Genomic DNA, 288,358 nt, shown 5'->3' with positions numbered 1-288,358 from the left:
CCATTGCTTTTTATGTTCGCTATGTTATATGGTTTTAACATAGCGAGACAGCTTTAAAATAAGCAACGGAGATGTCCATTGCTTATTTTAAAGCTGTCTCGCTATGTTAAACCCATTTAACATAGCGAGACAGGTTTAAAAAAAAAAGCAACGGAGAAAGCAAGATCTCCATTGCTTTTTACACACTGTGTTGCTATGTTAAAGGAGTTTAACATAGCGAGACAGCTTTAAAAAAAGCAACGGAGATCTCTGTTGCTTTTTTTAAACCTGTGTCGCTATGTTAAACTCTTTTAACATAGCGAGACAGTGTTTTAAAAAAAGACTTATACTAATGGAAAAAGTCCGGGCGACTGGACCTTTTTCCATTAGTATAAGTCGATTTACAATGTGCACGCTGGCCAATCAGCGTGCACGTTTTGGAATATTAATAGGGGGTCATGGTATAATGACATATATTTTACATTTTGTTGCAGTAATGTGCTGAATGCATTGTATTGCTGTAGTTACCCAGCTTTATAAATTATATCTTTAGGTACCGTGATTAAAAAAAAGGTTAAAGACAGAATATTGCACTTATATAGTGATATATCTCTCATTCTTGCCTGCAATAATTTAATGAATGGGTACCCTATTGAAACATTTGCACTGAAAATGCCAACTACGACAGGCCAAAAAAAAAAATAAACAAAAACACAAGAGAAGAGTGAATTTTAAAAACTGCTCTTTTCTTTTAAACTTCATTTTTCAGGTGTGATTTGGGGGGCACCCCCCCATACCTCCCAGACTTATATATACCAACTTCAAGATTGCCATACCTCAAAAAGTAATATTCAGAGAAATGGCATCTCGGTCATAGTATAGGTAAGCACATTCTTTTGGCCATTCAGTCTCTGTATGTCTGGACTCGGTCTAGCTGGTCCTGACACTTCAAATAGTCACCACTGAATGTACTGTAGTGCCTCAGTTAAGATGCTTAATAAATGAATCCTTATTTATGTATATATATATATATATATATATATATATATATATATATATATATATATATATATATATATATATATATTAATGAAATCAGTTAAACATACAATCCTATTTACTACTTCATTCACACTCACCAGCTTCCTTAACCAGCCTTATGACTCTCCTTTCCTGCTGTCATCTATTGTAGGCAATTTCTTCCACGGCTATAAAGAAGAGACTTAAGACAATTGTTGTTTAAATATATTTCACATTTTTCCTTAATATTACTTATATGACAAGTACTTATATTCAAGAAATTTCATTCACTGCAGTATTTGCTTACTATGCATTTGCTTAAATATTTGTTACTGTCCGAATTCTCATACTGTATCAGTCTCCCTTTACTGCAAGTTATATACAAATTAATACACTTTTGTACATGCAGTTAATATTTGTTTGGCCTACACAAACAAAATTCTTTATTTACTAAAACTGCCTGTATGTAATTTAACTACGACATAGTTTAACTACTGTAATACTAAATGAACTCACAGTGTGTAAATTTATATATATATATATATATATATATATATATATATATATATATATATATATATATATTCACTTCATAATCTCAAAATGCTATTGAAATATTGAATTTCAGTATCTCAAGACCATGAAGTTGAAATTCCATATCACCATAACCAGACAACCACAACACCCAAAACTGTGAAACCACAAAACCGCAAAAACACACAGCACACAGTACACAACACATACAAACACAAACACACATACCTCCCAACACTTTCAAAAAAGCAACACAACACACATGCATACAACTGAACAAACACACACACCTAACCTTACTATATGCAGGGGGTAAGCCCCCCTGCACCCCCCCACCCACCCACTTAAATCTTCTAACTCCAAGGTCACACTACATACCCACACATGAAACACCACCACACAAACAACATTCCCCTCGTACACACACATCACTGTAACAAAGCACAGTAACACACACTACAGTCTCTGCCCAAAACCCCTAAACAAAAACACTTACCTGAATCCATGCACACAGCGCAACACCAGAACCACTAATTCAACATCTCCGACATGAGAGATTTTGAATTTCACGTTTCTGGTCTTTCGCAGTTTTCAGCTTTCCACTTTATAGGCTCAAGATTCTGAAATTCGATATTTCACGATTTCGAGCTTATAAAGTGAATCCATATGTGTGTGTGTGTGTGTGTGTGTGTGTGTGTGTGTGTGTGTGTGTGTGTGTGTGTGTGTGTGTATATATTTGCGTTTTGTATAAATACATGACCAAGCAATTTTAAGCGGACTCATGCAGATGCATATCTGTGATTTACAGACATATTTATGCAGATTATTATTTTACTCATACATATATTACATTTGTATTTCTACAGACAATTATGTTATCACATAAACATTCCACATATACTTGTATACAGATAAAGTCTTGCACAGACATGTTTATGCTTTCTTTTGCATTATAATACTATAGATACTATATAGTTACATATATTTCTTATAGCAAATACCTTCAAGTTTGCAACCTCTTTTAATTTTATTGTTAAATCTATGCTTCATATGACAATAATAATAATAATAATAATGATACTTAGCATAGAACTCTGGCCTTTTCTCCACTAACTGGTCAACCCGTTCAGCCAGCTGGTTGGGCAGATGCTTCTGTAGGTCATCATATCTGTGTCAGCACTGTTGGCTGGACCAGATGAGCCCTGTCAGGGATGACAGGTGCTCACCCAAGTCCTGCCAGATATCCATCTTTTTTCACTCAGAACCCCACATGCATACCTGGATCTTATCCAGACATGACTCCCTAAGAAGGTGAATCATTATCTAGGTCTCCTTATCTGTTTCGCCTGGAGTGTGGCCTTCTGCCTTGACAGGTGCTGCCATCGGTCAAAGTGAAAGAACCAGAATAAAGTGTGGCAGGGCTATGTTTCTTGGGTTAGAACCAAGTTCTTTGTGGTGTAACATCACCTTAACCAAACCTATTTAACCTGCAGGTTCTGTTATTAAGTTTGATTTAACCAAAAATCCTTTGTCACACACATTCTGTCTTAAAGGAATACATTCATATTTCATTTATATAGGAGATAAAGAAAAACATTCAATCATCATTTTTATTTATATGACTTACAATTGTTACTGCTGCTGGGTATTGCATTAGGTACCTTCTTTGAAAAATTACACCTGAATGTCATTTATACAAGCCTCATGCAATGGAGTAGCAGTATTATTATTACTATTTTTTGGGGGGGAGCTTTCTGCATACACAATTATTCCTATGTGTGTGAGTAACAACTTTTATTAAATGTTGAGTGGTTTGAGGTGATAAGGTATGTCAGATGATGTTAGATGGGCAGGAAGAACTCTTCATGGTTTTACAAACTCTCACACACATTACTTAATTTTGCTTTTTCTAAACATATTCAGATTATAGCATATCTGAGACGTTCTCTGTATTTCTCTAGCATGTGATGGCCTGCTGAGGACTGCTGCAGACTCTGCCACAGTCCTCAGAACATTCATGTGAACTCAAGTCCTTATTCACAAATAGCAGAAACCTAGTTACATGGACAGTTGGTCATATATGTTCACATATTACTGAGATTCAAAGAGCTAAGCATAAAGGTCCTTAATTTGTAATACTAAATGTAGAAATAGACCTGCATTTATGTAAAGCATATTACAATATTAACTGCAGATTGCCAGTTAGGCAGCAAATGATTTAGGAAACTGCAGGCTTCTTAAAGTAAGAAAAACATAATATTACTACTGTAATTTAAGATGAAACACTTCAAAACAATGCCAAATTAATGAGCTTTCCTCAAGTAATGTTTTGTTTTCATCTCATGATGGGCATATTATGATGGCTTTAGTAAGGAAAGGAAAGCTGTCATTTGTGAATGGAAAATCATGTCAGCAGCAGTGGAAATGATTGGTGATCAATGAGAAAAACATTTACTTTTCTATTTGAATCACTTGATGGTATTCAGTACTTTTATACTTATGTAAAGCACATCACTACAATTGATTGTATAAAACAGGTAAAATGAGATTGCTATTTATATGATGCCTGACAGCATCACTGAGATGGAGTTAATGAGCACTCAGTTATGACTTTTACAAACAATAAAAGTGTAATTTCTCCAAAAAGATAACCTATTGTATTACTTTTAATATAAACAGTTGATTTTACCACAGATAGTAAAATATTCTCATGAGTGGAATGACCGTATTCTGTGGCTTTGGCATATCTTTCCATTGACCATTTGACAGAGTAAGATTTTTTAATGAGAAAACCATAATTGATAGACCCATAATTAAACTTCTTAGTGCTTTAGTTTTAACCTGGGACACTATAAGTTCACCCTCTGCAGAGCTATAGTTTGAATTCACGAAAGGTTATACGGTATCACTCTCATGCTAGAATTATTGCACTTCTGGATGTTTTGGTCACACATACTCCTTTGAATACATTAGAAACACAGGTGTTCTGCAAATTCCCCCAATATAATACTTTACTTCATGCGTCTAGCTTCCACCCTCATCATGTCATCAGGAACATTCCCAAGTCTCAATTTCTCTGGGTAAAAAGAATATGCTCCACCACTGCCACTCATGATAATTTCAGATTGGACTTATGTGCCAGATTCAAAGCCCGAGGATACAGGGTTGGTGACATTTGTGTAGCTAGTCAGCATGCACAACTACATGATAGATCTGAGTTACTAAGGTACAGGGAACGGGTTCCTGATCAGGGTTCTCAGATAAGGTTAGTGACTACTTATGGTAAAAACACTAAATTATTTATGGATATAGTTTCAAGACACTGGAACATTTTACAGGGTGAGGGTCCTTTTATGGATATTTTGGGTGACAAATGTTCTTTCTCCTTTCGTAAGGGAGGATCTTTGGGTTCTCTGTTCAGCCACTACAAAAGGGCCCGTTATGAGGAAACATTGATACAAAGGACCATTATTGGGCACAAGTTGGTAGATTGCCATCCTTGTGGTCATTGCTCAAGTTGTTCACATATACATAAAACTACTTGTTTCACTAGTAAAAATACTTCCAATGTTTATGATATAAATTTTTTTGGCAATTGCAGCTCAACATGGGTGATTTATCTAGCTAGCTGCTTCTGTCAAGCTTTTTATGTGGGACAAACTTCTAGGCTTTTTAGGCTTAGAATCAGTGAACACTTGAGAGATATTAGGACACACAAACAAACCAGTGCCCTACACAAGCATATCTGTAACCATCAGATGGTTTTTTTTAGATTTACTATTATTGATTGCATTGTGCAGAAAAATAATGATTTAGCTGGATTACATCAGGTTTTGAATATTAAAGAAAAAAGTGGATTGTTAAACTGGGAGGGCTTTTTCCTCCCAGTTTAAATGAGCATTTTTGATTGTTTTGTTTATTGTTCTGATTGGTCTCTGTCCTATTCACTACCTTATATATTAATGGGCTATATTTGAATGTAATGGTACTTGTTTATTTTTGTCACACTGAGGAAGGCTGTTAAGCCGAAACGAGTTTGTGCAGTTTGTTTTCATTGCCAATATAATGTGTATCTTTTAAATACACTTATTTTCAGAACAGGATTTGTGCTGGCTCCTTTTTTCATTTGGTAGAATTATTGAAGGGTCATGACAAGCATTTAACAGATAAGCATTAAAGAGCAGTTGCACACTTGTACTGACTGTTTGTGATATTTTAGAAGCATGTTGTACTTTGGTGCCAAGCAGTTGCTTGGGTTGAAGTATATAATAAGAATCCATATGATAGAGTCTTGCAGTCATCTTTCTTTGCTATCAAAATGGCAGTGGTAGGAGAATATATCTATATCTATATAATCTCTCTCTCTCTCTCTATATATATATATATATATATATATATATATATATATATATATATATATATATATATATATATATATATATATATATATATATATATATGGCTCCACTTTGATTCACTGAAAACTCATTTCACTGAATCACATTTCACTGAATGTAAATACAGTTGGGCAAATAAAGCATATATCCCCTTTTCCCCACTGTAGTGTGATCCTGGAGTTAATATATATAGTTGGGGGGTAGGAGGCACAGCCCCACACATTGTGGGGTGTGGGGGTAATAGCCCCCACCTACTTTTGGTTTTATATTTTTAGCTTTCAGTAAAATGATATTCATAAATATAAAGCTAAGTAGGTGGGGGTCTATGCCCCTCACACCACCAATGTGAGAGGCTGTGCATTTTACACCCCCCTAAAGATATATACTGACTCCAGGATTGCACTACAGTGGGGAAAAGGGCATATACATTTTATTTGCCCAACAGTACTTGCATTCAGTGAAATGTGATTCAGTTAAATTAGTTTTCAGTGATTTAAGCTTTCAGAGATTTTTTTGAGGGTGAATTGAAAGTCAGTGAAATGAGTTTTCGGTGAATCAAAGTAAACCTATATATATATATATATATATATATATATATATATATATATATATATATATATATATATATATATATATATACATGTATGTATGTGCAAATCAGTCATTGTGTTTTTGGTCATGATAATGGGAATTAGGCAGTTCAAGAAAATGTTTTGTTTATGAAAAGGTTTGTAGAATAGAAACATGTTTCAAGCAAAAGTAATGCATCACTAATCAAAGTGAATTTTACCTTGATTTTGGTAAATTTGCTGATATTTTATATATCTTCAGCTTCTTGACAGAATGTAAAGGTCTAAATGCAAGTTGCTCCTCTATTTTTGATGTCTTATTAGAGATAAATAGATTTATAATAATGAGGGTAGTGGAATTTCAGTTCTACATTTGATACTTTACAAATATATGAAAATTGTGAACATCATAACATAACCTGGTCAAAATTCCCACTGAAAACGTCAAGGTTATTCATATTAGTTAGCTTACATTTCGAATCGAGATGCAGAAGATTTTGAATTCGGTAGTTTTTGATGTCAGACATATTTCTCTTACCTGCTACAACTTACCTGTCTTCTTTCCAGCAGTGCAAACAGACCAGTTCAATACTGCACAATGATGGAATTCATGTTTTTTGTAGAGGGGCAAGCCCTCCCCACTCCCTACAATCTATATATTCCAACTCTGAGATCATATTATAGTGAGGAAAAGGATACATTTCCCAATCTGCACTGCAGTGCGATCTCTATTCTTAACATCAACCACATATAAATGAATGCACAGTGGTATTCAGAGGATACTCACAGACTTGAACTTCAGCAATATGGGAATCAGCCAACTGATGTTCATTTTAATAGTAATCGTTATATATCACTGGCCAGAGAAGTGAATGCTGAAAACTAATGAACTGACTGTAAAATTAAATTATGTGAAGTCATTTGTTTCAAAAAGCAGAACTACTATTTATGACTAGTAATATAATAGTAACCACATGATTTTGTGACCTTTGCATTTAAGTAAACCTACTAACTATTATTTCCATTTGCACTTACAATTTCCTATATCTTTTAGGCCCATTGTTTCAGCTTCTGGTAGTATCACTGAGGGTATACATTTATTTTTGGATTCTAGCTTTAATCCATTAGTACAGAAGTTAAACAGTTATGTCAAGGATTCTTGGGATTTTTTTTAAATTCTTTAAGAATATTTCTTTGTTTCTAGTAACCCCGTCTTATTTAAATTAGATGTGAAATCATTGTATACTAGCATTCCCATTGGGAAAGATTTTGAATTTTTAAGACTGTTTTTGTCTAGTGAGACCAATTTTTAGTAGTAATTTGATTACTGCATGATGCTTATTAATGGAAATTCTATAGGAAAATAATTTGTTTATGTTCAATGGCAAATATTATCAAGAATTAAAGGCTGGGTGCTAATGTAGCACCATCATTTGTAAATGTAGTTATGGGATTGTGGGAATCTCAAATTTTAATGAATGTGCCTTTCTACAAACAACATATTTGGATTGATAAATGGTTTATGCATGACTTTTTTATTACCGATGGTCTATCCACTGACATTGAACAGTCTGTTAATGAGTTGACTGGTAGTACTGATTTTTGACTTTTGTTTTAGGTCATATAGGGTTTAGTGTATCATCAGATTTTTTTAACATATGAAGGGTGCAAATTAGCCATCAACATTTATTGTACAGCATGTTTTGCTAATAATTGTTTGAATTATTTTAGTGCACATCATGGTTTTGTCAAGAATAACATATCTCAAGAAAAACTGATTAAGTTATCTAGGCTTACAACTGATTATGAAATATTTTTTGAAGCTCTTAATGAACTGATTGAGATGTTTTGTTGTAGAGGTTATAACAGAGGTAAACTTGAATGTACTACAAATGAGATTAAAAGCAATATGAATGATTTTTCTCCCTACACTGGTAATAGGTAGTTCCAGTAAAGTCATTAATAATAGAAACAATAATGATTATGATAATAATAATTTTGTTGTACAAATGACAGTGGGAGTTTATGTGTTAAAATGTAATATTTGAAAGTTGGAAGATTTTAAAAGGTCATTTTGTGTTACAAAAATAATTAATTCTGGTCTCACATTTGTATGCAAAAAATCTAGGGCTACAAAATAATTTTTAGAAATTGAGACTACTAAGGTATTTAATTTTGTGACTAATAAACCGAAAGGTATGTTTAAAAGTGATTTTTGCAATGTTTGTAATTTTGTATTGGAAGAACCTAATATTATTTTGTCACATTTGGATAGATCAATTATGATTCATAAACATGTGAATTGTATTGCTGCTGAGGTAATTTACATTGTTTTGTGTTTCCAATGTGATGTGTTTTATGTTAGTATGACAACACATAAGTTATTTAAACATATTAAAGAATACCTTTATTCAATCGAAATCAAGGATGAAAATAATGCTTTGTATGAACATACTTTATTTTGTAGCTCTTTTAAGAGATGTTGTTTTACTGCTTTAGAATGTGTACTCTTAGATTATAGAGAGGTTTGTTACAAGAATTTTCCTGAAATGAGAGAAACACTGTGGCAGATGATATTGCAAGCAGATAAGTTCCAGGTTTGATTGAGACTATTAATATTAAATGTTTTTTTACATAATAAAAATTATGTGAGGTAATAATTACATAAATTTTGGGGAGATTTTTAATTTCTTAATTGTTTAATTAATGCATTCATTGGTACTGGTTAATTGGATATGATGTTTTTTTTTTAAATAAGAGTTATTTGATGTGGTCCAGTATTATGATGAAGTCCTTAGTGCATGAAAGTGCTAAATTAATAAACTGGCTTCCATGTTTTCTTGCTGGTGTTTTTGTGTTTTTTGGGTGTTTTTTCATATTGGTTGTGTTTTTACATCTGACCCAGTCTCAAAGATTTTTTTGTGCTAAGAAATTAAAATGCATTGCCACTCATGCATTTTTAACAAAAGTCAGTCATCTTGTAATATAAAAAATTATAATTAGTTGATACACTTTATTAAATAAGAAAGTGGATTTATTATTACACACATGTTTGCTTTCATAGGTAAGTGCTAGGCTAACTTTGTGTCTATGAGGTAAAGACCTTAACCATTATTACAACCCCACACCCCAAAATGAGCATGAAAGAACCAAAGGTGGAGGTGTATCCATCTTCATTAAAGCCAAGTACACCTCTAGACTGGTCAAACAGTATGACACTCTCGAACTACTCCATGTCCAATCAACTATAGGTGAAATATCCTACCATGCCATTTATAGCTATAGGTTTTCTACCATGAACCAAGAAAAGCAAACTGCTTACCTGGACTTACTAGAGTCACTTGTCATACAGCCCAACACCTTAGTCATGGGAGATTTCAACTATTCTTCTATTGATAGGGTGACATACAGGAGCACAAACATGCTTGTCCAGAGGTTCCTGGACTCAGTCAATACAAATGCTTTGGAACAGAGAGTCTGCTCCCACACATGGTGGCCTAATGTCCTAGACATAGTACTCGATAATACAGGGGGGGCTCACTGCACTCCCTCCTGTGTGATGCCCTCCCCAGTAAGGTTGGACTGTAAATCAGTCTCATTTAAAGTAACTATTGAACCTGTCACCACCACAAGAGCAAAAAAAAAAAACAACAAAAAAAATATTTTTCCAAAGCAAACTACAACCTACTAAGTGATGGAATAAAAAGTTTTATACCCCCATGATCACCAGATAACATCCCAGGTTGCTTATTAAGCAATGTAAAACAGGACCTAACAGACCCACTTTGTGTTCACTTTAACCATAGCCTAAGAACTGTTTTTTTTCCAGTAGCATGGAGAACAGCAACAGTAATCCCCTTGCACAAAGGGGTACCATCAACCGACCCTGGGAACTATAGACCCATAAGTCTAACCTGCTTCATCTGCAATGCCATAGAAAGAATAATCATGGATCTAATCAACAAAGACATAGATGATCTTCAAACTTTAGACCCAGCCTAGTTTGGCTTTGCTAAGCGTAGAATATGCTTATTATACCTAGTAGACTTCTTTGAGAAAGTCACCAAAGTTCTGGATGAAGGTAAGACTGTGCATACTACCTATCTTGACCTAGTCAAGGCTTTTGACACAGGTATCATTGAGAAACTCTCCCAGCTTGGGATTAACCCTTACATCACTAGATGGGTAGCGAATTAGCTCACCAACAAAACACATACTGTCAAAGTTGGTGACTCCACCTTTACCAGTAGATCCGTCACCAGTGGCATACCACAAGGATCTGTGCATGGCCCTTTGTTGTTTGGAGTCTATTTCTTGGAAGTCCAGGCTAAAGTACATGTCCTTTGGCTTACCAAGTTTGCTGATGATTGCAAATTGAGTGCAATGACTGAGTCCCTCAATGATGTTAACATATTATGGGGGGGGGGGCTAACACAGACAACTGACTGGTGCCAAAGCCATGGTCTAAAACTAAATTCAAAAAAGTGCTTTATTATTCCCTTTGGCAAAGCAGAATGCCCTGCTAATTACAATATTGACAGCTCCCCTCCTAAGTTCAAACCTAGTGGTGCGAGATTTGGGAATGCAGGCTGATAGCAATTTGAACTTCAACCACCAAGTTTTCACAATGGTAAGGAAAGCCTTTTATGTTGCACATCTTATAAGCAAAGGCATTGTATCCAGGTCTAAGGATGTTATAACTCCACTGTGCTCAACCCTCATCTGACCATTAATGCAGTACAATTCTCCCTTCTGCATGTACCTCACCAGACAAATGCAACAGCTGGAGAGACCACAGAGATTTCTTACCAAGAAAATGCAGGGTCTCTAAACCATGACTTATGTGGATAGACTAAAACCCATGTCACTATACTCTGTATTGTATAAGCTACTGAGAGGCAACTTGTGCCTGGCCTACAGGTCAGTCTCTGACACTGCCCTGATGGATATGCTGGACAGCCACAAGTCAAATAACACAAGAGTCACTCACCGTAAGGATCTTAACCTAGCCTGTGACATTAACAAAACATGCTGGAGAAACAGATATATCTCCCAGAGATTGCCACTACTCCGGAATAAAATCCAGTCCACATGAAGCGAGCTCCTCACTGAGCCTATTCAAGCACAACCTGAACAAATGGATGGGAAACCACAAATTCACCTTGGGGATAGCACCCATGTCCCTCATGGACAGGGGTAGTTGGTGTTTATCATAGACTCACTCTGCAAATTATGTCCATCTAACCAACAACAATTGAGATAACTTAGGACTAACATGGCTAGGCTTGTAAGGGCTCAAGGGTTGCTAGCCTAGTAACCTCCTATGAACCTATGAGCCTATTTTGACAGATTTTTCACACTTGCTCATGCAGGGCTAGAAACTGCAACTTCCATCTCAATTTACTTAGTAACTTGTTCAAAACTACATGGTGTCTAGAAATAATGGAGATGGGAGGAGTCAAGCCTTGCATTCTGAATTACAGTAAATAAATTATCAAAAGATTAAAATATTATTTTTTATATTAACTTCTACTCTTTTACATTTTCATTCAAAGGGATTTGAAATCACTAATACCGCATTATTAAAATTATATTCAAAACAACCTGAATGCAAATATGTAACCTTTATAACTTTTAGACAAATATTTTTATGAACGGTTATGCACATGCACATGTACAAAACAGATTGGCGATAATTGCAATATACTATTCTTAGAAAAGCACTACACAATACACATGCTCAGAGTTGCCACAGCTATTTTAAATTTTTACCTGCAAGAAGATCTTATAGAAGCTGATGATGATGATGATGATGATTGTGCCAGATGTCAACTTTGATGATCTAGGGTCTTCAGACCATACTTAACTTTTCATGATCTCCATGAAATAGACATAATGGACTGGTACAGAGTTGACCGGGATATCATACAACAAATACTGAACATGTGTCAGCTTTGTCTACAACCATGTGGAAATAATGGGGACTCCATCTCAGCAGATACTAAGGTATATGTATCTTTACTTTTTGCTACATGGACATTTCAATGATCTGCAGAGGATGCAATGGGAGTTTCACCGACCTCTGGCTCCAGAATATTCAAGCAGTTTCTCAATGGAATGCTGAAACATGTTTGGAAGCATATGTGGTTTTCACATAGTCAAGAGGAGAGAGCTAGTATTATACAAAACTTCTGTACTATAGTCCATTTTCCTGAGATACTAGGGGGACATAGACTGTGCAAACATTGAAATAAGACCCCATGTGGTAAACTATGAAAGATATATGTAAACTGCAAGGATCTCAGTCCATCAACTGCCAAGTTGTCTGTAATGTACAAGGTGTCATCTACAATGTGTGTGCAGACCACCCAGTTAGTTTATCTTGAATCACACATATGGCACACCTGTGACCTGTACTAAAGGTTTGCAAGGTGTGACTTCCCACAGAGACATCTAGTGGGGATGTTTGATACAGGTTAGAACAATGAGAAATACATCTCACACAGTAAGTTATAAATACACCCTTGTACCAACTAGAAACACCACAGAGCATGAGTTTGGGCTTCTCGAGTCATGGTTGCAGTGTCTGGATACATCTGGTTGGGCACTACAGTGTGATCTTGCCACCTGTGCCAACATACTGACAGTGTGCACCATGCTACACAATATAATAGAAAACAGTTACAGCAGGGAGGCCCAGAGCAAAAAAACTCAGTTTCCAACACCACAGGCAGTGGAAGGTGAGACAGATGAGGAGTTACAAGAGGGGCAGCACCAGGGGATGACCATGCCAGATAGAAATAGGCACAAAATGCCATGCACTGACAAACAGGAAGCAAACTGTACATATACTTACTACATAAGTTACATATGAGTTCAGCAAATACAGACAGTAACACTGAGCATAGAAACAAACTAGACTGTGCTTACCCATGCATTCCTGGCCACTCTAAGCATTAAACTCAGGTAGCCGAAGGCCAGGGCACCCTTACTATCATTAGCACAGATAGGTGAGCAAGATTTTCTGAATATAGAGTACAATACCCAAACAAATTATGCAGACAGTAAAAATGATGATACACACACAAGAAGATCAGACCATATAAACTTATAAATGAGCTCATCAAATACAGACAGTAGCAATAATGCAGAGAAACAAAACACACTGCGCTTACCCATTCATTGACTGGTCATTCTGTTTATAAAATAAAAATAGCCAAAGAGGCCAAGGCACTCTAATCATCATTTGTACATGTAAGTGAACAAGCTTTCCTACACTACTGCTGCAACACTTAAGTGGAATAAATACACATTACAAATGATGATGTATATACCTGAAAACCAGACTTTTCCTACACATGCATTGCCTGGCCACTCTGAGTATCAGACATAAACAACCCAAATCAGGTACTCTTCCAGATGTCAGGGCACACTCATCATAATTTGCATAGGTGGGTGAATAAGTTTTAATACACTACTACTACTACAACACTTAAGCAGAGTAGCCACACATTAAAAATGATGATATAAATACAGGAAAACCAGACTTTGCTTACTCATGCATTGCTTGGCCAACCTGTGCAGCAGACACAGGTGACCCAATTCAGAGATTGTGCAAAGGGCACCATTATCATCATGTGCATGGCTAGAGGATTGCAGAAGTGCATTTATTTCATAGGGAAGTGTGTGAGTGAGACAGCTGACATGTAATAGAATAATTATGCAAATGTAAGACCAGTGCGTCCAGGTATGGGGGGTGTGTCTAATGTGTGGAACTCCATGGTTTACTCTATATGCGCAAGTTCTGTGTGCGTGTGTGTGTGTGTGTGTGTGTGTGTGTGTGTGTGTGTGTGTGTGTGTGTGTGTGTGTGTGTGTGGTGTTATGGCTTCTGTATATTTGTGTGTCTGTCTGCAGAGACACAGCCTCAACATGCAATACACTCTGGAATTCTGATCTGATCTGAGCCATTCATTGAAGAGGTTCGTGTTTGACATACATGCCTGTGCCCATGAATACTGCCTCTGCCAGGAGTTGCACTGGTTGTTCCATGACCTTACCTGAATAGAAATCAGCATAGGTACAAAGGTTCATAGGTGTTTACTAGGCTAATGACAACAAGGGCTTTTTTTAAGCCTAGCCATGCATCTCGAATCTCTGACAAGTTCTGGTAAACTTGGTAAGTTTAATCACGTTTAAGCATGTGCTTGGGAGATGAATATTTTGAGCAGGGGCCTGGAAAATGAAATATTTACAGGCTGTGTGTGTCCATTAGGGACATAGGTGCCAAACAAGGGATGAATTTCCTGTTCCCTATCCAGCTGTTCTAGTTAGACATGAATTGAGTTAGGCAGGAACTCTGCTTTAAATGCATGGGGAGAACTTTGTCTCCAGACTGAGCTGAATGATCACACACACACACACACACACACACACACACACACACACACACACACACACACACACACACACACACACATGCATGCACACAAGTTGACTTCTGTGATATTAGAACCTATCTAGTTACACAAGAGCACCACAGCATGCTATCTATATATAAGCAGTGTTTGTTGGATGAGCTGTATCACCACTGCACCTTGCCTGGGTGTAGACACATCAGCAAATGATGTAGCAGTAGATGTGCAAACATTGTGCGAACAGTCACATCGGCTAATATCTGAGGACATACCAGACTACCAGCCTGAAGGATGTACCCATCTCCAACAGGTGACCTACAACAGATGCTGCACTGTCGAGTGTGCCACTCATCCTGTCAAGGGTCACACAGGGTTCATTTAGTCCCATACATCAGCATGCACAACATGCCATAGTCTTACAACAGCTTCTGAGGCCCTGGTGAAACTCACGTCTGCCTCCATGATAGCCCTACACATACATTGAGAAGGAGATACTGAATCACACCAACCTCAGGGAAAGATGGTGGTAAGCATACCTTCTCTGACCACCTCTACTGACCTCCCCGTATGGTACTTCCTATTCATGAGCACTAAGGGGAAATTAAGACATTTCTGTAGCTGGGGTCAATATATCCCTCTGATCAACTATATCCCCATCAACCTGTCCACTCTCAGATGGTTCATCATCATGGGTATGTGTAGACAGACAGACTATGTCCATTGTGTGGGGAGGGAAAGTAGGGGGTACACACCCTGTGTCTGATATAATCACTTCAGCCTAAGACTGTGCCTGATCATCCCTACCATCATCATCAGTGGATAAGGATCCCCACATCAGATGGTGGTAGTTCCATAGGGCTGGCACTAATCAATGCTTACCTGTGTATACAACAAAAATGACCATTTAGGAACCCATAATAACTACACCCAAACACATCAGCTTCATATGCAAGTGCTATAATTTCAATTCCTAATAATGATAGCTGTTGCATGCAAGTATGGCTATAGTATGTGCATGTGGTCAGTGCACATCAGGTGACTAAACTTCACATGGAAAACTTGATAAAGTTAGAATGACATACCTAGGACATCACTATTCAAAATACTCTGGGTTCTGTCCATCTCTGCCCCAACTTCCAGCATAGCACTGTGAAATTCTGTGGAGCTGCCAGTGCCCCTAAGTGACACCATTAACCCTCTGTCTCAATAAATGATGGTACAGTTTGTTTGTTTGTTTGTTTGTTTGTTTGTGTCTTTCGGCTTTTCCCGGTTAGGGGTCGCCACAGCGGAACTCCGGTCCGCTAATGATTGGCAGTTGATTTTTATGTACCGGCTTGCCAGGCCTGATGCACAACCTTCAACGAAGGTACGCCCATTCACGCATGTCTCCCCGCAGAAGACGCTTTAGCTGAGAATTGAACTGGACAGCGATAAATGATGGTACAGTATCACCTGTATTCCTCTGCTCCTGTGCTGTGGCCTCTACTCTGACAATGATCCTGTGTATCATATCAGACCATTTCATAATTACAGCCATGGCCATTGACAGCATTTACATAATTGACCATCTGCCACCAGATACAGTCATGTAAGGGGCTTGTCATAGGCTTGAACTTCAATGTGCTGTCCACCATGGAGACAGAGGGCCTGTACTACTACCTTATTCTCAGCCTCTGAAGGTGAGACTTGCAAAAGAATGTGCCATTAGCAGTCTTAGTAGCCATATATCTGCTGTTATGGAATAAAAATAGATAGTAAAACTCATGTTACTACACTGCTAGTACACAACAACTAACAATTATGAATTATATACCAGTACACCCTCATAAAATGGCTTATTCAAGCCTAATACACACATAGCTGTACCCTAGAAAAGGGCAACTACCAGTCTATACACTGCAAATGCACGTGTCCCCTCTAACCAAAGAAAATGAATAAACATATGCAGGAATGTCCACTTATCAGGCACATAACCTCATAATTACTGAAGTTAATTAAATATTCACTGAAAAGTGAATATTTAATACAGCACACAGTGATTGAAACTGTTGACTCATTTAAGGACCTGGGTATATGGGTAAATTCAGCTACGAGTTTTTCTAATCATATCAACCAATTGGTTAATGATAGTTATAGAACTATAGGTTGTATAAAAAGATTTATAAAGTCTAGGAAATTAAAAATAATGAAGTCATTGTTTGTTAGTTACATTAAACCCAAACTTAGTATGGAATAACAATATGGAAACCCTATAAAAGAAGACAAGTATGAGTAAACTGGAAAGAGTACAGCGAAAATATACCAAGGACATCCATGGATGTGAAATTCTAAGTTATTATGAAAGACTAAAATAGCTGAACTTGCACAGCGTCTCTAACAGATATCTAAGAGGAGATCTTATTCAGGTATATAGGGCATTTAGGGACAACTACCTCTGAGAATGTTTGGGGTCATCAAAAAGTACTAGAGAATCATCAGACAACCTGTGTAGAATATTCTGTAGGAATGAGAAGTGTACTAATTGGTTCTCTGACAGAGTAGTTGATGCATGGAACAGACTACTAAATTACATTAAAGCAAGCACTAGTTTAGATATTTTTAAGAACAGCCTGGACATTTATTATGGGAACAAGTGTTTTAGTATATTGGCAAGCTAGAAGGGCATTTATGCCTGTGCTTGAAATATTTATATGTATGTATGTATGCATGTATGTATAATTGGGTTCATGTCTGTAGCTCGACAACTTACTATATCGACAGCCACTTCACCGACATCTGAAATAATCGACACCGCAACTCACGGACATTTAACAGGTAAGAGAATTAAATTTCGCTAATCATGCCTACCACACATGCATAACACTGCCATACTTACTAAAACATGGTAGGCATGATTAGCAAAATTTAATTCTATTACCTGTTAAATGTCCGTGAGTTGCGGTGTCGATTATTTCAGATGTCGGTGAAGTGGCTGTCGATATAGTAAGTTGTCGAGCTATAGACATGAACCCGTATAATTACAGCAATGATATGAAATAAAATGCAACCTAACTTTGCAGTAACAACAATTGCACACACATTTTGGCTTGCCCACCACTGCTGTGCCACATGTCAATAGGTATACCTCTCTATAAAAAATTCTAAATCGGTTGCCTGGTAGTCTGCTAAATGCTGCAGACATGCATTGCACTGAACTCATCTAACACATTTCTGATGACTTTTACAAATTATAGTGAAACAATGCAAGTAGACAACAAAAAGCAAAGAAATATCAATACTGTACAAAAGAATAGTTGTATAAATGAATATATACTTTGCAATATGTCTGAAAGAACCCTCTATTTCTGGAAATATTGTGAAAAACTATTTTGTTTGGCAGCACAAGGAAAAGAAAGTAGTCTTCCATAGCTTGATGGAAGATTCTTACCCCACAGGGCTTTTATAAGGTGGAGATAGACCCCTCTGGGCATATCAAAATTCTGATTAGTTCTCAAGTCATTATACTTTCAGAATAACCCAATTTCCACAATGAGCAAAGGAGGTAAACATAATCCCCGGGATTCATGAAGCTTGCGCCAGGCGCAGGTGTAGCATAGGTGGAATAATGCCAAATATGGCCTTCGAGCGATTCAGGTACGATCCAATACCATGTGCACTACCGGCATATGCCAGAACTGCACAGCCCTCGGCATAGGTATGCTAATCACACCATGCACAGTGTCACACCATGCAAATTAAGGCAGATAGTGATTTATGAAGTGGTGCAGGTGTAGCATAAGCCCCCGGAAATGTAAACCAAAAAACACGGTTTACATTTTCCCAAACAGAATATCCGAGCTATGGAAGCAGACCAGACTCATGTATTACAAAGTTAACATATGCCAATGGCGAAATACACAGCCAATGGCATAAGAAAAGATGCACAACACCTAAAAAACAACATTTAATGTCATGTCCACAGTAACGCACAGTACAACCGCAGGGCATGTGTGCGCAAACTGGAATATAAAGAAATTATATAAAAATGTCATAAAATTGCAATGTAATACAAATCAGGTTTACACCATAATAAACAATGGTAGGCATGGAACACCACAACCAAGGTTCAAGGGTTGCTAAGAGCCTGCGATAGTGTTCGACGCGGTAACTATGAATTAGTAGTCAATGCCATGCAAATGAGGCAGATAATACTGAATCGCAAATGTTCCGCCTGATGAAGGTTGTACCATATGGCGCAGTGGTATAACACCGAGGAGTGGCTCAGAGGAGATACATGACATCAGCAGAGGGGTGTGCCACTGTAGCAGTAAGCACATTGGAGCAATGCAAATCTGGCCTGGCCGCTGCTAAGCAAAGCTGCAGGACAGGGGTAGGGAGGAAGGCATAGAATCGTTTAGCTGAGAGCACACATGTTGCCCAAAAGCGCATGTGTACGGGGATGAAAACGTGCCCGAAACCCAGTAAGCGGATGCACGCACTGTGAACAATAGCACAAACAGGAAGGTCAGGGGAAGAAAAGAAGGAAATGCCGAAGTAGGGTAATTGAAATACTAATGAGCCATCAACACCAATCAACTCACGGCGGCCAATTGACGGCAGCTGACAAGTCTGCTCGCAGAAACCTGCAAAACAGGATAGGGGAGGCATTGGAATGCAAAGAAAGGAGGGGAGGCATTGGATTGCAAAGATAGGAGATCTGTCATAGCAGAGCAAATCAAACCGACAGTAGACCAGCAATAGCACACATTACGCAAGATACGCCAGGTCTAGGAAAGTAAAAATGAAACCAGGCTGCTGGATGCATGCCAGAAAATGGTAGTTGGAACATGCAAAAATGTAAAGGGAAGGTCAAGGGGTAATCCACGGCAGCCATATGTAATTCAACACCAAAGGCACCACAATAGTAGTTCCGGTAGTAAAACACGTAAGATACCATGTAGCTACGATCGTACATACACACCCTATGACATCATCGGTGTTCACAGCACAATAGTATAAAGTGCGAAAGCACCCTACACACACCTGTGTATTCCCAAACAATGCACCATAGGTGTAAACACACAGAGAACTTTTAAAATGTACATGTTGGGAGCTGCCATAGCTGTGATTCATCAGCATGTGTTAGAGACTGACGGTGTTCTGGAGGATGATGCCAACAACCACCACAGGCCCCGGAGGAGGAGAAGAGTGTTCAGATCAAGGGTAATCTACCAGGGTCTACATGATCTGGAGATAGTAGAGCATTACAGGGTGGACAGGGACATCTTACAGCAAATAGTGGAGCTGTGCCGGCCACGCCTGAGAACCAGAAACAACAGAGGGGAACCCATCCCAGTGGACATGAAGGTATGTGTAAGCTTGCGAATACTAGCCACAGGTACCTTTCAAAGGCCAACTGGAGATATAATGGGGATCTCACAAGCATCAGCATCCAGGGTACTACACCAGTTCCTGAATGCCATGTTACCACATGCCAATGAGCATATATACTTCCCCCGAACTCAGGAGGAGTTGGCCAGCAATATCGTCACTTCCACCGTGTGGCACACTACCCGGAGGTACTGGGTGCGATAGACTGCACGCACATACAAATCAAGTCACCACCCGGTGAGCATGGTAGGCACTACATAAACCGCAAGTGATTCCACTCCATCAACTGCCAGGTCATGTGCAATGCCCAGGGCATTGTCATGGATGCGTGTGCTGGCAGCCCTGGAAGCTACCATGACTCCCATATCTGGCATGCCTCACAGCTGTATCAGGTATTTGTCAGGGGGGACATCCCACATGGCCACCTTGTGGGGGATGCTGGCTATGCACTGGAGCCGTGGATGATGACTCCCATCAGAAATGTGCACACACCCATGCAAGAATGCCATAATGAGGCACACACACAAACCAGAAAAATCATAGAGCATGTGTTGGGGATGCTGAAATCACGGTTCTGGTGCTTGGACACATCTGGTGGAGCCTTGCAGTACTCTCCAGGCACATGTGCCCACATCGTCATAGTATGTGCCATGCTACATAATATGATCCTGTGAAAACAGCTGCAGCAGGGACAAAATGGTGAAGGCCCTCATAGCCCACCACAGTTGCCAAGGCCATCACAGAAACAGAGGGATTCAGACCATGAACACACTGTGCCAGCCCCACTAGGCAGACGGAGGCATGCCCAATATGCCTATGCCTTGGCAAAGAGGGAACGTATAGCACATACTCTGACAGTGTAGGCCCCTACGGACTGACACACCACTCCACCTGCACACACAGTAAAATGGATGGCACACAAACACGACCACCTGTAAATTGTAATGTATAGGTGGCTCACTGTGTAAATCCTACATAGGCAGCCCTCAAACATTGTATACACAACAGCTATTGGAACACGGAATGTCAACAGCTGAACAGTACATGCGCCTATCAGCATATGGTGATGCTGTGTGTATAGGTTCCCAGGTACATCGGTAGGTACACGGCCGATTGTCAGAGGCTATACAACAAATGGGGCAAACAGTGTCCGCTGTCGCCACAACATCAAGTAACCAACTGTCGCTTAGTGGAGCAGAGGCAATTGTGGGAGCACATGTGTGTAAGCACTGTTCTGCACACACTCAGCACGGAGTCCCTGCTGCGTTAATGAGGGGCTCCACATAATATAATCATGGATGTTGTGTCAAGGCATGGGGTGTACCCATGACAGGTATTCATCACCCCAGCATGCTGCACCTACGGTCGTTTGAAGGTGTAGCACAGTATCGTGTGTGGCTCACTGTGATATACATGCCCAATGCCAGAGGACATCTAGTAAACATCACATGGACATACCATTAAGTGGACTCATCAATATGTAAACTAACTGAGTTACCCATGTGAGTGCAGTATGGAGTAACAGCCGTAGTATACTCCACGTACAAAATGACATAACACGTGTACAAATCCCAGATGGCCATGTGTTAAATGCAGTGACCATCATGCATGTTCCCGGTCCCACATCCTGCAAGGGATGTAACGTAATCCCGAAGGCACGAGTAATGCATGTCAGATGCAGGTCATCAGATCATATGTGTAGCACACGTTAGCGGGAATATGCATTGCCCACTGCTGGTAAGCGACGTTTAAATATGACTATATGGATATGCGTGAAACAGGGATAAGCTTCTCCGAATATCGCACAGATCATGGTCAGTGATGTCCAGAACAGGTGAAACCAGCATTATTCACCCTGTACTAATAGCGCCTGCTCTGAAGGGTAAAACGACCACTGCCAGGAGTAGAACACCCAGTCATGTATAAAATCGCCTAACACTATTGCTAGCCAGGATGTACCTATGGTAGGGTTGCCACCTCTTCAAATGACCAATGTGGGACATATGTCAGATGTCTGCAGACCGACACATACACTCGGCCAGTACAAAATTCAGAACTTCACTGTTTTGCCTAGATAAAAGCTCATTCTTGCAATGTTTACTTACTTATTCTGTTTCTAGAACATATAGGTGGTTTAGAAACAGAATAACTGTTTTATGCAACTATTACATAAACTATAGGAAATAAGTATGTTCTAAAATCCCAGGACATTTGCCATGTTTACAAATATTTTGCAGGACACAACTGCCCAAAGAGGGACTGTCCCTCGCAGAGTGGGACAGTTGGTAACCCTAACCTATGGCAGGTGTGTAATGTGACAGGTACAGACACAAACGTGCGGAGTCCAGGAAACAGTATACACCAACAAGTACACAATGAAAGGTGTAGCTTGCCTGTCACTTTCCCCATTATATATATATATATATATATATATATATATATATGTATATATATATATATATATATATATATATATATATATATATATATATATGTACACATATATACATATATATAATACAGATAGAAAGCGTAGAGTGATATATGTTGATATATACGGATTCAGTGATATCTGCAAATATATATAGATAGGTCAGCGACATTCATAACACCTTGGAGGTACAAATATCAATACTGTACAAAAGAATAGTTGTATAAATGAATATATACTTTGCAATATGTCTGAAAGAACCCTCTATTTCTGGAAATATTGTGAAAAACTATTTTGTTTGGCAGCACAAGGAAAAGAAAGTAGTCTTCCATAGCTTGATGGAAGATTCTTACACAGGGCTTTTATAAGGTGGAGATAGACCCTCTGGGCATATCAAAATTCTGATTAGTTCTCAAGTCATTATACTTTCAGAATAACCCAATTTCCACAATGAGCAAAGGAGGTAAACATAATCCCGGGATTCATGAAGCTTGCGCCAGGCGCAGGCGTAGCATAGGTGGAATAATGCCAAATATGGCCGTCGAGCGATTCATATGCGATCAATACCATGTGCACTACGGCATATCCCAGAACTGCACAGCCCTCGGCATAGGTATGCTAATCACACCATGCACAGTGTCACACCATGCAAATTAAGGCAGATAGTGATTTATGAAGTGGTGCAGGTGTAGCATAAGCCCCGGAAATGTAAACCAAAAAACACGGTTTACATTTTCCCAAACAGAATATCCGAGCTATGGAAGCAGACCAGACTCATGTATTACAAAGTTAACATATGCCAATGGCGAAATACACAGCCAATGGCATAAGAAAAGATGCACAACACCTAAAAAACAACATTTAATGTCATGTCACAGTAACGCACAGTACAACCGCAGGGCATGTGTGCAAACTGGAATATAAAGAAATTATATAAAAATGTCATAAAATTGCAATGTAATACAAATCAGGTTTTACACCATAATAAACAATGGTAGGCATGGAACACCACAACCAAGGTTCAAGGGTTGCTAAGAGCCTGCGATAGTGTTCGACGCGGTAACTATGAATTAGTAGTCAATGCCATGCAAATGAGGCAGATAATACTGAATCGCAAATGTTCCGCCTGATGAAGGTTGTACCATATGGGCGCTGGTATAACACCGAGGTGGCTCAGAGGAGATACATGACATCAGCAGAGGGTGTGCCACTGTAGCAGTAAGCACATTGGAGAATGCAAATCTGGCCTGGCCGCTGCTAAGCAAAGCTGCAGGACAGGGGTAGGGAGGAAGGCATAGAATCGTTTAGCTGAGAGCACACATGTTGCCCAAAAGCGCATGTGTACGGGGATGAAAACATGCCGAAACCCAGTAAGCGGATGCCGCATAATGTGAACAATAGCACAAACAGGAAGGTCAGGGAAGAAAAGAAGGAAATGCCGGTAGGGTAATTGAAATACTAATGAGCCATCAACACCAATCAACTCACGGCGGCCAATTGACGGCAGCTGACAAGTCTGCTCGCAGAAACCTGCAAAACAGGATAGGGAGGCATTGGAATGCAAAGAAAGGAGGAGGCATTGGATTGCAAAGATAGGAGATCTGTCATAGCAGAGCAAATCAAACCGACAGTAGACCAGCAATAGCACACATTACGCAAGATACGCCAGGTCTAGGAAAGTAAAAATGAAACCAGGCTGCTGGATGCATGCCAGAAAATGGTAGTTGGAACATGCAAAATGTAAAGGGAAGGTCAAGGGGTAATCCACGGCAGCCATATGTAATTCAACACCAAAGGCACCACAATAGTAGTTCGGTAGTAAAACACGTAAGATACCATGTAGCTACGATCGTACATACACACCCTATGACATCATCGGTGTTCACAGCACAATAGTATAAAGTGTGAAAGCACCCTACACACACCTGTGTATTCCCAAACAATGCACCATAGGTGTAAACACACGGAGAACTTTTAAAATGTACATGTTGGGAGCTGCCATAGCTGTGATTCATCAGCATGTGTTAGAGACTGACGGTGTTCTGGAGGATGATGCCAACAACCACCACAGGCCCCGGAGGAGGAGAAGAGTGTTCAGATCAAGGGTAATCTACCAGGGTCTACATGATCTGGAGATAGTAGAGCATTACAGGGTGGACAGGGACATCTTACAGCAAATAGTGGAGCTGTGCCGGCCACGCCTGAGAACCAGAAACAACAGAGGGGAACCCATCCCAGTGGACATGAAGGTATGTGTAAGCTTGCGAATACTAGCCACAGGTACCTTTCAAAGGCCAACTGGAGATATAATGGGGATCTCACAAGCATCAGCATCCAGGGTACTACACCAGTTCCTGAATGCCATGTTACCACATGCCAATGAGCATATATACTTCCCCCGAACTCAGGAGGAGTTGGCCAGCAATATGCGTCACTTCCACCGTGTGGCACACTACCCGGAGGTACTGGGTGCGATAGACTGCACGCACATACAAATCAAGTCACCACCCGGTGAGCATGGTAGGCACTACATAAACCGCAAGTGATTCCACTCCATCAACTGCCAGGTCATGTGCAATGCCCAGGGCATTGTCATGGATGCGTGTGCTGGCAGCCCTGGAAGCTACCATGACTCCCATATCTGGCATGCCTCACAGCTGTATCAGGTATTTGTCAGGGGGGACATCCCACATGGCCACCTTGTGGGGGATGCTGGCTATGCACTGGAGCCATGGATGATGACTCCCATCAGAAATGTGCACACACCCATGCAAGAATGCCATAATGAGGCACACACACAAACCAGAAAAATCATAGAGCATGTGTTGGGGATGCTGAAATCACGGTTCTGGTGCTTGGACACATCTGGTGGAGCCTTGCAGTACTCTCCAGGCACATGTGCCCACATCGTCATAGTATGTGCCATGCTATATAATATGATCCTGTGAAAACAGCTGCAGCAGGGACAAAATGGTGAAGGCCCTCATAGCCCACCACAGTTGCCAAGGCCATCACAGAAACAGAGGGATTCAGACCATGAACACACTGTGCCAGCCCCACTAGGCAGACGGAGGCATGCCCAATATGCCTATGCCTTGGCAAAGAGGGAACGTATAGCACATACTCTGACAGTGTAGGCCCCTACGGACTGACACACCACTCCACCTGCACACACAGTAAAATGGATGGCACACAAACGACCACCTGTAAATTGTAATGTATAGGTGGCTCACTGTGTAAATCCTACATAGGCAGCCCTCAAACATTGTATACACAACAGCTATTGGAACACGGAATGTCAACAGCTGAACAGTACATGCGCCTATCAGCATATGGTGATGCTGTGTGTATAGGTTCCCAGGTACATCGGTAGGTACACGGCCGATTGTCAGAGGCTATACAACAAATGGGGCAAACAGTGTCCGCTGTCGCCACAACATCAAGTAACCAACTGTCTCTTAGTGGAGCAGAGGCAATTGTGGGAGCACATGTGTGTAAGCACTGTTCTGCACACTCAGCACGGAGTCCCTGCTGCGTTAATGAGGGGCTCCACATAATATAATCATGGATGTTGTGTCAAGGAATGGGGTGTACCCATGACAGGTATTCATCACCCCAGCATGCTGCACCTACGGTCGTTTGAAGGTGTAGCACAGTATCGTGTGTGGCTCACTGTGATATACATGCCCAATGCCAGAGGACATCTAGTAAACATCACATGGACATACCATTAAGTGGACTCATCAATATGTAAACTAACTGAGTTACCCATGTGAGTGCAGTATGGAGTAACAGCCGTAGTATACTCCACGTACAAAATGACATAACACGTGTACAAATCCCAGATGGCCATGTGTTAAATGCAGTGACCATCATGCATGTTCCCGGTCTCACATCCTGCAAGGGATGTAACGTAATCCCGAAGGCACGAGTAATGCATGTCAGATGCAGGTCATCAGATCATATGTAGCACACGTTAGCGGGAATATGCATTGCCCACTGCTGGTAGCGGCGTTTAAATATGACTATATGGATATCGTGAAACAGGGATAAGCTTCTCCGAATATCGCACAGATCATGGTCAGTGATGTCAGAACAGGTGAAACCAGCATTATTCACCCTGTACTAATAGCGCCTGCTCTGAAGGGTAAAACGACCACTGCCAGGAGTAGAACACCCAGTCATGTATAAAATCGCCTAACACTATTGCTAGCCAGGATGTACCTATGGTAGGGTTGCCACCTCTTCAAATGACCAATGTGGGACATATGTCAGATGTCTGCAGACCGACACATACACTCGGCCAGTACAAAATTCAGAACTTCACTGTTTTGCCTAGATAAAAGCTCATTCTTGCAATGTTTACTTACTTATTCTGTTTCTAGAACATATAGGTGGTTCAGAAACAGAATAACTGTTTTATGCAACTATTACATAAACTATAGGAAATAAAATATGTTCTAAAATCCCAGGACATTTGCCATGTTTACAAATATTTTGCAGGACACAACTGCCCAAAGAGGGACTGTCCCTCACAGAGTGGGACAGTTGGTAACCCTAACCTACGGCAGGTGTGTAATGTGACAGGTACAGACACAAACGTGCGGAGTCCAGGAAACAGTATACACCAACAAGTACACAATGAAAGGTGTAGCTTGCCTGTCACTTTCCCCATTATATATATATATATATATATATATATATATATATGTATATATATATATATATATATATATATATATATATATATATGTACACATATATACATATATATAATACAGATAGAAAGTGCGGTAGAGTGATATATGTTGATATATACGGATTCAGTGATATCTGCAAATATATATAGATAGGTCAACGACATTCATAACACCTTGGAGGTACAAATAAATAGGATACCACCAACTACGGAATGTGTAACATACCAACATGCGTAACCACGAGGCTGAAAGACCGAAAGAACACAGTACCGAAACAGTACAACCGCGAATAATAGTATGATGATATGAAGGGACATTTAGTTACCACTGCCGGTGTTGCAGTCCACGTAGGTACTGTGTTCAACTGTGTTTGTGAGTGCCGTAGTCTGTGTATGTGTGTGTTGAGGGTGCCATGTGCGTCTCCGTGTGACTGTAATGTGTGTGTGTGTGTGTGTCCGCATCATGTGTCTGTTAGTGCCAACTCAGAGGTAGATCATTATGGTAGGTGTGGGTATAGCTAGCCGTAGGCATATGGTTACCACCTTTTCCACATTAGGAGGGACAGCCCCTCCCTGGGCAGGTGTGTCCTGACATAAAACATTACAAAGGGCAAATGTCCAGGATTGTAGGACATTAATATGTCCCATATATAATGTAATAGTTGCATTAAATAGTTATGCCTGTATGTAAGAAACGTAAATGTTACATGCAATATGATAAGTAGCCAAAGTCCCACAATAGGTATGTATTGAGGATAAAAGTATGTGCTAACCTGTGTACTGACCGTGGCTATGTGTTGGCCTGTAGACACCGCTGTGCGCCCCGCAAGTGTCCAACAATGGCCATATGAAAAGGTGGCAACCCATGGCAAAGAGGTTCTGTTACCAACACAACCGCAATGACTGCAAATATCTGGGACAGAAATACATGGGATAGCTGTCAGTTAGACATATCCCTTTACATATCGCTGCAATTCAGGAGGTATGGAAGTATCAACCTCACCTGCATACTATATAGAAACCAATTAACAACGGACCGATGTTCAATCCTGTAACATAAGTCTACTAACTGATAGCTCTTTAATTAGGGATGGAGCCCACACACATATATATGGAATATGTAGAAATGCAAGCCCCACAAACCTGTATATGCTACGTACACCCACTGACATCCCCCACACTAGAAACTATAGCAATACAGACTGTAATAACAGCACAAACATCCAGTTAGTCAATTACATCTGCAGAACCTTCAACATACCTTGTGAGAGACACAATTAAAGGTGCCATGCAAAATTGCAGCCGTTATATAATGGAACAAATGGCGATGTTACAGGTTTTGTTAGCATTAGTCCGTTATCAGACAATGGGATGACAGGAACACCCACATGTTGAACCACATACTCTAGCTGTCACACACAATCCTTGGGGGACATGAATCCAAAGTATAATTTTCTCTATGCATAGCAGTTGCAATTACACATAACAAAACACAATACAGGCCGTCTCCCCGAAGGTAGGGCAAATGGGCAACGCCCAAGTGGAGAATTCAATTATACCCCACTGTTGCCGCATAATTGGCAAATGGAGTAGCTGCACAGCTGATATGCAAGTAATTAGTCACTCAGGAACACCTATTGGTGGGAGGAAACCACATGTTACAGGTATCGACGTATATAAGAATGACTTGCCAGACATTCAAACTGTATGCTCATACAAAACACCTGTTTAAGCAGTGTGAGAGAGATAGAGACGAAAGTCCATAACAATAACAAGGTATGTAGAACACTCGGTATGTAAGTTTATGTATAGCATGTTTTTTATTAATTATTTACTGTATGTATAGCCTGGTTTGCATTAATTAAAAGTGTCCACAATGCATAAAGTGGGAAAAGGTATTTATGTAGTGATGTCTTGCTGAGCATACTAACGCATGTAGAAACTGAGCGTCCAGCAGTGGGCCACAAGGTACACATCACAGACACCACAAGGGATGCTACATGAGGGCTTTAAACAGAACAATTCCATACAACCCGCCGTCAGTGGTAGGGTATGTCCAACAAGTATGTGCCATAGCAGGGGATAGTATATGTTGATATACTGTCACAGTAGGCATGTGTATGGGCATATAACAACAATGACATGTCTAAGGTAGTCCCGCTGTGCAAGTATGCTTTGCATTATGGGATACTATTTGAAATATGTGTAATGTATAGTATTGTAGGTAGATATGTCAGATATTCTACACAGCATTACAGGCATATCATGCATACCAAAGGTATCATCTATTGGCATGTACAATAACAGGATACATATGGCTTGTAGGCACGGGAAATTGCAATAGCATGTTAGCTAATCTAAATGGAAGGGCTACCAAGTAACCATGCATAAAGGACATGTAATAGCTTCACAGGTTCATAGTGGGGTACTATGCAGTCTGGCAAGTCTATGTGTAAGCACAACTACAGTGTTCACACCAGTGGCACCTCTCTAGGGTAGTGTCCTGTGAACAGCAGAGCCATGTGTTACCTGCACCTCTGCACAGTACAGCCACTGCAGTGATCCCTGGCGTACATGTGTCTCCCAACCACCAAGGGAGGTATCACATGAACAGTGCTACTGAGTGTCCCTGCGTGATGTACATAGGACTCATGTTCCAAAGCATGGTGAGTGTCTGGTTTGGGAATGTAACCCTCAAGCACATCCCACTCATTGTTGCATGTGTGCACATATCCATGAGCATGTTGCTCACAGTAGCTTTTGCTTATGTCGCGTATGTGGAGTATATCCATTAATATTGTTGTGGACATGGGCCCTGTCTGTTCAGCAGAGGTCACCCCTGAGTATGTAGTATGCAAATGTGTACAGATGTGGTGTCTGTAGTTCAGCCGCATACTTTAACTGTCGGAGCTCAATAAACGTCATGGCGTGTTAATGGTGTGGTATGTAAAGCTGTAGCTGTTGTGTAAGGTACACCCTAAATGGGGTGGTGTACCCTTGAATGTGTGTAGAAGTCTTGAGTTCAGAGGTACAATGGGTGCCTATGTACCAGCTACACACCCAGTACAGATAAGTGTGGCCACATAGAAGGATATCCATGCCACAGTGGCAATACGGTAACCACAGGAGTGGGTGCAACATACGTGTGTACTACAAACATGTACAGTGTGACATGTATGTAGGGGACTACCACCTATCTGATAGTCAGTGGGTGAATGGTGTAATGCAAAGGTGATGTTCATGCACCTTGTGTCATGCAGCTTGAGGCCATGATATTCATATCAGGTATCTGTCACAGTGACACCCGTATGGATGGAGTCAGTATCAGCTGGTGGATCAATCATGGTGCTTTGTATGCAGGGGTTTGTAAAGCTAGGCAGGGAAAGTCCCTCTGTGCTAGCCTGTACCTCCGGGAAGCATATACTGAACATGAGGGGCCCAATGACTGAGGACTGTGGCATGCCAAATGTAACTGAAATGCAGTAGGTACTATGGTATGCTACCCTCATTGTGTGTGTCCTGTCCATGAGCCACATTGCATAACATCCTGAGACATAGGGTACGATGTGCAGGTGGATGTGTATATTGTCAATACCAGAATGGAAAACGGTGCTGAAAGGCAATGAGAGGACAATATAGGATGTGTGGACTCCCGTACCATCATCAACTACCCTGGTAACTGTATGAAAGGAGTCCACCAGGTGTAGGGGCCATGCTCTGGCCCTAACAAGTCCAACCCAGGTGGCATCAAAGGACCGGAGCCCAACAATGTCTCTGTGAATGACGTCCTTGATGATGTGCCCCATAGCCGTGCAGAACAGTCCAGTCAGGTGTGTAGGACTATAGTCCCACTCGTGCATTGTGGTGCCACCTGTGTGGAGAGTGATAAATGTTGCTGTGTGCCATTCAGCGGCTACAATGTCTGATACAAGGCTATTACTGAATATGGTGGCCTAGTGGGGAGACATGTCATTCAGAGGTTTGTGGACATCACAGCCTGGGACTTTGGAAGGTGACATGGGGCCAGTGTCCCAGGACATATAGAGTGCAGGTTAGTACTGTGTAGGTGTGACCACAGGGACACCGCAATGTTCCTGCATGGATTGTGGTCCTGTAGTGAGTAAGAGGGTGTAATGTTAACATTGAATCCATCCGCCAGCATGTTGCCAACATCACCTGGGTCTGTAATGTTCCTGAGTGACTGTTGTATGTGAGAGCATATGTGGGTGTTGCCATTGACTACTGACATACCACCATAATGCCTTGTGGTACACCCCAGAATGTGTCACAGTAATGTTTACGTAGCTAGTCTTGGAGTATGTGATGAGGGATCCCGTGGCCCTACCGAGGCTGACCAGTGAGCTACCCCACCCATGGGATTGTACACCACTGTGCAACAGCCTCCACCTGTTGTTGTACATTATGTCCATGGAACTTGACGACCAGAGTGGCGTCTGTTATCTGGTGTGTACCATCATGGCTCTGTGTGGAATAGCATGATCCATGCAGTTGTGTACCTGCTAATGAAGTGCACTGGGGTATGTTTCAGCATTTGTATGTGCATTATCCATCTGCATGGGTGTCATGACGTTAAGAACCGCTGTCATAAGATGTCTGTAGTAGGTGTAGTGGTACTCATGTACTGTGTATGCCATGAAGGGTGTGGTGCCGGGATGTGGCTAACAAGGTTGATTAGCATATGTTCGGAATCCACTAATGAGGGGATAACCCCAGGTGTGGAACACCAGTCACATGTTGGTAGTGTTCATGTCAAGGTTAATGTTGGTCTTGGAGATGGTGTGTATGGGTTGATCCAGCCGAGTGGAGGTTATGACTCATGGATGTGTTAGTACATGAGTGGCTATCTCAGTTAAGTGTGGGGTAGTGTCAGTCACATATCAGTAGTAGCTGTCTGAGCCCTACTGTCCAGTACACCAACAAATGAGGTCTGGTAACCGTGGGGTTTGTTGTTGAATATGTAGCTTGTTACAATGTGTATAGTGGTTCCGGACACAGTTTGTTGCATGTGGAGCACCTCTGATGCATTGTGCTAAGTAACTAGCCAGGATGTGTGGAACACCTCAACTATGGGTGTGCCGGTCCAGGTATGTGCCTGAAAGGTATGGTCTGTCTATAACCTGTCATTGCAGGTGTGCCCTGCAGAGCCTAGAGGCAGGTCCCAGTCACTGCAAATATATTGGAGTGGTGCATTATAAGGTGTGCCTTGCCTGTGTGCGTCACAGAGGAAGATGAAGGCATTGTGTCACATGACCCCATGTCTTGCTTGCCAGTTCCCGTTCTGCCAGTAACTGTTATTGGAAACTGTGCAAGACATGCAGTATAGAAGCAGCAAGAGTCTTACATGTGATCTGTACTCCCAGGGCTGACAAGTGCAGGTCATCTGTGCCAAAGCATTGTGTTTGACCAAGTCAGTCAAAGCGGACAGATACCAGATGCCTGTGGAATGACAGCAGAAGCAAAGGCAACTGTTGAAGTGACACAGTCAGTCATTGTACAGTGGTATCGGGTCCGAATGAATGCATAATGCTCCCCAGGGCTAGGCCCACACCTTCAGGGCTACAAGACTAGTGAGCTATTGCATGTCCCTGCACACGTAGTCTGTGAAGTGGCATCTCAGGGCAGTCAAACTAACATGGAGAATGACAGTCACATCGTACCTGGTGTGGTGTGGCATGGGTGCATAGGTTATGTTGCAGAACTAGTTACCCGACAGCAAGATGTTAGTGACTATCACCTTGTGTAGCCTGCTGTGTGGAACTGCAGTGTGACCGCCTACAGAGTCACCTAAGACTGGAGTGTTGTGTATGTTATAACACCTTACTGGCTGTATGTGATGGGCACACATGAGTCTGTGGGCTATAAGTTGGTGATGTTGTGTTCCATGATGGGTGCTGCCTCTGGTGCCGACACAGAGTATGGAGAGGTACTGCACAAGTTGTCCTCGTATGTGTGGCCTGTGGTGGAGATCATGTGAGACTATGTGATGAGAGGGGTGTGTTGCAAATGTTACACATCCCCACATGACTGTCAGGTGCAGTTAGGGTTGGTGACAGCATTACCCCCAGCAGGGCTGTATACGTGCATCCCACACAGGCTGTAGTGTCGTATGATGGGAGGTGAGCATTGAATGTGTACATGAGACAATTGCTCTATTGCCACATGTACGACATATCCATCATATAGACAGGCAATAGCACTGGTACGTGACAGTTGGACATGCCTGTATATACAACCATGTCTCACAGGATATGTGCGTTACGTGTTTACAACAGCTGTTGTACCATAAGCAAGCTGGAAATTTTAGGACAGCCAGTGTACCTGTGGGAAATGGTGTGGAATGGGTGCTATATTAATCAGTAGCTCATGACATGCTCACAAGTTCTGAACAAGTGCCTAGCATGACCATACAATACAGATAGGGTGTTGGATAATATCAACCCACAAGTGGTGATGACAGTCATAATGGGTGGCACTGCACTATAACCCTGCTGAGTATGGTGTGCATGTCCATGAACCATTATCACTGTAGATGTTAGCAGTACAGATGTACAAGACAGTACGGATGTTTGATTACAAATACCTTTGTATGTCACAGGAGTGTTTTACCAGTGGCCTGTTGACAGACTCACAACTACAAAAGGTGCCAGAGTGACATGTGCATATCACACCAGTGCCAGCTACAGTAGAACAGGGTTAATGTGTTGTACTCCACCCTCATTGTAGCCCATACCACACAGACAAATGTTAGGCACCTGTGTATGTAAGGATGTGAATGGCCATGACGTATGAGGAATAGCTGTGTCAGTGTTGTGAACAACATACAGAATGGGCTGTGTGGGTGAGGTGTGTGACATATTGTGCACATTCTGATGGATGATATCAGCATTGTCACCGCTAGGTGAACATCCCTGTACCCATTAACTACCAACTAGGCTGTGGTCAACATTATGGACACTGTGTAAGGGATGGTGTTGTGCAGTACACCTGCCTGCCTTGGTGATGTCTCCAGGCCCCTTGGGTAGTCATACAAGGTACCCATGTCATGACAGGGTGCCATCCATGAGCACGTAGATCATTGGACAGGCATATACAGCACTTGGGTGACCAATATTGGATCACATATCACCTTTAAGGGGTAATGGCCATGCGTGGATGGGCGATACCAGCCTTCACAATCCTCACCTCCACTATGCAGCATGCTGTCTACCTTGCATAAAGGCATTTGCTACACCATGATGATGGGCATGCTACATGTCCATATCCTGATCTGTAAGACATACGTCATGGACAGTCACTGTCCTAATACTAGGATCGCCACATGCTGGACAGATCCCTGTGCCATTCGTGTGACATACTCCCGCCAAACCTTGCAACCCTGTCCATCAAAGCTGCTCATCTCATCCCAGTCATACATGGTGTGATGGCTGCATGGTAGATGTAGTATCAACTGTCCGGATCAGTAATGTGGCACTGATGCACCTCGCGGTGGCATACTGGCTGTCTGTTACAGCTAGGAAACCTTGCCTGTACATGCTATGGTTGATAACCATCCCTGCGAATGATGTCCGACTAGCTATTGTCCCATGTCTATCACATGTGCAACACAGGCGATCCGTGGCAGGATGTTGAACATCTGTACAGTGCTGTGTAGATGTATATGGCAAAACACATGCATGTACAGGTGTCCATGCATATGTGTGCATTGTCACTGCTCAAGTCCATTAAGGCTGTGTCTGTGTTGATATGTGACATATACACATCATCAAGGTCAACAGCATTACCATGGACACATCCAGGCATGTGCAGATAGGTAAGAACACCAGTGCAGGCAAATAGACATGAGCATTCACATGGAGTATGATGACTGTAGTGAGGTGACACACATATATGGTGATGATATCCAATGCATAACGGGTGTTACATGTGTGTGACACAAACACGTCAGTCGTGTCAGTGTCATGATGATTTGCAAAGATTACTGTACAGATGTACTAGATGTCATAGAAATGTATGTGCAGCAGTATCTCTGTACATCTCTGAAACTGTGACCTGTCACCATCATTATATCTTAGAGATAATGCCTCGTACACGCCTTCCAGTGTACAGCTGCCAGGAGGATGATGACCTCATCCCGTACCTCCATGAGAACTACGAGGTGTTTTTCAGCCATGTGCCACAGCATGCCCAGCAGCGTGATAACCTGTGGCAGGATCTACGCAGGAGGGTGAACGATGTGGGTGGCCATAACTGCACCTACCAGCAGGTGTGCAGACACTGCATGGACTTGATATGACTTGCAAAACAGCGTGCCACTGCAATCGCCAGGGAACAAGGTGGAACAGGTGGTGGACCACCAACCCAGCCCCCACTCACACACACCGAGGAGCTACTGGCCGGTCTGGGGACACCCTCAGAACAGCATCCACACACACTAGCTGCCATCGTGGAGGTGGGTGTCTCCCAACCAATGAGCCTGGAGGTGCCTGGTAAGTCAGTACTGCACATATGGCTATTATATCCCATTTAGTTGCATGTGTCACTGTACATTATGTAAAGTAACAACATATTCAAGGTATGTGGAGACACATGCTGCATACTACAGTATGCCACGCTGTGTATGCACACATGTGCATTCTATATGCTATTATACAGGCAAATTTGTTAACATGCACAGTGCACCCTTTGGCTGTCAGACAGTCATGGATAATGTTCATACTGCTGTGTCACCCCTATACAGGTACTTCTGGCATGCCGCACAGACATGAGTCCATTGCAGGTGAGACTGTCATCAGTATCAGGCATGTTAAAGCATAGATCTATTTGCCATGTGGCCAGTTAACAGTTGCACACTTGATGTTTGTTCCAGTCACGATATACAGGTTGCATCACCCATCATTCACACAAGCCACCCATGTGCAATATATACAAATGAAATGATACACCAACTTGAAACGGCAGTAGTCATTGCTACATGTGTGGTCAGCTGGGCATACAACGGTGGAGGTGTTCTACAATGGAGACATATGTAGTATGCATTGGAACAAAATGTGTGGTACGCAAACAGTACCACCCAGTGAGCTGTGATATGGGCAGCCCACAAGTGTCACCATTGTGTTATATGCCCCTGCATTGGGTGCACACATTGTGATGTGCCATCTGACATGTCCCAGACACGTAGTGTTCTGGCTGCAATATTGTCACACTATCCCATGGCCCATACCCCACATGCCAAACATGCAACCCGTTGTCTGCATAGCCCTGTGGATGGTAACATATCTGACATCTATGGGTGTATGTCATATGGGACAACACAGACATGTGAGATAGATGGCCATCACACACATTTGGTCAACACATGTGCACACATGGCCATGGGGTTTGGCCAGAGACACGTAGCCACACAGTAGATGTGATGTGTATACACCCTGTTGCACATTGTCCACACATGGTCCAATTATAGCCTTAGTTGACTGATTATACAGTTGATGTGGTACACTGGACATCCTAAAAGCCTGTGCACAGCTAGTGGAGGTGTCACTGAAGTCTACCATATAAGATCTGTTGAACATCACGACTGTGTCATAGCTTGACAGTAGTCACCTGCACAGCTTCCACAGACATTGACACCACATCAGGCCACAGATACTGTACATTTCCCTTGCTGTTGTAGGACATCACCATTAGCTGTGCACCTTGTGTGTGTGGTACATCAATGTCATGTGGGAAATGGTGAATTGACATGTCTGCTATGTGTGGACATGGTTGCCAGGCAGTTAAGACCCTGTAGTTGTTGTGAAGGGGTGTCATTTGTAGGTCATCCAGTGACCTGTCACTTGACACAGCATGGTTTGGTGTGTATACACCTCAGCATCGTGGGTCACAATCCACAGTTATGTCATGGGTATGCATGCAGTTATGGCTATGCAATGTGTACATATTATGCATTGTATAGCAATATAGATGCCTCATGATGCCATGCAATGGCACAGTGTCTGTACTTCACACTGTATAGCAATGTAGATGGCTCACACTAACCTTCCATGCTCATGCACATTTGCTAAACATGCATTCTATCTGTAGGGCATACAGACAACACCACAATGTGATGCCCATTACGATGCTGTACATGTGTCAGGACACCATTGTGTCAGACATGTATGCATGTTAATGCACACGTCAGCAGATTACATGTCAAGGTCACGTCAGCCATGTGTACTGTTATCCTGTTCTGGTCCACATGGTGCATCATGGGGATGCATGCATACTACCATGATTGTGTGAACTGCATGGCTACTGATATGACACCTGCTTGCTGTAGTGTGCACCCCAGGGAGGTATGCTTACTAACACTATTAATGTCTGAGCTGCATGCCCTTTGCTGTATTACAGGCATGCTGCATGCCATCTGTCAAATCACATGCATGGTGTGTCTGTGTGTGTGTGTGTGTGTGTGTGTGTGTGTGTGTGTGTGTGTGTGTGTGTGTGTGTGTGTGTGTGTGTGTGTGTGTGTGTGTGTGTGTGTGTGTGTGTGTGTGTGTGTGTGTGTGTGTGTGTGTGTGTCTATTGTAATTTAGAGTCTTTCTTTGCATTCACAGGTGATGTAGGTGCGTTACCCTCCTGTGGTCCATCTGATGTTAGTGTCCCCACAGATACTAGCAGTGATGAGCATATGCATGAGGTACAGGCATGGTTGTCAGGGGCTGAATCTGTGCCACTGGTTGCCATCCCAGCTATGTCCCCCTCATCCCCGCACACAGTTCTTCTGCTGCTAACACATACCGCATCACCAGTGGCCATAGAGGAAGGACAGTCAGCATCTGTTAGCATTGAACAGGAACATGTGGTGGCTACAGAAGGTGTGTCTACACACCATGGTGTCAGTGTAATGACTGCAGATGTGCCACACAGGAATGTAGCCGGTGCTGCTCATAGGAGGACCTCTGGGAGACATGCACCTGCAGGACAGAGCACAGCAGCTGGTATCACCAGACACATGTTCCAGACTGTAATGGCGGCACAGGCACATGCTGAACGGCAGAACAGAGAAGGGTAGAGGCTGCAGAGCGCTGCTATCCATACCCTAAATGACAACATACAGGCATTGGCAAATGCTCAACAGCAGATTGCTGATGTTCTGGACAGATGATTGGGTGACATGGTCAGAATCCTTGACCGTGGCATGGCAATCTGCGAGTGTGAGCTGTCTGTGCTGGAACATCTGGTAGGAGTGAGGTGTAGGCCACGTGGACGTAGACCAGCTACACCACCTAGTGCAGGTCAACATGAGCGTGCCACCTCACATGCCGACTCCCATAGTGCTGGTAGCAGTAGCAGGGCAGCTGGTGCTGTGCTGTCCACACCAGGACACAGCAGGCCACTTGGACGTGGCCCTGGATGTTCCCAGTGGGGCACGGTTCCAGTGGACATGTGTCGTTGGACAGTAGCCAAGCTGTACCTCTGCCTGGTAGTGCCCGTGCAACCCCTGGCAGGCACAGGTCACATGGCCTTGGCCAGACACAGTGAGCTGTACAACCTGGTCTGTACAATCTGGAGCTGTCAATAATACCCTGTGTAGGCCACACAAAAGGCAGAACTGTGTGCACACATAAACGCACAGAGCAAAGACATCTGTAGGGCACCACAACACCCACATGCATACTGAACAGAAATGTACAATCATATCACTGGCCCTTACCCACACACAAGATGTCATCCATTGGTGCAGCCTATGCCCCTGGCAAACATTATCACCCTGTGTATATGATGAAGCCTGTGCCGCATCCCTGTCATCCACACTATTGGTGCAGGGACATGCTCACATGGTCTGATGCACAGGGTGTACAGAATAGTGAGAAGTGTATATTACATTAGTTATGCAAGAATAGTGAGAGAAGTATATATTACATTAGTTGTGTGTGAATAGTGAGAGACATGTATATTACATTAGTTGTGTACTGTTAACACACACCAGACATACCATGTAGTACAGGTTTAGCATGCATTGTTATATGTTCACAGTATGTGTCTCAGTAACAACAATAACAGCTTGCTGGTAATGATGCCCTGGTTCCCTCCTTATGGTTTACTTGCATGTGCCTACAGGTAGCACTGTTTGCAGTCTCCCATGTGTAACTGTGGAGGACTCACAGGCACATATGGCAATATCAGCTTGCTATACGTAGCCTCAGCCTGACTGTTGGAAAGTCTAACATAACACAGATGTCCACACATATACTGATCCAGAAGCATGTGGGCAGTTTAATAGGCTACAGTGGCTAGAGACGTGACATCCATACCAGGTCACATCACAGGTATGTTAACATGGTGCAGGGGTTGTACACAGCGGTCTGGCCAATGATGATGTTAGAGGCCACTTGATAGCATGAGGTCTCACTGTGTAACAGTAATACCCTGTCACATTACAGGAACATGCTCACACTCGCGGGGTCAACAACACTATAATGCACACCCCATAGTTTTGAGGTGAGGACCCTTGCCTATGTGGTCATCACCGTCACAGTACTGTGAGCCCACATGACGCGACACAGAAAAAGAACATGTACAGGTAGCCAGTGCGGCTGAGACCGATGGCATCAACAGGGTAGTGGACTGCATCACCATGAGGGGTTAGGGATCCTGTGTGTTCTGTATGGTAGCATACACCCTCACTCCATGCACCAGACAGCCATACATACCTACATACACACACACACACACACACACACACACACACACACACACACACACACACACACACACACACACACACTGTGGAGACCACAAATGTCATTCACATATGGATAGCTGATGTGTGTGATACACACACCACACCTGCCTATGTCATTCTTTCCACACTGCAGTATGTACAGATCTCTACAACAGTGTACAGAGGTGTGTAACAATTGGGATGCATTCCCCACCATATGTGGCATATATGGTCACACAAGCAAACACACATGGCAGTACTGTGAATGATACACCTGCTATATGATGATATGTCTGACAGACATGCAGCAGTATTGGCCGCATTATGTGGACCAACGCTACCTTCAGAAATTGTGCTGCTATATGCACATGGGAGGATGTAAGTGTTACAGGTGTCAAGTGACGTACTGTCAGTGACATCTGACCACTGTGTAGGTTTTATGTCTCCACCGTCAAGTAACAGTAACATAGCGTACTGTTTGCACATGTAATGGTAGGATGGAGTGTGACACACCTGTGAGCCATCCCCGGCAAACATCCATCTGCAAAGGTGGATCACCACTTTATGTACACACATCCATCCATACCTGCTGTACATCCTACCGTACTGTCAGTATGTCACCATATACAGGTGTCAATGATGGGGCTGCATTGCAACTGCATGTTGTAGTTAGGCACAGATTAGTTACTTACATCAGCTACTGCACATGCATGGTAGCTGCATGCACACTACAGATTGTACATGTGTGTTGGTCCTACATGCCTGTCTTGTAGCCATGTTTGTATGCATTGCAATTGGTGGACGTGTGTTGACATACATAACACACGGACTGTTGTATGATATGATGGGTGTCATGGGTAACTAGTACAGAGGGAATGTGTCCTCGGTCAACATTGCTGCCTCATGTACTGTTAGCATTCAACCGCCATGGACCCACCTTCCATTTGCATGCGTCTGATTGCTGTAGCCACCTGTCTGCATGGAGGACAGCAAAAGCTATGCTATGTACATATGTGTTGTGTGTGTGGTCCATGCACATATCCACTGCAATTACATGTATGACATAGCCAAACATGTGTGTTCATTGGTGTACAGCAGCAGTCATCTGTCACAGCTGTGTAAGACCCAGGGCCCCTGGTATGTGTAGAGCCGACCTGCTTATGTACAGTGGTATCATTGCAATGCATAACACATGATGGAACCCTGTCGGTACATGTGTAGTCTGCACAGTTTCTGTAGACCTATGTACAGTCCACTGGTCATGAGTCACACAGTGTTGTGTTAATGTATGGCTGTGTATTGCTGGTCCAATGACATGGTGATGTCAGAGGGCTACATTGTAGATTGTGGTGTGTACCTCTGTGATATGCACCTGAGACATCTGTGATAGCTCCTGAGTGTGTACAGGTCAATACATGTGAGTGGCCTTCATGTAAGTGGGGACAGTAATACCATACTGTGCTCTTCCGTGTTTAGAATCCGTGTGCATGCAAGACGGCCCTTTGCAACTGTTAAGTGTGTGAGCATGCCCAGTACGCCGTTGTGCAGGTGGACACACAGTACATTCCAAACTGCGCCCTTCTGTGTTTAGAATCCGTGTGCATGCAAGACGGCCCTTTGCAACTGCTAAGTGTGTGAGCATGCCCAGTACGCCGTTGTGTAGATGGACACACAGTACATTCCAAACTGCGCCCTTCCGTGTTTAGAATCCGTGTGCATGCAAGACGGCCCTTTGCAACTGCTAAGTGTGTGAGCATGCCCAGTACGCCATTGTGTAGATGGACACACAGTACATTCCAAAAAGACATGTGATACTAAGCGTGTGGCATGGCCATTGACATCCTGTATAGTGATGATGGTCATCCAGGCAACAGATGTCCATTTTCAATGTCACGATGGATGCCTACATCGAACACACTGGTTGCTGTCTTGAAGGGTGTACTGTCTGTGGCGTGTTGTTGTTGTTGTAGTGCTCCATAGATATTTGGTTGCCCCGATCATACCACTGCTGTGTGTTTGTCTACGTCTACCTTGGGACAGTAATATGCTTTTAGACTGCTCACTCTCTATACATTCCCTATCGGCATCCTTGCCTTTGCGGATGATGTCACCCACCTAGAAGTATGCCTCTGGGAGTTCTGTGCTCAGTAATCTCGGTAGCGCATTCTGTAAATGTGTAATGCTGTAGTGTGATAAGGTAGTTAGGTGTATGTTCGACTCCCAGCCCTGTCAAGTGTGTGTGTGTGTGAGTGTGTGTTTCCAGCTGCCTGGGGACACAGTAATGCTTTTAGATGCCTCACACCACATACATTACCTATTGGCGTATTTGCCTTTGTGGATGATGTCACCCACCTAGAAGTATGCCTCTGGGAGTGCTGTGTTCAGTAATCTTGGTAATGCGTTCTGTAAATGTGTCATGCTGTAGTGTGTTAGGGTAGTTAGGTGCATGTTCGACTCCCAGCCCTGCCAAGTGTGTGTGTGTGTGTGTGTGTGTGTGTGTGTGTGTGTGTGTGTGTGTGTTTGCACGCATGCTCCCGTCTGCCTGGGGACGCAGTCTTGCTTTTAGACGCCGCACACCACAGCAGTTTCCTACCGACGTCTTTGCCTTTGTGGATGATGACACGCACCTAGATGTCTGCCTTTGGGACTGCTGTGCTTAGTAATGTCAGTAGCGCGTTCTGTAAATGTGTAATGCTGTAGTGTGATAAGGTAGTTAGGTGTATGTTCGACTCCCAGCCCTGACAGGTGTGCTTTTAGATGCCTCACACCGCATACATTCCCTATCGGCGTCTTTGCCTTTGCGGATGATGTCACCCACCTAGAAGTATGCCTCTGGGAGTGCTGTGTTCAGTAATCTCGGTAGCGCATTCTGTAAATGCGTCATGCTGTAGTGTGTTACGGTAGTTAGGTGTATGTTCGACTCCCAGCCCTGCCAAGTGTGTGTGTGTCTGTGTGTGTTTCCAGCTGCATGACAACAGTACATTGCTTTTACAGTATTCACTCTCCAAAACATCTGTGCTGTGTTTTTGCCTTTGATGCTGCTGTCTGCAGGCTAGATGTGTGCCTGTGTGAATCATGTGATCCACTGATCACGGTAGCGCATTTTGTAACTGCGTGATGCTGTCGTGTGGTGCAGTGCTTACGTTTATGTTCTGCTCCCAACCCTGCCACGTGTGTGTGTGTGTGTGTGTGTGTGTGTGTGTGTGTGTGTGTGTGTGTGTGTGTGTGTGTGTGTCTGTGTGTGTGTCTGTGTGTGTGTGTGTGTGTGTGTGTGTGTGTGTGTGTGTGTGTGTGTGTGTGTGTGTGTGTGTGTGTGTAGGTATCTATCTACATATATATATCTATATATCTATATATATCTATATATCTATATATATATATATATATATATATATATATATATATATATATATATATATATATATATATATATATATATATATATATATATATATATATATAGCTATATATATATATATATATATATATAGATATGTATGTTGGGATTATCACTCTTGACTCTGCTGCATTGTCTGTACGTGAGCACCTTGGATGTATGTACATCTGCTATGGCTCTGTGATAGTGCACATACTGTGTGCTGTAGTGATCATGGGTTATACATGTGTAGTGACCGGTTATTGTGTTGCTGGGTATTACATGGGCATTGGAAACAATGTTAGTGCAGCACCTTTGACTGGTCGTATGCAGATCTCGGCAACAGTCAGCAGTGGTTATTACATTGGAGTGTGAGTATGGCTCATATCCATCTGTAGTAACTGTCAATTCTATGCACCTCAGGTTAACATTACAGACACACGTTTATCCACAGGTTGTGGTACAGATCCCAGGACTGTATGTGTAGACATTGACAGGTGCAGGACTGAGTTGTGTTGGATGCATGGAGGGGTGTCCATGGCCAGTAATGGGGATCTCTACAGCCTGGCAGGTACAGTCAGTGACTGTCCCACTACCTCCTGTATATGGCTGACACATGCTGTACCTGTGTATATACAGACACACACACTTACCATAAACAGCTATGGCTATCACATACACACACCCATTGCACCATCATTGGGCCATGCAATAACCATTGTCCCTCACACACACACACACACCTACGTGTACATTGGATGGGTGTATGACAGCTCTGGACATGTTAACACCACACCCTGTGCATATGATGTCACCTGTGCCACCACCTGTGATGTGTAACATTGATGCAAGATCTGACTAACCTGGTGCTGCTGCACATGGTGACTTTATTCCACTGTATTGATGTTAGCATGCTGTTAACACACAGTGTGTTACTTCCAGGTGTACTTCAGCAGGCATGATGCATTGCAGCTATGACCATCTCTGTAGCATAGTTTACAGCACTGTTACTTCTGATGATGTAGTCTCCATCCATGTGCCATGTCACTAATGTGTGTAGTATTGGCAGCATGTGTGTCTGTGTGTGCAGTACATGTGTGATGCGTGTAGTACGCATGTATACATGCTTACAAATACATACACGACATTACACGGACTTCACCATTCATACACTAGCTTACTCGTTCTTCCACACATGCACACAGGCTAACACATGCGCACACATGCTTACTCGGGATTACTGGTGTGCACGGGCGCAGACACACTGTGGGCAGGTTTGCAGGTCACATCGGTGGTATCCATGTCATACGCCGACAGTCTCCTGACGTTTCCTAGGATAGCTCATGACACATCTCTTCCACTGAGTACTGACAGCACACATGTGACACTGCTCCGGTGAGCTTACAGTGTTTTGTACATACACACTCATGTTGTCTCCTATCTTTTACTCTAATAGTTCCCTTAACCTACACTACACTGTAGAGGCTTGGCCCATATGGCATGACATGTTGTGATTCACTATCCTCAGCCTCACTTGCCTCACATTGCCTACAAATGCTTCATTACATCTCTGACAGAGCGCTTCCACACATAAGTACCAGTACGCAGTAGCCATGTTGTCTCCCGCTTGCCATTCATCTGCATGGCATACTAACATCTAACTAAACCTACATTTTGTATGTATATTATCCATATGTCTTGTTTTAAAGCGCAGCGCGTTCTCGTGGCACTGTGCTATGCTTCCACACCAGGGATCGGGGGAGGACAACTACTGGTTCATTGATATCCAATGGACAAAGCCACCACTGGCCTTGGACTTGGACATTGGCATGGTTCTTTGACTGTATTCATACTGTATTTGCAGCTGTCATTGCTCCGTTTAGCAACGTGAAAAACGTTAGTCACATAACATTCGGGTACATTTCTGCATATAACTCTGTTCTTGCACAGACAGCTTACTGTTTCATGTATCATGTAATTACGTAGGGTTACCACCTGTCCCACTTTGTGAGGGACAGTCTGTCTTTGGGCAGTTGTGTCCTGCAAAAATGTGAAAAAATGGCAAATGTCCTGAGATTTTAGGACAAAATTATTTTCTATATTTTATGTAATAGTTGCATAAAACAGTTATTCTGTATCTGAAACACCTAAATGTTATAAGAAACAGAATAAGGAACTAAAATGCTACAAGAATAAACTTTTATTCAGGCAAAAAACTGAAGTTCTGTCCTTTGTACTGGCCGTGGGTATGTTTTGCCCTGCAAAATCTGATGTTTGTAGCACAAATGTCCCACTTTGGGCATTTGGAAAGGTGGCAACTCTATAATTACATCATTTACATAGCTTACACATACAAATAAGGTATGTTGCAAATCCCAACATTGTCCGTGCAATTTTCGTGTTACGGGCGGTCTTGCACACCCCTGTAGGTGTTTGCTGAATAGCCTGGCAGTCATCTTTCCTTGCTGTACTCTCACTCAATTCATACACGCCGAAGGCTTCATGTATCATAGCCTAGGCTTTGCTGTGTGCTATGTCTATTTGTGGTTTATGCATGGCTGTGGGTATGTCCCACTGTCATCATTGGTAAAGGTGACACCCTATAGGTACTTCCTGTAGACTGCTGTGTCATTTGACATGTCAGCACATACCTTTTTATTTATTTTTATTTTTATTTTACATTTGTTGACTGGGCTAGTCTAGCTGGATATATGTCCATTTTCAGTAGAGGCCTGGGGACAAAAGCTCCGGTATTTATTACAGGTTTATATAATCGTTAAACAATCCCCGGGATTCATGAACCTTGCGCCAGGCGGACGCATAGCATAGGCGTTATAACGCCAAATATGGCCGCTGAGCGATTCAGGTACGATCCAATTCCATGTGCACTACTGGCGTACGCCAGATCTGCGCAGCCCCTGGCGTAGGTATGCTAAACACCCTATGTGCGGTGTGTCACCATGCAAATGAAGGCATATAGCGATTCACAAAGTGGTGCAGGCGTAGCATAAGCCCACAGCAATGTAAACCAAAAAAAATGGTTTACATTTTACCAAACATAACATCGGAGTAATGGAAGAGTGTCAGACCCAGGTATCACACTGTTAACATATGCCAATGGCGAAATACACAGAGAATGGCAAAAGAAAAGATGCACAACACGTAAATAACAACTTAAATGGCATGTCCACAGTAACTCACATCAGAACCGCAGGACATGTGTGCGGAAGGTGCAACATAATGAAATAATATAATAATGTTATAAAACAGCATCGTAACAGACACCAGGTTCACAGCATAATACACCATGGTATGCATAGAACGCCACAGCCATGGTGCAAGGGTTGCCAAGGACTCGCGCAGTCTTCGGTGTGGTAACTATGAATTAGTAGTCAATGCCATGCAAATGAGGCAGATAATACTGAATCACAAATGCCCCGCCGGAGTAAGGTTGTACCAAACGGCGCAGCAGTAAAACACCGAGGAGTGGCTCAGAGGGAATACATGACATCTGCAAAGGGGTGTGCCACCGTAGCAGTAAGCACATTGGAGCACAGCAAACCTGGGCTGTACATCGCAAATCAAAGCTGCAGGACCGGGGTGTGGGGTAATAGTTTAGCTGAGAGCACACAATGTGCGCAAAAGTGCATGTGTACGAGGATGACAACGTTCCCGGAACCTAGTAATGTGACGCACGCCCCACAAACAATATTGGAAACAGGAAGGTGATGTGAAGAATATAAGGAAATGCGGAAGAAGTGTAATTGGAGTACTAATGAGCAATCGACACTAATCAACCCACGAAGGCCAATCAACGGCAGCTGACAACTCTGCATGCAGAAACATGCAAAACGGGATAGGGGAGGCATATGAATGCAAAGAAAGTAGGGGAGGTAGCAGATTGCAAAGATAGAAGACCTGACACGGCAGAGCAAAGCAGACTGGCAGCACAACGGCAGTAGCACACAAAATGCATGATATGCCATGTCCATGAAAGTACAAATGACAGTGATCTGCAGGATGCATGCCAGAAAATGGTAGGTGCAACGTGCAGAAATAGTAAGGGAAGGTCGAAAGGTAATCCATGGCAGGCAAGAGAAATTCAACACCAAAGGCAACACCATTGTAGTTCCATTGGTAAAACACGGAAGATAACCCTTAGATACGGCCGTACAAACACACCCTATGACATCATCGGTGTGCACAGCACAATAGTATAAAGTGTGAATGCACACAACACACATCCGTGTATTCCCAAACGCCGCACCATAGGTGTAAACACACAGGGAACTTTTAAAATGTACATGTTGGGTACTGCCATAGCTGTGATCCATCAGCATGTGTTAGAGACAGATGGTGTTGTGGAGGAGGATGCCGACAACCACCACAGGCCTCGGAGGAGAAGGAGAGTGTTCAGACCAAGGGTAACCTACCAGGGGCTACATGACCTGGAGATAGTGCAGCGTTACAGGGTGGACAGGGACATGTTACAGCAAATAGTGGAGCTGTGCCGGCCACGCCTGAGAACAAGAAACAACAGAGGGGAACCCATCCCAGTGGACACAAAGGTATGTGTAAGCTTGCGAATACTGGCCACAGGTACCTTTCAAAGGCCAACTGGAGATATAATGGGCATCTCACAGGCATCAGCATCCAGGGTACTACACCAGTTCCTGGATGCCATGTTACCACATGCCAATGAGCATATATACTTCCCCAGATCTCAGGAGGATTTGGCTAGCAATATGCACCACTTCCACTGTGTGGCACAATACCCGGAGGTACTGGGTGCGATAGACTGTACGCACATACAAATCAAGTCACCACCTGGCGAGCAGGGTCGACGCTACATAAACCGCAAGGGATTCCACTCCATCAATTGCCAGGTCGTGTGCAATGCCCAGGGCATTATCATTGATGTGTGTGCTGGCAGCCCTGGAAGTTACCAAGACTCCCATATCTGGCATGCCTCACAGCTGTATCAGGTATTTGTCAGGGGGGACATCCCACAAGGCCATCTTGTGGGGGATGCTGGCTATGCACTGGAGCCATGGATGATGACTCCCATCACAAATGCACACACACATGCAAAAACGCCATAATGAGGCACACGCACAAACCAGAATAATCATAGAGCATGTGTTCGGGATGCTGAAATCACGGTTCCGGTGCTTGGATACATCTGGTGGAGCCTTGCAGTACTCTCCAGGCACATGTTCCCACATATTCATAGTATGTGCCATGCTACATAATATGATCCTGCGGAAGCAGCTGCTGCAGGGACATAATGGTGAAGGGTCACAAAGCCCACCACAATTGCCAAGGCCATTCCAGGCACAGAGGGTTCCAGACCATGAACACACTGTGTCAGCCCCAGTAGGCAGATGGAGGTGTACCTAATATGCCTACGCCTTTGCAAAGAGGGAACATATATTACATACTCTGACAGCGTAGGCCCCATGGACTGACACCTCCCCACCAGCACACACAGTGAAATGGACAGCACACAAACATGACCACCTGTAAAGTGTAATGTATGGGTGGCCTTATGTGTGACTCCAACATAGGCAGCCCCCAAACACTGTAAACCCAACAGCCAGTGGAACATGTAACGCCAACACCTGAACAGTACGTGAGTCCTACAGCATATGGCGTTGCTGTGTGCCTGCCACGTTCGCCGCAAGATGTATACATATAAATATAGATATATATGTATATATACATATATATATATATATATATATATATATATATATATATATATATATATATATATATATATGTATATATATATATATATATATATATATATATATATATATATATATATATAGATAAATATGTACACATATACATATATATAATACAGATAAGAAAGGGAATCAGAGGGATATAAGGTGACTGAGATGTATCCAGCGATATCTGTACATAGTATAGATAGTGCAATGACAATCTGAACATCCGGGAGGTTCACAATAATAGGATACCGCCAACCATGGAACGTGTAACATACCGATATGCATAACCGCGAGGCTGAAAGACCGACAGAACACAGTACTGTAACAGTACATGCGCGTGTAATAGTATGATGATATGAAGGGAGAGGTAGTCACCGCTGCCGGTGTTGCGGTCCACGTAGGTACTGTGTGCAACCGTCCCCGTGAGTGCCGTAGTATGTGTACATGTGCATTGAGGGTGCCATGTGCGTCGCTGTGTGAGTGTAATGTGTGTGTGTCTGCAACATGTGTATGTTGGTGCCAAGTTAGAGGCAGAGCAGAATATTAGGTGTAGGCATACGGTACACTAGTCTCAGGCATATGTTCACTACTAGTCCCAGAGTAGTAGTGACAGCCCCACCCTGGCTAGGTGTGTCCTGACATAGAACGATACAAAGTGAATATGTTCCAGATGGTAGCACAGGAATATTCCCAATAAGAAATGGAAAGGACGTATGTAATAGTCATGCCTGTATGTACGACACTGATATGTTACATGCAATATGATACGTTGGCAAAGTCACACAGCAATAGATATGTATCGCGGAAAAAAGTATGTGCTACCCCAGTACTGACCGTGGCCACGTGTTGGCCCGTAAACACCTCTGTGTGTTCCACAAGTGTCAAACAATCAATTCCCATTTTAATATGTGGCAACCACTGGCAAACAGGCTATGCCAACAACAGGACCACAATGACAGCAAATATCTGGGACAGAATGACAAGGGATAGTTGTCACGTACACATAACCGCTGATATACCACATATGTTACGGAGGTATAAATGCATCAAGCTCAACTGCAGACGATATCGAAACCACATAACAAAAGCCCAACCTACAATCCCATAACGAAATTCTATTAACTGTTAACTCTCCAAGTAGGGATGGAGCACACAGACAACTATACTGTTTATGTAGAGATGCAAGGCCCACAAACCGTATCCGTGACGTGCAACCACCGATATCCCCCACTGTAGATAATAAAGGAATAGAAACCGTAATAGCAGCACAAACATACAGTCAGTCAATGACATCTGCATAACCCCAACATATCGCGTGGGAGACACAATTGAAGGCGGATGCATAATTGCATGCGTTGTATAAAGGAAAACAACAGCCAAGTTACAGTTTTGAATGCAATACCCTGTTATCATTCGTCGGCAGGACAGGTACACCCACATGTTGAACCAAATACTACACCTGTCACACACAATCCACGAGTGACATGAATTCAAAATATACTTGTCCTTAAACATAGCAGATGCAGTTACACATAACATAACACAATACAGACCATCTCCATGAAGGTAGGGCAAATAGCCAACGCCCAGGTGGAGAATCCAATTATACCCCAGTATCGACGCGTAACTTCCGAATGGAGTAGATGCACAGGTGATATGCACGGAATTACTCACGTACACATAGCCGCTGATATACCACAGAAGTTACGGAGGTATACATGCAGCATGCTCACCTGCTGACGATATCGGAACCAATTAACAACAGCCCAACCTACACTCCCATAACAAAAGACTATTAACTGTTAACTCTCCAAGTAGGGATGGAGAACACAGACAACTATACTGTCTATGTAGAGATGCAAGGCCCACAAACCGTATCTGTTACGTACAACCATCGATATCCCCCACCATAGATATTAAAGGAATACAAACCGTAATAGCAGCACAAACATACAGTCAGTCAATGACATCTGCATAACCACAACATATCGCATGGGAGACACAATTAAAGGCGGATGCATAATTGCATACATTGTATAAAGGAAAACAACAGCCATGTTACAGTTTGGAATGCAGTACACCGTTATCATTCGTCGGCAGGACAGGTACACCCACATGTTGAACCAAATACTACACCTGTCACACACAATCCACGGGTGACATGAATTCAAAATATACTTGTCCCTATGCATAGCAGTTGCAGTTACACATAACATAACACAATACAGACCATCTCCACGAAGGTAGGGCAAATAGCCAACGCCCAGGTGGAGAATCCAATTATACCCCAGTATCGACGCATAATTTCCGAATGGAGTGGATGCACAGGTGATATGCATGTAATTACTCACTGAGGAACAGCAATTGGTGGGATGAATTCACATGTTGCAGGTATCGACGTCTATAAGGATGACTCTCAGGATATTCAAACCGTATGCTCATACTGAAACAGCGTTGTACTACCGAAAATGAAAGGAAATGGCAAAACAATAAACGGAACGAAACACCAACAAGGTATGTAGAACACACGATATGTAAGGTTGTGTAACGCATGATCTGTATTAATAAGCTGTACTGTATGTGAATGGTGGTTGTAATTAATTACACTTGTCTGTAATGCAGAAAGTGGTGAAAGGTAGTTATGTAGTGATGTCTTGCTGAGCATACCAATGCTTGTAGACATCATGTGTACAGCAGTGGGACATCATGTACACAGCAGAGACACCACAAGGGATGCTACAGGAGGGCATTAAAGAGAACAATGCCATACCACATGCTGTTGCTGGCAGTGGATGTCCAACAAGGAAGTGCCATAGCAGGGGAGAGTACATGTATGTATACTGTCACAGCACACATGTGTATGAGCATATACCGTTGATGACATATGTAAGGTGTGGCCGATGTGCAAGTATGCTCTGCATTAGGGGATACTATGTGAAATATGTGTAATGTATAGTTGTCTAGGTAGATATGACAGATATCATACACAGTATCACAGGCATATCATGCATAACACAGGTATCGCCTATTGGTATGTACAATAACAGGATACATATGGCCTGTAGGTATGGGACATAGTAGTAGCATGATAGCTACTCTAAATGGAAGGGACACCAAGTAACGATGCACAAAGGACTTGTAGTAGCTGCACAGGTGCACAGTGGGCTACAATGCAGTCTGGAAAGTCCATGTGTAAGCACATGTGCAGTGTACACAGTAGTGTCACCTCTCCATGGTAGTGTCCTGTGAAAAGCAGAGGCAGGTGTCAACAGCACCTCTACACAGTACAGCTGCTGTGGTGATACCAGGACTATATGTGTCACTCAAACAGCAAGGGAGGTATCACATGAACAGTGCTACTGTGTGTCCCTGCGGGATGTACACAGGACCTATGTTCCACAGCATGGTGTGTGGTAGGTTTGTGGAAGTAACACAGAAGCACAGCCCATGCAGTGTGGTGTGTGTGCACATATCCAGGAGCATTTTGTTCACAGTGCCCACCACAGATGTCATGTATGAGGAGTATATGCATCAATAATGTGGTGGACATGGGCCGTGTCAGAGCAGAAGACACCCCTGAGTATGTGGTATGCAGATGTGTACAGATGTGTTGTCCATATTTCAGCCGCATATGTAAACTGTCTGAGCCCAGTAAACATCATGGCATGTCAATGTTGTGCCATGTAAAGCTGTAGCTGTTGTTGAAGGTACACCATAAATGTGGTATTGTACCCTTGACTGTGTGTAGATGTGTGTAGTTCACAGGTACAATGGCTACCTATGTACCAGCATCACACACAGTACAGATAGGTGTGTCCTTGCAGAAGGATATCCATGCCACAGTGGAATACGGTAACCACAGGACTGTGTGTGGCATATGTGTGTACTGCAACCATGTACAATGTGATATGTATGTAGGGGACCACTATCCATGTGATAGTCAGTGGGTGAATGGTGTTATGCAAAGGTGATGTGCATGCACCGTGTGTCGTGCATCTTGATGCCATGATACTCATATGAAGTATCCGTCACACTGACACTCGTATGGTTGGTATCAGTATGAGCTGGTGGAGCAATAATGGTGCTTGGTATGTAGGTGTTGGAAATCTAGGCATGGACAGTACTCTGTGACAGCATGTTCTGTATGTAAGCATATAGTGAACATGAGTGGCGCTATGACTGAGGACTGTGTAATGCAATATGTACCTGACATGTAGTAGGTACTATGGTATGCTGGCACCACTGTGTGTACTGTCCATGTGCCACATAGCATAACATCCTGAGACACAGGGTATGATGTGCAGGTGGATGTGTATGTTGTCAATACCGGAATGTGGAATGGTGCTGAAAGGCAATGTGAGGACAACGTATGATGTGTTGGCCTCTGTACCATCCTCAACTGCCCTAGCAACTGTATGACAGGTGCCCAGCATGTGTATGTGCCTTGCTGTGGCATTCACAAGCCCAACCCAGGTGCTAGGAAAGGACTGGAGGCCATCAATGTGTGTGGGAATCACGTTCCTGATGATGTGCCCCATTGCCATGCAGAATGGTCCAGTCAGGAGTGTATGACTATAGTCCCACTCGTGCAATGCAGTGCCACCTGTGTGTAGTGTGATAAATGCTGCTGTGTGGCAGTCAGGGTCTACAATGTCCAACAAAAGGCTAGCAGTGAATATAGTGGCCTGGTGTGGAGACATATACCGAACAGGTTGGTGGGACATTACAGCCAGGGACATTGGAAGGTGACATTGGGCCAGTGTCCCAGGACATATCGTGTGTATGTCAGTACTGTGTATGTGACCACAGGGACACTACGATGTTCATGTATGGATTGCGACCCTGTAGTGAGTGAGAGGGTGTATTGCCGGTAAGTACGCCATCGCCTGGCACGTTGCCAACATTACCTCGGTCTGCAATGCTTGGTTAACTATTGTATGTGACATCAGATGTGGATGTTGCCAAAGAATACTGACATACCACCACAATGCCTGAGGCCCCACACCGCAATGTGCGGCAGTCATGTTTAGGTAGCTGGCCTTGGAGTATGTGATGATGGACCTTGAGGACCCACCATGGCTGACAAGTGATGCACCCCACACATGTGAATGTACACCACTGTGCAACATCCTGTACCTGTGGTTGTACATCATATGTGCATGGAACATGACCACCACAGTGGCGTCTGTGAACTGGTCAGTACCGCCATGTCTCTGTGTGGAATAGCATGATTCCTGCAATTGTGTACATGCTACTGAAGTGCACTGTGGTATGTGTCAGCATATGTGTAGTGTCCATCTGCTTGGGTGTCATGATGCTAGCAACTGCTGTCAGCAGACATCTGTAGTAGTTGTTGTAGTACACATGTTCCGTGTATGCTGTGATGGGTGTGTTTCCAGGATGTGGCTAGCAAGGCCGTGTAGCATATGTGTTGAATCTACCAAAGAGGGGATAACCCCAGGTGTGTCACACCAGTCATATGGAGGTAGTGTTCATGCTAAGGGTAGTATAGGTATGGTATGTGTTGTGTATTGTTTTATCCAGCTGAGTGGAGTGCATGACTCAAGCATGTGTAGGTACATGGGTGTCTATCCCAGGGAGGTGTGGGTTACTGTCAGCACACAGCAGTAGTAGCTGTCTGAGGCCCAATGTACACTATAACAACACAGAAAGTATGTAACCTGTGGCGTACAATGTCGACTCTGTCGCGTGTTACAATGTGTATAGCAGTCACAAACACGGTTATCTGCACATGGAGCACCTATGATGCATTGTGCTAAGCAACTATCCAGGATGTGTGCAAAACACTGTGTGATGTGTGAACCTCTCATCTGTGGGTGCTCCGGTCCAGGTATGTGCCTGGAAGGTACGGTCCGTGTACAATCCGTAATCGCAGGTGTTCTGTGCAGAGCATGGAGGCAGGTCCCAGTCACCAAAGAGATATGTGAGTGGTGCAATAGTGTGTGTGCCTCGCTTGTGTGCATCACAGTGGAAGATGCAAGCATTGTTCCACATGACCCCATGTCGTGCCTGCCAGTTACAGCCCTGCCCGTGACAGTTATGTGAAACTGCCAGAGAGGCAGTATAGCATGTGAAGGTGCACATGTGTGTTCTACACCCCAGGCCAATGGCTGCAGGTCATGCATGCCACAGCATTGTGCTTGACCTGGACTGTCATAGCGGTCAGACACCACATGCCTGTACAATAACAGTAGGAGCATAGGCAACTGTTGCAGTGACACAGTAGGTCAATGTACAGTGTTCCAGTATCCAGACCAATGCCGAATGTACACCATGGCTAGACACACACCCAGAGGGCTATAACACCGGTGAGCCATTGCATGTCCAGTAAACATAGTTTGTGTATTGCCATCACAGGGCAGTCACAATAACATGATGTATGAGAGATATATTGTACCAGGTGATGTGTCATGTGTGCATATGTTGAGTTGCAGAGGTGTTCACCCGTCCGCAACATCTCAGTGCATGATGCCTTGTGTAACATGATGTGTGGAACTGCATTGTGATTCACAACAGAGTCATCTGTAACTGGTGTGTTGTGAATGTTGTAAACCATGAGTCTGCGGGATATACACTGGTGATGTTGGCTGCCATGCTGGGGGCCACCAGTGGTGCCTACAGTGGTTATACAGACATATTGCATACGTTGTTCTTGCAGGAATGTCCAGTGTTGTAGATGATGTGGTACTACGTGGTGGTAGGTGTGTGATGTGAATGTTACACATCCAGACGTGGCCGTCAGGTGCAGCCATGGTTGTCGACAGCATCACCCCCATCCACAGCTGTCAGCACCCTGTCCCCAGAATGGGTAACAGTAGCCCTCGTACTGTGTGACTAATGTGCAGATCGTAGAACAACTACTACTGGCTGACTATCAGTGTCAACTAGGAAGGGTATATGATGGCTGAAATACACTGCTCTAATGTATAAATATGATATCCCAATGAATTACCATGATTCCCATCTAGTAAGCCATGGTTGGCATGTAAACCGTGTACAACAATGAATGTGTGACAGACCCTTCCAATGTGGAACCTTGATGAACATGCACCTGTTAGAACACCAAATGAGGTACGTTGCACATAATGATGTACAACCGACAGCTATGGGCACAGCATGGATGCAGAAGCACATCTCCCACAGGCAGTACCACTGTACGTTGGTAGGGGAGCATTGCAGGAGTACATGTGACAGTTGCTGTATTGCCACATGTACGACATATCCATCATATAGGGGTAGCACTGGTACGTGACGGTTGGACATAACTGTACATATGACCATGTCCCACAGGATATGTGTGTTAAGTGTGTACAACACCTGTCGTACCTTCAGCAAGCTGTGAAGTGTATGACTGCCAGTGTACCTGTGTGACATGTTGTGCAATGGGTGCAAAGGTAATCAGTAGCGCATTACATGCTCACATGTCCTGCACAGGTGCATAGCTTGACCATACAATACAAAGAGGGTGTTGGATAATAGCAACCCACAAGAGGTGATGAGTAGGGGTGGCAATGCACTATCACCTTTCTGGGTAAGTTGTGCATGTCCATGACACATTAGCACTTGAGATGTTAGCAGTACAGCTGTACAGGGCGGCATGTATATTTGATTACAAATACCTTTGTGTGTTCCACCAGTGGCCTGTTGACAGACAGACATCAACACAATGTGCAGCAATGACATGTGCACAGCACATCACCGCTGGCTACAGTAGAACAGGGTTAATGTGTTGACGTGCACAGGACATCAGCGCCAGCTACAGTCGAACATGGTATGTGTTGAACCCCATGGTCTATGTAGCCCATGCCACAGAGAGAAATGTTATGCATCTGTGTATGTACGGCTGGGAATGGACCTGACCTAGCAGTATAGCTGTGTCAGTGTTGCGAACAACATACTGAATGGGCTGTGTGTGTGAGGTGTGTGTCATAAGTGTACGGTCCGATGGATGATACCAGCATTGCCACTGCTATGTGAACATCCCTGTCCCCATAAATGAATACCTAGGCTGTGCTCAACACCATGGTCACTGTGGAAGGGATGGTGCTGTGTGGTGCACCCGCCGACATGGTGGTGACAGCAGGCCCTGGATGTAGACATATGAGGTACCCATGTCAGGTCGGGGTACCATCCATGTGCACGGGATATCACCGTGCGGCATATACAGCACTGTGTTGAACAATATTACAGCACATAGCACCTGTCAGGGGTAATGTTTATGCATGGATGTGCGATACCAGCATGCACAATACACACCCCCACCATGCAGTATGCTGCCTACCTTGCAGAAGGACATTGTCCACACCATGATGATGGACATGCGACATGTCCATATACCTATATAAATGACATATGTAATGGACAGCCACCGTCCTAATACTGGTATTCCACAGGCTGGGCACATCCCTGTGCCATATCTGTGATATACCCTGCCATACCATGCAACCCTGTCCATCAAGGCTGCACGTGTCATCACAGTCATACATGGTGTGATGGCCACATGGTACATGCACTATTAACTGACTGGATCAGTAATGTGGCACTGATGCACCTTGTGGTGTCACAATTGCTGTGTGACAGCGTGTAAAATGTGCGCGCACATGCTATGTTTGACCATCCCTGCAAATGTCATATGAATAGACATTGTCCCATGTGTATCACATGTGCAATACAGGCGAGCCGTGGCAGGATGTTCAACACCCGTACAGTGCTGAGTATATGTATATGGCAAAACACATGCATGTACAGGTGCCTATGTGTATGTGTGCAGTTTCACTGCTGATGTCCATAACGGCTGCGTCTGTGATGCTATGTGACATATACACAGCATCCAGGTGAACAGTAGTACTTTGGACACATCGGGCCAAGTGCAGATTGGTAAGAACACAGGTGCAGGAAAGTACACATGTCCACAGCAAGTTACCATCTACATGGAGTATGTACACTGTGATGAGTTGACACAGAGATATGATATGATATCCACTGCATAACGGTGTGACAGGTGTGACAGCAACACATCAGCTGTGTCAGTGTCATGATGCTTCTCAGAGATTACTGTGCAGATGTCGTACATGTCATAGCAATGTTTGTTCAGCGGTATGCCAGTACATCAGTGTGAATGTGACCTGTCACCATCATTATGTCTTACAGATAATGCCACGTTCACGACTCCCAGCCTTCAGCCGCCAGGAGGATGATGTCATAATACCATTGCTCCATGACAACTATGACGTGCTGTTCAGCCATGTGCCACAGCATGCTCAGCAGCGGGATGACCTGTGGCAGGATATACGCAGGAGGGTGAATGACATGGGTGGCAACAACCGCACCTACCAGCAGGTATGCAGACACTGCACGGACCTGATACGGCATGCGAAACAGCGTGCCACTGCAATCGCCAGAGAACAAGGTGGAACAGGTGGTGGGCCACCAACCCAGCCCCCACTCACACACACAGAGGAGCTACTGGCCAGTCTGGGGACACCCAGGGAACAGCATGCGGAAACACTAGCCGCCATCGTGGAGGTGGGTGTCTCCCAACCAATGAGCCTGGAGTTGCCTGGTAAGTCAGTCCTGCATATGCGTATGATATCCACTGTAGTTGCAGGTGTCACTGTACATCATGTAAAGTAACAACACATGCCAGGTATATGGGCACACAGGCTGCATACTACAGTATGCTACGTTGTGTATGCAGACATGTGCATACCATATGCTATCACACAGGAACATGTGTTCACATACACAGTGCAAACTGTGGCTGTCGTACAGTCATGGATAATGTTTCTACTGTTGTGTCACCCCTATACAGGTACTTCTGGTGTGTCGCACAGACATGGGTCCGTCGCAGGTGAGACTGTTGTCAGTATCAGGCATGTTACAGTGTAGAGTTATTTGCCATGTGGCCAGGTATAACATGCACACCTGGGTTTTGTTCCAGTCACGTTATACAGGCTGCACCACCAGACACACACACATGCCACCCATGTGCAATAGATACAACCGTTATTATACACCGGCATGAAACCACAGTACCTGTTAATGTGATATGTGCGGTCAGCTATGCATACAACGGTGGAGGTGTTCTACAATGGATGCATATGTAGTACGTATTGGAACAACATTTGTGGTATGCACACAGTACCACACAGTGAGCAGTGATATGGGCAGCACACAGGTGTCACCATTGTGACATATGCCCCTGCATTGTGTGCACACATTGTGACACGCCACCTGACATGTCCCAAGCTTGTGGTGTTCTGTCTGCAATATTGTCACACCATCACATGACCTACACCCGACATAACAAACATCCACACTGTTGTCTGCATAGCCCTGTGGATTGTGACACCTCTGACATGTATGGGTGTATGTCACATGGGACACCACAGACATGTGTACAAGATGCCCATCACACACAATTGTCCAAGACCCGTTCACACATGGCCATGGGTGATAGCCACAGGCATGTTGCCACACAGTACGTCTGATGTGGATAGACCCCGTTGCACATTGTCCACACATAGTGCAATCATAGCCATAGTGGACCACTTGTACATTTGATGTGTTACACCGGACAACCAGAATGCCTGTCTGCAGCCACTGGAGGTGTCACCAATGTCTACCATATACGATCTGTGGAACAGCATGACTGTCTTGCAGTCATGGCAATGCAATGCATCCATGTTATGCATTGCACAGCAGCATACATGCATCATGTTGCCATGCAATGGCACAGTGCCTGTTCTCCACACTGTATAGCTATGTACACGGCTCACACTAACCACACCTGCACATACACATTTGCTACACATGCATTCTATCTGTAGGCTGTACACACAACACTGCACTGTGAAGCCCATTATGATGCTGTGCATGTGTCAGGACACCATTGTGTCAAACATGTATACATGTTACTGCACATGTCAGCGGATTACATGTCAAGGTAACATCAGCCATGTGTACTGTTAACCTGTTTGTGGCCACATGGTGTATCACGGTGATGCATGCAAATTACCATGATTGTGTGTACTGCATGCCTACTGATATGACACCTGCTTGATGTAGTGTACACCCCAGGGTGGCATGCATACTAACACTATTAATGCCTGAGCTGCATTCCCTGTGCTGTAGTGCAGGAATGCTGCATGCCATCTGAAATATCACATGCATGGTGTGTCTGTGTGTCTGTGTGTGTGTGTGTGTCTGTGTGTGTGTGTGTGTCTGTGTGTGTGTCTGTGTGTGTGTCTGTGTGTGTGTGTCTGTGTGTCTGTGTCTGTGTGTGTGTCTGTGTGTAATGTACCTTACAGTATGTCTTTGCATTCACAGGTGGTGTAGGTGCGTTACCCTCCTGCGGTCCATCTGATGTTAGTGTCCCCACAGATACTAGCAGTGCTGACCATATGCATGAGGTACAGGCAGGGTTATCAGGGGCGGAATCTGTGCCATTGGTTACCATCCCACCTATGTCCCCCTCTTCCCTGCACATGGTTCTGATGCCAACACATACCACATCACCGTTGCCCATAGAGGAAGGACAGTCAGCATCTGTTGGCATTGAACTGGAATGTGTGGTGGCTACAGAAGGTGTGACTACACAACATGTTGCCAGTGTAATGACTGGTGATGTGCCACACAGGCATGTGGCTGGTGCTGCTTGTAGGAGGACGTCTGGCAGACATGCACCTGCAGTACAGGGCGCAGCAGCTGGTATCACCAGACGCATGTTCCAGACTGTAATGGCGGCACAAGCATGTGCAGAACCACAAAACCAAGAAGGGCAGAGGCTGCAGAGGGCTGCAATCCGTACCATGAATGACAACATCTAGTCAGTGGCAAATGCTCAACAGCAGATTGCTAATGTACTGGATAGGTGATTAGGTGAAATGGTTGGAATCCTCGACCGAAGCATGGCAATCCGCGAGCGTGAGCTGTCTGTGCTGGAACACCTGGTAGGGGTGAGGCGTAGGACACATGGGCATAGGCCAGCAACACCACCTAGTGTAGGTCGACGTGTGCATGCCACCTCTCATGCCCACTCACATAGTGCCAGTAGCAGTTGCAGTGCAGCTGGTGCTGCACTGTCCACACCAGGACACAGCAGGCCACGTGGACGTGGCCCTGGCTGGTCCCATCGTGGACACGGTTCCAGCGGACATGTGTCATTGGATAGTAGCCACTCTGTACCTCCACCTGGTAGTGCCCGTGCAACCCCAGGCAGGCACAGGTCACGTGGCCATGGACGGACACAGTGAGCTGTACAACCTGTACTGTACAGTCTGGGGCTGTCAATTATACCCCGTGTAGACATCACATATGGCTGAACTGTGTACACACATACCCACACACAGCAGACACAACTGTAGGGCTCCACCACATCCACATGCATTCTGCACAGACATGTCCAGTAAACTCACCGGCCCTTACACACACACATGATGTTATCCATTGGTGCAGCCTATGCCCCTGGCAAACATATCACCCTGTGCATATGATGAAGCCTCTGCCGCATCCCTGTCATCCACACCATTGGTGCAGGGTTATGCAAATATATTCTGATGCACAGGGTGGACAGGATAGTGAGAGGTGTATGTGATACCTGTGTATGCATAGTGTGGGATGTGTATGTTGCAGTGGTTGTGTATGAATACTGACAGATGCATATGTGATACCTGTGTATGCATAGCGTGGGATGTGTATGTTGCAGTGGTTGTGTATGAATACTGACAGATGCGTATGTGATACCTGTGTATGCATAGCGTGGGATGTGTATGTTGCAGTGGTTGTGTATGAATACTGACAGATGCGTATGTGACGTGGGTTGTGTACTGTCAACATGCAGCAGACATACCATGTAGTGCAGTGCAGCATGCATTGTGATGTGTTCACGGTATATGTGATGGTTACATGTGTAGCACCATGTTGGTTCTGATACCCTGAATCCCTCCTATGGTGTACTTGCATGTGCCTACAGGGAGCACCGTTATCGATCCCCCAAGTGTAGCTGTGGATTACTCACAGGCACATCTGGCAATATCAGCATACTACATGTACCCGCAACCTGCATGGACACCTACATGACACACAAGTCCGCTCATATACTGCACCTGATGCATGTGGTCGGTGCCACAGGCTACAGTGGACAGAGACGTCACATACATAGCAGGACACACTACAGGTATGGTGACATGGTGCAGGTGTCGTACACAGCGTGATGGCCACTGACTTCAGGTGTCACCTATCAGCTGTGGGGCACGCTGTGCAGCAGTAGGACCTTGTAACAGTACAGGAACATGGTCTCAATCGCAGGGTGTACACCACTATGACGCACACCCCATAGTGTGCAGATGGGGACACCTGCCTGTGTGGTCAGCACCCTCACAATACTATGCACCCACACGCCATGTCACAGGGAGCGGACTTGCACAGGTAGCCAGTATGGCTCACACCTATGGCATCAACAGGGTTGTGCAATGCAGCACCAGTACGGGATAGTCACCATGTGTGGTAAGTGTTCATTCACAACAGTATATTAGCATACACCCTCACACCAAGCAGCAGACATACAAACATGTAGAGACACACACACATTGTGGTGACCACACATGTGTACACAGAGAGACAACGTGTTGCATGTACTGCACCATCCAAATTTATGCTCCCCACACTGAGGTATGTACAGATCTCTACTATGGTGTACAGGGATGTGTAGCACGTGGGACATATTCCCCCCCGATATGTGGCATACATGGGCACACATTCATGCAAACATGTCAGTGCTGGGAATAATACACCCGCCATATGATACGTGTGCAGGCATGCAGCGGTATGTAGTGCATTATGTGTACCAACACTGTATCCGGCAGATGTGCTGATATATGCACTTGGGCGGTGGTCGGTGTTACAGTTGCCATGTGACATACAGTTGATAACACCTGACCGCTGGGTATGCATTATGTCAGCACTGTCATGTAACAGCGACATAGCATACTGTATGCACATGGCAGGGTAGGATGGTGTGTGACACAACTGTGAGCCACCACCTGCACACATGCATGTAGACAGGTGTTCAAACACATTATGTACACACATACCTCCATACGTGCTGTTTCTATGTCACTGTATAATGGCCCCTATGATGGGTATGCATGTGGTAGGTTGTTGCAACTATGTTATGGACATCGGCCACTGCTCATGCATGGCTGCTCCATGAACAGTACACGTCACATGTGTCTCCTGTTGCCATGTGTGTATGCATTGCTACTTTTTGACATGTGTGTTGACATACATAAAACATGGACTGTGGTATGGTATCACAGCTGTCACAGGCAAACAATACAAGGGTATGTGTCCCAGTCAACACTGCTACACCCTGTAGTGGGAGCATTCCACAGACATGGGTCCACCTTCCATTCGTGTGTGTAGCACTGCGTACGCCAGTGTTATGCATGTGGTACATCACAGGCTTTGTATGTGTCATGTGTGCAGTCCATGCACACATCCAGACAATCACATGTATGACATATCCAGACGTTTGTTCATTGTGATACAGCAGCAGTTATGTGTCACAGCTGTGTCAGGGCCGTGGTATGTGTGGAGCCGAACTGTCCATGTATACTGATATGGGTGGACTACATCACACATGTTGGATCATTGTTAGTACATGTATACTCTGCACAACTGGTGTACACTGCTATACAGACCTGTGGACATATGTCGCATGCTATTGTTGGACCGTGAGGCGTACTGCTGCACCGATGACATGGTGCTGGCATGACAGCTAAAGTGCTCACTGCAGTGTGTACATGTTTGACCTGCACCCGTGACACCTGTGATGTCATCTCTGTGTGTACGAGTAACTGCATGTGTGACCACCCTGTGCATGTGGACAGGTTTACCTTACTGTGACCTGCTGTGTGTACACACCGTCTGCATGCTGGATGGCGCGTAGCAAATGCTAAGTGTGTGAGCATGCCCAGTAAGCAGTTGTGTAGATGGACACACTGTACATTGCACACTGCACCCTTCTGTGATTATACCCCGTGTGCATGCATGTTTCCCCTTTGCAAATGCTAAGTGTGTGAGCATGCCCAGTTTGCTGTTGTGTAGGTGGACACACAGTACATTCCACACTCTGCCCTTCCATGATTACACTCCATGTGTATGCCTTCTGTGTGTGCACTCCGTCTGCATGCTGGACGGCGCGTAGCAACTGCTAAGTGTGTGAGCATGCCCAGTAAGCAGTTGTGTAGATGGACACACTGTACATTGCACACTGCGCCCTTCTGTGATTATACCCCGTGTGCATGCATGTTTCCCCTTTGTAACTGCTAAGTGTGTGAGTATGCCCAGTTTGCTGTTGTGTAGGTGGACACACAGTACATTCCACACTCTGCCCTTCCATGATTACACTCCATGTGTATGCCTTCTGTGTGTACACTCCGTCTGCATGCTGGATGGCGCGTAGCAAATGCTAAGTGTGTGAGCATGCCCAGTAAGCAGTTGTGTAGATGGACACACAGTACATTGCACACTGCACCCTTCTGTGATTATACCCCGTGTGCATGTATGTTTCCCCTTTGCAAATGCTAGGTGTGTTTGCATGCCTGGTTTGCTGTTGTGTAGGTGGACACACAGTACGTTCCACACTCTGCCCTTTAATGATTACACTCCATGTGTATGCATGTTTGCACTTTGCAAATGCTAAGTGTGTGAGCATGCCCAGTACGCCATTCATGGACACACAGTACATTCAGCACCAACGTCTGATACTAGGCGTGTAGCCATGGCCATTGACATCCTGCATAGCCATGGTGGCCATCCAGGCAAATTATATATAGTTGCTATGCCACAATGGATGCCTACATCAAACACACTGGTTGCTCTCTCAAAGGGTGTACTATCTGTGGTGCAGCCCGTATCCATTTTGTGATGTAGTGCTCCGTAGATAGTTAGTATTCCTGAGTGCAGCACTGCCGTGTTACTGTACGTCCACCTTGTGATAGTAACATGCTGTGTGACTGCTCACTCTGTATTCATTCCCTATTGGCATCCTTGCCTTTGCAGATGATATCACCCACCTAGGAGTATGCCTCTGACAGTGCTGTGCTCAGTAATCTCGGTAGAGCGTTCTGTAAATGCATCATGCTGTATTGTGTTCATGTAATTAGGTGTAGGTTCAATTGCCGGCCCTTCCCAGTGTGTGTAGTGTGTGTGTGTGTGTGTGTGTGTTTCCAGCTGCCTCTGGAGACAGTGATGCTTTTAGACGCCTCACAACACATACATTTGCTATCAGCGTCTATTCCTTTGCGGATGATGTCACCCACCTAGAAGTATGCCTCTGACAGTGCTGTGCTCAGTAATCTCAGTAGCGTATTCTGTAAATGCATCATGCTGTAGTGTGTTCATGTAGGTAGGTGTAGGTTCAACTCCCGGCCCTTCCAAGTGCATATGTGTGTGTGTGTGTGTGTGTGTGTGTGTGTGTGTTTCCAGCTGCCTCTGGAGACAGTGGTGCTTTTAGACGCCTCACAACACATACATTTGCTATCAGCGTCTATTCCTTTGTGGATGATGTCACCCACCTAGAAGTATGCCTCTGACAGTGCTGTGCTCAGTAATCTCGGTAGCATGTTCTGTAAATGCATCATGCTGTAGTGTGTTCATGTAGGTAGGTGTAGGTTCAACTCCCGGCCCTTCCAAGTGTGTGTGTGTGTTTCCAGCTGCCTCTGGAGACAGTGATGCTTTTAGATGCCTCACAACACATACATTTGCTATCAGCGTCTATTCCTTTGTGGATGATGTCACCCACCTAGAAGTATGCCTCTGACAGTGCTGTGCTCAGTAATTTCGATAGCACGTTCTGTAAATGCATCATGCTGTAGTGTGTTCATGTAGGTAGGGGTAGGTTCAACTCCCGTGTCTTCCAAGTGCGTGTGTGTGTTTTCAGCTGCCTCTGGAGACAGTGATGCTTTTAGACACCTCACAACACATACATTTGCTATCAGCGTCTTTTCCTTTGCAGATGATGTCACCCACCTAAAAGTATGCCTCTGACAGTGCTGTGCTCAGTAATCTCGGTAGCACATTCTGTAAATGCATCATGCTGTAGTGTGTTCATGTAGGTAGGTATAGGTTTAACTCCCGGCCCTTCCAAGTGTGTTTGTGTGTTTCCAGCTGCCTCTGGAAACAGTGATGCTTTTAGACGCTTCACAACACATACATTTGCTATCAGCGTCTATTCCTTTGCGGATGATGTCACCCACCTAGACGTATGCCTCTGACAGTGCTGTGTTCAGTAATCTGAGGAGCGCATTCTGTAATTGTGTCATACTGTTGTGCGATAGGGTAGGTAGATGTAAGGTCAATTCCCATGCCTGCCAGATGTGTGTGTGTGTGTCTATGCTCCCAGCTGCATGGGTTCGTAGGTTATGGTTTTAGGCGCTTCGCAACACACATATATCCTGCTCACGTCTCTGTGTTTGCGGATGTTGAGACGCACCTAGTGGACTGCCTGTGTGTCTGCTGTGGTTAGCGACCTCTGTAGGGTGTTCTCTACGTGCGTCATGCTGTGGTGTAATAGGGTAGTGATGTGTAGGTTCCACTACCGGCCTTGCCACATGTGTCTGTCTGTATCTCTCTCGATGTATATATATATATATATATATATATATATATATATATATATATATATGTATAGCACAGCTTACACATAGCAATGTGGTACGATGCAAATCCGAACATTGTCCATGCAACGTCCATGTTCCGGGAGGTGTTACACGCCCTTACAGACATCTGCTGTATATCTTGGCAGACAGCTATCCTTGCTGTACTGTCACTGTACTCGTACATGCCATAGACTTTGTGTATCATTGCCTGTTTATGATGTGTGTATGTCTATCTGAGCTGTGTGCATGGTCGTGTGTATGTCCCACTATAATCATCTGTGCAGGTGTCGCCAATATAGGTAATTCATGTAGACTGCTGTTTAATTTGCATTTCAGCACATACCTGCGGACAGTACTGCACTTCCTACTGCAGCACATTTCATCATCTTGCAGTGGATAATAATGTTTCCACACACATGTATCGGTATCTGTTCATAACACTCCACCTCAAGGAGCGTATATCTGGACAAGGCCTTATGTGATAGTGGGACACTCAGGGCCAGTAATGACATGTTGCTCTTAGAAACATTGCTAGTGAGCACAGTGATATGTTATGCATGAGTATGGCATTTCTGTCTGATTTGGTGTCTTCATCACATGTTTGTCATTGTTTCCTGCCGTCAGTTATCATGAGGGTGCCGGACTGTTACTGTTACGTGGAACACAGCAAACATATGAGGCATACCTCTACACAGTCTGCGTACATCTGTACAGTTGCAGAGTATGTGTCTGATACAACATACCTACTGTCTTACTACAATACACACACAGTGTATGGCGGCATGACAGCCCACATGAAATTACTTTGTATTTGCACGACACACCCACACAGACAGCTGTATTCCTCACACAGGTCTACATCTGCTTATCCACATGTACCATATGTGTGCATTGTACTTGCGATTTCCATCAGTGGCGGGGCTCACGCACGACTATGGGGGTCTGGTAATTGTTATGTTGACACTTCATGACACCCTGGGGGACACTTTACCTTTGTGTCTAATTACCTTCCACATTGACCTTTGCAGGGCATATGTTGTCATTCACATTTTCCGGGGTATGACTTATACATGTTTGCCCATTTGTCCTGCTGTCTTTCTTCTCACCTGTCTGCCTAATATCACCAGTTCAGTACATGTATTTTGGACAGGTTAGCTCCTTCATACCATTGACCTGTTGTCATTATGTGTACACGCCCTGACGTTTGGCCTTTGCCCTTGTTACATTTCACATAGTTATGTGCCTTTCTAGCTGATTGCTGTCTAGGCATTACGGACTGTGCGGTAGGTGATAGAGACCGCTATTTCCATTGCATGATTAGTGACACTCATAATATCCGTATTCTTGGCTACGCCAGTATTCGCACAACGGTCTGAGTTTGTATGGGGTATTTATAATGTAGTCCCTATCTGTATTTCCTGTACTATGCCTTACTGCAGCTGTGTTATTCTGACAGTTTTCCAGTTATGGGTACCATCTTGGTCGTACGCATGTCCATCCATGGGAATCACCTACAGGACACTGATATAGGGCTGTACATATTTCCAACTTGCTTTCCGCATTATCCAGTGGATGCTTTGCACCATTATTGAGAATAAAGGCATGTGCTATACCCACATCCCTCCCACGGGGCGGGCCTACGAAATCTCTGCCAAACAACACCTAGGCCCATTTCTGCATACCCAGGTTCCCATGCCTGCAACCCTCTATGGTACACATTACACATGGTTAATGTGTGCGGTACTGCGATGTGGACGCACTTATATGCACTCCCCACTCTAGGGATATCTGTTCATACGTTCTGCATTTCATGGACACGTGTCATCACCCTTGCACCTGATTTTAGTGCATATACAGCTGATTCGTATATGCGACTGTCACTTCCTTTGCGTCAATCGTTGTAGGTAATGCGAATGGATAACTTTTTGGAGTCTTACAATGGACACCAGTATGCATGTTTAAAGTGTAGAACTTGCTGGACTGTCACTTTCTGGCCCATGATTTTGACTGCTGCTGTATATTCCCCATTCGTGGATGTCTGTTTGACTACCCATATTAGCTATTACTTGGCATGTTTATATCCATGTGTCATATATATGGGACATAGGTCTGTTGTGTGTACATATATACATGTAAACTCCTCATTTCATACCTTGCTTTGTTAATGTCTGTGGATTACCTGTGCACACACATCTATAACCATACCATACCTTTCCACTGTACAGATACTGACAGAGTGTACGGATGGTTGACCCTTTATCTTAGGTGTGTTTTACATTGACCTGTGTCTATCTGGCAATTTGCTGGCATTTCATTTGAGACTTACGGTGGCACCTTCTGACAAGTAGTTCAGGTTATGGATGCATACCCTTCGTCAATCCCTGCTACTAACACACCCGTTATTCTATCCACTTTCTATGTTTGTTTTAGCACATATCTTGTGTTTCTCACTATTTGTACCAGTACTTTGCATGGCATTGTCCGGTTCCATACTTTCAGAGGCTGACAGTTTTGAGACATGTATAACTAACATGGGGGAAACAGCATTAATTTACTCTGCTGTGAGCGGATCACACACGCACAGGCGCACTTGCATTTCCTTATTGTGGGTTACGCACAGGCACACATGCATATCCGTATTCTGGGTTACATATGTTTACTGAGTCTTTGTGCTTACGTGGCCTGTATTAGTTGTGACAGTACCAGTAACATATCTCTGATCCGGTTAACGGACGTATGCGAAACACACTTTCACCTTTACATATGTAACTGTCTTTGCGGCACAGACACATTAGTTACACGTTCACATTTATATGTTCTATACTCGTAATTCAAACGGGACTGCATTCACGTTGGCCAGTTGCTGTGACCACTACACGTTTGGTGTTCTGTCTCATTTATATGCATACCCATGGTACATAGCTACATTAACATATTCCCCCCCGCACTCACTTACGTCACAGGCATCCATTCTCCTGCTGGGAAAAGTGTGGTACTACATGTTACACATTCCCTATTCCCTAATGCTCTTGACCCAGGATGCATATGGCGTAACCGCAGGGATATTCAGAACACAAAGGCTTATAGTCCCAACGCATACAGGTCTTTAATTGTCAGGGTGTTTCTGTGGTGCTCTGGGATTGGTCTTGTCCACCTAGTGTACAGCACTGCCCTGACCATGTACGAATGTCAGACGAGGCACATGGGCATGGTTTGTCCATGTTTATTATACCATGACCCCCCATTATTCCAATCCGTGCACGCTGAATGGTCAGCGTGCCCATTGTAAATCGAGTTATACTAATGGAAAACAGTCCGGTCGCCTGGACCTTTTTCCATTAGTATAACTCGGTATTTAAAACCTGTCTCGCTATGTTAGATGGGTTCAACATAGCGAGACAGCTTTAAATAAGCAACGGAGATGTCTGTTGTTTACTTTAAAGCTGTCTCGCTATGCTAAACACATTTAACATAGCGAGACAGGTTTTAAAAGAAAGCAACGGGGATATCAAGCTCTCCGTTGCTTTTTTTTGTAGTGTTTTGCTATGTTAAATGGGTTTAACATAGCGAGACAGTTTTAAAATTAGCAATGGACATCTCTGTTGCTTATTTTAAAGCTGTCTCGCTATGTTAAACCCATGTAACATAGCAAAACACTACAACTAAGCAACGGAGATCTTGCTTTCTCCGTTGCTTTTGCCCACAGCTCTGATGTACTGCACAGGTGCGCAGTACATCAGCACTGCCGCGGATGCCAGACATATGCGGAAGGGCAGCAGACAGGCATTATACTATGCCATTTTGTAAGGGAATTAATAGTTTATTTTCTTACATGATGTCATGGTATAATAGCAATAACAAACTTCTGGGTGTAGGTAATGCTGTATTTACCCACGGTTGGCTTTGTTTGGCCCCGAGGGTGAAACCGTGGGTATATCCAGCATTACCCACACCCAGGTGTGGGTTATTGCTATAATATTCAATCTGTGTTTACAAACACGGGTGTTTGGACAACCGACAATAGCCTATGCTGTTGGCATACAATGATGTGGGTGGTGCTGGTTATCATACATATTCCATGTTGTGTGTTGTTCCCATTCACAACTGTCTATTCCCTGTAGTCATTCATACATGGATATTTATGTAGCACATGACTGCACTATGTATTACCTGCAGGTATGCTGTGTTATAGTGAACATATGTGACCGTTGGTTACAGTGTATATGTGTACGTACCTCTGTGATACTGGGGACTACCACACATCCTTCACAGCATTTCATGCGTATGTACATACTATTATTCAACGGCCTGTAGACGGTTGTGAGAGCACTGATTACATGTGTCCCTATTTGTGCACGCATTGTGTTAGACTTTGTCCAGCTTTTGTTGCTGTCATGGGTTGGACGGTGGTGTTGGTGTGTCATTGGGTTATATTTATACTGCTGATACTTCAGTGGGGGGTAGGGTTAGCACTTGTTCCTCTTTGCGGGGGAGGCCCCATTATGGACATTTGTGTCCTGCGTCAACACTTGACACGTGCCATATGTCCTGTGATATTAACACAGTAGTGTATTTCTTACCTTCATTACTACTTGCATGTTACAGCCATTTTGTATCTGGTACACATGACTATTATATTGGATAGCTTAAGCTATTCACATGTTATGCAATAATCTTTCATTCTGGCATATACGTGTTATTCTATCCTTTGCATTGGCCGTGGGTGTTTTACCATGCAAATCCACACATATCTACAAGTGATGTCCCACCTTGACAATCTGTACATGTGGCAGCCCTGCTGGGGTGACCTGCTTGGTGGACAGCTGTTCCACCCTGTGTATTATGTTTTGCATGTCTGCATAGCTACTCATCAGTACCATGGCTACACATACTGCTTTGTCCAGATGTGTACAGTTATGGACACTGTGGCGTGTGAACACCTATGGGGTTTTGACAGGTCTGTAACCACACGTGGGATGTACACATTCTGCCGACACATTCACATGCAGCCATTTGGATTTCAGTACCTGGGATGGAATGTTGACATATGTGGGGTACATATTTGCAAGCCTGTCACTGCCTAGGACAATACTTCCTACTACATATGGGGTATACCCACTCTGTGTAGGTGTGCAGCTGCGCAAGGCTGCTAACTGGATTAGGTGGACATTCGGACATGGGTGCGGGTTACGTGCTATAAAGGGGCTGTTGTGTATTACATTTGCATGCATGAGTTCTGCTTCTGGATATTCCCATTCGGCATATACCATCCTATGTGTATGTGATGGTTACGCTGCTGTGTATAGCACATTTTAGTATACATATGTTTGTGTGTGTTTGGGATGTCTAGTTTCTTTATGGTTGTTATATGGCCACGACTGCCCAGCTGTGTACTATCACTACCACTGTGGGACTGCTGGTGACCATGCCCATGGGGCTAGTCGTGTGTATTTGCGGCCCGCTGACATGATGCAGTACACCTCCACTGGGTATGACTGCTGACAGTGCAATACGTAACCGACACAGTATTCTACGTATCATTTGTTCCATGAACGGGAACATTTTGTATTTCGTGCATTTATGTTTGGTTCTCCATTTTGTGTGGACGGGTACTATGTAGCATACTTTGCATACGTTTCATTATCCACGGACACTGGTAGGTGCGGTTACTATTGCAAGTGGCCTGTATGAGTCAGCACTTTAGGTTGCTCATTGCCTGCCGACTTGGCCACGCCTCCGAGCGCAACCTAGTTAGGCTACCTGGACTTGCGCACGTGCCCTATGCACGTGGTTGTGGTTGCAGCGCACACTCATTACTATGCATGTGGTGCTGCTATGCCATTTATACGCTGCATGGCCGGCGCAAGCCTTACACCAGCCTTGCGCCGAGCTTCATGAATCCGGGGGAATGATTATAGTAGCATGAAACAGGTAAAACCATACATAGTAAAGTCATACATAGTAATTACAATAAATATAACATACATTTTGCTAAAAATGCTTTAAGGTGAGTAGGGAAAGGTATTAGTGTTATAGGGAGTAGAAATGAAAAGAGAAGAGAAAGAGAAAAGAAAGAGGAGACAGGGTTAGTCTGGGTTAGTACAAGAGCATAGCCAGTGATTATTGAAATACAGTTTTAGATTCTTTTTAAACAGTGGGTGAGATGTGAGAGATGTGATCTCAGTGGGTAGTTTATTCCATATTTTTCCAACAGCATTGGAGAACAGTGAATCACCTGCTACATTGTTAGTTTTAGTAGTATTGATCAAAAGTTTGTTTGAAGAGCGTAGGTGTCTCAGGTTATTGTATGGTATAATGAGGCTGGTAAGTATTGGGGTTTTGTTAGGTTGGTAAAAGGTCTTGTGCACTATAGTAAGCTGTTGGAGTTTGAGGTGGTTAGGGAGTTCGAGCCATCCTAGTTGTTTTAGGTTCAGGCAGTGATGGGTTCTGAAGGAGGATCCTGTAGCAAATCTAGCAATATTATTATAGGATGTTATTAGTTTATTGAGGTTATTTTTAGAGAGATTGGTAAATATAGGTGAGGCATACAGTAGAGTAGAGATTAGGTGTGTTCTAGCTATTGTGGTCCTAGCTAGTGGAGTGAGGAAGGGTTTGATTCTATATAGCGAACCTATTTTTTTGTTAACTAATTTTATTGTATTGTTGATGTGAGAATCAAAGTTGAGATTGTTGTCAATAGTTATTCCTAATAACTTAGTGGTTAGATCTGGAGAGATAAGAGTACCATTGTTGGAAGTGAGAGTGAAATTAATAGGGGTAGACTTTCGGCTTGGTGAGAAGAGTAGCAGTTTAGTTTTCTTAGGGTTAAGGAGCAGGCAGCGTTGAGAGAACCATTGTTTAACGGTGTTAAAAGCTTTTTGGGTAATAGACTGGAGTTCAGTTTGAGAGGTGGCTGTACAGATTATTGTAGAGTCGTCTGCATATTGAATGCAGGTAGTGTTTGGGATAGCTGTTTGAAGGTCATTAATAAAAATGGAAAGTAGTAGGGGGGCATAGAATAGAGCCTTGAGGAACCTCTACAGAGATAGGAAGGTGATCAGATAGAGAGTTTTTCCAGAGAACTGCTTGTTGTCGGTTATCTGAGTAAAATGTGAACCAGCTTATGGAAGGAGGATCGAGTGAGAGAGAAGTAAGAATGTGCAGAAGAAGTTGGTGATTGACGATATCGAAAGCTTTAGATAAGTCAATGAAGAGTGCAGATGATAGTGTATTGTTATTGCGGTTATAGTTAATGGAGTTAGTGAAGGAGAGCAATGCAGTGGTGGTGCTGTGGGAAGGTCTGAATCCATGCTGACAGGAAGCAAGTAGGTTGTTTTGGAGAAGGTGGTTTAGTAGTTGTTTATGTATGCATTTTTCCAATATTTTTGCAAGAGGGGATAGGAGTGCTATCGGACGGTAGTTAGAGAAGTCATTGGAGTTCCCACCTTTGTGGAGTGGAATAATATGAGATCTTTTCCAGATAGAAAGAGCAGTTCCTTCAATTATAAATCTATTTAAAAGTATAGAGATGGGATAGGTGATAGCTTTGGCGCCTATTTGAAGGAACTCAGCAGGGAGTCTGTCAGCCGAAGGGGTGGTAGGTTTTAGTTTATGAAGAAGTGAGAAGATGAAGGAGGTAGGAATTGGTTCAAAATGAAAAGAAGGAGGTGGAGTAGTAGAAGATGTAAGCAGGTTAGAAGTGTTGGGGGATAGGTGATTAGCTAGAGTTTGGATAGCACTTGTAAAGAATGAGTTAAAGGCATTAGCCGTGGATGAACTTCCTACTGCAGTGCTTTTCATACATTCTGAGTTATCTTGCAGTCGATAATGCTGTTTCCTCAGACATGTATCTGTTTCAGATCAAACCTATCAACCTCCTAGTGCAAAACATCTGTACAAAGCCTAACATGATGGGGGGACAGATAGGGGCAGATTCTACATATTGCTCTTACAAACGTAGATAGTTGACAGTATTAAAGGTTTTGCATTAGTATGACCTTTCTGAGGGATTTGGGGTCTTAAACACATATGTTTATCATTATTTAATGATGTCAGTTCTCAGGTAATTGGCAGACAGGTACAGATTGTGAGAGGAACACACCACACATATGAGGCATACATCTGCACATTCGTACAGTTGCGAGGTATGTTTCTGATACAGGACATCAATTTCCTTAAGCCAGTACACAATACATGGCGCCATCACAGGCCAGTTACCATTACATTCCTATTGCAGAACACACCCACCCACTGGGTTATATTCCTTACACAGGCCAACAGGTGCTTATCCACACTAATTATTCCATCATGTACCTTATGTGTACGCCGGTATTTGTGCTTTCCGTCAGTGGCAGAGCTCATGTATGAGTATGGGGGACTGGACACTGTATCGGTGACACTGCATGACACCCTGAGGGACACTTGTCTTTTGAGTCTATTAACCTTCCACATTGACTTTCACGGGCCATACATTGTAATTCACATTTGTGGACAAACATGCTTATGACGTGTACATGTTTTGTCATTTGTCCTGACGTCTTTCTTCTCACCTGTCCACCTAGTATCACTAGTTCTGTATATTTCATTAGGACAGGTTACCTTCATTCCTCTCACCTGTACACATTATGGGTATACGCCCTGGGGTTTGACCTATGATTCTGTTACATTTGTCATGATAATGTGCCTTTCTGGTAGATTGTTGGCAAGCCATGATGGACTGTGTGGTTAGGTAATCATGACTGACATTTCTATTTCATGATTACTAACTCTCATAACATTCGTATTCCTGACTACGCAATTATTCTATCAATGGTCTGACTTTGTCTGAGGTATATTTAATATAGTCCCTATTTGTCTGTCGTGTACTATGCCTTAGTCCAGCTGTCTTATTCTGACATTCTGGCAGGTATGGTTACCATCTTGGTCGTATGCGTGTCCATCCATGATAATCGCCTACATGACACTGATATAGGTCCCTATGTCTTCCCCCAATGGTTTACACAATATCCAGTAGATGGGTTGCACCTTTTTGGAGAATGTAGGCGTGTGCTATACCCATATAGGTATATTGATCACTCCCATGGGGCATACCTAATAGATCTGTGCCAACCAACACCTTGGCCCAATTCTGCATACCCATGATTCCCATACCTGACACACCTCCACAGTACCCATTAGACATGTTTAATGTGAGTGATAATAAAGTTTGAGAACACTTTCAAGCACTCCCCACTCTGCGGATATCAGCTCGTACATCATACATTCAATCGACCCATGTGTATTTACCCTTGCACCTGCTACTGTTGCATGTACACCTATATCGTAGTTGCAGGTGTGACTTCTTTTGCATCAATGATGGTTCGCACTTCGTACAGGATCAATTTTTGGGGTCCTGCAAAGGACACCTATATTCATGTTTAACGTGTAGAACTTGCAGGCTCTGTCACACTGGTACTTTCCGGGCAATGGTTTGGAAACCATCTGTGTATTCTCCTTTCATGCATGTCTTTCTGTCTATCCATATTAGCTATACCATGACCTATTTATGTACATGTGTTATATGTACAGGGACATATGTTTGTTGTGTATATATCTATTCATGTATCGTGTGTGTATAGATATATAGATATATATGTACATATATACATATGTCTGTACATTCCTCATCTCGTAATTTGCTTTGGATTATGTCTGTGGATATATGTGTATATATATCTCCATATCATACCTTTCAACTGTACAGATTTCTGCTGCATGTACAGCTGTTTGCCTCTTATCTTTGGTCCATTTTTCATAACCTTGTGTCTATCTGGCAAGTTAGTGGCATATCATTAAAGACTGACGTTGGTAAATAATGACAAACATTTCAGGTTACGACTTCATACCCTTCGGAGAATCCATGCTAGTGACACACTTTTTATTCTATCCACTTTCTATGTTTGTTAGGGCAATATCTGGGGATTGTCCCTATTTGTACCAGTTGTTGGCATGGCTTTGTCCGGTTTCATACTTTACGGGTTTAACAGGTATGAGCCATGTACATAGAACGTGGGGAAAACACCATTCATTTTCTATTCTGTGAGCGGATTACACATGTACAGGTGCACTTGCATATCCTTATTGTGGGTTACATATTTTTCATAGATAATTGTGCTTCCGTGAACTTTCATAATTCTGACCGTAACAGTTACATATCTGTATTCCAGTTTATGGACTACTACGAAACACACGTTCACCTTTACATATTTAAATGTGTGTACTGCACAAACGCTTTACTTACACTTTCAAGTTATATGTGTAGTGGTCGTAGGTCAACCGGGACTGCATTCACGTTGGCCGGATACCAGAACCACTATTCTATTGGTGTTCTCCCTCATTGATATGCATACTCATAGTACTTAGCTACATCAACATACGCCTCACCGCTTCACCTACAACACAGGCATCCATTCTCCTGCTGGGAAAAAGGCGGTACTACATATTACACATTCCCTATTGCCTTCTGCTGTGGACTCCGGCTGCATTGTTAATCATTCCAAGGATATGCAGAACACCAAGGCATATAGTCCAGCCACATACAGGTCTTTGATTGTCAGGGTGTTCATGTAGTGATCTGGGTTTAGTCTTGTCCACCTGGTGAACGGAACTTCCCTGGCTGAGGTCAAATGTCAGACGAAGCATATGGACAGGGATTATCTCCCTATTTTGAAGTTTTACCTGTGTTTATAGACACAGGTGTTTGGGCACCTGTCAGCAGCTTATTCTGTTGGCATTACATATTATGGGTGGGGTTGTTATAGTCCATACTCCATGGTGAGGGGTGTTCCCATTCACATTTGACTATTACCTGTATACAGTCATACGGGGATTATTATTTTTGGACATGAAGTGACTACAGGTATGCAGTTGTACATTACACAAGTGTGAAGGGCTGTTCCTGTAAATATGTACGGACCATACCTCTCAACCTCTTAGAGCACTGAACCTGCACAAAACCTACATGATGGGGGGACAATTAGGGACACATTGTAACGATTGCTCTTACAAGCTTAGAACATTGATAAAAATGCTAGGTTTTGCATTAGAATGACTTGTCTGCAGGTTGTGGAGTATTATACTCAGGATATTTCTCATTATTTAGTGATGTCAGTCCTCAGCTATTTACCACACTGGTGCAGATTGTCGGAGACACACACCAACACTATGGGGGCAAACCTGTGGTCATTCTTAGGGTTGCCACCTTTTCGACTGCCCAAAGTGGGACATATTCTGTAGACATGTCAGATTTTCCAGGACAAAACATACCTACAGCCATGCATAGTACTGAACTTTAACCTTTTTTGTACATATAATAGCTTATTCTAGTAACATTTGAATTGTTTATGCTATTTCACATAACATATTGAGGATTCATGTATAAAATAACCGTTTTATGCAACTATTAAAGTAAATTAGGAAATAAACTCTCAGGACATTTGCTATGTCTTGATTTTTTTCACAGGACACAACTGCCTACAGAGGGATTGTTACTTGCAAAGTGGGACAGGTGGTGACCCTAGTCATTCTGCAAATATCCGGACAGTTGAGTGGTATGGCACGGACCTCTGTAATACACTGTTGTGTTCTGGAACAGCAGTAGCTCAGCATTAAAGACTGCAGTTGGAACGTGCTGACAGACAGTTGGGTTTCAGACTTCATACTCCAGACATTAATGCCAATGTGCAAACTGTTATTCTATCAAATTCTATGTTTCTAAGAGATATGTTTACAGATTGTCCCTGATTTTGGACCTTTGTCTCACTTATATTCATGGCTCTGTCCAGATATCTTGCTCACACAGGTTGACAGGTATGGTCAGTCACGACTGCATACAGTCAGTGTCCCTCACACTTGATCAGGGTTGACCTGTTTACGTAGTGTCTTCCTCGCCCTCATGCCGTTTTCCACTTTGCAAATGTGTGCATTATATTCTCCCTCCTATTCGTGTCTGGACACGTGCGTCATGGGAAGGTATTTTATCCTGGGTAATAGGTTATGCATGCCCACTTAGGGCTGGACAGTGTCATGGACCTCCACTGCATGTTGTGACTTGTGTCCAGATATCTACTGGATTGGACATCATGTCGTCATATGCATTCTACTATTTACACAAGTTGGACATCCCGTGAGGGATATCCCAAAAACTGGTCAAAACCAAAACAAGTTAGATAACGAAGATTTTTGTGGCTGCACGAAAATGTGCAGGGGGCTTTACCTGCAGGGGATACATGGTTTGCAATTCTGACACTGCTTAGGGTGACAATACCTACTATATATGCGTAGGGGTCACTGTGTGTAGCTGTTTCTGCAACAAACCAGTGGACCAAGTATGGCTGGATTTGGTGGACATTCTGGTATGGTGGCAGGTTGTGTGTTGTGGAGGGTATGATGGGTAGTCTATTATGCATCCAAGTGTGTTGCATTTGTTATGGCCAGTTCCATCAGGACCCATCTTTGGGTATGTGATGTTGCCGTATCTATACATTTGTCTTGCATATTTCCATATTCATATGTTTGTGGGATTGTGTTCTACACTATGGCATGTCTGCTTGTCTTGCAGCTGTTTCTGCATGAGGTTGTGTTTCTTTCCACCTCACCCGCTGCCCCCTGATGCACCTCCGGTTCACCTTTTCTGCATACGACACAAGTATCGCCTTTGAGGAATTTACCATTAAACACACACCCCTCACACGCAAATTACTCACACCCCATAGAGCACTACTTTGGTTGTTGGCCCATGACACGGCCAGAGTTACACACTGACTACCCTACATGTGTTGGGTACCTTTATGGTTGTGTGGACTACCCTGCCATGTTAGCTTTCCACATGCTATACCTCACGCACATAGGTACACGCCCTTACTTCACTTTCATTACTTGGTTGATGTATCCGGGTACTACCCGTTTGACTGTGTCACACACACGTTTGGATTATACAGCTGACTTCTGGATTTTGCCAGCCTGTTCTACTCATTGGTAGGATGGCACCTTTTCTTATGTCCAAGCTATTCCTTACACATGTCCGACCATTGTGGACATTGCCTCCCCACAGTCAACAGTTGTGTTTCCACCTTTTCAATTGGCCACAGTGTGACATAGGGTTACCACCTGTCCCACTTTGTGAGGGACAGTCCCTCTTTGGGCAGTTGTGTCCTGACATGTAATTGTCAACAGGGCAAATGCCCTGAGATTTTAGGACAAACATATTTCTTATATTGTATATGATAGTTGCATTAAACAGTTAATTCTGTATCTGAAATACCTGACTGTTATGAGAAACAGAATAAGCAACTAAAATGCTACAGGAATATGCTTTTCTGTAGGCAAAACAGTTATGTTCTGTCCTTTGTACTGGCCGTGGGTATGTGTCGGCCTGTACAGTCTGATGTCTGTACCAAACATGTCCCACTTTGGCCATTTGTAAGGATGGCAACCCTACTGTGACAGTTGCGGTGAACACAGCATATTTTACAGGCCGACACATACCCACGGTCAGTTCGGCAGATAGAACTTACAATTCTTGCCTATATCTAAGTTTATTCTTGTAGCATTTCGGTATCTTATTCTGTTTGTTATGACATTTATGTATTATATGTCCAGTGAAATATGTTTAATGCAACTATTGCATGACGTCTACGGAGGAATTATGTCCTATATTCTCTGGACATTTGCCAGTTTTACACGTTTGTGTCATGACACATCTGCCCACAGAGGGACTGTCGCTCGCAAAGTGGGACAGGTGGTAATCTTGGTCTACATGTGTCCGTGTTGTTATGGCTCGTTTATATGCTCCGTCTGTTTCGTTTACATGCGTATGCTATTTCCTATCACATTTGCTATGTGAAATACAGACATACCTTTTTTATGTGACTATGACATGGCTTGTGGGATATGATTCAGACATACAGTCACTACCTATATCTACACTTCTCCTCATGTATTTTGTTATGGACACATCTGCACAGCTATGTTCCCTCCCTCAAATTATGGGTCGGCTGGTGACCCTCTCCATTGGACTGGACGTATCTACTGGTGGCGAGCTAACATCTGATACGTTTCACTTCCACATGGTATAGCTATCAACAATATGTTGGACTACAGGCACACGGTTTTCCTGTCATTTGTTCATGGGTAGGGACTGGATATTCCCTACCATGCATTTGTGTTTGAGTCTTCATTTTCTGTTCACAGGGACTCTGCTTTGCATACGTTTCAGTCTCCACGGACACTGATAGGTACGATTACTATTGCTGGTGGAATATAATATTCAGCAGTTTAGGTTGCTCCTCGAAAGCCGACATTGACACGCCTCCCTGTGCAACTTCGATACGCCCCTTGCACTTGCGCATGTTTCCTATGCATGTGGCTGTGGCGGCTGCACGCCTTCATTAATATGCATATGGCGCATCTACTCCACATCTACGCTGCACGGCCAGCACAAGCCTTACGACGGACTTGCGCCGAGCTTCATGAATCCGGGGAATGTTTCTACATGCTGCCCTGCACACTTTTGAGCAGCACAACAGTGGAGATTCAGACTTTGGTAAGCTACTGCTTTCCAAGTGTGCTTCAGTAAGAGTATTGGCTAGGTAATGGTCAGTCAATGCTCATCAGATTCACACTGTGAAAGGGCGTTTCACACAAATAACTGTTACAAATATGCTTAAGTTATATACACTGGAAAAATGACTGAAAAAACACTGATCCACATATTGGCCAGGTCATCTCAAATTTGTGTGAGGTGGCTGTACAAATATCACGGACATGGTTGACGATTCCGAATAATAAAAATGATATCTTCAGCAGTGTGAAGCTGGATTACATATTCAGGATACATCTGCAGTAGAAAACAATGGCGTGGAGTTATGGCATGCTTTAACACATTCAATAGGCAAATATAACACAATTAATACTTTCACAAAAGTGTTATCTGTATGCTATTCAAAACTTGGTTGTGCCCATACCTTTAGTTACATTCACAGATCTGTCCTATTCTCTCATTATCTCATTTTAATCTGTTCTAAAAAATAAAGTCACACCTTTGACCAAATAGTGTATTACAAAATAAACTTCCAGTGCAGAAGTAAAATTCATTTAAAGTGCATTTGAATGATATGTTTTTAGGCTTTTGATTAAGACGTTCGAAAATGCAATTTGGATGTATAGCATTAAAGTGTGTTTTGCTGGTTTTGTGAATAAAACTGCTTTGGATCATTAATTGTTTGCCTTCTGGTCTTGGTCCCTCATTTGGCTTCTCCAGAGCGAATTCAAGTTTGGTTTTGGTTTTGTTTTTCACTTTTCATCTCCATTGAATGTATAACTTATCAGTATGTAAAAAATCAGTTGGTTACATGCATGAATGGCTTGCGCAATAGATTTGATGTGTGCAATTCTACTCTGATGTAACACTTTCAAGGACAGGGGGTTTTGATCCCCAAGTGCTGTGCTCCCTTTTAAGGACAGTCATATGCATTCACACATGAGTAAGAAACTTCTCTGTGTGGAAGATTTTCAGTCCATATATTTCTAGTTAATCACTGTATATTAAACATATCAGACAATAGTAATAGAAGTAGAGAACATAAACTCGTCTTAAGTCAAAACAAAACAAAAAGTAATAATAGAAAATATATAATTGTACAGCATTACTAAGTATTCAAAAGTAATCAAAGCAAGGCAGGCAGTCTGTTTCCAGTCGAAAATCCTTTATTAAGTACACAGACAAGCAATCCAAGTAAAACAAAAATAGAGTAATAATTTCCTCACAAGCTTTCTAAATATATATATACTTTTTATCAGGCATGGGAGTGGTTTATTGTGCTGTAAGGCAAAGTGTTATTGGTACACATGGTACAATAGGTTATGAAAATAGAAATTGATTTTTACATGCAAAATTTATATGTATATATTTTTTGATTGCCAAATTATCTAAGGTTGATATTTCCAGCCATGTAGTATATTGTCTTGGATAAAATCACAGACTTAATAATCTACTTGATAATTTGGTTAAATAAGAGGTACCACATCATTATAAATTTTATTTAAAGTACATAAGGGTTATATATTATTATGACAGCTACTAAGTAGGGCAGGACTAGCTCGAATGTCACACTGATGGGGGAAGGTATGTGAATTTAACATGTGTACCAATAACACAGCACAATAAACCACTCCCATGCCTGATTAAAAAGTATATATATATTTAGAAAGCTTGTGCGGAAATTATTACTCTATTTTTGTTTTACTTGGATCGCTTGTCTGTGCACTTAATAAAGGATTTTCGACTGGAAACAGACTACCTGCCTTGCTTGGATTACTTTCGAATACTTAGTAATGCTGTACAATTATATATTTTCTATTATTACTTTTTGTTTTGTTTTGTTTTGACTTAAGACGAGTACGTTCACTACTTCTACTACTATTGTCTGATCTGATTAATATACAGTGATTAACTAGAAATATATGGACTGAAAATCTTCCACACAGAGAAGTTTCTTACACTGTTTTGTTTTTGGATCCACTACACTTTAATGGGCTGTTTTGAGACTTTGGGGATACTACAGAGATTACTTGTTTTATGCATTCACACATGCACACACACTCTGGTCATGTTATCCCTTCACATGTGTGCTTTGTGGCAACCGCTGTATAACTTTTTCTTTGGCATTGGCAACTGGTGTATAAGTCAAGAAAATGTGAATTAGTGAGGCAGGAGTTTGAATCCAGTGAGGTGTACATTGTACCAGTGTGTAAACAGCAAGTAATGACATGCAAGCTTGTTTTTTAATTACATGCAAGATGAGAAATTTTAGTGAGATTTGACAGGTGGAGGCTTTTGATTCTGTGAGTGCTGTACTCTCTTGTAAGCATATTTAGTCTCTCAATGTATTTTTTGTGTCTCTCACTGTAAGGCAGTTAACAAAGCGCAGTATCACTACTACAGGTTGTTAAAATAGTAATTATCTTTTCTCATTCTGTAGCAAAACACTGCTGAAAATTTGCATTTGGCCACATAGCTATGCTGACCATCATGCTATGAAACTTTGTCTTGATGCATGAAGGAAAATAATAGCGATACAAGTAAACATATTTATTATGTCAACTGTTTCAGCTTACAGAGTTCAATGTATTTTTGATGTGATGTTAAAACTGTAAGTTATTTTGAGGCTTGCAATCCACTGATTTTTGTTGTCTGTTGTACAATGCTCATTCATCAGTCTTCTATAATGTTGTCATACTCCCTTCAAATGTGTGCTTTCTGACAACTGCTGGATGAATAGTTCTGTGACATTAATCGCTAATGCACAGGTCATGTTACTATGAGTTAAGTAGGCAGGGGTTCAAATCCAGTCTTTTGGACACTGTATGCAGACCAATTGTTGATAGTCAATACTGACTTACTAAACCAATGTGCTGCGACACTTTCACAAGGGGAGGATTTTCCTCCCATATGTACTGAACTCACTTTTAATTATTCAAAAAGCCAAATGCAGTGCTGCTATCAGTTGAGGCAGGAGACTCACGTAAACATAAAAGAGAGCAATCCAAATCCAAGTGTGTGACCCTCCAGTGGCAATGAAACGAAAAGCAGAGATTCAAAGGAACTTCAAATAAGATGCATTCATAAAAAATAATAAAGTTTATTCCAATGAGTGGCGCTTTAAGCAAAGGCTTCTTCAGACTCTTAAAACAATGAATAAAACTGTTTGAATCATTTTTAAACCATCCTTAAGCTTCCTATTGGACATTACAAATTGATATGTCACATGTTATCTTGTCTTAAAGGAACAGATACTCAAAAAAGTTAACATAGTTAAATGCAACAGTATTTAGAAGGAATACTTCCATCCAAATATACAATTAATGATCAGAATGTCCATGCAAATAAGTAAAAAATATGCATATACCCTGATACATTCTAAAAAATAAAAGGAGCATTGTGCTTGGTCCTATATCATTCTACAATCATTAAAATACTGTTGCTACATTCATTAAAAACCCTGAACATTCTCTCTCCTCATGGTGTTAAAAACATTAAAATCCTTAGATAAACAGCAAGTTTTATCGCGTTTCAATATCTAGCATCTCTACTAAGATAGTGGTGTGTCGAATGCAACTTTGCATATATCAGGTTAAAAATTAATATAAGCGAGAACACTGTACTAAAAATGTGAGCGTACCTTTACCACAAAACAACATAGCGAATATAATGTATTTCGATGTGCCTCATCAAGGAGTCAGACCTCATCATATCGGTGAAAGGCTGTTGTCCAAGATTAAAAATTCCACAAATAGGAACCTCTTAGATTCCACGTAAAACAAACTGTTTACAAGTTGTAAAGTGCCGTGTGCTGTAGGAACTCTGAATGCAATTGAGTACAACCTAACTTCATGCGCTATGGTAACTCAGCGTGCGGTGAGCACGTTCTAAGCATCTAAGTACTGAACAACAGAAACAATGTTTAAATTTCTAAGAAAAAAGGTGAGCCTATATTATTGCTGTCCTGTGCCTAAAATAGACAGTATTTGTAAGCACGATTATGCCCTAGAAGCATATATTGATCACAAAGTGTCACTATTTAAAACAATGAAACGTGTAAATATTAATGAGTACACTTATTAAAGTGTTCGCTGAACATGGCAGAGATGGCATTAACTAATACAAAATCAGATAAATAGTGGAATGCTAGGCGTAACACATAAAAATTGACACAATAAAGCTTGAAATTAGCACAAAGCACACATATAATAATACCTAAGTATAAAGCTCCATAGATGATAGGGTCCCTAACTAGTAAAAAAGCAACTACTTCCATGTACATAGTTGATGCTAAATATAACAACATTCTAAGTTAAAAGGTCAAATGAAAAATGTGAAGAGATAAACAATCCGCAACAATACTAAGCCTGTACCTAATGATAAAACAAAACTATCTATTGATGTATGGGGTACCTAGCTCAGTCGCAAAATAAATTCCAGCTACAGTGAACAAATATATAGACGTATATGCATGCTTGTATATACATGTGTATATAATTACACACATGCATGTGTAAACTATGCCCAATAACCACTAATATATTGAGGTGGTGATAGGAGGGATGAAAACATACTAGTATGTGAGGTATGGGCTCAGAAGTAAGGCTAAAACAAGAAAGCGAACATATCCAAAGGTCCATCAGTTCCTGGGATTTGATACTAAGAACACATCTACTTGTGGCTATAAAGCTCAGAACGTTAATACTATGAAAATAATTATATTCAGTCTACAAGGACTGATTCTTACACTGATTTACTATAAGAGTGACATCAATACTTAGTTTTAAAATTACCTTACTACTCTATTTAGGTAATAGTAGGTTAAGTCATCTTCGTAGTCTTCTACTTCTTAAAATGGTTTGAGTTGCACTTTATCATTAAGCCCTGGTGACCTATCAGACCTTAGTCTGATAATCCAACGTGTCTCCTGTTCTAAGGTTTTGTTGATTAGATCACCACCTCTAAAACCCACGCTGACTTGTTCAATAACACAAAATTTAAAATTATGATTGGTGCCTGCTGTTGTATTGTGTCTAGCTAGGGCATTGGTCTCAGTACCTATCCTAATGTGGTAAATATGTTCCCTAACTCTTTCCTTAAGTGATCTATTGGTTTTGCCAATGTAATAGCTTTGCAGGTTATACAGGTGGCCATGTATACCACATTCTTACTTTCACAGTTCGTGTTAGTTCTGAAGTTATATGTGTAGCGTAACAGGATGCTCAAAAGTGGTATCTTTATTAATGTAGATGCATTGATTACAATGACCACAGGGTACTGTGTTTCTATCATTTATTGGTCTACTTTTCCCCGGATGTTTGGGTCTACATAAAATGCTTCTTAAATTCTGATGATTCTTGTAGGTTATCGTGGTGTTGGTCCTACTACCTCATTGACCTCCCTATCGGATTTCAGTATTCCCCAGTGTCTATCCAGGGTTTTCACCTCCAAGTTCATTTTACTGAAAGTGAGGTTGGTTCTAATTTCAGTTTTAAAGGCTTCGACTCTTCATACTACCTTCATGTGCCATAAAGTAAGGTTTAGCAGTACTCGTTCTTAGGCGCTCCACAGTTCTGACCATTTCTAATATTTCATTTTCTTTATAGCCCCTTTCTAGAAATCTATCCTTCATGTCCTCTATTCCTTTCTCATAGAACTCTTGTTGTGGGTTCAACCTTGATACTCTCATGAATTGTCCTTTAAGGACATTTTGGAATACATGTACAGGATGCATACTGTTTCTGTGTAGTATGTTGTTTCTTTGGCAGGCTTTCCTATGAATGGTTGTATTAATAAGGCCATTGGACATCCTGAATACTTCCACATCCAAAAATGGTATAGTTTCATCTGAAAAATTCATGGTGAATTTTAAAATCCGTAGTGTTATCCAAATAAGAAACGAAATTCTTTAAAGAGGGTTCATCACCCAACCAAATAAGGAAGAGGTCATCTACAAAGCGGCAATACATACCAACAAATTCATTGAAAAGTGGATGGTCATATAAGTGAACATCTTCCCACCTAGCCATCACAAGGTTGGCGTAACTATTAGCACAAGATGTGCCCATAGCTACGCCATCCTTCTGTAAGAATATGGATTCTTGAAAAGCAAAAGCGTTGTTAGTCAAGACAGTCTCAAGTAACAGAGTTATAAGATCAACTTTTTATCCGAAAAGTCGGAATGTATCTTCAAATATTCTGTTAACATTCTTATTCCTGTGTCATTAGGGATTACAGTGAATAAACTGACTACGTCTAGTGTCACAAAAAGTAATGTTGCTGTTCACCTAAAGGTCGAGTTTGAGAGTATAAATCTAAGAGAAACTGTTTGCTATCTTTCAAAATATTCCTATTGTCATTGACTAAAGGTCTTAATACACTTTCCAAGTAAATAGATAGGTTCAGTGACCCAACCTTGCCCTGCAACAATGGGTCTGAGTGGTGGATCTCGCTGTTTTATGGACTTTGGGGAGTCCCTGTATAATCGGGATGATGGGGTTGTTCACCTTAAAGTACTCATAGAGTTGTTGAGTTATGTCCAAAGACATAACTAAGTCATCAAGGTATTATAAACACTGAACACCATATCTATTAAATTGTCCTTAGTTAGTATGGAGTAAGTATTGCTGTCATTTAACATTTGAAACATTTTGTTAGTGTAGTATATATCATCCATGATGACCACGGGCCACCTTTATCAGCTGGTCTTATTATTATAGAGCTATCATCTTTGAGTGAATACAATGCTTGTCTCTGCTTATAGTTCAAATTCGTCCATGTCTTGAAGGTGTTTTCTCCTGATAGCATTTGTATATGTCATCTTCCACTACATTGCCAAACACTTCAATTGTTGGGTGAAGTTGAGGCACGTAAGTGCTGTTAGGACGGTGCTTATTCTTAACTGAATTGTCATCAAACTGTCCAAACTCTAGCCTTAGTTGTAAATTACGAATGAACATTTTGGTTTCTATAATAGTGTCCACTAAGTCACTGTTCTTAGTGGGAATGAAACTTAGTCCTTTATTTAGGACTTGTTTCTCATACTCATTTAAAACCCTGCCGGAAAGGTTCATGATCAATGATTCTGCCTCCCCCACATTTTCTTTATCGTGGGGCCTACTTGTTCCTGCTCGTCTAACGATCCTTTCCTCTTCTGTCTCCCCCTGCTGGTTGACCTTCTTTTGTCCAAAAAATGATTTTGTGCTATGGGGAGGGGGGCAGGTAATATATTTGTATTCACAATAACACTATTTGTTTTTGGTCTTACCACTGCTGCACCTGACCTCTGTACATCCGTAATGCAGCCTATCAGACCTTCACCTACAACAGTACTGTTAACTCTCCCATTTCCTTGTGTCCTGTTAGGGCTTACATTGTCCGTTTCTAGATTATTGTTTGCTGTGACTGGTTGATCAGATTCTGTGGTTACACTGGTACCTAAAATGTCAGTGATATCACTCTGCTTATTGTTTAAATCAATTCTATTAAATGATCTACTTTCTGAAGTATCACTGCGTGGATGTCTATCAGGATTGATTATAGGTGTGCTCAGTGTGGCATTCACAAAATTGTTACCTGTTCTACCTGGAGGCCTCGTGAGGCATTTGAGCCCTGACTATAGTGTAAATTTGGATTCATTTCCTAGGCCAGGTGAATACATTATTGTTCTTAAAATCTCTTACATCCCTGATAATCTTAGCTTTCTTTTGGTCTAGCAACCGTTTCTCTAAAACAAAACGTCTTCAATTACTTTCCTAATTTTCCCATGCACATCTCATTGTTAGCATATTTACTTTCAAAGTCTTTAAACAAGTTATTTACAGTCAATCTCAGTCTCTCCTCTTCAGGCAGATGAAACTCAATTAAGAGTTTCATATAACTAAAACTCAACTCCATGTTGAGTTGCTGCCAGCGATATAGTAAGTCTGGTAATGAGGTACCAGATGTAGGCATCTTCAGTACGCGTTGGCCGCGAGGTATAATCCGTTTGTTCAAACAACTTTCAAAATAATGTCTTTGAACTTGTAGTTTAACCAATTTACCGAAAACATACTCTAAATCTTGTAAGTCTTTAACAGAATCCATAGTACTCACATCAGTTCGGTGACTGTCCCTCCATCAACAACTGGATTAAAATCCAATAATGAATTGATACTTCCAGATACACAAGTCTTAAATCTGTCAAGGACATTAGAAGTATGTTCCAGAACGCGTGGTACATATGGTAGTTCAATGTTTATGCTGCTTTCGTTCGCCATCCTTACTTCCTGCAGCACTGACCAAATAAATAATACAACTCAAAAAGCCAAATGCAGTGCTGCTATCAGTTGAGGCAGGAGACTCACGTAAACATAAGAGAGCAATCCAAATCCAAGTGTGTGACCCTCCAGTGGCAATGAAACGAAAAGCAGAGATTCAAAGGAACTTCAAATAAGATGCATTCATAAAAAATAATAAAGTTTATTCCAATGAGTGAGCGCTTTCGCCAAAGGCTTCTTCAGACTCTTAAAACAATGAATAAAACTGTTTGAATCATTTTTAAACCATCCTTAAGCTTCCTATTGGACATTACAAATTGATATGTCACATGTTATCTTGTCTTAAAGGAACAGATACTCAAAAAAGTTAACATAGTTAAATGCAACAGTATTTAGAAGGAATACTTCCATCCAAATATACAATTAATGATCAGAATGTCCATGCAAATAAGTAAAAATATGCATATACCCTGATACATTCTAAAAAATAAAAGGAGCATTGTGCTTGGTCCTATATCATTCTACAATCATTAAAAAACTGTTGCTACATTCATTAAAACCCTGAACATTCTCTCTCCTCATGGTGTTAAAAACATTAAAATCCTTAGATAAACAGCAAGTTTTATCGCGTTTCAATATCTAGCATCTCTACTAAGATAGTGGTGTGTCGAATGCAACTTTGCATATATCAGGTTAAAAATTAATATAGCGAGAACACTGTACTAAAAATGTGAGCGTACCTTTACCACAAAACAACATAGCGAATATAATGTATTTCGCGATGTGCCTCATCAAGGAGTCAGACCTCATCATATCGGTGAAAGGCTGTTGTCCAAGATTAAAAAATTCCACAAATAGGAACCTCTTAGATTCCACGTAAAACAAACTGTTTACAAGTTGTAAAGTGCCGTGTGCTGTAGGAACTCTGAATGCAATTGAGTACAACCTAACTTCATGCGCTATGGTAACTCAACGTGCGGTGAGCACGTTCTAAGCATCTAAGTACTGAACAACAGAAACAATGTTTAAATTTCTAAGAGAAAAAAGGTGAGCCTATATTACGTGCTGTCCTGTGCCTAAAATAGACAGTATTTGTAAGCACGATTATGCCCTAGAAGCATATATTGATCACAAAGTGTCACTATTTAAAACAATGAAACGTGTAAATATTAATGAGTACACTTATTAAAGTGTTCGCTGAACATGGCAGAGATGGCATTAACTAATACAAAATAAAAAGATAAAAACAGATAAATAGTGGAATGCTAGGCGTAACACATAAAAATTGACACAATAAAGCTTGAAATTAGCACAAAGCACACATATAATAATACCTAAGTATAAAGCCACATAGCTATGCTGACCATCATGCTATGAAACTTTGTCTTGATGCATGAAGGAAAATAATAGCGATACAAGTAAACATATTTATTATGTCAACTGTTTCAGCTTACAGAGTTCAATGTATTTTTGATGTGATGTTAAAACTGTAAGTTATTTTGAGGCTTGCAATCCACTGATTTTTGTTGTCTGTTGTACAATGCTCATTCATCAGTCTTCTATAATGTTGTCATACTCCCTTCAAATGTGTGCTTTCTGACAACTGCTGGATGAATAGTTCTGTGACATTAATCGCTAATGCACAGGTCATGTTACTATGAGTTAAGTAGGCAGGGGTTCAAATCCAGTCTTTTGGACACTGTATGCAGACCAATTGTTGATAGGCAATACTGACTTAATACACCAATGTGCTGTGACACTTTCACAAGGGGAGGATTTTCCTCCCATATGTATTGAACTCACTTTTAATTATGGCCATACTCACACACACACACACACACACACACACACACACACACACACACACACACACACACACACACACGCACTTGATGACCTTCCTTCAGATATGTGATTTCTGATAAGTGTTGTATACCTTGTTCTGTAGCATTATTAGCTAGTGCACAAGGTGAGCCAGGCAGGGTTTAAATCTTTGCTGTTCTGATCTCTCTTGTGGAATACTAATAATTGTCATATCATATGGTAATAATAATACCATGTAAGCATTAAATGTGGTACTATGGTATTGTCTTCTAGCAAATTCGATGCCTCACTAGAATAATACATTGAGTGATGGATTTCACACTCTACCTGTGTTATATAATTTTTAAATGTGCATTTTACAGTCTGTAGTGTTATTTCCACTTTACATGTCTAGGTGTATTTACACCTTTTCAGAACAAATTATTTTGTGGCATATGAAAGACATAGAAATACATTTTCATTATCATTTTAAAAGGTAATGAGGTAGGAACCAGGTAAGTGCATTTTGTTTGCCAGATATTACTTAGCTTTTCCCATGTGATGTATTTCACATTCACCCTTTCATTGTGTACACTGTTAGTAAGCCTGGCTAACACCCTCCTCAGGAGATGCTATATCAGGAGTTCAAGCCCAAGTATGTGCATTTTGTTTGCCTGATATCATGTATTCTTTTCCCTGAAATGTATTTGTCAGACACCTTTTCCTGAATATTCTGTTAGCATGCCTTGCTAATTCCCTATTCTGGTGCTTTTGTTCTTGATCAAAGTCAAGTGTTCAATTATCACCACATCTTTGCATTTTGTTTTCTGATATCAGTTAGTCTGTTACCCTGAAGTGTATTTGACAGCCATCCTTTTCATGAGTATTCTGTTAGAGTATTCTGTTAGCATGCCTTGCTATTATCCCATGCTAGTGACTCTATCCTTGAACAAAGTCAGGAATTCAAATGAAGGTAGGTGCATTTTGATTGTCTGATATTACCTAGCCTGGTCTCCAGAACTCTATTTGACAGACATCTATTTCCTGAGTATTCTGCAAGCATGCCTTGGTAATACCCTATTCTGGTAAATATATTAATAAACAGGCAGGAGTTCAAATACAGGTGTGTGCATTTTTTATCTAATATCAACTGTTTGTACCCTGGAAATGTGTTATCCCAATCATCTATGCTCCCAGTGGTTTTGTAGCATGCCCTGCTACTACAGTGGTCAAAAACTGATAGTGGTATTAGCAGGAGATCAATCTCATCCCTAAGCTTGTCTCTTAATGTTCTAATCTGGTAGATTTTCCAGAATGTTAGTTATCCTGTCATGCTTTAGCACAGTATGTGGGTTTTGTTTGTACTGTTTAAACATAACTTAGCTGGATACTACTGTCATTTTTCTGATGACATGTTGAGGGATATGTCTTATTAATGGCTATTTATGTGATCTGTATAGTACTACACAGCTATTTATTGTGTTGTGGGGGGGGGTATGCAATACCACTGTTTGACTACCTACCCTTGTTAATGTGTTTGTATGGTATTTTCTAGACTGAGATTTCTGGATTTACTTCCCTAAAGGTTTATTACTTGTTCTGTTTTATTGCAATCCACATACAGATGTGAAACAGATAAGTGTTTTTATTATCCCTTGCACTGACTATAACATCTGTGGAGTCTCACCTTAACATTTCAGTGTGGGTATAGTGGCATATGGGTTGCAGTGCTACACTGATGCAGCTTCTATTTTTAACTTATCCTCATGGTATAGTATGGATGCATAACTAACACATCCTATTGTTGTAAGGTAAGCAGTGCTGTTAGAACACAATACTGGTTTACTGTCATATCCCATATCTACCTTGCATGTACTTCTCACCTGTCATGAGTTTCACAGCTTGTTCACCTTTTTGATCATAGTTATATGGTCTATTCCTCATGATATTTGTGGTTTTCTGACATATCCACAAGGACTGCAGTCACTAATGATTAATATTTGGGTTTCAGACTTCATGCTCTTCAGAAAATGTAACAACTTATTCTATCCACTTTCAGATAACAGAGTGATTGACTATTTGTTCATACTTCTGTGCCTTTGTCCCCACATTATTTGTATGTTTCCCCAGAATTCTTGGCTCAGGAGGCTGAAAGGTGTAGTCATGTTTATAGCTGCATTTTTCTAAATATTTTTATTGCTGAACTTTTTTATAACCATTTTGTTATGCAAATCACCTTAATACCCTCTCCATGACTTTGTTAATGAGGTGAACTCTAGCCTTCAGTATCTGCTTGTTACTAGGCTTTAACTTATTCATTTTCTTGTTTATTTATCTGACAATGATAATTACATTCTTACTGAAGACCTGTGTCCTCATTTGTTCTGAATCATCTGGTTTCCCGTGCACTGTCATTTGTTTATACAGTGTACTTAGGTATGGCCACAAAGTAGCTTACCATGATGTGGCCATACCGAGCTGTTTGCTTAAGGAGAGACTCTTTGTCATGCTATGTGCCTTTGTCCCATGCATATGTGATTAGCAAATCTGCTAGTACTGCTAATATGGTAAGTCATGTTAGCTCAGCTGCAATGCAGCCACACTGTTAACAAATCCCCATGTATCTTGTACAAAGTGTAGGAAGCTGATATGCTTTTTATATTGGACTGTGGCTCTGGCAGACAGCCAACTAATTCCACTTACTGAGCAACTTCAATTTAATTATTTGCTTTGGAAAAAGAAAGGAAACACAGAAGGACACTATTTTTTCTTATAAGCAGCATAAATAAGTTTTTGGTCAGCTAAGCTAAAAGTCATAAACGATCTGTTGTCTGTTAATGATAAAACAACATACTAGTCTAAGATTTTATGTACTATACTGACAATTGCATTAGAAGGGTGGCCATGGTGGTGAAGCGGTTATTGTTGTCACCTCACAGCAAGAAGTTCTCTGGTTCAATCCTCAGCTGGGGTGCCTTCTTTGTGGAGTCTGCATGTCCTCCCTGTGGTCATGTGGGTTTCCTCCCTGTGCTTTGGTTTCATCCCAAAGACATGCTGTAGGTGGATTGGACCCTCTAAATTGGCCCTAGGTGTGAGTGTATGGGTGTTTGTGCCTTCTGTGGAAGGTTGGGCACCAGGATGGCAACTCAACACCATAAAACTCCACTGCAAATCATGAGCAGACAGGTGATCCACTGTGGCAACCCCTAACAATGAAAAGCCGGAAGAAGAAGACTGGCAATTGTATTAGAACAACAAGCAAACATAGTCTCTTTTTTAAATTACTAAGCACACTTGTACTTTGATGGAATTTCAGTCAAATAAATACATGGAGGATCATTTTCTGGTTCAGTTCTCATAAAAGCCATTAAGTGAACATTTAAAATAATTTTTATGACTCATTAACATTTACTGTTATAAACTTTGATATATGCAGTTTTAAGAACTTAATTAACACTAACATCACTCACAATCACTCATTTTTCAAAAAAACAGTAAAGTTTCAACCATGTGACTGGTAAGTAAATTACATCCTTGGAAAGAGCGCAACAAATCCATTGGAGATATATATATATATATATATATATATATATATATATATATATATATATATATATATATCAACCCCTAGAAAAGAAATAACAGATCTTCCAGGTTATATTTGAGGTAAAATACAGCACATTTAAAACATACCTCCTAACTTCTTTGCACAGTCTGGACAAAGCCAAAAATAATGGAGGACAAAGGCCCCAAAATAGGGACAGATTTTAAATACTGCTCTTATAAACTTAGAAAGTTGCTACAATAACAGGCTTTGCATTAATATATATATTCTGAAGGATATGAAGTTTGAAATGCAATCCTCAATGATTTTCCAGAAAAAGAGATTTTATGATAAACACACAAAAATATGAGGAAAAAAAATCTGGACATTATCCAAAAATCTAGACAGTTGAGACATCTGGTTTAAACTTTGAAACGAGGTATATGTCACAAGATTTCTTCAGAGAAATGACAGCTGTACCAGAGTGCCACTTATAGTCTGCTGGCCAACTTTCTTCCAACCAAAAATTATAAATTTTGAAACTCGGTTATAGGCTAAGTGTTATGAGCAAAAGAAATGCTTTAATGATTTTTTTTACTGAAATCCAATAGGCACTGCCCATGTTTTCATAACCAGGCTCCATCATCTCACTTTGTAAATAACTGAGTCAACTCAGTCCTATTTTTTCTCCTTCCTTTTACAACTTATTCCTTACTGATTTTTTTTTTTGCCTGCATAGCCTGAAACCCCAGTTCTTTTCCCTGCACACAGAAATTCTGAGAGATATATGTTGAAAACTGACTTCAGCTTGCGCACTCTCTGATAAGAATTGTTTTTCCCTGCATAGCCTGAAACTCCAGTTCTTTTCCCTGTACACAGAAATCCTAAGACATACAGGTCAAAAACTGACTTCAACATGGGCCCTCTCTAACAAAAAAAAAATAAAGCATAACACTGTCTGTTGAGGAATACATTAATTTAACCATACCTGACTTAATAAATCAGACTGAGATCTTTTTCAGACTTTACCAAGGAAAATGTATTCTACCACATATTCATCGGGAGAGGTAGAATTTGAACAATACTTCTGTTAAAAAAAAATGTAGTACTCATTTATATGCTCTTTTATCATACATGATGGAAGATAATATATAAGCAACCAATCAGAAATCAAAGATCACAATTTCTTTACATAAAAACCTCATAAACTTAATTCATTGCCTTTTAACATATACTCAGTTTTTTGTATAGTCTGGATTTGTCCAGGTTTGTACCTATTTCTCTATCTTGCTGTACTGGTCTGTTAGGTATTACTTCATTTATCTTAAAAAACATTTTTCTATGCCAGCACTAAAATGTATAACATCAGTGTAGTTGCTATGTCAGTGGAAAAAGTACTGGAAAAAATTAAAATGCATACAGTATTTATACCTTAAAACAGACTTTTTATTTACTTTTAAACAAAACCCTTTAACTAATAGAAATATTCTTAGTTTTTATGTCCTATGTAGTTTAAAGCAGTTATACAAATAAGTTAAAAGATATACATTACTTAGTTTACCACTACTCAAATTTCACATGGACTATCCATCAGTGTTGGATCAGAACAATGGCTGGTACATCAGCCATAGGCTCACCAAAAATCCCAAAAAGATAAGGCATAATTACCTTTGGTAAATCATCAAGACCCTTCTCCTAGCACATCATTGTCTCTTCCACAAAGCAATCACAATTGTCAGATATTTTACTACTTATGTTGGTAACAAGCTACCTTATAAACACAGTGTCTTGCTTATGGTTAGAAAGTCCATCTGCCTTGCACAGCTTGCCTATTGGGGTAGCTCACTGAGTCCATAGAAGATTTAGTCCCACTATATTACTCCTTAAGAAGGCCTATCATTGCATAGATGGCACTATCCGAGTACTTTGATCAAACTGTAATATACTAAAGATTCTTAAAGAAAAAGATCTTAGTCTTAGGTAACCTAAGCTACCTCAACAGACTGAAAACCATGCACCTATCTATTAGCTCAAACAGAATTCTGATGGCTGACCTCTGTTTAACATTTTGTGCAGTAAAAGTTCCTGTTCAACTCATGTTAAGATTCAGCCTTCTCTGCTGTTCAAAATCACCAGTCAAGAAATAACCAGAATAAATAATTTAACCTCCATTCTAATATCAACAACACCTGCTAGCATGAAAGATTTTTATCCACTTGCTTCATGTGTGTTTGGAACAGATTACCCTTATACATTGGATGGAATATCTCATTGGCTACCTTCAAAACTAGCCTTTATAATTGGATAGAAAAAATGTAAACGTATACCTGGAGTTTATAGAAATGATCTTTTGACCAGGTCAGCTAGCATACTTATATTATAGTTTGGGAGACATGAATAAGCTTCTCAATGACTCCTTGGCCATATGCTTAGTAATAACCTATGAAGCCTTTCCTATAATAAATGGCCAGTAGTAATGTTTACAAAGCTTCATCAAATTATTCAGTTTCAACTTGGAAGGAAAAACTTGGACAATTAGAGATGAATATATTGTTTCTTCATTTCTGTCATTACTGTGTGGCATCCCACAGTGTTCTGTGCTTATTATTCAAAACACAAGTTTTCATTTTGTGTATATCTGATCAGTAATCAAATTATCATCTAAATCTAACAGAAAAAAAAGCAAAAACCAATTTCTGTATTACTCTGAAACTGTATCAAACAGTGTTATTTCTACCATCCATCTCTCCTTCCAGGTTAATTCTCTCATGCTGAAGTTATCAGATTAGTCAGACTTCCTGGTCAAAGTATTGACAATTATCCTATGTCCAATATTTGCATCAAGGCTTCATTCATCAAGAAAAGCATACACTTGGCCTGCTATAACAGTGCAAAATCCTTCACAAAGAACCTACCTGGACTCCTGCTTTAGGTGTTTTTTTGGGGGGGGTTGCAGGTGACATATCAAAGGTAGTAATCCCATTCCTCAGAACACCTGAAACAACTGTAAGAATCAAGAAGCATATCTTGACATCTGAGAAAGTCACAGTGATTCTCTTGTGATGAAAGTGATCACAGTTGTAATGTTTATTTATGCTGTTCCCGATGGGATTACAGTGTTTTGTGTGTTATCATGATGGTAATGGTTTATTTTCTGTATTTTCCCTTTGTGAACATTTACACCTTCTGTCTGAGCTGTTCATTTAGCTACAAATTATCTTAATCATTCCCATACACAAACATGTTTCTCTGCCAACTATGATGGTGTTTCTTAACTGAGATTGCAGTCTTTATGCCTGATGTAGCAGCCTGTAAACCCTGTTTTTTTTATAAACGCAAGTCATTGGGATTTGACCTGATGGCTTCAGTTTGGGCTTTTGTTAAGACAAAAGAATACAACACTCATTTAACTTGTAAGTCAATAGCTGTTTTGGAATGTAGCATAATTTATTATGCTATTATTCTTAATCAAGCTTAAGAACAAAATATTTACCATTTGCATGTAATTGTTCTAACCAGTTTCTTAGACAGCTTCTGACGCTTCATAATTTGCTGCCTCATTTCTGACATTACTTTGCACAGTATTAACATCAGTCATTTGCACAATATTCAAGTTTACTTCAGATTTCCCATCATTGTCAGTCTATAGCATCTTAATTTTCAGGTTTTTTTTCCTGTGGTAAAACACATACTGAAAAATTAGACCTCTGTATCACCCATTTGGCATTTAGCAAATGTCACAATTTAGTTGGTGTCCTGAGCGTTTGAAGATGAAGATAAAGCAAAAATCAGTAACATTGTAAATGCACACATACTGCACACACATCACACACACACACACACACACACACACACACACACACACACACACACACACACACACACACACACACACACACACTCTAAAATCAAATAAGCAAACCAATTTAAGCAGCCACAACATCAGCAGCTGCTTAAATTCGCACAAATACTACGCTTGCATCCTATGTGTAACTCTTCTGCCATGCGGCACATGCACCCCTTAACCTCACCTTAACTATCATACTGCTTGCTATTTGTTTGTTTTTGGATGACATTTTGGACAATGTATTTTGCTACAATTTATAATCTTTTTTTTAATTACATTATTTTTACAGTATTCCTGCTTCATTCTCTGCTTTCTCACAACTTTTGTGCACATTTTATTCATTTCTATGCAATCAGTGATTTCTAACTGCATATTTAGCAGTTCCTTGCGTAACACACATTAACAGCTTTTTCAAATGATTGGTTTAAGTTTCTCAACAGGCTACCTGTTCTGTAAGCTCAAGTTATACCACACACAATTCTGTCTCTGTTTGCTGAATTGTATAGCTCTTCAGATTCATAGTCATGTACCCTGTGTTTCTGTTCCTGCATTAAGAACTTTCTTGTGTTTCTTGATTCCTGGTAAAAAATAAATATCAGACAAAGGTTTGGCTCTTCTTTGGTTTATAATATACCTGAAATTTAGCTTTCAGTATAGGCAAGCTGCTTTTCTGCTCCTTACTTTGATGGCTGCCTTGAATGTAATACAATGAATATGGCATGCTTCCCCAAACGTGAACAGAAGGCTATGTTCACATAGCCCAGAATGATGTCTTTTACCCTTATCGCAGTTATATGCTTCCATTATTTTGTGAGATAAAAGCTTCTTATTAAGCTAAAAAATGCTGTCAGGGAGTCTGCTTACAAAATTAAATAACACAGCTTTTTTATCAGTAAATATAGAGTATATCTGCACAGGAAAGGTTCTGTTGTGTGGTTGGGTAGGAACGAAGAAGATCTCTGTTTCTACGAGTATATAAAAGTAGACTTTGGCTTCATCTGACAATATGCTTGGTGTCAAGCTATTTTTGGTAGCTTATTGGGTCATCCAGACACAACTTCTGATGCAGGCCTTACAATAATGTGTACTACACTAAGTATAAGTCCTTGTATATGAAAACACAGATGACAGACATGCTGCTAGGTTAGTGATTTACTAATAAGTGATCAAATCCGTTTGGCCATTTGACTCAGTCCCCATATAACTTCTTCTTCTTTCGGCTTTTTCATGGTTAGGGGTCGCCACAGTGGATCACCTGTCCGCTCATGATTGGCAGTGTCGAGTTGCCAGCCCGGTGCCCAACCTTCCACAGAAGGCACACACACACACTCACACCTAGGGCCAATTTAGAGTATCCAATCCACCTGCAGCATGTCTTTGGGATGTGGGAGGAAACCGGAGCACCTGAAGGAAACCCACGCAACCACAGGGAGGACATACAGACTCTGCACAAAAGGCACCCCAGCCCAGGATCAAACCGGAGAACCTCTTGCTGTGAGGTGACAATGCTAACCACTGCACCACCGTGGCCGCCCACTCAGTCCCCATATAACAATTCTCTTAAAGATATTCCACTCTGGTTATTACAATATATGCATTAAAATGGCTTAGGATCTGTTGATTTGAAAGAAAATGTTCTAAACAGATAGCTAGTGACTCATAGCTGAAGTTAATGAACCTTAATTAATCCTAAATAGTGAATCCTCTTCTCCAGAGGAAAAAGGTAAACAGAGGCTGTTTTCTCCAAAGTCTTTATTAGTTGATGTATAAGTGCTTATGCAAATCCTCCAATGTTAGAAAGTTTTAATACCAGTTAAAGTATGTTTGCCTTTAAGTAGGTTTGGGTAGTAGGAGTGATTATCTGGGGAAGGACACAGCTCACATGTGATTGGTTGAAGCAGGCTAGTGTTTGCAGGGATCCTGTCGGTGAGATTCTTCTAGCTTTAATTAGTATATAATCAAGTTACCTTAACAAATCCAAAGTATTAAGTATTTATATTTCAATGAGAAGACGATATCAGAGATGAAAAACTGACATGGCATTATTTATCACAGTGCAGTTTAATCTTATTCTCTGTTTAATTCACATTACTCTTTATGTGTCATTATACCAGTCTAATGCAATTTATTCAGATCATTTTCTAAGAAGCTCTTTCACATAAGCTTCTTCAGACCCATCAAAAAAAAAAAACAATAAATCTGCATGCTTTTACAGTGCTCATATCTTATTATTTATTTTTTTCTAGTATAAATATTAACCTAACCAAACAATCCCGTGTTTAAATAGGGTGGGTAGTAAATAATTGCTTGTGCCTGACGTTATTGAACTTGTATATCCAGTGAATTACTCTTAATGGATGTTGCCTGAAAAACATCCTAGCTATGTTGAAACATCCTTAAAGTTTACCATCTAAGTTTGTATTTTCAATGAAGTATCCACTTTTAGGGAGCTTGTGTATCCATATATATTTTTAGTCTATACTAAGTGACCATCACTATTTCAGTTACAAAATCTGCTGTACTGATATTCACATATTGCTTTTATAACACAAATATTGTTTATAAAATCATTTTTAAAACATAATGGGCCAGATTCACGATGGCTTGCACGGAGTCTTAGAGTAGTGTAAGACTCCATGCAGCCATCATGTCCGACGAGCGATCCATGAACAGCCTGCAGGGGTGTGTAAGAGAGCTCCTAAAATGGCTCTTACATGGGCAGAGCTTGGATATGCAAAGTATCTCACTTGCAGCCGAAAGGCATACAAATGAGGTAATTTTACGATCCAGGATGCACAAACCTGTCCGTGTAAGAGCCGTGTTATCTGCAGAAATGTACTCAGTTGACAACTGAGTACCGTTCTGCAAATAGCACAATGGAGCATTGTCAGCTCCAAATAAAGGTTGCATATGTTCCAGGAAGCATGCCAATGGCCAAATATGTGGCCACTGGCAATGTACCTCCATGCAAAATTAAAATAAAAATGTATTCTTTTTTCGACAATCGCCGATGTTTAAACGTAGCACAGTGCCGTGCAAACGGGCTGCGCTAAAAAAAAATCAACAGAAAAATATTTAAAACCCATAAATGTGAGTTTTATGCAAACCATCAATATACAATGTAAGGGAATAGCAGTCTGAAAACAACATGGCCACCGAGTAGGGTTGCTAAGGGGGGAAGCTCAATGTAAGACATGTAACTACTAAGCATTAGTAGGCAATCCTATGTAAATGAGTGTTAGGATAGTGAATCGCACTTTTACATAGCATATGAGCACATTCCCTGGAGTGTAGGAGTAGGATAAGCGGGAGTAACAGAGTAGGAGATAGGTGACATCACAGGGGGGTATGTATGAAAGAAATGAAGCTCATTGGAGCAGAGTGGGATGTGAAAGCTGTCAGTTAGACATCATTGAAAGAGGTGTGTCAACAGGTAGACATGGGAAAGCCAAGAAATGGAAGGTGTACACTGTGGATAACACCAAAGTTTCTTGCTGAGAGTGCATGCACGTGTGTGTGCACTGGGAAGCCCGAATAAGATGGAGTGTGCGCATGTAAGCGTGAGTGCGCGCGTTTAAGCCGGAGTAAGCATGTATAAGGCTGTTTAAAGAGTTCTAAGCATGTTTGCACTGGTGTGCGTGCATTTTAACTCGAAGAAACAAGTTGTAGTCCATCTAACCATGGGTGCACGCATGTTAGCTGCTGTGCGCGTGTTTTCCCTAGTATGTGCGTCACTCCCCCCTGAGGAAACAGAGAGGAAAAAGGAAGCACAACAAAATGTAGGAAGCTACCAGGTACTAGCATAGCTAGCAGGTGAAAACAATCAGAATCAGGCAATTACACAGGCAGAACAGTAGCCCAGCCCAGCAATGAAAACTCTGCAAACAACAGTGCAGTATGTTTCTCTCAACAGGCACTGCAACACTGGAGTAAGCTACTAGTAGTGAAAACTGAAAAAAGTTCACTCAGACAAAAAATGCTAGGGGCTGCCGTAGCTGTTATAAGGCAACATATGCAACATGCTGAGGGTGGTGACAATGCAAATGCTGCTGGACAACCCACAGTGAGGAGATGGAGAAGAGTGTACAAGCCCAGGGTCACCTACCAGGGGTTACATGAGCTGGAGATAGTAGAGCGCTATAGATTGGACAGAGACCTCCTGCAGCAAATTGTTGAGCTGTGCAGGCCACGCCTTACACACAGAACCAAAAGAGGGGAACCCATCCCAGAGGAAACTAAGGTATGTGTTGGCCTAAGAATACTAGCAACAGATACCTTCCAGAGACCATCTGGTGATATGATGGGGATATCACAGGCATCATCATCCAGGGTACTGCACCAGTTCCTGGATGCCATGTCAGCACATGTTGGTGATCATGTATATTTCCACAATTCCTGTGAGGAATTGGCCAGCAATATGCGTCTCTTCCAGCAAATAGCAGAATACCCTGAGGTAGTGGGTGCAATAGACTGCACGCATATATGCATCAAAGCACCAGCCAGTGAGCAGGGTAGGGCCTACCTTAACTGCAAGGGCTTTCCCTCCATCAACTGCCAGGTTGGTGTGATGCCCAGGGCATAATAATGAATGTGTGTGCTGGCTGCCCTGGAAGCTAACATGATTCCCATATCTGGCATCTGACACAGCTGTACCAAACATTTGCCAATGGCGACATCCCACATGGTCACCTACTGGGGGATGCTGGCTATGCACTGGAGCCGTGGCTGATGACACCCATCAGAAATGCACACACACCTGAACAGGAACGGCATAATGAGGCACACGCACAAACACTTAATGTAATAGAGCATGTGTTTGGGCTGCTCAAGTCACGGTTCCGGTGCTTGGACACATCTGGTGGAGCCTTGCAGTACTCACCAACTACATGTACCCAAATTGTCATGGTATATGCTATGCTACATAATATGATTCTGCGAAAACAGCTGCAGCAGGACCAGCATAGGCCCGTCCCACACAGCCCCCCCCACCATTGCCAAGGCCATCACAGGCAGAGCATGACTCAGAGGAGGAACAACCTGAGCCTGCCCCAGTAGGCAGAAGGGGGCATGCCCAGTATGCCTTGGCCTTGGCAAAGAGGCAATGCATAGCACATACACTGGCTCAGTAGGAACCCTGGAAATTATACCTCTCTCTGACCACACATATAGTAAAAGGGATGCCTAAGTCGCCACAACCTGCTTTCAAACATGTACAGGGAGGGTAGTATGTGCATCCAACATAGGCAGCCCTGCAGCACCATCTGAGGCATGATTGCCATGTGTTAAGCAATGTAACATCATGTAGTATATGCAAACATGATGACCCTGAGTAACATCCTACCCTCACCAAGCATGATGCCACAATATGAAGACAAGATGATCAATTACAACAATTGGCTTAAGTATTGTTGTTGGTCAAAGGGGATCCAATGCCTGTCAGCCTGGGATGACATGCTGAGCCTTTTGGACACTGGCAAAGGATGTTGTCACCCCCATAGTGCCATGAATAGGTAAGGCTCAAAACACAAACCCACCTCCATAGGTATCACAAGGGATACGAAACTAGAAGTAATGCTACCTAATGCCAGAAGTCTAAACTGCAAGATGCTTGCAGTCCAAACTCTCCTCAGCATGGAGAATGTTGATATCTGTGCAGTAACAGAAACCTGGTTCAAGGTTCACAAGAGCACCCTAGCACTACCAGGTTACACCTCATACCATGCTTTACAGCCCCAAAACATGGAACAAACTACAAAAGGAGGGTGAGTATCAATAATTGTCAAAGATACCCACACCCCCAGGTTGGTGCCACAGCATGAAGCAGCACAGACTATCCACGTGCAAGTAACAGTGGCTAAAACTGCCTCCCAGTTTGTAGCCTGCTACACACCACTCTCCTAAATCCAGGAACCCCACTTGGCCTACTTGAGAACACATAAAAATATGAAGGTCTCTCCAAACAACATTATATTGGGTGACTGCAACTACCCAAACATAGACTGGGAGCATTATTCTAGCTCCAAAACCCTAGGCCAAAGGTTCCTAGAATTCATAAACTGAAATGCTATGGAACAACTTGTCACCACTCCCACAAGAGGGGTAAACATACTGGACCTGATAATCACCAACATGGGGACTCTATGGCCAAGACAAGAAGTGTATCCCTCACTGGTAAGATCAGACCATAGAGTAATCTCACTGGATATTCACATCATGACCTCAGTCCTGGCCAGAAAACCACAGTGAAAAACATGTGTAAAGCAAATTATGCACTCCTTCAAACTGAGGTGGAATCCATTAAAGCCCTTGTGCCTGTGGAAAATATGGTCCAGACCTCAGAACCCTTTATAAATGCATGGTATGAACACCTTCAGGAATGCATGGATTATGCAATCCCAAATAAAACCAAGACCCAATCCTCCAAAGGCAGGCAACCTGTCTGGTGGACCCCAGCCATCAACAAACCATGCAAGGGAAGGAGGAAGCTACTACATGATAGAGCAAAACACAAAAAGAGAAGGCATCACTGATCAGTATTATGACAAAAAACTATGGCCACACATAAAATCCTTTAAGGCCAACTACGAGATAAAAATTGTACAGGACACTAAGGATAACCACAAGGCTTTCTTTACTGATGGTAGGAACCTGGTTGGGAATTCCCAGATATGCTCAGAATTATTCCAGCATGACAAACAATACACCAAACCCACAGACATTGCCAACATCCGACCTGACAGGTTCAGTGCAAACCCCCCCCCCCCCACACCAAAAGGCCGAACATCTATCCCAGCAGAGTGCTGGCCCCCTGACATTGCAGATGCTCAGGTAACAGCCAGAATCTCCAAAGCAAAACACACACCATCAATGGGACCAGATGGTGTCCCTGGCTGCGTCCAACATGAAGTCCAAGAAGAATTGAACACCAAATAAAACTAATGCTCAATCTCAGCCTTATCACAGGATATGTAAGCAAAGAGCAGTGTAGCAACAGTGGTCCCTCTCCACAAAGGTGGGGCCTGAATGGACAATGCAAACTATCACCCCAGAATCCTGACTAGCTTGGTCTGCAAAGCTATGGAAAGGATCATCATGGACCTCAGAAATAAAGATATTGGGGACCTACAGACACTGGACCCTACCCAGTGTGGCTTACTCAAGGGCAGATCCTGCCCCTTAAACCTGGTTGAGTCATTTGAAAAAGTTACCAAGGCCATTGATGAGGGGAAGGTGGTCCACACAGCCTACATGGACCTTGCAAAAGCCTTCCATACAATACCCCACTTGGTCATTATAGAGAAGCCCACCAGCTTAAATATAAACCCCTATGTCACTAGATGGGTTGCAAACCGGCTCAAGGACAGAACTGACATGGTCAGAAATGCTGGAGCCATGTCAGAGTCCAAACCAGCTACAACTGGCATCCCACAAGGCTCAGTCCTGGGACCCCCCGTGTTTGGTACATATTTCTCGGAGGTACAGGCCAACATGGAAGGACTGTGTCTGAACAAGTTTGCAGATGACTACAAACTGGGCGCCATATCTGACCCTCCAGCTGACACAAGCATCCTACAAAAGGGCCTCATAGAAACAGACAACTGGTGCCAGAGCCATGTCATCAAGCTAAACGCAAAAAAGTGTATAGTCATCCCCTTTGGAAAAACAGTAAGTGCCCACCAATTACCACATAGGTGCTAATCCATTAAGTACAGAGGAAGTAATAAGAGACCCGGGGACACAAGTTGATAGAAATCTTGCATTTGACAACCATGTGGCCGTAGTGGTTATAATAACATTTCATATACCCACCTAATCATGAAGGTATTCACATCTACATCAGGGGAGGTCATCGTGCCTCTTCAGTCATCCTTCATCAGGCTCACAATTGAGTACAATGCCCCTTGTGGGATGTACCTTAGCAGACACCTCCAGCAACTGGAAAGACCCCAAAAGTACCTCACCAAGAGGATCAAAGGGCTATTGGCAAAGGCTCTTGCTACCCCCATAGTGCCTATTTTAGGCAAGGCTCAAAAGACAAACCCACCTCCATAGGTATCACAAGGGATAAGAAACTAAGAGTAATGCTACTCAACGCCAGAAGTCTAAACCTCAAGATGCATGCACTCAAAACTCTCCTTAGCATGGAGAACATCGATATCTGTGCAGTAACAGAAACCTGGTTCAAGGCTCCAGAGAGCACCCCAGCACTACCAGGTTATACCTCTTACCATGCTTTTTGGCCCCAAAACTTGGACCAAACCACAAAAGGAGGGGGAGTATCAATATTTGTCAAAGATACCCACACCTCCAGGCTGGTGGCACAGCACGAAGCATCAGAGACTATCCATGTGCAACTAACAGTGGGTAAAACTGCCTTCCAGTTTATAGCCTGATATAGACCACCCTGCCAAACCCAGGAACCCCACTCGGCCTTCCTGAAAACACTGAAAAATATGAAGGTCTCTCCAAACACCATTATATTGGGCGACTTCAACTACCCAAACATAGACTGGGAGCATTACTCTAGCTCCAACACCCTAGCCCAAAGGTTCCTAGAATTTATAAACTCAAATGCTATGGAACAACTTGTTACCACTTCCACAACAGGGGAAAACATACTGGACCTAATCATCAGCAACATGGGGACTCAATGCTCCAGACCAGAAGTGTATCCCTCACTGGTAAGATCAGACCATAAACTAATTTCACTGGATATTCGCATCCCGACCCCACCCCCTGCCCTGAAAACCACAGTGAAAAACTTCTCTAATGCAAATATCACACTCCTCAAAACTGAGGTGGAATCCTTCAAAGCCCCCGGGCCTGTGGAAAATATGGCCCAGACCGCAGAATCCTTTATAAATGCATTCTATGAACACCTTCAGGAATGCATGGATCATGCTATCCCAAATAAAACCAAGACCCAATCCTCCAAAGGCAGACGTCCTGTCTGGTGGACCCCAGCCATAAACAAACTATACAATAGAAGGAGGAAGCTACCACATGATAGAGCAAAATCCCTAAAAGGGAAGGCATGTCTGATCAGTATTAGCAAAAAACTATGGGCACTCATAAAATCGTCTAATGCCAGCTTCGAGAGAAAAATTGCACAGGACACTAAGGATAATCACAAGGCTTTCTTTAGTTATGTTAGGAACCTGGGTGGGAATTCCCAGATATGCTCAGAATTAGTCCAAAATGACAAAAAATACACCAAACCCACAGACATTGCCAACATCCTAGCTGACAGGTTCAGCGCAAACTTCTCCCCCCCTCTCCACCAAAAGGGCAAATATCTATCTCAGCAGAGTGCTGCCCCCCTGACATCTCAGATGCTCAGGTAAGAGCTGCCCTCTCCAAAGCAAAAAAACACAGCATCAATGGGACCAGACAGTGTCCCGGGCTGTGTCCTACATGAACTCCAAGAAGAGCTAAACTCAAACATAAAACTACTGTTCAATCTCAGCCTTACTACAGGATATGTACCCAAAGAGTGGCATACAGCAGCAGTGGTCCCTCTCCACAAAGGTGGTGCCTCAACAGTTCCTGGAAGCTATTGCCCCATAAGCCTGCCTAGCTTGGTCTGCAAAGCTATGGAAAGGATCATCATGGACCTCATAAATAAAGATATTGGGGACCTACAGACACTGGATCCTACCCAGTTTGGCTTTGTGTAGGGCAGATCCTGCCTCTTAAACCTGGCTGATTTCTATGAAACAGTCATCAGCGCCATTGACGAGGGGAAGGTGGTCCACACAGCCTACCTGGACCTCGCAAAAGCCTTTGATACAATACCCACTTGGGCATCATAGATAAGCTCACCAGCTTAAATATAAACTCCTATGTCACTAGATGGGTTGCGAACTGGCTCAAGGACAGAACCCACATGGTTAGAATTGCTGGAGCCATGTTGGACTCCAAACCAGTTACAAGTGGCGTCACACAAGGCTCAGTCTTGGGACCTCTCTTGTTCAGTATATATTTCTTGGAGGTACAGGCCAACATGGAAGGACTGTGGCTGACCACATTCGCAGATGACTGCAAACTGGGCGGCATAATCGACTCTCCAGCTGACACAAGCATCCTCCAAAAAGGCCTCATACAAACAGACAACTGGTGCCAGAGGCATGGCCTCAAGCTAAACGCCAAAAAGTGTATAGTCATCCCCTTTGGCAAAAACAAAGTGCTCACAAATTACCACATAGGTGGTAATCCATTAAGTACAGAAGAAGTAATAAGGGACCAGGGACCCAAATTGATAGCAATCTCTCATTTGACAACCACATGGCCAAAGTGGTTAGAAAAACATTTTATATAGCCCACCTAATCATGAAGGGATTCACATCTAGATCAGGGGAGTTCATCATGCCTCTTTACTCATCCCTCATCAGGCCCATAATTGAGTACAATGCCCCTTTTGGGATGTACCTTACCAGACACCTGCAGCAACTGGAAAGACCCCAAAAGTACCTCACCAAGAAGATCAAAGGGCTGAAACAGATGACATACGCTGCCCAGTTAAAGAAACTCCAGCTCTACTCAGTGGCATACCGCCTGCTCAGAGGCGATCTGTGCCTGATGTATAAAGCCATGTGCAACCCGGAATTAATGGACATGCTGCACCTCAGAAAATCCAAATCCCATCGAGCGACGCGCTCGAGAGACTTGAACCTCAGCACTGAAATAAATAAGACATGCTGGAGGGACAGATCCATAACCCAGAGGCTCCCTTCACTCTGGAATAAAATCCCAGTCCAGGTTAGGCAGAGTCCCTCATTGACTCTCTTCAAGAGGAATCTTGATGAGTATATGGAAGATTGTAGGTTTACCCTGGGTATCACTTTTATGTCACAGTTAGACAGAGGCACAGTATACTACCTTGAAAAATGTCATGGCAAACACCAGTTAAAATGTGTGTTGAAGGACAAACACACTTTGACTAGGATTAGAAATGCCCTAGGGTACATAGCCTAGTGTTTGTCAATGTCCACCCAAGTTGCGGAATACACTAGTAATGTTGGACAAGCCTGGTTTAAGTAGGCCATAGCTGAGCAAAATGCAACATGGTCATACCTTAGTCTGGTGTGCTCAGTATGAATATTTAAAGCAGTGATGGAACACAAACCCAGGATACTGTGCACCAGAGAGAAAGGACTGAACCACTACACTATGACAATATTACAGTGTTTGGTCAGTATGAAAGAATGTTGACAAGTGTATGCAAACTGTCCCATGGAAACCATGCAGGCACAGCATAATCCCTGTTAGGTTCAGACACAAAGCAGTTGGGCAGTAAGAACACAACATGACTTCCAACACACACACTGTAAATGTCAACTATTGTTCAAGTTCACACACAACCACAAATGTAGTGTAACTCAGATCTCAACATATGGAAAGGTCACACTGGGCATGCTCACACACTTTGATAAATGAGACATATGTCGGGCAACAAACCATGGAAAGCCTGAACTGGGCATGCTCACACACTTAGGCCATGTCTCAGTATAGAAGTCGGCCACACATATCTGACATTTGTATGTGTTAAGCCAGGAACCTCCCACAATACAGCAATCTGCCCAGTGCACACAGTTAAATGACAATAGAGACATAAGTAATATACTGGAACCCTGTCATGATCAAACATCTTCCACAGATACACTAGTTGTTCATAGAAACAGGGAAAGCTATGGCAATAAAGACCTGCAAACAGTTTATCAGTAACAAATAAAAATATTGTGCATCCCAAACATAAACATATGGATTCAGAGGTCGATACTAGGCTGTTTGCCCTAGGGAATACATAAGCCTAGCCAGAGTGTATTTGGCGTCTGCCTCCCCAGTACAGTAGCCTACTGTGCCTCTGTAAAGTAGGTCACAGAAGGCACCGTTTAAGGCTAGTTTGCTGTGCCTCCGTCAAGCAGGGATACAGTGGAGATCCCAGGGATTGAATTTGCAATATCACATCCATGTGGCTGGAGTTTGCTGGAAGAGGGTTGGCAAAGGGCTATGTCTAACATTAATTGGGATTCAATTCCAGACTGAAGAGAGCCTTATCTGTAGTGTCTGGGCAATTTCACTGTCAAAACTTGCAAGTGATGATTTTGAGGGATTGAAGTGTCTTGCCAATACTGTTCAGAGATGTCCTCCCTCTGTGGGATATTGCTCTGTTATGTATTAGCTCCCTCCTTCTGTTGTACAGCTTATATATGGCTGGTGTCAACCAGACAGGTCTCCTGTTGTGGAGGAGTCTTGGTTTTATTTGGGATAGCATGATCAATGAAAACCTGCAGGTGCTCATAGAATGCATTTGTAAAGGATTCTGCAGATTGGGCTGTATAATTGTCCAGCACAGGGCCTTTGAAGTATTCCACCCCAGTCTTCACAAGTGCAAAGTCTGCTTTTGAGAAATACTTTGTTAGCAGTGATGTCCTTGCCTGGGGGTGGGGATCGGATATGGACGTCCAGGGAAAGTTGGTTATGGTCATATCTTAACAATGGTGGTCTACCTCTGGTGTGGAACATAGAGTCCCCATGTTGGTGATGATCAGGTCCAATATGTATTACCCCTTGTGGCTGTGGTGACTGGTTCTGCCATAGCACATGGATTCACAAATTGTAGTGGCTGTAGGGCGATGTTGTTGAGGCCTGAGTAGTTCCCCCAGTCAATATTCCTGTACCTGAAGTTAACAACTATAATGGCATATGTGAACACCTTCATATCCCACACTGTTCCCAGGGAAGCCAAGTGTGGTTCCTGGATATGGGAGGGGGTGGTCTGAACTACACACCAAATCAAAAGGCAGTTTTGCACAATGGTAGTTGTATATGTATGGCCTGTCATGCTTACTGCAGTGGTACCAACCAGAGTTGTGTGTATCTGTGATGTATATAGGTTCATAGGTTCATACTAGGCTATCTTCCCTAGGGCATTTATAAGCCTAGCCAGAGTGTGTGGCTTTCGCCACCCCTTGAAATGAGAATACTATGCCCATGTAGGGTTTAGTTTACTGTGCCTCTGTGTAGTAGTGACACAGAGATGACCCCCGGGGTAAACCTATGAACTCCCATCCACTCATCAAGATTTCTCTTGAAGACAGTCAGTGAGGGTCTCTGCCTAATATGGACTGGGATTCTGTTCCACAGTGTAGGGAGCCTCTGGGTTATGAATCTGTACCTCCAGCACGTCCTATTTATTTCTGTGTTGAGGTTCAAATCCCTTGCTCTCATGGCTCTGGTGGATTTGGATTTTCTGAGGTGGAACATGTCCATTAATTCCGGATTGGACATGGCCTTGTACATCAGGCATAGATTGCCTCTGAGTAGGCGGTATGTGACTGAATAGAGCTGTAGTTTCTTCAGCTGGGCAGCATATGACATATGTTTGAGACCCTTGATCCTCTTGGTGAGGTACTTTTGGGGTCTGTCTAACTGCTGCAGGTGTTGGGTAAGGTACATCCCAAATGGGGCATTGTACTCAATTATGGGCCTGATAAGAGAAGAGTATAGGGGCACGATGACCTATCTTGATCTAGATGTGAATCCTATCATGATAAGGTGGGTAATATAGAAGGTCTTCCTAACCACCTTGGCAATGTGAATGTCAAATGAGAGGTTACTGTCAACTTGGGTCCCTAGGTCCCTGATTACTTCTTCCATACTTAATGGATTACCACCTATGTGGTAATTTTTGGGTGATTTGTTTTTCCCAAAGGGTATGACTATACAGTTTTTGGCATTCAGTTTAAGGTCATGGCTCTGGCACCAGTTATCCATTTCTATGAGGCCTTTCTGAAGGATGCTTGTGTCCGCTGGAGTATCAATTATGGCGCCCAGTGTGCAGTCATCTGCGAACTTTGTCAGCCACAATCCTCCTATGTTTGCTTGCACCTTGGAAAAATAAATGCCGAACAAGAGGGGTCCCAGGACTGAGCCCTGTGGGATACCGCTTGTGACTGGCTTAGAGTCTGACATGGCTCCAGCAATTCTGACCTTGTGGGTTCTGTCCTTGAGCCAGTTTGCAACCCATCTTATGACATATGGGTTTACATTTAAGCTGGTGAGCTTGTCTATGATGCCCAAGTGGGGTATTGTGTCGAAGGCTTTTGCAAGATCAAGGTAGGCTGTGTAAACTTCCTTACCCTCATCAATGGCCTTAGTGACTGTTTCAAAAAAGTCGACTAAGTTCAAAAGGCAGGATCTGCTCTTGACAAAGCCAAATTGGGTAGGATCCAGTGTCTGTAGGTCCCCAATGTCTTTGTTTATTAGTTCCATAATGATCCTCTCCATAGCTTTGCAGACCAGGCTTGTCAAGCTTATGGGGCAGTAATTTCCAGGGTCCGTAGAAGCACCTCCTTTGTGGAGTGGGAGCACTGTTGCTGTACGCCGTACATATCCTGTAGTAAGGCTAAGATTAAACAGCAGCCTTATGTGTGGGTTTAGTTCCTCTTGGAGTTCATGTAGCACGCAACCCGGGACACCGTCTGGTCCCATTGATGCTGTGTTTTCAGCTTTGGAGAGGGTGGCTCTCACCTGGGCATCTGAGATGTCAGGGAGGCTACACTCTGCTGGGATAGATATTTCTCCTTTTGGGGGGGGGGGGGATTTGCACTGAACCTGTCTGCCAGTATGTTGCCAATGTCTGTGTGTTCAGTGTATTTTTTGTCATTTTGGACTACCTCTGAGCATATGTGGGAGTTTCCACCCAGGTTTCTAACATAACTGAAGAAGGCATTGTGATAGTCTTTATTGTCTTTTGCGATTTTTCTCTCAACGTTGGCCTTGAATGATTTTATGAGTGATCGTAGTTGTTTGCTAGTACTGATCAAAGATGCCTTCCCTTTTGGGGATTTTGCTTTGTCATGTAGTAGCTTCCTCCTACTGTTGTACAACTTGTTAATGGCTGGGGTCCACCAGACAGGACACCTGCCTTTGGGGGAATGGGTCTTGGTTTTTTTTGGGATTGCATGATCCATGCATTCTTGAAGGTGTCTGTAGAAAGCGTTTATAAAGGATTCAGCGGTGTGGGCTGTGGTTTACACTGGCCCAGGGGCCTTGAAGGATACCACTTCAGTCTTAGGAAGTGTGAAGTAGGCTTTTGAGAAATTCTTCACTGTGGTCTTTTGTGCTGAGGGTGGGAGCGGGATGTGGATTTCCAGTGAGATTAATTTATGGTCTGATCTCACCAATATCCTCTTGTGGGAGTGGTGACTAGTTGTTCCATCGCATTTCAGTTTATGAATTCTAGGAACCTTTGGCCTAGGGTGTTGGGGCTTGAGTGATGCTCCCAGTCTATGTTTGGGTAGTTGAGGTCTCCCAATATGATGATATTTGGAGAGACATTCATACTCTTCAGTGTCTTCAGGAAGGCTGAGTGGGGTTCCTGAGTTTGAGAGGGTGGTCTGTAGCATGCTAAAAACTGTAGGGCAGTTTTGTGTTTAGTTAGTTGCACATGGATGGTCTCCAGTGCTTCGTGTGTTGCCACTAACCTGGAGGTGTGGGTATCTTTGATGAATATGGATACTCCCCCTCCTTTTGTGGTTCGGTCCAAATTTTGAGGTCGAAAAGCATGATATGAGGTATAACCTGGTAGTGCTGGGGTGCTCTCTGGAGCCTTGAACCAGGTTTCAGTTGCTGCACAGACATTGATGTTCTCCCTACTGAGGAGGGCTTCAAGAGCATGCATCTTGAGGTTTAGACTTCTGGCGTTGAGCAGCATTACCCTTAGTTTTTTTCCACTTGTGTTTTCTAGGGAGGTGGGTTTGTCTTTTGAGCCTTGCCTAAAAAAGGCACTATGGGGGTGGCAAGAGCCTTGGCCAATATCCAGAAGCCCAGGGGTGACAGGTGCAAGCCATCCCTTGCGAAGCAGCGTGGCTTGTCAAGTATGTCATCCCAAGCAGACAGACATTGGATCCCCTTAGAATGACACCAGTAACTGAGCCAATTGTTAAAGCTGATCATTTTGTCTTTGTACTGTGGCATCATTCTTGGTGAGGGTAAGATGCTGCTCAGGGTCAGGGTCATACTGGCCTGGGCTACATAATCAGAGAGATCCTCTATGTCTCTTTTCTTGTAGTCCAGGGAGGTATGTCTCAGGTCATTCACACCGGCATGGACAATGACTGAGTCATATTTGTACTTGCTTTGGAGTGACCTGAGTGCTTGTGTTATGTGGCGGATTCTAGCGCCCAACAGGCAGCTTACTGTAACCTTTTCCTTGTTCAGTCTGGTGAGCGGGACGTCAGTGTGTCTGACTATGGAGTCACCTATTACAACTGTATCAGGCATGTTGTTTGGCCTTAAGGGCTGTGACTGTTTGGCACACTGACTTTGTGAACTATGTGTTGCATGTGTTATGTTTAGAGGTAGTGGTTGCTTGGATGTCTGCTTTGGAGGCCTCTGTTGTTTTGGTAGATTTTTAGTTAGAGCCTCCGAGTATGTTGTGTGTTTACGTGTTTGGTTTGTAGTTGTGATAGGTTTATGTGTGACTGGGTTTGTGGTGTGTGTGGTTACCTTCTCCTCCTGACTGGTTTTGCCAGTACTGAGTCCAGAGAGCTCAGCCTCCAGTTTGGCTATATAGTTGCATCTCTCACATATATTTGTATTTGTTGGGAGGAGGAGAGGGTTGTCTGTGTACATGAGGCAGTTGTAACATTGCCTCAAGATTCCCAGATTCACCAGCTGAACTGGAGAGGATGCCACTAATTGACCCTTCAACATGCTAGAATAGTGTAAGGGATTGCTGTGTAACTGAGTTGGAAAGGACTTATAGGGGGGTGTGCATGTGTGCAATTCTCTTTGAAAGAGATGTCCCTTTTGACAACTGGAATAACACACTACATGATGTACATTCCTCTTTGTAAAGACTGATGGATGATGCCTATACCCTATACAGACAGAGGAAAGGAAAGCCATCAGTAATAATGCGAATTGTGTGTGCAAATGCATCTTTCTCAACTATCATAACATAGTTAAGTAGGGGTTTGAATCCTGCAAATGTGTGTGTGTGTGTGTGTTGGGGGTGTGCATGTGTGCAATTCTCTTTGAAAGAGATGTCCCTTTTGACAACTGGAATAACACACTACATGATGTACATTCCTCTTTGTAAAGACTGATGATGTCAGCACCCTATAAGTACAGCAGGAGAAGGGAAACCACCCAGTAATGTGAATAGTGCGCTGCACTAATGCGTCTTTCTCAAGTGGCATAACATAGTTAGGTAGGGGTTTGAATCCTGCAAATACTCCGTGGGTGTGTGTTGGGGGGGACAGGTGGTGTGCATGTGTGCAATTCTCTTTGAAAGAGATGTCCTTTTTGACAAGTGGAATAACACACTACATGATGTACATTCCTCTTTGTAAAGACTGATGATGTCAGCACCCTATAAGTACAGCAGGAGAAGGGAAATCACCCAGTAATGTGAATAGCGCGCTGTGCTAATGCACCTTTCTCAAGTGTCATAACATAGTTAGTTAGGTAGGGGTTTGACAACTGGAATAACACACTACCTGATATACATTCCTCTTTGTAAACACTGATGATGTCAGCACCCTATAAGTACAGTAGGAGAAGGGAAACCACCCAGTAATGCGAATAGCGTGCTGCACTAATGCATCTTTCTTAAATGTCATAACATAGTTAGGTAGGGGGTTGAATCCTACAAAAGCCATGTGTGTGTTTGTCAATGTGTGGTGGGTTTTGTTTTTATTATTGTATGACATATAATTATAACAGTAAGTGCAATGCACACATCAGGTATGTGTGTGCCACATACAGATATGTACCTGTGACCTTCAATAGTTCCTATATGTGAAGCCTGCTTCATATGAATACAGTTGTTACCTGTGCCAGCATGTCCTGCAGATTCCCAGACTGTACGCCATACATGTATGTTGTTGACAATGCAGGCTACTGCTGTGATCTGTGTCCTAGGCCAACTGGGTGACACACAATCATGAAAGCTGTGATATATTAATGTGGGTGAGGGTTCATGTCTGGAGTATCTGTTACACATGTTATAACACAGCAAAGTCTGTGAGTAATGGACATCCAATGTAGGTATATGGCAACTGTTGCTGTTATAAATAAAGACACCTTCTTGCTTAGGCGATACACCAAGGGACTGCACAATACCTTTGGAAATGTGAATCTCACAGGATAGACAAGAAAACACTTGTCCATATGTACACACCATTACCCGTTCTACATGATGGGTGCTGCCACCTACATGGTACTACTGGAATGCTATGTTAAGTACATGCTGATGACAAAGTTACAGTTGCATTACAGTAATAGAGCATGGCTTGGACAACAGGTATCTATCTGTATGATACCCTTCTGGTGGTCATGTGTGTCATGTGCAGACTGCATTGTAGGCCACTGTATACATTTCCAGTCATGGATGAACATATCGCTAGTGTGTTGGCATGTACGTGAGACTGCTATATGCCAAACAGTATTCTTCCCAGGGATGTGTGGGGCTCAGTAAGAATGTCTACTGGTATAGTGTAGTACTGCAGGGATATCACTGACACTGGGTTTCTTACATCTGTGTATCAGTTGAGAATACATCATGTAATAGGTTCATAGGTTCATACTAGGCTATCTGCCCTAGGTCAGTTATAAGCCTAGCTAGACTGTGTTTGTCTTTCGCCACCCATTTTAAATGTATTTTCATATGGCCTTTTTCCAGGTTAGTATACTCAGCCTCTGTGTAACAGTGACACAGAAGTGAAACCCAGGGTAAACCTACAATCTCCCATCCACTCAGCAACAGTCCTCTTGCAGAGAGTCATTAAGGGACTCTCCCTAACCTGGATCATGATTTTATTCCAGAGTGAAGGGAGCCTCTGGGTTATGAATCTGTCCCTCCAGCATGTCCTATTTATGTAAGTGCTGAGGTGCAAGTGTCACGAGTGCATAGCTCCATGGAAATTGGATTTTCTGAGGTGCAGCATGTCCATTAATTCCAGGTTGGACATGTTTCTATATGTCAGGCATCTGTTGGAGCCCTTTGATCCCCTTGGTGAGGTACTTTTGTGGACTTTCCTGTTGCTGCAGGACAGGCCTCTGGTAAGGTACACCACAAAAGGGACATTGTACTCAATTATGGGCCTGACGAGGGATGATTGAAGAGGCACGATGACCTCCTGTGATCTAGCTGTGAATCCCTTCATGATTAGGTGGCCTATATAAACTGTCTGTGTAACCACTACAACCATGTGGTTGTCAAATGAGAGTTTGCTATCAACTCAGGTCCCCAGGTCCCTAATCATGTGTACAGTACTTAATGGTCCAGGTAGGCTGTGTTGAACACCTTCCCCTCATCACTGGCCTTGGTGACTGTTACAAATTCATCGACCAAGTTTAAGAGGCAGGATGTGCCCTCAACAAAGCCGAACTGGGTAGGATCCAGTGTCTGCAGGTCCCCAATAGCTTTATTTATGAGGTCTATGATGATCCTTTCCATAGCTTTGCAGACCAAGTTAGTCAGGCGTATGGGGTGATAGTTTCCAGGATCCATTGAGGCACCACCTTTGTGGAGAGGGATCACTGTTGCTGTACGCCACTCCTTGGGTACATATCCTGTAGTAAGGCTGGGATTGAACAGTAGTTTTATGTTTGTGTTTAGTTCTTCTTGGAGTTCATGTAGGATGCAGCCTGGGACATTGTCTGCTCCCATTGATGCTGTGTTTTTGCTTTGGAGAGGGCGACTGAGCATCTCAGATGTCAGGGGGGCATCACTCTGCTGGGATATATATTTGCCCTTGTGGTGGGGAGGGGGGTGAGATGTTTGTGCTGAACCTGTCAGCAATGATGTTGGCAATGTATGTGGCTTAGGTGTATTCCTTGTCATTTAGGACAACTTCTGAGCATATCTGGTAATTCCCACCCAGATTCCTAACATAAGTAAAGAAAGCCTTGTGATTATCCTTAGTGTCTTGTGCAATATTTCTCTTGAAGCTGGCCTTAGACGATTTTATGAGTGCCCATAATGTTTTCAAAATTCTGATCAGCGATGCCTTCCCTTTCTGGGATATTGCTCGATCATGTAGTAGCTTCCTCCTTCTATTGTTTTCTGTTATGTGGCTGGGGTCCACCAGAAAGGACGCCTGTCTTTGGAGGATTGGGTCATGGTTATATTTTGAATTGCATGATCTGTGCATTCCTGAAGGTGTTCATAGAATGCATTTATAAAGGACTCAGCAGTGTGGGCCGTATTTTCCACAGGCTTGGGGGCTTTGAAGGATTCCACCTCTGTCTCGGTTTTGAGGTGTGTGGTGTTTGTTTTAGACAACTTTTTCACTGTGGTTTCTGGCCAGGGGCTGGGGTTGGTATGTGAATATACAGTGAGATTACTCTATGGTATGATCTTACCAGTGAGGGATACACTTCTGGTCTGGAGCATAGAGTCGCCATGTTCGTGATGATCAGGTGCAGTATGTTTTCCCCTCTTGTGGGAGTGATAACAATTTGTTCCATAGCATTTGAGTTTATGAATTCTAGGAACCTTTGGCCTAGGGTGTTGGAGCTACAGTAATGCTCCCAGTCTATGTGTGGGTAGATGAAGTTGCCCAATATAAAGTTGTTTGGAGACACCTTCATATCTACATGTGTTCATAAGTAGGCCAAGTGGGTTACCTGGGTTTAGGAGGGTGGTCTGTAGCAGGCTATGAACTGGAAGGCAGTTTTACCCACTGTTAGTTGCACGTGGATAGTCTATGATGTTTCATGCTGTGGCACCAACCTGGGGGTGTGGGTATCCTTGACATCTATTGATACTCACCCTCCTTTCATAGTTAGTTCCATGTTTTGGGGCTGTAAAGCATGGTATGAGGTGTAACCAGGTAGTGCTAGGGTGCACTTGGGAGCCTTGAACCAGGTTTCTGTTACTGCACAGATATCAACATTCTCCATGCTGAGTAGAGTTTGGACTGCATGCATCTTGCGCTTTAGATGTCTGGCATTGAGTATCATTACTTCCAGTTTCTTATCCCCTGTGATACCTATGTAGGTGGGTTTGTGTTTTCAGCCTTACCACCAGAATGCAAACGTGCAGACATTACACTTTTGGAATTAAAGCTGGTGTATAAAAACACTACAATGACAATCATACTGTTAATGCATCGGGCATGCTGGTATATACTCACATTGATATCATTACACGGTACTGTAAACAACATGATAATATTACTACAGTGCTATGTAGTCACCCTGTGCATCAGCACCATGCTATCCTGTTCCTGCATCAACGTTACAGATTGCAGGAGGTGGCACAGTTTCATCATATGCACAGGGTGTGTACTTGGTATGTCAGAGTCTGCCATTGACACATCCAATCAACATGTATGTGTGTGTGTGTTAGTGAGGGACAACAGTACAAAATGGGGCAATGTTGATGCGGTGTGTGTGTGTATGTGTTAGCCCTAGGTGTTAGCATTATGCATGTGAGTATGCATGCACACAGTTCCACCACATGGCTGCCATATACGGGTGTTTGTGGACAGCCAAAGACTGTACCTGCCAGGTCATACAGATCACTGTCTCTGGCCACGGACACGGTACCTGTGCCTGGCAGGGGTGCTACGGACAGTATCAGGTACTAAGCCATACTGGGTTCTGTCATCAAAAGCAGTTGGTTGATGACTGGACACATGTCCCTGCTGGGACTGTCCAGAGCCACGTGCACGTGGTCTTCTAGGACAGTCTGATGACAGCACAGACCCAACATTGCTGGGGCTGGTACTGGCACTATGGGAGCAGCTGCGGGTTTGCTGTCATCCGCTATGACTGCCAGCTGATGATGTTGCTGGCATATGTCCACGTCGACACCTCAACCATCCTGCATTGCCCTGGCTCATGGACATGTAGTTGTGGAACAGATCTAATGTGTCCCCCCAACGTCTGTCAATGACCTCGCCGACAGTACGGATGGCAGCCGCAAAGTCACGCATAGTGTCATTCATAGCAGTGCAATGTGCTCTAAGCTCCCTCAGACCCTGTCTGATGTACAGTTCCATACATGCCTGTGCCTGCATTACAGCCCGGAACATATCTGAGGTTGAAAGACCTCTGTGGGCACGTCCGACAGGGGCAGTACGACCACAGATGCTCCCACGAGAACCCCTAGACATCTGCCTGTGTGGTATCATGTCAGGACTCTGGCCATGGCTGCTGTGAGGTGATGCATGTGCCACTGATACCACATTACCCTGGTCAATGCCCACTGTATGCTGTCCCTCACCTATGGATATTGGTGACAATGGATGTATCGGCAGGATGACTGTGCGCATTGATGGGGTTGACTGCTGTGTACTGTCGATTGGCTGACCAACAACAGACCCTGTCACACCTCCCTGTGCCATTACACATGTATCATCATTATCACTATCCCCAGCAGTGGCTTCAAGTTCCTTGCTGTACAGCAACAGAGCAACACCAGAACCTGTGAGAGGAAGACAGGAAACACAGTTTACAATGTGTACACATGTTACCACAAATGCACATGGGCACATGCACATGGGCACACGAGCACACTGGCACACGGGCACACGGGCACATGCACACGGGCACATGCACACATGCTCACATGCACACATGCACATGGGTACACAGGCACATGCACACATGTACACATGCACACATGCACACATGCACATGGGCACACATGCACATGGGCACATGGGCACACAGGCACATGCACACATGCACACATGCACATGCACACAGGCACATGCACACATGGGTACACATGCACACATGCACACGGGACACATGCACACATGCAAACGGGCAGACGGGCACACATGCACATGGGCACATGGGCTCATGGGCACACATGCACACATGCACACGGGCACATGCACACATGCACACAGGCACATGCACACATGCACAGGGGCACATGCACACATGCACACGGGCACACATGCACACTACTCAGTACAGCAGATACAAACACACACACACCTGCAATCCAACACATACACAATACTGTTTGAGGGTATTATAAGTATTAATATTATTATTAGTATTAATAGTATTGTTATTACACACTCACCAGCATGGATTGGCTGCCTTGCTGTTACTCCAGAAGGACCTGCACAAATAAGAGAGTTATTGTCAGTGGCCACAACTGTGCCATTGATACTGTGAGCATGATACAGTACAGTAGTACAACAGTTGGCTTTTACAGGTGTACTGATGATATTCAGAATATCAATCTTGCACAAGAATAGGCAGGACAACAGCTACACACACAGTACACATCTCACACATGCATGACCTACCAGTGCAGACAACAGTCAACTACAGATATGGCATGTTACCTGCACACTCCATGTCCACATGCTGGGTGGCTCAAGCCTCCATCATGACACATGTCTGTGGATGTTGTTGTTGTGGGCTGGAGCCACAACACTTAGGAGGAGCTCCTCCACTCTGGTGAGGGGGGGTGGATATGTACCCCACCACCTGTGGCAAGCTGTTGTCTGTGGATATCAGACGCACGCTGATGGACCTTTCTAATTAAATCACGGCAGTGATGTCGTACCTGCTCATATGTCCAGTTATGCATGCCTATGTCATTTATCCGATGGACAAGGTCTTGCCACAGTACAGCCCTCTCATGCTGGTTCTGGCTGGTCCTGAAAAGCAGTGTGGAAAAATCCTGCACCAGGCTCCAGTGTATCTCCTCATCCTCTGCAGCTGAATAACAGGGGTTACGCTGATACACCATTGCCCTGGAAGGAAAAGAAAAATATGTGAGCAAGTAATATGGCTCACGTAATACTCTACTGTACTGATATCACTGAACTGCCATATATAGCATCTGTCTGTCTATCAGGAGATACACATGTAAATTACCACATATCACTGCTAAGCCAACAACTGTGTGACAGTGCCTGGCACACTCCTTACAACAAACTAGTACACACCAGCACTCGGCACACTGTTTGAGGTACAATGCACAACCTCACACTGGGGGTATGTATCAAGCTAATGGATGGAGAATATTGTCATCCCATGCAATGCATGCAATGCACATTTACATTTTCACTGGTAATCCACCCTAGTCTTTGCTGCCATACCCCTACCTACACCGCAGTTATACACTGTGAACTACAGCACAACATATGGCAATGTAGTATGTTTGTATCCCAATAACTGACACATACTTCTCTGGCCTCACACCGAGGACACACACTACCATGACAGACACAAAGTCATGATGAGCAATCACACCATTATAGACCTTGCACACAGTCAGTGTCACACTCATTCCACCTCACATAGTTGGTATTGCAATGAGTACATGTGTGTGTGTGCATTGTCATAGGTAGGTACTATGCTATTGGCCCTGGGCCTACGGCAGCATAGCCTTATGCTACTCTGCCCCTTGGGACACATGTAATGTGATTGTACTTGCTCCTGTCAAACAGTTACACAGAGGTGACTTATACGGCATATTACCTATCTCCATAACATTCATCAGGGATATGTCTGACATCTACTAATAAGGAGCCTTGCTTGTTAATGCTGGGTGGTTTAGTCCAGGGTATGGCTTATTTGTGGATAGGAACCTGTACCTCCAGCATGTGCTCTTTACTGCGGTGCCAAGGATGAGGGCCATAGGTCATTTAGGCTGGACAGGTTGTGAGGTGTTACCATGGCGGTTGGACAACTGGTATGGGTGTGACATAACTTTGTATATCCAGCAGTGGTAACCTCTGTGTAGGTCGTATGAAAGGCACTCTATCTGTGGTTTTGTCAGTCACTCTGCATAGGGAATGTGTTTGAGGGCATTATCACTCTTTGTTAGGTATGTCTGTGGCCTTTTCCCTTGCTGTAGTTGCCATGGGAGGTACATACCGTGTAGAACATTGCTAGGTGTAGAGGGGTACACTGACCTACATTTCCCTAGCTGACACACCATTTGTGATGACACGTACCATGTACAGGGATTACAAGACTAGTGTACATACATATCTATAGACATTCATATCTGTCTGTATATGTGTATATCTATATATGTATGTGTCTATTACATCTATATGCATATTCTATCTATCTATATATGTCTATCAATTTATACATACCTCTCTATCTATGTACATATATATATATATATATATATATATATGTATATACATACACACACTAACATACTTCTAATCATCCATTGCTGTACAACCTACATTGTACATTGTACTACAACCTACATTGATATGTGCATATAGCAACCTTCAACTACATATGTATGTCCAGCCTTCACTAACAGTTGCAGTATGTCCCTTGCCCTATGCACATCTTCATATACATATAGATACAGACTGCTAACACATATGGAGGGTTCACAGTATGTAGATTATTAGATTATGTAGTTTACATTACCTTTGTTTCTGACAGCTTTTTTGGATGGCTGGCTTGCTGGCTGGCCTGATGGCTTGATGGCTTGATGGCTTGTTTTTTTTTTGTCTCTCTCTTTCTCTGTCTCTCTCTTTCCCTCCAGTGGCTGCAATGATATTATTGCATGTGTGAAGTAGCAGTACAGGCTGCTTTTGTAGGTATCTGCACATGTGCATGTGATGGCCTCTGCACCAATTGTTGGCCAGCATTTACTAATTGCATGCAACCTGCTGTGTGGTAATTGCAGTTCTCACTGTGATTTCAGGACAGTGCTATAAAATGTTAGGTTAGGCAGGCATAGGCCTTTCAGTTTAGCAAGGTGGGGACCATGCTGGTTTGCTGTGGTCACTGTTGTGTCAGTCAAAAGGTTGGTATGTCTCTCATATCTAAGGCTGTGTTGTAGCCACTGAAATGCATGTTGTACTGAAACCTGACTGTTGCTTCTTGCAGTTCATTCTTTTCAGGGTGTATGTTAAGTCACACCTAATAATACTAACACTGTTTACATGGGAGTATGTACTTTCCTGTGGGACTCGTGGATTAACTGGTATACAACAGTAGCTCTTGCAATGTCTTGCTATGACTTCACTATTTTGCCTTTACATTCACTCCTTGAAGGCCTGATATTTGTCTTTACTGGAATGTGTTGCTATGGCTTTCCTATTTTCCATTTACATTCACTCCTTGTAATGCATGATATATGTTTTTCAGCAGCAATTACTTATATGTTTGGTGTGGTTTGGTGACACTGCATGCAGTTTGGTGAGGCCAAGGTCTGGGGTTTGACACTTACAAGGGTATCTTATTTTGCTGCTGAGCAGTAGTAGGGCCTTGTACTTTGCACTAACAGTTAAGAATATCAGGCACATGCAGTGCTTGTAAACTGCTATACTGTCCTTAGTTTGTTAGATGGCTACATCCTTTGATATTTCTGGGTTGTACTCCTACATGAGGGTGTGCTTGTGGAAGCAATTCTACAGCTATTCGCAGAGTGTGTAACAGCATACAGGCTGATATGCCTGTGTGTTTCTGACACTTCCAGGCCTGAGATACTTTCAGGTATATATTTGACCAGCCTCAGGGAACAGTACATATTAGTGGGATACACCCGTGATATATTTCAGATATTCTGCAGTTGTGACTGTGGGGTATTTTGTGCATATGTATTACTACACCATTTCTGACATGCAAGTAGTGTCTACTTTAACTTATTGATAGTGTACATTACGTGGGATTCCCCACCTTTCTGCCTACTGTTAGTACATTTCACAGGGAGTCAGTGGGGCACAGGTAACATTTTTTGACAAATGAAGGACATCCCTGTAAATCAATCACAGTTGGGATGTCTGGCCTCATACCTATTCAAATATGGTGGTGTTTATCCTGCTCTGATACCGTGTGTGTTTTGTAAGGTGCTGCTGTAACATTATTACCTCCTAGCATGGCTGTTTCTCTTATCACACTAATGTATTGCAATTCCACAAGAATTGCCAGTAAACATACAGGGAACAAGCTTTGTGTAATTGCCTTCCTATATCCCCTTTACATTCACTCCTTGTATTTCATGATGTATTTCTTTCAGCACCATGTTCTTGTATATTAGTTATGGCTTAGTGGTAAGTCATGCAGACTAGTGTTTCCAAGGTCCTGTGTTCGAGACTGACAGGGGAATTTTATTTTGCTGATGAGCAGACTACAGGCCTTGTCATACAGAGTGACTAAGGCACTTTTAACTGTAAGCGGGTTTGCTCTGGTTTGTGTGGTGCTCATGCATGTGCACAGTGGCTTAGCTATGCGCACACTCGCTTAGCTAAGCGCACACAAGCGCACACCCGCTGACTACTGCTTAAAAGTGCTTACTCTCGCTAACACCCATGCTAATTTCTTTTAAAGAAAAGAAAATGGGGAGATAGGACAGTGGTGAAAAAGGGGGCACAAAGAGGGTAGGACAGTAGGAAAACAAGCTCGGGATTTGGAGGAAGGATGTAGGGAAGGCCCATAGCTGCCCATTTCTTTATCAGCAACAGCTGTGCATATGTGTGTAATTTGGTGTGAAATTTGAAACCTTCCACCCCTGAGGGAGGGGTGAGGACAACAAAATATGTTGTACAGACAATTTTAATTATCAGTTGACATGTCCAGCAGACATGTCTGCAAAATGGGCAGCTATGTATCGGGCGTAATTTTCTTGTGGGAACAGAGTGCCCTTTTTTTTTTTTAGGTGAGAGCGGAATGTGAGGTACAGAAAGTAGGTATATTTGGGGAGGTAGGTTGGGGAGGTTAACAGACAAGACAAACAAGATGCATACAGGGGCGGAGTATGACACATGGGGGGTACACAATTGATGGGGATGGATGTTTGGATATCGCGAGCCCATAAGCCCACAGATGGCAACAGTGGAATTGAGATCCCACCCATGGGCAGTTACCACTGCGCCTTCACTGCCCAGGACGGGGCTGTGCTGGGGGCTGTATAGGACGGGCAGGCACACCTGTGAGTTGCGCCACCCTCACCTCAAGCTGGCGTAGGGGTTCAAGCCCAGAATGCCTGATCTCGCTACGCACCACAGACCGGACACTTTACAGGGTGAGTGGATGTTCTCCTCTGGCCATGCTTGCAGAGGGGGGATGAGCCCCATCCCCTGCAGCGCTTCCACCTGAAGGTGGCACAGGGCCACCAGAGGAGGTTCCAGCCTGAGCACTGGTGCCAGGTACACTTGCCAGCTGAGGTGGGAGAGGTGGCTCCGCTGGAACCCTCCTTCCCTGTTGTACTATGTTTATCAGTATTTTATGACATTTTGGGTTAGTAACAAACAACACCATTCAAAATTAGTTGTAACAGCATGCATCAGTATTCCCATTAACCAAACAACCATGACTTCCAAACATTGAACAGCAAGCATAACACATGCATATTTAGAACAACAGTACACAATCCAACAGCATGCACAGTTGATTGATGGCAACAGGCCATCAGGTTTGGATATGTGAACAGGGCACATGCATCAACGTACATGCAGATATGTATGAACCAACAGGACAAATGTCCATGGGAATTAATTGTGTATACACATACCCAGTTTGCTGTGGAATGGCATAATTTGTGAAAATGGGGTAGGGTGAAGAAATATTACATTAACAACTTAAACTACCTATACATATGCTGTACATTCCTAGTAGCTGCAGATATATATCCCCTACATGTCTTTGTACAGTTTCCTATATGTAACCTTAGGAATGTTGGTGATGGGAATGTTACTGCTACATTAATATACATTCCATTTTTATTCATACATTTTCATATCTGGCTGTGTTCAGGTACAGCATCCTGCTACATTTGATTTATATGGCTCAAGACAACTGTGGATGTTCAGTATTTCATACAACCATACTATTTCCATATTGCAAGGGTACAGCACCATATACAAATTGTGGGACAGACACATTCCAGGTTCAGTACTTTATTACACCCATTTCACTCTTTGGTTGTGACTGTCTCATTCATTTCATTATGTACTGACTGCAATATAACTTTATTCCAGACTTATTAGAGCTTTCTTGGCCAATTCATACCCTCTTTCTCATACTCTCACTTATTTTTACAATTCAAGATGGTACTTAATTCTAGGCGTTATTAACATTTCTTACTTGGTTACAACAATCCTTTCCAACAGACTCACTTATTTCATATGGCAGATTTTAAAAGGGGATGTATTTGACACGTCTATCCTTTGTAGATTGATTACCAGTCATTTTCAGGGTGAAGCAGTTATCTGATATTACAATACAGGTGGAAACTCTATTTCAGACTTGTTTAATGTTTATTTCTGGATTACAGGCTGCATCACTTATCTAATCTTACAGTACTAGCAGAATCTTTCTTCTAGGCTTATTTGAACTTTATTAATATGTAACACTTATATTCTATAACAATTCCAGCAAAATAATTACTAACCTGCCTGGTGGAGCAACCTCAGCAGCCTATCAGCATAGGTGTGCTGATTCATGGAACAGACACCTGCAGCTGTAATATAAATGAAATAATATTGGAACATACATCTCCATAATATAGGCTAGGATCATTTCTTACATACTTAATTACATGGATACTTACTCAGTAGTGGGGCTTTGGATATTTGCCAGGCCTCCTGTATCCAACAGTTCAGTTGGTCCTGCTTAGATCTCTTCGGGTCCGCATGGTTGTGACGGACCTGTTCACCAGTCCTTGGTATGCCTGTGGCACTGGTGAGATCATGTGCCAACCGGTTCCACGCCTCTGCCTTGTATGTACCCCAGGGAACCTGTCCCTGCATGAGTTGAGCCTCATGATCATGGACTAGGAGCCAAACCATATATTTGGACTCAACAATACCCCACCTCTGTGCTCTAAAGCGACTTCCCTCTCCTGCACCTGCCATCCTGACTACAAATGGGTACCACAATCAGTTATGCTGTGTATTCCCGCCTATGGGGCTTATATATGCCCGTTTTCCTGCACTTATCTGTGATTAGCCATTTTGGATATTTATCAACTTAAGAAAACCTGCTTTGTCATGCTTCTATTTCCATTCATTCCTATATATATGGTAATACCGCATTTCTCAGTACAACTGTCATGGCTTAGTGGTTCAGTACTTTGACTATGGTGCACAGTATCCTGGGTTCGAGCCTGGGCATTGCTTTTTTGTTTTTACTACTGTCTAGACAGAGTAGGAGGTGTGTCTGTGTAAAGGCAATTTTGATACAGCTTGCTCGATGTTGCCCGCTGGTAAGCCGGTTGGCACACTTAGCAGCTCCGCGCAAACGGCTTACGCTGGGTAACGCGTTATTTGGCTATGAGAACGCATATTATGTTGTGAGAAGTGTTGCTCAGCTAGGGGCACTCATTTTAAGTGTGTTAAAGTGGTGCTCAACTCCGGGCATTCATATTACACCTGTTAAACCACTGCTCACCTGCAGGCAGTCATATTATGCTTGTTAGACTACTGCTCACCTATGGGCACTCATATTCAGATTTGTAAAGCCTTGCTCAGCTATGGGCACTTATACAATTTTTTTATATTTTCTTGTGTCGGATTTCTTCAAAATACATGGCCCATTTCATTACATTTTACTTAAATTATAGTTATATATATATACATATATGTCAGGGGATTGTTTCATGCTTATTTAAATAAAAATAGAAAATGATGTTGTGGGGGCTCGAACCGTGACTACCTCCTCTTTGGCCAATGTCTCTACTGCTACGCTATTGCGACTTTGCTTAATTTGCATATTTAGATCTTATATGCTTTTCAATGACTGCTAACTGTGACTGGGCAGAGAGCATACCCACGCAATCGAGCGCAACTATGGGCAAAGATTTTGGAAATTATAAATAAAAAATTAAACTGCTACTTTTATGTTTTACATTACAGTTGGGTTTATAGTCTGTGAGGGCATGTGTGGTGTTGTGTTCCTTGACATTTCCACGGACTCGCTCGTGGGAGTTTACTTTCAGGACTCTGACTCTTCTGAGGGCGTGTCCCTTTGCAGAACTCGGTATTCGGACACGCCCCCTACTGTCCTACATGGACCGTGTTAGCCTAGGGTGTGATTCAGCATGCCCTCATGAATATGCATGGCATGCTGATGTCATACCATTAGACTGCAGCCTCCATGTAAGACATATTAACTCTTACACGGAGGTTTCGTGAATCCTGCCCGATGAGATATTCATCATATTGAGCACTGCTGCATTAGCTAAAGCTATACGGGTTGCACCCTACATAGGATATAACAACCAGACAGATTCTAAAGCTTCAGGGCACCTTCCACACACCAAAATTGTTAGTCAGTTCAAGGTGAGCTGATGAGAATACCGATTTAGGCTTTAAGTTCTCAAGAGCGTTTCTGCCACCAAAGACAGAGCTCCTTTGCAGGCTTTCAAGGATCAGTGGTCAACTTGTGCAGTTTCATTGCTGGGCAGGTAAGTTTCCTTTGGGGAAAAAAGCTTCCATATATTATTTTTATTGTTTAAACTTACTTGCCTGTTTAAGAAAGTATTTCTTAAGCTAGGAATATATGCTTTCATTGACTGTCACTCAACTTTACTGCACTTTTAAATGGTGATACACTTTTGTTTCTGACGTTAGTTTAATAATTCTAAAACTGTTTATTTTTTTTTTCTTTTTGGAAAAAATAAGTTTAAATTACTTGATAAAGTGCAGTAGAGATCTTTTCTACAGTTTTATCAGAAAAAAAATTACTTTGAACTACTTTTTATATTTTACCTGCTTGTGCTGCTTGGTTTCCACGGGAAAGGACTGTCATTTTTGCTTTGAAATTAAAACAAACTACTTGTCCTATAGTAGAATAAACACATTTGCATTCTAAACCTGTAGAGTGAACCAAACATTGTACCCCAATAAGACAGGCCTCAATTTCATTTCCTAGAAATTGCGTATGTGTGTATGCATGTGTGTATGAAAAAGGCTTGCATGAAAAGTAGTGACTGTCTGTAAGAGCCACTGAAAGACACTGTATACAAGAGAGGGGGAGAGAGAGAGAGGTGCAAAAGGGATCTTTGGTGCTATGTCAAAGACTGAGCTCTGATGGTGGTCTGAATGCAGTCTTATCTGGGTGTGGATGTTGAAAGTTCATACCCAGGACAGCAGTGCATATTCCCTTTAATCTCGTTTTAAACAAGTTGCATTCTCTGAATACTGAGTTAGTCTTTTGTGCACTTTCTTTTGTTTATTTTAATCTGCTGGTTACCAATGGTATGACTTGAAAAACATCTCTCTAATGTTAGCTAGGACACATTCTTCATATTTGATGGTTCCTTACATATTCTGTTGGCAAGATGGGGTTCAAGCCCCTTCTATGCCACTTATCATCATAGCTGCTATTTCACAAAGTAGATAATCCATCATATTATACACAGTTACTTATACATACTAAGGTATTTTTTGATAGTGAAGTGAAGTATTTATCAAAGCCAGGTCTTGTATAACATAAGTATGGTCGTATCTCTGTGGTATATCAAGCAAGTTATTTACTTATATATTTATTTACCTTTGTTTATTGAGAAGTTCTAATTGAGGTTGGAACTCATTTTTAGCACTGGCCTAGTGACAAAAGCTCCATGAACCAAATTTAACAACAAAGATTTAATAATAAAGAAAACAGTAGTCTGCATCTTTAGAAAGGCAATAACTTACATCATGTTTTTAGATATTCATATAACTTTTCAGTAACAATATCTACAGAAACAATATTTGGAGTTAATAAAAAAGTAATCTTAATAGAATACAGTTAGTCATTCAACTGGTTACTCGTATGCTTGTAAAAGACAAACTTTAGCTGGACATCTGTAGAATGAAGCATGCAGATAAAGTTTAGATTAACTGAATTCATATTTTATAAAATGAGATAGCTTACCCCTTTAAATTCTGTAAAAAATTGAGAAAAAAACAAAAAGCATACCTTGACAAATGAAAAATTAAAAAGTTTATTTAAGATTGAAAAGAGTAAAGTGTTAAAAATAAACGTATCACATGGGAGGATTTAATGTGTACTGGACTTTGAGTATATGAGTACTAAAAAGAAAAACAGGTACCAGTTTGATAAGTCTGAAAAAAAGAATATAAAACATGGATCTAGCACAGCATTTTTTTTCTTCATAAACATCATTATCGTCAAAACCTCCTTTTTCCTATTTTTCTACATGGGGTCGTGATATCATGTTAACTATTGCAGTCTCTCTTGATTCAATGCCACACTCCTGCCTTCTTTGACACTCATGCCCGACTGTCACAGATCTTCTCTCACACACCTCTTTGCTGGACATCCCCTTTTCCTCTTACCCTCTTCCTGTCTCTACCAAATCTGCTTCACCAGATTGTCTTCTGCTTTTCTGCACATGTCCAAACCACCATAATTTGTTCTCTTTGATCTTTTCTGTAACTGGAGCTACTTTGTTTTCTGCTCTTATGTCCTTATTTCTTCATCTATTGCACAGTGTACATCCCACCACTGCTCCTAGTCACTTTATTTCCATCACCTCTAGCTTCCTTATCTGCTCTGCCTTTACTGCCCAGATTTCTGTATCATATAGTAGTACTGGTCACACCACTGTGTTGTACACCTTAATTTTGAACTTCTTTGCATTCTTCTGTCATTCAATACACTTGAGACTCTATGCCAGTTGGCTGCAGCCCCTCTGATTCTAGCTTTGACCTCTTCATTCAGACTTCCCTCTCTTCAACCACTGCTCCCAGATACTTGAAGCTATTAACTTGTTCCATTATATTCCCTTCTATCTCAATTCTCAGCTTCTTTAGATTTCCCCAATTTGCTGCCATTACCTCTGTCTTATCTGTGCTTAGTTTCATCCCATGTGCCTTCAGTTTTGCATTCCATTCCCCTATCCTTTGCTGAAGTTCTTGCGCTGAGTCAGCCTGTAATGCCGCATCATCTGCATACAGCAACTTTGTTGATCTGTCACCTCCAACCTATTTGCTAATGTAGTCTATCACCAGAATGAACAGCAGTAGGCTCAGAGCTGAACCATGGTACATGTCCACTCCCACTGGGATCCCCTCTGTTAGACCGAACACTGTTCATACTTGAGTCATTGGGTCCTTGTACATAGCATGCACTATTTCTACCAATGTTTCTGGGACTTTGAACTACAGCAGTACTGCCCAAATTAGCTTTCTTGGGACCTTGTCATACACTTTCTCTAAGTCTAGGAGTGCCCAGTTGGACTGTTCTAAATTCTAGCTTCTTCTCCACTATGTATCTCACTGCAAACATCAGGTCAGTTGTGCTGCATCTTGATATGAATCCAAACTGCTCATCTCTTATCTTACTTGTTGCTACTGTGCATATCCATTTATTAGTCACGTTTTCCAGAACTTTCTGAAGTGACCAGTTGACAAAATAGAGGAGACCATTTGGCATAACGGTTAAAGGTCTTCACCTCCCAAGCACAAAGTTCAAGATTTGATCCTGACCTCCAGCCAATACCTATTTGGAGTTTGTATGTTATCCCTGTGTCCCTATGGGTTCCTCCCACCTCTGAAAAACATGCTGAGTGTTTCCATCTCAGACTCACCATTGGATGGAGCTGTGGGCAGCAGCACAGACTCTACATGATGCTGTATAGGGTGAAGAGTTGTATAGACCAATCACTTTGGGCATCATGTACTGCGGTGCACAATATGCTCAAGACAGGAGGACACAGATCACAGACTGCACACTGTGGCAGTGCTTGCCACTTGACCGAGTAAAATACGTCTCTACGTGATTCAGTTTGCCTTCATAAACATCATGCTACAAAAGCAATTGATAAACAAACTGGACAGCTTTTGCTGCATGATCACAAAGAATACTTATCCTTCTCTGTTTTGCGGGGTCAGGAAGTCAAACTTCAGTAGCATACAGTACTATTTTCATTTCAGACAGGCCAGTGAAGTAATCAATAATGTCAGTCTTAGTGGCCATGATATTGTGCCTTGCAAAACTCCTCAGCTGAAGATGCATGGTTGATTGATTGACTGGTTGGCTGACTGATTGTTTGCTTGATTGATTTAGTTAATTACTTTACATTAATTAAAGAGGTAAATGCACTGTTCCAAAGACCCTTTTCAGACATCACTTGATTCATTAAAGTATACAACAAGGAATATACAGTTAGACTAAGTAATGAATAACAATCAGGAATACAGGCAGTCTTGAGCAACCCAGATAAGGGGGAGGGCAGTGTGCAAGAAAGTAGTGTAAACACAAGCATGCAATTTGTGTACTCTAAGCAATAACAAGTAATACTGCAATGTGAAGGAGGAGAAGGAAAGAAAAGTACAAAATAGAAAAGAGCTGGAAATGTGTAAATAGTCAAAAAAATACAGTATGCACAATATTTTATGTGACTTCCTTACTAGTTATGCTGTTAAAGTAGATTACTTGAAGGGAAATCACTCAGAAACAGTACACAGACACGTGTCAGTTTCCTTGTTCTTAAAACGGTGTTATTTATAGTTTTGCTTTACAAATGATTTTAAAGGGATTTTCATGAGATTTTCTTATTGTGTAGACTGAGTAGATTGGGTTGGTCCAAGGAGCCTTTTCAGTCATAACTCATGCAAATGGTGCATCAAAATGTATCACTGATTGATTAAAAGATGATTGATTGCTTGATTGTTTGATTGATTGACTGATTGATTGATTGATCAATGCAAACTCTTTGGACCAGTTAGCCTGCACCCTAACCAGGAGGGATAAAATCCTGGACTTGATCCTTACCAACACAGAGCAGATTTAGTGCCCAGCAATTGCAACTTTTTCCATGATTAAATGAACAACAGATCAGTCACATTCACCTTATTACTGAAGCTAAAAGCATCTTCCTATACACTGATATTCAGAGGTTATGCCAATGCTAATCTACTAAAAACTGAGTGATGAACTGGATAAATTCAAAAGCTCCTTCCATCATGATGACCACACTGCTGAAAACATAATCCTTTACTGCCAAGTTCTGCGTACGTGTAAATAGCTGCACAGATGCATCTGTTCCCTAAAGAGCACCTACAATTTCAAATGTAAGTATAAACCACCATGGCAGAATGCAAATATAAACAGGCTCTGTAATAAAAGAAAAAAAATCACTGCAGCAAAAATAAATGTAACTCTTAAGATGGCAATAACACTCTTGTTAAATTTAATAAGGAACTCTGGACTCTGATCAAATCAACCAAAACAAGATAGCCCCCCAGGTGAAGGATAACCATATGGCCTTCTTTATGCCAGCAATCTCAGAAATCATGCTCAGCACTGTGCAGAGTTAACAGTAATGGAAATAACAACATGGACCCAGAGGATACAGCCAATTGACTAATAGACAAATGTACTCAATCTCTGACTCTCTTCTTCCTTCCTATATTACCAGATTACATACCTGCATCTACACCTCCCCTCAAATCTTCCAAGAACAAGAACTCAAGGTGCTATCCAAGGCCAAGAACACTATCTGCCTACTGGTCAGCTTGAAACAGGACTTGTCAGACCCCATTCCTCCAAACAGGCTTTGTGTCAGATGAATGGAGGATAACAACAGTAATCTCCTTGCACAAAGGTGGGTTTCAACAAATCCAGGAAATTATAGATCCGTAAGGCTAATCAGAGTCCTCTGTGAGGCAATGGAAATAATCATCATGCAATTAATAAATAAGGACAAAGATAGCATGCAAACTTTCAACTGAAGCAAGTTCAAATTTATCAAGGGCAAATCCTGCATATTAAACCTGGTTGACTGCTTGAGAAGGTTACTGAAGCAGTAGATGGGGGCATATCAGTAAATATCACATATCTAAACCTCAAAAAAGCATTTGACACTATCACACACTCAGTACTGTAGATAAATTCTTCCAACTAAATGTATATCCCTATGTAACGTTGGATAGTAAATTGGCAAACATAACTCAGGCAATCAAGGAGGGTGGTTGTTACCTCCGGCCAAAAAATTGTCACTATTGCTTCAGTCCTTGGGCCACTCATCTTTAGCATTTACTTCTCAGAGGTCAAAGCCAAATGTTAAGGGTTTAGGACTGACTAAGGACAAATGAATGATAAGCCACACATTTATCCCTGGTTTATTATTTATGTCCCTCATGGATTGGGGCACCAAATGAATGCCCCAAATTAATCTTGTCCTGTCCACCTCTGGGTTATTTACCAAAAAATATAATGGTTACAAACTACCATGGCATTGTAACTCTATGCGTCTTAAGATCTTTACAGAGCAATAGCCTAGTAATTACCTGTGAACCTATGAACTTATAAAATAAAATGCATATGGTCATTTTGAATGATACACAAAACCAACAGATTTAAAAACAAGGAAGAAAACTGAGGCAGAAACATGAACCAGTTCTAACTGATTGATTTGTATGTAATTTTTACCCCAAGACTAATAACCATTGAGCTTCTTCCAAATCAAGCATAGTATATTTGTTCCCCTACCTGGGACTTTTATGCAAGAGAGGGGAGAGAAATGTCTGGAATTCACCATCATACAGACAGCTATGAAGGCACTTAGTGTCCTTGCCAGCATCTTGACTATGAGGAGGCATGTAATAACCTAACTCTAGCCACTGAATCACAACAGAGGCTCATAATGCATTCCTCACACACTCACCATGAAAGCTGCCACATATTATTGGCTTGGTGAGCCTAAGTCCTATCCCCAGGCCATGCATTAGTAACCCAGATTCTTCTCTGAGGGGAACATGAGGTTCCAGGTTGGCTCTATCCCACCACCTCCCCTTAGATGGATAAGTTCATCTTCACCTGGTAGTGCTGTCAAACAACTAAGATGCTATAACTAGATTTACCTGGGTCTTGGTCAGATCTTTAGCTCTCTGTGCTACTGGTGTTAATATTTATTCATTTTCATTTTGTTGATCGACTTACTCCTACTAGGCCTATGGCCTGTTTTCATGTAACCCTCCAACTATCTGGTTGCTAGAGGTAAGACATATCACTCTTCAAGTATTAACTGCCAAACATTTATTAAATTCAGTCTTTATATTATATTACACTGAGAGAACAAATAATTAAGCGTGCCCAATGAAATAAATACCTCCCAGTTTGCAGTTAGTAGAATAACAACAGTTCCAAATAATATAACCAAGAGGCAACCACAGCGTAGCAAAAACTCCAGCTTAAACTCTCCACAAAGTGAAGGAGAAGGTTTGTTTTCATAAAAGTAGAAACTGATCTTTATTTTGTATACAAAGAGGTAAGCGCTTTCACGTAAGCTTCATCAGACCGTTAACATTTAAAAATCCTTATTCAGCCCTTATATACATATCACATGTCAGGTCTTGTTAGTTAATTAGACTTTTAAAGAGGCATACAACTTACTTTACATAAAATAAAAAATGTATATCATTATAAAAAACAAGATAAAAATAAGTTATTGCAGTATTAGTAGCACTTTATATCTTTTTAAATGATTTATAAATCCAAGTCTTATTAACTAGTAGACTGTGTTGCTTCAAGTTGCTTATATTATTAAAAGTGCATTCTGTCTGCATTAGTTTTAAAGTGCATACAAATCAAATATATTCAACAATATGAAATGTAACAACTAAAGACAGACTAAAGAACACAGTGGCTGCTACATTAAACTGACACTAATTATTTTAGAAACCCAGTAATTATGAGGATAACTAAGATATAACATCAGGATTATGAAACACCTGTATCAATAGCTATGCTAAAAGCAAATGCGTTTCTTTTATTTTGGTATAGGGCAAAGCAAATTGTTACTGTTAAAATGGTTATGATCGATTCAATATTATATTAAAATTGTAAATAGTATGTATTGCTTGAATAATATTTTTATTGCCAGATAAATTTATAACTACCCTAAAGCATCATAAATTGCATGCTATTACACTTTGAAGCAAACCCTAGAATATATTTAGTGCTAAAGCACTTGGACAAAGTTCAAAATATTTTCCACTATTAGAATGCATCTCTGCAGAGCTGTATAGATAACGTGCAATGGTAATTTATCTTTGTTTCCATGATCTACAATTCCCCTGTTTCCTGGTAAATGGTGCCACAACAAAAAATTTCACTTATCTGAGAGATGCTGCTTTATCCGTATATGCAGCAAATTAAATATTGTGTGTCACTATCTTGTTAAAGCCACGATTAAATACAGCATGTTCCAAAATGTACAAGTTCTTATCATTGTTCTAGCAGAAACAAATTAGAATGCACACTGTGCCAAAGCAATTTTTCCTCTCTAACCAAAATATATGCAGTGCTACTGGCACTCTTGCTATGTGCTGCACTGTGAGTGAGACACAGCAATAATAAAACAGTAGATCATTACTTCATAATGACCTGTATTAAGCATATAAAGTCAAAGTTCTAATAACCCATAACGAAATGTTACTTTTAAGTTACTCTTCTCTCTCTCTCTCACTCTCTCTTTCTCTATTAAATTTATATTCTTTTTATCCTTTGCTATGTCACTCCACTCATGAAGGCAGCTGGAGATGCTTCAAACACATATGAGGCTTCAAGAGAATAATGTTTGTCTCTTTTTCAGTATTAACTCATTACAGCCAAGTGACACTTCCAGGTGCTTCTGTAGCTATATTCCACTGATGCCTGTAGTTGTCAAATATTGCTTGTTCATATTTGAATTAATAATTCCAAAACCATACTATATACAAAGTATTACAAATTTTCATATTAAAGCTTACACAATGACAAACACAACTGTGTTGATATTTGACCACTGTTTTGTGTAGGTAAAGAGATATTAATTGCTGTTCTATAATATTTATTTACATTGTCATAAATTGCGTGTCTTTGTAAACATCTTGACAGCCAAATGCCACAAAAAAAAACTGCTTAGCCTCAGATGAAACTTCTCAGCTGGATGAGCAAACTGCTACTGACAGTATGCGTGTAACTTGAGTGGCTACTAACATATTTTAAGTTATTTACAAAATATTATAAACTTAAGAGTTTATCCCTGGGATTCATGAAGCTCAATGCAAGAACAAGACTATTCTTGCATGGAGCGGTTTGTGTCCGTTTAGAAAAGCAGCGTGCCTTGCATATGCATGAAGGTGCACTGCTGTTTAATCTAAACAGGCACGAACTGTGAACGAGTGCAGGGGGTGTGTCAGAGTAGTGCACAGACACTAAACATGCCTCCTGCACTCAGAAAGTGCTGTATGGCACTTTCTAAGCTGAACTGGAGCTCTAATATTATGCCAGTATTTCAGTGCCTGCAGACACTGAAATGATAACATGATAAAATGATAATTTCAGTGTCCACGGACACTGAAATAAAAATGGCAATAAGAAAGCAGTGCAGGGGGTCTCTTACAGGTTCTGCGACACACACCCTGCATTACTAAAGTGCTGTACGGCACTTTTGCAACCTGCTAAAGCAGGAAATTTATGCAAATGCACACATAATGGGGGATAAATCCCCCAAAAGTGAAAAAGCACAAGCACAGCCCCACAAAGATAGAAGGTTGATAGAGAGCAGGTCATGTAGCAGCATGAATCACCTAAGGGTAGACGTCTGAAAGCAAACGTATGGCAACATTCCCTCACAGCAGTTCATGTTAACAAAGGCACAAATGATGGGGGGAATAAAACTACATTAGGGACACGCCTGAAAAATGGGCCCACACAGGCCCACATACTTAGAAAGTCGATAGATAACAGGACATGTATTAGCAGGAGTCCCTGAAGGATAGAAGCACAAAAGCCAAATCAATGCCAGTATTTCATGATTGCAGTCCTAAGTAGTTGTCAGAACACCACAATACACACCCATATAACCTAATAATATCATAATAATATGTCACTTTTTTCCAGTAGCCTAAGGAATGTCTAAGTGTAGCTAAGTGCACGATATGGCCATCCACTTAGCATAGCTTAAACATCCCATAGGAGCTAAATGCAAATAGACAGGTAAAATTTCCAAGCTGAGGTAGTGTAGTGATTAGAGTTGTGGTGTTGGATGCAGTTGTTCATGGTTTGAGTTCCAAAATAGGCAATTTATTTTCCTATGTGAAAGTATTGCTAAAATTATTTTAGTAAACTTAAATTATATAGCAACCTTTTTTTGTCAACTAGGGTAGTTTAGCAGTTCCAAAAGTGAGATGCCAGTGTAGATTAGATGTGAAACCCCCATATAAATACAAATGCTCCATACAGTATAGTCACACAAGAATATAATTTAATGAAATCGCATAGAGGGATTCATGGAAGGTAAACGTAAAATTATAATGCATATATAAATATAATAATTATAAATATAATATGCTTAAACGTGCCAGCATCACTCTGTATCCATCAGACCCCGTTCTGCCAGCAACAAAGTAGCCAAGTCTTGAACCCCAGATGCTGTCCTCTACAATCACAGCAAAATACCACTACACCATCTGAACTGTGAAAAAAATGTAAGGCCTTAACAAACATATCATGCATTCTGGTCATTTAACATTAAAGAAAAAAACAACAGTCCCAAGTGTTAAACTCATGATCCTGGGCACTATAGTCAGAGGAATGCACTACTACACCATCTGAGTAGTAGGGAATAATGTTGTTTTTTTCAAACATATCATGCAATAGAGGCATACAACATTAGGGCGAAAGCTTTGTGGAACCAGTCATGTGTTGCATATAGACATACACACACACACACATATATGTATATATATATATATATATATATATATATATATATATATATATATATATATATATGCCTGATGAGACATATAAATGAAAAAGGAGAGTCATTATATATATATATATATATATATATATATATATATATATATATATAGGAAGGAAATAAAAAATGTATATATATATATATATATATATATATATATATATAGAATATATATATATATATATATATATATATATATATATATATATATATATAGAATATATATATATATACATATATATATATATATATATATATATATATATATATATATATATATATATATATATATATAAAACATGCAGTTCAGTTATACCTCAGAACCATCCCTCTCAACCTGTTAGTGCACGAAACCTGTACAAAGGCTGTAAAAAGGGGGGGGGCACACATAGGGACATACTTCAAATACTGCTGTTACAAATGGGTGCATTTTAGCAGACAATTACTGAAGGATATGAGGATGAAAACTGAAATGTTACTGACATAAATTCTTGGATCATCATCATGATTTACCAGACAAATACAAATAAATTATCGAACTGAACCATAGTATTGGCCAAACATCCAGACATTCTGTGAAAATCCTGGCAGTGGAAAGGTATGCTCAGAACCCCTTAGATCAATTAATCTGGACCAAGACTGATAAAGTGGGGGGACAAAGGCATGAAAATAGGGACATATCCAAAATACATCAGTAGATACGCTGAGAAAGTTGATGTAGTAACACCGTATGTCCTAACATATATCAACTGAAAAATCACAATTCCAGGACTCAATTGCTTCCCATTAGTTAGTGACCTCAATCCCCACATCATCCCACTGATGTGTCAGGAATACACAACAGTTATGGAGACCAGACCAAAGATATCAGCCAGACACCTGGACATCTTACAAATATGTGGACGTAACACAACAGTAGGGAAACTACAGTGAGCTACCGAGCAATGTCCAAACTACAATCAGACTGACATAACACTACCCAAATCCAGCTCTGGGGCTGTACACATGCATTAGAAAATATAACAGGCACTACTGGAAAACAGACACTGGTGTGAAAGTGCATACCCCTCCAAAAAGTTGCACCACAGTCACAGCGACATACCAGTAAGCAAACTGAACACTACAGTATAATGACTGTGTGAGCAACAAAATCTCATTTGCCACTCACACATTACCCCTACATATACTTCCCCAAGTCACAGTGTAGTGCGAATCATGAGGTGTTATGGGACATGCCACGGTCTGCATGTACAAACATATACAGGCAATAGGGAACCAGAAACTAGAGCAGCATGCAAAGTCAGATAGAAAGGGCCCATGACACTCACATGTACCCCCTCCCTACACAGCCCAAATAACATGTACACAGTATACTGCTACACAATAATGACAGTCTTTTAACAATGGGCAGACATACACAGACCTCTCAAATGTACAATTTCCCAAAGAATGTATAGACACAGGACTCATATCTATGGCCGCTTCCTTGTTACATGTCTGGGGGTCTTTGACATCACTGGGATGGTAGCAGGAATTAATGCAATAAATAATGATACTACATACCTCGGAACCTCTTAGTGCATGACATCTGGACAATGCCTGACATAATTGGGGGACAGAGGCCCAAACACAGGAGTATATTGGACATATTGCTTTGATAAATGTAGACAGATGCTGGTGTCACCGGCTTTGTTGTAACATATCATTTTTGAGGGACATGAAGTCAGTAACACCAATGGATGTTAGCATTTACTGACTGCATTCCCCAGAGTATCCTACTGATTAGCCAAGGAGAACAGCTGTCTGGGGAACAGACCAAACATATGAGCCACGCATCTAGACAGGGTCTAGGCCTCGGAACAGTGTTCAGGTATGATCGCAGTGATATAATAGAATGGAAATCTCCTGACATCTGCCAAACATGTCACCCAGCACCTTATGAAGTGCAGTAAGACCAACATGATACTCCCCCACATCACCTCTGGGAAATTACCCATTTATATTCAAATATAGTATGCACTACATGGATGGAACTGTAGTGAAAAGCAGAGAGTGGTGCAAAAATGTCCACCCAAAAACATTTGCAACACAGTCACAGCAACATAGCAGTACCCAAAATGAACTCTAGAGTAAAACGTCTGTCTAAACAAACATATCCTGATTGCTAGTCACATACTACACCAACATATACTAGCCCAATTCACAGTGTACAGGGAATCCTGCAGTGTTACAGGACATTTCATAGTCATCCCCTACAAGCATACAGGCATGATAGACCACCAGCAGCTGTAGCAGCATGCAGAGTCAGGTAAAGGATGTAGGGCACTCACATCTTCTACTCTCCCTACCCAGCCCAACAAACATCTACACACAACACTGCTAGACAGTCTTGGCAGTCTGTTTACAATGGCCAGGCAGACATAACTGTGCTATGTACAGATGTGCAAAGATTTACCAGGATGTGGAACCATAATCCTGGCCACCACTGCATACCATGGTCAGGTGTCTGCCAGGTCATTGGCATGATAACTGGAGTGCAGTTGGTAATTAATGATATACCATACCTCTGCACCTTGTAGTGCAGGACATCTGGACAACACATGATGTACTTGTGGGACAGGGGGCTGGAAAGAGGGACATATCACACATAATGGTGTTATGAACTGAAACAGAAGCTGGTGTTACACATGTTGTTGTAACATAACATCCCTGAAGGATATGATGTCTGGAGCATCAATGGATGTCAACAGCTACTGACTACAGTCCTTACATTATCCTACCAACCCCAGAAAAACATTGTGCTGGGAACAGACCAAGCATAACAGGCAAACATCTGTCCAGCCTGTAGGCAGCATGCCAGTTAATAGGTATGTCAGAGGCATATCATTGTCAGATGTCAAGTCATCCAGTAAATGGATGTCCATACTAACCCTGTCAATCTAGCAACCCTCCATGTGTATAACAGCACTAATAACATATAATCTGTACCCAATTCTGGAGCTGTGTTCCCCCAATGTTGTTGGCCTGTCTCACCATGTCCTGTCTTGTGAGATATTTCTTCCTACTGTCTGTGAAGCTGTAGACCCCACACCTCCATAATGTCCCCCACACAGGCAAGGAAATTGGGCAAAGGCCACATGAAGGGCATCCCATATGTTGGAACTAGCAGCAGTGTCCAGGCCCACACCACAATACTATGTGGGCACCTACATAGCTTTATGGCATCAGCAATACCCGACAGGACATCAACTCCCTCAAGGTAGGCTGAACACCTGTGGTGGACAGCAGCAATACACAACTACCATCATAGGTAGGAATAATTGCAGGATGGGCCAAGAAGGAACAGGTCCCTCACTGGAAGCCATGTCACCTTGTTCTGCACAAGTAAATATGATCACAGGTGATGTACCCTAAGGTTGCCTTTGAGTGCAAACTGGAGGTATCCACCAAGGCCAATCACTAGGCCTTCCAGATGTGTCTGCAATTCCAGAAGCAACAGACCTATCTGCTCTGCAGTGGTGGTCAATAACACCACATACACATATGCCATGGATATAGGCAACCGGCTGTGGACAGGGCAAGTGTAAACATCACCCTCCTGTCCCCCCATAGGTACACATGTGCATGTACAGCACCTGCCCCCCCCTCATGATCAGGAAGCAGGTCTGTAATACCCTCTCAAAGGCAACACATAGAGGTCTCCATAGGCCTGATGCCATTCCTGGCTGCATCCAACATGAATACAGGCATGGCCTTTCAGACCCATTCTGCAGTGTAGTCAACCACAGCCTGAGCAGCGGTGTCATCCCATCTGCACAGAGGACAGACAGACAGTTGATAGAAAACAGGTTATGCATTAGCATTAATATTCAGAAGGATACAAGTGTGAAACTGAAATGTATGTCATAATGTCATAACAGCAGTCCTCAAAGACATGGCCAAAAACCGCAATACTCTCCATTTAATATAGTAATATAATATTAATATCCAATAGGCGGTAAATAAAAATATACAGCTGAAATCCCCAAACCAAGATAGTGTAGAGGTCAGTGTCCTAGCTTTGCATTCAGATGTACACGGTTCGAGTAATACACCAGGCAATCCAAATGTACATGGGAAAGCAGTGTTAAAAGTGCTATGTTCACATTAAAATATGTGGTAAGTTATTTTTGTCACCAAGAGTAGTGTAGCTGGTGTAAAATAGATGTGTGAGTGCATATAACATGTGATAACACCAATGTATATACATGTCCCATACAGTATAGTTACACCCCATACTACTGTAATGAAATCACATACAGCCATGTCATGTAAAGGAAATCATATGCACTTACTAAATGAAGTCATTAGTGTGGTATATTATGAGAATGAACTGTAGGCAATGGTTAGCAATGCTCAGCTATGCTTATCAGGTTTAACAACACATTTCTGTTGTTTTCACCCCTCTCTCTCTGGTGTTTGAGTGTCTAAATTCACCGCCAAAGTCTATACAAATGCACAGTTCTTGTTGTATAAGAAATGGACAGCTATGGACCTTCTGAACATCTTTATTGCAAATCCGTAGCTATCTTCCATATTGTTCTTCCCTCTGAGTGTCCCTTTTCCATCACTTTCCTATCACCTCTTTCTCTTTTCTTTTAAAGAATTAGTGCGGGTGTAAGTGTGAGTACGAGCAACAAAATTACTAGCCCTGCCAGGTGTTGAACCAAGGGCCCTGTACATCATAGTCATAGCAATGCATTACTACATCATTTGAGAGTTTGGGATTGCTGATGCTTTTTCAAACATATGCTCCTTCAACAGTAGGGAAAAGATTCTGTAGAATCAGTTAGGCCTCGTATTTATACATATACACATGTATATATGTATGGAGATGCATATATATGGACAAATATATACATAATATAAATAGTGATATACATATAAAATACACACACACACACACACACACACACACACACATATATATATATATATATATATATATATATATATATATATATATATATATATAAAGAAGCTATACATATATTGAAATAATAATTAAAAAAACAAATATATATATAAACATATATACACATATATGCTCATAACATGTAGTGGATCCATACCTCAGAACCATACCTACCAACCTCTTACTGCAAGAAATCTGGCCCAAGGCTGTCCAAATGGGGGAGGCAATGGGACAAAACTAGGGACATATTTCAAATATGGCTCTTATAAATGTTGAATGTTACCAGAGTGACAGGGTTTGTTTGTCCAGCTCTGACTTCAGCCTTTTTTTTCATTGCCAATGTCTCCAACCCATATAACATAGCTAGCCTCACTACCCTCTTGGAGACCTTCCCTATCTCTCTTAATGGTACTCGTCTTTCACAGATCACTCCTGACACTCTTCTCCACTACCCACATACTGCCTGTACTCTCTTCTCCACCTCTCCCCCACACTCACCATTACTCTGAGCTGTTGTTTCCAAGTATTTAAATCTATCCACCTTTACAAACTGTACTCCCTGCATCCTCACCATTCCTCTATCCTCCTTCCCATTCACACACATATATTCTGTCTTAGTCCTGCATACCTCCACCTCTCCAGGGTCTCCTCAACCTGCTCCCTACTCTCACTACAGACCACAATGTCATCAGACAGCACAGTCTACGGGGACTCCAGTTGATCATGTCTGTCAACCTGTCCATCACCACTGCAAATAAGAAAGGGCTCATAGCTGATCCCTGATGTACTCCCACCTCCACCTTAAATGCACCTGTCACTCCCAACTCCGAACTCACCACTGTCACACTAGCCTTGTACATATCCTGTAGCATTCTTATGGATTCCTCCACCACTCCTGACCTCCTCATACAATACCACAACTCCTCTCTAGGCATCCTGTCATATGCTGTCTCTAAGTCCACAAAGACACAATGCAGCTACTCCTGACTTTCTCTGTACATCTCCATCAACAGTCTCAGAGCAAACATAGCATCTGTACTGCTCTTTCCTGGCATGAAACCATAGTGCTGATCAGTAATCCTCACCTCCCTTCTTAACCTAGCTTCCACCAACCTTTAACATTACCTCATGCTGTGACTGATCAGTCTGATCAGTGTTATCCCTCTGTAATTACTACAGCTCTGCACACCACCCTTATTCTCATAATCAGTACTCAAACACATTTTATCCACTCCTCATGCATCCTCTCACTTTCCAAGATTACAGTAAACAATCCGGTTAAAAAGACCACTGCCATTTCTCCTAAACACCTCCATGCTTCCATAGGTATGTCATCTGGGCCAATAGCCTTTCCATTCTTAAACCTCTTCATAGCTATCCTTACTTCCTCCATGATAATCTGTTGCATTTGTTGATTCACCATACCCACATCATCCAACCTTCTCTCTCTCTCTCTCATTCTCTTCATTCAACAGCTCATTAGAGTACTGTTTCCATCTGCTCTACACACTCTCCTCACTTCTGAGTAGATTTCCACCATTATCCTTTATCAGCCTTATTTGATGCACATTCTTCCTAGCTACATGCCTCTGTCTAACCAATTGGTACAGGTCCTATTCTCCATCCTTGGTGTCCAACCTTACATACAACCCTTCAGATTCCCCATCCACAGCCTTTACCACCACTCTATTTGCCATGCACCCCATACTCCTGTTTACTTTCTTCATCTGTCTGACAATCTCACTTCTCCTCCACCAACCTCTTTCTCTGTATACTCTCCTGTACTTCCTCAATCCACCACCAGGTCTCCTTGTCCTCCTTCTTCTGTTTAGATGTCACACCAAGCCCCATTCTACTAATCTCTCTTACTAGCTTAGATGTAGTTACCCAGATATTTGCTAACTCTTCACTACCACCCACTGCCTGTCTTAGCTCTTCCCTGAACTCAACCTCACAATCACATTTTCTCATTATCCACCATTTGATCCATGGTGCTGCCCTCACACTCCTCCCCCTCTTCTTGATCACCAATGTCATCCCACAGACCAACATTCCCACTGCCTAACTACACATTCCCCTGTCACCACTTTACAGTTTCCAATCCCCTTCAAACAGACTCACCTGCATAGGAGATAATTCACCTGTGTGTATCTTCCTCCACTCTTGTATGTCACCCTATGCCCCTCAGTCTTGTAAAACTACATATTCACCACAGCCTTGTCCATCCTTTTTTGCAGACTCCACCACCATCTCATCTCCTACATTCCTTTGCTTAACACCATACCTACCCATCACTTCTGCATCCCCTCTGTCCCCTTCACCAAAATGCCCATTGAAATCTGTTCCAATCACCACTCTTTCACCCTTGGTACACTCATCAACACTTCATCCAACCACTCCAAAGTACATCTGTCTCATCCATCACACATGCAATTAGCAGAGCATATGCACTAACAGCTGTCATTATTGCACCATCAATTCCCAGCCTCCTAAACATCACTCTACCCAGCACTCTTAACACCTCCACAAACACTCTTGGCATAATGTTCCTTCAGGTTAACCCCTACACCAGTTCCCCTCCCATACACACCATGATAGAACTATTAATACACACAGCTGTACAGCCCTTCCATCTGGCACACACAATATATCCACCTTTCCTCTGTCCATCATATCATCTAGCTCTGCCCCCATACCAGTTATACTCACAACATTAACAGTTCCTACCATCACTACCACACCCCTAGCCTTTCTCCTCTCTGCCTGCCATATGAACATCAGACATCCTCCAGGGTATGCTTGTGAATGCAAAGGCTATTGTACTATCAAATGATGTACTTGTGTTACAGCAATATGAAGAAAGTGTCACTAATTTTGGCCCATAGCCCACCATATATGTGCGGTGTCCTCCAAATGTCCTGCCCTAACAGGTTGACATGAATGACTGAGCAGCAAGAGTGTAATTACAATGTGCCATGCTGACATAGATCAGAAATGTATAGCAGGTATTAACTGAGCATATGTATGTATGGGTAAGTGTACCTGGCTGCCTCATAAAAACTGACATGGGATGCAAAACGTCAAGTAAATAAGCTGTACATGTTGTACACGTGTGTAATCTTAGTTTCTGTGCATCCAACTGAGTTACACTTCTACAGCTAATGGTTGTTGCATTGCCCTGACACAGACATGGGTACTAGAATAAGCATGGGTATCATGTTGAAATTGGAGAGGTGTCCAACTGTGTTATGACCTTGTGTCCATGCCTACTACAGATATATGACCACCCACATAGCTGTATGGCCTCAGCAATACCTTACTTGTAAAACCTGTCTCCACCAAAGTAGAGTAATGCCCTTTGTTGGACAGCAACAATGCACAAAGCAGATAATGGGATGCTATATTGGCTGTACAGGGCAAAGTAGGATCATGCACCAACTGGTCAGCATGTCAGCCTTTGTCTGAATGAGAATATTAGGTCACAGATGGATTACAGTAAGGCTAACTATGAGTACAAATTGAAAACATCCACTCAGGGCAATCACAAGGCCATCTTCACATATGTCTGCAGTCTCAGAGCAACAACCCAACCCACCCTGTAATGGTTGTCAATCACACCACATACACACACACCGTAGCTACAGCCAAATTGCTGCCGACAGGTTTAGGGCAAATATCACCACCCCCCCTCGGCTCACCATCAGTATAGGTGGATATGCACAGCACATGCACCCCTCCCCTCATCATCATGGATCAGGTGCAAACTGCCTAATCAAACTTAAAAAAAGCAAGTCCCCTTGGGGCCTGATAACATTCTTGTCTGCATCCTACATGAAACCAGGCATATGCTTCCAGCTCCATTACACACTGTATGCAAGCAAAGCCTGAGCACCATTGACATCCCATCTGCAAGGAACACAGCCATTGTCATCCCTATACACAAATGTCAATGATGAATGGTGGTTTATGCAATGTACTGGTCCTCATTGGGGGGAACATGACACATTAGGACAAGGAGTACAATGCATGTCCATACAGTGCTGCTAGGTACAGGGGTATGATGTGCTAGCTCTGTAAAGAACTCTGGGCAACATACCTCCCAACTGTACAGATTTACTCAGTTTTTACCGAGATTTGGGGTCCAAATAGTGGGGTGCCACCATTCCCGAGTGGCATCCCTTCATTTCTGTTTTTAACCTAGCTTCTTTTTATTTAAATTTTTTTTTTCGCAGTTTTGAGCTGACATCATCACATGTGTGATGACGTCAGCTCCGTCAGGGCTACCAGTCTGTTGGAATTGAGATCAAGGACTTAGACGATTAGTGCACACATTTCCGGACTTTTGAGTGATTCTATTTCCGCTGGATCTGCAAGCAGGAAACACTATTATTTCAAATATGGATGGATCTATTTTGCAATCTGCAGTCCTGAGTGAAATCTCTTATCTGAGTGTTCCCTGCAATGATGAGAGTGAACCCGGAAGTCTAAGGTTCATAGGAAATGTATTTGCAACGAGCGGGAATGGAACAAGTAGGAGAAACATGTTTTTTATTCTGCCGCAAGCAATGTTGTGTTGTTCAAGTGGCTCTATCTGCCATTCTATATGTTTTTTTTTTAATTTATTTTGCAGCAAACGGGGTGAATGAACTGTGTGTGTGTGTGTGTGTGTGTGTGTGTGTGTGTGTGTGTGTGTGTGTGTGTGTGTGTGTGTGTGTGTGTGTGTGTGAGACTAGTCTAACAACAATTTCAGGACTACACATAATTTGTACTGCCTCTGAGTTTGTGTTCTGGCTTGGGGAAATGGCATCATGTGAATGTGAGTACAGGAAAGGTTAAAAGCACAGTCAGCAAACCGTATTTTAAATCGAATTGCTTGCTCTGTTTGTAGGTTAAACGCTGGGGTAAGCAAGGTAAAAATTAATCAATGAAACAAATAGATGAAACAAATAGAAACCCCAGAGTAGGCAGGTCCAAATCTTTCTGTAATGCAGTCCAACAAATGAGTCAAAACAGTTAGGTAAAATACCAATAAACTGTTTAATGAATAAAAAGATGAGCTTTAAGCTATACAGCTTCTTCAGATCTCTAACAATATTTCTTTGAAAATGCAGAGCCTATATACCATCTGTGGTTAATTGATAGTAATTACTCTTCTGTTCTTAAAGAAACATCCTATTCAACATTAAATTGCCAATGCTCATACCCATATATAGATATATATGGTGCAATAAAAAGCTGCATACATTTCACAGCTGATAATACAAACAAAAAATACAGACAAAAATATACAGCTCTTAAGCTCTTAAAAAATAATAATGCAAATATATATATCTTCTGTTGTAAAAATAACACTTCTGAATTTAGAAAAACATCTCATCCCTAAAGTTTAAAATACTCATGTGGAAAATCTGTACATAATAAATAACCACATGTGTCCAAACTCAAAACATGGACTAAGAATTATAAAGGATGTATATGTATAAATGTAATAAAAAACAGTGATCACTAAAATGTATAAAGAATCTATAGAAAAGGGCTGTAAAAATAATATAGCTGGTTGTCAATCATACACACATCATACATTGTATATAAGACTACTAAAAAATATTTATATACATATTAAAAGATGCATTTTGTTTCAAAACTTCATCTAGTATATCAATATGCATATATGTGTTCATCTCTAAAGAGAATCTCTATACTATTATACTGTGAACATTGCTCATATTATGAATACTCATATTTAAGCATCCACAAAAATAACTGTATATGCAAATGCACTAATTAATCTATACTTTAAAACATTTCAACTAAAAAACATAGTGAAATGTACCACTTTCTGTCTATGGATACATGCCTATCTCTACATAGGGGTATATATAAAAAGCTGCATTTTATCTTATATTCCTCCTTTGCCTCAACTTCGGTCTTAAACTTGCTCTCTCGTTGAGGCCTAAACCTTTATCAGCTTTCAAAAGAAGTATCCATTCATTTTCCCTGCCTTCTGTAAACGTATGGATATCACCACCTCTAGGGTTCGGATATATCACTTCAAGGGCTTTAAAATTGAATATGTGTGAGGTATCTGTCATCAGTACATGCTTAGCTAGAGCATTATGTATTGAACCTTTCCTAATATGATAGATGTGTTCTCTCATTCGATCCCTGAAAGGACGGTTAGTCTTTCCTACATAGAATGAGGAACACATCTGACATATAGCTAAATAGACTATGTGCGGTGTCATACAATCTGCTTCAGCAGAAATTAGAAAATTCTTTCTTAAATCCAGATGATAGAAATGTGAGGTACTATCTATATAACTGCAGAAGTTGCATCGTCCACAAGGTCTAGTGTAGCCATTATTCCTTTCTGGTTGAATAGTATTGGTATAACAGAGCTTCCTTTTCAAATTCTTTTTATTTTTATATAGAAACTTCGGATAGTTGCCTACTATCGCTTTTAAATCATCATCAACCAACAATATGTCCCAATGTTTATGCATTATTTCTCTCAGTTGTAAATTATCTGATGTAAACTGTGTCATAAATTTAGTTGGTTGTGGTGTCACAATATTTAAATTCTGTTCTACTGGGCGTTCTTGTGGCCCAAAATAAGGTAAACCTCTAGTAAGTCTTAGATCTGTTGCATCCTTCAAATGCCTACTAACTTCATTCCTACTGTAACCTCGTTGCATTAGCCTATCATTCAGATTAGATAGCTCAATCTCAAAACAATGTTCCATAGGGTTCAGTCTAGATGCCCTGATGGCCTGGCCTCTCATGATGTTTCTAAAGACATGAGGGGGGTGCATACTTGATCTAAATAATAAGTTGTTACTATAACAACTTTTCCGAAAGACCCCTGTGTTAATGATGTTATTATCAAGTCTTTCAATGTACATGTCTAGGAACTCTATCCTATATTGAGAATAATTCTTTGTGAATTTAAGGCATGTAGTAAGATTATTTAAGGTCGTAAAAAATAATTCTAATTGCTCAGCTGTACCTTTCCATAGGATGAACAAATCATCTACAAAACGTCGATAGAAAATAACATGTTTCATAAACAGGTCTACCTTAAATAAATATTGCTCCTCCCAATGAGCCAAGAACATGTTGGCGTAGCTATTGGCACAAGGTGTGCCCATAGCTACGCCATCTCTCTGTCTGTATATATGCTCATTAAACATGAATAAGTTGTTCTCTAATATTAACTCCAAGAAACAGGTAATCAAGTCAATCTTAACTGTAGAATAGTCTCCGTGACTACGCATATATTCAGTAACATACATGACTCCCAGATCATTTGGGATCATTGTAAATAAGGATTGAATATCAAATGTTACAAAAATGTAGTCCATATTGACTGTTAAATCCTTAATACAGGTGTATAAATCAAGTAAAAACTGCCTGGAGTCCTTCAAAACCGTATTGTTGTTGTTCAAGACATATCTCAGATGTTTTTCCACGTATACAGATAAATGTTCTGTTACCCAGTTGCGTCCTGACACTATAGGTCTCAGGGGAGGGTTTGATGGATCCTTATGTATTTTCGGGAGGCCGTTAATGGTAGGTATAATAGGGTGAGAGACTATGAGAAAATCATACGTATCTTTGTCAATCAAATGCCCCATATATATGTCCATGATGGTATTATGTACACATTAAATAGTATTATCGACATCATGCCTGTTAACCTTAACATAAAAGTCATCACATAACATTGTAGCCATGCGTTCTTTGTAGTCAGTTGCATCCATAACTACTATTTTCCCTCCCTTGTCAGCTGGTCTAATAGATATATTAGCATCACTTTGCAGTTTCTTTAGACTAAGTCTTTCACCATACGTGAGATTGTCATTTCTAAAATGTTGTTTATTGGGTGTCCTATTTTCATAGTAGTCATATAGATCACCCTCTGTTAATTTCATATATGCTTCTATTAAAGGGTGGTTGGTGGGTGTAAATTCACTCAAGTTCTTAAACCTAAAATTATGGTCAGAGAATGTCTGAATGTTATCTTTGTGCATATATTTCAGCATTATGTTTCTACAAAATAGTCTGACATCCATGATTGCGTCTACCATATTGCTCTTGCTCCTTGGAATAAAATTAAGTCCTTTGTTCAATAATCTCAAATCATCCTCAGACAAAATAGTGTGTGACATGTTATGCACTAATGTTTGTCCACCCACATTGTCCTTAGTGTTTTCTGTGGAGTGTATTCTACTGATAACTTTCTCTTCTGCCTCCCTCTGCTCACTGAGCGAGAGCGGAACTTGTTTTCCGCTCGCACCGGTAGTGGAAAAACCAACTGATAGGGCATGCTGGAGTTGAGGGTCAAATTCGAGGACATTTGTTTAGGCCTAACTACCGGTCCATCAGGGCGTTTATGTTCAGGCCCATTTTCTATTGGCTTAATTATATCATTGGCTATCCTAACTTCTGGATATAGGTTGGTATTGTTATCAACAGTGGAATGTACTATATGTATGACGTCAACAGAAGAGTAATTACTATCAATTAACCACAGATGGTATATAGGCTCTGCATTTTCAAAGAAATATTGTTAGAGATCTGAAGAAGCTGTATAGCGAAAGCGCTCATCTTTTTATTCATTAAACAGTTTATTGGTATTTTACCTAACTGTTTTGACTCATTTGTTAAACCGTATTTTAAGACTTGACTTGTAAACATAATTGGATAACAAGGTCTGGTTTCATTCTCAGCAGTTTGCAATACTGCTTTCTCATTCAGAAGATTTTTGGAGTATCACAAGTCATCATGTAGTTTAGGGTTGGCTAGGATTCTGGGAGTTGGGCATTTACTGATAAAGCAGAACAGCAGCTCACAGACCAACAATAAATGGGGTTGTATTAAAAATAAGCTATCATCCTGTTCCCTAGACTTGGCCATGAAGCACTAACAGTGGACAGAAAATTGCCTTCAGTCGGATTAATTTTGTTGTTTATCTAGAGCTCATTTAGCCAGCAGGCCTCTTTCATGGATAATGTGAGAGATCACATTCCAAGCATAGATTTGGGTCTGTGATGTGAGTGATAATGGCTTTACAGGAGCTGAGATTAAAATGTAGTGTATGTCTCAGAAATCAGTTACTGTTCATACTTGTTTGTATAGAGAGCATAGGAATGGAGCTTCCACTCAAGTTTATGGTAACTACAGTGATTAGTAGCACAATGTTTTGCATCTCAGAACCTGCTGAAGAAGGCTTAATCAGATACTGGAGTATCGGGGAGTTAATAATGCAGAGCTGATAAAGAGCAACACTGTAAGTACAATCAAGCATGAGTCAGATGTGCATAATTTGCAGGTGGCAGAATAGTGTGGAGTTTATGCAGTTAAATGCCTCCTAAAGGGAAGGATAGTGATATAAGAGGGAAGAGTGTTGAGAAGGTTAATTGGGTAAGTGGATGGGGGAGGAAGAAAACCAGAGATGAAGAGCAGGGCATACTGATTTCAAACTGTCAGTGCTGCAGCTTTATCTCTATGACAAAAGAGGAATAGGGGAAATTAGGCATCGGTATAGTAAAATGATTAATTTGCTGGAGCATGCTTGTCCATTAGATCAGGTCTGGTCTGCATATCTCTGAAAGAATTTATGGCAACATTCCATGGAGGAAAACATCTAAGGATGGCAGAGCTAAGTTTCTTAGGGGAAGGTCATTAAAGCATTACTTTTTAATTTAAAGAAATAAGTACAGGTTTTAAATTATTCTTTTATTTTTTATGTTTGGTTACACTTAATGGAAACATGAGACCTACCTGTGTATTCCATATTTGTAGTTTAGTGTTAAAAGTTAATGTTTTCACATGATATTTCCAAAAATGATGAACATTGGTACAACTAAGGCCTTTGTATTTTTCACTGTCTCTTCAAGCTCTGCAGGCTGTTTGCACTGCTCAAGGTTCAGTGTTCTGCACTTTATAGATGAGTCAGTTTGAAACATAGCATGTATTCAGTTGAAAGACAACTTGTCAGCTTTTTCTAATGAGAGGCTTAACATCACTTTCTGACAACAAGCCTTTATTGAGGAGGGGTGGCTTTGAAGTGACCTTGTCTTCAAAATGGTCAGTCAGCAATTTGTTTTGCTACCGTACATATGTTGAAAAATGTTGTTAATAACAGACACAAGAAACAATGACATACTATATTAAAATCATACCCCACTGATAATTCTGTTGCAGAACTTAGCCTGTATAAAGTATTTTGAATTATAATAAAAACCAGCAACAGAAATGTTGTTTAGCAAGCTCTTTCACCATCCAGTTCAGATCAAATCTGAAGAATTCACTTATTTGGCAAGACTGCCAGGAAAGTGTCTGGATATGGAGCATCTGCATTCCAGTTGCAGATTACATTATAACAGTTTAAAAATGTAATTTTTAATATTTTAAAGATAATCGTAAAATTCTTCCTCAGCATGAATGCTGCATGTTACTCACAAAAAGAATACAAACCTAAACTGCATGTCCTGTGAAGATCCCCTCAAAGCCCTATCTCTATATTCTTTTTCCTACAGAATGATGAGAGGTGATCTGTGCATGGCATACAAGGCATCCTTGGATCCCACTCTGATGGACCTTGTTGGGTATCTGCAAAACAAATAGCACCAGAATTACCTGACCTAGGGATTTCACACATTAGAGGGACAGACAGGTATATGTCTTAGAGAATTCCTCTTTTCTGGAGCAGGTTTCCCGTCTGTGTGAAACAGAGCTTTTCCCTAACCCTATTCAAGAGAATCCTGGACTAGTGCATGGAAGTTAGAAATGCACCCCAGGTCTAGCACCTGTATTTCTAATGGAGAGAGGCAGCCTGCCACTCATACCTCCCAACCATACCGAATTACTCGGTATTTACCGAGTTTTGGGGTTCAAATGAAGGGGTGCCACGATTCCCGATTGGCACCCCTTCATTTACGATTTTTTTGCTTCATTTTTTTTATTTTTTAAAAAATAGCGCTGTCGGAGCTGACGTCATCACGTGCGGGATGACGTCAGCGCCGTCAGGGCTACCAGCCAGTTGGAATTGAGCTCAAGGAGCTCGCGTCATTATTTCCGGCTATTCCAGCTGGCTGCGTAGTGCGAGCGGGAATACTGAGCAGCGAGAAGTTGAACCTTACCAGGCAGGCCGCAGGAACATTAATGGCAGGCAGTAATGTTGCTCATCAGTTTTTTTTTTCCAAGTCGGGCCGGCTGCGAGCAAGTATACAGCAGCAATGGGAAATGGGAATTATAGGCAGCCGCAGCACTGCAGCAGTACCATATCTGTTTTATTTTTCCAAGCAGCAGGCCAGGCAGGCATCGCGAGCAGGTAAGCATGGGACAATTATTTGTGGATAGTGTATTTATGTGTTGTGCATCTGTGCACATGTCCGCAATCCCCTTCATTGCTATTTGTTTTCTTTGGGCTCGCATTTGCACTGGTAACTTATTTGAATGCATTTGGGCTCCGTAAGAAACAGATTAATTTACAAAGTCTGGTGTTGGTAACTTCTCATTTAGAAATGAATTCATTTACAGTTGCCTAATAACTTCTTATTTGAATGCACAGCATGCTTTGGGCTCCTTAAGAAAATTTCTTTACTGTTTGAAGTTCCTTTCGCTCATTGCTATTTGTGCTCGCATTGCATTCGTATTCGTAACTTCTTATTTGAATGCACTAGTAATAGCATGCTTTGGGGTCTGTATTTCTCTGTAAGAAACAAACTAATTTTCTTTACTGCTATTTGAAATAGTTTTATTTGAATGAACTGTCTGGCTGGCACTAGTAATGTCAATGTATTTGACTGTTGAACCGTGTGTGTAGTAGTTTACTGAGAAACAATTGTCATTGTTTAAAGTTCTATATACTGCTCTTTGAAGTGTGTGCTTTGGGCATTGGTAACTTCTTATTTGAATTAACTGGTAGCCGCAACACTAATAAAATCTTATTTAAAGTGTACTGAGAGACAACTAATTGCACTAGCATGCTTTGGGCTCCATAAGAAACAGATCTGTTTACAATTGCACTGGCTCTTATTCAGAAATGGAACAGATTTGTTTACAATTGCACTAATAACGTCTTATTTGAATGCACTAGCATGCTTTGGGCAGCTGGGCTCCGTAAGAAAATGTCTTTACTGCTGTTTGAAGTTCCGTTTCCTGCATTGCTATTTGTTTTTATTTGGGCTCGCATTGCACTCATAACTTTTTGTTTGAATCCACAAGCAATATCACATGCTTTGGGGTCCGTAAGAAACAGATTTGTTTTCTTTACTGCTCTTTCAAGTACAGTTTACTCCATAGAGAGACAGTTGCATTGATAACTTCTTTGAATGAACTGTCTGGCTGACACAAACGTCAGCGTATTTAACTGTTGAACTGTGTGTAGTTTACTGAGAGAAAATTGCCACTGTTATTTGGAGTTCCATTTACTTCTCTTTTGAAATGTGTACTCTGGGCATTGGTAACTTATTTGAATTAACTGGCAGCAGTAGTAACATTTTATTTTAAGTGTGTAGTTTACTGAGACAAACATCGTATTTGAAATGTGTAGCTTACTGAGAGACAATTAATTGCACTAGCATGCTTTGGGCTCCATAAGGAGCAGCCTTTTCTTTGGGCTGGTACATTCCTTACTGAGAAACATCTTATTTGAATTTTGTGTGTGTGTGTATATGCAGCTCTTCAGAAAGATACGTTTAGTGCTGCTTATGGTAAGTTGGTTTGTGTTAGTAGCACAACAGGTAGAACACTTGCTTTTGATGCAGAAGGCTGTGGGTTCTACTTCCACAGTATGTAGATTGCTGATATTGTACTGTGTTATACTTTTAAAGGGGCTGGATGCTGCAGTCTTGAGAATGTCCTTTTTGGCAGAGATGCCTAGTAACTAAATGAATCTGTTATCAGTTTGCCATCCATTCCCTATTACAATATTACTGGCTATAAGTGGCTTATTGTTTTAATGTAACATAAGCAATTTATTCAAGGGCAATGGGTACTTTATTTGTAGATGAAACAATGAATATAAAGTTGTTTGCTAGCAGCAACCTCTTCATTGGTTACAGATCTCTTTAATGTGAAATTATTTAGATCCGACTTTTACTTCTGTAGAGATTGTGCATGTTTGCTGATACTGGTGGATTGTAGAAGTTTGAGCAGACTTTTATGATGGAAATGTTCTGAACTGGGCAGTGTTGTCATTATTGGTTCATCATGCATTTTGTTTCATTGCCTGCTGGAAGAATATTCAAACAATAAATTTAAAATGCGCTGTAAGTCTAAACAAGTGTGCTGTGTTATACAAGGAATATAATTTAATAAAGTTCAAAGAACACATAGGTTTCTTTTGTGTGCAAGGGGTCTGTGATTTGAAAACAGACGAAAGGTAATCTTATTCCACTACCACTGGGCAGATGCATTTTCTTTGGATGTGGTGCAGGTATCAATGCTGTTTCAATGAATGTGAGTTTTAAGGGCAGATACATTTTAATGCTAAGTCTGCTTTCATTGTGAGACAGTATTGCTTTGTTTCTCAGAAGTCTATTAGTGTTTGTGGATTGTGCTATAAAATGTAAAAATAAAATCCAAATCATTGTAGAACTGAAGCAGTATGCACATTAGTGTTTATGGTAAATGGGGTGAAATAGCCAGGTAATGAGACATTGGAATGGCTGTAGGGGGACTCTGGTGCCATATTTTGGTTGTCTGTTCTTCAGTTTGCATTTGAAAGTTGGTATCCCACAGGTCCACTAGAGTGGGCGGGGTTACATAATTGTGTATGCAAATTTTATGTTAATCAGCGTAAAGATTTGTACCTATTTTTCATGGGCCTTGTCCAGATTTTTGATGTTTCCAGGTTGAGAGGTATGCTGCCACTATGTTTCTTGTTTTGTGTACAAGGGGCCAATGATTTGAAAACAGCCCAAATGTAATCTTTATCCACCACTGGCCAGATGCATTTTCTTTGGATGTGGTGTGGGCTTCAATGCTGTTTTGATTAATGTGAGTTTCAAGGGCAGATAGGTTTTAATGCCAAGTCTATTTTTTATTGTGAGACAGTAAGTATTGCTTTGTTTAACAGATGTCTTAGTGTTTGTGCATTGTGCTATAAAATGTAAAAATAAAATCCAAATAATCATTGTAGAAGTAAAGCAGTATGCACACATTAGTGTTTATGGTAAATGGGACAAATAGATAGGTAATGGGACATTTGACTGGCTGCAGGGGGACTCTGGTGCCATATTTTGGTTGTCTGTTCTTCAGTTTACATTTGAAGGTAGGTATTCCACAATTCCATTGGTGGGTGGGGTTACTTAATTATATATTCAAATTTTATGTTAATCAGCGCACAGATTTGTACCTATTTTTCATAGGCCTTGTCCAGATTTTTGATGTTTCCAGGTTGAGAGGTATGCTGGGCAATGTCTGAGGACCTGTGATGTGTTTCCCTGTTTATGTCTTCCAGGTGCCATGCAGAGGCAACCCACATACACTGCTGCAGAGACAGCAGACATCACAGAAGCTGTGATAACACACTATGCTGTTCTTTTTGGTCGTAGCCGACAAAATCTGCAGGAGCGAACTGCCCTGTGGGATGATCTTGTCAAGTGTGAACATCTTGGGCCACCATGGACAAACATACGATCTGGTCAGGCATAACGCAACTGACCTGATACACTATGCCCTGCAAAGGGCTGCTACTGGTGGGGTTTAGCCACACAGTCCCCACTTACAGCATCAGAGGGGCTCCTTGCCAACCTCAGGGTAGCTCCCACACATCAAACACATGAAACACCAGTCATAGAGGTGGGTGACACCCAGGCAACAGGTGAGGAGCATGCAGGTAAGGCCAACGTGCACATCAGAGTAATGAAGTAACAGTGAAACATTCTTTTATATAGTCAGATGCGTATGGATTAGTGGGTGTGGTTTAGTAATGCACACAAGTGCACATCTATGGTGAAGGACAGCAAATTGTATAATATCATAGTGTGTACTGTACCTGTGCAGAAATGTAGCATTCATCTTGTACCAATGCCATATTTGAATCTGCTGACAATACCTCTCCCCCACAACTACTTAGGTCCCTCTGGTCTGCACGTGGGACAACAGCCTGAAGCTGGTAAATATGGGATTTTCTTGTTGTGGCTCACCAGTACCCCAGGCATGTTAAGGTCATGCATGTGACAATACACACAACTGTTACACTCAGCCATTGGGCAATATCTGCATGTTCAGGTATGGTGGTGTTTACTGCATTGCATTATGGTGGTCATCACAGGGGCCTATTTGCATGAGATGTCACATATCTGTAGCATACCTCACAATCTGTCATTGCAGGACATCTGGACAGAGACCGACAAAATGAGGGGACAAAGGCCAAAAACTAGGGTCATATTGTATGAATTAGTGTTATACAGTGCATATAAAGGGTGTACACACCTGTTAGAATGCCAGGTATTTGTGATATACAAAAATGGGAGCACAAGAGACAATTTCAAATTCCTGCCAACCTGTCATGTGACCTATAACCTGTACAATTCAATTGTAAAGCAAACAAATCTGTTATGGAAACAATTATGACACATAACAATTGTACAACAACCTAGATGCATAAGTGTGCACAGGCTGAAGCTAATACTGTGTTGACACAGTTTTGATATATCTACAGCATTACATCTTATTGGGTACACACCTCTCATCAATTACAGAGACTCTTTGATTGACAGCAAATAACAGTCAGCTGTCCTACCACGATTATCCTAACATATACCCAGTTGCCTTCTACAGCAACAACTATGGTCTCCTTAGAGCTGATGAGGATGCTAATGGACCACATTTTTGAGATGTATCAGCCTGGAGAAGGGTACCAAACATTTCCACAGCATTGCATATACCATGGAACACAGTGCAAATAGTCATTAAAAGGTGGTGAAAATATGGGGCTACAATGACATTGTAAAGGAGTGGCCATCTATCCAAATTCTATGAAAATACAACACCAAAACTGGTCAGAGAGGCTGCCAGGAGCCCTACAGCAACAGTGAAGGAATAGCATGAATCTCTACCAAGTACTGGGTGTGTACTATATGTGACAACAATCTTTCATGGTCTCCATATGTCTCACCTATGGGGTAGGGTTGGAAGAAGGCAGCAGTTTGTCACACCGAACAATATCCAGGCCTGGAGAAAGTCTGAAAGCAATACATCAGGTCTCCAAAAAGCAAGTGGGAAAATGTGTTATAATCATATGGGACCAAGGTTGAACTATTTGGCCATAATTCTGACAGGTTTGTATGGCACAATAACACCACTGTGCATCACCACAACAACACCACCCCTATGGTGAAGCATGGTGATGTCAGTGTCCTGCTCTGCTGTTGCTGTTCACAAGCTGGAAATGGGGCTGTAGGCAAGTTGGAGGGGATTATGAACAGTTCCAAACACTGGTCCTTTGTGGCTCCAATACTTCTGGTGTCTGCCACATAGCTGTGGATGGAGAGGAATTCCACCTTTCCACGCAACAATGGCCCAAATCATACATCCAAATCAACAAAAGGATGGCTTCTCCAGAACATATACAACATTCTGCACTGGCCCAGCCAGGGCCCACACCTACATCCAATAGAAAATATGCAGGGTGACTTAAAGATGGGAGTGCGCAGGAGAAGCCCTTGCAATCTGACATAGTTGGAGGTGTTTTCAAGGGAGAGTGTACAAACACTGGAAAGTCAAGATGTGCCATGCTGATAGACACCTTCTTAAGAGGACTGAATGCTGTGAAGAAATCAAAAGCTGCTTTAACAGAGTATTACTTTAAGGGTGTGCACACTCCAGCAATCAGCCTATTGAACCTATTGCATTTACCATGTTACCCGTGACTGATGTGTATGTTCTTCAGTTGAATTGCACAGGTTGTATGTCATATGAAATGAGGGAAAAGTTATGAACTGATTTCTGAGATCTTGTGATATATCAGAAAATCCTGGCATGTTAACAGGGGTGAGTACAATTACTATATCCACTGTAAGCTTGAGAAGTTTGAGTAACTGCCTTTGTTTTAACATGCATGTACTGCAGGTTATGCAGTCTGCACCTCAAATTAAGACATTAATTAGTGGCACCATCCCACAGGTCATCCCAGTAATGTATCAGACAAACACAGGAGTTATGGGGAATAGACCACAAATATGAGCATGTGTGTGCATGTGTGTGTGTGTGTGTGTGTTTGTGTGTGTGTGTGTGTGTGTGTGTGTGCATGTGTGTGTGTGTGTGTGTGTGTGTGTGTGTGTGTGTGTGTGTGTGTGTTTGTGTGTGTAAAAGCAAACCTTATAGTGCAGGTAGTAATTTACATATGTCGTATGAAAAATAGTCAATGGAGAAACAAGAATACTCCACAAAAAACATTTATAATTCACATATTCACACATATTTTTAGTGTTACCATGTTTCATTTTATTATAATTAGTCATATATTTTGCAGTTTTAATAGGATTGCTTTTAGTGAATATTGCTTATTGGTATTATATATTTATAAAAGTTTGTTTATTTTAAGAAGGAAACTGTGTTCCTTTTAGGATTCAATTTGTAAATGGGTACAATTCATTAGTGGATTATCTTATGGGAGGGAGTGTGTATGCTATTTAAATGACTGTATTTGGGAATGCGCTTTTGTCTGAAGAAGTCTGGTCATTTGGCTGGATGAAAAGCACTTTATGTTGTATTTTTTGTATTCGTTTATTAAAATGTTTTTGTGGAGTATTCTTGTTTCTCCATTGGCTATTTTTCGTACAGTTGTTGGTTTGCAGTTTTCCCAATTTGCATATGTTGTTTTTTCCTCACAGGTGGACATGGAGGCTGCAGTCCCTCCTGCTCTGATCCTGATGTCAATGTCACTGCATACTCTGAAAATGATGATGCTCCTATTGAGGCACAGTTGGGTTTGTCAGGGGCTGAATCTGTGCCATCGGTTGGCATCCCACTGTTGTTAACCCCATCCCCACACACAGTTACAATGCCCACACATACCTTGTCTCCAATGGCCACAGGTAATGGACAGTTAGCGGGTGGTGGCATGGAACAAGCTAGTGTGGTGACTATGACAGGTAAGGGTGCAGGCACTAGCCATACCCAGAGTGGTGGCAAGGTCCCACACAGGCAAATGGGCAGGGATGCTCGGAGGAGGATTGCAGCATGTGATGCCCCTGTTGCAAGTGCCACAGCAGCACTCACCAGACACATGTTTCAGTCCAGCAAGGAGGCACAGGCATGTAATGAATGTAACAACAGACATATATGCAATGTTATGGATGAGCACATCCCTGGTGTCCATGGCGATAATCATGAACTCTCTATGGCCACCTATGAGCATACTGAGGTCATGGATAGATGGTGGGGGGAGACCTTGACACTCCTTGACCATGGAATACCTGTGCTTGAGCATTTGGTGGGGGGTGGCCAGCAGCCAAGTGGATGTAGGGCAGCACCGTGATTAGCTGAGGGTCTAAGTGGTCATGCACCATCATGTTCCTGTACTGGCAGTACCACCAGCACTACTGAAGGGGGTGTGGTGTCCATGCCACAATGCAGCAGGCCAAGGGCACGTGGTCCTGGCTGGTCCCAACAGGGCACTGATCCAGCAGACAGCAGTCACCATCAGGGAGTATTACTGCATCTGGACTTGGACCTGGTGGTGCTGATGAGAACCCTAGCAGGGCCAGTTCCCATGTCCATGGCCAGATATGATGAACTGTACACCCTGCCATGTATGGCCCACAGCTGTCCAAACTACCACTGTGTAGGGCAGCCACATGGTGTGACTGTGTGCATACAAACACACACATCACTATCAGACAAGTCACCTCCACACACACACACACACACACACACACACACACACACACACACACACATACTGCCCCTGCACAGCCCATTTAATGAACACCCCACAAACACACACATGATGTCAACTGTATGGCCCAGCCTAGGCCTTTGGCAAACCCAAACCACATCCTGTAATTATGATGATACCTGTGCCACATCCCTGTCATCCATACCATCAATGTAGGGACATGCTAATATGGGTCTGATGCACAGGCTGAATATAGTACAGTGTAGCTATGTAATCCTATGTACAGTGCTGTCTGCTTGCACCTGTATTGGACACACATACAGGTGTATGTACCTTATTAGCCAGGATGCATTATTGCTGTTAGTACCACTGACTGAATGTAGTCTGACATGCTGTATTCAGTTTGTGTTCCAGGTGTCTGTGTTTCTGCAGGCTGTGGTCCAGCAGACATTCCCAAGAGGGAGTATGGAAGAGTGGGAATACACCGACTATGTCATAGGCAATGTACAGCTTTATATGTACATGTACCAGGTGTGTATGCATGCAACAGTGTGTGAGGGACACTATTGTCAGACAGTGTGACCTTGCATATGTACCCCTTGTCACAGACAGGTAGCCTTCAGACATGTCAGCTCAGTGTTGTGTAGTACCACAGGCTCATAAATACAGAACAGGTTACTGCAGTACTGTCAGCAGGTCACTCACAAGCATAGCCATTACATTAATTGCAACAAATTCACCTGTCAACACCTGTTGGCCCTGCCATTTCTTTCCTATACACTCAAGCCCGATGCAGTTGATGAGGGCATGCACGATACTGTGTATGGCAGGTTTGTGGTATGTATTCCTGAGTTCACCAGGTGGAACAGGCAGACAAAATGGTATATCCTTTGCATACACACAGTAAGGACTACCACAGGGGATGTGCATACACTAACATAAACACAGTTGGCAATAGACAGATTAGTAAACCTACATTTCCACCTTGATATACTGTACTACTACATTCACATGACATGACCCACATAGATTATATGCATAGGACATACACCACCTCTTACAACACGGAATGTTCTAAATGCCTTCATGGATGGTGAGATAACCCACCAGAAATAGGATGTGGATTCATGTATTGCTCCTACAAGCCTGGGCAAGTGATAGTGTATCAGACATCATATCAGCATGATGTTTCAGTCAGGTACGATGCCTGATGCTGGCATGTGTGTCACTACACTCACTGTGGCCAATTTGGCAACAATATCACATACATGGGCATTGGTAAGGGACACAGACCACATATAGTTTGCATCTGGATATTCCATAGACATCTGTACAGAGGACAGGTATGGTGTGCACAGTGGTTTAACATGATGCATGTGAGGCAGATTCCTTTACCACGCTGTATAAAGTAATGCCATCAGGAGGTGGCAAACAGATGTTGATGGCCAAAATGATATCAGCCAAACAGGATATGATCTTCACCCAAAGACACACACTTGCTAATATTGAGATTAGAACCCCTACCTATTTAGTTATTTTGACTATAGTGTTACACAGTTATCAGACGTGTTATGGAGCTTACATAATTTCCCCTCATCCCAAGGTATTTGTAAGGTGAATGACATCAATAGACCTAGTAAAGTAGGGTGATAGGAAATTTACAGGGTGGTACACAATTCAAAATGGTATAACACACACAGTATATGACTCTCACACAAACAGTTACCAGTAGTGAGATTAGAACCCCTACTTATCTAGTTATTTCTACAATAATGTTACGCAGTTTTCAGATGCGCCATGAAGCTTACATAATGTCACCTAGTCCCAAGGTACTTCTAAGGTGAATGCCATCAGCAGGCCTAGTAAAGTAGGGTGATGGAAAGTTTACAGGGTGGTACACAACTCAAAATGGTAAAATACACACAGTATATGATTCCCACACAAATACACAAACTCGCCAGTATTGATATTAGAACCCCTGTCTATCTAGTTATTTCTACTAAAGTGTTACGCAGTTATCACATGGGCTACAGAGATTACTGAGCTGACAATTGGCCAAAAGTGCTGATAACTGCACAGCTGAGGTAAACTGTTACAGGTGCCAGACAGTCTGCCTTCAGTTTTCCCATAGATTTTCCTAGTTGTTTCTCTCCTGCACTTCAAATAGCTTAATAGTTTTGCAGTTCAACAGTTTTTTATCAATTATTCTAGCACACCTGAGAGCCATCAGCAATAGTCATTCCTCATGGAATTAGCTCCAGTACTTAGTAGTTATGATCACCCCTCCCGGCATGATTAAAGTGCATTTCTCTGTGCTTTTGCCCATTAACCTGGTGCACTTGGTTCATAGGTTCATATGTAGGTTCATAGGTTCATAGGTAGGTACTATGCTATTGGCCCTAGGGTCTATATAAGCCTAGCCAAAAAGGTACCCTGGCTTTCGCCACCCAAGAAAATTATTTTCCTGTGCCACTGTTGAGCAGAGCCACAGAAGGTTTCCCTGGGATGAATTTCCTATTTCCCATCCAATCAAGATTTTTGTTGAAGAGTGCTAATGAGGAGCTTTGTTTGATATAGATAGGTAGTTTGTTCCAGAGTATGGGAAGTGTCTGGGACAGGAATCTATCTCACCAGCACGTTCTGTTTATTGTGGTGAAAAGGTTTAGGTCCCTAGAGCGTGTAGCACAGAGGGATTGGGATTTCTTTAAGTGGAGCATATCCAACAGCTCTGGGTTTGACATAGCTTTGTATGTTAGGCAGAGATCACTTCTGAGTAGGCGATATGTGATGGAGTAAAGCTGGAGATTTTTGAGACAGACTGTATAGGGCATCTGCTTGAGGCTGGTAATCCTCTTTGTGAGGTATTTCTGCAGTCTTTCCAGTTGTTGTTGATGTCTTGTGAGGTAAGTACCAAAAGGGGCATTGTACTCTATAATAGGTCTAATGAGTGATGAGTAGAGGGGAACAATGACCTCTTTTTCCCTGGGTGAGAACCCTTCTGTAATGAGGTGTGCCATGTAGAAGGATTTCCTGACTATTGTGGCAATGTGATTATCAAAGGAGAGACTACTGTTCACCTCTGTCACAAGGTCTCTTATCACACTTTTGGTGTTAAGTTTACTACCGCCTATATGGTAGTCCATGGGTACAGAGTTTTTACCAAAGGGGATGACAATGCACTTTTTGGCATTGAGCTTGAGGCCATGGCTTTGACACCAGGCATCTGTCTCAGTGAGGCCCTTTTGTAGGATGTCCACATCGTTAGGAGTTTCGATTATGGTTCCTAGTTTGCAGTCATCTGCGAACTTCAGTAGCCAAAAACCGTCTGTGTTAGCCTGTACTTCAGAGAAGTAGATACCAAACAGGAGAGGACCCAGGACTGAACACTGCGGTGCTCCACTTGTCACTGGTCTGAAGTCAGATTTGGAGTCTGCTACTTTCACAGTGTGGGTTCCGTCAGTGAGCTAGTTGGCAACCCATCTTGTGACATAGGGATTTTATCTATAATTCCAGAGTGGGGGATGGTGTCCAAAGCCTTGGCAAGATCTAGATAGGCTGTGTGAACCACCTTACCCTCATCTACAGCTTTGGTGACTGCTTCAAAGAAGTCTATCAGGTTTAGGAGACATAATCTGCCTTTTACAAACCTGAACTGGGTGGGGTCCTGAGTTTGGAGATTACCAATGTCTTTGTTTATAAGTTCCATGATGATACATTCCATGGCCTTGCAGATCAGGCTCATCAGGCTAATGGGGCAGTAGTTCCCAGGGTCCGTGGTGGCTCCCACTTTGTGGAGTGGGATAACCATTGCTGTGCACCATTCAGTGGGCACAAAGCCTGAGGTGAGGCTATGATTGCCCATGGTAGTTAGGTGGGGTGCCAGTTCACTCTGTAGTTCATGTAGAATGCAGCCTGGGATGTTGTCAGGTCCCATGGATGCTGTGTTCTTGGCTTTGGAGAGTGAGGTTTTTACCTGTGCAGCCATGATTACAGGAACCTTGCATTATTCCAGTATAGAGATGGGCCCTTTCGGAGGTGAGAGGGGGGTAAAGTTAGCACTGAACCTATCTGCCAGGATGTTGGCAATATCAGTTGGTTCTGTATATTTAATGCCATTGTGCTGTAACTCAGAGCAGATCTGAGGGTTTGCCATTGATATTCTTGACATAGCTATAGAATGCTTTGTGGTTGTCTTTAGAATCAGTGGCAATTTTGTTTTTGTAACTAGCTTTGGAGGATTTTATGAGGGATCTCAGCTTCTTACTGTGGCTGACCAGGGAGTTCCTCCAATCATGAGATTTTACTCTTTTTTGCAACAGTTTCTTTCTTCTGTTGTAGAGTTTGTTTATGGCAGAGGACCACCAGATTGGCTTCATTTTTTTTGAGGATAGCATCTTAGTTCTGTTAGGGATAGCATGATCCATGCACTCATGTAAGTGCTTATAAAGTGCAATTGTGTAGGATTCAGCAGTTGTACCTCTATTGTCCATCTGCATGGGTGTTGTGAAGTTTGCCACTTCTGTTTTAAGAAGCATGAAGTTGGCTTTGGAGAAATTATTTATGGTTGTTTTCCTAATGGGGGTGGGGACGGGATGTGGATGTCTAGGGTGACTAGCTTGTGGTTAGATCTGACCAATGAGGAATTGACCTTTGGTGTGGAACACCGGTCACCCATGTTGGTAATGACCAGGTCTAGGATATTGCTGCCCCTGGTGGGGGTGTGGATAAGTTGATCCAAGGCAATGGAATTTATGAATTCCAGAAAACGTTGAGCAAAAGAGTTGGTACATGAGTAGTTTTCCCAGTTAATGGTGGGGTAGTTGAAATTGGCCATTATTAGGGTGTTGGGTTGTATCCTAATACTTTCCAGTGTATCTAGAAATGAAGAGTGGGCATTCTGAGGCACTGCTGCAACTGCCTCACAGACACAGAAAACCCTCTCCTCTAAACTCCCAAAACTCAGACTTGTGAGAGATACCCCTATATCACTGAATTGGAAGATATGCACTCTCCAGCAAAGACTGGACTAGCTGGTCAAGAGGAGAAGGGTCAACACCTGCAACAAACCACATGGAACACATACCCCTCCAGAACACCCACTATCACAGTTCTGACATACAAGCCATAACCACACATCCACCTTCACAGAGGCCCTCAATAGACATTTACCCAAACAGCAGAGACCATCAAGTCAGACACCCACTCAACCACCACAACACAGCACAAACCACAGGTAATGTCTTATATACACAGTATGCCCCTCAACCTAAGCCCCAAAGGCCAACCACCTTGCCTGATACAGTAATCATAAGTGACTTAATAGTGAGGCACACAGATGTCCCACTCACTAGCTTGAACATGGAGAGGTAGCAGTCTGCTGTTTATCAGGTTCCAGAATCCAACACATAACACACCCAGACAGGTCACTCCACAACAACTACAAGTATCACTCTGTCATTGTCTACGTGTGTGTGAATGACCTGATATGCACCTCCAGGGACTATATGAAAAGAGTCATGGTGGAGCTCTCAGATTATGTGGGCCAGGCAGGTATGACATTAGCCCTGAGCAGTATACTACTGTCACCCAGAATGATACCACAGTACAAACAGCAAATTATTGACTTGAACAATTGGCGTAAGTATCTGGTGTCACTCTCATAGGATCCAGTATCTGTCTGTTTGGGATGACATGATTGACAGACTGCGATGGCTTGCCAGAGATCACCTGCATCTATCATCCCTGGGTTTCCAGGTACTGGCTAAGTGTCTTAACACCTCTATAGTGCCTTTTTAGGTGGTGTTCCAAATCAAATTACCACTGTAACAGCTATACATATATGCAATCAGAGGGTCATGCTGCACAACACTATACTTCTTTATCTTGAGATGCAGCCACTCAAAGCACTCCTCAAAATGGAGAACATTGACATTTGTGCTGTAACGGATACCTAGTTTACTGCAGCAGACAGCACCCCTGCATTACCAGCCTATAACTCATTCCACACCTGTCAGCACCAAAACATGGACCACAGCTACAAAGGTTGTGGTGTCTCCATAGTAATAATGAATATGCACACATCCAGATTAGTATCACAGCATATGGCATCTGAGATACTTTAGGTACAACTGACATTGGGTAATAGTGCAATCCAGGTCATAGCCTGCTATAGGTCCACATCCATGTCTCTAGACTCTCAATTCACATTCCTCAACACCCTGGAAACTATCATGGTCCAAACCAACACTCTCATACTAGGAGAGTTCAACTACTCCTCCAGCAACTGGGTAAGATACTCAAGCACCAATACACTGGCCCAACACTTCCTGGAATTCATCAGTTACAATGCCCTGGACCAGCTCATTCTAATACCCAGTAGAGGAAGCAACATCCCTGACCTGTGTTGATTATTAACATATGGGACTGTTGATTTACAACAGCAGTCAATCGCTACCTGGTCAGATCCAACATAGAGTAATCACCATGAAAATCCACATCTCACCCACACCCCCTACAAAGGTAACCAACTTGAAAAACTTCTCCAAAGCTGATTTTGGGCTCATAAGAACAGAGGTGGCTACATCACAGCACCCATGCCAATGGAAAATAACTGCATGACTTCTGAATCATACACTAATGCACTGTACAAACATGTACATCAATCCATGGAACTAGCCATACCCAACAAAACCATGTCACTCTCCTCCAAACACTGGAGGCCAATCCGGTGGTTTCCTGCCTTTAATAACCCATACAACAGAAGGAAGAAACTGTTGCAGAAAAAGGTGGAGTCCCAAGAGTGACGAAACCCCCTTATTAGCCTCAACAACTTGAGATCCCTCATGAAATCATCTACAGCCATCCTATGATAGCAGAATTGCAGCAGACACTAACAATCACATATCATTTGTTAGTGATATCAAGAACCTCCATGGCAATACCCAGAAGTGCTCTGAGTTACTGCACAGTGTTACCTCCTGTACTGAACCAACTGATATTGCCAACATTCTTGCCAACACATTCAGTGCCAGCTTTACCCATCTCTCCCCCAAAGGGGAACAATCGGAATGCCCTAAGTATGCCAGGCACGCAGGGATTACTGCCACCCAGGTTACACCTGCATTGTCCACGGGCAGGAATAAACCTTCCATGGGACTCCAAATTATCCCTGGCTGTGTTCTACATGAACTACAGAGATACCTGGCACCACATCTGTGTGCCCTGTTCAATCACAGCCTCACCTCAGGCTTTGTCTCTCCCAAATGGTGCACTGCTACAGTCATCCCTCTCCATAACGTGTGGCAACTACAGACCCTGGGAATTATCAGTCCAGTAGCCTGACAAGTCTGATGTATACAGCTATGGAGTGCATCATCAGGCACATGATCGATAAACATATAGGTAATCTCCTAACTCTGGTCCCACACAGTTTGGCTTTGTGAAAGGGAGATCATGCCTGCTCAACCTGTTTGATGTCTTTGAGTCAGTCACCAGGGCTGTGTATGACAGTAAGGCACTGCATGCAGCCTAGATCAATCTGGCCAAGGCACTTGATACTATTCCCCAGTCAGGAATTATGGATGAACCCATCAAACTAGGCATCAACCCCTATATCACTAGGGGGGTTGCAAACTGGCTCACAGATAGAACACACAGTGTGAACGTAGCGATCTCCAAGTCAGACTGCCAGCCAATCATGAGTGGAGTCCCACAAAGTTCAGTCCTGGGTACTCTCCTGTTCAGCATGTACTTCTCAGGAGTCCAGGCCAACACAAAGGAACTCTGGCTGACCAAGTTCTCAGACAACTGCAAGCTGGGAGCCATCATTAACTCCACAAGTGATGCAGACATCCTACAGAAAAGCCTCACTGAGACCACTGACAGGTGTGGAAACCAGGGCCTGAAGCTTAACACCACAAAATGCATCATCAGCCCCTTTGGTAAAATTTTAGTTCCCACTAAGTACCACATCGATGGGAGTCCACTGAACACTGTAGGCATTATAAGATATCTGAGTACACAGGTTGACGGCAACCTGTCCTTTAACCACCACATTGCCACTATGGTCAGGAAATCCTTCTATGTGGCACATCTCATTACCAATGGGTTTGCATCCAGGAAGAAGGAGGTCATTGTCTCTGTGTACTCTTCTCTCATTAGACCAATCATCAAGTATAATGGCCCATTTGGCATGTACCTCACTAGACACCTGCAACAGCTGGATAGGTCACAGAAGTACCTCACAATGAGGATCCTAGACATTAAACACATATCCTACACAGAAAAACTCAAAAGACACCACTTATTCTCTGTCTCATATCACCTACTTATAGGCAATCTCTGCTTAATTTGCAAAGCCATGTCTGACCAAGCTCTTTTACAAATGCTACATCTAAAGACATTCCAGTATCTCTGCACCACACACTGTAGAGACCTCGACCTCATTACCACAATCAGCACAACATGCTGGAGGGACAGGTTCCTCACCCAGAGACTGCACATGCCCTGGAATAGACTTCCCATACATGTCAAGCAAAGCACCTAGATGACCTTGTTCCAGAGAGATCTTGATGAGTGGATGGGTAATAGAAAGTTCACCCAGGGATCTCTCCAGTGGCTCTACTTGATGGGGTCACTGAGAAATAACATCAGGTGGCACAATGGCAAGGCACTTCTAATGGCTAGGCGTGTAATGGCTCCAGGGCCATTAGCCTAGTACACACCTATGAACCTATAAAGGGAGTGACATCGGCATGACTGATACAGTAGGCCAGTGTGTGGGTAACTTATCAAAATACTTCTTCCTACAAACATAGACAATTACACACACACTTATACACCCAGCCACGCATTTGCCAGATCTGAGAGTCGAACCCCTGACTATCGAGTTATTTGTACTATAGAGTTATGCAATTATTGCATGTGTTACAGAGCTTACTGGTCTGATAACTGGCCAGAGGTGCTGATAAGGGAAATGACATCAGCAGGAGAAATAAAGTAGGGCAGTGGGTGGGAGACTTATCAAACTACTTTTTCTTACAAACATACACACACACTCATTTGCCAGATTGGAGATTAGAACCCCTGTCTAGCTAGTGATTTGTACTATTGTGGTACACAGTTACTACACATGCTATAGAGTTTACTGGGGTGACAACTGACCAAAGATGCTGATAAGGGGAATGGCATCAGCAGGAGTGATGAAGTGGGGCACTGGGAAGTGTTCTGGGTGGGAATGGCCTAAAACTGTTTCACCTACAAAGAAACACACAGCTCCTCACTCACACAACTGTCTCACACAACTGTCTCTCACACACACACACACACACACACACACACACACACACACACACACACACACACACACACACACACACACACACACACACACACACACACACACACACACTGTTGCCAGTATTGAGATTAGAACTCCTACCTATCTAGTTATTTCTACTACAGTGTTACGTAGTTATCACATGTGCTACAGAGCTTATTGGGGTAATTGGTGTTCAATGGTATTTCTAAGGTGAATGTTAGCAGCAGATCTTGTGAATTAGGGCAATGTGAAGTGTACTGAGTGGGAAGAGTCTCCTAGTACTTGGACCTATGGAGACACACACACAAAGGCAGGTGATGTGATATTATAAACTCAACCTCAGTAATGTTACAAAATGGGGCTCACCTTTTATGCTGGCATGTGCGATTGTTTACAACTGGTATGCCACTGTCCACAGCAGGGCATCACTGTATACCATTCAGGATATCCATAAGTGTGACTCACTCTGTCTGTGTCCCCCTGTGCCTCTCTCTGTATCACTGTCTCTCAGTTCACCACATCTATGTATGTATATGCTTGACATACGTTATCTATTACCCATATATATGTGTGTGTATCCCATGCAACAGAGCCAGATATATCACATATGGGCCACCTACAGCTAGCTGAGGGTAATCCTGATGGATGTGTGTGTGTGTGTGGGGGGGGGGGGCAGTTGAGGTGTACATAGCTATCTGTATACAAGGACATATATACACTATACAGTCATATATTCCAGTGTGGGTTCCAACATGTCCTGTGATTCTCTAAGTGTAGGAACATGGCCAGTGTGACCATCTATGGCTAGGGTGCGACTCCATTCCAGAGACAGTTGTACCCCAGTCCAGGGTTTGGTGTGCTACAGCCATACCTCTCAGGTGTACACAGAACTTTCCTCAGGGTACTTCTTTTGTTTATCAGACATTTTCTGACATATCTGTAGTCTGAAACTGCAATGAATTGTGTCATTACCTAGTGCCAGACATCCTCAGATCATCACAGTGTTTTACCAGAGGAATAGTAGTTGCATGATGCATAGACCAATATTATGAGGGCAGCTATGTAAATTCTTGCCCAACAAGGTCATTTGTGAGGTGCAGCTACAGCCAGTGTAGTAATGACACACAGCTGTGTGAACAGTTCAGCAAGTTGGTGATATACTGGCTGGGATCTCCTGCTTGTGTGGTATCTTTCTAACCTGAGATGTCATATCCTTGCATGTGCATACCTCTGACCTGTACATTTTTTGGCAGGTCATCCAGGTGTTTTTGCTAGAGGTTTCATCCTTTCTACATAAACTTGTCGTTTTATGGCAAGTTAGTTACATATAATTGAAGTGTGATGTTACAAAATAATAGACATTACTGTTTCCAAATACATAACCTTCAAACAATTCCCACAACTGCAAACCCCTCACCCCACTGACATTCTCAGTATGTAAGGGTGATATTTACAACACATGCCTATCATTGTGCCTTTGTTCCACTTTTCTTTCTGCCCTTGTCCAGACATCCTTCAAGATGTTAGTAATATGAGTAGCAGTGGTGCCAAGGCTTTTGAGAATATAAGGGCTGTATGGTGCCAGTAGTCATTCTTAATAATCCTTTTTCTTATGTTTGCTTTTACAAATAATGGACATGCCTGCACAGTTGAATGCACTCTGTACCCACACCCATAACTCCCAACCTCTGACAGCAAGATGTCTGGACAAGGGCAGAAAGAAAAGTGGAACAAAGACACAATGATAGGCATGTGTTGTTAATATCGCATATTCCACATAGCATTGTGACTTCCAGGTATGTCAGTGGGAGAGCAGTGGGTATCACTGACATGCATAACAGCTGGCACTGCAGTTATCTGCACATGGCCCTGTCAAAGGCAGCACTGTACTAGGGCAGTACAAGATGACTGCCAGGAGAACATGCTGGCCAGATCCAGACAGTACTAGCCACACATACACATAGCTCATTGAACCCTGCATATTGTAGGCAGACAACATGTTTTCATGTGTATTGGTAGAGCCCTGCCAATATGTGCTAAGCTGCTATTTCCATGAAAACATATACATTACTGCATTTATGTAAGTATATGGGGGGGGGGCACACCTGTCCACTGTACACATTTGCACAGACTGTGCTGGTATTTGCTTTACATTTTGGTTCCATTTACCATTCTATTGTGGCCTGCCTTGGGGACTAGAGACATATCAGTAAAGAACCCAGGTCAGATTGTACTGGCATACATTTGAGTTACAGACTTCTTACCCTTCATAGCCCTACTGCAACTGTGGGTCCTGCTGTGCTATCACTGTGCGAGCCTGTAAGGGGTTAATTCAACATTGCCACCATTTTTGTGACTTTACCAGACATTTCTCTGTTGTTTTCTACAGCTAACTTGCTGTGTGGGTGTGAGGGGTGGTTATGGGACCTCCACCCTGACATCCATGTCTGTGACCTATGACCCCCAACTAAGTTGTCCCCACACCTATACTGCAGTGGGATTTGCCACGTTGGTACTACTGCATAGTGTGTGGAGTCCAGTTTTGGCCAGTCATTTCCTGGTAGCCAACATAGCTGTCAGTTGTGTGCTGCTATCCCAGTAGGCCACCCCATTCCCCTTGCATGCAAGCAGCATTACCATAGATATACTAGCAGAGCATATCATTCCATTCATTTATTGTTAAGAAGACTGATTTACCTTGTACTTGCAGCAGTTATGAGAACAGTGCTTGAGGGCTGCCTATGTTTGATGCACACAGTGCACTGCCTATACATGGTAAGTTACAGGTAATGTGATGTGTGTGTCATCCAATTTACTGTGTGTGTGTGTGTGAGTCAGAGAGAGATGCCAGTCCCTGGGGTCCATACAGTGTCAATGTGTGTGCTATGTGTTTCCTCTTTGCCAAGACCTGAGCATATTGGGCACGCCTCCGTCTGTCTATGGAAGAAGGCTCAGGGGCCTCTTCCTGTAAGTCCCTCAGTGCCTTTGGGGACCTTGACAATGGTGGCAGGCTACGTGGACCTTCCCTGCACTGTTCTTGCTGTAGCTGTTTCTGCAGGCTCATATTTTGTAGCATGGCACATACTATGAACATGTGTGCACATATGGCTGGTGAGTACTGCAAGATTCCACCAGATATGTCAAAGTAGCAGAACCATGACTTGAGCATCCCAAATAAATGCTCTATAATTATCCTGGTTTGTGCATGTGCCTCATTATGGCGTTCATGTGTGGGTGGGTGTGCATTTCTGATGGGTGCCATCATCCACAGCTCCAGTGCATAGCTAGCATCCCCCACCAGATGGCCATAAGAGATGCCCACACTGGCAAATGCCTGGAACAGCGTGATGAATGCCAGATGTGGGAGTCATGATAGCTTTCAGGGATGACAGCACACACAATCGCGATAATGCCTTGGGCATTGCACACAACCAGGGGGTTGATGGAGGGGAAGCCCTTGTGGTTTATGTAGACCCTACCCTGTTCACTGGGTGGTGCTTTGATGTGGATGTGCATGCAGTCTGTGGCATCCAGTACCTCCAGGTACTCTGCTACATGGTGGAAGAGAAGCATATTCCTAGTCCTCTGTGTGTTGGGGAAGTAAATGTGCTCACCAGCATGTGGTAGTATGCCATCCAGTTAATGATGGAGTACCCTGGATGCAGATGCCTATGAGACCCCCATCATGTCCCCAGTAGATCTTTAGAAAGTACCTGTAGCTAGAATTCTTAAGGCTATCCATACCTTGGTATCTACTGGGATGGGCTCCCCTCTGTTGATTCTAGCTCTGAGTTGAGGCCGGCACAGCTCAGTGAGTTGCTGAAGTATGTCTCTGTCCACCCTGTAGCACTCTACTATCTCCAGATCATGTAGCCCCTGGTAGGTTACCCTGGGTCTGAACACTCTTCTCCTCCTCCTTGGTCTCTGGAGGTTGTCAGCATTATCCTCCTTGCCGCCCTCAGCCTCTACTACATACTGATGGATCAAAGCAATGACAGCTCCTAACATTTTTTCAAGTTAAAATTCCCCTGTATGTATACACCAGTGGTGCAGACTTTGTGGGAAAAAACTGACTATAAGGTGTTTCCATACCTTATACTGTTGTGCTGCAGATGCTGCCTGTAAGATTGGCTGACTATGATACATTCCAGCTGCCACCTATATTACTCATGGCTTTGATTTGGCCATTGTGAGTGTTAGAGGCATTACTGGTAATTTGTGCATGATTGCCTTTATTCTGCTGTTGCCCTTTTTTAATTATTTTTTACTTACATCTCCTTTCACTTTCAGCTATGCAGCCACCTGCCAGCTGTATTATTATGAGCTTTGCCTGGCCCATTGTAAGTTGCAAGAGTCCCATATTAGTGATTTCTACTTAATTTCTCCTTTATTGTGCTGTTGCCCTTTATTATTTTTTTTACATCTCCTCCCATTTTCAGCTATGTAGCCACCTGCCAGCTGTATTATTGTGTGCTTTACTTGGCCAATTGTGAGTTGCAAGAGTCCCATATTAGTGATTTCTACTTCATTTCTCCTTTATTGTGCTGTTGCTCTTTAATTTTTTTAACAACTCCTCCCATTTTCAGCTATGCAGCAACCTGCCAGATGTATTATTGTGTGTTTTACCTGGCCTGTTGTGAGTTGCAAGGGTCTGATATTAGTGATTTCTACTATCATTTATCCTTTATTGTGCTGTTGCCCTTTATTTTTTTTACATCTTCTCACATTTTCAGCTATGCAGCCACAAGCCAGTTGTTTTATTGAGTGCTTTCAATTGCCTATTGTGTGTTGCAGTATTCCCATATTGCTGTTTGTATTGCATTTCCCTTGTTCTGCTATTTCCTTTTTCTTTTCCTATATCCTTCCTGTTTAAGCCTCGGCGCACTGCTCAGACCCATTTAGCTAGATGTAAACAGCAAGAAATGGCCCTCCACTGGGTGCAAACATGCTCCTCAGTTAATGGAATAAGTGTATACAGCCTCAGACACAGCCTTTCGGTTAGCTGTGCTTAGCTAAGCACAAACCTGGCCAATGGAGATCCAGTGTGCTTACAGTAAGCATGACACACCACCTTTTCATGTTAGTTGCTCCTCCTGTCTACCCAGTGGTGTTCGAGCACCTACATGGTTAGGTGCAGTGTGACACTTAGAAGAATTTTGTGATTCAGTATAAGTCCCCTCATTAACATAATTTGTGATTCAGTATAAGTCCCCTCATTAACATACCCCATTGCCATACTCCATAGTTACTGCACTGCACAAGAGCCTTCCCCCTTAGCAACCATTGTTCCCTGTCATTGCTTTGATTCTGCTTGCCACTGACTATAATGGCAAAATGCAGCTTTCACCTAAAACAGACTTTTCTCATTTTTTTTATTTTCCCCACCATCCCGTTTGCACGTCGCTTGTTTATGCTTAAACGGCCAAGATTGGCCAAGAAATAATAAACCTTTATTTTTTTTAAATAATCAGTTTAACATGGCAATGGCCATATATTTGGCCATTGGCATGCCTACAAGTTAGGGCCCATGCTTTTATTGAAGCTGCCATGGCTCCGTTTTCAATTTTACAGAAATGTATTTGGCTAGTAGTCAATTAAATTTCTGCAGCTTACACTGTTCCTGCATGGCTACCTACTTGCTTCCTGGATCTCTGTTTTACCTCATTTGAATGTTTTTCTCCAGCAAATGAGGTAATTAGCATCCCGCATGGGTTTCCATGCAGGAACAGTGTCAGGTTGCTCGTGCACATCAATACGGCACATTCCTGGTTCGCTCAGCAGCCATATTTCATGCAGGAGGAGCTACACTGCTCCTGCATGGATAAAATACGTTTGTGAATCCTGGAGTATATATTTACTGAGACTTATAAAATTCAGCTTGAGACCTAGCACCTAAACAGTACCCCCACTATAAAAATAGTTTCTGCTGAAGATATTGACATTTACACTTCTTTAGTAACCCCATATGGTTGCAGAGATATGAACATTTGTTTGAAATGGAAGGACATAACTTAATTCTATCAAGAGGCTTAGGCTCCACCCATTGGAAGTTACAGTGCAAACTTCAGAGCACCACTGGAGGAAATGAATTAATCAGTTGGCATCCAAGCATCATTAAAGCAGGACCTGTTTTGCTGTAAGTACCTCAGAATTTATGCTCACATGCTCTTTTCAAGCAAATTTTTCTAAAACTGATGTTATCCTTTTCTGATATATTGTTATCACGGGAATTCTCTTGGAAGTTGCATCACTGGACATTTTTAAACTAGACCCATTACAGACACAAATAGTGAACTACCTCTGTCAGGGAATGCTACATTCAGAACTACAGAAGTAAGCAGTGCACTGGCATAATGTATAGTGTTGTTGCCTCACAGCAAGAGGTTTTCCAGTTCAATTCTTGGTAGGGGGCCTTCTGTGTGGAGTCAGCCCACATGTCCTCTCTGTGTTTGCTTGGGTCTCCTCTGGGTGATCCTGTTTTCTCCCACATTCCAAAGACATGCAGTAGATTGGTTGGAAACTCTAAACTGGCCATAGGAGTGAGGTTGCATACAAGTGCATGGTGTGCAAGAATCTACCAAGGCAGGGCTAGCCGCCTGCTGGTTTAAACCTCAGCTCTAGATGATTGTCACTGTTGAAGTGATGACCCCATGTGCAATAATGGGAAAATGGGAATGTAGATAGATGGATGAATAACAAATAAACATACCATGTAAACATATTCTGTAACCTAATAAAATACATACTGATAAAATCCATTAAAATATTTTGAAAAAAAAACTATCTAATCAAATCAGTTATTGAAAACTACAGTCTCTAGAATATAATTTTACTGTCATTAACTTTAACAGTGGTGCTACTGAAATCTGGTCATTCAAACCAGGCTCAATATTTGCTCCGAATAACAACTGCCAATATAATTCCCTTTGTTCTAACCTAGTCTCCCACTACCTAACCCCCTTCTCTGGGTAACTGTTCAAGTATAGGTGTATTCATAACATCTGTTTTTTCATAAACCTCTTTAATGTTTTTACCTTTCTTATACACGATCAAAGGAGGATCAGAAAAAAAAATTAAAGTCATGGGTACTGTCTTAAATATATTTTACAATAACATCCTTAATAAAGTTAGCATCTTGATTACATAAAAGATCTAATGTTGATTGACATGGGGAGTTGTCCATCTGTCTCCGTATACTGCTGGTCTTGGTTAACTCCACCCATAATAGGGGCGTATCTTTTGACTCATCCTCTATTAATATTTTCACTAATCTCATTCAGCCATTTTTCTGGATATCCCCTTTGTAAATGCAAACAATTAATAAAAATCACATTCCTCCAAAAAATCTACATACCCAGATGTCACACAGGCTGGCTGAATAAATTAACCTTGTCTTGCACTGTACAAGTGTATCAGGAAAAAGAACACAGCTAAAGGATGATTTATTTGGGCAGCCCCTATGACATCTGAGTATATTGATTTTTTGGACGACTGTGATTTTGTTAAGAGTTTATTAATATAATCAGGATACTAAATCTATTAAGGATGTTATTGTGAAGAACTGGGATATTTTAAGACAGTACCCATGACTTTAATTTTTTTTCTGATCCCCTTTGATTGTGTATAACAAAGATAAAAACCTGAAAGAGGTTTATGAAAAGACAGATGTTATGAATACATCTATAAATAAAGATCGAGTGGGTACATATAAATGTGGCACATGTAGACAATGCCCTTTAATCGCTAATATTGATTAAATTTTAACTGCCCATAACAAATGATTACAGGCTCATAAATATTATAACTGCTTTATCAGTGGGATGATATATATGGCAACATGTAAAGTCTATAGCTCTTTTTTATTTTGTTAAAATGGAAAAGTCACTTAAAATGAATATATAAGCATGAATATGATATATCCAAAGGTGTTAATACAAATGCCTTATTTAAACACCTTAGAGTATGTGGAAATGGGGTATTTACATTTTTTGCACTTGAACCGTTACATAGAGACCCCAGAGGGGTCAGTGGGAGAATAGGTTAGAATATATTGGCAGCTGTTATTGGTAGCAAATATTGAGCCTGGTTTGAATGATCAAATTTCTATAGCATCAGTGCTAAAGTTGAGGGAAGCAAAACTATACTCTAGAGACTATAGTTTTCTATATTGGGTTTGATTAGATCGTTTTTTAAAACTTTTTTTAATGGATTTGATCAGAATGTTTTTCTAGGTTACAGAATCAGTTTATATGGTGTGTTTATTTGTTATTCATATAAATATGTGTGTGTGTGCATGTGTGTGTGTGTGTGTGTGTGTGTGTATATATATATATGTGTGTGTGTGTGTATATATATGTATATATATATATATATATATATATATATATACACACACACATTTTAAACATTCTAAAACCGCAGTAATATTCTACAATCATATTTTTGATAGTATAATTTCTTTGCATGCAAGTACTTTTATGCATATGAATTGGCTTCATGAGTTTAAATGCATATTATGAATTTGATACAATGTCTTTATATGATGATTTATAACATAAGTTTGCACATTTAAAAATAGTTTATAGTATAATAAGAAGGGGATAGGTTAAATTGTGTAATTATTTATTTATTTTTATTGATCAATGATTGTTTCGAAGGTGGATATAAAAGTGTTGACTCACTAGTATGAAATAAGTTCTGATGAAGTCCTGTATATGTTAAAGGATGAAAGCACTGAAATATTAAATTTTTTTATTTATATCATGGGTCGAGTTTTGTTTTTATTATACACGGTGGCTGACAATATCCTCTTGGGTCGACTCCACTTGATTATTTTTTATAGAACTGGTACTGTTTTTCCATTGCAATGAATTACGCTTTCCTTTACTGGTTATTTGTTTATCTTCCTGCTCTATACTACTGGATTTGTTTATTAAATTTAAAAATGTCAGAAATGGAAATCACAGCCCTTTACTGTATTTGAGATGAAGGGCACATGTACAAAGATGTACAGCAGAATTTTATGGTGCATTTATCAGAGTATCACACAGGCAGGGCAGCTCACAGATGGATAAGTAAATAACATGAGCTAGGACACCTTCAGAAGTTTCAGTTCAGTTTTTTTAGCTGAGCAATTCATGTATATGTATGTATGTATGTATGTGTGTATATATATATATATATATATATATATATATATATATATATATATAACTTAATCTACTTCTAATGATCGAAAGACCACTTACCCAAAACTGAATTTGCTGAGATGACAACACCGAACTGTTAATTTACTGAACAATCACAATACCAAATTTTTAACAAGGAAAGTATACTGTATAATTTGGTTTATGTGCAATTTCTGATCATACCTTTCATCCTCTTAAAACAAAAAGTCTGGACAAAGCCATAAATAATGGTGAGACAAAGTCCCAAAAAAATAGGGTCAATTTTTAAATATTGCACTTGTACACTTACAAAGTTAATAGCACAACAGGTTTTGCATTAGAATGAATTTTCTGAATGGTATAAAGTCTGAAACTCAAATTACTGTCATTATTTTATGACTTCAATCCTCAGTGATTTGCCAGAAAAACAAAAATGTTATGAGGAACAGTCAAAATATATGAGGCAAGATTCTGGACCTTAAATCAGGACAGTTGAGAGGTATGTTTCTGCTCATAATTTCCTATATTTTGCTCACTGATTTTTTCTTGTTATCTTAGACTTACACCATGAACAAGCCAAGAGCCTATAATGCATGTATATGGGTTAAATGACTTCCAATGTAAGTCTCCTCTTCATTTGGGTGCTTGGTTATCTAATCTCTAATTAAGGAAGTCCTGATCACAAGCTAGGACTGCAGAATAATTTTCCAACCATTTTTTTACTTTATTATATTGGATTATCTCAAAGTGTTTTATATTTATTTATTTAACACTTGTTAACCAGGAAAGTCTGACTTGGAACAAAGCCAATTTTCAGCAGAGGGCTGGGGAGAAATGCTCCAGACACATGTCTTTCTAATGTGGGAGAAAACCAGAGCACTAGGAGGAAAACCCAAACGAACGCAGGGAGGACATACAGACTCTGCACAGGGGGCACCTCAGCCAAGAATTGAACCAGAGAACCTCTTGCTGTGAGTTGACAACACTACTGCTGCACTACTGCACCATTTATATAATCTACCTCCAGGGCATTCTAGGCCTATACTTTGTAAACGTCATATAGGGAATACAGGTTAATTTCTATGATTAACTTAGAGTAAAATCCACTCACATTAATGCTGTGGAGCTGCATGTAATAGGTTTCTCTGGCAACCATGGCTGAATAAGAGTGACTTTATGATTATATGTGCGTGTGCACCCACGTGTGTGTCTCTATCTATCTATCTATCTATCTATCTATCTATCTATCTATCTATCTATCTATCTATCCATACCATTAATTGAAAAATTATCTAAAATAATCACAAAATGTTCATCATATCGATCAGTTCTGCAGTAGCTTTAGCTATATAGGTTATAGCCTGCCAAGGATATAATAGCAGGACAGCTGCTAAGGCATCAGGGCATCACCCACATGCCACAACTGTCTGGCAGCTTCAGCTGAGCTGACTAGAAGATGCACTTGGGTGCCAAGCCCTTCAGGGCTTTACTGCCACTGAAGAGTATGCTCCTCTGATGCTGTTGAGAATCAATGGTCAGCTTCTGTTGTTCCTTCGCTAAGCAGATATGTTCCCTTTGGAGAAAAATAAACTTCCATTAAATATTTCTTATTATTAATACTTTCATCTTTAGGAAAGTTATTTTAATCTACTTTAAATAATTAAATTTCTTCTATCGCTCAAGTCACTACTCATTGTTTACAGTGTGTATATGTTGATAGTTCTTCAAGGGTTATGGCCATCGCTACTGTTTTGAGCAGGTCTGCATGCCTGCATGCTCAGAACCTTCCAGGTGATGTTAAAATGATATTTTGAATTCTCCTTTGGATAGAGATTTAGTGTTTGGCTACTGTTCTGCAGAGGTGATCAAAAGGTGTGATGAAAAGGATATGCTGATACAGGGAATTTCTAAGATTTTTCAGCCCTCTTTTTCCCAGTTTTTCAAGGAATTCTCTAACTCTTCATCCACTTCTGGTAGGAAACAAAATAAACAATCTCAACAAAATACAGGCAAGCAGATATTTAATAAGAAATAGCAAGGGGATTCCAAGAAAAATTTGTAAAATCCCAAAACCAGACAGTCCAAAAAATCAGAATGACTGTTTACGAGACTTTGTTTCTTCACTTCCGCCCTGGCAGACCCTTTTTTTCTTCCAGAAAATCTAAATCTCCACTTTTCTCTTTTGCAACTGATAAAGTCAGACAAATGTGTTCTGAAGATCATTCATAAAAGTTACAGATGGAGTGGTTGGAAAGTCTTCCTTTCCAGGGGGTCATTCCTCATCCTCCAGACCAGACTCTTTTGTTTCTACCTGTTTATCATCACATGCTGTCCCAGGGAAGTATGGGACAACTTCTCCTTCCCAGGCAGGAAAGTGGTTTTATTCAAGAATGTTTTTAGTGCCAAAGAAAGAAAATGCTTTTAGACCATTTCTGGATCTTTCTTTCATAAACCTGTTTGTGATAGTGACCAAATTGAAAATTGTCAATTCACAATCTGTTACCTCTTCTTCCTCATTAAGGTTTCCTTATAACATTGGATTTAAATGATATCTGTCATCACATTTTTATTCATCCAGACTTCAGGAGTGTGTCTGGAACACATTATCAGCTCTCTGTGTAGGCCTTTGAACTGTTCACTGCACTAAGTTGTTCACAATGTGTCTAGCTACAGTTATAGCTCATTACAGGCTGCAGGGTATCTACACTTTTCCACATGTATACAATTTGCTTATCTTTGTAGAGTCTTTTTCAAAGTGTCAGGAAACTATATTGGGTGAGAGATTTCTTCCACAAGCTGGGATTCAAACAGATCATCCAAAAGTCTTTCTTGACAACTTCTCACAGGATTGTGTCTCTAGCATGTCAACTAAACATTGTAGTTCAAAGAGTTTTTCCTCCAAAAGAAAAATAAATAGATCTACATTTAGATTTATTTCTGGAGTTTTCCACTCAGACTTCGGTTATTGCAAGGGAATACCTTAGAATGCTGGGTATTACAGCATCAATTATTATAATGATCACATTAGAAAGACTCTACATGAGAAAGATTATTTATTTATTTATTTTACATTTGTTGACTGGGCTAGTCTAACTGGATATACGTCCATTTTTGCAGTAGAGGCAAGGGGAGAAAAGCTCCAAGCATGAAAAGTGACAAAGTTAACAACATATAAAAAGACATGTAAAATCACAATACAGAGGCTGCATTGGTCAAAAGAAAATAATTATAATAATAAAATTATAAACTTTAAAAATTATACTAAAAATTTATACTAAACACAATAGTAGGTATGAGCAAGACCCAATAAAGAGAGAAAATACCTTATATTTTATCCTCTTACTATGAATAAAAGAGTAGTAACTAGATTTGGAGGAATAAGTTAGAGGAGTAGGGAAAGGGGGTAAGAGCAGGAAAGGGAAGAAGATATTAGTCTGGGTTAGCACATGGACAAAGCCAATGAGTTTTAAGATGTTCTTTCAGATGTTTTTTTAAATAGAGAAGTAGAAGCAAGGGTTGATAAATCAGAAGGAAGATTATTCCAGTTTTTACCCGCTGTGTTTGAGAAGAGTGAGTCACCAGCTTTGTTGTTGGATTTAATCGAGGAGACTAGGAGCTTATTAGCAGAGCATAGTGTAGCTAGATTTTTATATGGTGTAATCAGATTAGTGAGGATAGGGGTGTTGTTGGGGTGGTATAGGATGTTTTGAGTGATAAGTAATTGTTGACAGAGTATAAGGTTCTGCAGTTCTAGCCATTCAAGTTGTTTGAGGTTGAGGCAGTGGTGAGTTTTAAAGGGGGAGCATGTAATGAATCTAGCTATGCTATTACAACAGGTGGAAAGTTTGGAGAGGTTGTTTTTAGATAGGTTAGTATATATAGCAGAGGCATGGAAAAGGCTAGAAATGAGGTGGGTCTGGGCAATAGTTTTCCTGGCAGTAGGGGTAAGGAAGGGTTTAATTCTATAGAGGGTACCGAGTTTCTTGTTAACTGATTTTATGATGGAGATGATGTGGTCGTAGTTGAGACGATTATCAATTGTTACACCTAGTAGGCAGGTTGTAGTATCTGGGGTTATATTGGTAGCATTGTTAGAGGTTATAGAGAAGAATGGATTAGGTGATTTAAGAGTTGGAGTAAATAGCAGTAGTTTTGTTTACAGTGCTATCTGAAGATTCTTTGTTCCCAGCACCAACAACTCTTTGTATATTCCAATCCCAGTTCTGGGGTTTCTCAGATCACTTAGTGGAGATTACTGATGTCTCTAAATACAGGACTCTCCTTCTCTCTCCCCATTCCAAAGCAGTCAGTCACAACAGATGTCTTGGCCTTTGCACTGGGAGTAGTTTCATGAAGGAGAAATTGCAAGGTGTGTGAAAAAACAAGGATAGATGCAAGTACCTAAATGTAGAAGAGATGCTTGTCCAGATCAAGATACTCAACTTCATGAATCATCTCTGGTCCTTGGGACCTCTACAAGTTGTTACAGACAATTCCATAGTCATGTGGTACTTCTAGAAGCCAAGAGGGAGCCAGGTTGTACCCCCTATGCAGACTAGTCATGTTAGCTTAGGATGTAGCTTCACAGCATAGTCTCACTCTACAGGCATCCTACATTCCATCAGAACAAAACTGTTTGGCAGACAAACTAAGCAGGACAAGGGCAGACTCTCACAAATGAAAACTAGATCAGGTGGTCTTCCAAGATTTGGAAATTCAAAACACAAAATGTCCAGCACAAAATGGGTGTCAATCATAAATTTTATTGTGGCAGCTTCAGCTAATGGTGTATTAAAATACCATATAATATAAGTAAACTGGTTTCGGCAAGAATATGCCTTCTCCAGTGCAATAACAAAAACTAAAGCCACATAATAAGCTTAAATAGTCCAACTATCACAAAACAAGGTTGTCATTGGATAATTAAAATTGCTTATTTAAGCCAGGTTTAAACAAACCCTCCAACCTGATGATCCAACTGGATTCTTTTTTTATTTAAAATAGAATGCCAACCTGTCTTGTTGAGTCTATTACCTATAACCCGATTGATTATAATAAATTTGAACCAAGCAGTGGTATGAGTCATAGTATGTTTATATAAAGAATTAGACACTCTTTTATTCCTGATGTCACTAAGATGTTTAGATATCCAAATCCTAAGTGGCCTGGAGATCTGCCCCACATAAAAAATGGAACAAGAACAAGTGGCTAAATATATGACCCAATCGGTGCTACAGTTACCAAAACACCGAATGTCATACATCTTAGATGTATTTTTACTGGTAAATTGTTTGTTCTTCAATACATGGCTACATGCAGAACAATGACCACAGGGTATGCATCCAACCAATTTTTCCCCCAGCAATGAAACGATGTGTGTTGGATGCAATCCTGTGCTTATAATGATTAAAATAAGTACAAAAAGTAGGACTCCGTTGGTAAGAATATAAGCATGTGGGAGACAAAAGCTCTGATAATTTATGATGTGGCAAAAGTATGTCCCAATGTTAGCCAATAGTCCTTCTAAGGGTATTAATGTTTCACACAAAAGTAGTTACAAGATGTACAGGCCCCTGATGATCATTCGTTTGTTGATGTTTGTATTTTAGCAAAGTTAACCTAGGTTGTTGAGATGAAAATTGACTAGCCATACTGATGTTATTGATATCATATCCCCTATTGAGAAACCTCTTTATCAAGTCTTTTTGGTATTGATCATATAAGTTATCAGACGAATAGATGCGTCTAATCCTGGGAAATTGGGATTTTGAATATTGTGGATGATATGTAGCAGATGATGGCTGGTGGCATGAAGTAGTGTGTTATACTGGGGATGTTTCCAGAAGACCTCAGTCCTCAAAATATGATCTGCTTCCCTAGTAATGGTTACGTCCAGAAGTGTAATTTGATCAACATGAAAATTCAATGTGAACTGGATCCCTCACTTGTTCTCATTGAGATACTGTACAAATTCAAGTACATAAACATCATCACCCCTCCACACCATCCATCAACAAACTAATGATCATCAGGGGCCTGTACACCTTGTAACTACTTTTGGGCGAAACATTAATCGCCTTAGAAGGAATATTGACCAACATTGGGACATAATTTTGTCACATCATAAATTATCGCAGCTTTTATCTCCCAAATGCTTATATTCTTACTGACGGGGTCCTACTTTGGGCACTTATTTTAATCATTATAAACACAGGATTGCATCCAATATACATCAAGTCTAATTGTTGGGGGAAAAATTGGTTGGGTTTGTGACATGAGGAATAAAAGAGTGTCTAATTCTTTATATAAACTCATACCACTGCTCAGTTCAAATTGATTATAATCGATCGGGTAATAGGTAATAGACTGAACAAGACAGGTTGACATTCGCATTCTATTTTAAATAAAAAATAATCCAGTTGGATCATCAGGTTGGGGGGTTTGTTTAAGCCTGGCTTAAATGAACAATTTTAATTATGCAATGACAAGGTTGTTTTCTGATAGTTGGACTATTTAAGCTCATTATGTAGCTTTAGTTTTTGTTATTGCACTGAGGAAAGCATATTCTTGCCAGAACCAGTTTGCTTGTATCGTATGGTGTTTTAATATACCATTTGCTGGAGTTGCCACAATAAAATTTATGATTGACACCCATTTGGTGCCGGACATTTTGTGTTTTGAATTTCCCAGTCTTTGAGTCCGTGCACCTGCTGTACTTGCAGTTCATCTTGCTTGGCTGGCTTCCAAGATTTGGTCCATCTGTAGGATGTTTGTCAAGTACACCTCTTTGCCTCCCCTCTGAACAACCAGCTGGCAAGATTCTGCTCCAGGACTCAATGGAAGAAGGTCTGGAAGACAGATTCCATTTCTTTTCCTTGAACAGGAATGTTCCTGTATACTTTTCCACCCCTACCACCTATATCCAGGGTACTTTTGAATATTCTAAAGGAATCCCACAAGATCATTGTGGTGACTCCTTTCTGGCCCAGGCAACCATAGTTTTCCCTTCTATTGTAAATGGCCAGGGTCAATTACCACAAGGTTCCTCACAGACTAGATCTACTCACAAAAGAACAAGGGTATTTGATACACCTCAACACCAATCAACTTCAATTGACTGCCAGGATGACAGGCTCTTAACTCCCTTTAGGCACCTGTTTATTGAAGATGTGCAGCAGGTACTAATGGTGATAAGAATGTCCGCTACTACAAAATCATATATTAGCAAATGGAAAGGGTTTTCTAGATGGTGCCAACAACATAACTGGCACCTATTCAGGGCTAGTTGTGTTGCGGCTTTACAATGGTTACATGAGTTACTATTCTATGCCCTTTCTTAGTCTTCTATCTAGGTTTGTTTATCTGCCATTTCATCATGTCTACCCATGGATGCTCCTCTTGCATTCACAATTCAAAGTGTTTCTGAAAGGGTTTTTGTATGAGGTCTTCAAGAAAAGTGGCAGCCTCTCCTTGAGCTCTTAAATTTGTGTTAGAGAAAGTAACACTTGTTTTATTTGAAGGAGCTAATCTTGCTGACTTCAGGTTCTTAGCACAGAAAACATTTTTACTGATTGCTCAGACCTTTGCAAGAAGAGTATCTGAGGTGCAAGCTCTTATGGTAAGTCAACTCTATACTCTCTTAAATCAGACTATTTCCAAATGGTTGTCTAAAGCTATTACGTTTTGCTATACTCATCACAACAAAAGTATTCTAGGCAGTGTCAAGGCTCACTCAAACAGGATCTTGGGTCCATCTATGGATTTTTCAAAATGGCTGGATTCTAGAAGTACTCTAGAACCTACAACATGGTTGTCTGTTAATACTTCTAGAAAGCACTATAAATGTGATTCCTTCCCTTGTTCTAGATCACGTTTTGCAAGGATCATTCTACAGCTTGGACTCTTCTCTTTTCACCTCACAAATGAAGTATTCTAGGGTAATCTACCCATATAGTTAAGGTTACAGCAGCAGCGGTGATCAATCTGATGAAAATTGTGCAGTTGCATAAGTAATCTTACCATAACAGTATGTTTATACAATCACTGCTGCAGTAGTTACTGTTGCCCTCCATCTCCCTTGTTTTTTTGGTGAGTGATGTTAATACCTGGGTGTGAACATTTATTTTTTGTTGTTCCTAGTATTTTCCTTTCAGGGCGCTGTCCTCTCTCTCTTTGTTGGCACAAAAGCTCTGAAGGGTTTGGCACCCAAACTTGTCTTTTAGTCAGCTCAGCTTGAGCTACCAGACCAGTTGAATGTGTGGAAGGTGCCCTGAAGTTTTGGAAGCTGCCCGTCTGTTATCTCCTTGGCAGGAAATAACCCATGTAGCTAAGGCTACTGCAGCAGCGATCATTCAATCATCTGCTATTATGGTACGTTTACTTATACAACTGTACTTTCTTTGCCTTGCATTTACTATGATATCCTTTATTGACTTACAATAACTTCAAAATTGAAATAACTTCCTTAACCCCACTGTCTGTCATTCTCACACTAACAGCCATAGTCTGCATTCTCTGTCTTGCAGATTCCATGCAACAAGGGAAATACTTCCAAATTGTCTTTCAAACATACATTTACACTAATTTCTCACAGGATGTATATACAAGATTCATTATGCAAGCACACATTTACTCCAAATAAAATTTCTGACAGCTTCTCAGATTAAATAAAATTAATGCACAATAATATAAATGTTGAAATGGCACTTCACATAACAGGCTCACAGTGCTTATTTAACTAAACTGCCTCTTGAATAATTTGACTACACCCAAATATATGTACATATATATGTGTGTGTGTGTGTGTGTGTGTGTGTGTGTGTGTGTGTATAATATGTAGATAGATAGATAAAAAGCATGGATCTTTGTTTTGAGGCACAATAGTTTTCCAGCCTCAGGGGGACATCTCCCTCCAATAAGGAAAACAATAGACCAACGGGAAAACTAGTACTTATGAGCAACAAAGCTGCTGGCTAAGAATCCTACTAAATCAGGAAAAAAGAACCATGTATTTGCTGGAGCCCTGTTTAGTTATTGTGCTGTGTCGCAGCTGAGACTTTAGAGTAATCAGGCAATTCTTTGTGTAAAAGCAGACACATACTGCATGTCATATAAACAGGATTTTGATCTGACAAAGCTCTTTTAGGGGTGAAAACACTCATCTCTTTGTTTTTCAGTAAAGAACTTTTGATTTGCAAACCAGTTATAAGAGAAAAGAACAGCAGTGAGATGACTTTCCAAATGGGTATAAGAGTGTATCACCAGATTTATCCTAGAGGCTTATCAACTATAAAACAAGTAATCCAGTAATACTTTTGTCAGTTAAACTTAAAGGGTGACAGCCTCTTCTATAAATATGAATAATCTGTAACACATTAAAATGGATCCCACGTTCACTACTGTATTCTCAAATGAGCTGATAAAGAACATTAGTTAAAAGTTTTCTCCTGTTTTTAGAATAGTTTTCATGCATGCATTCCTCTATCTTTGTATTACATTTCTCTATATTAAATGCTATACATATTTTGCAGCATGCAAGCTGAACAACATTGTCTGGCTCCCAAATGTAAACATCTTAAAAAGCACCTTTCATTTTTGAGAGAGAGTAAAACAAAGTTATTTTGAAGGAAATTTACACTCTGAATAAGTGTAATACAGAACAGTGTTATCCCATTGATTACCATGCCAACTTTCACTGCACTGCATTTCCTTACAGCATAAATTATTATATACTGAAAAAGTACAGCAACACTAGCCTTTCTACTCTTCCTCCACTCTTCAACTATAATTTATCTACCACATCAGTTTTCACCATTTTATTCTTTCTCTCTCTCTCTCTCTCTCTCTCTCTCTCTCTCTCTCCAGTAGCACTATAGTCCTGCCATAACTACAGGAGGTATAAAATCAAATGATGGTGAAGTCTGTAGTCCACATATGTAGCAAACAGTAATTCAAATCCCTCTACCCAGAAATGCTCATGTGGAAGTAGCAAAAGTAAAAGGACTATCCATAGTTCACATGAACATAGCAAGTCTAAATAAGAAATGGGAACAATTAGAAGTGTAGCTATCCACCTAAAATCCCAAAATAAAATCTAATGACAGATAGCTGGATATCTCCTTGTGTTACTGAAAAATGTCACATCTTTGGATATAGTTAGCTGTGTAAGTGTAAGAACATAGAAAGATAAAGAAACCATCATCATCCCTAAACTAATTGTCAGTAATATTGCTACCTGGGTTAGTAGTCCCAACTGGATAATTATAGAAGGGGCACTTGGTGACAATCCAAAAATATCCATTGCCATAATATATATCTCCCTCCCCTTTTCTACCAATCATAAATGAGCGACCCAGAATACTATAGTATCCAAACTCAAATGACATATGTTGCTAACACCCAGTGACATAAAAGTTAGCTGTAAAAGTGACATAGCACAATAACTAAACATGGCTCCAGCAAGAACAACTTGACCTAGATTGTGAGAAAGTGTAGTAGGCCCAGTCCACTGACAGGCAAACATACAATCCTGGATGTAGTTATCATCAGCATATCTTGTATATTAACAGACTTATAAGTTCTCCCATCAGCAGTGAGTTACTACAGTGCAGTTCTTTACAACCTGGAAATTTAAAATGAGAAAACTACCTCCCAGACTAATGCTAACTTGTACCATTCCAAAAAAAAACAGTGAATTGGCATAAGAAATAGAGCTACAGTTCATAAAATGGGAACAGATATGCACTTGTCAAAAGATCTACCAACAGCACTTTCAATCTTCAGTAATATAATAATGCCCAAAATAAGATATTCCATTCTACCTACATAAAAAAAAAAAAAAAACAGTAAACAAAACGGGAGCCTCCAGGTCAAAAACACCATGGTTAAGAAGCAATTTAGAAACACAAATTATAACTAGAGGCAAAATATGGCTAGATTGATCACAGGATAGAGCTAATATAAAAGAAACCATTTATAAAGGCTAAGAAAATGTAGCAGAGTAAACAAGAACTCTTTTAAAGGCCAAGTAAGGGCACCAGAATAAATACCAGTAAAGCTAAAGTGACCTACATAAACTTTCTGAAAATTACTTCTTGATTCAAAAAGTTTCTGCCAGTCCATTAGAAACATAAGTACAAATGAAATATTTCCAAAACACACCACCATTGCAATGGCCATCATAATAAATATTAGCAAACTGAAATTCAACATATCCATTCCTCCTCCCCTTCAACAGCACTCTGCTACATCAAAACACTTCCTAGAGGAATGCATTTCTTACCCTCTTCTATTGAAACCTTTTTAGAAAAGATATTCAAGAACTATTAGATAAAATAAACTACCACTACAATGCAGATGTCCATGTTACACCTCAGAATGCTAAGAATAGTAATATTCTGAGCCACTCCTTGAAATTTATTTTTTCACTTACTCTCACTAACCAATCTTTTCAATTCAGTTATAAACACTCATTAATATTTCCCCTCCCCAAAATAAATTGTCCGACTAGAGTCACTGACTTATTTTTTTTGTTTTTGAATAAAATTTTATGGAAATCAATGCTGAAATAAACAACTATTATAAGAATAATTGAATATATTTTATGGTACATTAGATAAAAACAAGAGAACAATGATATAAAGAATAAATATAACAAACTATATACAAAGATATTCACTATACAAGCATCGGATAATACTGTTAAGCTAAAAAAAGGTTTGATTTTACATTTAATTTATTGCTTTACTAATAATTCATTTATACTCTTCCAATAATTTTATATTGTTGTATTCCTTGAAGATCTACATTTAGTTGTCAACAATTCTAGTTTAGATACATCCTTGAGAATATCTTTAAAATTTTGTTTGAATAGTGACATTTTATGGTAATCTGTAGTAAAAATGATCCCTTGTGTATAGGTTATGTGGTAAATAAGGAATATCCAACTTTCATATATTTTAAATCTAAGGATAAATTTTTTAAAGGATTTTAAGATTAGATTTATGTAGTTAGATTTAAATGTCCAGGTATGATAGTAAGAGAAAAATTCTTTCAATCTCCAGATAAATGAGTTGTTTATTAAATTTAACATATAGGAATCATTATTACTTTTTGGATTTCGAGATAAAGGTAGAATATACTCTTTCCATTTTGCTGAATACTTGCTGTCCATAAGATAAGAGATTGATTTAATTACTGAAGAGATCGAGTAAAGTTCTAGATTAGGTAATGCAATGCCTCCATTTTCTCAACTATACAGCTGGAGCTAAAGGAATTTTTAATCATTGTATTAAACTTTTTGATTATTGAATATGAAGGGGGTATAGATATAGACTGAATTATGTATAAAATTTTAGGGAGTAATGCCATCTTTATAACTTGCAATTTCGTATCCATCGAGAATCTTATTTTTGACCATCTATTTATTAAACTGTCTATGTTGGCAATGCTTTTAATGAAATTCAGTTTTAAAGTATATTTTATGTTGTTAGAAATAACTATACCTAAATATGATATTTATTGGGATTGTGCTATATATTTTTGAAATGATCTTGTATATTAAATTTTTTTGGACCAACTGAAAGGATTTATGTGTTATTATGATTGAATTTAAGGCCTGAATATTTTTGAACATTATCCATGTCATTGAATAAATCTTGTAAAGATGGATTCTTGCCGCCCAATGTAATCAATATATCATCTGCAAACATTTGTATTTTTGATGTTTTATTAAAACTCACTTCATATCCTTTAATGTTACTGTTGTCCCTTATCAAATTTGCCCAAGGTTCCATAATTAAAGTAAATAAAAGGGGAGGCAATGGGCAGCCTTATTTAGTGCCTTTTATAATTGGCATGAACTGAGAGATATTAGGACCCATTTTAATATATGCTTGATGGCCACTGTATAATTGAGTAATAAGATTTATAATTTTTTTTTAAAAATTAAGTTTCCCCAAAAGAATAAATAAATATTCCCAATTAATTGTATCAAAAGCACAATTTATATCTAAACTAATTATAGTTAGATTATTTTTTTGAGTTCTTTACTGATTCAATTAAGGTTATTATTCTCTTAATGTTGTCATAAGAAGTTCTATTTATTATAAAGCCTGTTTGGTCTGCTTCCACTAAGTTAGGAAGAAAGTTTTTAAGCCTATTTGCATATATAGACATAAACATTTTGTAGTCCATATTTAATAAGGAAATAGGTCTATATGAATTAAATTTAGTGGGGTCTGTGTCATGTTTTAGAATAGGAGTAATGAAGGTATATTTCTACGACGGTGGGATACTATTTTTATTTTGTACTATGTTGAAAAAGAATGTAAAATTGTGAGAGCTTTAATAGGAAAAATTGTATATTTCTGGAATAATGCCATCATTGCCTGCAGCTTTGTTTTGTTTAAAGTTTATTAATTTTCAATTGAATATCTTTAAATGTAATTTGGCTATGTAGTATTTTAACTTGCTCTTCTGTTAATTTTTTTGTTGAATTTTTATTAATAAATGCCTGAATATCTTTTTTAGAGTTTATTAACTCAGTGGACTGATTTAGTTTGAGAAAAAAATCTCTAAATTTGTTTAATATATTATGTAAACCAGAGACCATTTTCTTTTTTTCTGGTGAATAAAGTTCATTGATGTGATTTAATTTATTTAATCTTTTAGTTTTATTGGCTAGAATATTCATGGATCTAGGATTTGTTGAGAAAGTAATACATTTAAATTTCTCTAAACTACTCATAGTTTATGATTTAATATCTCAAGATACTTCTTATTTAAAGAATTTATTTTATTTTAGCTTTGTCTCCTTTGTTTTTTGAAAGATCATGATTCAATATAGCAAGATTAGATTGTATCTCTTTTAGTTCTTTATCCCATGAAATTATTTTTTCTTTGTACCAATCAATTATTCTACAGTATAAATAGGACTTCATTGCATCCCAAATGAAAATTTCAAATGTATCATTAATAGTGTTAAGTTCTATAAAGTTATGAACTTCTGTAGAAATGAAGGCATTAAAATCATTTAATTTAGTGATATGTGCTGGGATCCTTTTTATCTGAACATTAGAAATTGAATGACTATGTGTATATATATATATATATATATATATATATATATATATATATATATATATATATATATATATATATCAAAGGTTATGGAATTAGAAAGGGGACATGTAATCACATTTGCATTAACTAAAGAATCTGCTAAATTATTGAGAATAAAAACTCTGTCTATCCTTGAATATGAGTTATGTCTATGGGAATAAAATGCATAGAAACATGATTTAGAGTCTGCATAGTTGTTAATGTCCTTTAACAAAAAATATTCAGAAAATTATTTCAGTAGCTTGACCATAGTCAAGATCCGTCTTTTACCAATTGAGGTATAATCTTTGCTATCAAAAATACAATTAAAGTCACCAGCTAATATGATATTACCTTTAGAAAAATGAGTAATGTGTTCTGAAGCTACCATGCCTTTGTTATCTAGGTATGTGTCTATTATTTTAGGCATAGGTAGCTTGTTATTCCATAGTATTACAGCACCTCTTTTTTTTAGATTGCTCAGAGCTAACTAGAATAGAAAAATATTTAGAGTCTAATTTAGAGATATCATCTGATATCAAATGAGTTTCTTGAAAAAATTTTGTGAGTTTTGTAATTTGAGATATTTATTTACAGATCTTCTCTTATTAGGATTATTTCAACCATTAATGTTAAGTGAAATACAATGTAAAGAAGTCATGACGTAGTTTCTTTATCTAATAATGCATGTTGACTGTGGCTTTTATTAATTTTTTGTCTATATGAAGATAATAGATAGATGTAAGGAACACAACTGTTTATTATACATGAAGTATAAAGAAATATAACAAGAGATATGTTTAAATAGCTTTCAACTATGCAAATTGTCGTGAACATCAAAAACATTGATATCAAAGAATTGTAACAGAATCTATTTACAAAAAAAAACACCCAAAACACTTCTGGAGTTATAACCTCCTAATTTGAGTGACATCAATCACTCAAATTAACATTCTAACTAGCAGTAAGTTTCATTCAGGAACTGCCTAATTATAAGGTGATTCATAATTAAAAAATATAGCTTTTAAGTAAAATTACCTCTTCTATTTACAGAAATAAACTTATCTTAGATGAAATATTTATAAAACTATTAACTTGTTAACTAGCATTAAATTATAATGAGTAATAACATAGGACATTACTACATATATTCCAATAGTCAAATGAACTGTTTCCTAGCAATATATATTAATATAAAATTATTTACTATCCTAAGTATCTGGAAACCAACTATGATGTACTAAGAGCAGTTAAATCTCATTTGTATAATATCATTAATATCCATAAATTAAAAAAATCATAAACACAACAATAATAAGCATACAAATATATTTTCCTAGACACTAAAATAATCAGCAACATTTTGGGACATCAATCTTCAAAAAGCTATAGTTCTTGATAGAATGTCTGCATGAAGAGTAAGATTGCAAAAGATACATTTTTAAATATATCTAATATGAATGTACTATAACTTTAAGTTCCAGTTGACCAACTTGTTTTTGTTGCCCTAATAATTCCATTCAACCTATGTAACCAAATTCCATAATACCAGATAATGTATTGTGTTTTTTACCATAACATTTAACCTTTCCGTTTTCTTCTCCATCTTTCTCATTGATCTATATTTCTTAAGAATCACAATATATTGTTGACGGTATTGAAATAAACAAAAATAAACCATTGCTCCTTTTGACAGGAAAATACTCAAAAACAGTGCTTAAATTGTGACAGTAAATGTAGTTAGATATGATGAGGTTGCTTTTCTTTAGCTAAAGAAATCAAACAAAAATCAAATAATTTATAAGAGCACTTTCTATCATATACAAAGCTCATATGTTAGTGATCATTGAAATAAAATAATATGAGGTTAAATATGGCATTAGGAATATAGGTAAGAATATATAATCACTTAGTAATCTGACTATAAACTAATTTATAGAACAGCAGCCCTGGAAAATATATAAAAAAGATACTTAAAAAATATACATATAAAACCCTAATACTATTAATATTTAGAGTCAACAGAATACTGTAAAAGAAATAATATAATTCTTTCTCCAGCATAGAGCAACCATTTTCTTCTATATAATATGACTATAGAAAAACATGGATAGTTGGGAGTCATATGCATATAACTGAATGGCTACCTATGATTTGGGGCACTGAGTTTAGGCTAGCAATGTTTCTTTGAATCAACAGCATAGTATTAAACTATGAACCTATAAACCTATGGCTTTATTCTTTTTATGAAAATTATTAGTTTTGTTTGTTTGTTTTACCACTTATGTGCACTCAATACAGGAAATGTAGATCCTGTTACAGAATGCTGCTTGAGGCATTCAAGTTACCTACTCTCTGACAAGGTTGCCCTAATATCTGGTATAATATCTGTGCTGGCATCTGGTATGAATCACTAAAGCTGGCTTCAAATGCAGTCTCTGAGCAAGGATGCTGAGTTCCTGTTAAGGTTACTCGTATCTTTCCCATAGTGAATACACGAGATGATTGAAGCCTTCTTTGCCTCCACATAACTTAGACTCAGAAAGCCTATTGTCTAGACTGATTAGTCAGTATGACCTGTCCACTGCTGGCATCATATATGAAACTTATTGCAAACATATATTACTGTGTATGAAAGTGGAGTCTGTGAGTAACATATGAGTTTGTTTTGAATTGGTTTTGTGAAAATAATCTTGCCTTCATAATGGAGACTGGGTTTGACTATTAATGTCCCCCAAAGTGTGCTGGTCATTTCATCTGATTTCTCAGTTATTTAGAGGCCTAAAATGGGGTAGAATCCATGCAGTGTAGGGTTGCTTTTTACAGTTATACTTTAATATAAAACACAAGAATCTTCTCTGAAGACCATGCACTGGAACCTGTCATTCTACCTAGGTGTGATTACCTCTCATTTGGTGCTGATTTCCTTCTTGTCATCAAAGTATAAGTTGGCTACCTTTAACTTGCAGTATACCTTTGCAAGATCACCTGATTTTGAGCTGACCCAGTACAGGAAACTTATAAACATTTCAAATAACATGGGGCCATTACTCACCCAACTCCTTCAAGGGCATACTACAGCCAATCTGGAGCAAATGGTGGTGTTCTTTAAACAATCACAAAGCCAAATTATTCTGAATTATGTAAGCATTGCTACAACTGGAATGCATAAGCTATGATATTATCATGGGATTTGTAGACTCAGTAAATCACAGCAAAGGTTAGAATGTAGCACAAACAAAAGCTGAATGGATGGGTTCCTATCATGAAATTGAATGTTAAGAATGCCGAACACCGGAAGGACAAACTTGGTAGTTCGAAAGTTGAGAATGTCAAAGCCACGGAAACCTTTGGTTGGCCATTTCTGTGGCTTCGACATTTTTGGACCAGGTCAAGGTAAGTGTATGAATGAGTAGTGAAGGACATTAGGGTTAGGGTGCAGGTCAGGTAAGTGTGCGATAGTGATGGACTTTAGGGTTAGGGAGTGGGTCAGGTAAGTGTGCAATAGTGACGGACTTTAGGGTTAGGGTGCAGGTCAGGTAAGTGTGCAATAGTGATGGACTTTAGGGTTAGGGCACAGGTCAGGTAAGTGGGAGGTAGTGACAGAATTTAGGGTTAGGGCTGGGTTAAGGATAGTGCATAGATAGTGGTGTATGTTTGGTTTAGTGTAGGTTTTGAAGCTGTTTGGTGTGATTGTGTTATGTGTGTGTTTTTTGGAACAGTGAATTTTTTTCCCTGGGAAAAATTTGCTGTTTTGAAGTTTCTATGTTATCCGAATTCGATCTTCCAAGTTTGAACTTATGGTGTTTGACATTTTGGAAGTTTGATTTTGTGATATAGACCCGAATGGACAGTGATCAATGTACTAAATGGACACTAAACAGTAACAGTATACTAATCAATAATTATTCATAAGTATGCAATTTTCAGCATAATAAAAAGAAATACCTAAAAGTTAAAAGAACTACTGAAATCAGGCAATACATCTATTTTCTTTCATAGCACAGTTACCAGCATGAGTGTGACCTAGTCCGTGCATTGTCTAATATAATTTTAAAGCTACTGATAATAGTAAAGCTTATACAACAGCTTCAATCACATTTAAGTAAAAGAAAACAATAAAAACTGGCTTTTGAGATATCTTACAGTCAATGCATTCTTCTTGCTGCTCCAATAAGAGCTTATTCCATTTCCCTGACAACTAAATGAAGAAATGCTTAAGAAACATAAATTTCCGTAACATCGTCGAGCTGCTGATGACATCACACGGCAATGAGAAGACTCCTAGATACTGAAGAAACAGATCGCCGAGCCACTGCTCTTAAAAAAAGGTTCTAGGAGTTCCAGAGGGAAACGGTAAGCTGTTTTGACAATAATTGAAGATTTAGGGTGCCTCGCAATGTGGACAAGACATCCCAAATACATATGGAGCATTAACAATAGCTTTAAGTGAGAAAATTGCTCAAGCCTGACTCACTGCCAAGCCACCATCCAAAAAATAAAACGATAGAAGCATACCTTCGACACAATAAACAAACTAGTGGCATCAAGACACAATTCCCCCACAGAAAACCCATAATCAAACGAAAAATCAAATGAATAATACTTCGACCATTCCATAGATATACCAACTAAAAAAAAAAACAGCAAGAGCAAAACACATTATTTAATAACCAAAGCACTATATCACCTACCAAACCACCACAAACTCCTCACTGCCATAAAAAGCTACGAGACAAGAAAGCCATGCACCAAACCAAAAAAACAGTTCAAGCAGACCGGAACAATAGCAAAGTTTAAATCTCTATGAGAGAAATCTCTTTATCCCAAATACTATAACCAGTAGATTAAATAGCTAACTAATTCAATAAATATGTTTATAGTGGCTATAAGCTTTATATTATTTAAGCATTAATGCCAAAGTCAACAGCAGAAAAAGCAACAAAGCACAACAAATAAACTATCAATAGCTAGACAGTATATTAGCAAATCTTGCTCTTACAGAGAATTAATTATACCTTATATTCTGAAATTTATAAAGAAGGAATAAACTAAATATTATTAATAAATATATGAAATAGAGTAAGATGTTAACAACAAAAGAAATAAATAATGTAGATTAATTAATAACTAACACAAAACAGAAACATTATGAAAAAATAACATCAACACTCACCTGTTGAACAGTTTTTATCTCACTAGTCTTCTGTGTCATAAAAAAAATAATTATTTATGTGTGAAAAAACAAGGATATAATAATCCAATTCAAGTCATTTTTTTAGCTTCTTTTTGTGTTCAAGCATTTTCCAGGACCTATTTTCTGCAAATCTTTTAAGACTAGAGGTAGCCCAATCCATTTCATATATCTTTTCCAGTATTTTATTTGTTTTGATAAATGTAATAGCTGTATCTAATTCTTCAAATACTTTCGGACCATCCAAAAGGAAAATTTTTAGCCTTGCTGGGAAAAGCAAGTGTGTTTTTATTTGTGCTTTTTTAAGTTCTTTAAGCAATGGCAAAAATAGTTTCCTTTCGGCAATTACAGAAGAAGAATAGTCATTATCAAAATGTATTATGTTTTCTTTGAATTTAATTGGTGAATTGGACCATGCTGACTTTAATACAATTTCCTTATCATGTGAAGATAAAAATTTGACTATTACAGATTTTGTAGAATTACTTTTACTATTTTAGATGGGATCAAGGATCTGTGAGCCCTTTCAATACCAAAAGAAAGGGCTTCAGGAAGTTGTAAAATCTCAGGTAATCATGAGGTTAAAATGTCTCCATGTTATTTTCTTAAATATTGTCCGGTAGCCCAAAGATCCTTATGTTGTTTCTTTGTGATCTGTTCTCTAGATTATCAATTTTTGTTTGCAGAAGGAAGTTTTGTTTTAAAAGAAATTGTAAATTGTGTACATTTTCTTGAATTCTACAGTTCATGTCATTTAATGATGTTTCTATACCTGTAATTTGTTATTTTTACTGTTTTAGATCTTGATGTAAAGTCTCCATTTGCTGAGAACATTTTTCCTTAAAATTATCTAGCTTCAGGTCCATTCTGTCTATTTTTGTTGATAGTTCTTGGATGGTGGATAGTAAAGATTGGAGCTCCTTTTTATTGTTGTATCCTGGTGAGAAGAGTTTGTAAAGCTCATACTGAAGTCTGGTGCCACAAGTTTATCTCTTATATTTTGACAGGAAAAAAATAAAAAATTAAAAAAATATTAAGATACTATCTAAATAGACTATTAGGTGAATCCAGATATATAAAAACATTTATTTAGGTAGATATAATAAAATTTTCCTGTCATAAAAGTTTTGATAAGGCAGAGCTGAAAGAAAGTGCTGCTACTCAAGGCTCATCCTGGCCACACCCCCTCACTGACTAACTTCTAACTGAAAACTTGTGTCTTATAGCCAACATTCCAGAAAAAGATGATCTCAGAGAAAATATTAGAATTTAGCAGTAGTGCTTGTTCGACTTGCTGTTCTCTGCCTGACTATTGGTGATATCTGTCTGCATTTGATTTTGAACTGAAGTTTTTCATTTAAGGTTTGATTACTTCTATTGTGGGACTGGGAGGAGTGTCCAAAATCAGATCTATAGTATGGGTGGGCATCTCAAAAGCCACCAAGTTTCACCATCTGCAAAGGAATTCTTTTTAACTTTTCTAGCTGACCCTAGCAAAGGCCTCCTAGAACTCTAAAAGTTAAAAAGAACTCCTTTGCAGATGGTGAAACTTGGTGGCTTTTGAGATGCCCACACATACTATAGATCTGATTTTGGACACTCATCCCAGTCCCACTTCATCAACTTGTTCTACTGAGTACTGAGAGATCATCTAGGAAGTTCCACCCACTTTGTCTCTTAAACTTGAATTATCTTTTGTTTCCTCCCTTCCCACTTACTTTTAAAAAATTGCACTTTATTCAGCTGCTTTTACTGCATCTGTGCTTCTTCCTACTTTATTACTTTACTTTGCTTTTTGCTGTATGTTCTTAAAGTTTTCAGTTGCATTTAATCTGCTGCTTTTATTACTGCTTGTTAGTAACCTGATTACATTGTAACTGTTATCCTAAGCCTTTTAGTTTTGATTTAAGCACTTCGGCTTCAAACTAGATATCTTACATAAGGAGCGTTTGCTGTCTACACCCTTGTGGCAAGAGAGGTAGCTTACATTCTTCTAAACTGGGAATTACTGCTTGAAGACTCATTGTGCTTGTTTATCTAAGTAACTTTGCTCTGGTCTGTGGTCTGCATTCTTATTCCATTACCATCTAAACAGATTTTTTTTTAATTACTACAGCATCTAGTTTTCTCATAACTGAGCATTGCTCATCAAGTTGCTTGTCTTATTGACTTGTTTAATATTTAACTTTTCTTCACTCCTCTCTAGTAGATCAGTGTCCGTGGATATGGACTTCCACACTCTCTCTGTGTCCAGTCTGGTTGAGATGGGTATTCTATTCTGAGGCATTGTACAATTGCCTCATGTACACCGACAACCAACTTATTCTCAATAAAACAGATACTGTATGCGAGAGGTATGAATACACTGCAATGCTGGATGCAAAACTCTCTTATACAACCAAAACTAATCCTATAAAGGTTGTCAGTGAAACTTGCACCATGCCTTTTGCACAGGGTAAAGACCCTACACATAAAACTACTTATGCTGAGACAATGACAAGTGACCTTTCTAAAACACTAAGATGTCCTGCACAGTATAATCACAGAGAGGGTACTCAGCCATCATATAAACACTCTGTTAAAACACCACCCACAGCTACACATAGTAACACTGTATCCAATGCCTCCACTGCTAAGCCCTTAAAGCAAAAAAAAAAAAAAAGCACACACAGCCAAATTTCCTGGTCATTGGTGATTCTATAGTGAGGCACACTGATGTCCCCCTCACCAGCCTGAGTGAGGAGAGAGTCACAGTTAGCTACCTTTCTGGGGCTAAAGTCACACAGACACACAGGTCACTGAACCACAGGAACCAGTATGACTCCGTCATAGTCCATGTGGGTGTTAATCACCTGAGACATACCACCCCTGACTATATGAAGTGAGACATGATCAAGCTTACTGAATCTGTGTGTCAAGCAGGTATGATCTAGTAAAATAAAAACAAACCAGTGTATATCCCAGCAACCACAAAGAAACACCAGTAACCAAAAACATCCTCGAGGAGCTGTTAGCTGTAAATGATCCTGGAAGCAACCACATAAAATAAACCTTTTATTAAAGCACACAAAACAACGGTTAAGCGTTTTCTTCCTAAAACATCAGGACTTCAGAAGTGCTTGCACATCAATTTACACTTGATTAAATAATAATTTTAAAAGCTGGTCCAATCAATCAAAATACATAATCCACAATATAAAATTATCTACTAATAAAATACTAAAATACATACCCTAGCTATCCTAAAATGAAGATGTAACATAAATTGAATAAATCCAAAGTCTTAAATTTTAGAACAGGCATAAGTAAACAGTAATCATTTATACCAGGGACAACAGCAGCATTGGTTCTAAGCTGCCAATATATTTTTTTTTCCTTGCCAACTTATCCCCCCCCCCAGAAATTCTCTCTCTAGAATTTCCAAAATTCCAAAATTGAATTTTTTACAAGATGGGCTATTTTTTAAGTGTCTGTATAGGGCATTGTTCTCATTCTCCTGCCTATTAGTGTACAAGTGCTCATAAATTGACTTCCTAAAAGTTCTTTCTGTTTTTCCCATATAAAAATATTGACATTCCTGGCAAATCGCTATGTATACCAATCTCCTCAACCCACAATTGCCAGTAGTCAGTTTCACATGTACTGGTGGTTGACCCACTGCAATACATTGTACTTGTAAGATATATCTACAATACCTACAAGCCCCACACCTCACTGTCCCTTTTCTCTTCAATCTATGGGGTAATCAGCTGTTCTAACAAGTACTTTAAATTAAAAGCAGTTTTATAAACAAACCAGGGTTTATTCCCCCAAAATATCACTTAAATCACAATTACTTTTGAAGAAAATCCAAATTTTAGTCATAATGCCTCTTATATTACCACTTAACTCTACATACATCAAAACCATAGCATTAGTAAAGCAACTCTTCTTGTCATCAGTCTTATTGTATACCATTGGAACACCCAATAAGGACCTGTATTTTGTCCCCACATCCATCACTTGGTCACAAATATTTAGTACTAATGTGATGGGTAACCTCTATCCATAAACATCTGTGCCAGGTTACTCATTTCCATTTTACAGCTATCTAATTCTGAGCACATCCTAGCAACTCAGATCACCTGACCGCTAACAATATTTTTCTTGGTAAATCTTGAATGACTACTACTGCAATCCAAGTAGTTATTCGAAAAAGTAGGTTTACTACATATTTTAGAAATAAACCATTCTCTTCCAAAATCCTTCATTAAAGTTGCATCCAAATAATCAACCCTATCACTGGAATATCAGTATGTGAATTGGAAGTAACTACAAATTCCATTAATATTCAGTACACATTCTTCCTGCTTTTCAATATTTTTCTTGGTAAATCTTGGATGACAACTACTGTAATCAAAATAGTTATTTGGAAAACTAGGTTTTCTATATATTTTAGAACTTAAAACATTATCTTCCAAAATCCTTCATTCATATTATATCCAAATAATTAAACCTGTCACTGGAATGTCTGTATGTGAATTGGAAGTAACTACAAATTCCATTAATATACTGTACACATTTTTCCTGCTTTTCAATATTTTGCCACAAAATCAATATGTCACCCAAGAACCTTAAATAACAAAACCAATGCTCACTGTAATTACTCTCAATTATACATCTCTTCTCCAAAGAATACATAACCAACCGGGTTGGCGAACAATGGTGCACAGCCTGCACCCATGTCCACACCTCGTGTCTGCCTAAAGTACTCCCCTTCAAAAATAATGAAATTATTTTTCAAAATAATTTCCATCAACTCTATTATGAAGTTGATAATAAAACCCCGAAGGGTCGTTCACTCCAATAGGGCTTCATGAAACAAGGCCATTTCCTCTTCATGTGGAATGGAGGCAAACAAGTCTACTATGTCAATAGTAGAAAGGCAACAAGTATAGGTGCAGAATCCCTGCTTAATCCCAGACAAAAAATCCCAGGAATCTCTCAAAATATAGTCAATAGATAATAAAGTATTCCTCACCAATCTGTCTATGAAAATACCTAAAGAATAAGAACTGTTGTGTGATGCTACTATAAGACGGTAAGGGGGTGGGGGTTCAAAATATTCTTATTGGTTTTCGGTATCCCAAAATGAGTTGGAATGACTGGATGATCATTAATCAAAAAATTAAATACTTCTTCACTTATCACACCCTGGTAAGTGGAGTCCTCCAGAAATAACTGAATTTTCATGTGTGCTATACTTATCTCATTTCTGGACACAAATTCATACTTCTCTTGATCATGCAACATTGTTAAAATATGGCAGCTATAATCGTTTTTTTTCCACTATAACCCCCCCTATCAGGTTTCATAAATCTTAAATGAGAGTTAGCTCTTAATTTTGACAACAGTAAACTTTCCTCTTTAGACATATTGTAAAACATTTTCTTATGATTTCTATATAATTCAGAGGTCTCCTGAGTGCAAACTCTCTCAACTGTTGCTAGGATGGGGGTGAAGTGGGGGATTAAAGCAATTTTTTTCTCTTAAAACTATTAGTTCTCTCCTTCAGGATACCCCTTCATCTTTAAACATTAACTACAAGTTAAGCTTTCTTGTGAATTTTTTACATTCAGTAAGGGTTTGTGCCACATCCCCTTTTTTGCTGGCACTAATTTAATCCCCTTTTTTAGTAAAGAAAAGTAATTTTCATCAGCATCTAGGTTTACATAACTGAAAATATGAAACCCCTGCTAACTCACTAGTTTACCTTCAAATGCTGTTATTATAGAATTGCCACCTTGATTTCCACCTTTTCTATGTGCTGTGACTGTTCTTCCACCATAGGGAACTTTGTCCTTTGTATTTCTGTACTTTTTGACCCAAGGGAAACACTAAAAAATATTATTATGTCTATTCTTATTTTGAAGTCTCTCTACCTTTTCAAAGGTGGATATTCTTGCCCATAGGCCTCATGGCTTGTGACAATATAAGCAGGGTTCCTATACCTTCCTGATCTGTCCCCATTTTTACTAAACACTCTATCCCTATTACTGGTAGCTATTTCCTCATCTTCCTTTTCATAGGATTTTGGAAAGGGGTATGCTACCTAGTCCCAGTATTCCTGTTCATCTCTTAATAGTTTTTTATATTTTCACTTAAAATTTAGCTCCACCTATTGTTCTACTTTTTCAAAAATAGAATCATATTTAATAGTTAGCATACTAAACTGTATATTATTAATCACAACTTCATTCAATCTTTTTAATTCAACCATAAGTTCAGTTATCTTTTTTGTATTCAATTTAATAATAAATTGCATTAATTCTATTCTATGACTGTCAAACATTTCCAATAATTCATCATATTATGTTGCCTCTTTACCAGTCCATTGGGAAATTTATACATTCTAAGTCCTTTTCTGACATGGCTGTTCTTAATACTATCAGTTAAATATGCATTATCACACTGAAGGATATGTACCTTTACCAACATTGTTTCAAAGTCATTCATGTTTTTATGTAAATCTTTAGTATCCTGCAACTAGGCATTTGGTTTAAAAGCAAACTCTATATTTGTCCAGTCCCGAAATTTATTAGAACATTCTGTTTGTTGTATATCACTACCAATTTGTTGCCCACAAGGGATAGAGTCTTGCGTTGAACTACCTGTTCCATGAACCACAAAACCTGAAAGCATTCTGTCTAATTTCTCTGGTGCCATCCTATTCGCTCTCTCAAATCCATTGGGAAGAGATACTGGGACTTGTAGTCTCTCTTTATGTTTGCTGTAACCGATAGACTCATTGTATTAAAATCATAACTAGCTGGGTTAAATTTTCTCGATTTGTTGCCCACAAGGGATAGAGTCTTGTGATGAACTACCTGTTCCATGAACCACAAAACCTGAAAGCATTCTGTCTAATTTCTCTGGTGCCATCCTATTCACTCTCTCAAATCCATTGGGAAAAGATACTGGGACTTGTAGTCTCTCTTTATGTTTGCTGTAACTGATAGACTCATTGTATTAAAATCATAACTAGCTGGGTTTAATTTTCTTCATTCTGAGTTGAAATCTCAAAATCTAGGGACTATGGACCAGCATTACGCTCGACTGGTAAAGAACGTGCACCAAACTCCATATCCTGGTTGCCTCTTTTGTTCTTTTAATAAAATCAAATGGGGGAACAATGTCTGTTACCAACACAGCAGTTGTAGCACCACACACTAAAATGTAACCAAATAAAAACAAACCAGTGTGTATCTGAGTGATCACAAAGAAACACCACTAACCAAAAACATTCTCGAGGTGCTGTCAGCTGTAAATAATGATCCTGAAAGCAGCCACGGAAAATAAACTTTTATTAAAGCGCACAAAACAACGGTCAAGCACTTTCAGTCTAAAACATCAGGACTTCTTCAGAACTGTTTGAACATAAATTTACACTTGATTAAATAGTAATTTTAAAAGCTGGTCCAACCAATCAAAATACATAATCCACATTATAAAATAAATAGTAATTTTAAAAGCTGGTCCAACCAATCAAAATACATAATCCACATTATAAAATTATCTACTAATAAAATACTAAAATGGTAAAATATACACCATATCAATCCTAAAACCAAGATTTAACATAAATACAAAGTCGTACATTTTAGAACAGGCATAAGTGAAAAGTAATCATTTATACCAGAGACAACAGTAGCATTGGTCTAAGCTGCCAATAAAATTCCTTTCTTTACAACTTATTTTCCCAACTCCCCCCCAAATTTCTATCTCTATGATTTCTAAAATCACAAAATAGAATTTTTTACAAGAGGGGCTATTTTTAAGTGCCTGTATAGGGCATTGTTCTCATTCTCCTGCCTAATAGTGTACAAGTGCTCATAAACTGACTTCCTAAAAGTTCTTATAGGTTCATAGGTAGGTACTAGGCTATTGGCCCTAGGGCCTATATAAGCCTAGCCAAATGGTACCCTGGCTTTTGCCACCAAAGAAAATTATTTTCCTGTGCCTCTGTCAAGCAAAGCCACAGAAGTGATGCCCGGGGTGAATTTCCTATCTCCCATCCAATCATCAAGATTTTTCTTGAAGAGTGCTAATGAGGAACTTTGTTTGATATAGATAGGTAATTTGTTCCAGAGTATGGGAAGTCTCTGAGATAGGAATCTAACCCTCCAGCATGTTCTGTTTATTGTGGTGACAAGGTTTAGGTCCCTAGAGCATGTAGCTCGGAGGGATTGGGATTTCTTTACATAGAGCATGTCCAACAGCTCTGGGTTTGACATAGCTTTGTATGTTAGGCAGAGATCGCCTCTGAGTAGGTGATATGCGACAGAGTAAAGCTGAAGTTTTTTGAGACGGTCTGCATAGGGCATCTGTTTGAGGCTGGTAATCCTCTTTGTGAGGTATTTCTGTGGCCTTTCCAGTTGTTGTAGATGTCTTGTGAGATACATACTAAAAGGGGCATTGTACTCTATAATGGGTCTAAGGAGTGATGAGTAGAGGGGAACAATGGCCTCTTTTTTCTTGGATGAGAAACCTTTTGTGATGAGGTGTGCCACGTAGAAGGATTTGCTGACTACTGTGATGATGTGATTGTCAAAGGAGAGACTACTGTCCACCTGTGTCCCAAGGTCTCTTATCACATTTTCGGTGTTAAGTAGACTACCGCCTATGTGGTAGTTCATGGGTACAGAGTTTTTATCAAAAGGGATGACAATGCATTTTTTCGCATTGAGTTTGAGGCCATGGCTTTGACACCAGGCATCTGTCTCAGTGAGGCCCTTTTGTAGGATGTCCACATCATTAGGAGATTTGATTAAGGCTCCTAGTTTGCAGTCATCTGGGAACTTTGTTAGCCAAAGACCTTCTGTGTTAGCTTGTACTTCCGAGAAATAGATACTAAACAGGAGAGGACCTAGGACTGAACCCTGTGGTACTCCACTGGTCACTGGTCTGACGTTGGATTTAGAGTCTGCTACTTTCACAGTGTGGGTTTGGTCAGTGAGCCAGTTGGCAACCCATCTTGTGACATAGGGATTTATACCTAGTTTAGTGAGTTTGTCTATAATTTCAGAGTGGGGGATGGTGTCAAAAGCCTTGGCAAGATCTAGATAGGCTGTGTGTACCACCTTACCCTCATCTACAGCTTTGGTGACCATTTCAAAGAAGTATATCAGGTTTAGGAGACATGATCTGCATTTTACAAACCCGAACTGGGTAGGGTCCAGAGTTTGGAGATTACCAATGTCATTGTTTATAAGTTCCATGATGATACGCTCCATAGACTTGCAGACCAGGCTTGACAGGCTAATGGGGCAGTAGTTCCTGAGGTTCGTGGTGGATCCCCCTTTGTGGAGTGGGATAACTGTAGCTGTGCACCATTCAGTTGGCACAAAGCCTGAGGTGAGGCTATGATTGAACAAGGTACTTAGGTGGGGTACGTGTTCATTCTGTAGTTCATGTAAAACACAGCTTGGGATGTTGTCAGGTCCCATGGATGCTGTGTTCTTGGCTTTGGAGAGTGTGTTTTTTACCTGTGCAGATGTGATTACAGGTAATTTGCATTCTTCCGGTATAGAAATGGGCCCTTTAGTGGAAGAGAGAGGGGTAAAGTTTGCACTGAACCTATCTGCCAGGATGTTGGCAATATCAGTTGGTTCTGTATATTTAGTGCCATTGTGCTGTAACTCAGAGCAGATCTGAGTGTTGCCATTGAGATTCTTGACATAGCTTTAGAATGCTTTGTGGTTGTATTAGAATCAGTGATGATTTTATTTTCTTAACTAGCTTTGGAGGATTTTATGAGGGATCTCAGCTTTTTACTGAGGCTGACCATGGAGTTCCTCCACTCATGGAATTTTACTCTTTTTTGCAACAGTTTCTTTCTACTGTTGTAGAGTTTGTTTATAGCAGGGGGCCACCAGATTGGCTTTCTTTTTTTGGAAGCTAGCATCTTGATTCTGTTAGGGATTGCACAGTCCACACACTCATGCAAGTACTTATAAAGTGCAATTGTATAGGATTCAGCAGTCGTATCTCTATTGTCCATCAGCATAGGAGTTGTGAAGTTTGCCACTTCTGTCTTAAGAAGTGTGAAGTTGGCTTTGGAGAAATGTTTTACAGTGGTTTCCCTAATGGGGGGTGGGGCTAGGATGTGGATGTCTAGGGTGATTTGCTTGTGGTCAGATCTGACCAACGAGGAATTGACCTCTGGTGTGGAACACTGGTTGCCCATGTTGGTAATGACCAGGTCTAGGATACTGCTGTCCCTGGTAGGGGTGTGGATAAGTTGATCCAAGGCATTGGAATTTATGAATTCCAGAAAACGTTGAGCACAAGAGTTGGTACATGAGTAGTTTTTCCAGTTAATGGTGGGGTAGTTTAAATCGCCCATTATTAGGGTGTTAAGTTGTACCCTAATATTTTCCAGTGTATCAAGAAATGAGGAGTGGGAATCCTGGAACATGGTGGGGGATCTGTAGCAAGCTACAATTTGCATTGCAGTCTTGCCCAGAGTTAGTTGCACTTAGATAATCTCAGATGCATTATGCTGAGCAACTACCTGGAGGTGTGGATATCCTTAATGAATATGGACACGTCTCCACCTTTAGTGCTTCGGTCCAAGTTAGGTGGCCGAAAGGTGTGGTATGAATTATAGCCTGGTAATGCAGGGATACTCTCCGGAGCCTTGAACCAGGTCTCAGTCACTACACAGATGTCGATGTTCTCCATTTTAAGGAGTGCCTCGAGTGAGTACATTTTGAGGTTTAGACTTCTAGCATTGAGTAGCATTACCCTCAGATTTTGCTTACTTGTACCTGTTACAGCAGTGAATTTGTCATTTGAATCTTGCCTAAAAAGAAACTATATGGGGTGGCAACAACCTTAGCCAGCATTCAGAATCCCAAGGGCAACAGCTGCAAGCCATCTCTGGCAGACAGATACTGGATCTCCTTAGAATGACACCAGAAGCTTAGCCAATTGTTGAAGTCAATCATTTTGTCCCTGTACTGTGGTATCATTCTGGGTGATGGCAGGATGCTACTCAGGGCAAGGTCTGGGTCTTTCTGTTTTTCCCACGTAAAAATATTGACATTCCTGGCAAATCACTCTGTATACAAATCCCCTTGATGCAAAATTGCCAGAAGCCAATTTCACTTGTACTGGTGGTTGACCCACTACAACACATTGGCCCTCTTGTAAAAAATTCAATTTTAAGACTTTGGAAATTGTAGAGAGAGAAATTCTGGGGGGGGGGGGGTTGGAAAAGAAAGAATTTTATTGGTTGCTTAGAACCAATGCTACAGCTGTCCCTGGTATAAATGATTACTGTTCACTTATGCCTGTTTTAAACTTTAAGACTTTGGATTTATGTTAAATCTTAGTTTTAGGATTGATAAGGTGTGTATTTTAGCATCTCAGTATTTTATTAGTAGATAATTTTATATTGTGGATTATGTATTTTGATTGGTTGGAGCAGCTTTTAAAATTCAAAGTCCTTCAGAATATAGGTACCAGTAAAGGCTGTCCTTCCACAATAAACAAAACACCAGAATATAATTCCACTTCTTTATAACCAAAGGATAGAGTAAGATTTAACCCTTTCATCTCCAAAACAGGAAACTTCATCAGAATCAAAAAAATCTATTTCCTATACATTTAGTCAATCAAGCGCATTCATTGGTTCCAAATCTTATCAATCAATTACACAAATAAAACAGTGAAATAAGATAAAATCTTGTACAAAAACATTTTAAAAAATATGCACATAATGAAACAACCAATATTGCAGTAAATGTTGGTAAAAAAAATATATATATATAAGACACTTCAGTTTGACTGCACTCAGTTTAAGGGCTGATACAATAGATATTTGATCATTAAGTCCTGGGTAAAAACAGGCGCCCAGGCGTAATTGCCACATCAGTTCCCTAAATTCAAGCCTGGCTTCCCAGTCACCACCCCTATCATCATGTTTTACACACTCAAGGACCCAAAATTTAAAATCAAATCCACTACATTGGAGAACATGCCTAAACAAGGCATTTGTATATTTTCTTCGGCTAATGTCATACATGTGTTCATATATTCTGGACCTCAGATTTCTCTTGGTTTTACCCACATAAAAGGCCCAGCAGCCTTTGCAGTAGGCAAGATAAACCACTCCTTTTTTGAAGTAAGTACAGTAGCCTAATGCCCTTAATTTCAGGACCCAGCTGGGGAGGTATGACATATCCATATTATCCAGAAAGGTACATTGGAAACATCTTCCACATCTGTGGGTTCCTCGTTTCCCCACCATGGTACCATCTCCATTGGGTTGATGCTCAAATGCATCTGAAGAAGTTCTAATGTTTTAGGACAAATGTTCATGATCATTGTTTTGTATGCTTTAATAAAAAGTTTACTTCTTGTGGCTGCTTCTAGGATCATTATTTACAGCTGATAGCAGCTCAAGGACATTTTTGGTTAGTGGTGTTTCTTTGTGGTTGCTTGGATACACACTGGTTTGTTTTTATTTGGTTACATTTCAGTGTGTGGTGCTACAACTGCTGTGTTGGTAATAGACATTGTTCCCCCATTAAATTTTATTAAAAGAACGAAAGGAGCAACCAGGATATGGAGTTTGGTGCATGTTCTTTACTAGTAGAGGGTAATGCTGCTCCAGACTTCCCAGATTTTAAGATTTCAACTCAGAATGGAGGGAATTTAACCCAGCTAGTTATGATTTTAATGCAACCGCTCTCTCAGTTACAGCATAAGGTAGAGAGACTACAAGTCCCAGTATCCCTTGCCAATGGATTTGAGAGAGCAAATAGGATGACAACAGAGAAATTAAAAGACGGGATGCTTCCAGGTTTTGCGGTTCCTAGAACAGGTAGTTCAACACAAGACTCTATCCCTTTTGGTCAAAAAACTTGTGAGGATATACAACAAACACAGCATTCTAATAAGTTTTTGGACTGGGCAAGTATGGAGTTTGCTTTTAACACAAACGCTCAGTCGCAGGATACAAAAGATTTATAGAAAAAGATGAATGGCGTTGAAACAATATTGGTGAAGGTATGTATCATTCAGTGTGACAATGTGTATTTAACTGAGAGTATTAAGAGCAGTTGTGTACCGAGAGGACTTAGAATGTATACATTTCCCAATGGACTAGTAAAGGGGCAACAAGAATGTGATGAATTATTAGATTAATTAATGCAATTTATTATTAAATTGAATACTAAAAAGATAAATGAACTTATGGTTATAGATTAATTAATGCAATTTATTATTAAAATAAATACAAAAAAGATAAATTAACTAATGGTTGAATTAGAAAAACTGAATGAAGTTGTGATTAATGATATACAGTTTAGTACACTAACTGTTAAATATGATACTATTTTTGAAAAAGTGGAGCAACAGGTGGAGCTAAATTTTAAGTGAAAATATAAAAAACTATTTAGAGATGTACAAGAATACCAAAACAATGTAGCATACCTCTTTCCGAAATCCTATGAAAGGGAAGATGAGGAAATAGCTACCAGTAATAGGGATAGAGTGTTTAGTAAAAATGGGGACAGATCAGGAAGGTATAGGAACCCTGCTTATATTGTCACAAGCCATGAGGCCTATGGGTAAGAATATCCACCTTTGAAAAGGTCAGAGAGACTTCAAAATAAGAATAGACAGAATAATAATTTTTTAGTGTTTCCTTTGGGTCAAAAAGTACAGAAATACAAAGGACAAAGTTCCCTATGGTGGAAGAACAGTCACAGCACATAGAAAAGGTGGAAATCAAGGTGGCAATTCTATAATAACAGCATTTGAAGGTAAACTAGTGAGTTAGCAGGGGTTTCATGTTTTCAATTATGCAAACCTAGATGTTGATGAAAATTAGTTTTCTTTACTAAAAAAGGGGATTAAATTAGTGCCAGCAAAAAAGGGGATGTGGCACAAACCCTTACTGAATTAAAAAATTCACAAGAAAGCTTAACTTGTAGTTAATGTTTAAAGATGAAGGGGTATCCTGAAGGAGAGAACTAATAGTTTTAAGAGAAAAAAATTGCTTTAATCCCCCACTTCACCCCCATCCTAGCAACATTTGAGAGAGTTTGCACTCAGGAGACCTTTGAATTATATAGAAATCATAAGAAAATGTTTTACAATATGTCTAAAGAGGAAAGTTTGCTATTGTCAAAATTAAGAGCTAACTCTCATTTAAGATTTATGAAACCTGCTTGGGGGGGGGGGGGGTTATAGTGGAAAAAAAAAACAGATTATAGCTGCCAGATTTTTACAATGTTGCACGATCAAGAGAAGTATGAAGTTGTGTCCAGAAACAAGATAAGTATAGCACACATGAAAATTCAGTTATTTCTGGAGGACTCTACTTACCAGGGTGTGATAAGTGAAGAAGTATTTAATTTTTTGATTAATGATCATCCAGTGATTTCAAGTGTTTTTAGGATACCGAAAACCCAAAAAAATATTATGAACCCCCCTTACCATCTTATAGTACCATCACACAACAGTTCTATTTATTCAGTAGGTATTTTCATAGACAGATTGGTGAGGAATACTTTATTACCTATTGACTATATTTTGAGAAATTCCTGGGATTTCTTTTGTCTAGATTAATCAGGAATTCTACACCCATAACTTGTTTTTCTGTTATTGACATAGTAGACTTATTTACCTAAATTTCACATGAAGAAGGAATTACCTTGTTTCATGAAGCCCTATTGGAGCTAACGACCCTTAGGGGTTCTATGATCAACTTCGTAATGGCGTTGATGGAAATTATTTTGAAAAATAATTTCTTTATTTTTGATGAAGAATACTTTAGGCAGACATGAGGTGTGGCAATTGTTCACCAACCTGGTTATGTATTCTTAGGAGAAGAGATATATAATTGTCAGTAAATACAGTGAGTATTGGTTTTGTTATTTATGACTTCTTGGATGATATATTGATTTTGTGGAAAAATATTGAAAAGCAGGAAGAATTTGTACAGAAATTTATGGAATTTGTAGTTACTTCCAATTCACATACAAAAATTCTAGTGATAGGATTGATTATTTGGATGTAATTTGAATGAAGGATTTTGGAAGAGAATATTTTAGTTCTAAAATATTAAGAAAATCTAGTTTTACGAATAAGTACTTGGATTACAGTGGTAGACATCCAAGATTTACCAAAAAAAATATTGTTAGAGGTCAGATGATCTGAGTTGCTAGGATGTGCTCAGAATTAGATAGCTGTAAAATAGAAATGAGTAACTTGGCACAGATGTTTATGGATAGAGGTAACCCATCCCCATTAGTACTGAATATCTGTGACCAGGTGATAGATGAATGGGGGACAAAATACAGGCCCTTAATGGGTGTTCCAATGCTGTACAATAAGATTGATAACAACAAGAGTTCCTTTACTTATTCTATGGTTTTGATGTATTAAGTGTGTTAAGTGGTAAAGTAAGGTACATTATGACTAAAAATTGGATTTTGTTCAAAGGTAATAGTGATTTAAGTAATATTTTGGGGGATAAATCCTGTTTTTTTACAAAACTGCTTTTAATTTAATGCACTTGTTAGAACACCGGATCACCCCTCATAGATTGAAGAGTAAAGGGACAGTGAGATATGGGGCTTGTAGGTATTGTAGTTATATCTTACAAGTACAATGTGTTGTAGTGCGTCAATGACCGGCACATGTGAATTTGGCTACTGGCAATTGTGGGTCAAGGGGTTTGGTATACATAGCAATTTGCCAGGAATGTCAATATTTTTACATGGGAACAACAGAAAGACCTTTTAGGAAGCACATTTTTAAGCACTTGTATGCTATTAGGCAGGAGAATTAGAACAATGCCTTATACAGACACTTTGTAAAAAATTCAATTTTGGGATTTTGGAAATTGTAAAGAGAGAAATTTGGGAGGGCTTGGGAAATAAGTTGGAAAGGAAATAATTTTATTGGCAGCTTAGAACCAATCCTACTGTTGTCTCTGGTACAAATGATTATTGTTCAATTATGCCTGTTCTAAAATTTAAGACTTTGGACTTATGTTAAATCTTAGTTTTAGGATTGATAGGGTGTGTACTTTAGCATTTTAGTATTTTAATAGTAGATAATTTTATATTGTGGGATAATGTATTTTGATTGGTTGGACCAGCTTTTAAAATTACTATTTAATCAAGTGTAAATTGATGTTCAAATGCTTCGAAGAAGTCCTGATGTTTTAGGATGAAAGTGCTTGACAGTTGTTTTGTGTACTTTAATAAAAGGTTTATTTTCCATGGGGAATGGATATTACTATTATACAGATGATATTATCATTACAAGAGGACATAGATCACCCAATACATTAAATAAACAATTACATAAGGATGTCCAGATATGGAACTGTGACTTTTATTAATGTAACTGTTAATTCTTAAAGTTTGCTTCATGATGTTAGGAGCTTAGAAGATTCACAAAAGCTCAGCTTATAAGCATTAAGGGTCCAGAACAACTATCTATACTATCAGCTGATCAACAGATCTATTGATAGCAAGGTATCCTTTGTCAGACTTGTAGAATATGCATATATGGCAATAAAGTGACTAAAAGTATTGTATAGAATCTCCCATCTTCTTATTAGTGAAGCTTAGAAGTTAATAGCCTATAATGTCACCCCTTCAAATCTCAGTTCATGTCTACAACTAATTTGTGTAAATTTGCATCTTTCAAGCAGACAGGAAAAAGAAATCCTGAAGTTCATTTCTTATCATGTAAAAGGGAACACCATTGTGATGCTATCCGGAAAACCATCTAGTTACCACTTCCATTCATTGTGTACAGATTAATGTTTATATACCCTGATTTTTAAATTACTGTTTTGGGGATGCTGCTCTCTTCTTGCCCCATAGTTGTCACTTAAGATGAACCATTATCCTCCGAGGTGCACAACAAATTAAGTAACAGTATTCTCTAGTCCACCAGCCAGGCAGAAGGCAATTGAACAACATACCTTCTCCTTTATTGGATCTTTCACATGAGATCTGCTCCTAGCTAATGTCAAGAATACTGCACATTTCTAGGTACTTTTAGAAAAAAAACAATGGAAATATTAATACTTATTGTTGTCTACATTCAACTCCCCCCCCCCATTACCTCACTACTCTAATACAACTATCATGTCATATAAGGAATGCAGCCCTTTCCAAGCTGTCAGGCTGCACACCTCTTCTTGCCATATCTTCTCTGCCCAGAGAAGACCAGAACTCCACCAGGCTACAGTAATATTCCCCCGTCTCTGCCTAGACAGCATTATCCACCTTAGTCCCACCCAGAAGTGTGCAGTGGGTGTCCTCAGTAAGTAAAAAAATATCTGACTACAAGTTGGATTTATAACTGTAATTGCATCGACTGATATCTGACCACTCTACATACTTCTTAATTTAGTGTCTCCACTTATAATCTCCCAAAAATCAGTACTCATTTTTCCTTTACCTCACTGCTGTAATCTACAGCCTCTAACTAGTTACTGTGCCTCTTCCTTTTTCTTTACTACCTTTTTGTTTCTCCCTACCTTTCCACTCTTTGCTCCTCATTCCTCTTTTCCACCTCTGTCCTTATCTTCTCTCCTCCTTATTTTTGACTTCTGTCCTCATTCACACTCCACATTACCACCCTATTAACTCTCATTGTCCCATTTCTTGCTTACCACTCTATCTTTGAAGTAAATACTACATGCACTCCTCTGCTCACTTCTCTGTCTAGCTCATCCTTCTCTAACTACTAATGAAAAACTCTTGTAAATGTTTATTATTTGAATACTAATACTGTTCAATCCTAAAAACTGCCCCACTAAATTCCAACGCCCTTCCTCATTCATATACTGTCTCATAATCTAAATATTCTTGTTCATAGTTTCATAGGTACTTGCTACTCTATCAGTCCATCAGGAGCTTTATGAAGCCTAGTCATACATTCCCAAGAGATTTACAGTCATTGTATTATAAGCATGGATAACCCAGAACCCTTGTATTTTAAGTACAAATAGCTCAAAGCTCAGACATATACATGTTACCCCTATCCATAAGGGAAAAAGGTGCTAAACTGGGTGTGATTTTGGGTTTCCCGTCCATTCTTCTAGGTTATGCTTAAATATATTAAGACAAGTATTTTGCTTTAAATGGGGGGGGGGGGGGCAAGATGATTTCAGAGAAGTGGTTTTCTCTGTGATACTTATCTATCCCTCCAACATATTCTATTTAGGTTGAAGAAGAGATTAAGATCTCTTGTGTGAGTGATTATGCCACTTTTGAATTACCAGGATGTCATCAGTTGATGCTCTGTATATGAGGCAGAGATTACCCCTCAGTAACTGAAAAGAGGGACATGGCTTTGAGACGGTCACTGTAGCTTTGATAATTTAGCACTTGATTTTCTTCGTGACAATGTGTTGTGGTCATTCAAATTATGTGAATTACTTGGGCAGGTAAATACTGAAGGGGCATGCATTATACTAAAAAATCAGCCTAATAAATTTCAAATACAGAAGAATGATCGCATCCATAGACCTGGAGGCCATAACCTTACTAATACACAGTGAAGAAGGCCTTTCTTATGGTAGTGGATGCATGGTGACCTTAAGACTGTTCATTTGCCTGCATAGGTTCCCAGGTCCCTAACTACTCCATCAGTTTTCAGGGGTGTGTTGTTGATGTAATAGGTACAAGAAAACCAAATTAGTCAAAGGATTCTATTACACATGCTTTGGAATTTAGTTTTATGCCTTTGTTTTGACACCATCTATTTGTTTGGGAAAGGCTGTCTTGTTGGGTCTTGATTTCTTCTGGAGAGTTTATGTTGGAACCAAGATTGCTGCCTTCTGAAACTTTCATCAGCCATAAACCCTGATCATGAGCTTTGTCACTGAGAAGTAAATGCCAAAGAAGAGCCATCAGAGGACTGAATCTTAGGGTGCAACTCTAGTGGCAAGTGCTTTGGAGGTGGTAGAGCATATCACCCTAATGTCTTGGCTTCTAATAATATGCCAGTGTGTTATCCAATGAGTTACACAGAAAGTTAAAGTTAACTGGGTGAGTATATCAACTACACCTGATTTGTGGCATTATATCGAATGTGTTTGCAAGGTCTAAATATATGGTGTGCACTGATTTTCCCTCATCCATTGCATCAGCAACTTTCTCAAAGAAGTCAAACAGGTTAAGTAGACAGGATCTGCCCTTGACAAAGCTGACATGCTAGGGTCAAAGTTTGCAGTTTGCCTATGACCCTTTCTATTAATTCCATAATGATCATTTCCATAACTTTACAGATTAGGCTGGTCAGACTTATTAGTCTGTAATTACCTAGGTCCATTCATGTCCCAACTTTGTGCAGTGAGGTGACTGTTGCTATCCTCCATTCATTTGGCATAAAGGCTGTTTGGATGCTGACATTGAATTGCTTCTGTAGGGTAATCTGGGAGGTGCTATTTCAGGTGGGGGATTTAAGATGGGGGGTGTGGATGCGGGCATGTGATCTGGCAATGTGAGAGGGAGACAATGTGAAGCTAAAGTTAAATTTATCTGCTACCAAAATTGGCTATGCTCTCTTGGTCTGAGTATGTAATGTCATTTACTATTAGCTCTGTGCAGTCCAAAGCGATGTTTCTGAGGTTTATAATGTAGCTAAAGAAGGCTTTATTGCTGTCTTTAGCACAGTTGCCTATTTTTGCCTTATATCTTGCTTTGATTGATTTGATCAGTGACCAGAGTTCCTTGTAATTTTTAGCCAGAGCATTTTTGGCAACTACACCATTAGATTTTGTTTTATGTTTATGTGCAATGAGATTTTTTCCTTTATTGTGGAGATTGTTTAGAGTTGGATTCTACCATGGCGGCTTATTTTTAAATTTGACATTGTGTTTAACTTGGAGGGAGACATATCCATCTATGCAGCTATTTACATGTGCAAAAAAATTGGTCAAAAAGGATTCTGCATACATGAAGGGATCATCAGGTGGGCAGGGGATGTTGAATTTAGCCAGGTCAACACTTGGCCACTCAGTTTTAGTAGATTAAGGTTAGCATAATGTATGGATAAAGAGTTATTGGAGGATGTTTCTGGCTTCAGTCTTATAGTGAATATGACTGATTTATGGTCTGATTTGACTCAGTTGGAAGTTACAATTGGTAATGAACAAAGCTGTCCTATGTTAGTGAAAAGAATATCTATGAGTTTGTTGTCTCTTGTTGTGATGCAAATTAATTGGTCCAGTGAGTTTTTATTTAAGAAGTCCATAAATATACAGACACACACACACACACACACACACATATATATATATATATATATATATATATATATATATATATATATATATATATATATATATATATATTTATATATATAAGAAACCTGGGCACTGAAGGCAGAGCTGATGAGGAAGCTAGAGGTGATGGAAATTAAGTTTCTGAGATGGGTGGTAGGTTGCACAGTTTGGGACAGAAGAAGAAATGAGGACATGAGAGCAGAAGCCAAAGTAGCTCTGACTGCAGAAAAGATCAGTGAGAACAGATTACAGTGATTTGGGCACATGTGCAGAAAAGCAGAAGACAATCTGTTGAAAATTTGCAACAGACCAGGACAAAAGTAAGAGGAAATGTGGCACCCAGCAAAGAAGTGGATGGATTGTGTGAGAGAAGATCTGTGACAGTCAAGCATGAGTGACAAAGAAGACAGGACTGAATCGAGAGAGACGGCAATAGTTAAAAGAGGGATGATCCGATAAGATGTTGATGCTGGCATAATGGTTAAGATATTTCCCTTACAGACACAAAATGCAGAGTTTGATTCTCAAATGGATAAATTGGCTAGGCTTAATATGGCTGACAAGACAAGTCATAGATAGATAGATAAATATAACTATATAGAGAGATACAGATACAGATATATACACATTTTGGACCCCCCTTGGAATGACACCAGAAATCAATTGCTGATGTCATTAAATCTTTGTTTGTTTTATGGCATCATTCCTTTTGATGGTAAAATGCTGCTCAAGGTTGGACATATATTTAGGGAATGCCATCATGTCTATCACCATATAGTCCAAGGAGATATGTCTCAAGTCAATAACTCCTATGTGTACTATGACTGTGTCATATCTACTTGCAGTGCAATGACTTGAGTACATGCAAATCCTGGCCCCTGAGAGGCAACTGACCATAACCCTCTCCTTTTTCAGCCTGATGAGTGGTGTATGAGTGGTCTCACTAATGAGTCTCCTAAGACTAGGATTTTCGATTGTGTGCAGTTTTACTCTGTGGGCTTTTGAGTTGAGACACTGTGAGTATAGATGCATGTTTTGTGGTAAGTGTTGCCTGAGTTGAGTGTTTCTGAGGTTACTGAGTGTACTTGCTTTTTAGGCTACATTTAGGAGGCCTTTGTAATTTAGGTAGATTACTTTTAAGAGCTCCAGCATATTTAGGTCTATGTGTTTGGTCTGTATTGTGTGTGATAGATATAGTATGATGTTTTGTGTTGCTGATCTGTTTGCCATTTGTAGTGGCTATATGTGAGAGAGCTACTCTCAATAACATTGTATAACTACATCTCTCATACAATGTATCAGTTTTTATGTATTAGGTAGTTGTCAGTAAACATGAGGCATCACTGCATTTATCTCAGAATACCTATTTTAAGCAAGCTGGATACAGAGATAGTTGAAAAGTGCAAACCCATGATCCCAGAAGTTTATTAATGTGAGCTACAGAGGGAATGGTACCATTGGAGTTGGAACTGATTTTCTGGAGTGCCATCTGTCTAAAACAAACACAGTCAACAAAGAAAGAGCAATATATATGCCTCTTAAGGTAAACCAGAGGGTCTTCAAGCTCTACTATTTCAAAACTAAAAATTGGTGAAGTTATATGGGAAAAGTTAATGTTCTATTTGCCTGTGTCCTTACAGTGCACTGTTAAACAGCACTGTGTGATGAGCAGTAATGTGCAAATGCAAGCAACTTATAATGGCAAAGAACTGAAAAATAAATACAGTTCAAATAAGCCCATTAGCAAAGACAGCACAATTCAAGGTGCCACTAGCAATAAAAAGCTTAGAAATTGCATAGTTCTTCCTGCAGTCTCACTAAAGTTTAAGAAAAGCAATTTTGTTTTAGATCAAAATAAAGCTGAAACATAAGTGCAGATCTATTTTAGTAACTCAGTAAGAAATGCAAAAGTACTTATCCTATGCCTTTATAGGCTGGTAGAAAGTCAAATCTGGTGTAGAACAGTTTTATTGAACTTTTATATGTGCATAAAATTACTTCCCTTGGTTACACTCTTACATGGATCTTTATATATAGCTTGAAAGTAGAAAATATTGTATGCACAAATTACTTTTCTCTCTGCCATATTTTGTGTGTATCATATTCTACCTCCTTTTTAGTTATTTTTTTACATCTCATGATGTTTTTCTCCCTGGAAATCCACTGAATCATCAAGCTCAGCTGGACTATGCCAGTTAATAAATGGAAACAAATAAAATAAACTAAAAAGCCCCTTGGTGAGGCATTGAGCCCTATATGTGCTCAGTGAGTGCTGCTGACATAAGCAACAAGGTACAAAGTATCATGCTGTACATGTCCTCTAGTAGTATACTGAGTCTAGGGTGTGCTGCGTAGTGTGATGCTGACAGCAGTGTTACTGAGGTATGAAACTATAGTGTGTGTGTGTGTGTGTGTGTGTGTGTGTGTGTGTGTGTGTGTGTGTGTGTGTGTGTGTGCGTGTGTGCGTGTGTGTGTCTGTGTGTGTGTGTGTGTGTGTGTGTGTGTGTGTGCGTGTGCGCGTGTGTGCGTGAGTGCGTGTGCGTGCGTGTGTGTGCGTGTGCATGCGTGCGTGTGTGTGTCTAAAAAGCCCATGACATGCATCCAAGGTTCCAGATGTGAATAAAATATTTAATAAGATTATGTTCAAGCCATCCATTTTCTGCTTTACATTTGTTTCTAATTTTGCTCTGTTTTGTGTACTTTTTGCTCTTTTTCATGGCATATTTTCTAGGACACATTAATTATCTTTTAACAATATGAAAGTTACAAATATTTCAGACTAGGACTGTTTAATAAATATAGCTGATGCAGACTTTCTGCAAGCTAAGTGACTATTCTATGACTTTTCTATGAGGTGTACTTCTGTGGATAAATCAGTTTGATTAACTTCACAAATTGCTTTTCCTTTTCTGTGCTAGGTCTGCAAAAATCTATAAAAATATAACTCAAGTCTCTTGTTGTAATTTTATTTTGTTCTAGGTTTGGAGTGAATGTGATAACAAAAAGCTGTATTGCCATAGGAATAGAGATGCTTCTCATGGATGGTTGAATGCATTACCAACTGCTTATGTCTGATATGTATCTTCATTGTTTCTGAATGACAGACTGGAAGACTCAGATGGTATAGTCACATTATTCTGCTCTAAACTGGTAGCCAGCTACATCTGATATTGCAGTTGGGGCATTGGAAGAAACTGTTAGAAAATAGAAGAAAATGACAGGGATGTCTATCCAGTACTTTCTGACTTGTCATTAACCATGCTTCTGTTGGCCCTACATAAATAAATAAATAAATAAATAAACAGTTACATAAAAAATGTACTACCATACTTACTATAATTAGACACATTAGAGTTAAAAAAGCCTCTTGAAGGTCCCCAGCATATGTAATATGGTGGATAACACAGCATGATATGAATTATTACTTTTCATCAAAAAAAAAAAAAAAAACAGGTAAACAGAGGTTTTGATGCTCCATGGACAGAGTAATCTGTGATATGAAACTGAGGCCAAGCAATGATGTAAACCTATTTTGTAATTTGATTCTAGGCTTGTCTTATCTCTATCAAAAAATGTTTTATGCCTCCAAAACATGAACAACTCCATTAGAAAATGACTATTAGAAATGTTTTATAAGAACCCCTAAATAGCCCAACTTTATTTTTTGATTTGTGATAAGTTTACTTGTTATAATCACATATTTTGCATTATATTTACAGGCTTCTATTGAGTACAACTTTGACCCAATCTCAGCAAAATCTTCCACATCTTCAGCCACCAAAAAAGCCTTAATTACCCTGATTTTCTTCATAAAAGATAAACTGATTATGCAAGACCACTGTTTTTAATGAAACAATTGCTAATTTCCACAGGTTGGTTCCATACATCTAGAATTACTATGTCTGTTACTAAGCTTGTTGAGAGCATTATCTTATCTGATTCAGTTGAAAATATTAAAAATTACATAAAATCTAAATTGAGGGTGTACAGTACATTTATTTACCAATAATGGCTTTAACTAGTTCAGCATTTTTTCCCACCAAAAAAAATATAAGAGAAGACTAACAAGCAGAGAACCATATACCAGAGAAACCAAATCCATGCTAACAAAGTTTCATTGTATATTTCCATCCCATTATTGAAGAATATGTAAATGCTCTTAAAACAATCTTCTGTTGAATAACACAATTTCTGAAATATCTGATGGGTACATTATAACATTTCTAGAGTTTAATAAGATTCTTCAATTTGCCATTTAGGATGTATTTATTTTCTCCATTCTGAAATAAATTTGTTTGTTGATAAGTTATTACCATTAAAAGTTAATTTAAATAATTTAGACAGAAACATTTTTCCTAAAAATAAAGTTTGTTTTCCTTTCTGAATATGAAAAAGAATAGGAAACCATTTATTTAAAAAATATATACTCAATCAAAAAATCTTAATACTTTGTAGATTCATATAAATTTGCTTTATCTAAATAATAAATTGTAGAAATGAAAGTAGCACTTTCTAGTTGAATATTCTTAAATGGTAGAGTTTTAAACTGCTAGAAAACCAGGAGTGACAAAGAAATTTATTTCACAGGAAGTTTATAAATGTTAAGAGACTTTCCACTATTGAAGCAACAGAAGTTGAAACAAACTAAGATGAATAAAACAAAATCCACATCAGCAGAACCAGCAGCAAAGAGTCCAATATTGTGTTTTATTAACATCCACTTTTCGTTCAAGAAAACTGAACTTCTTCAGACAAAAAGTGCTACTACATACAAAAGTCAGATCTTTACAGATTGTGTTTTGAAATCAAACAACTGACCAAAGTAAATTAAAAAAAAAAAAATTAAAAAAAAAAAAAATTAAAAAATTATCAATAGTATAATTTTTTATTTTTTTATTTTACTTTGGTCAGTTGTTTGATTTCAAAACACAATCTGTAAAGATCTGACTTTTGTATGTAGTAGCACTTTAAGAAGCTTTGAGATCAGCTTTTTCCCACATATTGATGTCAACGAGTTTTAACCAGTTGGTTGGTCCATTCAAATGTACCATGTGTTGTTAATTGTGTATTTAAGGAGCTTTTTTACATTTGTTACCTTTTGATGTTTGTCTGAAGAAGTTCAGTTTTCTTGAACGAAAAGTGGATGTTAATAAAACACTTAATATTGGACTCTTTGCTGCTGGTTCTACTGACATGGATTTTGTTTTATTCATCTTAGACTTTCCACTATTAGTAGACAAAGATTATTCTACCAAGGATCGGAATTGTTGAATTAAATTACACCCCAAAATGACTGTTGCTCCCCTGCACTGCCTGATGTTGGGGCAAGCCTCCACCCCCTTATATATACCAAATCCGCAGTCAAACCAACTCAAAGAAGGGGGAAATTCCCCCAAAAAGGACATTACTGTCGACACAACTCACTGTGATTTCCTATGGAGGAGCTCCCATTGTCAGCAGGTTGAATTTCAGGCTAATGAGGCTCAAGGCTTCAAACTTTGTCCACTTGTAGAATAAAGGGTAAGAGATGGTGCTATTTGCTTAAAAAGTATAAAATGTTTTGTAAATATATATTAGATGTGTGAGTGTAACAGAGTGTGTCAAATCAAATGGACAAACATGTTTGCCAGACAGCATTAATAATCTGAACATTGTGCATAGGTCATTATATTCAGTTTAACCATTTTTATTACTGTTTAAAAAAAAAGACAATTCTGGGTCTTTAATATTACACCTGAAGTTATTTTTTGTTAGGGCTAAAACTTCCATGGGACTTCTTAGGGAACTGCCTTTCCAAAAAAAACATAATTTTTTTTAGTTCTATTCTAATAATCTTTCCTGGCAAATTATAGTGTTATGTGAAAAAAGACATTAATTAAAAATATAAAAAATATCTTTCCATACAAATATTTCAAGCACAGGCATAATGACCTTCTAGCTTGCCAATATACCAAAGCACTTGTTCCCATGATGTGTCCAGGCTATTCTTAAAATATCTAAACTAGTGCTTACTTTAATGTAATTTGGTAGTCTGTTCCATGCATCAGCTACTCTGTCAGAGAACCAATTAGAACACTTCTCATTCTATAGAATCTTCTTCATAGGTTGTCTGATGATTCTCTAGTATTTTTGATAACTCCAAACATTCTCAGAGGTAGTTGTCCCTAAATGCCCTATATACCTGAATAGGATCTCCTCTTAGATATCTGTAAGAGACACTGTACACATTCAGCTATTTTAGTCTTTTATAATAACTTAGATTTTTACATCTATGAGTGCCCTTGGTATATTTCTGCTGCACTTTTTCCATTTTACTCATGCTTGTCTTCTTATAGGGTTTCCATATTGTTATTCCATACTCAATTTTGGGTCTAATGCTACTAACAAACAATGACTTCATTATTTTTAATTTCCTAGACTTTATAAATCTTTTTATACAACCTATAGTTCTATAACTATCGTTAACCAATTGGTTGATATGATTAGAAAAACTCATAGCTGAATCTACCCATAAACCCAGGTCCTTAAATGAGTGTACAGTTTCAATCACTGAACACTGTATTAAATATTCACCTTTCAGCTTATGTCTCTCAAATCTGTTATGCTTATTTTTTGATGTATTTATCAACATATCATTCTCCTGTGCTCAAATGGTCAATTAAGTCAAGTTATTATGCAGACATGCCTTATCTGTAACACATGTAATCAGTTTACCTAATTTCAAGTCATCTGTGTATAGACTGCAGAACACCTCAGATGAAAAAGTTAGGTCAGAAAGATACAATCTAAACAAGTAAGGGCCTAGGATAGAGCCCTTTGAGACACCCTGACTGTAACCAAGGATTTCACCTGTCCAGTTGCTGTATGATACTTGCCATTTTCTATTTGTAAGCTATACAGCTATCCATCTTATCAAATGTACATCAATACCTGGTTGTTCTAATTTATTGATCAGTGTTTTCTGTATGACCCTGTCAAATGCAGAAGTTAAGTCTATATAAATTACATCACAGCACACTTTTACAATCATATCTGCTATTATATTGTTATAGAACATCATGTTACAGGTAGTAATAGATCTATTTTCAACATATGCATGCTGATATATTGTTTCTAGTTCCAACATATCCATTTCTGACAATAACTTATCCAATATTACCTTCTCCATTAATTTTCCAAAACATGAAAGTAGACTTAGGGATCTATATGATTCTGAATTTGTCCCTACTCCCCTTTCCCTTAAAGATGGATTTCATCCAATATATAATTTAGTGTTTTCCTAATTTTTAGCATATTTTACATGTTATTACATGTAGGCTTTAGTTGTTCTGCCATATATGGGTGAGCATTTGAATAAATCCACCCCAGACATTTTAAATTTAAATGATGAACAATCATGAGATAAAATTCTCTAAGGAAATGAATATTGTAATCAGTGTGTTTTTTTTTTTTTTTGTATATTGAAAAAAATTATGAAATGACCTCTGTAATTATTAACATAAAATCATCTGCATATCTTTGAATCTTGGTCAAATGAAATGTATAGCTAAATAAAATGTGTAGAGGACAAAGAATATCCATCAAATAGAAAAGGGAAATGGTTAAGTTATATTTTTGAAGAATTAAACAAATAACCTATATCAGTAGAACTGAAGGCTTTATGGGCAGCTAAAGAGCAAAAGGCCATCACCCCCCCACAATACTATTTATGTTATTCTTTGTATATAGATGAATAGATTTTGAGTAGCATGCAGTTTTTGTTTTCCAGGTATTCATCCGTATTAGTGTGAGTGTAACTGATAACTTATTTTGGATAATAACAGATTGCTGCAAATTTTAGCTATACTTTTATAGTCAGTATTAAGAAGATCTGTAGGTCTATATTTATAGGTCCATAGGTGTTTACTGTAGATCAGAGTGTATGATGTACCTTTAAGAATCTTTCAGTCAGTGGGCACATGCATGTAAGTACTGAGCATGTGCAAGCAAGAGTGCCATTATGAATGATCAGCACAGTGAAAGCACGTATGTGTGTCGCAGTTAGTCAGTCAATTTGTTTGTTTAAGTTTAATGTTCCAGTTTTCCATCCTGAAGTGTTTGTGTGTAATAAACTACTGAAACAAACACCCAAGCCTCATTGTCTTATTTGAATACACAGGACGAGCGACATGGTGTCAGAATGGGATCTAAAGTCAAAACCAAGAGGTGCACAATTAGTAATGGAAGAATATATATGAGTGGATCATCTGAAGCTCAAACAACTCACAAACAGGTGAGACATGAATTTCCAGGTACTAAAGCTTGCTTAAATGATTTTTACACAACAAATATGAAACAAAGCATTCAGAACTCTCAAAAAACAAATTTCTAATTAAACGAAATGTTCGAAACTGCTACATATTGATAAAAATATTTGAAATACTTATGAAAAACACTCAGAATACTTCCAAATTGCATAAAATGTATAAAAAAGGGAAAATGACCATATTTTGTTACAGTGTCCTACTTTTTTGCATTAACTAAAGCTATTTGAAGTATCCGAAGTGTTCAAAGTGTTGACAAGTGTATGTAGTATTACAGTACAGTTATTTCACAAAGTAGTAATTTCAAAGAGATTATTGTGCATTTGAATATTATTACAAGTACCTGGTGTGTGTGTATGGTCATACGTAATTACAAGAGCCAAGTCTGCACTGTGTCTGAGTAATTTGTTGGCATGGCATAAGGATTTCGCAGACCCAGTCCATTTGTGTTGAATAATAATATTGCAGAAAACTGGAAAGTGTTTGAACAGGAATGTGATATTTTCATACAGGCTGCTTTTTCTGAAAAAAAATGCACATACAAAGCATTTATTCTGCTTAATCTAGCTGGTTCAGAAGCCATTGAAAGAGAGTGTTAATTTCTGTATGCTCCTGCTGTGCTTGCAGGGGGAGGGAAGAACGGCATATTGTGGCACTGGCTGAAACAAGGGAAGACCCTAAGTGCTTATAACATAAATTTAGAGAAATGTGTAACCCCCTAGAGAATGTTACAATGGAAATACACTTATTTTACACAAGACATCAGAAGCCTTGTGAAACTTTTGCAGCAATAAAACTGACTTGAGAAATAAGGCTAAAATGTGCAGATTTTGTGATCTGAGAGATGAGATGATAAAAGTCAGGCTTGTGTGTGGTATTAAAGATGATGCAGTGAGAAATATTTTGTTTGAGACAGTGATTTAACATTAAACAAGGCCATAGAGATTTGTCAGACATATAAGCTCACAGAAAAGCATACAGATATGCTTACAAATGAGAAAAGCATGCTTGCAATTTCTTCCAGTGCTAATGTTGATAGTATGCAGCAAAAGGTTAAAAGATACAGACCTAAGGGTGGGGTTCCTATGAAACCCAGAACAGCTTCAGTAAGACCCAGGGCATACTCAGTAAAGCACAGGGGTGATCCAGCAATACCTGTGGCAAGCATTATAGTCAACTGTCATAATTGTGGAGGTACTCATGAGCCCAAATGTGAGAAATACTTAGCTTTTGGACAGCAATACGAAACATGTAAAAAGTGGGATAATTTCAAAAGGGTCTATAAATCTAAAGGACACATTATTTTATTAAAAAAGAGAATTCAAAGAGGCAAGTTGATCAAATAAAAAGCTGTGTCCTTACTTTTTATGTTGATGGTGTGTCTGTGCTTGGTGAAACAGTCAATGCCGGAAATTTGTGGGCAAAGAATGAAATATTTTATACTGTTTGGATTAATGGGAGACCCATAGAGCTCAAAGTCGATACTTGTTCAAAGAGCAATGTTATGTCAGCAGAAACATTTGCTAGAGTAAGAGTGGCAAAGTGTGCGAAGCTTATTGCTTATGATTGTGAAGAGATTCAAACCAAAGGCTCAGTAGTGCTTTCATGTTACCCTGCTAGGAACAGCTATGACTTGCAGTTTTCCGTAGTCAAGAGACACATGCAATCATTGTTAGGCCTCAAGGACAATTTGAAAATGGGGCTGCTTTCATTTAATAAAGAAGTCCATCATGTAAGCTTGAATTATAACAGCTCGAATTTCACCCAGACTATTTTTTTATGAGTATGCTATTTTTGAAGAAAAAGTAGGCAAACTCCCAGTTGTGTACTCCATGAAATTAGACCACAAAGTAAGCCAAGTTATTAGACCAGCACAGAAAGTTCCAGTAGATATACAGAACACAGACAAAGTTAAGCTAGACAGAATGGTGCAGCTAGGAGTCATTTTTCAGTAGCAGAACCAACTGAATTGGTATCTTCCATGGTAGTAGCTCATAAGAAAAGCTCAGATGATAATAGAGTATGCATAGATCCAAGAGATTTGAAGAAAGCACTAAAATAACCTCATCACCCAGTGCATACAATCAAAGAAACTGCTGCCCTCATGCCAAATGCCACTATTTTTTCTGTCTTAGATGCAAAAAGTTAATTGTGGTAAATTTTGCTTGATTGAAAATCTTCATTGCTAAGCACTTTCAGTACACCATTTGGAAGGAACAGATTTCTGAGAATGCCATTTGGAATTAATTCTGCCGGGAAGTCTTTCAACATGCGATGGAACAAAATTTTTTCTGGCTATCCATGTGCTATTATAGTAGATGATATTCTTGTAGGAGACAATGGTTAACTCAAACATGATAGAAACCTCAGGAAAGTTCTGGAACGTGCTTGTGAAATGAATCTTAAGCTGAATGCTCAGAAATGTAAATTCAGGCTACAAGAAGTTACTTATGTGGATCATTTGTTTATCAATTCAGGCTTACAACCAGAGCCTTCCAAGCAAACAGTAATTCTTGAGATACCAGCTCCAGGCAATGTCCAAGCCTTACAACATTTTCTTGGCATAGTCAACTATTTAAGCAAGCTCATTCCAGATTTGGCTCAACTTTCAGCACTGCTAAGAGGGCTGACACACAAAGATGTAACCTGGTCCTGGTTGGAACAACACCAAAGAGCATTTGATGTCCTGAAACAGAAAATCGTCACTCCACCCACTTTAACATACTATGATGTTCTCAAACCAGTGACTCTTTCTTGTGATGCTTCTAAGCTTGGTTTTGGTGCAGTCATTTTTCAAGATGGCAGACCAGTAGCTTATGCATTGAGAACTCTAACCCAAACCAAGATGCAGTATGCTCAGATAGAGAAAGAGCTCTTGACAATTGTGCTTGCATGTTCGAAGTTCCATGATTATATTTATGGCTGACCTATTCAAATAGAAACTGACCACCAACTCTTAGTAACTATTTTGAAAAAGCCAATGAGCACAGGTCCTGCGAGATTACAACACATGATGTTAAAATGTCAAAAGTACAATTTCAATCTTGTTTATACAAAAGGAAAACTTCTTTATCTTGCTGATACTTTATCCTGATCACCTAGAAAAAAAAACACTGAACAGCATGACAATGAGAAACCTGATTTTTGAAGTCATGGAAGTGAATTTTTTTTTCTTCCACACATGTTGATGAGCTTAGAACTCACACAGCTTCAGATTCAATTCTACCAAAGCTCAACCACTTTATCAGTCAAAGATGACCACCAAAGCAATATTGTTTACCAGTAGATGTGCAGCAGTATTTTACTTACAGAGACGAGATTTTGATGGAAGATGGTATCATCATGAAAAGTCCAAAAGTGATTGTTCCAAAGTCCTTACAACGAGAGTTTATTAATTCTTGTATTGTGGCCACCCAGGAACTGACTCTACCAAAAGAAGGGTAAGAGGTCTAGTATTTTGGCCTTCTATGTCAAAAGATATTGAGGAGGAAATTTCTTTTTGTTCTGTTTGTAATAGTACTAAACTGCATCAACAAAAAGAAGCACTTCACTTAAGCCAGATCCCTGAACTACCTTAGTCGACAGTAGCCACAGATATTTCCGAAAGGAATGGTCAGCATTACCTCATGTTAGTAATCTCTTTTTTGAATTGAGTCGAGATTGACCTATTTCCTAACCTTAAGTCCAGTATTGTCATTACGAAGTTGAAGAGACATTTTATAGTTTACAAGTCAGCAATTCAAAAGATTTGCTGAAACATGGGACTTCATTCATGTTACTAGAAGCCCTGAATACCCGCAATCAAATGGCTTGGCTGAACGTGCAGTTCAAAGTGCAAAACAGCTGATAGACAAGTCCAAACAAGACAGTACCAATGTTTTCCTAAATTTGCTTAATCTCAGAAACATTCCATGCGATAATTTACTTGGTTCACATGTTTAGAGAATTATATCGAGACAAAGCAGAAGCACACTACCAATTAGTTAGAATTTGTTGGTTCCATGTGCTAAAAACAACAAAGCACTAAACACTCAACTCCTAAAAAAGCGTTTGTCCCAAAAGTCTTACTATGACAAAACCACCAAACCTCTGAATCTATTGAAAGAAGGAGAGATAGTGAAGATACAGACAGCAAAAGGATTTGATTGGATTAGACTTGTGAAACATTTGTGTGAAGAACCAAGATCGTACATCATTAAATTACAAGGGATGGAATTTAGGTTGAATCTGAAACATTTATTTCTGGTGTCTGAGCCAGTGTTACAGCATTTTATCTGTAATGGAGACTAGACTATAATTCTTAGAGTGATTTGTCCAATATTCCTGTTTCAGAAAATATTTTGTCATCTTTTCCTGTTCCTGAACGTATCCCTGAAAATCCTAAAGCAGAACATTCCACATTGACTGTCCCTGTTGCTAAATCCAGTCCTAATTATTACATTACAAGGTCAGGTCCTGTCTCAGCACCTAATCCTAGATACACGGCAACCTGCACATGATTGTTATTGTTTATATGTGCCTGTATAATTTGCATGCCTAGTCAATTGTCATTTTTCATTGCAAGACAGACTAGTCAAAGAGGGAGGATGTAGATCAGAGTGTGTGATGTGCTTTTAAGAATCATTCCAATCAGTGGGCACGTGCATATAAGTAATGAGCACATGCAAGCAAGAGTGCCATTCTGAGTGAACTGCCAGGGTGAAAGCATGTGTGTGTGTAGAAGCTAGTCAGTTAGTTTGTTTAAGTTTAATGTTCCAGTCATCCATCCTGATGTGTTTGTGTGAAATAAACTACTTAAATGAACACCCAAGCCTCATTGTCTTACTTGAATACATAAGAAGAGTGACATTTACTAGGCTAACAGCTACAAGGACCTTTTTAAATCAAGCCATGCATCCCAAATCTCTGACAAATTCTGGTACCTTTGATAAGTGTAAGCAGGGGATTGGGTGGTGAAACATTTACAAGCAGGGGTCTGGGAGATGAACCATTTACTGGGCCCCTGTCTCATTAGAGACATAGGTGCCAAACCAGGGATGAATTTCCTATTCCCCATCCCATTGTCCAAGTTATACTTGAATTGGGTTAGGGAGAAACTCTACTTCACGTGGATGGTGAGCCTGTTCCAGAGAAGGGATAGGCTCTGGGATACATACCTGTCTCTCCAGCAGGTCCTATTTATATCACAGGCAAGGATTAAGTCTTTAGAACAGGTAATTCTAGTGCTGTTTGTTTTGTGGATATGCAGGAGGTCCATCAGAATGGGTCTGACAATGCCCTGTATACCAGGCATAGATCTCCCCTCAACAGCCTCTAGGTTACATAATACAGGGAAAGGCCCTTGAGGCCATCTGCATAGGACATGTTACTTACATCCTGTATTCTTTTAGTGAGGAACCTCTGTGGATGTTCCAGTTGTTGGATATGCCTGGTTAAGTATATACCAAAGGGGACATTGTACTCAATGGTATGTCTGATGAATGTCAAATTCAGTGGAACAATGGCTTCCTTAAAAAGAGATGTCATACCTTTGTTTATAAGTTGCACAATATAGAATGATTTATTCACCACTGTAGACACATGATTGTCAAAGGCTAGATTACTGTCTATGTGTGTCCCAAGTCCATGATTAGTGGGTCAGCTCTTAGGGGTGTACTGCCAATATGATAGTTATTAGGGGTGGATGACTTCTTGAAGGATACTCTTATGCATTTATTGACATTTAGTTTTCTTCCATGGCTCTGGAACCATTTGTTTGTCTGTGTCAGTCCTTCTTGGAGAATATTTTTGTCAGTGGGTGATTCAATGATAGCTCGTAATTTGCAATCATCTGCAAATTTAGTCGGCCCGAGGCCAGTGACATTGTCCTTGACTTCAGATAAGGAAATGCCAAAAAGGAGCAGCTCCAGGACAAATCCCTGAGAGACCCCACTTGTGAGTTGTCTTTTTGTAGAGGTGGCACCCCAATTCTAACTTCCTAGGTCCTGTCCGTGAGTCAGCTGGCTATCCACTGGGTGACATAAGGGTTTGTGCCTAACCTCTTAAGTTTGTCAAAAATGCCTGAGTGGGGTACTGTGTCAAATGCCTTGACCAGGTCAAGGTAGGCAGTGTGAACCATTTTGCCCTCATACATTGCTTTGGTGACCTTCTCAAAGAAGTCCATTAAGTTGGGGAGGCATGAGCTGCCCTTGATGAAACCAGATTGGGTTGGGTACTGTGTCTGGAGGTTTTCTATGTCATTAAAGACACATTTCATAATAATTCTTTCCTTGACTTTGCATATACGGCTAGTGAGACTTATGGGACTGTAGTTTCCATGGTCTCTATATGGCCCACCTTTGTGCAGAGGTATGACTGTTGCTTCTCTCCATTCACGAGGCATGATGCCTGTTTGGAGGGTACAGTTAAATAGCAATTCCAGAAGGATTGATAGGTCATGTTTCTTGCTACTTAAAAGGCATCCTGCGTTATTGTCTGGGCCCATTGATGCAGTTGCCGTAGTCTTGGCTTTAGAGAGAGCATTAAAGACCTGTTCCCTAGTGACAACAGGGAGAGTTATATTTGATGGTATTTCCTGAGGGAAGGTTGAGGAGGAGAGAGGGGCAGAGCTGGAGCTGAATTTCTCAGCCAGTAGGTTTGCTATATCTTTTGGCTCAGTATAGGTGGTTCCATTTGCACTGAGCTCTGCATACAATTGTGTATTGCTTTTGAGGTTTCGGACATAGTTAAAGAATGCCTTATGGTTATCCTTCACCTGGGAGGCCAAAATTACCTGTAATTTGGCTTTGGTAAACTTTATTTATCCTGTGAGATGTTTGTTTAGTTTAATGAGGGTGCTTTTATCCTGCTGGGTGCTGCACCTCCTAATGTTTACCATTATTGTCTTCCTTCTGTTATGCAGCCTACTGATGTTGTGATTCTACTGGGGTGAATTGTTTTTTGAGTTAGTTCTGTACTTCTTCCTGGTGGGTACAGCTGTCTCTATGCAGCTATTAACATGCTTATATAGGGTTACTGTGAACGGTTCTGGATAGGAATCAGTGTTCTCAGGGTTTATGGGGGCTTGAAATTTAGCCAGGTTATTACTTAATAGTAGGAAGTTAGCCTTAGACTAGTTCCTGAATATTCCAGGTTTTTCTGGGGTTCCAGGTTTTATTTTTACTTCAAAGGAGACCACTTTGTGGTCTGATCATACCAGAGAAGACATTACACTAGTGGGCGTGCAGCACTCTCATATTTGTGAGGAATAGATCTAGTATGGTTGCATCTCTGGTTAGTGTATTGACAATCTAGTCCAGTGAGTTTGTGTTTACGAAATCCAAGAATCTCTGTGCCTGCATATTTGGTTTCATATATAATTCCCAGTTAATAGTGGGATAATTAAAGTTGCCCATGAATATGATATTGGGTTGGATGTTTTTTGTTTCCAATAAGTTTAAATACATGGTATGCTTTTCTTCTGTCATAGAGGGGGACATATATCTTGCAAGGAAATGTTATTGGATTTTGCTTATGGAGATTTGAACATGGAGAAGCTTGAATGCATTGTACTGTTTCACACCTTGAGGTATATTTATATTTAATGTAAATCAAAACACCTAAACATTTATTCCCTGTCTGTGTAGTAGCTGGTCTAAATGTGTGTAAGGCATTATAACCATCCACTGTCTGTATGTTCTCTGCAGCTTTAAACCATGTCTCAGTGACCACAAATACATCCGTATTCTCTAGGGTAAAGTGAGCTTCTGGGGAGTGGAGTTTTTTTTAATTTATACTCCTGGCACTGAGCAGTAACATCTTTAGATTATCTTGATTTTGATTTGCTACATTGGAATTACTTTCAGTTTGGGATTGCCTAAAAAAGGCACTATGGGGGAGGACAATGGTTTAGTTCATATTCAAAAGACTAGAGGGGAGAGGTTCAGACCATCCCTGGCAAAGAAGTGTGATCTGTTGACCATCTCCTGTGCTGACAAATATTGCATCCCCTTAGAATGATACCAGAAACTAAGGCAATTATTAAAGTCCATTATATTTTGTTTGTTTTGTGGCATCACCCTTGGAGAAGACAAGATTCTGCTCAATGCTAGGCTCATACCAGCTTGGGACACATATTGCAAGAGATCCATGATGTCTCTCTTCATACAGTCTAGGGAGGTACATCTCAGGTCATTTACACCCACATGAACTATGACTGAGTGATACTGGTACTTGTGTTCCTATGACCTGAGTGTGTGCATAATGTGGCAGATACTAGCCCCTGATAAGGAAATGACTCTAACTTTCTCATTACTCAGCCCGGTGAGAGGGACATCGGTGTGTCTCACAATGGAGTCTCCAATAAACAAAATATCGGATTGTGTGGTGGCTTGCCTTATGGGCTTAGATGTATGGGGTTCCATGGAATGTGGCTGTATGTGTTGACATGGGTGTTGTTTTGAAAGAGAGCATTCAGGGTTGCTCAGTGTGTTTGTAATGTGTACTTTATCTAGGAGGTGTTTGGGGTGGGAAGGTTCCATTTAAGTACCTCAGCATATGTTAGCTAAATTAGTACAATAAGTTTCAATGTTTTAATTAAAATAAGTTTAATGAAAGAAAAATAAGGTTCAGGGATCTATTCCCTGGACAATAAAAATGTTATTAAACTTACTATTTTGGGGCTTTCCTCTTTAGAAAAATATATTCAAAATTTCCCTGGAATAGTATCTGGCCCAAGAGCTTTATTTTCTGGAAAAGAGTTAGCAGAAACTGCAATTTGTCCTAAGGAGAATGCAACCTCAAAGGTATTTAAAGAAAAGGCATATTTCTGAACAAACTCATACATATCATGTTTTACATAAGGATATGATAAAATCAGGTTATAAAATTCAGCAGATTGCTGCAGAATTTTGGTTGCTGTTTTTTTTTTTTTTGTAATTCTCCTTCTGGGGTTATACTTTGATTAATATAATCTGAATTTGTATTGTTTGTTTCCAACTTTTATTTCCACTCTCTGCATAATGCGTGTATATATTGCATTTTGCCGGTTACTTTGTATGTAATCTATTTTTTTTTACCCTCAAGTCAACTCTGATATTTTATCATTCAGTCTGTATATAATGTTTTGTATCTTTTGTCTTTACCCCAGGCTGGGACTGGAAGAGGTACAATGGGATCAGTGCTCTACCCCAATTAACAAATTCAAAATGAATAAATAAATAAATAAATACACACAATATAAATATAAAGTTTGTTGAAAAAGAACCCATGCGTTTTTGCCTTATAATATAACATCTTTCCAGTTTTACACACACACACACACACACACACACACATATATATATATATATATATATATATATATATATATATATATATATTTTTTTTTTTTTTTGTCTGTGCAGTTCTTTTAAGGCATCTAGCCATTGCAAATGAATTTCAGTACTCTTGGTTATATATGTAGAATAATATATACTGATAGTAATTTCTCCAAAAGTTCTGACCCAGAAGTTAAATTTCTAAACAGATTCCTTTGGGTGTCTTTGTTTCTTAGAGTTAAATTGAAATAAAATGGCTACAATACAAGTCTTATAGGCGGCCAATTTAGATGCAAAAAACAGATTACCAATCTTGCGTCTTCCCAAAATATATTTATATTTGCTTTTATTTCCCTTTCAATAAAGGGAAAAATGTTTTGTTGATATAGTAGAAAGATAGGCAGGGGGATTCAGCAAAGCCTACATGGTCATTTTTCACCATGTGTGCATCACGCTGCCATGTGCACATGGCCGTGGAAAGTTTTAGATTCAGTAAGTGCTGTGCAGTGGTACGCACTACTGTACAAACAATGTAAACACCATGGCAAGCTAATTACTGCATAATCAGTTGAACTGCATGCTAATTAACTAATCCAACATGGTGTAACTATTCATCAAGCTATAAAGCATCTGTGTAGACCCAATGCTGTTTTTTCTTGCAGATTCCAAAACTTTTGTAATACAGACACAGAAAGGAGTTTACATGGACAGAATGTTAGGGGCTGCTGCTGCTTTAATTAATTTTTCTATACTACAGGCTGAAGCCAATGCTGCTGCTGCTGCTAATAGGCCTAGGCTAAGAAGGAGAAGAGTTTTCAGGGCCTATTTATCTTTTCACAACCTACATGATGTGGAAATTGTGGAGCATTACATGGTGGACAGACGCACACCACAGGAACTCTGCGACCACTGCCGTCCTGACCTCAGCACCAGAGCCAACCAAGCAGAACCCATCTCAGTGGAGACAAAGGTATGTGTAGCCCTTAGAATCTTAGCTACAGGTACCTTTTACTGACCAACAGAGGATGTGTTAGGTGAGTCACAGGCATCAGCATCCAGGATATTCCACCAATTCCTGAATGCTATGCTCCAACATGTCAGTGACCCCAATTTTCCCCATAGTTCTGAGGACAGGGCCAGAAATACTCAGGAGTTCTACCATGTAGCACACTACCCTGAAGTACTGGGTGCCATAGATTATACACATGCAGAAATTAAGGCACTACCCAGGGAACAGGGTAGGCTGTGCATTAATAGAAAGGGTTACCACACTACCAACTGCCAAGTTGTGTTAATGCCAAGGGAATAATCCTGAACATGTGTTCTGGGAACCCTGGCAGTTACTATGACTCACATATATGACACACCTCCCAGCTGTACCAGATGTTTTCTAGGGGGGATATCTCACAGGGGCATTTACTGGGGGATGCAAATTATACACTGCAACTATGGCTGATGACACCCATCAGAAATGCACACACACCCATGGAAGAATGCCATAATGAGACACATGCTCAAACAAGAAGTATCATAGAGTGTCTGTTTGGGCTGCTGACGTCACAGTTCTGGTGCCTTGATACATCTGGGGGAGCCCTACAGTACAATCCATGGAAAGGGACATGTACTGAAGTATACACAGTATATGCCATACTACACAACATAATCCTGAGGAAACAGCTTCAGCAGAATCAGAAAGGGGAAGGGGCATGCATCCCACCACAAATGCCAAGGTCACCACAGCCACAAGCAAATGAGGAGTCACAGGGAGAACCACCAGCTGCTGTGGGTGTAGGCAGATGCAAGAGTGCTCAGTATGCCCATGCACTGGCTAAGAGACAATGCCCAGAACATTCACTCACCAACTAGGGGCCTAAAACCTTCCTCCTACTCACATCCATATACTAACATTGATGCCAGGCAACTCACACAACCTTTATCTCCACATGTATTGACTGTGTACTGCTTGCAACAGAGAGAGTCAGGACTGAACTACAACTGTGTCAACTGCTGCATTTACAAGGTAACTCCTGAACCTGGAGAGTATTGTTTAATAATATTTATCTGTGACATATCATTGTATTTCATTACCTGGTCCTGTTAGCTAGTAAAAAGTGGGAGATCTGTACAGAACTTAACATTTGACAGCAGAGACTTATTTGACTTATGTGACCATTACAAAGTAGTAGGCTTCAGGCATCAAAGATTCACACAGTCATATTTCTCAAAAGTACTGGTGATCATGGCATGCCCCCAGTCTAGCACCATATGTTTGTACTGGAAAAGTATTAAAAATAAAAGTTAGAAAGTAATGGTACACATTACAGTTTCTGACTTCACAACCCTCACAAGATCATTCACTATAAATTTGGGAAATGTGGATGCTATCAACTGTCTAACTTTCCAAGGCTACTATAATTCCAAGGTACAACTACCAGTTCAACATCACAAATGCAGATACTATATACTAAGCACTGAGTTAGCTATGCAACCTGAGCATCAGACACAAAGCTTTTGTATTCCTGAATCCAAAAAATAGAAAACAGGGATATGGCACAGTTATCTTCACTTGCACAGGGTGTTGTATGGGGGGGGGGGGGCAGGAAGCCTAGGCTGACACAAATGGCCAGTGAGTGTGCATGTGAGTAAGAAAGAGAAGAAGGCAGACGTGTATATAAACCAACAAATGGCCATTGAGACAAAATGAGTAACTGTTGTGCGTGTCTGTAGAGGTCCTGCAGGTGAAATTGGTGTGTGAGTGTCTGCATGAATACAGCCAAGCTCTGTGCTGGCTCTACATCTTGGTATGTTGGACAGGTGTAAGCCATGTATGGTAGAGGTGGAAGATCATTGTTGTCAACCCCAACCATGAAAAATGGCTCTGCCAGGAGTTGCACTGGGACCTGCATACCCAAGGTCAGATGCAGTTCTGCTCCATACCCAAGGCCAGATGCAGTTCTGCTACCTGAACATGACCGATGTCTGCTGGATGATCCCCCTTCATGGGGACACCCAGTACAACAACCCCATGGCCTGCCATATCTGGGTGTGGACAACACACTCACTGATAGAGCAGTGGAAGTACTTGCACTGTGGGAGAGTGATCAGGTATGGCCACGTTAGCTGACTGTAGATGATGTGGCTGACCTACAACTATGAGGATGCCCTTCCCCTTCCAGCAGATGTTCCTTCAAAGACACTGCTTGTTCCATGACAGACACCCCTCGGTCCATCACAGACACCCCTCATTCCAATGTGTCATTCACCTGATGCAGTGAATTGGCAACATGGTGGAAGGAGTCACACAAGTCAGAGTGTGCCACATCCACAACCCTGAGCATTTGTCTGGAACACCTACAGTATGGGAATTTGCCTATAGCCCAAACATATATTGAGTGGCACAGGAGGCAACACCTGCCAGGGACAGCAGACCCCCTCCAAGCACCCTTATCAATCTTCCTGCATGGCACCTCATCCACACTTTGGCTATAGCCAGACTCAGACACTGAAGCTGCAGTAGCCACACTTCCCTGATCAATATACTCGCCCTCCACCTGTCCAATATCTGTGAACTTACTGGACTGGGTAGGTGTAGGCCTACTGGTTATGTCCAATAGAAATGCAGAGGATGGCTGTATGCCATCCTTGGTGTCAGATTCAACCTCTGCACCCCCAACTGTGCCTCACTTTGGCCAACATCATCATCAGAGTATGCTGATACATTGACATCAGGTGGCACAGAGCCCACACTCTCACTGTCATGATCATATGTGGTAAAAAGCAAAAAACACAGGAATAAATTAATACCTGTACTGCAATAGTGCAATATATGTTAACAAACATACAGTACAGCAATACACACAAGAGGCCTGAGATCAACATCGCACATTGCACAATGCAATATTTATTTAAATTACTCAGCAGTACTGACATAAAAATGTTTGCTTTACCATCTGCAGATGAGATACTACTCTATAGTCCAGACAGTACTGGAAGAAGTTAAGTGAGAAGTAAGGGCAACATCATCACAATTAACAGTAACATAGGGTGTAATGCATTTACCCCTTTATATGTCCATTACCTATAATTTCAATAAGAATGTGTCTGACAACTCTACCCTAAGCTTATAACTGTAGCAATCTTCAATCCCCCCAAAAAAGACACGTGACACAGAACTAACTTACTGATTTTAATTGTTTTACTATACAACAGTATACAACTGTTCAAATAGCAAAGTCTACCTGGAAGTTCCTTCTGAGATGTGCTTACTATCTCAGAAACTGTTGCTCCAACATCCAGGACATGCTGTACTGCACTCTTCTGGGAGCTTTCTGGATCTCTGATATTGGCCAGGAACTCTTCCTTGGGGGTTAGTGGTGGTTCCCTTGCAGGCCCTCCCTTGGTAACCATCTGGTCATGGCCCACTGCAGCTGCTCTTCTCTGTGCAGATGTGATCATGTCAGTGGCCATGTGGTGCACATGCTTGTATGTCCTGACATCATCCACAATCTACTGCCATATTTGCATCCTATGTGCCATATGTACCCATCCCCTTTGCAGCAGAAAAGCACCATGTTGCCTAAAGCCATCTACAATCACTTGGTTTTCGACATGGGTGAAGGAGGGGTCTCTGTGGATTGACAAATCTGGGTGGCATACTCATAGGTGTCCTAAAAGACAACAGAAGGATAATACACATAAGTACCATATAACTACAAAATAACTGTTTCCAGATAGAACAGAAAAGGTAGCCACTCAGTATTACCCACTGGAAAAATATAAAACAGTCTAGACATGAGAAATACTAACATCAGGAAGGATGCAAAACAAGGAGAGTAACAAGAGCAACATATCCTTGTTTGTGCCATAACATTAATTCACCTTTGCTCCCTCCCACAAAAGAACAGTCCATCCTTGTTTGTGCCATAACAGTAGATCAGCTTTGCTCCTGCCACCCAAAACATCAGGCAAATGACCCATTTTTGCTAAAAAAAAATCTTTGAAATGCTAAAGGTGCTATCAAAGGACCTGTCTCTGAAACATCTGTACATATTTATTGCACGACATTCCATTTACATGTATTGGCAATCATATATATGTCCAAAATGGCTTGACAAACATGCCCATGCCATCAGTACATTTCTAACTAATGCATGCAGAAAAAACTGTAAAAGTCTTTGCTTCAAAATTTTCTTAAATACATTCCAGCATATGCAGTATGTAGTGGACAAAATGGAAGCATACCCTCTAAAGTTCAGTACTCCTCTTAACAGACATATCCTGAAGAAAAAGGGTTTTTGCAGTCTTCCAGACATATGCAAATCTCCTCACCATCAGTTTGCCTAGCTGCATGGCTGCCTTTTTTATGGTGTAGATTCAGGGCTGTTAGCACTGTGAATATGCAAATAAGACATGAACTCATTGGAATTGTTGAATCCCAAAAACTTGGATCCATGTAGGATATGTAAACATTGTGCAGGCACTCCCTCAGTATTTGTTTTTAATGGATTGCTTATGTGAATGATTAGTGGTTGGGAGAAGTAAAACACAACAGCACTGCAGGATTACTTACTTCCACTGGGTGTGTCAGGTTAGATCTAAAAAGTGTTGGATGTACGGTTGGAAATGTAAGTAAGCAGCACACAAGTCACATGTTCTGTTCCTTAACATCCAACCTGCCCTTCATTTGTTGACATCTGTGTATGATATTATTTCCACTTAATGTCCTCATACATTTTAAGGCCAATGATATAGAATGGCTTACACACTGCATGTCTCAGATTCCTGCTCAGATAATGAAGAATGGCCAATAAACACAGAAAGGAAAGGCAGAGCTGTATATATACAAGCAATGATCATGACAGATTGTGTGATCACTAGGTGTGCCACATCCAGAACTAATACATGTACAAATAACACTTGTATGGTTTGATGTCAGTGTAGATGATGTTGCAGCTGGTTGTGTGCATATTGATTTAAGTTCTTTGCCACAAAGCTGTTTGTGTAGCAAAGAGGGATAAGGCAACCATCCTGTATTCTGAGGCTGCATTGGAGTGAGAGTTCTAATCCAGACCTATGTAAAAATATCTCATATGTACTAACATTTTCTAGTGTGTATATCATAGATTGATTTTGCTCATTTCAAGTACCTCTCCCTTTTTTTTCTTTTTTTTTTGGGGGGGCACTGTTTGTGCGATGCATCAACCCAGACAGAAACGGGATGCTTTCAATTAATATTAGGCATTGCACAAACCCACTAAGTGATGTTGCATGGCAGTTAACAATGAGATTTTAAGAATGCTTAGTAAAACAGGAAATGTCATGTAACTATTCCAGTAGCAACAGGTGTAAGTGTAAGGCTGGAATACAGATGGCCCTAGGTTCTAGTACAGGGTGTCCAACCATTGTTTTACTGTTGTGACACTGCAGTTTACAGCAATGAACTGCAACATACACAAGTGTTTTCTCAACCTTCTTGTGGTAACGCATTTAAGTGTAGGACTGCCATACACATGGTCCTGAGTTTAAATGCAGCATATTCCATGCACTTTTACTGTTTTTCCACTTCCCATTGGAGTCACTCTCACTTATAACACTTGACATGGTGTAGGTTATTAATTATATGCCTGAGCATGAGGCCTGAGGCACTAGTATTGTGTCAGGTATGTATTCATTTATCTATGTATTATCCCATATATTCTCAAATGTATGCTTGTGGGTATATTGTATACTATATTCCTGTATGTATATTTTTGCTTTCTGGACTGCCAGTGCCTTCACATTTGTCTAATACACATACGCAACTCCCTGTTCATCCAGTAACCTTGAATTTGCTTTACTTGTTACTGTTGCTCTCTGCTTACCATCGTTGAAACATGGTTCTTGAAGATGCATACTGTTAAGCACCGTGTTTGCTCAATAGTAAGCAGAGCACAACATTTTCAAAGAGTCTGTGCACCCCCATTAAATAAAATGACTGTAATTGGTGGGAAAACATCATTTGCCATTGCTCTAGATCCATGGCAGGCATTTGTGAGGAAGGTGTCAAGTTTTGGGACAGAGATGGGGTGTTCAGGTGTCTAAGATTTTTACTGGACTCCTAGTGAAGAACCACAGTGCAGGCTCACATTATAAGCCTGAAGCTTGGGATAGTTTAGCCTGAGCTGTAATCAGTGCCACTGGTATCCCCCATACTGGTGAACAATGTAGGCATCACTACAATGACCTCTGGAGGAGAAAGAGGGATGTTCTCAAATGTTGGATTGGGGAATTTAGGACTGCAGACATCCCACACCTGTGTAAGTATCAACTACAGAGAGTACTTGTAAGACTTAAAATCTGAATATAGATAAGAAAGGTATTCATAATTATATTCTGTTCTGTTCTGTTTTTTTCCACAACTACCAGGGATTGTGAGATCAATGCATGAACCCATGGGGATGGATTGGTGAGGACTGGTGAAGACGAGGAAAGCATGCACATTTAATAGATATCCATTAAACCATTATGCTACTTAAGCCTACACTAACTCTACCCCTAATACTGCTTCCTCTTTTCCTCTCCTGCCTTCAGCTTCTCACCAGTCTCCCTGATATATCTCACTCCCCCACTTTCCACACAATCTCTACATACCCCAAACATGTATCACTCCATACAACCTATATTTCTCCCCATCTTTACAAGTAAAATAACATTCTTATTTTTCCAAGAAAACTTATTCCTGACAACAGAAACTCAGCCCCCAGTCCAGACAGTCCCAACCTTATGTTCATCCTTGACCTTAAATCCAACAATAAGCATTCTAAATTTATTTTCTCCCACTTCCTTCAACTTATTGTAATTCTTCATTCTGGCAACATTCATCCCATCCCTGGACCCTTAACCTATGAGCCTGCTAAATCATCCTTACCACCTCCTCCCTTCCCCCATAAATCTCTTCTTTTTGCTACACTGAACGCCCAAAGTTTATGTAACAAGCTACCTAATTTCCATGCCTGGCTCCTCCATAGCCACCCTGACATTCTCTTTGAAACTTGGCTAAAACCCCATATAAAAGACTTGGAAATTGCTCCTCCCAACTACAGCATCATAAGAAATGACAGAACCCATAAGAAAGGTGGCAGAGTAGCTCTTCTTTTTTCTTCCTCCCTATCAGTGACACCCTATACTAAACCCATGCCACAATTTGCTACTGCCAAGCTAACCCTGGCCCTCCTAAAGATAAATAACCACAAAACATATGCATAGCTGCTCTATATATCCCGCCCAATGACAATATCCCCATTCTAGAGGAAATCTTCTCCTGGTTCTCATGTAACATAAGCAACAAAACTATAATCCGAGGTGATGTTAATATTAATTGGACTACTATGCAATCTCCCACAACCTCCCAGAATTTAAACCTATTAAACTTCACCCAACTAATCAACTCACCTCCTCTAAGGACAGCTCTTCTGGTAGCACTCTAGACTGGATACTAGTTTCTCACTATCACACTATCTCTGACAGTGGTACCCTACCGTCCTCTCTTCATCTATGCCATAGCTACATCTCTACTCACTCTCTGAATAATTTCAACTTTCAAATCTTCTCTGACTCTCTAAAAACATAAAATGGAACCCTCTAAAAACCCTCCCTCTGGATAATACTGTAACTTCAATGTTACCTTCAATAACTTGTTAAAAAGCTTTGCTCCCCCTAGAACTAAAATTAGTTAAATGCAATACTGTTTCTTGGATGACCAAAGAAACTATAACCTTCATGCATCTCAGAGACAAATCTTGGAAACTTTACCAGAAAAATAAAACTCCCACCTCCCTGACTGAATATAAGCTACTTTGTAATAAAGTCAAACAACACATTGCCACTAACTGGAAGTCATACTACTCAATACTACAAACTAACCATAAAACTAACCCCCAAAAGTTCTGGAACAGTATCTCTACCCTCCTCCGTCCTGGTAAAAAAGACAACCCCTGCTCAGATACTAAAGCCTCTGATCTTTCCCAGGTCACCCAATTTAACTCCTTCTTCAGAGACTCAATAGCCAAACTCACCACATCTTTTCCAAACAATGTACTAGCCTCATCTCCACCTATCTCCCCAACTCATCCTCCTCAAGCACCAAAACTTCTCATCTCCCCCCTTTTATTATCAAACCTATTCCTATCTCCACCATAAAAAACTCCTACACAAATTGAAACCATGTTCAAACACCCCTGATGACCTTCCATCTAACTTCCTCAAGCTAGCTGCCGATGGTATAGCCTTTTCCATCTCCATCCTAATAAATTATTCTATTTAAGAATATTATGTACGTCTACTCTAGAAAAAAGCCTTTATTATTCCCATTCACAAAGGTGGCACCAAGACTGACATATCTTATTTCTGGCCAGTTGCCATCTTATTCTCTATCTCTAAAATTCTCGAAAAATATATTCGCCTACCAACTACTATCCTACCTCTTAGACAACCATCTGGCCACAGCACCACCATCGCTCTCCTCTCCTTCCTCAAAATCGTCAATAACGCATGTGACTCCGGCAATATTGTATCTACCTCCTTCTAGACTTATTTAAGGCTTTTGATACTGTTTCACACAATCTCCTCTTGTCCAAATTCTCTCATCTCATCCTATCCACCTCCTCTATCAACTGGTTCTCCAGTTACCTCTCTGATAGGCAACAAGCCTTCAAGTGGAAAAACTGTACATCCTCCTACCTTAATACTCTAACAGGTGTACCACAGGGTTCTATATCAGGTCCTTTACTACTTAACATATTCATAAATTACTTCCATCAGTGTACCCCAAATACTAAACTCGTCCAATATGCAGATGACTCTATGATCATCTGTTCTGCCGAACCCTTCTGAAACTCTTGAAATTAACTCAAGAAGCCTTCTCTTCTACCGAGCACTGGATGTTAAATAACCACATAGCACTCAATGCATCTAAATACAAAATCATGATATTTACTCCTTCCAAATGCACCAAATTAGGCAAGTACTCTTTCTCCATTACTAGCCAAAACAAGACCTCCATCGGAATCGTCCATCATACAAAGCTTCTATGAGTCCTTATTGACAAACAATTAAAATTTGATTTTCACCTACAAATTAATATAAAGAAAACCCACCAAAAATTAGGTATGCGTTATTGCACAACCATTATCTTAATTCCTCAGCCAAGCATGTCTTCTTAACCATCTACCTAATTTCCTCCCTCCTGTATGGAGCCCCTCTCCTTATTAATCTTCAATCCTAACTAAAGACAAAATTATCTTCCTGCTACAACCAAATCTCAAAGTTTGCTCCCGGATACAAATTCTACACCCACCACTGTGATGCTCTCCACAAATTAAGTTGGCTAGAACTGCCTAACTATCTCTCCTACATCCAACTAACTAATGCACATAAACGCATCTTCAAACCCTTTCTCTGCCTCTCCCACACCTCCACTCTCAAAATGCATTAGCCTGATAGACTACTCAGGTTTAACAATCAGAACCTGCTCGAAGTGCACAAATCTGCATGCACTCCAGGGAACATTCTATTATCCTTCTCTCTAGCATGCCAAAGGAATTCCCTTCCACCACATATTCATAACACCAACAACCATTCCACCTTTAAGACCTTGCTCCATTCCCACCTCTCTTCTCACTGGGAATGCTCCTGCTGTCACCCCACCTGACTTCCCTCTACTTCACCCCTATGTCCCTACCCTCCATTCTCTTAACTCAATTCTAATACTGATCCCCACTTCTTATCTCCCTTTTCTCTTTCATATGTTATTCACTCCCTACTATTTATTACATACTCATAAGTCTTGTAACCCTGTAGGTCTTGTTTCTCAAAAAATGCTTAAATATGGCTTGTGAGACACAGGCCTCTACTGTTTTATATGAAATGTCAACCATGCAGAGCCTGCATCTCCGTACAGTGTGGAATGGAAAGATTTCCATCTTCTAAACTGTAGTGCTATGTTGGAGTTGGTATATTTAAGTTTTGAGGGCTGTGGGTGGCTCATGCAGGGTGGCATAGCTCCCCTGCTTGCAGTATGAAGGTAAGATTTTGTTGTTTTTTTTTTCCAATGGTCTACATTTCGAATGTCGGTCATATGGTCTCAGCTATATGGTCTTTGACATTCTGAAATGTTGACCATATGAAGTAGATCCTTTATACCATGCATAATCGACTTGTATTCTGGATACTGCCTTTGGATGCTCTGATAGGACATGTTATACCATGATTTTTTTTTATATATGTTTGTTTTACTTTTATTGCATGCTATTTTCTTAAACTGTGTTACAACTTGGGTGTATATGTTAATTTTCAATTGCATAACTGTATAAGGAGCTTTTCTCCCTGTGCCTCCATTGAAAATGGGCTCTTTTGGCCCAATGGAATATCCTTTTAAATAAAATGTAAATAAATAAATAAATAAAATGTAGTATGAATGCAGCAGAATAGTAGTGCTATTCTAGCATTAAAAGAGAAAGATAGCTTTTTTGGTATTTTACAGAGTTGTATCAAATTGAGCATGAATATCACAACTGTAGAAGCAAGTATGCATGCAGTAGTCTGCAGCACAAATCTAGAGCAAAATATTAGACTTTAGTCAAAGGTTGTGGGTTGAAGAACCACACTTCCCAACTACAAAATACTGTTAAATCTTCAAGTATGTTTAATTTAAAGGTTAAAAGTAAAAGCTCTATACTCGTGGCACACATGCCCTGCTGTAAACTGTAATCTGTATAACTGAAACATTCATATGTGCAATATATGCACATGTCAAGGAGTACTTGCGGAAATCTGTAGTATAGTGTGCATCTGTTAGGAGCTGGTAGTCCTAAAAGTAAAAGTTATCTGTAAGGAGTTGGTAGTCTTAAAAGTAAAAGTTAAGATAATAGAGTCAATTAAATGCATCAATGCATTATATGTCACATATGAAGGTACTAATGTTATCTCTCTTTTTCTCTATCACTCCAACCCTTATCTTCTCTTTTTTTTATTTTATTTTTTTATTACATGTCATCAAATTGTGTCCATGTCATCCATGTGTGCCACATCATTAAATGCTCCACAGCACAGAAGGGTAGGCCTGCCCTACAGAATCCACCTGTCCCAGTGCCCACTGGCTCCAGCACCATTGCCCAATATGCCTAGAAGCAAACTTGGCAGCACCACCTCTGCTGCCCCTGCACTACCTGCCCCATTAAGTAGTCCTGTCCTGGAGGCTGGTCCTGTGATACCCTCCAGGAGCAGTGGTTGAGATGGTGATTTTATAACCCTCACTGAATTGCCAGGAATGATGTGTGTGGTTGTACACCATAATATTGGTGCATGCCTGCACTGGCTGAAGAGGCTGCTAGCCCTCATTTTACAAAATACCAGGAGAAGGAGACACAGATGTCAGACACTACAGCCGGCGGCAGAGTGAGGTGACAGCGATGACAATCCAGTGGGTGAGAACTCAATTTTCACTGTCATCCAGCTTGACGATCATGGGTTCATGATGTTCCTACCCTCAACTCAATCATGGTGTCCCCCAACATTTTGTGTCCACCATCCCTGTCTCTTACCTTGTTTGTCTTGTTTGTCTGCAATTGCTTTGTCACCTACCCAACTTACCTGACCCATACATTCCTAAGTCCCTTCACCAGCATTCCTCTCTCTCTCTCTCTCTCAAAAAAAAATGGGTACCTGTCCAACAAAAAACAAATCATCTGATACATAGCTCTCTTTTTTGCACACGTGTCTTCCTGACACTCTTGATTTGGTCCAACTGGCTATACAGCATGATTGTGCTGTAGTTACCCCTTTCTCTGGAGGTGACAGTCCAAATTCAGTTAATATTTGGCAGATATGTTCACTTTACACTGTTAAAGAAATAGATAGCTATGGTTCTTTTCTACCATCATCCTGCACATTCCTGCACTTTTTTCCCTTTGTTCTTCTTCCTGCTTGCTCCCTATTTCACCACTATCCTATCTCCCCAATTTCTTTTCTTTAATGCATTATTGTGTGATGGTGCACATCACACATGAAAGTGCAGCAACAGTTATGCAAAACTAGTTAAAAGTATTACATACTGTTACATTCAAACCCAAAACCATCTGGCCCAAAAAAGGATTGTATCACTGAATTAATAAGTGCTGCCACAGAATCAGTTAAGTAGTAGGTGTATTCCAGAGACTCAATACTAACTGTCAGACTTTGTTTTTCCCCCTGCTTGCTCCCCATTTCTCTTCTTTCCTTTCTACCCCATTTTAACACTTTTAATCTGGTCAAAGATAGAATCAAACACAGCACACATAAATAGCAGAAAAAGCAATAGAGCCCTTCCCTTTTTGGGATCCATGTTTGTGAGGAGGTGCACAGTGAGGGTGAATGCTGGCAAAATACAGCAACACATCTTGTCAATTCATGTCATTTTATTGGCACTCGGTAATGAAAAGTATTTAAAAGTATTACATACACCTGTATTTGAACCCAGTACCTTCTGGGCCAAAGAAAAGGAAAGTATCAATGCATTAACATGTGCTGCTACAGAGTCAGTTAAGCAGCACATGTATTTCATAGTCTCAATACTAACTGTCAGGCTTTAGCAATGTGGCTCATGTTTGTGCACTGCTTGCCTACATGAAAACATGTGTATCTCAAATGTGTATACACTTTGCTAACCATCACACAAACTCGCTGCTCACTGCTTTATGGAAATATTTATAATATGCTGCATTACTGCTGTTTACTGTCCATTTCCTGTGTATGACATGAAATTACATGCGTAAAGATTACTAACAGAGGGCTCTATCTAACAATATGTCACATATTTTCAATACAGCCATCTACTGCCACCCTCCTCCCCAAGCACTGCAACCTTGGTGTCTCATTGCTTATTCCACAGATGTATCAACCACAATACAAAATGTAATATTAAATGTCGTGTGCTATACAATGCACATCAATCTAGTAACATGCAGAACTACTATTGACCCATACACCTAAAAACACATATCTGCAAGGTGAGGGAAGGAATCAGCATGGACCATATTCACAGGGACATAGGTGACCTTCAACACACTTGACCCTACACATTTTGTTTTTGTCAAGGATACATCTTCCTTATTGAACCTTGTGGACTTCTTGGATATTGACCCCAGTGGCCTCGATGAGGGATAACAGGACATACCTCCTATGTTTACTTATCCAAGGCCTTTGACACTATCTCCCATTCATGTCTCATAGTGAAGATATCCCATGTGGGAATTAAGCCATACAGTAGTACAGGGATAGGCAGCTGGCTCACTGACATAACACACTCTCAAAGTTGGGGACTGCACCTTTACCAGTAGCCAGATTTTATTAGAGTACTACAACTATTTGTTCTGGGCCCTCAGCTGTTTGAAAACTATTTCCCTGAAGCACAGGTAAAGTTAGATGGCATGTGGTTTTCCAAATTTACAGATGACTGGTAATATAGAGTCCCCCAATGATGGTAACATATTATGGAAGGAGCTGCCACACACAAATGATTGGTGCCAAACTCATGGACTGAATCTTAAAGCATACAATGGCTCATTGTCCCCTTTGGCATTGAAGTACCCCTGCTAATTATGATAGCAGCCTTCTCAGCTCAGCATGGTGTTGTGAGGCTTGGCAGCACATGCTGATAGCAATCTACACTTTCATCACTATGTGTCCATAGTGTTGACTTGCACATTCTGCATTGTACACATCATACATATTGACATCATCACATCCAAGACCAGGACAGTCATACCTCTGCTGTACTCTACCCTTATTAGACCACCAACTGAGTACATTACTCCCTTCTGTCTGTACCTCACCAGACACCTACAGCAATTGGGAGAAAACACAGGGTTGTGCCTGGGAAACTCCAGGGTCCCCAAGCATGACATACATGGAAAGACTGAAAGACTGTCATTGTAATCAGTATCATGACAGGCTGCTGAGAGGTGGACTATGCTTGGCCTACAGAGCAGTCTCTGCCCCTGCCGTACTGGAAATTATGCACATCTGCATATCAAATGGGGCAAGAATAACTTGGCCCAGGATTCTCAACTTAGCCTGTGGAATAAACAGAACAGGATAGAGAGACATATATATCCCCTAATGACACACACTTTTCTGTAATAGGTTCCCACTGTGTGAGAATCAGCGCTTTTCAATGACCTTGTTGAAGTGCAACCTTGACTACTGGTTGGGTGATTGTAAAGTCACCTCTGGGGTGGGACCTATGTCCCTCTTGGACAGGGACATTTGGTGTTGCTCACAAAATCACTCTGCTAACAATGACCATCCAGCTATGCTGAATTAGGGTACTTGTGTTTTTACAGAGCTAGTCTTCTAAACACATTACAACCATTAGGCTAGTAGCCTCCTATGTACATGTGAAGCAATGAGTCTAAGCAGGTCTCCCAATATTTTGTCTCCCATATGGCCTGGTGATGTCATCCACTATAAGTTGTCCTGCAGCCATCTAAAAAACAGACTCATGCCATGGAGCTTGTGTAAAGTACTGAGTTCTGTAGTCTATGTACTTAGATTGGTATGGTGTTTTTTCTCGCTGCAGTCAACTATGTGTGTGCGTGTGTCTAGCCAGAACAACAGAAGTGTGTATTCTACAGTTACCACTCCCATGAATTGCCAGTATTTTCATACTTGCACATGCCTACACATCCATTTCATGCAGGCCTCCCACATTTTTCTCTCCAACATGCACTGCTGATGTCATCCTCTATGAGTTGACCTGCAGCCATGTAAACATCAGACTTGTGGTGTGGCACTTGCATAAAGTACTGAGTTTTGTAGTCTCTGTATTTAGATAGGTAGGGGTTCTTTTCTCACTGCAGTCAACTGTGTATGTGCATGTGTCTAGCCAGAAGACCAGAAGTGTGTATCCCCAATTACAGGTCCAATCCCATGAACTGACAACATTTTGATACTTGCACATGCCTACAGATCCTTTTCATGCAGGGCTTCCGTTTTCTCTCCAACATGCACTGCTGATGTCATCCACTATAAGTTGACCTGCAACCATGTAAAAGTCAGACTTGTGCTGTGGAATTTGTGTAAAGTACTGTGTTCTATAGCCTATGTACTTAGATAAGGGGTGGTTCAATTCTCACAACTGTGTTTGCGCACTTGCTTGACAGTAGAAAGAACATTTTACAACAGCATGTAGGACATTGCTTTTACCATCTTCCTCTCAACAGACTGTTGATTCACAGGTATGCAGTATGCACATCAAGGCAGGGTCAGAGATGTCCTTCAGTCAAGGCACAAGTCACCTCAACTTTTCCAATACAGATTTCAGAAACAGGGCTTTCAGTATATCCACAAATGTCATGGAATGGTTTGTAGAACCTGTATTTTCTTGGTGTGAAACCATTGTGGTCTATCTAGCTGCTGCAGGTGTCTAATGAGGTACATGCAAAAGAAAGCATTATACTGTATTAGTGTTCAGATGAGATTTGAGTGCAGTGCTGTTATATCCTACTCAGATGTAGATACAATGGCCTGACTTTGGAGGTGCAAAACGTAGCTTTTCCATACCACTGTGGACACTTGGTAAAAGTTCAGATTGTTCTATATCTGCATTCCCAAGTCTTGCACCACTGCTTTCACCATAGGGAGGAGTGATTTTAATGGTATATTTACCATGAAATTCCACTTTGCATAAGCCACAAATCCTGACACATTCTCTATTATTCTCTATTTATTAGTAGACTGTGTGGCTTTGGCAGCAATCATATATGTGTGTGTGTGTGTGTGTGTGTGTGTGTGTGTGTGTGTGTGTGTGTGTGTGTGTGTGTGTGTGTGTGTGTGTGTGTATGTGTGTGTGTGTGTATGTGTGTGTGTGTTAGCCACTCTTGTACTATAGTCACATCATTAGTGGACTCAATGATTGCAACCAATATGCAATAAGCTACAGGTCGTATTTTGTATCCTGGACTGTTGAGAAATAGATTCTAAACAGTATAGGACCCAGCAGAGATCCCTGGAGTACACCAGTGGTGACAGCTGCAATAGTAGACTTTGATTCACCAACTTTCATAGTATGTGGTCTGTTGCTGATGACACTGGTTAACTATCTAGTGATGTAAGTGTTACTCCCCAGCTGGTAGAGTTTGTCAATGATACTTGAGTAGGGGGATTGTGTCTAAACCCTAGGACAGATCTAGATAGGCAGTATGCAATGTGTTACCTTCATGCAGGCCTATCACACAGAAACAATGGCCTGTGATAACATCACAGATCACTTATAACATGACTCAGAACATATACCCACCTAACATGGTATGATATACACTTCAACGCACCCTCCAGATGGATTATGTTTGCGTAGAAGAGTGTATATCAGAATGCATCCATCTGAGTGGGCTGGGGCAGCACCTCATGCATGCATGTATAGACACATCTTGACTCTCTTGATCTGTGAGGTAGACTAACATGTCATCATGGTCCTTTTCTAAATGAACACTAGCAGTATCCTGGCTGTGTGCAACAGATGTGTGAGTTTTTGATGCTACATCTATGGCTGTTACATCTGTCAGATGTCCTCAAGGTTCCCTATTAGAAGACTGAAGACGCATTCTTTTGAATGCATCTTGGTCGAACTCAAAAGCCTGAAACGGCAAAATATTGAAGCAGCTTTTAAGCAAATCCTTTCCCAGGGAAAGAATTCGCTTAAAAGCCGCTTCGTTACTTTGCTGTTTCCTGCACTGTAGTGCGGTGTCTGAGTTGGTATATTTAAGTAGGGGGGGGTGAAGCCCCCCACTTAATGTAATGTTTAAAGTATGTTTTTTTTTTTTTGTTGTTGTTGGAACAGCGATTATTTTCCCTAGGAAAAAAATCACTGTTCTGACAGTTCAAAATTGTAAGTTTCACTTACATAGGGTCGATTAATCACCGTTCGCTTTTTTAAGCATTTGGTGATCTAATATAGACCCGTCCTCAGACAGTATCATCCTGTGGAACTTGAAAAGGCCAAGGCAGTTGGTAGGAGTTCACATTGAGGTAGTCACTTCACAATGACAGATGTGGCCATCAACAGCTATATCACCAAGTGGATAGCACACTGTATCACATACATGGCATCTACGTATGTACAAATGCATGAAGTGACCTATACTTACATCAAGTGATCAAGTGTGTACATCAGGGCTATCTGCTAGGCCCTTTCCTATCCATGACTGAAATTACAGACGTCAAGAATGACATATAAATCCTGTGTCCCAACAGCTATCGGGAGGACTACAGATTGTGGGCAATCATTGACTCCAGCTGTGATATTGGTATAATACAGACAGTATCAACACACACATAAAAGATTGCTGCCACAGCCATGACAGCACATGACATGAAAAAAAAACATGTGGAGATTTTTTTTGTTTTGCAAACAAATCCACAAACCAAGGATCATGTAGACGTTACACCCTATCAGCAGACCAGTTGTTATGTGGCTTGTGTCTTGGGATATATAGTATGTGGAATGTTCACCAGCATGTGTCCACGGTCGTGAGTACTCCCTTGTATGCAACACAACTACTTTGTGCAGGACATCCACATGACAGGCCATAATACCTTCATAGTTCACAGCCTTCACCACACCAATATGCATCCTTCTTTATGTTCCTCCATACACATCTTCCAATGATATGTAACTGAACTGTACCTCCTTTGTCACTGTGAGCTGTCACACATCTATTTGTGCATACTTTGATATTAGTTTTGTTGCATAATCATTACTGCCTGATGGCATGGAACCTCCATCAAGGCATAATATTATATGCATGTGTGATATCTGTTTTGGTGGTACACTCATGACTTACATAGCTGTTTAATGACATTGATTGCATGGTTTACATCCATAACAGTGTGGATTGTGATATATATATATATATATATATATATATATATATATATATATATATATATATATATCTGCCGTGCACACCAGTCATTTTGCCTGTGGTAATCTCAGTGTCAAGTGTGTCTCCTCACACCTCCTGCATATGTTAGTGTCAGGAGAGTGTGCTTGATTACACTCATAGATTGTTGAAATGTCCTAATCGTTGTACAAGTGTGTTGGTGTAGAACCATCTATGCTCACTCAGAAACACATATGCTGTATCAGAGACATGGATATTAGTAGTAGTATTATTTTGATATTGTCCATGATTGTGTGTGATGGATTTACTGTTGGTCATGAGCCTGTATCTATGTCTTACTTGTTGGAGGCTTTTGCTGACAATACAAGCATACTCTGGCAAATCAGTTTGCACAGCTTGACAATATGCACCCAATCCAAATTGTATATAACATTCATGATACATGTCCACTCCATTTTTCAGGTCTAGATGCTTATATCACACAGACATCCTCCACTGTTATGTCACCTTGCGTGACAGTCACATCATATACATTTGTCACTGTGCAGTCCATACTGTTCCATGTGGAGATGTGGTTAGTGTTTCTGCTGCAACTGTCTTCCTTTTATATTTCCTCATGTGTGATACATTACAATGTTTAACCTGTCCTCCTTCCCAGTGTTCATCCCTAAACTTCATCTGTGTGTCTCTATTCAATAAATACACTTCCTGTACCCTTACAGATCATTGGCACAACTTGTACAGACTGCCTGGAATATAACTGCAAATTACTCATAAATATATATATATACTGTCCTGTCCTGTGCCTGCAACATAATACATTAATATATGAAAAAGCCTGGTGGTCCTTGTGCATTTCATGCAGTCCCACTACCCCATATGCTGCAGTGTATGCATACACAGTCCTGTTTTAATACACTGCCCTGTCCTCTCCCAGCATCATAATACAATAATATATGAAAATCCGTGGTGGTGCTTGTGGCATTACATGTAATTCCACTAGGCGAGTATGCTGGACTGTACACATAGGTTCATAGGTTCATAGTTTGGTACTAGGCTATCGGCCCTAGGGCCTATACAAGCCTAGCCATAACAATTCCCTGGCTATTTCTTCCCACACTATTTACTTCCCTGGATCCCTGTCTAGCAGGGCGACTGACTTGATCCCTGGGGTGAATTTCCTTTCTCCCATCCAATCGTCAAGGTTCCTTTTGAAGAGGGCCAAGGAGGCACTCTTCTTGACATGTATGGGCAGTCTATTCCAGAGTCTGGGGAGTCTCTGGGTCAGGAACCTATCCCTCCAGTATGTTTTGTTTATTGTGATGACAAGGTTTAGATCCCTGGTGTGTGTGGCTCTGAGGGATTGGGATTTCTTTAAGTGTAGCATGTCCAACAGCTCTGGGTTTGACATGCCTTGTATGTTAAGCAGAGATCGCCTCTGAGTAGACGATAAGCACTGTCCTGTCCTGATGCATTATCCTGTATTGTCCCCACAACATAATGCATTAATATATGAAAAACCCTTGTGGTCCTTGTCACATTCTGTGCAATCCCATTAACCCAGTTTATTATGCTGTAACTAAGTTCGCTGTCCGTGTTGCTTTACATGGTTTCCTAACTGCTACGAAACACTGCTTGCTTATGTTTGAAGTCAAACCGTGGCATGAATATACAGTAAGTGCTGCTGCTCACAGAGTAAACAAACTCCATGTAGGATTTGCAAGAAGCCTACACAGAATTTATTGAATCCCAGGGATGATCTTTTTTATTTTTATTTGATGTTTAGCCTGTAAAAGATCATGATTAGAGAGGGCTCATGGGAACAATGTGATCTGAGAGGAAAGTTCTAAAAAATACTGGAGACCCAAAATGCCTTCAGCCTAGACGGCTTCTAATTCCTATGATGTAGGTGAGTTAAATCTTTCTGCAATAGGATTGTAAATTTCTGTAAACATTTTAGGTGAAATTCATCTGCAAAATGCTGAGAAAAGCTTCCTTTTAAAATCCCTAAAATCTGAAGAGAAGTCGATATTATACTTATCTGCAAGAATTTATGATTGTGCATTTAACATTTGTAAACATTTTTGCATTGCAATACAAAAGGCTTTGTATTGCACAAAAGGAGCATATCAGAAACCAAAGCTAAAGATAAAGGATTTATATTTAATGTTAATTCTATCATTCATATCTTGAAATCAATATATGTCTTCATAATCACTCAAGATAAAAAAATAACTGCAATCCCTCATGCTTTATTATTACCCCTAAATAGCTTAATCAATATTTGACCACAGCCGAGTAAAGCCACAGACCAGCCTGACACAGGTATAGCAAATGTAGTATTTAGACTGACCATTTCCATACAGATAAAGGTTAAATTTATGGGCTCTTATGACAAGATAAACAATAAAACAAAAAAACAAGTTTAGAATGACAAAAACGCAAATTAAGTACAGTCAAAATGTATCCCCACACTTTGCAGAAACCATGGAATGGTTTGGCTATAGGACTCTTTAATTTACCTATTACAGGTAATGCGACATTAGATTTTTTATTGTATTTTAGTATTTCATTATGCATACATATATTCCATGGCTGCGGAGGAGTCTCATAAAAAGTGTGTCACTGTTGCTGCTTGCAGTCTTGAAAATATTTGTAATCACTGTCACAGACCTTGCATATAAATACACAAGCTGCTAATGAAAGGTGATGCTGCAGCTTGTTGCACACTCTGGGAGGTACAACTGCTTTCTGAGCAATTGCTTCACACCTTATGATCAGTTGTGGTGTGAGCCATTTCACTGTCTGCCACCCTTTTTCCTGATGTTGTATCTCTTCATTGATATATTAAATTTGATTGCTCTGTACCCCACCTGTACTTCACTTTGTTGTTCTTTTTATTTCTCATGTTGTCCATTCTTCTATACTTTTCTCTTTGGTCTTCAGCCCAGCTTGTTTTCTCATTCTGTTTCTTTTTCTTTCTTTCTTTCTTTCTTTCTTTCTTTCTTTCTTTCTTTCTTTCTTTCTTTCTTTCTTTCTTTCTTTCTTTCTGTCTATCTCACTCTTGTCATCAAAGCTATAGATATTGAGGAAATTCATCCTGCAGTTGCAGTCTTGTTCATTCACACCTAAATAATTTTATACCAGCACAGACCTTCAACCTAACTAATGGAGTTTCTAAAATGTAGCATTCTAAAATGATAGGGGTCTTCCTGATCAGGGCTCATGAATACGTTATACACTGGGGCACTACATCTATGTCCTTGCAATCCACTCCTTTTTAAGTATCTAAGAATAATATTTGCTCTCAGTACATCTTTTCTAGATTGAGTTAAGTGATTCAGAAAAAATATGACTCTCCAGTATGCCATTTTTCCATCTTATTTTTGCATTGCATACCATGTAAGATAGCTATTTTTTTCTAAAACAGTACACAATCTTGCTCTTTTGTCATAAGATTCCAGTTGTCGTGACTCAGAGTTCTGTGAACTTTCTGGATATTGCTTTATTTGTTTTTTGCATCACCCCTTCGTTAATGTGAAGACAGCAGTTTGAGCAGCATCAAATGGAGTGAGATAAAAGTAGGACTGGTATTTAAACTATGATAGCAGGGCATGATAAAGGTTAATGATTAGATAAAGAAGAATAAACAACTCAGGTTTAAGGTTGGAGAATGAGAAAAAAAAGTTTAGCAAGTGGGTAAGCTTAGGAAGTGGCTAAGCTAGAATAGTTTTTTGACATAAACATTAGTGGAATAGCTCGGTCAAAATGGTAGGTACAGTATGGAAAGAGGATATGGGATCAGGCTAGGATACTACTACTGGAAACAATGACTTAGGTTCAACAGACAATAAAAGGAGAAGGAGAAAAAAAGGAGGAAGAAAGACTAATGTATAATTAAAAGAAATCAAATGCAGGGAGATGAGGTGCTCAGATGAAGGCACATACCTCGGCTATATGTTGGAAGGATTAGAGAAGACCTGTGTGTTGTGAAGGAATCTTGAATTCATTAAATTAACTAATTTCTATATTAGTTCTCAATCCTTAATTCTTGACACATGTTTCCTTCAGAACAATGGTTTGTAATGTCTTTTACTGGTTATTGTTTTAGAACCATCTTTTTTTTGTATGGAAGAATTATTATCCCGTGTGCTCCTCAGGTATGTCACTCTGAGGTGTTTTTAAGCATGGAGAAAGAATAAAATATGTTTAATTGTATATCTGAATATCACTCTGAGGAAGCACAACTTCAGAATGAGAAGAATTAAGTCAGGGGTTGTGGAAGACAGAGAAAGTGTGTTTTTCTTCTCTTTTTTTCTTAGAGTGTTTTATGTATGTCTTCCATGCATTTCTCTTTATTTACATTTTTGAGTGCCTGATATGTGGTGGGTTGTAATTGACCAGCTCTGAGTCAGAACATTTTGATTTGGTATATCACAGTGGATCCAAACTATTAGATTGTTGTTGATGTGATTACAGAAACAATGTCAAATGATAGCTATAGGGACATGCCCCCAGATTTACTAATCTTCAGTGCAGGACTAATCTAGTCCTGCATGGAAGTGGCAGTTTAAAAGAAGGATGGCAGCGCACCATGCATATTAATGAAGGCACACTGCCTGAGCTCCAAATCCTACACGGAGCATGGATGAGTGCAGGGGACGTGTCTGAGAGCAGAGCTCTCAGAATAAACATGCCCCTGCAAAGTAGAACAGAAGAAAGTGTAAATAAATGAGCGAGACCACTCATGGGTGTCTGCATATCCCCACCAACAGTCCCCATGTGTTCAACAGCAACAGTACATTTAAATAAAACGAAGAGACCCTTTTATTTATTTTTTTCAAATCCCCGAGTACAGCTAACCATAGGTGCATGGGTTTGCCCATCTCTTAGTTACAGTTAAAGCAGCTGAAAAGGCTGAAAAGGACAACAAGGAATATATATGCAAATGAAGCAGCACAGCAATAGTGTAGTGGTTACAGCACCCGTCTAATGAATAGGCATTCCCAATTCGAGTCCCACTGCAGCACATATCATATTCCATGTGAAATATTTATATGAACATATTTTTACATCTTTTTGCCGTATAACCTACATAATAACATTTAAATGTGAACTGGAGTACTGCATTAAATGTACATGTGAAGTGTCAGTGTCGTAATGAATAAGGACTAGTAAGCAGGTTTAAGCACAAATAAGCAGTAGTAAGCATGTTTAAGTGCATTTGCAAAGGAGTAAGCATTGCCTACACCGTCGCGCAAACCCACGCAAACCCGCTTACAACTGCTTTAAAGTGTCTTAATCACTCTGTATCCAACGGCCCATGTTCTGCCCAGCAACAAAACAGACTGCCTCCGTAAGGCTCAAATCTCAGGACCCTGTACACTATAGTCACAGTAGTTAACCACTAAGCCATCATAGCAATATATACAAATGAGGTATCAGCAAACTAATCCTCACCATAGGAAAATCAAACCAAACATGTGAACTGAATCTATGTACAGTGTGAAGTGGCATAACCTGCTACATAAAATATGTGAACTGAAGTACTGCAGTAAACACAGATTTGAGGTGTGATTGTAATAAAGTGTAGAAGTCCCCAGGTCCCCATACAGTGTATGTACACATGAATCACAGATACCAGACACATATATAACATATAATGAAGAATAAATCATTGCCAAATGGCAAATATAGTGCTAATTAACTATTAAGCAATGCTAAGTACAGCACAGCTCAAGTTAGTAAGTGTAAGCAATGTGTAGGAGAGCCAATTCAATCTGCCTAGTGGTACACCTCTTTAAGCAGTGCCAACCTTATGTAAGCAGGTATTCCCATAGCTTAGCCTTTTCAAAACTGGCCAATCATGGGAAAGTGAGGGAAATTGGCCGTATTTTAACCCCACAGGTGGGAATACTTCTCATAACTAGTTGTAGCTTCCTACTGCAGGCAGAATGGCTGGTATGGGTGAAGGCACTGAATTTAGAGCACAGCACTGGGGCATCCAGGAGTCAGAAATCATGGTATAGCTCCTGGTAAGACACAATGAGCAGACACTACTGCAGGGCCAGTACCAGGGCTTGTAATATAAAACGGAGGCCTGGGACAATCTCGCCCATGACCTCACCAGTGCCACAGGTATCCCCCGGAATGGTGAGCAGGTCAGGCACCACCATGCTGACCTGAAGCAGCAGAGGGGGGATGTACTGGAACAGTGGATCCAGGAGTCTCGGCAGATACCCAATGCCCCAGTATTGAGTAAGTACTCATTTTACTAAGTAGTAAATAATTGCCTAGCTTGTGTATACTATGGATAGGTATAGCTAAATATCACTGCATTTCTCTGACAGCTGCAGATGAGTGGGCTGTGAACCAGCAAGTCCATGATGCTAGGCTGCAAAGGCTGCATCACGAGGCAGGTTAGTAATCAGTCTGCATGCACTTTCATAAATAAATATAAGACTCTTAGAAAGTGTTGTACCAGTAGAAATAAATGTGTAATAGTCTGTGAATAAAGGTATAACCCCCTGGAGTGCTTCTGTTTATTCTTCTCTCATATGTCGGCAATTTGTTCCATACTATAACTAGTACTGTTGTATCTTAAGCAGTGTCACCCACACCATGGTATTCAGATAAAATAGGTATGAAGTCCTGCATAACAATGTTGGAGGTGCCAAGAGGTCAGCCATATTGTACAAGTTAGGGAGACTTAGATAGAAAACAGTCGAAAGCTTTACATCAGTTCCCTGATAGCACAGTGTACTGTGATGTTAGGTATAATTTTTTGTCACACACAGCAGGGGTTTGAATCCTGGGAGTGCTACTAAGTTGTATGCATAATTATATCCCACAACTGTACAGATTTTTTTACAATGTTCAGATAGAAAGCTGTATGCATAATTACACCCAACTGTACAGAAGTTGCTAGAATGTTCAAATTGAAAGTTGTATGCATATTCATACCCCACAACTGTTCCAATCTGTCCAGCATGTCCAGATAAATGACCCATATCACCAGCCTGGTACCCTGTTCCCCTGAAAATTCAGTGTCATGATCCAAGAAATGTAGGCAGCTGTCAATGACATATAACTGATAGTCAAACATGTACATAGTCAGATAATGTATATAAAAACAAACCTGTCATTCTAGCACCTCACCCAAAGTGTATGACAACAATTCTCAACATATGTTGCATTAACACCTGCAGCCTGTCACGCCTGTATGTAAGACACAGGTCATGTATAAATCTATAAACATACCAGTGTACACTATAAGGCCATTGGGTAGTGTAATAATACATGTAAGGGAAAGATCACTGCAGTGATTAAGAATGTTGTGAAAACTACAAGGATGTATTAGTTGTTAATTGAACTCTCTTTCTCAGCCCTACCATATGTGCAAAATAACACAATGACACTCCTCAACTGGTATGTGTACACTCCAAACTTTTGCTGGGACATATGTTCTAATGGTTTATAAATATTCACATTTGTTTCTATGCATGTGCCTAAAATACACCCACATTGGTGGCCTGTTTCCATCAATGAAACCTGCATGCTCCTGTAATGGCCACTGTTGTTCCATATATGTATGTGTTCTGCTTGCTCTGCAACTGTGTTAAGTCTGGTATTTTGGGTTAATGGGAATAACTATGCATGCTGTTATAACTAATCCTCAATGCTGTTGACTGTTACTAACCCAAATCTGTCATAAACCTGCTACAACACAACTCGTATGGGAAGGCTGGTCCCAGCGGACCCACCTGTCCCACCTCAGCTGGCCATGGTACCGAGCACCAGCACATCTGGGGCCCAGCCTGGGACCTCCTCCTCTTCCGTGGGCCCTGTGCCACCTTTTGGTGGAACCGCTGCAGGGGATTGGGCTCACCCCCCCTTGGAGTGGGTACAGAGGGGAACCTGTCACCCATCAACAGGTCCAGGCCGTGGTGCATAGGGAGCTCAATCTGGAGTATCGAGACAGGCTACGCCAGCTTGAGGGCCAAGTGGCACTATTAGAGGGTGAGCCTGCCCCTCCTACACAGCCCCCAGCACAATCACCTTTGGGGCCGTGAAGGTGCAGTAGTGATTGCCCATGGTGGGGACATCAGTCCCACTGTTTCCAGTTGGGGGCTCATGGGCTTGCAAATTCCAAACACCCCTCCCCGACCAAGGTGTTTACCCGCTACATGTGATATATACCGGCCCTGTATGCATCTTGTGTGTCTTGTATGTTAACCTACCCAACCTACCTCCCCAAATATACCTACTACCCCTCCCCAACATCCCACTCCCACCCTAAAAAAAAGGGTCAATCTGTTTCCACAAAAAAATCATGCATCATACATAGCTGTCCATTTCACACATGTGTCCACTGGTCACATGTAATCTGGTCTAATTGGCATCACAACTTATTGTTGTTGTCCTTACCCCTCTCCCAGGAGTTTGAGTGTCCAAATCTACCTCCAAATACAGTGTATATGCACAACTGTTGCTGTAGAAGAAATGGGCAGCTATGGACCTTCCCTACACCCTTCCTGCACATCCCTAGCTAATTTTCCTGCTGTATTTCCCTATTTGTGCCCCTTTCTTCACCACTTTCTTATAAACCCCTTTTTCTTTTCTTTTAAAGGAATTAGCATGGGGGTAAGTAGGAGTAAGCACTTTTAAGCAGCAGTAGGCGGGATTAAGCCTGTTTGCACAGGTGTAAGCAATCCTCAATAGGTTAAGCAATTCAGGAGTTAACTGAGTATAAGAAACAGTAACCATAACCTACCAGTGCTTACCGTCACGCAAACCCGCTTACAACTGCTCAAAAGTGCCTTAATCACACTGTATCCAATGGCCCTTGTTCTGCCTAGCAGCAAAATAAGCAGCTCCTGCTAGGATCAAACCCAGGACACAGCACACCGTAGCCAAAGTGATTTACCACTAAGCCATCTCAGATTATATATATCCCTGATGTAGTCACAAACATATCATCCAGCCCAGTCATTCAACAGTACAGAGAATGTATTCCAACATGTAGATGTATGTGTCTGAGTAAATATATTAATGTCTAAACGTTTACAACATATTGATATATGTATATATATATATATATATATATATATATATATATATATATATATATATATATATATATATATATATATATATATATATATATATATATATATATATATATAGATATATAAAAAAATATATATATATATATATATATATATATAAATATATAAATATTTATGAAGATATAAACATGCAAATGCCTACATCTATAGATATATATGTCCACATCTACATGTCTAAATATATACGGCAGGTTTTATGTATATATGTCAGCAGATATAGATATATATATATATATATATATATATATATATATATATATATATATATATATATACATATATAAGTATATATGGACATACATCTGTAGATAATGGGGAAATAACAAAAGACATATGTCCTCATGCAACGTTAATGGGGTTGAGAGGCCCCACACAGTATATGTCTAGTACGAACAGGTATACCCCCAGCCAAGCATGACCCCCCCTGTAATACAGTACCAAGTGTTGCAGATCCCATAAACAGGACCAGACACGACATGGCCATCCCTAGGATACATATACACAGACACATATATGCAGATACAGGTGTATATATAGATATATATATATATATATATATATATATATATATATATATATATATATATACATATATATATATACATATATATGTATATATATATATATATATATATATATATATATATATATATATAGATAGATATGTAACTACACATACGCACAGAGATTTGTACAGTAATATACATATGTAGTACATGCACACAATATGGGGCAGCCAGTATTCCTACAGTCACCACCTTACCAACTGGAAACTGTAGAAGCCACCCATACGAATGACATTCATAGTCTGCAACATATACCCACAGAGATATCAATGAGTATAACACCACACACAGGTGTGCATAAATGAATGTGAAAGCATTATTTGTGTACTATGACAGTTGTATATGCCATGTCATATAGCTGTTTAGACACTGACATCCATATGAACAGTGTAATGCAACTGTGAAACAGTTATACTAAAACAATAGTCTGGAAAGGTTGACATATGTTGCTGTCCAGGCCGAGGCCTTCAAGTAGTACATTAATAATGACAAACTGGGCCACAGCATGCCAGACAATCAACAGTCCATAATGCAGATGTATAGGTCAGCAGCCTCTATCTACACTCTGTACAAAATCCCTAGGTGGTACAGACCCCAGTTGACACAATGGGATGTATCTGTTACATAACAAGGCATACCTAACACTATCACAATCACACTGACAAACGAAACATCCCGTATAGCAGGAGGCAGTAGGCCTGCATTTACCCAAGGTGGATTGTATGGTAAAGTACATCCAGATACCTTAAGGCAGCTTATCCCAGATACCCACACATGTTGTAACAGCCTAGGTTAGTCATGATGCACCCCCCTACACTCACTAATACTGGGCCATATACCACTGTTACATACACTGGCCTCTGGAGTGCATTAGGGCACACATGTATTGTATAGGTGAAACCCACACATATATGGCCCCAACCCCCCAGTATGTGTGGGGGACACAACAGCAGTGGAGTGATGGCAGGAGTGACAGCATGATATACACACAGCCTACTACATAACAACCCCTGACAGCATGTAATATGTGCAAAGCCTGTTATGTAGGTGGAGGACAGAGGCTGGAACACAGGCACATATGTGTAAAACTGTTGTCATACAGTAAGCAAGAATTGTGTATCTGTACATATCTATATGGATATATGTATACTTATTTATACATATATGTTTACCATATGTCCTGCACATGGAGTGGAGTCCTACCTCAGCCCCAATAGTCCCAACCTCTCAGTGCAAGGGGATGTCACGTATGTAGTGCAGGTATATTTGTAGACTATTGGTACTGTAATAGGGATTGTCTTCACAGAAATGGTGTGTGTGGGAGACCACATATGCTGTTAACATGTGTGCCATTGGCTACTTATAGACATCCTAAGGTCATCATCGTACAGTACCACTGCTTGCACAGTAACACCCCTGTGGACTACAGCTGCAATATGGCCAATATATGTGGACAGTCTGACACACTTGGGTCAGTCCAGGGGTATACACAGAACCCCTTCATGCAAGGCATGTGGACCAGGCCTGTCAATGTGGATGTTAACAGCCATGTAGATGGGTATAACAAGTACATACTGGTATACATTTCCCCCATAGGTTATGCATTCATACACCCCTGTCTGTCCTGACACATAATAACCGCTGGAACAGAGGTGCCATGGCCACATACTATCCACTAGTTGCTGACATACATCTGAACAGCATCTCACTGCTTTGTCTGACATACCTGACTGTTATGGTGGCCAGGCAGCAGTACATCTGGCAAGTATCTGGACATGACATCTCATTGGATAAGTACAGTAAGCTGCTAGGAATGTAACAAAGCACAGTGCAGGCTACAGGCAGACTGACTCAACACTGGGCTACATCTCCTATGCGGGAATACATATGTACCTGCATAGATAGCAGGCTCTACAGGCATGTCACATCACAGAGTAACAGACACCTGTGTGAAAGTGCATAACCACAACCAATGTGAACACAGCCACATATGGTAAGCTAGTGTACTATTACAGTATATGGACTATCTGATGTACACCATCCTCATATGAGTCACTCACACAACCCTACATATACTGGGCCTAGACACAGTGTGGTCTGATAGCTGTCTGTGGTTTGGGACATGTGTGTTTTTGCCCCTACAAACATGTAAGCTGATAGGGTGACATACAGTGGAGCAGAATGTAACATCAGATAGAACAGGACCCAGTACAATGACATCTACCACAGTATCTACACAGGCCAAGGTACATATGCACTATACACACACTGTCGACAATTACCAGACTTACACATACCTCAGTACTGTACACACAACCACAGAATGCCCAGCCTATGTCCTCAAATATAACCCCTACTATACATAACGTGTAGCAGTCTGATATCTCACTGGCTTGTTAGCAGATATGCTGCCAATGAATATGGTGTACAGAACATATGCACCCTCTACTGCATGACATAAGTACAAAGGTTGACAGGGTTGTGGCTGGAGGTACAAACATAGGCCCACTATTGACATGTCGCTGTGATGACCTCATACATTTCCTGTCGTAACAGGGTTTGAGGCATCATATGTCCTATGAGGGATATGATGTCAGTAACTCTCCTGGCTGTCACCATCTACTTACTGCAATCCTCACACTACCTTCTCCAGTTGAGAGATAGGTGCTCTATGGGTAACACAAGGAACAGAAGGTACCACACACTGCCCAGTCTGCAGATGACCCTACAGACGGGGATTCCTCATAACCATAGCACTTACATGACCAGTATTAAAACATGTAGGACAGCCATATCCACACAAACCCTGTTAAACCAATAATACCCCAACTGCAGTATAGCAGCACTTACAGTCTGTAGTCAGGACAGGCACATCCCCCTCCTGTGTGTTGGCCTGTTTCCACATTGTATGTTGTCAGAAGTAAGCCCCCATTCCATCTGTGATGCTGTTTGCCAAACAACAAATCTAGTTCTTGCTCAAAGTGAATGAAAAGGCCCAGCACCAGCATGATATTCCTAGATATTGGAGTGTGTTTCCATGCAATTGGCTATGGGAATGTTACCACAGCTGTTCCACATGCAATCAGCTAGAGGAGGGCTGTAGTCCATGCAGAGGCCATCAGCTGATCATGAGCATCACTTACAGTACACATGACGCTGCCTAAGCAAAGCAGGTGTAAGTCTTTACATCCACCAGAGAGGGAGTGAGAGTGGCAGACAGAGGCAAAGATAAGTCAGGGTGGGTTGGGAGAGTAAAAGGTAAGCATGTTTGTGCCACACACCTACCAGTCCAGGGTATCGAACCAGTGATTGACTATGTACTGATATCACATCTGTTATCCCTGCATGGTGGATATTGTGATTTATGCTAGGGGCACCATGTAAGGAATTTCAAAACCACACTCAACATTGTGTCCAGTTGTTACACACACACAACCACCTCTGCACAGGACAAGAACGACAAACATCAACACATTAAGACACACACCTGTCACATCTGGGATTAGAACCCCTACCTAACTAGTTATTACACTACAGCATTATGCCATTATAGAACGTGCCATGGAGATTACTGAAGTACTCTTTCCCCAAAGATTTATTTCACAGTGAATGACATCAGCAGGACTGCCAATGTAGAGCGAATGAATTGTAGTGAGTGTGACTAGCCAAACATGCATTGCTCTCTACACAGGCATAGGAACAGACACAAAAGCATCCACAACTCCCATGCATGAGAATAAAGCCCCTACCAGAGTGCTATATCACACTACAGCATTACGCTGTTAAATCACATACCACAGAGATTGCTGGAATACTCTTTCTCCAAATGTGTACTTCACAGTAATTGACATCAGCAGGATTGCCAAAGTAGGGCATTTGAATTGTATTGAGTGTGACTAACCTAAATTGCCCTAATAACCTGCCTTTGCAGGTCATAAACCCAGGACCCTGTACACTATAGCCACAGTAACTAACCACTAAGCCATCACATGGGACTGTGGTTCCACCAAAGTAATCTCACCATAGGCTATTCAAACTGAACATGTGAAAGGAATGTATATACAGTTGTCTGTAAAAGACCTCTCCAAGGTCATCTTAATGCTACTTAAGGCAGAAGTGACAATGTTTGTGACACCCATGGAGTCAGGAGCTGACAGTTCAACTGATGAATCCTGCACTAAGGGCACTGTATGAGCACAGCCACTTATGCATGATTCCTTACATCCCACATAGAACCATGATGCTCACCTCCCAAATAATCAAGCCAGTCTGGTGGTCTCCTGCCATTAACACAGTAAACAACAGGCAGTAGACACTGTTGAAGGATAAAAAGGATAATCCAAGGATGCAAACAATTCCCTTACCAGCCCCAGTAAGACATTGAGATCCCTCATGGAATCCTCCAAAGCTGGTTATATAACTAAAACTGCCACAGATTACACAGACAACCACAGAGCATTCTATTGTTATGTCCGAATTCTAACTGGCAAGGCTCAGAAGTGCTCTGAGCTGCAACAGAATGGCATTACATGGACTGCTCCCATGGAATGTGCCAATATCCTGGCAGATTGATTTAGTGCCACATTCACCCCCTCTCACCCCCAAAAGGGCCCATGTCAATACAAAAATGGTTCCATTGCCCAGTAGTCATGGCTACACAGGCAAAAAATGTACTACCCACAGCTAAGTATACAGCATCCATGGGACCAGATGACATCCTGGGCTGTGTACTACATGAACTACAAAATGGAATGGCAACTCACCTAACTGTCATGTGCAATCATAGCCTCACATCAGGCCTGGTGCCCACTGAGTGATGCACAGCTGCAGTTATCCCACTCCACAAGGGGGGATCCACCTGTGATCCTTGGAACTACCATCACATCAGTTTGACGAGCCTGATCTGCATGGCCATTGAATGCATTATCAGGGATGTTTTGAATTCAGACATTGGCAACCCTCAAACACTGGACCCCACACAGATCGGGCTCATGGAGGGCCAGTCTTGTCTCCTGAAACTGATTGACTGCATTGACTCAGTCTGTATAGCTGTTGAAGAGGGTAAGGCAATCCACAAAGCCTATGTGGACCTTGCCAAGCCCTTCAACACCATGCCACAGTATGGAAACATAGATTAACATATTAATCCAGCCATACATCCCTATGCCACTCGATGGTTTTCTACATGGCCTACTGACAGAACCCAAATTGTAGGTATAACTGACTCCAAATCCATCCCCAGACAAGTGACAAGTGGAGTACCTCGGGGTTCAGTCCTGGGACCACTGTCGTTTTGCATCTACATCTCTGAAGTGCAGGCCAACAGTATGGGACTCTGGCTAATAAAGGTATCAGATGATTGCAAAATTGGAGTCAGTATGAGCATGACTGTACTGCATGATATCTTATTGATACCAGCTTGACATCATACAGGTGGGATGGAGTACTTTTAACATCTTTTGCCCTTGCTGTGTAAGGTCCTGGTTATGGGATCTGCAACAGTTGGTAGTGTATTGCAGGGCAGACATGTTTGGCTGTGGGGGGGATACGTATTTGTGCATGAAATATGTTGTTTGTGCCTGTCAACCCCATTAATGGTGCATACTTGGAGGCTCTAAATAAAAATCTGCAAAACCAACAGAGACCTCCAAAGCAAACAACCAAGCACCCTCCACCCCCAACACAAACCATGAAACACATACTTCACAAAACCAGTGTGCCATGCAATCACAGCCCTTAAGGCAAAATAACATACCCAACATACTAGCAATAGGTGACTCTATAGTCTTGCACACTGACATCCCACTCACTAGGCTGAATAAGGAGAAGGTTACTGTTAGCTGTCTGTCGGGTGTCAGAATCCGCCACATAACATAAGCACTCAGCTCACTCCAAAACAAGTACAAATATGACCCTGTCATTTTTCATGTTGGTGTGAATGTCCTGAGCCATACCTCCCTGGACTACATGAAAAGAGACATGGAAGAGCTCTCTGATCACATAGTCCAGGCTAGTATGACCCTGACCCTGAGTAGCATCCTGCCCTCACCAAGAATTATACCATGGTATAAAGAAAAAATTCTCGATTTCAACAATTGGCTAACTTTCTGGTGTCATTCAAAGGGGACTGAGTGTCTGTCCACCTGGGATGACATGCTCGACAAGCCACGCTGCTTCACTAGAGACGGCTTGCACCTGTCACCCTTAGGCTTTTGAATACTGGCCAAGGCTCTTGCCACCCCCATAGTGCCTTTTTTAGGCAAGGCTCAAAAGACAAACCCACCATCGTAAATTGCACATGTAACAAAAAACTGAGGGTAATGCTACTCAATGCCAGAAGTCTAAACTTCAAAATGCACACACTTGAGGCACTCTTCAGTATGGGGAAAATCAATATATGTGCAGTAACAGAAACCTGGTTTAAGGCTCCAGAGAGCACCCCAGCACTATCAGGCTACAACTCATACCATACATTTCAGCAACAGAACCCAAACCAAAATACAAAAGGCAGGGGCGTATCCATATTCATCAAGGATACCCACACCTCCAGGTTAGTGGCACAGAAAGATGCTTCAGAGATCATCCACGTGCAACTAACAATGGGCAAAACTGTAATTCAAATTGTAGCTTACTACAGATCACCCACCATGTCCCAGGACCCCCATTCCGTGTATCTGGAAACACTGGAAAACATAAGGGTCCTACCAAACACCCTAATATTGGGTGATTTCAATTACCCAAACATTAACTGGGAAAACTACTCAAGTACTAACTCCCTTGCCCAACATTTCCTAGAATTTATAAACTCAACCACCCTGGTTCAACTGGTCAAGACTCCAACCAGAGGTGACAACATACTGGACCTGGTCATCACCAACATGGGCGACCGGTGTTCCACACCAGAGGTCAACCCCTCACCGATTAGATCTGACCATAAACAAATCACTTTGGATATCCACATTCTGCCCCCCCGGACAAAGAAACCGGCATGAAAAACTTTTCAAAAGCAAACTTCACGTTACTTAAGACCGAGGTGGAATGTTTCAAAGCCCCCATGCTGAAGGATAACGCCATCCAAGCTGCAAAATCCTTTACTAATGCATTCTATGGGCACCTACAAGAATGCATGGAACGTGCCATCCCAAGCAAAACCAAGACTTACTCCTCCAAGAAAAGGAAACCAGTCTGGTGGACTCCTGCCATAAACAAGCTATACAATAGATGGAGGAAACTAGTAAAGAAAAGAAAAAAATCCCGAGAAAGGAAGACATCCCTGATCAGTATCAGCAAGAAACTACTATCCCTCATAATATCATCCAAGGTGAGCTTTGAAAGAAAAATTGCCAAGGACTACAAAGATAACCACAAGGCATTCTTTAGCTATGTCAAGAATCTAAGTGGCAATGCTCAGATCTGCTGGGAGTTAGTGCAGAATGGCACAAAATACACTGAACCGACTGAAATCGCCAACATCCTGGCAGACAGGTTCAGTGCAAACTTCACCCCCCTCTCACCCCCAAAAGGGCCCATAACCATACCAGAAGAATGTAGAGTCCTTGAAATCACAGACACTCAGGTTAAAATATCCCTCTCCAAAGCCAAAAACACATAATCAATGGGACCGGACGGTGTCCCAGGCTGCATCCTACATGAGCTCAAAGACGAACTAACCCCTCACCTAAACACACTGTTCAAACTCAACCTCTCCACAGGCTACGTACCCATAGAGTGGCGCACAGCAATGGTTATTCCGCTCCATAAAGGTGGAGCCACAACAGACCCCAGGAACTATTGCCCTATAAGCCTGACTAGCTTGGTCTGCAAGGCTATGGAGCGCATCATCATGGAACCCATTAACAGAGACATTAGGAACCCCCAAACATTGGACCCTACCCAGTTCAGATTTGTTAAGGGCAGATCATGCCTCCTACATCTGGTGGACTTTTTTGAGACACTTAACAAGGCTTTCGACGAGGGAAAGGTGGTACACACAGCCTACCTAGACCTCGCTAAGGCCTTCAACACCATTCCCCATTCTGGTATTGCAGACAAGCTCACCAGCCTGAACATAAACCCCTACATCACAAGATAGGTTGCCAACTGGCTCACGGACAGAACCCACAGGGTGAGGGTTGCGGGAGCTAGGTCCGACTCTAAACCAGTTACAAGTGGCATTCCCCAGGGTGCAGTCCGAGGACCCCTCCTGTTCAGCATATACTTCTCAGAGGTACAAGCAAGCACAAGAGTACTATGGCTGACCAAGTTCGCAGACGACTGCAAACTGGGGGCTATAATTGACTCTCCGGCTGACATAAACATCCTCCAAAAGGGGCTCACTGAGACGGATACCTGGATTCAAAATCATGGCCTCAAGCTAAATGCAAAAAAATGCATAGTCATCCCCTTTGGAAAAAACAAAGTACCCACAAACTACCACATAGGTGGTAGTCCCCTAAATATGGAAGACATAATAAGGGATCTGGGAACCCAAGTAGATAGTAATCTCACCTTTGATAATCATATTGCCAAAGTGGTTAGAAAATCCTTCTATATGGCCCACCAAGGGTTCACATCTAGATCAAAAAGGTCATTGTGCCCCTCTACTCATCACTCATCAGACCCATCATAGAGTACAACACCCCGTTTGGTATGTACCTTACAAGACACCTGCAACAGCTGGAAAGACCACAGAAGTACTTCACCAAGAGGCTCACTGGCCTCAAACAGATGCCCTATGCAGCTCAACTGAAGAAACTCCAGCTGCACTCGTTTGCATACCGCCTTCTCAGAGGTGATCTCTGCCTGACATACAAGGCTATGTCCAACCTAGAATTGATGGACATGCTCCACCTAAAGAAAACCTTATCCCCTCAAGCCACATGCTCTAGGGATCTAAACCTCACCACAATAATAAATAGGACGTGCTGGAGGGATAGATTCCTGTCCCAATGACTTCCCATGCTTTGGAACAAGATTCCAATCTACATTAGGCAGAGTTCCTCGCTAACACTCTTCAAAAGAAACCTTGACGAGTATATGGAAACAGAAAGTTTACCCCAGGGATCACTTCAGTGGCTCTGTTGGACAAAGGCACAGGGAACTAATCTAAGGGGGCGGCGAAAGCCAACACATTCTGGCCAGGCTTATAAATGCCTTCAGGCAGATAGCCTAGTACCTACCTATGAACCTATGAACCTATGTTGACATATATGTTTCTGTTATGTTCCCACTTTATCTACAGATGTATGTCCGTATATACCTATATAGATATGTCTGCTTACATATATGTGTGTATATATATATATATATATATATATATATATATATATATATATATATTTATATATATATATATATATATATATATATATATATATATATATATATATATATATATATATATATATATATATACATGTATATATATATATATATATATATATATATATATATATATACAGACACACACACACACACACACACACACACACACACATATATATATATATATATATATATATATATATATATATATATATATATATATATATATATATATATCAATATGTTATATCTGTTTAGACATTAATATATTTCACACACACATACATCTACATGTTGGAAAACATTCTCTGTACTGTTGAATGACTGGTCTGGATGATATGGTTGTGAATACAACAGGGTTATGTATGTCTGAGATGGCTTAGTAGCAAATCACTTTGGCTATGGTGTGCATGGTCCTGGGTTCCAGCCTAGCAGAGGTTGTTTATTTTGTTGCTAGGCAGAATAAGGGCTGATGGATACAGAGTGATTAAGGCACTTTAAAGCAGTTGTATGCGGGTTTGCACAAGTTTGCGTGTCGGCAAGCACTGCTAAAGTCTGGTTACAGTTTCTTATACTCCGTTAGCTGCTGAACTGCCTAAACTGTGTAGGCATTGCTTAGCTCAGTGCAAAGTCATGCAAACCTGCTTACAACTGCTTTAAAGTGCCTTAATCACTGTGTATCCAACAGGCCATGTTCTGCCCAGCAACAAAATAAGCAGCTCCTGCAAGGCTCAAACCAAGGACCCTGCACACCATAGACAAAGTGATTTACTACTAAGCCCTGAGAGATACAAATAGATTTGATGTTTTCAGAAACATATCATCCAGTCCAGTCATGCAACAGTACAGATACTGTATACCAACATCTAGATGCATGTGTGTGTACCTATATTAATATCTAAACAAATACAACATATCTAGATATGTATATATATATATATATATATATATATATATATATATATATATACATTTCTAAAACTATATACATATATATCAATATATATGCACATATATACATGCATATGCCTACATCGACACATTTATGTGTCTACACCTATATGTGTACATATACACAGCATCCAAAAAAAGATGCCAACAGCCACGGACAAACCTCCTTTAGTAACGTCTCAGACCGGAAAAACACAGTTAAACCAGAACTTGTGCATCCTAATGTTAAAAGTATTAATGTAGAAGAAGAATTAGGGTGGTTGGAATACTGCTGGCAGGTTAGATTAAATGCATGTTTTCCCCCAGGACTTAATAACAGAGAATAATTTATTATGTATTTAAAAAGGAAGGGACTGAAGCATTAGGGATTTTAGTTAGAGGTATCTGTCAGCATTAGGCTGACTGTTGTTTTAAAACTGCGAATTCAGCTTTTAATGATTAATTGTCAATTTAGTATGACTGCTATTTTAGTATTTAAAAAGGTTTTGTTTAAGTGTAAGCCATTAGTCTGAAGAAGTCTCCATTGCAGGAGACGAAAGCGCTAACTTTTGGCTTGTATTTTACTTGAAATATTGTCTTGAACTTGTGGATTAAATCTTGAACATCATTTCCTGGTGCTGCCATCATTTTTTTGCTGTTTTGGATACTGATTTGGTTAATAGCGTGCTGCTGTATTTCAAGATTGTTTTCTACTCAGTCAAAGACAGACAGAGACACATGGACACACAGATTCACACACACACACACACACACACACACACACACACACACACACACACACATACACACACGCACACAGACACACACACACACACACACACACACACACACACACACACACACACACACACACACACACACACACACACACACACACTCACACACAGTTGCCAAGTCTAGGGTTGGAACATCTAACTAACTACTTTATAACACTACAGCAGTACCCAGTTACAGGATGCGCTACGGAGATTACTGGGTTATGAATTTTCCAGAGGTGTATTTCTAGGTGAGTGACATCAGCAGCCTTGACAAAGTTGAGTATATGAATTGTATGGAGTGTGAGTAGCTTAAAATGCATTGCTCTCTACTCAGTCATACACACACACAGATTCACACACAAACACACACAGTTGCCAGGTCTGGGGTGAGATCATCAACCTAACTACTTTATCACACTACAGCAGTACGCAGTTGCAGGCTGGGCTACTGAGATTACCGGGCTGTGACTTTCCCAGAGGTGTATTTCTAGGTGAGTGACATCAGCAAACTTGCCAAAGTTGAGTATATGGATTGAGTAGCCTAAAAAGCCTAAAAAGCATTTCTCTCTACACAGTCACAGACAGACAGACACACACACAAACACACACTCACACAATTGCCAAGTCTGGGGTTAGAACTACTACCTAACTAGTTTATCACTATAGCAGTTCACATTTATGGGACGTGCCATGGAGATTACTGAGCTACAGTTCTCACAAAGGTGTATTACACATTGGATGACCTCAGCAGGCTTGCCATAATACTGCTATGGGGAGGGCTGTGTGTGAATGGGCCATAACCCATTCATATAGGGGTTGACATGCCATATGCGGGCACACATGGGGTCATATGTCACAGGTACGTGTATACAGCTACTAGATGACTACATCCTTGTACAGTCATGTTGCACAGCTGGCATGTGCACCACATAGTCTGTCATGCTGACAGATACTGGTGGCTAGTATCTGCAGTGAGTGACATCTGCACCTCGTGTTTTTGGGGCCCTTTGGCTGTGTGCTGGGTGTGACAGGCCTGGATGGCTCCTTGTCACAGTCACCCTCTTCCACACATCTATGTCCGTCTATCTTTGGTTTATTATAGTGTTTTGTCCTTACATATGTGTCTGTATTCCTATCCACTGTGTGTGAGAGGCAGGAGTGGTACATACTGACATGTGTCTGCACTAAGAACTGCAACTGACAGATATGTCTGGTCCACTGGTGTTTGCAGACATGGCCTTCATGTGTTTAAGTGTGTGAGCATGCCCAATTTGACCTTTCAGTATGTTGTAGACTGACATTGTCTTCATTCCACTAAGTGTGTGAGCATGAACAGTATGGCCATCTGTATTTCATGTGTGGATCAAGTCCAGGTAGTTTGTACTGCGGTGCTGAACTTTGTGTTCTACACTGACAGGTAGCATGCTGTGTCTGCAGGGTATCCATTGGTCATGTGGCATTGACTGTTGCTACATTTCTGCATAGCACGGGGGGGACACCTGACTGCTTCTACATTTCTACACAGGAGTGGGGGGGCACACCTGACTGTTACTATAAGTGCACATAGGATGGGAGGCACACCTGACACTTGTACACATTTGCGAGGACTGTACTGGTATGTCAGGTACTCCATTTCAGTCTGTAGTCTTACCTATTGTGCTGGCTAGAGACATACCAGTGTACTACATACCTTAGCTTTAATTACCTATATATTAGTTTCTGACTTCCTAGCCTTCACAACTTACATCCAACTGCCTGGCCTGCTGTAGTTTGTCATTGTAGGCCTGAGGGAGGGGTTACCCATAGGGCTCATTCAGAGGCCATAGTACAGCATTTGTTTGTGTTTGTCTGCACCTGTCCTGCTGGCTGTAACTGTTGCTGGGTATGTGCACCTTCCTGACTGGCATGTGTGGGTCTTATGGACACACATGTTGCTCAGCCCATTGCCTGCAGTGGATTTGTCACCCTGTGTAGTACTGGCTACTATGGTGACTCCAGTATGTGTTACAGATGTCATGGTGCCACTATGGGTGTCTAGTGTCTGCTGCCATAACATTCGCCCACCCAATTCCCTTGCATGCTCACATCCATACCATAGCTACAGGTAACAACACATTCTACTCCATTTGAAAATTGGTAGGTTGATTGACTTACCTTGAGAGTGTGCCAGACTTGAGGATGGTGCTGGAGGGCTGCCTATGTTGGATGCACATAGTACACTCCCTATACATGGTTGAGCACAGATAGTGTCATGTTTGGCATCCCTTTTACTGTGTGTGCGAGTAAGAGAGAGGTGTCATTCCCTGGGTCCCTACTGTGTCTGTGCATATGCTATGTGTTGCCTCTTTGCCAAGGCCAGGTAATACTGGGCATGCCTCTTTCTGCCTCCTGGGGCAGGCTCAGGTTGTTCCTCCTCTGAGTCACTCTGTGCCTGTACACACCTTGGCATTGGTGGTGGGGGGGGTCTGTGTGGCCCTGTCCCATGCTGTTCTTGCTGCAGCTGTTTCCGCAGGATCATATTGTGTAGCATAGCACATACCATAACAATTTGGGTACATATAGCTGGTGAATACTGCAAGGCTCCACCGGATGTGTCCAGACACCGGAACCGTGACCTGAGCATCCCAAACACATGCTCTGTTATATGTCTGGCCTGTGCATGTACCTCATTATGGTATTGTTGTTCAGGTGTGTGCACATTTCTGATGGGTGTCATCAGCCACGGCTCCAGTGGGTACCCAGCATCCCCCACTAGGTGACCGTAGGGGATGTCCACATTGGCAAATCTGTGGTACAGCTGTGTCAGATGCCATATGTGTGAATCATCATAGCTTCCAGGGCAGCCAGCATTCATTATAATGCCCTGGGCATCACATACAACCTTGCAGTTGATAGAGGGGATACCCCTGCGGTTGATGTAGGCCCTTACCTGCTCACCAGGTAGTGCTTTGATGCATATGTGCATGCAGTCTATAGCACCCACTACCCCAGGGTATTCTGCTATTTGGTGGAAGAGACGCATATTGCTGGTCAACACCTCACGTGCGTTGAGGAAATATACGTGCTCACTGATATGTGCTGCCATGGCATCTAGGAACTGGTGGAATACTCTGGATGCTGATGGCTGTGAGATCCCCATGATATTTCCAGTTGTGCTTTGGGAGGTACCTGTGGCTAGTATACCTAGGCCTGCACATACCTTGCTATCCCCTGGGATGGGTTCCCCTCGGCCAGTTTGGTGTATCAGGTGTGGCCGGCACAGCTCAACAATTTGCTGTAGGAGGTCTCTGTCCACCATATAGCACTCCACTATCTCCAGCTCATGTAGCCCCTGGTAGGTTACCCTGGGTCTGTACACTCTTCTCCATCTCCTCACTGTGGGTTGTTTGGCAGCATTCACATCCTCACCACCCTCAGCCTCTTGCACATGTTGTTCTAGGTTTCCTGTGGCAGCCCTTCTCATTTTGTAGGTTTGTTTGTTAAAATTTCCCCCACTTGTATACACCGGTGGTGTAGAGTGTGGGAAAACCAGAGGGGAAGGTGTTTGCTTAGTTTATAGTAGTGTTCTGGGCTGGGTTGGTCTGCTGCCTGTGTAATTGGCTGAATCTGATACATTTCACCTGCCAGCTAAGCTAGTTTTCCTTGATTGCCTTCCAACTGTTGTTTTCCCTTCCCATTGCCTCCCCTTTTAAGCCCGTGTGCGCGCCGCGCAAATGGAGTGCTCAAATGTGCACAGAGCTGCTATTTCCTGGTTTAACTTCCTTTTTCTTCCTGTAAAACCTGGTGTGCGGCATGCACATCTGCTTACACTTTGTAAAGAGTGCTAGGCAGGTATGGGCACACCTCTAGCTTAGCTGTGCTAAGCTAGGAGCAATCCTGAGCCACAGGGCTCCAGTCCACTTACAGTATGCCTGACAACCCCCCATGATGTCAACTATATCCTAGTCTTGCACCCAGCTATTTATACTCTTACACTCTTGGGACCTGCCTCACACCCTGGGGAAATCTGGGATTCACTATCCTTCCCCTAACTTGCATAGGATTGCCTGCTAATGCATAGTTACATGTCCCACGCTGAGCCTCCCCCCTTAGCAACCATTACTCACTGGCCAGGTTGTTTTATGCCTGCCATTGACTTGCATGGCAGAATACTGATTTTAGAAAGAATGCTCATTTTAAGTTTATTTTCTTAATTTCCCCCAATCCCATTTGCGTGCCGCAGCCCTATGCTTAAACAGCAGAGATCGGCAAAAATAAAAAAGATTTTTTTTTATTTTTTAAACAGTTTGCAATGCCAATGACCTTATACTTGGCCATTGGCATGCTTCCTCAATTATATGCAGCCTTTATTTGGAGCTGTCATAGCTTCGTTTTGGAATTTGCAGAAATGTACTCGGTTACTAACAGAGTACATTTCTGCAGATTGCACTAGTCTTGCACAGACTATTGCAAGCTTCCTGGATTGCAAAAATTACCTCATTTGCATGGAATTCTCCTGCAAATGAGGTGATTTGCATACCAGGGCTTAATCCGTGCAAGATTTGTGCTGGAGCTCTCGTGCATGCCCCTGCCGGCTGTTCCTGGATCGCACGGCAGACATATTGCCTGCGTGAGCTCCTGCACTCATCTTGCATTCCATGCAAGCTTTTGAGAATCCGGGGGCTTCTTTTATATAATGTCAGTAATGAGGTCTCATGCACTGTTTAGTTGTGTTTATTTATTTATGTATGTATGTATGTATGTATTTATGTATTTAACATTTGTTTACCAGTTAAGTGAACTTCTCCAAGGATACTTTTCAGACATGACCTGGGCCATGTAAGCAAGAACAATAAACATAATATAATCAAAACAAGCAAACATTAGTACAGAATAAAAACAATACAATAACAGCATTCAGAAAAGACAAGAGATAATGTAAAATTGTTTAAGAGTTATACAATAATTATGACACATGGAGTATATGATAACTAGAAGCAAGCAAGGTGACAACTGCAGAGTCAGCATAATATCTCAGTTGCATTTAATAACTGAATAGCAAACCCCCCCCCCCCAGTTTGTAGAGACTGGACTACTGTAGGAAGATGAGAATAAATGTTACTGACCTTCTTGCAATAAGTCTAGAGAGAGTTAAACATGTAGCAGACAGACAAATAACTTTACAAAAATACAATAAGGTGGGTCCCCACCCTATACCTTACAACAGAATAATGGAGAATGGGCAAGATATTATTTACTGCAACAGGCAGAAAATAGCCATCTTGATAGAAATCACCAAGTACCTCTAACACAGTTACTTTTATTTTATTTAGAATAATGGTTTTAGAGAGATTTCTAGAAGTATTTAATTTTTTCAGATTACCTGTTAATTTATGAAATGTTATTCAAGTAGTTGGAGTATTCTTGAAGAATACCCATTCAAAAATTCATAGTATGAAAGAAGGCCTTACCAGTTGTAAACAACACAAGTTCCTGAAGGAATACCTTTGTTCTGTTATGGTGAGTTTACTGCGTACTGGAAGACTGCACATTTTATTAAGAATTTTAAAAGTGAGAGTGACGAGGACAAATGTTGCCTTAGCAGAGATAGAGAGAAAGTCAGAGTGATATATTGATGTCCTCTTTTGCTAGCATGGTTAATAAATTTGAGAATTTTGTCTTCAGCAGATCGAAGTAGAGAAGTATTCTGGAAAGAACAAAGATCAATAAGGTGAAGACATATTCTATTCTAGGAAAAAGAATGTTAATAGGTATAGCTTTCCTGGCTTCTAATGATAGTATGTTACGGATTTTGTAAGAAGCTTACATTTGAGAAAGAACTTTGTTGATGAGGCACCCAATGTGAACATTAAATGAGAGTTTCAGATAAAAGGTGAGGCAATAATATCTTTGATGCTTTATCCAAGATAAATGATTGCCCAGTGGGTCTGTAATTGTGGTGATATTGGCATTTTGTAACATTTTAGAAGTACCAACCATTTTTTTTAGTATTAGAGTTAATTCACTAGTAAAAAGCCAATTCCAAAAAGCTTTAACATTTTTCTGGAGGTCAACTGTCAGTTTACATTGTTCAGTATTGGAATATATGTGGTCGGTTAGAGAATAGATGGATATCATGGTGCTACAGTTGGGACAAAACCCATGCTGTTTGTAGAATGTCATGCATTATATTATATTTCAGTATTATTCATAGACTATCTTTTTTCAAGAATTTTGGTAAAGAAACACGTTACCTATAGGGCAGAAATCATTTGTGATGGAAGAGGTGGACTCCCTAGCCGGTGGTATGGACAGAGCATGTCTGAATTCATGGACAACAATTTGGTAGTAAGAGGTAGCTTGAAAAGCTGAAAAGGAAGCTTACAGATTATGGGGTTACTTAGTCTCAGTATCCTGGTGTGAATGTAATGGAAATTCGAGTTGTATTCACAGTTGTTTTCTAGGTGGTTTCAGACTTGGGGAATTTTGTATGATTTTACAGGAGCAAGGTGTTACTGGAGAATGTTATGTAAAGGTAGATAATGTATTATAATGGATGGGTTGTTAAAATGTATTCTGAATGTAAGAAAGTGGTTACATAAGTTGTCATGAAGTTCAGTGATCACTGAAGCAGTGAGACTATGACAGCTACATGTTTTGAATAAAAATTTAGAGGAGCCCAGATGTTTTATTGCATTCCAAAATTGTTTGAGGTGGCCTGGATATGTGGTTTGCAGTTTTCCTTGGTATTCAGCTTTTCCTTAGTGCATATTATAGTAGTCTGCTTTTGATGTTAGTAATTAGTAAAACTGAGAGTGTTAGATGTTCATAGGTTCATAGACGGTTACTAGGCAAGTGGTTTAATGAGCATGATCTACCCATAACAAGCTAAAATGTGATGGCTCCAGTGTCTGTAGGGAGCCTATGTCCTTGTTGATAAGGTCCATGATAATTCTGTCCATGGCCTTGCAGATGAGGCTAGTTAGAGTTATGAGGCTGTAGTTCGCAGGGTCAGTTGATTGCCCCCAGTTGTGTAGGAGGATTACTGTTGCTGTTCTCCATTCTGCAGGAACATAGCCAGTTCTCAAGCTATGATCAGTAGGTCTTTTTTTTTAGATTGTTTAGTTAACAACCTGGGATATTATCTGGTCTCACTGAGACTGTGTTTTTGGCCTTGGCAAGCACAGAGATGACCTGCTGTCTAGAGACAGTAGGCAGAGGGCTGGTGTCAGGTATGCTTTACGATATGGTAGTTGGGGATAGGGGAGTGAAGTTTGTGCTGAATCTGTCAGCTAGCAGGTTGGCAGTATCTTCCAGTGTAGTATGAGTGATCCCATCTACAACCAGTTCAGGAAATAGCTGGGAATTCCCTTTTAGACTTCAGATGTAGTTAAAGAATGCCTTATGATTATCCTTGGCTAGCGATGGGATTTACTTTCATAATTTACTTTAGAAGACTTTACAAAATTTCTGATTTTCTTGTTTAGGCTTAGTAGTCAACTCTTCCTCTGCAGAGTGATATCTCTCTTGCTTTTCAGCAACAGTTTCTTCCTCTTGTTTTATAATATATTTATACTTGAAGTCCAGCACGGTGGCTTGTTTTTATGGGAAGACCTGGTTTTGGGCAGGTCAGGTGCAGCAAAGTTTATGCAGTCACTTAACTGTTTGTACAGGGCATCTACATGCACTTCTGCATAGAGATCATTGATATCTGTGATTGGGGGTGGTACGAAGCTTTTTATAATTGCTTAGTAGGCTGTAGTTAGCTTTGGTAATGTTTTTTGTATAATTTTTGTTCCTGTGAGGGGGTCATTTCCAGTAGTTACTTCAAATGAGGCTGATTTGTGGTCTGATCTAACCAGGAAGGGCATCATACATGGGGACGTACAGTGACCCAATGTGTTGGTGAGTGCTATGTCCAGAACATTAGCACCCCTAGTAGGGGTGCAGACCATATGTTCCAGAGCATTTGTGTTAACAAAGTTCGGGAACCTCTGGCGAGCATGTTTTTGCTCATGTATGTCCCCCAGTCTATGGAAGAATAGTTGAAATCTCCTATGACTAAGGTGTTGAGCTGTATGGCAAAGGATTCCAGTAAATCAAGGTAGGCAGTGTGATTATCCTGGTTCATGGTGGGGGATCTATAGCTAGCAATGATGTGGTATGGTACTGACCCAATAGTTAAGTGGACATAGAGTAGTTCGAGAGAGTCATGCTGTCTGATCAGTCTCAAAGTGTATTTGGTTTTAATGAAGACGGATACACCTCCACCTTTGGTTCCTTAACACTCATTTTGAGGTCTGAATGTGTGGAAGGCATTGTAGCCCCACACAGTTAGGGTGCTCTCAGTGGCGTTGAACCATGTCTCGGTAACTGCACAGATGTCAGCATCCTCCATGCTGGGGAATGCTTCCAGGGAGTGCAGTTATGTGTTTAAACTCCTAGCATTAAGCAGCATGACCCTGAGTTTGACTTGATTAGATTTTGTTATGTTGGAAAATATGTTGTTTTGACATTGCCTAAAAAAAGACACTATAGGGGAGGCAAGGGCCTTTGCCAGTATCCAAAAGCCTAGGGGGAACAAGTGCAGACAATCTC

This window comes from Protopterus annectens, chromosome 12.part0, assembly GCF_019279795.1.
Source record: "Protopterus annectens isolate FY-2018-M chromosome 12.part0, PAN1.0, whole genome shotgun sequence".
NCBI lineage: Eukaryota > Metazoa > Chordata > Ceratodontiformes > Protopteridae > Protopterus > Protopterus annectens.
The sequence above is the reverse complement of the archived record's forward strand: the minus strand, read 5'-3'. Positions refer to the sequence as shown.